General features: G+C 37.0%; 9 protein-coding genes across 20 annotated transcripts in view; 2 read left to right on the top strand and 7 right to left on the bottom strand.

Annotated features, from left to right (window-relative positions):
- Positions 1-653: 653 nt before the first annotated feature.
- Positions 654-24850, bottom strand: LOC117317727. Of its 4 annotated transcripts, none has more exons than XM_033872629.1 (14): positions 24637-24850; positions 24346-24429; positions 23364-23447; positions 17384-17450; positions 13568-13981; positions 12472-12534; positions 11971-12189; positions 9819-9937; positions 9300-9649; positions 6211-7096; positions 5060-5087; positions 4448-4762; positions 3648-3952; positions 654-3121 (listed from the first exon to the last, which is right to left on the bottom strand). In XM_033872629.1, the coding sequence occupies exons 2-13, from the start codon at positions 24376-24378 to the stop codon at positions 3648-3650; spliced, it is 2883 nt and encodes a 960-aa protein (XP_033728520.1). In that variant the 5' UTR covers positions 24379-24429; positions 24637-24850; the 3' UTR covers positions 654-3121. The 4 variants fall into 4 exon arrangements, with proteins under 4 accessions (XP_033728520.1, XP_033728522.1, XP_033728523.1 ...); XM_033872631.1 differs by having other exon boundaries at positions 3648-3954; positions 4456-4762; XM_033872630.1 differs by lacking the exon at positions 654-3121 and having other exon boundaries at positions 3495-3952.
- A 214-nt stretch (positions 24851-25064) lies between these two features.
- LOC117317726 (ankyrin repeat and SOCS box protein 14-like) lies at positions 25065-34368 on the bottom strand. The gene is made up of 6 exons (XM_033872627.1): positions 33825-34368; positions 33237-33328; positions 30973-31059; positions 28667-28750; positions 28144-28227; positions 25065-25233 (listed from the first exon to the last, which is right to left on the bottom strand). The coding sequence occupies exons 2-6, from the start codon at positions 33249-33251 to the stop codon at positions 25138-25140; spliced, it is 366 nt and encodes a 121-aa protein (XP_033728518.1). The 5' UTR covers positions 33252-33328; positions 33825-34368; the 3' UTR covers positions 25065-25137.
- A 19115-nt stretch (positions 34369-53483) lies between these two features.
- On the bottom strand, positions 53484-73023 carry LOC117317259 (solute carrier family 43 member 3-like). The gene is made up of 10 exons (XM_033871994.1): positions 72324-73023; positions 69370-69416; positions 63159-63238; positions 58746-58838; positions 58172-58343; positions 56190-56375; positions 55926-56027; positions 55062-55227; positions 54139-54259; positions 53484-53590 (listed from the first exon to the last, which is right to left on the bottom strand). Exons 1-10 carry the CDS (start codon positions 72644-72646, stop codon positions 53498-53500), a joined length of 1383 nt encoding a protein of 460 aa, XP_033727885.1. The 5' UTR covers positions 72647-73023; the 3' UTR covers positions 53484-53497.
- Positions 73024-79433: 6410 nt separating this feature from the next.
- Positions 79434-86021, bottom strand: LOC117317941 (probable protein S-acyltransferase 6). Of its 2 annotated transcripts, none has more exons than XM_033872908.1 (2): positions 85914-86021; positions 79434-81834 (listed from the first exon to the last, which is right to left on the bottom strand). In XM_033872908.1, the coding sequence occupies exons 1-2, from the start codon at positions 85916-85918 to the stop codon at positions 80763-80765; spliced, it is 1077 nt and encodes a 358-aa protein (XP_033728799.1). In that variant the 5' UTR covers positions 85919-86021; the 3' UTR covers positions 79434-80762. The 2 variants fall into 2 exon arrangements, with proteins under 2 accessions (XP_033728799.1, XP_033728800.1); XM_033872909.1 differs by having other exon boundaries at positions 79434-81847; positions 85914-86014.
- Positions 86022-90584: 4563 nt separating this feature from the next.
- On the top strand, positions 90585-96375 carry LOC117317939. Its single transcript, XM_033872907.1, has 3 exons — positions 90585-90864; positions 91662-91943; positions 95950-96375. The coding sequence occupies exons 1-3, from the start codon at positions 90663-90665 to the stop codon at positions 96033-96035; spliced, it is 570 nt and encodes a 189-aa protein (XP_033728798.1). The 5' UTR covers positions 90585-90662; the 3' UTR covers positions 96036-96375.
- A 4197-nt stretch (positions 96376-100572) lies between these two features.
- Positions 100573-201340, bottom strand: LOC117317720 (disco-interacting protein 2 homolog C-like). 8 transcript variants are annotated; one of them, XM_033872612.1, is made up of 42 exons: positions 201173-201340; positions 166835-166918; positions 155712-155795; positions 154680-154802; positions 150438-150665; positions 149694-149837; positions 146315-146373; positions 143805-143862; positions 143086-143159; positions 141571-141694; positions 141202-141293; positions 140695-140805; positions 137189-137212; positions 131909-132032; positions 131608-131711; positions 130336-130438; positions 130082-130146; positions 129458-129551; positions 126737-126856; positions 125831-125945; positions 125418-125557; positions 124844-125061; positions 123696-123823; positions 122720-122804; positions 122091-122189; positions 119484-119616; positions 117923-118041; positions 117520-117600; positions 115465-115488; positions 112235-112358; positions 111687-111728; positions 111037-111176; positions 110121-110282; positions 109599-109729; positions 108683-108774; positions 107939-108015; positions 107265-107435; positions 106463-106582; positions 105805-105879; positions 105384-105558; positions 104656-104779; positions 100573-104154 (listed from the first exon to the last, which is right to left on the bottom strand). In XM_033872612.1, exons 1-42 carry the CDS (start codon positions 201255-201257, stop codon positions 103902-103904), a joined length of 4728 nt encoding a protein of 1575 aa, XP_033728503.1. In that variant the 5' UTR covers positions 201258-201340; the 3' UTR covers positions 100573-103901. The 8 variants fall into 8 exon arrangements, with proteins under 8 accessions (XP_033728503.1, XP_033728504.1, XP_033728505.1 ...); XM_033872613.1 differs by lacking the exon at positions 115465-115488 and adding an exon at positions 114687-114707; XM_033872614.1 differs by having other exon boundaries at positions 117929-118041.
- Positions 201341-201359: 19 nt separating this feature from the next.
- On the top strand, positions 201360-217523 carry LOC117317722 (protein CNPPD1-like). The gene is made up of 8 exons (XM_033872621.1): positions 201360-201535; positions 202410-202497; positions 203152-203233; positions 203719-203839; positions 205198-205326; positions 213494-213555; positions 214951-215068; positions 216567-217523. The coding sequence occupies exons 1-8, from the start codon at positions 201473-201475 to the stop codon at positions 217269-217271; spliced, it is 1368 nt and encodes a 455-aa protein (XP_033728512.1). The 5' UTR covers positions 201360-201472; the 3' UTR covers positions 217272-217523.
- Positions 217524-228183: 10660 nt separating this feature from the next.
- On the bottom strand, positions 228184-268867 carry LOC117317388 (tyrosine-protein phosphatase non-receptor type 23-like). The gene is given in 30 exon segments (XM_033872193.1): positions 228184-230464; positions 231321-231520; positions 232194-232298; positions 240906-240958; positions 241544-241672; positions 242445-242582; positions 242837-242901; positions 243573-243669; positions 244090-244605; positions 244949-245160; positions 245289-245361; positions 246629-249639; positions 250378-250571; positions 251254-251405; positions 254022-254182; positions 254855-254876; positions 254878-255060; positions 255621-255712; positions 256238-256377; positions 256903-256968; positions 257781-257895; positions 258284-258363; positions 258661-258719; positions 259654-259812; positions 260605-260766; positions 261761-261895; positions 262320-262446; positions 262804-262931; positions 265493-265567; positions 268781-268867. Coding segments are annotated over 30 exon segments (7461 nt in total). The 3' UTR covers positions 228184-229739.
- Positions 268868-279682: 10815 nt separating this feature from the next.
- LOC117317479 (prestalk protein-like) overlaps positions 279683-281216 on the bottom strand; it is a 3054-nt gene continuing 1520 nt past the window's right edge. Inside the window, exons 3-4 of the mRNA XM_033872290.1 lie at positions 280831-281077; positions 279683-280603 (exon numbers count right to left, since the gene is read on the bottom strand). Coding sequence (XP_033728181.1) covers positions 279683-280603; positions 280831-281077 — 1168 coding nt within the window. The remainder of the gene's footprint in view (positions 280604-280830; positions 281078-281216) is intronic.

Genomic DNA, 281216 nt, shown 5'->3' with positions numbered 1-281216 from the left:
AAAAGTTGGTTTACAATGCAGTAATTTGGTTTGGTTTGTTTTTGTTTAACGTCCTATTAACAGCCAGGGTCATTTAAGGACGTGCCAGGTTTTGGAGGTGGAGGAAAGCCGGAGTACCCGGAGAAAAACCACCGACCTACGGTCAGTGCCTGGCAACTGCCCCACGTTAGTTTCGAACTCGCAACCCAGAGGCGGAGGGCTAGTGATAAAGTGTCGGGACACCTGAACCACTCGGCCACCGCAGGGATACTCCTATAACATAAGAGGCCGCTGGTCGGCTCTTTTTCTATCGGTTATTATTGTGCCGACTGTTACACGGCGCCTGTCAAAAGTATCTCGTCGTGTAAAACCTCTAACATTGTTGGAGTACCGCAGGGATAGAGAGCTAGTGATAAAGTGTCGGGACACCTTAACCACTGGCCACCGCGGCCCCTTCACATACTGCAGTAATAAGTATTACGCTATCAAATTGTTCATTAAAAATCTCAAAATATATGCAGAAACATATCATTAAACCAATTTCTTTATATGGCAATTATAGCGCATGGCGTAATGCATCCGGCTGTTTTATAAGCTTGGAACATCATAATATTTGCGATGATGCACTGAACATTCATACAGGCAAACTCCAATATTTTTTTCTTCTTCTTTTTTCTCTCAATAGTAATGAATCTTAAATATAATGATACCGCCATCTTTCATATTTAGTGAGCAAGCACTGCTGACCGTAATCGAGATTTGAAAATCATGTATAAGACGTTGTCTATGTTTTAGTGAGTAAAGTTAATAATGTAACATCTGTGTTAGATTATACCAGGGACATATATATAGACGTCCCTGATTATACAGGTGATCACAATATAAAATCGTATTTACTCACAAGTTCAAGATTTTATTGATCTCGGAAGAATCCTATTGAATAGAGTTAATAAATTTATAAACATATTAGTAGCTTTAATTTTGAAATTTTTGTTACCGATTAAAAATTATGATTAAAATATATCAGATACAAAGTGTTACATTTTTAATCGTTATTACAAATACTTCCCCTGAATACATGTGTACATAATGGTACTTGAAGCTCAAATGAGAGAATTTTCTCAATCTGGTGTAAGTAATACATTTAACCTCATTATTATCAATGTTAAAGATAAGTAAAACAAAAATAACTAACTCTTCCGTGATCAAAATGAGAAATTGGTGTTTACTATAACAACATACTTATGTGTGATTGAGAAATTATAATGCTGGACTAAAGATAATTAAAATTCTTTTATTACTTTCCGCCATACAGCCTATCAGTCACTAATTGTTACGTTATTGTCTAATAATGTAACTTATGAAACAAAATACACAATGTCTACACCAACACATATAATGTTCATGTATTACTTTATATGTATTCTTCGTCCACATATTTCAATCTAGATGAATTATATAAAAACACGTTCATTTTCGTTAAACACTTTCTACTGAAAAAGAATCGTTCAAGAATGTTTAAATTCCAAAACTATTTATACTACAGATATTTAACACAAACCATGAATTGACTTTCTCCAATTAACAAATTGTACAGACTGATCTTATAAAAAAATGTCATGTTTCAGGGAAATTGAGTGATTGATACTCATAATAAACATTATTGTTCAGTGACGTGGCCGTGTTACTTTCTGAAACGTTTTGTACATCCTTGTATGACCCGAAATTTGAGAGCCGGAAAGATTATTGATCAACTACAGCTGCCTTAGCTAACCAGTGAAAAAATACATATAAAGATCGCTCTATTATATAAACGTAATCATAATCAGCTGTTTTAGCGAGTAATACAACAACACCATTTATACATAGAAGAAACATATAGCTGTATACACACATATCTATATAAATAGTATGATTAACCTTATATCTATTGAAACATAATGTTTAACATTATCTTTATGTAAACACAGCTCTTAACATAATCTCTAAATAAACAAACATAATGCTAACCATTATCTCTATATAAACATAATTCTAAACGGCAAACTTACGAGAGTAAATAAATCAGTATAAAACAAGACGGCTATCATGTTTTTTTCCTATAGTTATTTTACTCAATAGCCTGATGCTCAGCCAGAGATGGTCTTATAAGCCTGATAGCACTGGCAATGCTCAATGTTGAAATCTAGGGTCTGATACGCCTTATAGCACTGACAATGCTCAATATTGAAAAATCTAGGGTATGAGACTCGATCATGTCTGACGCTCAGCCAGAGATGGTCTGATACACCTGATAACACTGGCGATGCTCAATATTGAAATCTAGGGTCTGATGCTCAGCCAGAGATGATCTTGTACGCCTTATAGCACTGACGATGCTCAATATTGAAATCTAGGGTCTGATGCTCAGCCAGAGATGATCTTGTACGCCTTATAGCACTGACGATGCTCAATATTGAAATCTAGGGTCTGAGACTCAATCATATGATCGGTGCTTAAATTATGAATATAAAAACATTTGATTGATAGATCAATGTTCACTGACATTTCCTTCATTAACAAGGGTCATTTTCATACAAATAAACCGGACGGTTTTTAGTTGTTTTTACAATAATAATTAAATACTGCCAAAAAAACTCATATAAACAAGATAAACATTTTTACAATATACATTGTATCTACATAAATTGTTTTCATTCAACACATTATTCCAAGTAAGGGTATTTTTTCTTCACAAAACAATATACTGTTGATACGTTATTGTGTCACAGCAAAACATATACCCTACTTAGCAGCCTGGATTCACATCAACCACAAATATTCGACAGTTCACATTACAATTTCAAGGTATGTAGCTATGACTTCGATATTTTTTAAACTGTAGCAAAATGATCAACTAAAATGTGTGTCTTTGGTGATATCAAAGTTTGTGTTGTTTTACTTAGCAAATTTAGTCAACTTTTTTTTTTATCTGTTCATCTGTGGGATTTCGGTAACTGCGATGATCAGAAATCTGTGTCTGTACACACATTCATTTACAGTAAAGTGATAGTCCACTTATTAGTGTCTTGTGTTTGTCTATTATATTGCACATCTACTGACACGGTAAAATCTCACTGGTACACATTATGTCTTCGGATTTCTACAATGAAAAAAAAAAAAAAAAAAAGATTATGTATTCATATGATTTATTTAAAAAGCAAAAAAAGCTGAATTCAGATTTCAAATATTTTCAGAAAATTGGCTCCGACTCTTTATGGTAGAATTCCTCAAAACAGAAGTTCTCAAAGTCATTGAAAGTAATTGATCAGTATTGACCGGGGGAAGTCATATTCATCTACACTTGTCGATTTAAAAATGATGATATATAGTATATATACAGAGTTGGGCACTTTTTTGACATTTTTTTCCCCAATGTATACTGATCATGAGTGTTATTCAGCTGATTTAAGATAGTTTAGTTTATTAATTTTATGTGAAACAATAAGTAAATTTCATTTCAGCATAAAAAGTTAATATTCTACATACAAAGCCAGTTCTACAGCATCCGGACACCAGATACGTGAAATTATAGATCGTCTCGAATGAAAATATATATTAAGGGTACTAGTACACTAAAACTACTAGAGGTAACTTCAAACAGTTATTCAAGTATTCAAATAGCAGACCTATATTGGATTTAATGCTGTGATGAGGGATGCTGTGTCCATGTCGCATTCCTGCATTGCCAGCAAAATTGTGTTCATTGTTGGCCGGGGTTTGGTTTCAGTGATGAATGCTTTAAGCATGTTTTTGATCTTGTCACGTGCTGGCTTGTTTCTGTACTGGTCATCAAAATCATCCACAGTTTTTGGCAGGACTCCGAGTTCCAGGAACAGGTTGAAGTATGTTTTGATATCCACATGTTCAACAACAACTGGAACATCCTTCACCGACATGGTTTTGTGTAGCCATCGATCTGAGAGTCTATCATCTGAAAATAACAGGAGAGTGAACGAAATACAAACAAAAACCTTTGCCGCTCTTTTGGAAACAGGATATTTTTTTCTCAAAAAAAAAATGAGTTAATGATATTGCTGCCATAATTATTTGATCTGTTCATATCAAAAACACAATAATTATAAAGAACTCACGTTCCAATAAAAAGATTTAAAAAGAAATGACGACGCGATACTAATTACGAGTTAATTAAAGAAATGTTGTGAAAACAAGGCAGCTACACTATTCAAACAGAAAAATAGGATATATGAAAGTGCTTGGTGTTTGTATTATAGGTATATGAATTTGTCAATTCATAGACCGATGAATGACAATTAGATAGAGAATGGAACGACAAGGCATAGTATAAGCTTAAGATTCAAAGAATGAACAGTAACGACTGTTAGGATGCACTTATTATTAATTGGCAAATTTTGTTACTAAATCAATTTTGCAGTTGTGTACTTATTGTATTATTTTAAAGACTGACCTTCATACTCATACTCGGTTTCCCTGTTACTATCAATAATGTGTGTGAGCTTTGTGTGATCCATCCTATGTCGTGACATTGCCTCGGCCACAGTCTCAAACGTGATGTCCACCTTCGCTTTAAGTAGCTGAAGGAAGATTTTTGTTATCCGAGATCTGAAAGCGAGATGTCTGTGTTCTTCCATCTCTTGTTCAATAACCTCAATAGGACAGTCTAGCTCTACGAAGAACATCTGGCATGCACCGAAAATATATCTGGAGAGTCTACCGATTTCTTTGCAGTTCAGCTTTCTATCCGGTAAATCAGCCGTCAACTCTGCAACACAAGCTCATCAATATAGCGAATTGTAAATGATAAAACTTGTTGACTTCAATTGTAAGCTGAATGTCTAGCAAATATGAGAGGACTGTAACATGATCAAAAGAATTATCCGGTTAACTACTGAGAGAGTTGAAAACTCTTTACAAAGTACTGCTTATGATACAAGACTGGCTGGTTTAACATATTGTCAGCGGTAAACAGCATGTATTTCGCCATACGACGTGAGTGGAGCGACAATTAAAAAAAGAATCATTATACATGTAATCAAAGTTAAAAGCAAATAACACATACCACCATGACGTTTTGCAGGCCGTTTCTTCTGGAAATAAAAAAAATGTTAACTTTACAATTAATTAAATTTAATTAATCAGTTACAGCAGTGTACATTATGCCAAGGTGTATAAGAAGTCTGGTGTTAATAAATAATTACTATTTTACCTTTTTATCACAATGGTGCATTTAATAAATACCTTTTGGTTTGGGTCTTTGAACCAGACGTAGATCTCATCTCTGTATATCGCTGTCAATAAATAATTACTATTTTACCTTTTTATCACAATGGTGCATTTAATAAATACCTTTTGGTTTGGGTCTTTGAACCAGACGTAGATCTCATCTCTGTATATCGGTGTCAATAAATAATTACTATTTTACCTTTTTATCACAATGGTGCATTTAATAAATACCTTTTGGTTTGGGTCTTTGAACCAGACATAGATCTCATCTCTGTATATCGGTGTCAATAAATAATTACTATTTTACCTTTTTATCACAATGGTGCATTTAATAAATACCTTTTGGTTTGGGTCTTTGAACCAGACGTAGATCTCATCTCTGTATATCGGTGTCAATAAATAATTACTATTTTACCTTTTTATCACAATGGTGCATTTAATAAATACCTTTTGGTTTGGGTCTTTGAACCAGACGTAGATCTCATCTCTGTATATCGGTGTCAATAAATAATTACTATTTTACCTTTCTTTCACAATGGTGCATTTAATAAATACCTTTTGGTTTGGGTCTTTGAACCAGACATAGATCTCATCTCTGTATATCGGTGTCAATAAATAATTACTATTTTACCTTTTTATCACAATGGTGCATTTGATAAATACCTTTTGGTTTGGGTCTTTGAACCAGACATAGATCTCATCTCTGTATATCGGTGTCAATAAATAATTACTATTTTACCTTTCTATCACAATGGTGCATTTAATAAATACCTTTTGGTTTGGGTCTTTGAACCAGACATAGATCTCATCTCTGTATATCGGTGTCAATAAATAATTACTATTTTACCTTTTTATCACAATGGTGCATTTAATAAATACCTTTTGGTTTGGGTCTTTGAACCAGACGTAGATCTCATCTCTGTATATCGGTGTCAATAAATAATTACTATTTTACCTTTTTATCACAATGGTGCATTTAATAAATACCTTATGGTTTGGGTCTTTGAACCAGACGTAGATCTCATCTCTGTATATCCATCCTTCCCCATTTAAACTGAAGCATGGGAGGCATTTGTAATTTCGAAGATGGTCTACGCTCACCATCTCGTCATTGGAAGCAAACCGGTAGTCGTTGTGAAGGTAGAATTGGTATTTCAGGTGGCTTTGATGGTTTGCTTCTAGAATACGCTGGAGAAGAAACTCAAGAATGCAGAGTACATTAACTCCGGCTCCTGTTGGGGCCGTTTTATCCTTATTTTTCATAAACATTGTCAACTTCATGGTATTTTTACTGCAGTTGATGATCATGTTCCATACACTGTCAACAGACAGACAAGCAAAGCCGCGCTGAATGAACTTTAAGCCATCATACCCTGGTTCATTTAGTTGTTTGAACCTGTGGATGCAGGAAGCAATCATCTTGTCCCACATGGCCAGTGGGATAAATGGGTTGTTGAACTTGAGACAAAGAGTAACAGTGATAATCATATCAGGATCATCAAGGATGTAATTAATTCTCTCGGGATCCGGGTTTTTAAGCATACTTGGCACTATAAAGTAATCAGTATCATCATTTGGATCATCTGAGATCGGTTTTGCTAGAAGGTTAAGTGTTTCCATTACGACGTAGAGTATTTCCTTGTTTTCGATGGACCTCTCTTCCCAAAGTTGCGTGAGGAAATCTGTTGTAAGGATACCGGACTTTTCATATTGCGTCCACTGGTGTTTCATTTTGGTCGACAGACTAGATTTAAACTTCGAGTCTGTAATGATGGCTTTGAATGCATCTATAATCCACTGCGGTTGCAAAACTATGAATGGATTCTTGCTATGCATATCAAAGCAGAGAAAAGACCCGGCGAGTTTCAGGTACCTAGAAATACATGTCGATGCATTTGAAAATAAGTTTGAATAAATTTGAAAATGAAAATGAAATATTTACAAGAGGCCCAATGGGCCTGTATCGCTCACCTGGCTCTTTGAAGTTGATTGAGGTCATTTCTAAAGATACTATGTTGATTACCTCTTTATTCAAATATCATTGTAAGCTAGTTTTATTCATATTGAAAATTTTCTAGTCCTTCATTCCAGCATTCTATTGGCCTAATATCAGGTCTTGGAGGCTCTTGGCTATCGCAAAATTATTGTTTACAGATTTAAGCCGATTTCACCCCTGTGACCTTGAATGTAGGTCAAGGTCATTAATTTGAACAAAATTGGTAGCCCTTCACCCCAGCATGCTACAGGCCCAATATCAAGTCCCTGGGCCTCTTGGTTATTGAGAAGAAGTCGTTTGAAGATTATAGCCTATTTGACCCATGTGACCTTGAATGAAGGTCAAGGTCATTTATTTGAACAAACTTTGTAGCCCTTCAACCCAGCATGCTACAGGCCCAATATCAAGTCTCTGGGCCTCTTGGTTATTGAGAAGAAGTCATTTGAAGATTATAGCCTATTTGACCCATGTGACCTTGAATGAAGGTCAAGGTTATTTATTTGAACAAACTTTGTAGCCCTTAACCCCAGTATGCTACAGGCCCAATATCAAGTCCCTGGGCCTCTTGGTTATTGAGAAGAAGTCATTTAAAGATTATAGCCTATTTGATCCATGTGACCTTGAATGAAGGCCAAAGTCACTTATTTGAACAAACTTTGTAGCCCTTTACACCAGCATGCTACAGGCCCATTATCAAGTCCCTGGGCCTCTTGGTTATTGAGAAGAAGTCGTTTGAAGATTATAGCCTATTTGACCCATGTGACCTTGAATGAAGGTCAAGGTCATTTATTTGAACAAACTTTGTAGCCCTTCACCCAAGCATGCTACATGCCTAATATCAAGTCCCTGGGCCTTTTGGTTATTGAGAAGAAGTTGATTGAATGAAAAAGTTGACGCCGGACGGCCGGACGGACGGACAACGGACGCCGCACCACGGCATAAGCTCACTTGCCCTTGGGCAGGTGAGCTAAAAATATATATAAAAGAGGCCCAAGGGCCTTAACGGTCATCTGACTCTAAATTAAAGACCCTTATACTATTGTAGTATGCATTCTCTGTAGCAGGTATAGTGGCACTGTGGGCCATGGTGGCCATCTTGGAATTTGGATCAACCCGGAAAATAACAACACTTGATCAAGACTATCTGAGGATCATTTCTGGTAAGTTAGAGCTGAATCCCACTGGTGGAATTGGTGAAGAATTTTGAAATAGAACCATGATTGCACAATCATGTTACAAAATGGCCACCGTGGCTGCCATGTCAAAGTTTTTACGAAGCCGAAAAATAACAACCCTTTGTTGGCTCTCCTTCCTTAACATCCTCACCAATTTCCAGCTCAATGGCACCAGTGGAACTGGAGAAGAAGTTTAAAATGTGTTTTTCAAGATGGCTGCCATGGCGGCCATCTTGGATTTCTGACTGACCCGATAAGTAACAACACTTGGCCAGGACCATCTCATGATCATTTCTGGTAAGTAAGAGCTGAATCCCACTGGTGGAATTGGAGAAGAAGTTTGAAATAGATGTTGTTCAGAAGAACCATGATTGGGCAATCATGTTACAAAATGGCCGCCATGGCTGCCATGTCAAAGTTTTTACGAAGCCGAAAAATAACAACACTTTGTTGGCTCTCCTTCCTTAACATCCTCACAAATTTCCAGCTCAATGGCACCAGTGGAACTGGAGAAGAAGTTTAAAATGTGTTTTCAAGATGGCTGTCATGGCGGCCATCTTGGATTTCTGACTGACCCGATGAATAACAACACTTGGTCAGGACCATCCCAGGATCATTTCAGGCAAGTGTCAGCTCAATCTCACCAGTTGAACTTGAGAAGAAGTTTCAAATGTGTTTTCAAAATGGCGGCTGTGGACACCATCTTGGATTTCAGACTGAGCCGAAAAATAACAACACTTGATCAGGACCATCCCAGCATCATTTCAGATAAGTTTCAGCTCAATCCCACCGGTGGAAGTTTGAAATGTGAAAAGTTTACGCATGACGACGGACAAAACATGATGGTTATAGGTCATCCTGACCCTTCAGGTCAGATGACCTAATAGTATGTTATGTTTATTTACCTAAGGAAATCCATTATTTCGCGCTGTTCTAGGGGGACTGCTGATTGGCTGTTGAGTGTTAACAAATCTGGATTGGTCAGGATGACGTCTCCTCTCTTTTTAAGCATGACAAGATCATGTTCAAAAGCAACCCATTTGGCAGGCACAGCTTTCTGCCACTGGGATTGAAGTGGAGCGATTTCTATGATCTTCTTCCACATTGATTCGTACACATCTTGGTTTTTTGTAGAATCATTCAAGTTTGCAATAGGGAACATGTCTCGAACATGGCTTTTCATGATTTCACTTAGTTGCGGATTATCGGATAGTTTCTGCAGCACTTTTTCAAAGATTTTTTCCTGTTCTTCTTTCTGCATAATAAAAACATAATGGTATACTCTTCATTTGAGAGAATAATATGAACATGGATCCGCTAGTGTAATGTACACATTGCTCTCTCTAGTCGTCATTATCAACCACATTAGAAAATAATTAATCCATGCAGATACATGTGTTATTACTTTGCATAAAAACTCTTACATCAGATGACACTTGGTCCAGGTGGGAGCCGACTAGAATTATCGGTGGTGTTCGCTTGTCATGTGATCCTCCGTCAAAGGCGTAAGTAGCAATAGAAGTCAACCAATGTTCCGTTATTTCTGTCAAAATTAATTACGACAAACATGAAATTAGCTGTCCCAAAGTTTCGCCATGATCAGGTCACAACTAAGGAAATATTAAATAAATTTTGAATACAGATCTTTAAAAATAGTGTCAAAGCAGTAAGCATGTGTTATCGAATTACCGTATTATTTAATTAATCAATTAATCAATTACATACAAAACAAGAGGCCCAGGGGCCTTAACGGTCATCTGACTCTAAATTAAAACCCTTATATTATTGTAGTATGCATTCTCTGTAGCAAGTATATAGTGGCACTGTTGGCCATGGTGGCCATCTTGGATTTCTGACCGACCCAATAAATAATAACACTTGGTCTGGACCATCTAAGGATAATTTCTGGTAAGTAAGAGCTGAACCCACCGGTGGAATTTGAGAAGAAGTTTGAAATAGGTGTTGTTCATGAAAACCATGATTGCGCAATCATGTTACAAAATGGCCGTCATTGCTGCCATGTCAAAGTTTTTACGAGGCCGAAAAAAAAAAAACAACACTTTGTTGGCCCTCCTTCCTTAACATCCTCACCAATTTCCAGCTCAATGGCACCAGTGGAACTGGAGAAGAAGTTTAAAATGTGTTTTTTAAGATTGCGGATATGGCGGCCATGTTGGATTTCAGACCAATCTAAAAAATAACAACACTTGGTCAGGATCATCTCAGGAACATTTCAGGCAAGTTTCAGCCAAACAGCACTGGTGGAACTTGAGAAGAAGTTTAAAATGTGTTTTTCAAGATGGTGGTTATGGTGGCCATCTTGGATTTCGGACCGACCCGAAAAATAACAACAATTGGTCGGGATCATATCAGGATCATTTCAGGCAAGTTTCAGCTCAATAGCACTGGTGGAACTTGAGAAGAAGTTTAAAATGTGTTTTTCAAGATGGCGGCTATGGCGGCCATCTTGGATTTCGGACCGACCCGAAAAATAACAACACTTGGTCGGGATCATCTCATGATCATTTCAGGCAAGTTTCAGCCCAACAGCACTGGTGGAACATGAGAAGAAGTTTAAAATGTGTTTTTCAAGATGGCGGCTATGGCGGCCATGTTGGATTTCGGACCGACCCGAAAAATAACAACACTTGGTCGCAATCATATCAGGATCATTTCAGGCAAGTTTCAGCTCAATAGCACTGGTGAAACTTGAGAAGAAGTTTAAAATGTGTTTTTCAAGATGGCGGCTATGGCGGCCATGTTGGATTTCGGACCGACCCGAAAAATAACAACACTTGGTCGCAATCATATCAGGATTATTTCAGGCAAGTTTCAGCTCAATAGCACTGGTGAAACTTGAGAAGAAGTTTAAAATGTGTTTTTCAAGATGGCGGCTATGGCGGCCATCTTGGAATTCGGAACGACCCGAAAAAATAACAACACTTGGTCGGGATCATCTCAGGATCATTTCTGGCAAGTTTCAGCCCAACAGCCCTGGTGGAACTTGAGAAGAAGTTTAAAATGTGTTTTTCAAGATGGCGGCTATGGCGGCCATCTTGGATTTCGGACCGACCCGAAAAATAACAACACTTGGTCGCAATCATATCAGGATCATTTCAGGCAAGTTTCAGCCCAACAGCACTGGTGGAACTTGAGAAGAAGTTTAAAATGTGTTTTCAAAATGGCGGCTATGGCGGCCATCTTGGATTTCAGACTGACCCGAAAAATAACAACACTTGGTGAGGACCATCTCAGGATCATTTCAGGCAAGTTTCAGCTTAATCCCACTGGTGGAACTTGAGAAGAAGATTGAAATGTGAAAAGTTTACGCACGGCGTACGGCGCACGGCGGACGGTGGACGGCGGACGGCGCACGACGACGGACGAAGCATGATGACTATAGGTCATCCTGACCGTTCGGGTTAGATGACCTAAAAATAAATAAAAATATGAATGAATATGAATGAAAAGTTGTATGTCGAATAATGCCCATCCTGCGCGAGGACACCAATTATGTACTTTCATGTTTTTGATCAATAAAAATTATTTTGAACCTGAAAAAAAAAAAATAATTACCGTAACCTGTAGCTGATCTTTCCGGATCCAGACACATCGCCACATCGAACACTAAGACGAAAATCATGTTGCTTGACATGAAACAATGATGTGTGTTATAAAACACCTCTTCTCCTCCGAAATCATAGATTGTTACAAACCCCTTCACCTCCTCACTACTTTCTTTGTGTTCGGCATGCATAATATCCTCAATAACGTTCCGTTGATCCGAAGATAACTCTGCAACATTAATACGATTTTTAAATTATCGTCTTAGTACACATGAAAAATGTCTCCTTGTCAATTCAGGTCAAATTCCAGTCAATTTAGGTCAAATTCGGGTCAATTTCAGGTCATTATTTTTTTCAGATCAAATTTACCTTAAGATATTTTGCCTGTGTATATTTACCAGATTTTAATTTTTTATATTGTTTTTATGCATTATATTTCATATATATGTTATCTTGTGTTACTTTGTTTAATAACGTTGAATCAGTAAACTGAAGTTTTAATTCAACTTACTTCTATGGTGTCTTCTTCTGAATAAAAAATCCTGAATTATTCGTTTCAGTCTCTGCCTGATACCTATAATATAGATACAAATAGCTGTTATCGTGTTTGTTATTGGCAACAACATTTTTCTAAAGTCAAACTTCCGCAACAGATAACACTATAAGAGGTCGCCCTGTATCTTCTTTAGAATTCATAATTGATTTAACTTTGCTCGGTCTGCTTTTCAAGTACATGTGTGATGCATCCAGAGTCCAGCGTCAAAGGACACACTCTCGTTTGTCCATTTTGTGGATAGATATTGAACAAGAGATCCCAGAGGGATCTTGGCGCCCACCTTTGAATTATCTTTATAGGTTCCATGTCAGATTGATCTTTTCTCTTTTTTTACCCTTCCTCTTACTAATCTGCGTAAATGGAAAAACATCCCTCCAGTGCTTTTTAAACAAGGGAAACTTATATATGAAATTTGAGATATAGCGATAATGGCTGTCTGTCGACAATGTTTTCAGATTGGTCCAAAAATGCATCACGACGGACCAAGGGGAACCTACATATGAAAATTGAGAAAGATCCCTTCAGTACCTTCTGTAAAATAGCAATAACAAACTTCAGTTGTCAAAATTTAAGATGACTGTCTGTTGGCCATGTTGTTATCCCACTAGTCAAACAAAATGAAATATGCACAACTAGGGACCAAGGGCATATGATATATCAAATTTGAGAAAGATCCCTTCAGTTCTTTCTTAGAAATAACGATAACAAACTTCAATTGTCAAAATCCAAGATGGCTGCCTGTCGGCCATGTTGTTTTCCGATCGGTCCCAAAATGCAATATGCATAACTAGGCACCAAGGGGAACCTACATATGAAATTTGAGAAAGATCCCTTCAGTTCTTTCTCAGAAATAGCGATAACAAGAATTGTTTACAGTTCTTTCTCAGAAATAGCGATAACAAGAATTGTTTACGGACGGACAGAGGGACGGACGGACCACGGACGCAAGGCGATTTGAATGATGGTGGGCTAAAAATATAATACGAAATAATATGCAACACTTCATGTAGCAAGGTCATGCTCCACTAAATCACATAGAAGTGGCTGTTACCTGTCTTCTTCACTGCCGACGATGATGTGGATGTAACCATAGTTGATTGTCCCTTTGTGCCTTTTGTGTGATGCACTGGTTCACATTCAGGCTGTCTTGTGTCATTCTTTTTCCTTTTTCGGTATCGATCAATGATCCGTTTCAGCCGATGACGACCGGTATCCATCTCCCCATTTTCGTCGAGTTTCAGTCGGAAGCCGGTGTTCGGGTTGTAGCCTATATAGTTAATATAGAAGTCGGCACTATCCGTCGAGCCGGGTCCACCTGGAGGTATACTTTCTTGTTCGATTTGTTTTACGAAACAAGACTTGCCGACTCCCTTATGACCAACGACAGTTATTGTGATATTACAGGGATTTTCAATATTCCCCATTATTCCCTCCGTAAATTCCTGTTGTTGCTGTCGTATTTGATCTGAATAAAATACAAAAATTTATTATCAATTAAAACATAAAAACAATTTTACTTGAAGATAGTAGCTATATCTTAATATTCCCATTTTCATGAAAACAAACTATGTTCTAGAACGCACTCAGGGGCAATATAATGCAAACAAAATCCTTTTAAGGTAGCTATCCCCTCATAAAATTTAGACAAAAAGTGTCGTTGGCCGGTTTGAAATATAAACAAGAGGCCCAGGGGCCTTAACGGTCATCTGACTCTAAATTAAAACCCTTATATTATTGTAGTATGCATTCTCTGTAGCAAGTATATAGTGGCACTGTTGGCCATCATGTGGCCATCTTGGATATCTGACCGACCCAATAAATAAAAACACTTGGTCTGGACCATCTAAGGATCATTTCTGGTAAGTTAGAGCTGTATCCCACCGGTGGAATTTGAGAAGAAGTTTGAAATAGGTGTTGTTCAGGAAAACCATGATTGCGCAATCATGTTACAAAATGGCCGCCATTGCTGCCATGCCAAAGTTTTTACAAGGCCGAAAAAATAACAACACTTTGTTGGCACTCCTTCCTTTAACATCCTCACCAATTTCGAGCTCAATGGCACCAGTGGAACTGGAGAAGAAGTTTAAAATGTGTTTTTTAAGATGGCGGATATGGCGGCCATCTTGCATTTCAGACCAATCTAAAAAATAACAACACTTGGTCGGGATCATTTCAGGAACATTTCAGGCAAGTTTCAGCCCAACAGCACTGGTGGAACTTGAGAAGAAGTTTAAAATGTGTTTTTGAAGATGGTGGTTATGGTGGCCATCTTGGATTTCGGACCGACCCGAAAAATAACATCACTTGGTCGGGATCATATCAGGATCATTTCAGGCAATTTTCAGCTCAATAGCACTGGTGGAACCGGAGAAGAAGTTTAAAATGTGTTTTCAAAATGGCGGCTATGGGGGCCATCTTGGATTTCGGACCGACCCGAAAAATAACAACACTTGGTCGGGATCATATCAGGATCATTTCAGGCAAGCTTCAGCTCAATAGCACTGCTGGAACTTGAGAAGAAGTTTAAAATGTGTTTTTGAAGATGGAGCCTATTGCGGCCATCTTGGATTTCGGACCGACCCGAAAAATAACAACACTTGGTCACGATCATATCAGGATCATTTCAGGCCAGTTTCAGCTCAATAGCACTGGTGGAACTTGAGAAGAAGTTCAAAATGTGTTTTTCAAGATGGCGGCTATGGCGGCCATCTTGGATTTTGGACCGACCCGAAATATAACAACACTTGGTCGGGATCATATCAGGATCATTTCAGGCAAGTTTCAGCTCAATAGCACTAGTGGAACTTGAGAAGAAGTTTAAAATGTGTTTTTCAAGATGGCGGCTATGGCGGCCATCTTGGATTTTGGACCGACCCGAAAAATAATAACACTTGGTCGGAATCATATCAGGATCATTTCAGGCAAGTTTCAGCTCAATAGCACTGGTGGAACTTGAGAAGAAGTTAAAAATGTGTTTTTCAAGATGGCGGCTATGGCGGCCATCTTGGATTTTGGACCGACCCGAAAAATAACAACACTTGGTCGGGATCATCTCAGGATCATTTCTGGCAAGTTTCAGCCCAACAGCACTGGTGGAACTTGAGAAGAAGTTTAAAATGTGTTTTTGAAGATGGTGGTTATGGTGGCCATCTTGGATTTCGGACCGACCCGAAAAATAACATCACTTGGTCGGGATCATATCAGGATCATTTCAGGCAATTTTCAGCTCAATAGCACTGGTGGAACCGGAGAAGAAGTTTAAAATGTGTTTTCAAAATGGCGGCTATGGGGGCCATCTTGGATTTCGGACCGACCCGAAAAATAACAACACTTGGTCGGGATCATATCAGGATCATTTCAGGCAAGCTTCAGCTCAATAGCACTGCTGGAACTTGAGAAGAAGTTTAAAATGTGTTTTTGAAGATGGAGCCTATTGCGGCCATCTTGGATTTCGGACCGACCCGAAAAATAACAACACTTGGTCACGATCATATCAGGATCATTTCAGGCCAGTTTCAGCTCAATAGCACTGGTGGAACTTGAGAAGAAGTTCAAAATGTGTTTTTCAAGATGGCGGCTATGGCGGCCATCTTGGATTTTGGACCGACCCGAAATATAACAACACTTGGTCGGGATCATATCAGGATCATTTCAGGCAAGTTTCAGCTCAATAGCACTAGTGGAACTTGAGAAGAAGTTTAAAATGTGTTTTTCAAGATGGCGGCTATGGCGGCCATCTTGGATTTTGGACCGACCCGAAAAATAATAACACTTGGTCGGAATCATATCAGGATCATTTCAGGCAAGTTTCAGCTCAATAGCACTGGTGGAACTTGAGAAGAAGTTAAAAATGTGTTTTTCAAGATGGCGGCTATGGCGGCCATCTTGGATTTTGGACCGACCCGAAAAATAACAACACTTGGTCGGGATCATCTCAGGATCATTTCTGGCAAGTTTCAGCCCAACAGCACTGGTGGAACTTGAGAAGAAGTTTAAAATGTGTTTTCAAAATGGCGGCTATGGCGGCCATCTTGGATTTCAGACTGACCCGAAAAATAACAACACTTGGTCAGGACCATCTCAGGATCATTTCAGGCAAGTTTCAGCTTAATCCCACTGGTGGAACTTGAGAAGAAGATTGAAATGTGAAAAGTTTACGCACGGCGCACGGCGGACGGCAGACGGCGCACGGCGCACGGCGCACGACGACGGACGAAGCATGATGACTATAGGTCATCCTGACCCTTCGGGTCAGATGACCTAAAAATTACCTACAAGTAGATCTTAAGTACGTTTAGTAACAATGTTTACGTGTTTAGGCAATACATGTCTCAGCTGTGAGATAGTTTCGTGTAATGTAAGCATTCTCGTGTCCATCTTGTTAATTGATCAAAACCAGAACGTCTTAATTCTATTTTTAACATAAGGCTAATATTTGATTACATCCCTTGTCCCATCTCTGATCCTGAGTTGGGAGAACATAATTATTATAACAATTATTTTAATTTTAATTGATTTTTAATATAAATACTGAAAAAATGACTTGAATTCGGGTTATGATAACTGTGATTTTAATTTTATGAAAAATATTTGGTAATTACTATTAAGGTTGGTAATTACTTTATGGGATTACAATTCCATGGCTTCATTAGGCTTATCATATCCCCCAAACCAAGTGATATTCCAAGATATCATTTGTTTTGAACTTAAACCAATGTTTTTTCCCCTCTCTACAAACGCTTACTATTCCTGGAAAATCTGCCCCGACATATTTAAACGAAATGAAATAAGATTAACCGAAACAATTTACAGAAATGAAATAAGATTAACCAAAACAATTTACAGAAATGAAATCCTGAAACGTTACCTTGTTTCTTTTCAATTACTTCAGCGACATTTTTCTTCAACTTTGGCTTCGCACCCCCGGTCTCCAGCTATAAACACAAATGCGTTTCTGAGAGTCTAATTGCAAAAAATATTTTCGTTTAATAGGAAAGAAGTGACATAAAAGGCCGGAAGAAAAGAATAAATACATTTTATGATAATAGAATATATATGTATACGTATAGTCCTATGATCTGATACGTGATATTGAAAAGGAAGAAGACAATCGGGAAGTCTACAATCGGAAAATGCATTCTATTATCTGCATCAGTTTTGAATGTTTATGGTTAATCAAATAACTTACACGATGGCAAAAGTCAAAATTTGATTATTCGTTTTAAAGATTAATAAATTTATTAAGAATCTCGATCCAAACATACGTACTTCATCATCTAGCCCAAGTTTTCTCTGGCCCCGACACCATGTCTGGTGTAGGGCCAGAGCGCACTACTATATGAAAACGTTGAATTATCCGACACCGTTTGGTGTCGCTAAGAATTTGGTGTAAATACAATAAAATCGGGTGTGACATAACACGTACCTTACATGTATTGATAAATGAGATATTTATTTAACACAGAACACCCATTTAGTCCCATCTAGGTGGTTTATTCCGTCCGTATAGACCCTTGCTTTACGCTAGTCAAATTTTGTACTGTTGACCCGCCATTTTGTAAGTGACAGTACGACTAACCACGTGCAACCGAATCGGAACGCAATGGACCGAAAAGACCACATATCATTTATTGTGTTTTTCTTCTTACATTGTTGAAAATAAGAAAACTAAGCTTATTATTTCCCAAAACCTGTTATATCCAATTTAAAAATTCATTATTTATAAATTATAAGCTGTAAAATATATAACAAGAGGCCCAGGGGCCTTAACGGTCATCTGACTCTAAATTAAAACCCTAATATTATTGTAGTATGCATTCTCTGTAGCAAGTATATAGTGGCACTGTTGGCCATGGTGGCCATCTTGGATTTCTGACGGACCCAATAAATAACAACACTTGGTCTGGACCATCTAAGGATAATTTCTGGTAAGTTAGAGCTGAATCCCACTGGTGGAATTTGAGAAGAAGTTTGAAATAGGTGTTGTTCAGGAAAACCATGATTGCGCAATCATGTTACAAAATGGCCGCCATTGCTGCCATGTCAAAGTTTTTACGAGACCGAAAAAATAACAAAACACTTTGTTGGCCCTCCTTCCTTAACATCCTCACCAATTTCAAGCTCAATGGCACCAGTGGAACTGAAGAAGAAGTTTAAAATGTGTTTTCAAGATGGCTGCCATGGTGGCCATCTTGGATTTCAGACCAATCTAAAAAATAACAACACTTGGTCGGGATCATATCAGGATCATTTCTGGCAAGTTTAAGCTCAATGGCACCAGTGGAACTTGAGAAGAAGTTTAAAATGTGATTTTCAAGATGGCGGCCTCAGCGGCCATATTGGATTACGGACTGACCGGAAAAATAACTACACTTGGTCGGGATCATATCAGGATCATTTCAGGCAAGTTTCAGCTCAATGGCACTGGTGAAACTTGAGAAGAAGTTTAAAATGTGTTTTTCAAGATGGCGGCTATGGCGGCCATCTTGGATTTCGGACCGACCCGAAAAATAACAACACTTGGTCGGGATCATCTCAGGATCATTTCAGGCAAGTTTCAGCTCAATGGCACCAGTGGAACTTGAGAAGAAGTTTAAAATGTGTTTTTCAAGATGGCGGCTATGGCGGCCATCTTGGATTTCGGACCGACCCGAAAAATAACAACACTTGGTCGGGATCATTTCAGGATCATTTCAGCTCAATGGCACCAGTGGAACTTAAGAAGTTTAAAATGTGTTTTTCAAGATGGCGGCTATGGCGGCCATCTTGGATTTCGGACCGACCCGAAAAATAACAACACTTGGTCGGGATCATCTCAGGATCATTTCAGGCAAGTTTCAGCTCAATGGCACCAGTGGAACTTGAGAAGAAGTTTAAAATGTGTTTTTCAAGATGGCGGCTATGGCGGCCATCTTGGATTTCGGACCGACCCGAAAAATAACAACACTTGGTCGGGATCATCTCAGGATCATTTCAGGCAAGTTTCAGCTCAATGGCACCAGTGGAACTTGAGAAGAAGTTTAAAATGTGTTTTTCAAGATGGCGGCTATGGCGGCCATCTTGGATTTCGGACCGACCCGACAAATAACAACACTTGGTCGGGATCATCTCAGGATCATTTCAGGCAAGTTTCAGCTTAATCCCACTGGTGGAACTTGAGAAGAAGTTTGAAATGTGAAAAGTTTACGCACGGCAGACGGCGAACGGCGGACGGCGCACGACGACGGACGAAACATGATGACTATAGGTCATCCTGACCCTTCGGGTCAGATGACCTAAAAATAAATGGTTTTTTTCTTCTTTTCGCTCCATCGCGCACTGATTTGGATATTTTGTTCCAAAATGTTTAATTACCTCCCTGTATATATATATATATATCTTTTACACATGTATTGAATGATCCAGTGTCATGAATTATGTTCACACCTCCAGTTTTAATTTCCAGTTTTGGCACGAGCTTGACCTGTCCGTGGGGTGACCCCTTATTAGCCGAGGAATTTCATTGGTCAGTCCTATTGGGCGCCTTTTCTCTTGTTATTTCTTTGTAGCTTGGGTCACTCCATTTTAGAATCCTGAGGTGTCAGGATGTACTGATATTTGGTCAGGAATCTTCAAAAACCCACCCATCCTCCCTTGAAGAATGTTAAATTATCTTTAATTTATTGCCTTCACATAGGTTTAATATAAAATTTAGAGAACTTTTGCTTATCTATTATATGTAATATTAGTATTTGGTGCTATTTGTGCGAGAGTGGAAACTTGTATAGTATGTTTGATGTGCTTAATTAATATAACAAATTTAATTTATTGATTGTCTGCCTTATAGGGCTCATATGTAAATTAAATTATTCTCATATTTGTAGCCCTTTCACCCTGTTAGTGTTCAGAATTTATAGCGATTTATCATGTCAGAATGGACTTTAATGTGACTCTATATTTCGATCTGGGGTGAAAGGGCTTTTTGTATTGTATTATTTAGTTTCATTAAATGCCAAAACTAAAATTTCTGTCTTGTCTTATATATAAGGGAGATAATTAGGGTAATTAGGCCGACCGCGACCTACATAGTTAGCAATAATATGGCGCCGAGTCAAGTATGAAATTTTGACTAGTTTACAGCGAGGGTATATACAGACGAAATAAAACACTTAAGTGGGACTAAATGGGTGTTTTGGGGTAAATAAATATCTCATTTATCCATATATGTAAGGTAGGTGTTATGTCACACCCGATTTTATTGTATTTGCACCAAATTCTTAGTGACACCAAACGGTGTCGGATAATTCCACGTTTTCATATAGTAGTGCGCTCTGGCCCTACACCAGACATGGTGACAGGGCCAGAGAAAACTCGGGCTATTCATCATCAAACTATAAAGTGAGTCAAGTGACTGTGTCCTTTTGTAATTGTTTAAATATCAATTTACAGTATAATTAGTGCTCGCATACTTTGGTACAAAGGTAAACAAAATAAATTGGCTGTTCCATCTTACAGCACTTTTATCAAGGATCACTGATTCTGCAGTTGTATTTCAGAATCCTTTAAGAAAAAAAAACGGTCGTTGATTTTCTTTAGAATGCATTATTAATATACTGTAACGACTATATGATCGTACACTTTTTTCAGCTGTGGTGTTACTGCGTTGGAATCGTATCAAATATATTTATCTGATTATATCGATATATATCACCTGTAGAATATTCGCCAAACAAATATTACATGTTGTCCATATTTCTAAGTGTAAGTATCACTATAAGAGTATATATACTCTGATACTAGCAATGCTCAAGCAAAGGGCAGGTAACTCGTATCAATATCTTAGAAACGCTTTAAAACACGTACCCCAATATATGTATTCATACTGTAAATCCTAAACCGTTGTTGATATTGTCAGAAGTTAATATTTACCTATAATCTTGTTTATACGCTTCCAGAGCGAAATGCTTCACTTCCTGGATATCTAATACTCATCATTAATATAATACATTTTCACTGTGTGAGATTCGGTGCGTGAGCGTTGAAGAAACCCGCCAAGTTTTGGAACTCTTTTGTACCGGAAGTGATTTATAGTAGTTCACGAGCCGGGCGGGAAATTCAAGGTGCGATAATTCCGGATAGTATAAAAGGGGCAGAGATCGTCTGCTCTTGGCCATATTCAGTTGAGCCATGGACGAGAACACTCGGCATCTGATGCAGCCAGAAATGGTAAGTGACATTGTTCTATCCCTCGACTAGTCTCAGGAATATTGTCTTAGCACATTTTTAATGAGACATATTGTTAATAATATAATTTTAGGCATGGCCTATGTGAGAGCGCAGCAATCCCGGTGCCCATGGAATTCGAGAAACAAGCACACATAATCTAGTGTACTAGAATAGTAAATCCCACGTTACAAAATTAATATATTGCCAACAGATCTATACACTGGTTTGTAATAAAGTATATATCAACAAGAATTATGATTTAGATAACTTACTACAAAAACTAATCGTAGAATAAGTCTTAAAATAGACTGATTAAGCGATGACAAGGTGACGGGACAGCAGATCTCGCAGATGAGCAGCAGACGACAACAAAAAAATTCGGAAGTCCTCTTTATTTTATGTGCTATATTTGGTAAACTTGTATGCAACTCGAACGGACCGGAGCTGCACTCGTTAAACACCGGAAATATTTTCGTTGAAAATTATACCGTTACGTTTTGAATATAAAAAAATAAGAACTTGTTCGTGATAAATTTTATTAACAAATTCTAACTAGTGTGAAGTCAAACATTTGCATATTTTTAAAATCTTGATATTTTGTAATCTCCCGAGAATGTGACTTTGAATACTGTCTTGCGCAACACTGGATCTTGTCGTGACTTCCTGTTTCCGGTTACTCAGAAAGTTTTTGAACTCTAAGTATATTGGGGGAAAAGGGGGGGGGGGGGGGGGGGGGGTTTCCGAGACATCTCTACCGTTAAGTTCGCTACGCGAACGGGCTTCGCCCGTTCGAGCTGCGCTCTCTATTAAATTGTTGAACTTAAAATCAAACTCTTTGTTCTTTGTTCTGTTGGTGAAATTGGTACCAAGACGGATCTCTTTTAATGTAACAAGTCACTGCAGACAACTGTAGCGACCGAAACGTTATAATACGAGAGGCCCAAGGGCCTTAACGGTCATCTGACTCTACATTAAAGACCCTTACACTATTGTAGTATGCATTCTCTCAATTTCTCTGTAGCAGGTTTAGTGGCACTGTTTGCCATGGTGGCCATCTTGGAATTTGGATCAACCCGAAAAATAACAACACTTGATCAAGATTACCTCAGGATCAGTTCTGGTAAGTTAGAGCTGAATCCCACAGGAATTAGAGAAGAAGTTTGAAAGAGTTGTTATTCATGAAAACCATGATTGCGCAATCATGTTACAAAATGGCCGCCTTGGCTGCCATGTCAAAGTTTTTACGAGGCCGAAAAATAACACTTTGTTGGCTCTCCTTCCTTAACATCCTCACCAATTTCCAGCTCAATCGCATCAGTGGAACTGGAGAAGAAGTTTAAAATGTGTTTTTCAAGATGGTGGCCATCTTGGATTTCTGACTGACCCGAAAAATAACAACTTTTGGTCAGGACCATCTCAAGATCATTTCAGGCAAGTTTCAGCTCAATCCCACTAATGGAATTTGAGAAGAAGTTTGAAATGTTGAAAAGTTTACGCACGACGCACGGCGGACGGCGGACGGCGCACGATGACGGAGGAAGCATGATGACTTCGGGTCAGATGACCTAAAAATTCCCCTGTAGTAGTGATTTCATTACAAATGAGAGAATTGGGAATGACCGGAGCCCCATTCACACACTTACCACATCCGGATCTGCTCCCCTTTCCAGAAGCAATCCAACAATGTCTGTATGGCCAAATTTTGCAGCTTCCTTCAAAGCACTTGACTGGAAAATGGAACGTATCAGCAGATAAAAGTAGGTAATTTGTATATTTTATAAAAAAAAAAAAAAAAAGTTTATATTTTGAAGAAAATATAACAAATTTAAGTATATCTATCTAAATGTGCAATGTAATATCTATATAAAGAAGTTTACCAGTTTTCATTTCATCAACTTTACATGCTTAATGTGACTTTATCCACTTCAACAGAGCTAGTTGCAGATTTTGAGGATTTCTTGAAGCTTCTTAAAAATAAAGACCTCGTTATTTGTCATACCTCACAACAATCTGAAATGATGTCTTTCATTTTAGATCCATTATAAAATTTAAAATAATAGTACGGGACATTTATGCAAAGCCATTAATTCTTTTTTGAATTAATGATATAGTCGAAAGTAATGAAGAATGAAGCCAAGAAAGCAGATTTGTCTCATGAAAATGAACGAAATCATTTTACCGGATGAGATTTTTATTTGGGAGTAGGTGAAGGAGTGACTTTCAACTGTATCCATTTGATGTTTTATTTGATACGGTTTAAAAGCTAATTTGAAGGACGGCTTCAAAGAAAATATTGAAAAAATACGAAATATTTAAAATGATAAAGTCAACTTATCTTATCAACCAGGGCTCAATTTCTTCAAGGTATTTAACTTAAAAACTTGTCCACAAGAATGCATGATAAGATTTAAAAGATTTAAAACATTTTACCCTAACGACCATGGAAGTATGTCATCATTTTCAACATATCATGATTATGATCCTCTAGGTTTTTTGATCTGCATTTTAATCAAAATTTGGGAACATTTTACTATTCGGGTTTTTTTTTTTTTTTTTTTTAATCGTCCCTGAAAATACTTTTGGTGCTTGCCATATTTCTTTGTTATAAAGTAAAAAAAAAATCACCTGCTTGGGGCTCGCTCCCTTCTCCAGCAGCATTTCAACAGCGTCCTTATGACCACCTATTGCCGCCGATTCCAAGGCATCGTCCTGAAACAAAAGTTAAGTTTTAGCAGTCTCCGCACGTTTTTGCTGGAAGTTTTGTGGATAGAGATTATCAAAGAAGCACAGACTTTATAATTGAATCAAAGATAAATCAATGCTGATATCATCTTTACAAAGATTAACAAGTAATTTGTTTTTCTGTTTTTGTTGGTTTTTTTTAGAGAGACAGAGAGAGACAGAGAGCTAGCTCACCTTATTTGGATCCGCTCCGTGCTCCAACAACAGAGTTACAAGCTTCTGATGACCGCTCAATGTTGCCCATCTCAATGCATCACTCTAAAAGAGAAGTAAACATTAGATATAGGATGGTAAGCCCGTAATATATTACTCCCGGATACATTATCATTAAATATATCATTCTCTTCCACCACGACTTTTGTTGTAGAGATACCTTAATTCTTACTGATGCAAATCATCTTTATTATATAAACACGTCACAGTTTACTTCGTAAAAATCGGAAATAACGGATTCTTGAAATATTTAGGATAATAAGAAATCATCCAATGATACAAAAAAAAAAACAATTCGTATTGGAGCTGTTAAAATTTTGTACTTAAAAAAAAAATTGTTATTTTATAGCTTTTTCATGATAATCAAGTAATGTTTATGGCTATTATATTAAAAACGAAATATTGGCTATAAAGCATTAATGATGACAAAAGAATCGTTTTGAAAAACAATGTTAACAATTTTCAAGGCATTGCCTGATTAACGTCCGCCCCATTGTCCAGCAACATTGTAACAATGTCCGTATGGCCCCAATGTGTCGCTCTTCCCAATGCATCGTCCTGAAACAATATTCACAAGACAGTACGGTACGTGCACTTATAATTTATTTTATTTTATTTTTTATTTTTGAAGACATTTTTAATACATAAATAGATAATAACCTCACACACACACACACATCAGGTGCACTTATAATATACCTATTCTTCATCCCTCCAAAATTGCCAGTACACATTGTGATCAGTAGGTTTTAGTCCAGATAAAAAGCACATATCACTATTTATTCTGTTTGCTTTTCATTTTTAGACTACTGAAATCTGACAATTTTCTTATATTTTTCGGCATAGCCGTTTAATTTTCTTTTGGCCCCGAATATGACGCGACAGGTGGCGTTACTGGTCAATATGCAGTATGTGATTGGTCAATGTAGCGGTAAATGCAAATGCAGATATGCAGTTAAAAACGAAACAATTAAAGATAAAATTGATTGCAAGCTGAATAAGTAGGTTATCTTTTTAAATGACACATTAATAAAATCATATTCCTGATTCAAATGCAATCTTATTATTTCCAAAAATAATTCAAACTGATATAATTTTGTTATTCGTGCTAAAACGCACTAGTTCGTTAATTTATTTCACCATGGCATCAGTTTTACTTTATAATCACCAGCATTAAAACTATGCCGTTTATCTTTTTTAAAGATATTTCTTGTTTATATTGATTTCTTTTTCGGCATAGCCGTCTAATTTTCTTTTGGCCCCGGATATGACGCGACAGGTGGCGTTCTGGTCAAGATGAAGTATGTGATTGGTCAATGTAGCGGTCAATGCAAAATGCAGATATACAGTTAAAAACGAAACAAAGTTAAAGGGACCTCACGGTAAACCAATATCTATTTTGTATTTTTCGGCATAGCCGTCTAATTTGGTTTTGGCCCCGGATATGACGCGACAGGTGGCGTTCTGGTCAAGATGAAGTATGTGATTGGTCAATGTAGCGGTCAATGCAAAATGCTGAATATGCAAATGTTGCGACATATACGGAAACAAAAATGGCTTCCAATGTGAATCGACTGCGGTTGAAAACTATAACAGCTTCCGCAATGAAGAGAATAATAGGAAAATGGGTCAAACACAATCCTAGAATTAAACTTGGGAAGCAGTACAATAGATTGTAACAGTTCAAACATGAAAACAGCAGTAATACGGACGCCGCTCGTATTCTGCTTGATTGTTTGATAGTAGGTCATGATAATCTCGGTAATATTTACACAAATACAGTCTGTACCAGTACATCGCTACTGTCACTATACTATATGAACAGTGTTTACACTTATTTACACATAAATATGTGTGCCGTAATATTTACAGAACGTGTTATTTAACATTTAAACCACTGTGTATAATATCGTTATCCAACTAACCCAGATGGAATATAGATATGTGCTGCCACGATTTCAAAACAGTCACGTAATAATCTAAAAATAATTTCCGCGCTAAATTTAGAGGGGGATTCCCAACTAAATCGAGTGGTCAAGCTGGACATAGGGATTGACTATGAACATTGGAACAGCACAGAAACATAACTGGAAAGGAACAAAACGCGTACATTCAGTGAAAATTGCAACGTTTTTACCGTGATGTCCCTTTTAAATTAAATGCAAGCTGAATAAGTGGATGCATCTATTCAAATGACACATTTGTAGTCTTATTATCACCAAAAATGATTCAAACTGATATAATTTTGTTATCCGTGCTGAAACTGCGCATTTATTAATTACATCGTAGTTCGTTAATTTATTTCACCAGTAGTTTTACATTATAACCACCAGCATTAAAACTATGCCGTTTATCTTTTTTAAAGATATTTCTTGTTTATCATATTATTGGGTATATCTTTTAAAAAAAATAACCTTCTGAACAATGACCATTCGAATTTGATGATGTATATACATAAAAACATCAATTATTAAAAGGTTATCACTCTGAATATGCAAATGTTGTGACATATACGGAAACAAAAATGGCTTCCAATGTGAATCGACTGCGGTTGAAAACTATAACAGCTTCCGCAATGAAGAGAATAATAGGAAAATGGGTCAAACACAATCCTAGAATTAAACTTGGGAAGCAGTACAATAGATTGTAACAGTTCAAACATGAAAACAGCAGTAATACGGACGCCGCTCGTATTCTGCTTGATTGTTTGATAGTAGGTCATGATAATCTCGGTAATATTTACACAAATACAGTCTGTACCAGTACATCGCTACTGTCACTATACTATATGAACAGTGTTTACACTTATTTACACATAAATAATATTTACAGAACGTGTTATTTAACATTTAAACCACTGTGTATAATATCGTTATCCAACTAACCCAGATGGAATATAGATATCGCCTTGTAAACTATCGTGTGTTTGGGTTGACACGATTTCAAAACAGTCACGTAATGATCTAAAAAATAATTTCCGCGCTAAATTTAGAGGGGGATTCCCAACTAAATCGAGTGGTCAAGCTGGACATAGGGATTGACTGTGAACATTGGAACAGAACAGACACATAACTGGAAAGGAACAAAACGCGTACATTCAGTGAAAATTGCAACGTTTTTACCGTGATGTCCCTTTTAAATTGAATGCAAGCTGAATAAGTGGATGCATCTATTCAAATGACACATTTGCAGTCTTATTATCACCAAAAATGATTCAAACTGATATAATTTTGTTATCCGTGCTGAAACTGCGCATTTATTAATTACATCGTAGTTCGTTAATTTATTTCACCAGTAGTTTTACATTATAACCACCAGCATTAAAACTATGCCGTTTATCTTTTTTAAAGATATTTCTTGTTAGTATTAAAAAGGGCTGATTGCTGAAAACCACAACAACTACCGAAAAAATTAACGTTATGAAAACCAATCTCCAATAAAAACTTGCATTAAAAAGAAGTTAAATACCATGTTGACACTCGCCCCTTTCTCCAACAGTAGAGATACAATGTCCTTATGGCCATTACGTGCGGCAGAAGACAATGGAGAACCCTGAAACAGAAATTAAGTGTGGTTGATATATCTCCTAGGACGCAATTAAACCTTTTGTATGCGACTTTGTGGAAGATAATTTTGATAATTATTGTGTTTTTTCTTCACTGCTACATAAATTGTAATGCTTTGCTAGTAAAGCCGAAGAGTAAATCTGTCCTGCCTTCCACGAGGAGATCGTTTGTTTAAAAAAATATTCCTACCGAAGTATGCATATTGAAGTCGACATAAGCAAAGACAACTATTACTAATGATTTTAATGGCTCCTTAAAAATATAGATTTAACATATTAGTATAATTAACATTTAAGTATAGAATGATGAACAGAGAATAATAATATTTCGAAAAAAAAGGAACTTGTGAAAAAACATAATGGAGACAAAAGCTATTGTTATGAATCAGTAAATCAATAAATAGTTGCATCAAAAAGAAAACTTACAACATTAACATCCGCCCCGTTCTCCAACAGCAGAATTACAATGTCTTTGTAACCATATTTTGCTGCACATGGCAATGCTTTAATCTGAAACCAAAAGGCAAACTCAACATGTATTAACTCGTTGACCCCTGAAGTGTCATAATGAACTTTTCCAACATTTGAATTGGAAGAATTCAAATGTGTCTTTAGGGTGAATGAGTTAAAGATATATATATCACAAAATCAAAGGACTGTATCCACGATTTTCCTGTTGGTTCATACAATGTAGTTACCCTTTATCACAGACTTAGGTATTCGTATATTAAAGGGAAATATATTTTCCCTGCTTTTCATCATCGGGACGGGAACAAGTTTGTCGGACGACGACACCACAAATTTTGCAGGTTTATGGCGAGACAATTGAGAATTCAAGCAAAATACTAAATAACAAGTCTGATCTAACAGACGTCATATTGAAAAAGGGACAAAATCGGACCTATATGCAATCTTTCAAATGTTGATTGCCGCGCGAATTAACTATTATTACTGGTTAAAAACGTAACTTACAATTATGTTTGTGCATACATAAATGTATTACATATTTCTGATGCTTTGGCGAGGTTGGAGACCTTGTATACATATACCACTGCCGCCACAGTAAAATCGCGTCAGTATGTAAAAATGACCCTTATTCGTAATAATAATGCGACACTAGGTAGTGAATTGGTTAGTGAAAAATATTATCAGAGAACGCGAGACAAGTATTGATGATTGAAATGTTCAAATGATACCTATCAAGAACTCTGTACGTAGCAATAAGACTGTCAATCTAATTAAAATCTAGATGGTCATTCTCACTACGTTATATGAACATCTAACAACATCCCATAAGGGGTCACGTCTGGGTGACCTTTTGGATTAGCCAATCAAATGACTACTTCCAGAATCTTGGAAGTGAATATTATTTGTCCGAATTAGCATGACTAGAGTGCATAGTTAGCATAAATTGTTTCAAGTCATTTCGTCCCTAAAAGCATACAGCCTCATGTTTATACATGGTGTGCCGAAATGGTTAGCTTCAGGTTCATTTTGTGACGAAATAGTTCGATAACATCGACAAATTGACGATTCGCCCTGAAAGTGAAATGCAAGGTCATCAGAACGTGACCCCATATGGGATGTTGTTAGATGTTCATGTAACGTATACTAGTGAGAATGACGATCTAGATTTTAATTAGATTGTAAGGCTGTTTTAGGACAGAATTGTTCAACTGCCAACTTTGAGTAAAAAGATGCAGAATTCTGAAGAAATAATGAACTCGACAGTTTTTGTTGATTTTTTTTCAGTTTTTTCTTACTATTTTCATAGTTATTGAAAGTGTCTAATAGTAGTATTTTGATAATTTGACCTTCGTGCTTTATTTGTGTGACATTATTCCGAACCACTAATTCCACTTCAAGGTAAAAACACAATCAATGTTTACGTTTTTATTGAGACATATCCGGCCAAACAAATACTTCTATTGCGTGCTATATATACTTATGAGCATAACGGCGTGGCTAAATTGTGCAATATAATGTGATCCACATAAACTAATTGTCTTCGCCTTTTAACAAACATCTTAACAAATAGCATGTCAACACCAATGTCTATGTTATAATACATAATGACAATTGATCAGGTGTCTTCTCTTCCATTACACCGGTGATTAATAGGCTTGTAAAAACATAATCTTGATTATTAGTTAGGTGACTGGTTTAAGTTTGTCATGTTTTCTTATAATTGATTAACACATGATTTGGTTTGTTTTTGTTTAACGTCCTATTAACAGCCAGGGTCATTTAAGGATGTGCCAAGTTTTGGAGGTGGAGGAAAGCCAGAGTACCCGGAGAAAAACCACCGGCCTACAGTCAGTACCTGGCAACTGCCCCACGTAGGTTTCGAATTCGCAACCCAGAGGTGGAGGGCTAGTGTTAAAGTGTCGGTACACCTTAACCACTCGGCCACCGCGGCCCTAGATTAGCACATGGCAGAATACTTTAATCAGTTGACCTTATGTTCGACTCTGATCAACTCAGTTTCATTATCAAATAATAATAAACCACTGAAGAAAAAGGTAAAATTGTCCACTTGGGTAGTTATTTCTATGATGATAGCGATAACACTGGACGACAGATGAACGCCTAAGCTACAGACTGAGAGAACGACACACCTCATGAATTCTTTAGGTCAATGTTGATTCAGCTCCACTCCAAATGATAATTAATCGCAATTTGCGAAAATGGAAAACGGGATGAAACTTGTTTCCTTCTGACATCGTGCTTACCTCGTTTGGGTCTGCACCTTTTGATAAAAGGTCTCGCGCCGCGTCAATGTCATCATTCTCGGCAGCTCTCAGCAGCTCGCGGTTGAGCTGAACAACAAAATAAAATTACATCATTACTGGTAAGACAATACAATATTTGTACCTGTTTTATATAGGTGCACATAAAGAAGGTATTAATTTAAAACAACAATACGAATACCTATGTAAGGAGATCAAATAAAATCTCATATATTTGTAATCTTTACAAAATGAAATCGTGAACCATTAGTAAAAATCATTATAGATAAAGATCGAGTTCTCATACATTTCGTACAGAAAGCATATCTACCTTATTGCCTAAATGTAACATATTCCACATCAACGAAGGAATCGTATGATAAGTATTGATATATACGAAGACTGTAATTTGTAAATGGTCTCATGACTCGGGTGAAATGACATATGGGATGGCAATGACGTCACTGACTCATAATGTTACTCTGGGTACTTTGATCACAACGAGCGTCAGACAGCGGCCGGCGACTTTTTCATTAATGTAGCAAAGAATATACGATCTATATGATGAACAAAGTGTTGATTCCATTCCCGGCAGCAGAAGTTTTTTTATTTCCTTTTAAAAGGGTATTCCTTCATTTGCACATCAGAATCATGTACAAATTCTAATGATGAAATCTATGTCCGAACGATGATTATACGAGTGTTGTGCCTAAATATAATGAAATCAACGCCGAAACGTACAGGGAAAAAGGCGTATCGTATACAAATACTGTATGACTTTGCAGTAATTATAGTGATACTTCAGGTCGAATTAAGAAGTTTCTTGAGTTAATACTCGAAAAACTTAAGTTTATCTTGAGAGGGAAATTGCCTTATGAATGTAAAGATTATAACTTTCACTACTTGGGAAAAGCTCCTGTAAATTGTTTAAATGGCCTCCAAGTAATGCATCTTATAGCATAGGTAAATATAGAACGAATATTCATACCCTGCCTACATTGCTCTCCGGCATCTGTCAGAAATTGTCCGTCCGTCGTCCAGAGCTACGTTATCGCAGCTAAGGTAAATCCAACTTCAGACAGAGCCACAGCTGTACCTAATGATGTTTTGATATTGTAAACATTTTGTTACCAAATGAGTCACTGTGTGCCAGATCATGACATTGTTAGTTTAGAATTAAAGCGATGAATTTTAGCTTAATGACACTTCTTTCCTACTCCTATACGTATATGAGGTCTGAATGACAGTCTGTCAAAAGTTTCCTGTCGTGTAAACTTCTAATATTATTAGAGTACTTCTTTCCGTGTTTCATTTTCATATTGAATCGCAAACAGTAAGTGTCCTCTCATGTCAGGCAATGCAGTCTTATGTGACGATATATAATTGATATAATGCTATCAGATTGTTTAGATATCAGCTTGTAACACCACATGAAAACCGTACCACTTTAGAATATACGTGATTTTCGGCGAAAACATTATGTACGACGGCCCACATACGCCTGGACAATATACACATAAGCAATTGATGTTTATCCGAGGTTTCCAGAAAAATGTGGTCAAAAAACTGCATATGCATTTCATCGTCAGATTTTGCTTTGCTTTTTGTTTATTTCGACAACGCAGTGTTGGCCCGTAACCGCCTTGGCACATTTCGGCAGTCGGGAGTTATCAAATGGTATGTAAATTACCTGAGCAAAGCTCGAAATGTGCCAAGGCGGTTACGGGCCAACACTGCGTTGTCGAAATAAACAAAAAGCAAAGCAAAATCTGACGATGAAATGTGTCAGACACTTGGCAAAAAACAACTGCATATGCAGTTTTTTGACCACATTTTTCTGGAAACCTCGGACAAACATCAATTGCTTATGTGTATATTGTCCAGGCGTATATGGGCCGTCGTAATTATGACTCCTAAGCCGGAAGTTTGTACTCAAGAGCCCCATTCGATTTGCACTCTTCTCGGAAGATCGCATTCCGTTATATATGTAAATCGAGTAAACCGGAAGAAATTAACCTAAAACCAACAAGTTTTAAAGTTTTCTCAAACACTATGACCCAAACCACAGGTGCCTGGCTCGTTGTATAAAATAATAACATGTAAGAGTACACATGGCTATGATATTTAGATGTTTGAGCATGATATCCCTAGCTGAGGATGTAAAGCATACATTACATGTGTTAACACCGGCGATGTCTTAAAACCATGATTAAAATGAAAGAAAGCCAAAATAAAACAAAATTCTTATTTTCTAACAAGCCACTCACATTGTCATTTGTCATAATCCGTGGTTCCTGATGAAAACTTCTTTGGGTTTTTCAGTCACAAAACTTCGTTAGATTTGCTGTTGTCTTGGAACCTACACAGAGACAATAACATGTTAATTGAACAGTCGAAAAACAGCCAGTAAAATACCAGGAAGAAGTAGGAAAAGTGGGGTTTCTGGGTCACTTTCCTCCTCAATATAACCTATGGTAACCCAGTACCAGTAACACCCTATCCAAGTCGTACAGTGACGTAATGGTTTTACCGTAGTTTATCTATCTTTAGATTGCGGCTTATAAAGTTTACAACACAATTGTATTGAAAAGCGGATATTACATATTTTAATATGATGGCATTGATAATGAATAACAAGAAAGTTTTATCTTTGTACAACATTTTAATAATAATGTAGGTCGGAGAGCCATTCAACATGAAAATGAACGTGACTTAGATAAATATTGATCCTTCACAGGCTTACGGACCTTCTTCGTTTTTCGTAAGACTGGCTGTTTTTCTTATCTTGTATTTGCTGGTGACGTATTTTGCCGGCCAAGGGAAACTGTAAGCATTTGCAGGGTTGAAATAAATACCTCTTAAATACGCCTCCCGCGAAGGCATCTTTCCTTGTCGAGTGATAACCGTTGAAATGAAGCATTGGATAAGTCATCCTAATTATATCAACTTTGTTCCTCTTCAGATACGTCATCCGATTATATATCTTTCATTTTAAACTGGATCAATCTTTTTGACTTAAGCACATCTTCGTCGACAGATTCTTGTTTTCGTTTACGAGAATCATTTCTGGACACTAGGTTTTCAAGTGTCTCTATATGTCATGTATGCCTTGTTACACAATACCACAATCGTCACAGGCTGACATATCTTCTTGCAGTAATTGATGTTCGTCTAGTGCTTGTACATTTTGTAGCTGCTGCTGGAAATACGTCCGCTCGGTTGGAGTGTCAGCCTCATAATGATCCTAAGTCTTGACTTCCTGTCTTTTTATAGGCTGTACCTCAAGACGTTAATTATATAAGTCAGCCTGTGTTCAGATTTGATGAGATTTGTATATACTTCCTCATATTGCGCTAAGAATCCCTAAACCTCCACAGATGAAACAATTCTGTGACGTAGCTTAACTCAACTCAACACCAATCGCCCAATTCGTATTCGGACAATGTACTATATTGTGATTTATATATACATATTCCACTATATTTGTATTGTAAGCAACATGGAAGACATTATTTGTTTACCGCCCTGTGAACAGCCAGTGTTATTTTGAGGTGGGGTCTCCTTGTAGTAGTTGGTGACTTTCTCACTGAACAACAAACTGGAGGCCCGCTTCTCAGCTTTCCGAGAAACACAGACCGACATGGGTTGGGAGCGTTTTACCACACATCTCGGACCATATAAGGCTATGTGGCCGTCCCTCTAACCGACTGAGCTATAGTATAATGGAATTAATTGAACACCCGCTCCTAAATAAAACCACACTAATCTTTTTTTTTTAATTTTTTTTTTATTTTCCCACTCTTCTCATTCCCATTCCAATCCTTACTTCTCATTCCAAACGTTATTTGTAACGAGACTTTCTTTTCCATGATAGGCGAACGGCGTTATAAGTACTGTAAACGTGGTTATTTTCGCGGGGGGTTAATTTCGCGATGTCGATATATAAACTATACGCGTTGGGGTAATTTTCGCGATCGACCCACATTCGTTTGTAGTTCGAGATAGCGCAGATTGATAATAAAACAAAACACGTGAGGGAAATTTTCGCGATCAAAAGGACTCCGTGTAATTAGCGTAAATTTCCACGTTTACAGTACATAGATAGTCGTGAAGCGAACGGGTCGCTTTTAAACAAATGACCGAGTCCCGTAAAAAATGAATTTCTGATCGACAACAACTTTTCCATGGAAACAACCTTTGCCGCTTTTTTATGCGGACTTAATTTTGTTTCAATATTGAAGAGCTTATAAGAACAGGAAATCTTGCAAAGTCCTTCAATTTTGTGGCGTATTTAGGCCACGGCCTGAAAATGGAATGTCCACAAGTTATTGGGTCAGCTCTCACATCAAGTATCAAGTTTAAGGACACCGAATAAGGTCACAAGTTCAAGTTCACAAATTCAAGTAGCACAACTCTGGGTATTCTTTCTTCTTTTATATTTTTTTTCATATCATTCAGAATTTTCAAAAACATACTATATATGAATCACAAACGTAAATTCAAGACCACAATCGGGAAAACATATACAATGTAAGATATCTTTTAAAATGTATAATATTGGTAGGTCAATCGATGCAACATAAAAAACTACCATAGTGTCAGTATACCACAAGATAACGAAACATTAGCGTTAAGTATCTACACTGCAGAGTGTGTAACCCGAGAGGTTACTAAAACACGCTATCTTTGGCTGTGTAGGGGCACCTGCATTCTGTGAGATAACCAATCTGTAATGCAGTCTCCAACGCGCTCCACTTCTACACAGTATCAAAGAAGCGTCTATTCACAGTAACACAAATAAAAAAACTTTACTCGCTAATGAATTTACTTGATGTACTCACATAGCTCTTCAAATCTACTTCAGCATCATATCTTTTGATCCAATCAAAAACTTGTTACCTATATGTAACACAGAAGCTGAAATCGTTGCCGAAAGGCAGAAAGCGCAAAGTTTGTCACAAAATTACGACTCGTAGGCATAGCTGTACCTTTCTTTGACTACGTCCAGAAAGGTGAACATTTTGTACCTTCCAGTCGGACCACGAGCTGCTAATTACACACTTCTAGACACCCAGCAAATTCCTTCGCATACCAAACGGACACGCGTGCAAGGACCAGTAAGATTTCAGACATGGTGTCATATAATCGGTAAAACAATCAACATGTGAACTGGTCAAGAGATTCATCAAATGAAACATATTTGTAATCACTGTAACCAATCATATTTTCATATCAAATATTTTCCCATTATCTTGTTTTATCAATAATTATCTTAACGAATCCGTCACGATACATTTCCCTTACCTTCTTTGTAAAGCATTTCTCCACCAAAGGAAGTTGCACAGTCAACACGCATGTACAATTTAACGAATTTCCCGAATTAGAGGAGAGACAACTCTTATAATCTCGCTTTATTCATCATCAAGAAAAGCCACATGGTCTTCATTCGATAAATTCATTTGTTTATATTGTAAAACATATTAGTATTTACCTTGTCGATCGGATGTATTCTGGCGAATCAAGCACACTACAGATTCATATCCCTATCTTCACTGGCAACTTAACCACCGTGGGCAGTTTACAGCTAACCTGTTAACTTTCCATTTCTAGATAGTAACACCCCCGCTCCCACTAACATAGGAGTTAACATATCCCAGTGACAGTCGATTCGATATGCAAGTTTTTCCTATTCTCACGAATCCGTTACGGATGTCCACAAATTACGGAAAAAGTAACCGATTTTGAAAAAGCTACACCCTGATTCCATGTAAGAATCTATTTCCTTTTGTGATGTGAAGTCAGACATTCTCGATGTTTGTTGATGCCTAATTCTTCCGTTGTCGTCACCACCTGTCTTAGTTTTAGAATGTAACTTAACCCGGATTTGACATTGTTTTATATGGTGAGTGTCGTCGGTGAAGCAGTAGACGCTCAGCCTTCCGAAACGCATGATCTTATTCTTCAAATGTTCATTGTGTCCGGAGGGGAAGAATAACTTAGCCACGCCACCTTTTCTTTACATATCGATATCGCCTCCATTTTTATCGATATGATGATAAGATGTTAACACTACAGGTCATTCTGAACTCGGTAGATTGTCATGATACAATACTCTAATATTAAGATCAATATGATGCAGCCATTATGTTTGACACTGTTATATTACAGCGATGTCGGTAATTGTGTTTTTACGGGGTTTAACGTCCTCGCAATCGTTTGGGTCATATGAGATCGGGTGTCCAGGAGATGCCTATAGACGAACACAAAGCATGACGGAGTTGTGAGAAAGGAATGAAACCGTCGAGAAATCATTCTGAAATATAGAGCAAATTATACATCATTACCTTCCTGTAATGAATGGTATAGCTAGAGTGGAGGTTTATTTTGTAATATTTTCTCGGTGTACATGTTTTATGTTAATATTAATATTTTCACACATCGGAGAATGTGCGTTCCTATCTCTATGTTAATGTTGACTTGATATATAAATAAATTGAATATGTAAACATTGCTGGATTAGATAAAAATGCTAATACAGATTTATATTAAATGACATATGTTGACATTGGAATGAGATAAAAAAAAAAAAATACTTAAGGCAGTACCTAGTCGTCTATATGACAACACGACTGCCACCCAAAAATAGTCCTTCACTTCTAGTTTTTAAGAAATCGGCAAAAGGATTTTATATGGAATGATTTATCACTGATCCTGTATTATATATGTCTGTTTGTATGTAATATATCTTTGATTAATAAATATTTTATTTATGCAACTACATACTTGTCATGTGAATCGTTGTTTTTTATTAGACATTATCGTTCAGTAGAAAATTGTTTTCATGATTTACTGAATTTAGATCAATAAAATATATTTTAGCTTAAAAATAAAAACACCTCATTAGACAACAGTTTCTGAAACGTTGTGTGGTATTGATTAAAATCGAGTGTTACGTACAATTGTATAACATCAATACATGTAGTATGAATTAGAACCGAGTTTGTTTATTCGGGTTTTTTTCAAGGAAAACCAAGGTGTATAATAGCGTTGTCTCTGTTCTTTATCAAGTTGAAAAGGTGAAATCTTAAATGCTCCTTTCTCTATGATTTGTCGCATTTTAGAGGGTTTCGACTTCTTATCGCCAACTGCATACAGGTGCGAGGTAATGTTTTTAATGATGCAGATGAATTTTTTGAGCAAAAACTGAAAGTTGAATATTGCAATTGTGTATGAGCTTGGGTATGGAGTATTGCCACAGTACATCAAAACTCAGTGCTTTCATGATTATCCTTCATGGGGGGGGGGGGGGGGGGGGGGGGGGGGGGGGATAAGAATTTTTTAAGCATTAGGAGAAATGATCGTATTGAAACTCAACCTTTAAAATTGACGGACGTATATACAGAGTGAAACGTCAGTGTTGATCAAGCATTGGAAAATATCTGTCTCGAAAGCAAGGAAGTACTAGTCACATACAAACAAATAAAGTATTCGGCACGGTACCAAAAAAAAATGGTACGTCATTTTGAATATTTCCTTTGGTGTTTTGGAATGCCGACATTGCATAAGATTCACATTTTGAACTTCTTCACAAGTTCCGTCTGTTAGATTTAGCTCAGACTTGCCTAACATTAGCCTGAGATAGCTCTGACCAATTGTTGTTAATTCCAATCCAATGATGAAATCCAATATGGCTGTTATGGCCGCCATCTTGACACACACATTTAAACTTTTCTTGTTCCATTGGTGCTATTGAGCTGAAAAGTTGGTCCAGTACAATGTAAGTGTCACACAACTAATTATTTAATTATATGTCATTACCAATGACTCCATCCCCTCAATCGCTCATTTTGAGTTCAAATGTTGTGAAACTTATATCAAATTAAAGTTTGATGATTTCCCTACCAGAAAATTGATGTTATTGGATAGGATTAATAGCATATAAGAGCACACCAGTACCTGAAAGACAGTAACCTGATATTTACAGTGGACTGGGGAACCCCCACCTGGGGAATTCTCGCCTTTTTACACCTGGAATCCTACGTCTTTCTATTCATACCAGGAGTGAATACTTTTGATCAAACATTGGAAAATATCTATCTCGAAAGCAAGGAAGTACTAGTCACATTCAAACAAATAAAGTATTCGGCACGGTACCATAAGGAATAAACCTGCTATGGGTCCTATTATTAGGGCTTTCCGTAGAAATCACGTGAAATTTAAAGAACACTCTTTCATAAGAAATTATTTCTTCATATGAAGAGATTTTTCTAATCTTACACTCGGCGCTCGAAATATTAACAATGATTGTTACTGTGTTACAATCGAACATTGGTGTATTGACATGAGCTCATTTAAATTCAAGGAATAATTATATATACATGCCTATGAAAACCAATAACGTCCCATTCTGGTTGTTTTTCAACTGTATTAGACAAAAAGACATCATAAGACATCTATTCTTACACATGTTATCTTGAGTATCAGATAGTTTAGAGACAAGATCAAGATAAGAACGGTGTTCTCCTGTCTTCTGTCTGTACATCTTTGGATTTTTTCCCCATTGCTACAAATCTTCCTCCCTCAAATTTATGTCACTGCCCTCTCAATGAAGTCACATTCCTGCTCTATGACAGCTCTATCCTCCACAGACCCCTGCATGTCAAAACGTAGGTCTAAGTAAACTTCATCTGGTATATTTCAAACCGCCTAACTTAAGTCTAAACATGGTCCTAGTATAAGCGCTAGTGACAAGTTATATTGAAGATAGAGACGAGAAAAGACAGAAGTGATGAAGGACGGACAAGAAAAACGGACACAGTGCATGACTGCATGACATTGTATAGCTTTCCTTCCTGTGAGGGTTTAATGATTCCATTTACAGAGACATAAAGTAATACAATTTGCGTATGATAAAAGACCAAATAATTCCACCAAAGCGAAAAGCAACAATACGTCATTGGAAGAAGAGGGGAGACAACGTACTCTGAGAAAAGCAACTTGAGCACCCCGGCGGTGAACGAAGTGTCCTAATAAGTGCGATTAGGCGACATCATTTTTATGTCTGACTGTCGCAGCGTTGTCGCTTTACCATAATATCAAAATAGACACCCACGACCCGTGTCATCTGCAGTTTACTTCAGTGCTTTTTAATCATCTTACACTAGAAATTTCTTGATTTTCAAAAGTATGTAATATACTTAATTCGTCAAAGAAATTTTTGATGGAGTTTGACTATGGCGTATCATCATTTCTGGATATATTTATTTGTCACTCAGTTTGTTATCAACTATAATTCTATCATTTTAACACTTTTACATTTACTCTCAATGGAAATCTCCCCAATTATCCATATACCATCAAGTTAGCTGTTTTTCAACTTAAGAATATGCTTACAGAATTTTAGATGATATAGACTCTCAATGGAAATCTCCCCAATTATCCATATACCATCAAGTTAGCTGTTTTTCAACTTAAGAATATGCTTACAGAATTTTAGATGATATAGACGTTCTAAAGTTTTGTGTCACAAAAACCCCAAACCTCGCAGCAATATAATATTATAGGCTTGATAGCTATTTCAAATCTATCTAATTTAAAGTCAATAGAAAGCTTATGATATATACATTTTGCTATACCACCATACGTGGCCTTAAGACCCTGTACATGTATGTAATTGCTTGATTTAAATAAGTATAAGTGTTCAGGGTGAAATAAAACCAAAGATACCTGAAACCTTTAACGATTTCTTTACCATTACCATTATAGGTGAAATATCTCTTGAGAATGTCCCTCTACCGAAACATTACCTTAGTCCTATCAATATTTACTTTAAGGTGTCATCAAGTTAAATAAGTGGGAACTGCTTTAGGTTCTGTAAATAAATCTTCGAAAGAATCTGCTTATAGAATGGATTCAATGGCATATAGCATTACATACAACTTGAGGTAAACGTGTTACTCAGGTTCCAGATTTCCCGCCAAATTAGAAAGAAATCTATAATCATGTGATATCAGAAATGTTCCAAAAATTTAGAAAGAAAGAAAACAACCATGGGGATAGATTTCCCCCTTGTCTAACCCCGGAATTTCAAATAAAATATTAGAGGCTTGGCCACCTTTAATTACTTAAGCCTTAATTCCGTTGTACAGGTGCAAGTTGATAATTACTTTAAACCATTTTCCTAACTTAAAATTAAATTGTTCCACAGTCCTAGTCTCCAGACATTGTCGAATGCTTTTTTAACATCCTATTAACAGTCAGGGTCATTTAAGGACGTGCCAGATTTTGGAGGTGGAGGAAAGCCGGAGTACCCGGAGAAAAACCACCGGCCTACGGTCAGACCTGGCAACTGCACCACGTAGGTTTCGAACTCGCAACCCAGAGGTGGAGGGCTAGTGTTAAAGTGTCGGGACACCTTAACCACTCAGCCACCGCGGCCCCACTCTCAAAACCGATGAAGCACAAAACATGCGACTTTCTAATTGTTTGGAAAGTTCCTCTAAAGGATAAAGTGAAGATATATTATCAATAGTGGAATGTTGTTTCGAAACCCAGCTTTGTTTTAAGTTCAATATTATCTGCATGATTATTGAGGCTCAGTCAGCCAATAGGTGTTATTGGTCTGTAGTTCCTAGCGTCATGTATATCGCCTTTGTTTAAAAAAAATCGTGTATAATATTGTCCATGCATCAGCCACGCACCTGGCATATTACCGATATCAAATATATATCTAGAAATTGTCATTGACAATTTGACGGGCTTTTGACATCTTTGACAAACTTAAGGCAACAATTACGTTAATGACATTGAATGTACATAAAATCATTTATCTAAACAAACTTGTTAGACCTACATCCAAGCATGCTAAAGACCCAATAACAAGTCCCAGGGCCTCTTAGCTATTCAGAAAAAGTTGTTGCAATATGTTAGCCTATCAGACCCGTGACCTTGAATGCAGGTTGAGGTCATCATTGATTTTAACGGATTTATTACCCTTTTGCACCGGCATGCCACATGCCCAATGTCAAATCTCTGGGCCTCTTGGTTATTGAGGAGAATCTGTTTAAATAGTTTAGCCTATTTGACTCTCTGTGACCTTGAATGTGGGTCAAGGTCATTCATTTGAACATACTTGGTATATCTTCACCCAAGCATACTTCAGCACTGAAATCAAGTCTCTAGGTGTTTTGATTTTAGAGAAGACGTTTAAAGATATAGGAATGATTGTGCAATTATCGGAATTTCTACAATGGCAAACCACATGAACCGGAAGTGCTATGGAAAAACCGAAGGTATCAAAATCATTGGCATGAAATATTGCCTCGATCGATGGAAGAATTGTTTTTTAAAATGTTGTACAATGAAGATTTTCTAAAACAGATGAATTGGACGCCCTTAGCGATTTTTTCTTTGACCTCTGTCCTTAAATTTGTGAGAAAAAAAACTTATTTTCGGTTTCTAGACCTTTATTTATACAATTTTGCATTCATTTGAGTGCACCATTTTCATCGATGTATTTACGGCTGACCTCAGCGTTTTACAATACTTACCCTCCTTTTCGCAAAGATCGTCTTTAAAGACTACGTTCCCCCACATAATCTTTTTGCTTTTCTGTAACTCTGTCGAGTCAGATACAGAGAAAACAAATGTTAATCATTAATCGTACAATACCAACCTGGTTTTACCATTCAAGGTGAATTTAGGCAGTTGCCGCATAAGATATTCTAATGGAAAGACGACGACGTGAATGAAATAAAATCATATATCCTAATTCAACCCTTTACTAGAGTAGTCTGTCCGCGGTTGCTTAGAGGTGTTATGTCACCGATAACGTTTAGATTGATAATCACTTGTATAAGAATGTTTTATTACATCGGACAACCATAAAACTTTTTTGTTCACGTTAAATGGCACGCTAGACTTAAGATATGTCGGTTATACACAAGATGGCTGCTCTTTACATGATAAAATACTGCATTTATTTTTTCAATTATAACAAACTAAATCGACGATTAAAATGAAACTTGTTCATTATTTCATTACCATACATATGTTTTGTGTAATCCCCCTGATATTGTGGAAAGCAAATTGAATAACCAAAACAGACAAAATACACGTGATTGAATTGTTTCTGAATGATTATTTCCAATTGAAATGTTATGTTGGTTCGTAAGAAAACTGTTTAGTCCTTTTCATTCCACATAATCTTATGGTTCTAATCATCTATATTGTTCATGTTCTGACAAGGAAAAATGTCGATGTTTATAAAACTACTTCAGCATCAACAAGCATGTCTTACTTTTGTGATATTTTTGTAAGGCGTACATCAATACAGATACTGTACACACGAAGTTTGTAAGGTGTACATCAATGCACATAATGTACACATGAAGTTTGTAAGGTGTACATCAATACACATACTGTACACATGACGTTTGTAAGGCGTACATCAATACAGATACTGTACACACGAAGTTTGTAAGGTGTACATCAATGCACATAATGTACACATGAAGTTTGTAAGGTTTACATCAATACACATACGGTGCACACGAAGTTTGCATTCGATAGAAAATAAGTCTTTTCTTCAAAGGAAAAAGTTCCAACTTATACAATGGAAAACTGACTATATGCATGTAAAGTGAGAACCCTCCAGTGCTGAGATATAATTTATATCTGAATGCTGAACCTAAGACCCCAACCTTGACCGCCTTCCAACGTTTACATGTCTAGTTTACTAGTAATACCATTATTATTATATATTTATATACCATAATAAACTGTCCGGATTCCAAACGCAAGTCTGTGTAGTAGTTAGGAATACCAAGTGTGAAATCAGTGTTTTTCTTCAAGCAAAACGAGAAAATAATGGCCCGGTAATATTCTTAAATACCATCGACTAAGACTGAATTGATGCACAGCGACAAATAGACAACCTTCTTTTTGGCCAGTCACTCAGCGGCTTCCTGAAGCCATTCTATACAAGGCGTTTGAAATCGCTGAATGATTTACAAAACACCGTTTTGATCGGAGGTAGACGACCAATTACGTGATTGTCACGTGACTAGGCCTACTTACGAAACAGCGGAAGTTATAGATCAACGGTTTGAATTTTGTCTGGCTCAAAAACTGGCATATGCGTTTGATTATGCCACTATTTATAAATAGTATAATGTTAAATAAACACAGGTTTATCATTTTTTTCGTATATTTTCGTAATCGTATATCAAATGCTAAAAAGAGATTTTATACATTAGGTGCATTGTTTGAAATAAAAAAAAAATCATTAACGAAAAACAATTGTGAAAATAAACAAAATTAATTTGGTGTATCATTGTGTTTGGAGGTTAACACAACAGGTTATACCTTGTCGAAAATTTTGTTACGCCATATCGAGAAGCCATAATATTATATCCTACAAAACAACATTTCTGGTGATCATCGATAAATAAATATAATAAACATTAAGTTGTGGAGATAATGTACACCATGTAACATACCTGTAGGAAATGATAGTGTTGTTGGAGTGGAGTTTAGTTCTGGTTTACGATATAATGTCCTCGCGGTATATATTTCCTTTTCGAACTATCGGTCGCTTTAAATTGATTGTCCAATCAACACCGGATATGCAAGGTCGAAAAAAAATCGTCTCCTGTACAGTTACCTTGGCTGTGCAGAACTGAACTCGACAAACTGGTTTTCAAAAAGAGTGCATGATTAAGGGGACACTTATACCGCTAAAGCTTTGAATCGGCCCTTTTATACCAATGCATATGTGTTGTGAATAGGTCGCTTCGTCCTATACTTTGTTGTTGTCATCAGGACATTTAAAACGACACAAAGGATTTTACATGGACTCGTGGAAGCAAATAGGAATCGACAAGCTAGTTTCGTTAACTGTCTGGCCGGAAAGGTTTAGAGTTATCGATGTAAAAAATATATCATATTGTTATACAACAATGCCGAGGTATCTTTGGGACCTTGAGATATGTTGAATTTACGCAGGTCATGTTTTCAATTTTTGAACTATTGTCAATATATCATTACTTAAACAAATTAAAAGCCAGTTCTAAATCACTTTGCTCGCAGATAGAGGCGATGAGCTGGATGGGACATGAAGGTGTTTGTTTGCCGTGTGTAACGTATGAAATCAAGAGTTAACTTAATATCTCCTCCCTACCTTAGAAATAATTGTCCTCAATGACTTAATACATGTATTTAGAGAGGGATGTCAAGGGGAAACAAGATAAAAACAACACCACAGCTATAAAATATCAAGTATAAATGTAAATATTTCCAATCAGTGAACAGATCCATTTTACAGACACAACCAACCCTTGATGTGCGAGATTGGATGTGATAAACAAAAGTTATTTAAATGACTGATTGGTCAACGTTGTTTGGAAATCCAATATAGAAAACTATAAACGGTTTTGAGTTATGGACCGTTTTCATCTCCCCCATTCACATTTTGACATTTCTCCCGGCTCTCACTGACGAGTCCTGGAACAAAACGGCTGTGTGATGTACCTAACATCACTGACGAGTCTTAGAAGGACAAGACAGCTTTGTCGTGTACCTAACATCACTGACGAGTCTTAGAAGGACAAGACAGCTTTGTCGTGTACCTAACATCACTGACGAGTCTTAGACGGACAAGACAGCTTTGTCGTGTACCTAACATCACTGACGAGTCTTAGAAGGACAAAGACAGCTTTGTCGTGTACCTAACATCACTGACGAGTCTTAGAAGGACAAGACAGCTTTGTCGTGTACCTAACATCACTGACGAGTCTTAGAAGGACAAGACAGCTTTGTCGTGTACCTAACTTCACTGACGAGTCTTAGAAGGACAAGACAGCTTTGTCGTGTACCTAACATCACTGACGAGTCTTAGAAGGACAAGATAGCTTTGTCGTGTACCTAACATCACTGACGAGTCTTAGGACAAGATAGCTTTGTCGTGTACCTAACTTCACTGACGAGTCTTAGAAGGACAAAGACAGCTTTGTCGTGTACCTAACATCACTGACGAGTCTTAGAAGGACAAGACAGCTTTGTCGTGTACCTTACATCACTGACGAGTCTTAGAAGGACAAGATAGCTTTGTCGTGTACCTAACATCACTGACGAGTCTTAGAAGGACAAGATAGCTTTGTCGTGTACCTTACTTCATTGACGAGTCTTAGAAGGACAAAGACATCTTTGCCGTGTACCTAACATCACTGACGAGTCTTAGAAGGACAAAGACAGCTTTGTCGTGTACCTAACATCACTGACGAGTCTTAGAAGGACAAGATAGCTTTGTCGTGTACCTAACATCACTGACGAGTCTTAGAAGGACAAGACAGCTTTGTCGTGTACCTAACATCACTGACGAGTCTTAGAAGGACAAGACAGCTTTGTCGTGTACCTAACATCACTGACGAGTCTTAGAAGGACAAGACAGCTTTGTCGTGTACCTAACATCACTGACGAGTCTTAGAAGGACAAAGACGGCTTTGTCGTGTACCTAACTTCATTGACGAGTCTTAGAAGGACAAGACAGCTTTGTCGTGTACCTAACATCACTGACGAGTCTTAGAAGGACAAGACAGCTTTGTCGTGTACCTAACATCACTGACGAGTCTTAGAAGGACAAGATAGTTTTGTCGTGTACCTAACATCACTGACGAGTCTTAGAAGGACAAGATAGCTTTGTCGTGTACCTAACATCACTGACGAGTCTTAGAAGGACAAGACAGCTTTGTCGTGTACCTAACATCACTGACGAGTCTTAAACGGACAAGACAGCTTTGTCGTGTACCTAACATCACTGACGAGTCTTAAAAGGACAAGATAGCTTTGTCGTGTACCTAACTTCACTGACGAGTCTTAGAAGGACAAGATAGCTTTGTCGTGTACCTAACATCACTGACGAGTCTTAGAAGGACAAGACAGCTTTGTCGTGTACCTAACATCACTGACGAGTCTTAGAAGGACAAGATAGCTTTGTCGTGTACCTAACATCACTGACGAGTCTTAGAAGGACAAGACAGCTTTGTAGTGTACCTAACATCACTGACGAGTCCTGATAAAACAGCTGTAGTGTACCTAACATCACTGACGAGTCTTAAAAGGACAAGATAGCTTTGTCGTGTACCTAACTTCACTGACGAGTCTTAGAAGGACAAGACAGCTTTGTCGTGTACCTAACATCACTGACGAGTCTTAGAAGGACAAGACAGCTTTGTCGTGTACCTAACATCACTGACGAGTCTTAGAAGGACAAAACAGCTTTGTCGTGTACCTAACATCACTGACGAGTCTTAGAAGGACAAGATAGCTTTTTCGTGTACCTAACTTCATTGACGAGTCCTAAAAGGCCAGAACAGTTGCATGGTGCCCCTTTTGTTACTTACAAATCTTAGAATGATGAAACAGTTGTTGTGTACCCTATCATCGCTGGCGATTCATAGAAGGACGAAACAGTTGTATACTGTCTCCAACATATTTTGGACATGCACAAACAAGACATAAACGATTTTTTTTTTTAAACAGGTTTATAAAGGGGTTCGTCGTTATATTCCACCTTTATAGAACTGAGGAACGTGTACCATTATGTATCGTTCCATTGTAAAACTGTAATTTGTTTACATGTTTTTGAAGGTTTTATGTTATAGCATATGCGACACTGACGGCTAGAAATTTCAAATTTCCAACTTTATTTCTCATGGCATTCATCGTCCAATAAGGTATGCTGTATGCTTCGTAAATGAAGCGTTTACTCAGATAATCATAGAATGTTTTTTTTATGAACAACAACATTGCCGACACGAAAACCTTGGGTGATTTAAACGGTCTGCGGCAAGGTCGAATATCTTCCTCCAAACATTATTGACTGTAACCAAGTTAAAATTATACAAAAAATACTTTAAACAAATTACGCTCAAAGGTAATTTTCTTATGCAATAACAGTATTGCTCACCCCCACCTTAAGAAGGAATGTTATAGAATGAACCATGTTGGTCAAAACCTGACAGTGAGTCTTGTTTAGATTTCGCTCTTAAATTATTTAAATATCTTACCATCATTACATGTCCTTATAGTCGACTGTACCAACTTCATATTTTCTGGTATCGATTTTATTTTGATCTCCCTATTAAAACAACGAAATTTAACAATGCCAAAAAATGGTAAAACTAAAAGCATTAATAAAATAATAGAAATAGAAATCTTACACCAATAGGTTTGATAACAGTTTTAACAAGAAATATCTTTAAAAAAGATAAAAGGCATAGTTTTAATGGTTAAATGTAAAATTGCTGGTGAAATAAATTAACGAACTAATGCGTTTCAGCATGGATATCAAATTAATATCATTTTGAATCATTTTTGGTGAAAATAAGACTGCATTTGAATCAGGAATATAATGTTATTAATGTGTCATTTTAAAAAGATACATTCAGTTATTCAGCTTGCAATCGATCTTAAGTTTGTTTCGTTTTTAACTGCATATCTGCATTTTGCATTTACCGCTACATTGACCAATCACATACTTCATCTTGACCAGTAACGCCACCTGTCGCGTCATATCCGGGGCCAAAAGAACATTAAACGGCTCTGCCGAAAAGCAGTGGTACTAAATCACTTATCAATATCGCTTCCTAATCCAGATAAAAAGTTCATGAAATATTTAAAAACTAAACTATAAAATTTCCTCTGGGAGAGTACGGTAGAGAGACATCATTAGCATGTAATGTCTAAATATAATACATATAGTAGTACGTACTGGTGTTGTCATGTCACCATGGATACGGAGGCTACTTACTGGTAGTAGGGATAATATATTAGTCTAAAATACACATATTAGCTAATTGTGAAACGGACTATATATCACATTACATAAAAAAGTCCAAAACCTTATTTTGGAAAGACGTCCTGAAATATTGGTTAAAGATTGTTGACCTCAGTCATGTAAACAAATATAATTCGTATATAAACACAGAAAATCTGGTTTAATAACAAAAAAAGACAGCTTTAATATAATTCAATATTTTATCAATATTGGTATAACGAATGGGTGATAGTAGATATAATGCCCTGGTATTGGAGAAAATTAAATCGAATACTCTATACATTCCGTATAGACCAGAACACAGAAAACACAGAAAATCTGGTATAATAACAAACTAAAGACAGCTTTAATATAATTCATTATTTTATAAATATTGGTATAACGAATGGGTGAGGACTATCAATGGTGAGATTGTGGTTTTCTGCTCTATACGAAATGTATACAGTATTCGATTTAATTTTCTCCAATACGAGGGCATTATATCTGTTAGTTCGAAACTTCGTCACAAATTAGATACAGTTGTAATACACCTGTACACTGTAATATCTACATATATATGTATATATACCATACAGAATTTGAATATTCTTAAAACGTATAAAAAGCACCGAGGGCCTGTAAAAACTTTTCTCAGTAAAACTGATAAAATACAAAAAATACAGAAGGAATGGGAAAGCTATCACTTTGGTACATCGAATCATATATGTACCCTTTCTCTGTGATTTAGAATTCAGGTATACAATAATCATAATTTAGGATTAATCATCACATTTTACAACCAAGAGTAGTGTATGTTGTGTGTTTATAGACCACTCTCCAACACCAAAGGAGCAGGAGCATGAGGCTAAAAGCCTCCAAGCGTGTAAAAACCGGAAATGACGCACCATGTACATAAAGTGAAACCGTCAATATCTGGATATATTTGTTTGTTTATTATCAACTATAATTCTATCATTTTGGCACTTTTACATTTACACTCAATGAAAATCTCCCCAATCAGAAGAAGTTGTTGCAATATGTTAGCCCATCAGACCCGTGACCTTGAATGCAGGTTGAGGTCATCATTGATTTTAACGGATTTGTTACCCTTTTGCACCGGCAGGCAACATGCCCAATGTCAAGTCTCTGGGCCTCTTGGTTATTGAGGAGAATCTGTTTAAATATTTTAGCGTGTTTGACTCGTTGTGACCTTGAATGTGGGTCAAGGTCATTCATTTGAACATATACTTGGTATATCTTCACCCAAGCATGCTTCAGCACTGAAATCCCTAGCTGTTTTGATTTTAGAGAAGACGTTTAAAGATATAGGAATGATTGCGCAATTATCGAAACTTCTACAATGGCAAACCACATGAACCGGAAGTGCTATGGAAAAAACGAATCACTGGATGACATAGATATCAGTCTTATTTGACTTCTTTGATGTATCTTGGTGTTTTCCCACAACTAATGTGTCAGGTGTACATCAATACACACACTGTACACATGAAGTTTGTAAGGTGTACATCAATACACATACTATACACACGAAGTTTGTAAGGTGTACATCAATACACATACTGTACACATGACGTTTGTAAGGTGTACATCAATACACATACTGTACACATGAAGTTTGTAAGGTGCACATCAATACACATATTGTACACACGAAGTTTGTAAGGTGTACATCAATACACATACTGTACACATGAAGTTTGTAAGGTGTACATCAATACACATACTGTACACATGACGTTTGTAAGGTGTACATCAATACACATACTGTACACACGAAGTTTGTAAGGTGTACATCAATACACATACTGTACACATGACGTTTGTAAGGTGTACATCAATACACATATTGTACACATGACGTTTGTAAGGTGTACATCAATACACATATTGTACACATGACGTTTGTAAGGTGTACATCAATACACATACTGTACACATGACTTTTGTAAGGTGTACATCAATACACATATGGTACACATGACGTTTGTAAGGTGAACATCAATACACATACTGTACACACGAAATTTGCATTCGATAGAAAATAAGTCTTTTCTTCAAAAGAAAAAGTTCCAACTTATACAATGGAAAACTGACTATATGCGTGTGAAGTGAGAACCCTCCTCTGAATGCTGAACCTAAGACCCCAACCTTGACAGCCTTCCAACATTTACATGTCTAGTTTACTAGTAATACCATTATTATTATATATTTATATAACATGATAAACTGTCAGGATTCCAAACGCAAGTCTGTGTAGTAGTTAGGAATACCAAGTGTGAAATAAGTGCTTTTTCTTCAAGCAAAACCAGAAAATAATGGCCAGGTAATATTCTTCAAAACATATACGTAAAAATTACGTCTTACCAGTATGTATTTCTTTTATAATACCATCGAATAAGTCTGAATTGATGCTCAGCGACAAATAGACAACCTTCTTTTTGGCCAGTCACTCTTTCAGCGGCTTCCTAGAGACATTACATACAGGGCGCTTACCATTGCTGAATGATTCGATCGAAGGTAGACGACCAATTACGTGACTGTCACGTGACTAGGTCTATTTACGAAACAACAGAAGTTATATATCAACGGTTTGAATTTTGTCTGTCTCGCAAACTGGCATATGCGTTTGTTTATGCCACTATTTATAAATAGTATAATGTTAAATAAACACAAGTATATCATTTTTTTCGTATATTTTCGTAATCGTGTAATAATATACTTTCATTAACGAAAAACAATTGTGAATATTAACAAAATTAATTTGGTGTATCATTGTGTTTGGAGGTTAACACCACAGGTAATACAGGTCATACAACCTTGTCGAAACTTTAGTTACGCCATATCGAGTAGTCATAATATTACATCCTACAAAACATTATTTCTGTTGATCATCGATAAATAACTATAAAAAGCCTTCAGTTGTAGAGATAATGTACATTATGTCACTTACCTGAATGAGATGATAGTGTTGTTGGAGTGGAGCCTCGTTCTGGTTTACGATATAATGTCCTCGCGTTATATATTTCCTTTTCGAACTATCAGTCGCTTTAAATTGATTGTCCAATCAACACAGGATATGCAAGGTCGAAAAAAAATCGTCTCCTGTACAGTTACCTTGGCTGTGCAGAACTGAACTCGACAAACTGGTTTTCAAAAAGGGTGCATGATTAAGGGGACACTTATACCGCTACAGCTTTGAATCGGCCCTTTTATACCAATGCATATGGGTGGTGAATAGGTCGCCTCGTCCTATACTTTGTTGTTGTCATCAGGACATTTAAAACGACACAAAGGATTTTACATGGACTCGTGGAAGCAAATAGGAATCGACAAGCTAGTTTCGTTAACTGTCTGGCCGGAAAGGTTTAGAGTTATCGATGTAAAAAATATATCATATTGTTATACAACAATGCCGAGGTATCTTTGAGACCTTGAGATATGTTCAATTTACGCTGGTCATGTTTTCAAGTTTTGAGCTTTTGTCAATATACTACTACTTAAACAACTTACAAGCCAATTCTAAATCACTTTGCTGGCAAATAGAGGCGGTGAGCTGGATGGGACATGTAGGCGTTTGTCTGCCGTGTGTAACATATGAAATTAAGAGTTAAATTGATACCTCCTACCTACCTTAGAAAGAACTGTCCATAATGACGTATGAAAAAACACCATAGCTATAAAATGTCAAGCGTAAATGTAAATATTTTCTAATCATTAGAAAATATTGCATATAGATATAAGTGAACATAAGTAAAAAGGAGCAGAACTGTTGATCCATTTTACAGACACAATCAACCCTTTATGTGCGAGATTATATGTGATAAGCAAAAGTTCGTTTAAATGAATGACCTATCAACAATTTGACATTTTCTCCAGGTCCTCAATGACGAATGCTTAAAGAACAACACAGCTGTATGATGAATCTAACATCACTGGCAAGTCTTAAAAGGACGAAACAGCTGTATCATGTCTCTAACATCACTGTCGAGTCATACAGGAACAAAATAACTGTATAATGTTCCCAGCACCACTGACGATCGAGTCATAGAATGAGGACACAACTGTATGATGTCCCTACCATCACTGACGACTGCTACAAGGACGAAACAGATGTATGGTGCCAATACCTTCACTGACAAGTCATAGAAGGGCGAAACAGCTGTAAACGTCCCTAGCTTCACTGACGAGTCCGAAGAGGACGAAACAGCTGTATGGTGCCTCTAAAATCACTAACGAGTCATAGATGGACGACACAACCATATGATACCCCTAACAGACCAGGGAGTATCGCCATAGCAACAAAATGTATCATAACAATGTCCTTGGATGTATTCTTCAGGTTTGTTTCGTGTTCTTTGTCAGTAATGAAGCTTTGTAATATTTTTATATTCATAAAGGGCGGATTGCCTCGAAATTTTGACAATTTATCTGTCCGTACTCTTGATAATAGCAATATTCTAGTAATTCGTATCCAACATTGTTCAGGTCTATGGGAAGTACTAACTGATACATGTATCTTGATTACCATGTAACTCGAGAAAAAAAATAGCGTCCGATTAAAATGTGTTTTAATTCAGCAAATTACAGAAGCAATTAAAGTAACACTGATATCATTAACAAAGTCCCCCCCCCCCCCCCCCCCCCCCCCCCCCCCCCCCCCCCCCCCCCCCCCCCCCCTCTCTCTCTCTCTCTCTAAATACATGATGATTTTGACTTCTCTCTGTAGAATACGACAATGGGATGAGCCAGGGAGACGATAGATAGACACAACAGGAACACGTTCACCTAGTGGATAAAAAAAGAAAAATTATCATTACTAGTAGTAATTATAACGGATGACTGTAACAAGTCTCCCGAACGACACGTGCAGTCGCTATGTCATAACACACCTTAAGACCGAATTTCATAGTAACCGAACAACATCTACTATCGATCAATCAGGGGCCTTTTTTCGAACGTGTTACCTTGTTGTTTGTATCCACAAAACGTCTTTGTCTAAACGTATATGTTATATATGTTGCAATTTTCGTATAAATCATCTAAATTTCGACCAATTAACGATTTTTTAGTTACTGTTTTTGCTAGGAAAGAAGAAAAAGAAGGACAAAAAGAACAAGAACAAGAAAAACAAAAAGGAGAACAGAAGAGGAACAAGAAGAAAAAGAAGACGATCAAAATGAAGTACAAGAAGAACAAAAAGAACAAAAGGAAAAACAAGAAGAATAACAAGAAAAACAAAAAGAAGAACAGAAGAACAAAAAGAAGAACAAAAAAAAAGAACAAGAAGAACAAAAAGAAAACAGGTTTGCTGCCGTTTTGGACTGTGATCTTACATCTATCGTTGCCTCATCATACTTCTCCGCCCAGTCGAACAGACCATATTGTGTTATCGTCAGAATTCCAGAAATAGCCATCACAAGACCAAATATCATACTCGTGTACTTCAAAGGAAATCTGCAAATGAAATAATTTTATTAGATAAAATGATGATATCTCGTCTGTATGGCCGTTCTGTATACAGATTAAAACTCTACACGGGATAGTATTGCCTATGACCAGTGACCTAGATCTGAAACATTTTAAAGGTGGCTTGTCTCCTTTGTCCTTCTCTTCTTTGTAACACTAACATCCAAACAACTAGTCCTTCTAACTGCTACAGTTTTTGTTTCTCAGCCGTAACAAAATATAACCTTGCGAGAAGTGGAAGTTCTATCATTTATAACTCTACAAATAGAGATGTGCAGCCTTCAACTACAAGACAGAATGCTACTTAGCCCAAAATGTCCATATACATTTGTGCATGCCTACTTCCCCCTCCCGAAATAACCGAATGGATTGTTGGCAAGAACTCAGCGATTTTTCCAAATACTCTGATCTCCTAATCACCCAGGTCCCCTGGGGGGTTTTCGAGCATCGTCAACAATTCCCAAAATTTCACAATCATTTTCCGGGAATAGCTCATCCCGATTCCTAATAAGTGCATTTCCTATTGGACTGCTACGTGTTTTGCTCTTGTTTTCACAAAAACATTGGAGCAGCATCGCGAGTCACTTTTTTTCTATATCCACGTCACCGATGACTTTTCAATTGGACTGCTTCGTGTTTTGTTGGGTTTTTTTCATAAACAATGGCAGCATCGCTAGTCACTTGGAATATTTTTGTCTACATGATGTATTTCCACGTCATCGATGATTTTCCCCAGTGTTGCCAACGCATAACAAAGAAAGAAGTTAACACAATTTGTTGAAACACTTACGCGACTCTGATGAAGTCCATGTTTGTGGTATACATGAAAGACCGAAGGAAGGTCAATACAATAAAATCGACGTACAGGACTGGCGGTTCTGGTACGAATGCCAGGGCAGACAGGAAGATAGCTAAACATGACGTCATCGCAAGGGGGATCACCATCCTCATACTTCCTGTCATCAACAAACTTAAAAATTTTACCCGTAAAACGTTTACCATCAAAAATCAAGAACGCTGTCTACGATTCAACAACTGCAAATTTTCCAAATTTATTTAATGTCGTCTTTCACATTAAACTGTGATATTGGACCTTCAGAAATAAAGATGTGCACAGATGTTGCTAATTTGTGTGTGGTTACATATGACAATGGTCACATATGATGTTTTTTTCTGTTCTATAAATACCCCTAGCTTGTTGATGCTTTCCTTGGCCGTACCTCTCGCTACGATTTTGTTGGTGGACTTTATCATACCCGAGGAAGGTCCTGTCCTTTGACGGATATCTTTAGTTTCTCACTTATTGGCGTTTTAGCAATTGCATGATATAAAGCACTTGCCTAAACTAATGTGACCGAGAGGATATCAGATTAGATATATATATATTTATTTTCATAATACGTGTATTTCACTGGTGAAACATCAAATGTGCAATAGGAATTTTGCAGCAGAAAATACGCATGAAAGCCATCTCGTTAACATTATTACCGTCATGGGCACGGCCTATGCTGTTTAAAGGGCAAGACACAAAATACCAATGTACAGTACACATGCGTGATATGTAAGATTGTGTGGGTCTACACTCAAAGTTGTATTATTAGAAGAAACATGTCAATCCATGCCATATAAGACACGATCAGCTTTGTAAACTTACCCGTAAACGGTTTCTCCATCGCGTGTATCGTATACCCGGCGATGAAAGATGACAACAAACTGCCAATCATTGTAAACGTCATGACATCAGAGAAATAGCTCACTACAAAAATTTAAATATGAGAGATGTATTCATGATATTAAAGACAAAATCGAACTAAGTGTTGCCTGCGATTTTACATAAGAAAGAGACTGGACATGTGATATTTGACATCACACTATTGGGGAAGACTTGAATGTAGGGTATGTACGACTTGAAACATACCTCGACTTTCATCTCTGAGGAGTTGCGTCATCATTCTGTTTGCTGATCCTAAAAAGTAGATGTATTTCAACATCACGATACTGATCCATACCACGTGGGAAATGAAGAGAGGATGGCGGAGTATGTCTCCTACGGATTTGATTTCTGATGAAGGATCAGGAGTGGTCTGTACAACTTCCTGGCAACCTACAACGAGTACATGTATTGGGGAGTGAATACAATCTGACAACCTAGAACGGACACGTGTATTGGGTAGTGAATACAGTATGACAACCTAGAACGGACACATGTATTGGGTAGTGAATACAGTATGACAACCTAGAACGGACACATGTATTGGGAGTGAATACAGTATGACAACCTAGAACGGACACGTGTATTGGGTAGTGAATACAGTCGGACAACCTAGAACGGACACATGAATTGGGTGGTGAATACAGTATGACAACCTAGAACGGACACATGTATTGGGTAGTGAATACTGTATGACAACCTAGAACGGACACATGTATTGGGTAGTGAATACTGTATGACAACCTAGAACGGACACATGTATTGGGTAGTGAATATTGTATGACAACCTAGAACGGACACATGTATTGGGTAGTGAATACAGTATGACAACCTAGAACGGACACATGTATTGGGTAGTGAATACAGTATGACAACCTAGAACGGACACATGTATTGGGTAGTGAATACGGTATGACAACCTAGAACGGACACATGTATTGGGTAGTGAATATTGTATGACAACCTAGAACGGACACATGTATTGGGTAGTGAATACAGTATGACAACCTAGAACGGACACATGTATTGGGTAGTGAATACAGTATGACAACCTAGAACGGACACATGTATTGGGTAGTGAATACAGTATGACAACCTAGAACGGACACATGTATTGGGTAGTGAATACAGTCTGGCAACCTACAACGAGTACATGTATTGGGGAGTGAATACAATCTGACAACCTAGAACGGACACGTGTATTGGGTAGTGAATACAGTATGACAACCTAGAACGGACACATGTATTGGGTAGTGAATACAGTATGATAACCTAGAACGGACACATGTATTGGGAGTGAATACAGTATGACAACCTAGAACGGACACGTGTATTGGGTAGTGAAAACAGTCGGACAACCTAGAACGGACACATGAATTGGGTGGTGAATACAGTATGACAACCTAGAACGGACACATGTATTGGGTAGTGAATACTGTATGACAACCTAGAACGGACACATGTATTGGGTAGTGAATACTGTATGACAACCTAGAACGGACACATGTATTGGGTAGTGAATATTGTATGACAACCTAGAACGGACACATGTATTGGGTAGTGAATACAGTATGACAACCTAGAACGGACACATGTATTGGGTAGTGAATACAGTATGACAACCTAGAACGGACACATGTATTGGGTAGTGAATACGGTATGACAACCTAGAACGGACACATGTATTGGGTAGTGAATATTGTATGACAACCTAGAACGGACACATGTATTGGGTAGTGAATACAGTATGACAACCTAGAACGGACACATGTATTGGGTAGTGAATACAGTATGACAACCTAGAACGGACACATGTATTGGGTAGTGAATACAGTATGACAACCTAGAACGGACACATGTATTGGGTAGTGAATACAGTCTGACAACCTAGAACGGACACATGTATTGGGTTGTGAATACAGTATGACAACCTAGAACGGACACGTGTATTGCGTAGTGAAAACAGTCTGACAACCTAGAACGGACACATGTACATGTATTGGGTATGGAATACATTGATAAGTTCTCGCATTCGCTTTTAGGCAGATCAAACAAAAATGACTTTAAATGAACATTTCATTAGCACGACTATTATTAAAAGGAAGTGACGTCATTTTTTTTCAGTTCTTTATGTAAAATCTATGAACGCAGATGTTGTAGAAACCGCAATGTACATAATTTCACTGTACCGTTGACGTCATCATCTTTAATGCTGTCGTCCTTGGAAACTGAATTATTTGTATTAGTTGTGTGAGGCTCTCGTGAGGGATGTAACAGTGTACATACACCGGAAATCACGATCAAAAGAATGGCGAGACCAATAAAGGAGAACTGCTTATCTATCCCGCCTTCATACAGTTTCTAAAACGAAGACAAAATTGTTGTTTGCTGAAAAATCAGAATAAGTACATGTATACAAATATTTTTTTCAAATCTCTGTTTGGAAACTGTTGGTCACATCCGTTCATCAGCAGAACAACTCGTCATATTTTTAACAATTTAATACTGTCGTGCGGATAGAAAACACATCTACATCGAAATACATCGACCATTTTTCGACATACCTGACTATACAGATATACATGTCAACATACACAAACATATCAATCCGTTCATTTTGAAATCCAACTACGAGTTTCATAACATTTCGCGGTCATATATATTTCTATCAAATTGTATTTTGTTATCGGGCCTTCTTTAATGTTTATTCCCCATACTGAATACGTTACACACACTTTCCTATGTTATGGTGTGTATTCCTACCTTGACCAGCATAAAGGTGAGAACGGATGAGTCATAACACCCATTCAGAAGGCCAATGTATATTGAGGAACCTTTCGGCAGTAAAAACGGCACCTGGTAGGGAAAAAAATAAAGAACAGTAAACAAGATATCAAGTCAGTAACGGCACCACGTCGTACGCCAAGCGAAGAGCGACACTGCGCCCTTCGAAGAGCGTAAATGTGTCAAGTGAAAAGAGAAAGCGCGCTATGTGAAGAGCGACAGCACGCTATGCTAAGAACGACAGTGCGCCAAACGACATAGCGGACGCTCTTCATTTGGCGCATTGCCGCTATTCGCCGGCGTATAGTCGCTGTTTTCATTTAAGGATTGATTGTCAATTTTGTTGCTTGCATGGACTGATGAAGGGAAGTGAACCTCGTGCAAATGAAGCAACAAAATTGACAATCAATCCTTATATTTACGTTAACCAAATTTAAAACTTCGCCACCAGATTGCAAAATTCGGTCGCAACAGTGTGACGTAAGTGCGTCACTTTGTAACATTGTTATACTTATCGTACATGTGTGCACAGTAGTGGAACAGCAGACAGTCAACTATTCTCGTCGCCAAGGCAACACAAAATATAGTGCCATACACGTTTTGATTATTACGATGTTGATACACATAGATACGATATTTTCAAGATAAAATATTCATTTATAACAAATATTTATGATATTGTATAATAAAAACTTAGCAATACCCATATAAATACGAATTTAAAGTGCAGTGTTGACAGTATAGTATGTGTGTGATTTGGTCACTCGAGACACAGGGACTCGGTTAAAAAAAATGATGTGATGCAGTCTAATAGCCGGGATATTCAGAGCTCGAGAAAAAGTGTAACAATGTGGATTTTAGTCGCAGGTTAGCTGGTGATGTACATGGTGTTCTTGACATATTGGATTTCATTGTCGCACTGGCGTTTTGGGATGTAAATTATGATAATAGTAAGTAAAGAAACATTGATTTGAAAATTGGCGGTATTCGACGGCCGGAAACTTGTGTCCTCCATATGTTTAGATTGAGTCAAATTACGACAATAATGTGTCCCTGTTCTCGATATAGCATACTTCTGCTACCAGTCTGTTTTGAGTTGTTAAATAGTGTTTAAATTGAGGTTTATTTTCTGTGACCACTGAAATGGTATTAAGCATGGCATTCGAGATACAGCTAACGTTAGACCTAACAGTTACTGCGCTACGTAGGTCATGAGCTCGGTGCTATCGAGAGTGTCAGTGTTCTGTCAGATCCTGTTTTCTAAACTGTCTGCATTATACTGGCATTTTTATTAGCACATAAAGCGGCTATTCCACTTGTGTTCATATACGTTTATAACAATGTTACACAATTTACAATGTGAAAGTGCATTCGAGTCTGAGGCGGTACAGAACTCGATCGCCATTGTAAACTCAGTGAATGTATTCACACGCCGGCAAGAAAGTGATTCGTCTCTCAGAACAGAAGCACGCGACCCAAAATCTTCAATGGGAAATGAAGTGATCTGAGTTTACTATGTTCATTGAGGCGGAGCGAAGTGAAAATGTAAATATAACGCATTGTCGCTTTTCGCACGGCGCGCTGTCGCTCTTCGGAGACAAACACGAACATACCGCAGACACTCAAAAGATGCTCATTCACCACAGGGGCCAGAATGTTTGTTATATTCCACGTGTATTTGGACCCTCTGTTAGCTGTACAAAATATGCTTATGCTCGTTGAAAAGATCGATAACTTTCCTTTCAGAAAAATCCTATGTACAAAAAGAATTTATTCTAATTACTTTGAAGTCATCTCCGTTTCATCCAAAACTCCGCGCGTTGGAAAAAATCCGACCGATGGTAGCGCGGTTGATATTCATAATGTTCTAGCTGCAATGCAATTGACTGAATTCAATCGACGTCATACACAAGCCAGATGCACATCGAACGAAGGAGAAATTCGTGAGTCTATATATAGATTCAGTAGCATACTGTTCTTAATAATGTTTTAGAATATGTGAATCAATGCATTGTATAAATGTGACCTCTTGTTCTACACAAAGTTACTTTAGCTAGCTAAAGGCTAGTTTTTGGTTTTGACGCCAACCGAACTTTAGCAATTGAACCCTAATTGATAATAATTTGCCGCAAAATGATTGTATCACTTGTAGTTTTTGCTAGAAAACTGTCGATTCATCAGCCGTCTGCGTTCAAATCTTTCAGATTTTTTATGTCGTCAGTGCTACGATCCAGTAGGCGAGCTGGGTACAGTATTTATATTTGAAGCTTTCCAACCAATTGTAACGTTTGGCGAGTTGATAATTGTTGTCACAGACTGAGAAAGTTGTTCCGTAAAGCGGCGATTGTAATTTTCACATGCGTTTGTGATTTGGGAATGCTTATTAAAAAATTAAAAGTTTTGTTATAAAAATAGCCATACATTGCTTTATATAGCATAAATCTAAATTGACTGTTAGAGTTTCAAACGCCTGTGCAATTTCATTTTTATTACACTATAATATATGGTCTCGCTATCACTGGGATATTGAAATGAACACCGAACACAGGGATATGTACATGTATAATCTTATATTATAGAATTAACAAGAAAACCTATAAAAACAAGTCCCAGTGCTCTGACAGTGACATATACACGAAGTGTTAGGATAGTGGAATTCATTACAAACCATTTGTACTTACATAGTGAATTTGTATTGTATTCGTTGAATAATATGTTTCAAGGTCCTAAAATGTCTTTAAGTAGAAAAAATATTGACATCCACTAACCCAAATTAAAACACAAAAAGATAATTCAAATATAAAGATATCTTTAAGACCACGAAGACAACAATAGAGAAAGATGTCTGACTTTTAGATCTAAAAAATATTTAATATATTGACTTAAATTCACACATGCATATGATTTGTTTACAAAGAGTTACTTTGTAATTATCACACGTGGATATTAACTACAGAAAGACAACAATTGAACTAGGTCAGCATCTGGTTCTTCATAAAACTTGATAGCACATAATAACACTATTTGTTCTGCTCACTGATCAGTCATATTTTCTGCATTGATTTTGCACAGGTGTTTAATTTTTGTCCCCACAAATTATGCAATCCTTTGCTTATCCACAAATGAGTTTTTATGTCCAGTATTATATAGAAAAGAATTGAACAATACAGGCCCTAAAAAGCTGCATCTTATATTGATATCATGATATTTGTAAAAAAAATTATCTTTAAAGGCTGGTGTTAGGTATGCAGACAGCTTCAGGTACTCTAGCACCTAAATTAAATCTGACAGTTTGTTTACATGGACATGTATGTATGTTTGGACATATCCTGGTCAACTGTTCTGGAGTCCCGCCTGTCAGATCTTACTTTTGTCATAATATGTACAAAATGTGTGTTTGTAATTCATTACATTTGTATAAGATTTTAAAATTAATACAGATCAAAGCAGATTCACCATTAAAGGGACATTTCGTCGTTGAAATGAGTTTATGCTATAAATACAAAAGTAAACGGGAATTTTGGTATTTTTCTCAACTAGTAAAAGTTATGAACTTTACCGTCATAAAACACTCAAAGCCCGAAGATAACCCAAAGTTCTTCAAAAATAAAAGTTTTTTGAAAATGTGACTTCCACCCGAAGTGCGAAAATTAACGACTATTAATACGAGCATGCGCAGACAAGTTCACGAACAGAAACGAAAATGGAGTACATTGCTTCCGGGCTACCGATTAGCTAATGGGTCAGTCAGCGAGAAAACGAGGACATGACAAGATAGCGAATGTCATAAAAAAAATCGTATAGATATCGGCAACTAGTTAAATGAAGAAAGAGAGCGAAGGAAGACTCGGAGAAAAAACCACCGGCCTACGGTCAGTATCTGGCAATTGCCCCACGTAGGTTTCGAACTCGCAACCCAGAAGTGGAGGGGTAGTGTTAAATGTCGGGACACCTTAACCACTCGGCCACCCCTGGAGGCCGCGTCATTCGAGTCGAACGAGGAATTTGCATTGCTTCTGGAAAGTTCTGTGGTATATACTGATAGTCGATTCATTCGTAATGTAGTTCTGCTCAAAGTTACACTTGTTACCGAGTAAGATAATGTTTGTGTGCAATACTTTAAATGTTTTTTTCATATATATTATTAACTCATTTTCTGGCAATGCAAATTACCATAACAGAAAAAAAATTACGGTAAAACGGGCTATGGTTTTTCCCCATTGTTTTTATATCATACTTTAAGTATTTACCAAAAACACCATTTAAATAGGTCACCAAGAGCTATGGCTTGGTATCAAAGAGAAGTTTATGATTCACACCGATCACACAAGAAGAGTTCCGAGAGCATGTAACGATTGTTTATATCATAAAATGATAATTCGGAGCAGATACCTGTATGAAGTTTGACACCAATAAAGACACACCTGTCATCCCCACCATTATTTCGCCGGGTAGTAAGAGCCACGGATTATCTGTCGAAAACAAAACAATATATTACTGATGATTTATTGCATTATCCTCAGGTGATTGATGAAACCATATTTTAACGGAGTACTCCGTCGTTCGAACGGCAGCCTATATGACTCGCACACTATTTTATAAGATAATGAAAGAACTTACACTCATATTTGTGACTATCTGTGATGGACTAAATATCATATTTGTACAGATCAAAGCGTCAGGACAACTCATGAGTACTGTGCATGAGGGATCGAAATAAAGGACAAAAATAAGTACATGTAGTATATAAATATAAAATGGCAGAAAAGAAGAAGACATTTTTTTCGGTTTTTTCGGTTTTTTCCTGATGCCGACCCGTGTCATTTTAAGGAATTCTTTTCGCTTTAAAATCCTATGGTTGCATTAACGTTCTTCTAAAAGATGCCGAAGTACTTTGTCAAAGCTCATCTGAATCGACATACTAATTATAAATTTACTTCTGATATCGATTAATCTCGATGTTTAAAATGTCTATCATGTTTCTTGATAAAACACATCGCATTCCCTGTGTATTGATTCCTGTAACTTACTGTCCCAGTATATTTTGGCTCCTAAGGTTTAAATGAAATATTATTGTCACACCTTCATGATATATAAAAGCATCTCACTATCGACTGATTCGGACAATGCAACCTCTTTCTTGCTATCAGAATCTCCGTTGCGAAATGCGCTAGGTTTCGCCTTAGTGAATAAGCTTAATCAGCACGGCGATTTTTGTAGGCCTATTTTCTTGGAAGTGTTCTCCTTTCATTTTAAGTATCAAATGTAGAAACAATCGAAGATTTTACTTATCGATTGCCAATATGAAAATCCTGGAATAAAAAAGTACTCGACGAATGAGGGCCATTTTTATCAACCCAAGAGGTGACTCTCCAGTGTTACCTCAACAAGAGTGCGTGCGAGCTACCTCCCATTACACAAACCTGGCATCAAGCGTACTAATTTGTACAGAAAAAGTTCAGAATACTTAATGATAAAGCAAGTCATTGTCTATTGTTTAAACGTTTTATATATTTATTTATCTTATACAGATATCTACAATAAACTTTCTTCTTCCTAATGTCTCCCTTGACAATGCCTCACTTTTGGCCTTTAGTTGAGCGTTCGCCGCTATGAGGAAGGTTTTGGGTTCTGTCCCCCAGCCGAGACATACCAGAGTCTTTAAAAATGGTAGTTGCTACTCCTGCTTAGCGCTCAGCATATTTGGAGTGGGACGACTGGTTCGCCCGTTGTCAGTATAATGTGACCGGGTGGGGTGTGCTGCTGGGTGTCTTCGGCAGTATGCTCCAGTGAGGTAGCACTATAAATCGGCAAAAGTTCCGGCCTATCACAAGGAGACTTAACACGAACATACCGCAGCCTCCCAAAGCACACATACGCACTCACCACACGCATGCATGTCGCACTCACGGAAGGCCGTCCTTAAATGACCTTAGCTGTTAATAGGACGTTAAACAAAATAAACCAAACCAAACAATCATATAAAAACTTACTCAGATTACAAAATTACCAACAACTATATTTTCATATATGTTTTTGGGATGGGAAAGATTCGGTCCAATCCTGAACCTATCGCGATTGTTCGTAAAAATAAGCGACAATTGATTCCGAATGAATTTGCCCTCGCCAAAGTCGGCGAGGATAGTTATAGGTGCCTGTTTCACAGCAACTGAAAATCCGCAAAATGCTGTGCACCGGCAGTGGGATATATTCCGCCTCACCTCATCCGCTTCATTTAGATACAACGTGACACCACAGACAGCAATATACAGCATGTCGAGTTGTGTAGTGATTTTTGTGATAGTAACGATTTGGTTACGTCTTGATTACATGTAACATATGCCGAGTAATCGTTTCACATGTGTATTATGTCATCTTTACATACTACAAAACGACGCTTCCTCAAATACTTATATCATCGTAACACGCAATATAACAAATAAAAATGAATTGATTGTTCCTAAAACGATAGACAAACACAAAGGGGTTTTTTTCAGAGTCATTATAGATTAGTGCACCTATTAGGTATTACGGTTTTTTGTTCAAAAGTTGACGTAACAAATGGTCTATTTTCTAGACCGGAACAAAAAAATGAATGTGATTAGTATGCGCTGACTTCATTAGCGGGTTAGTATTTTACAGTTGCAAAACAAGTTTAATTACAATTCTCACTCTATAGTTATAGGAAAGAAATAGCTAAGAAATGATCAACTTGATAAATAGAGGTTACAGAAAAAGTGGTCCTTGGATTTGCTAATTATTTCACTCTCGTAATTTTTTAAAAGAAAAAAAGGCACAAGCTTTTAGTGTATTTTGTAACTTTTAGTAAGCACTAAGAGAGTAAAATAAATACTCTATCCATCAACCACCAGCCGTGCATAGAGACTTGAAAATTATCGTGAATTTCACATGAAGAAATTTCGCCTGTGTAGAGAATGATGGTAAGAACTTTTTGACAAAAATCAAGCCCGCCTAAGTTTCTCGATGACAAAACATACTTCTGTTGAGCGTAGAAAAAAATGCTTATAATTATTGAAAAGCTCGATAATTTCACTTTCAGTAACATCCTATATACGTGCAGAATGTATTCCTACTACTTCGAAAGCACTTCCGTTTCATTCAAAACCCGAGGCCATTTCTGCGATTTGGACAAAATTCATGAGCTCTAGTTGCAATGCCATTGGCTGGTTATTTTGAGGTCCTTCGTATCACTCTTCTCGAGACACCTCAATCTACGTCATCCACAAACCAGATGCACATCACGAAAAAACATTCATCGGTTCTACAGCGCGATATGAATTTCTGGTAACGACTTTTGAATGCAAACACAGGGGGTTGGTACGGACCTACGTCACAATGAAATAATTATCCGATAAAAAAAATTAGCCTCTCCCGATTAGCCATCCTCGACAGTCAAGTGTATGTAGTCGTGGGACGGGTCTTACTCCGGAGAAGCTAATTTTTCATTGGACAATTATTCTTTGTGACGTAAGTATGCGTCTATCCCCTGTGCATGCAATACAAATTATGCTCAGAAGCAGCACTCGATCTAAATAATCACAAGTCATGGATCGAAGTGAATGGTTAACAGACAGAAAGCGCGCTTTGATACCTCTCTTGTTATATTATTCACTCAAGGGGAATGTTTAGGGATCATACCTTTTTTATTTATTCCCCTAGAACATTTATTCAGGAAGGAAAGCCGAGATTGAGCTTTTTCTTTCTTTTTTAATGTTGAAACTGCTTTTTCTGCTTAAATCTCGATCAAAACAAGTTGTCGTCTTTAATCTAGTTGTAAGAGTACCATGTAGCTGTTTGCATGTCTGACTTCAGCCTTAAAAGATAAAAAAAAAAAAATATGATATCAATATGAAATGCAGCTGTTAGGGCCTGTATTGATTTTTTTCTATATAATACTGGACATAAAAACAACTCATTTGTGGATAAGCAAAGGATTACATAATTTCTTTGGGAAAAAATTAAAAAAAAACCTTGTTTAAAATCAATGCAGAAAATATGACTGATCAGTGAGCAGAACAAATAGTGTTATTATGTGCTATCAAGTTTTATGAAGAACCAGATGCTGACCTAGTTCAATTGTTGTCTTTCTGTAGTTAATATCCACGTGTGATAATTACAAAGTAACTCTTTGATAAACAAATCATATGCATGTTTGAATTTAAGTCATTATATTAAATATTTTTGAGATCTCAAAGTCCGACATCTTTCTCTATTGTTGTCTTCGTGGTCTTAAAGATATCTTTATATTTGAATTATCTTTGTGTGTTTTAATTTGGATTAGTGAATGTCTATATTTTGTGCACTTTTAAGACTGATTAGATCCTGGACACATTTTTTTTCAACGAATACATTACAAATTTTATGAATGTTTAGAATCTACTATGTAAGTACAAATGGTTTGTAATGAATTCCACTATCCTAACACTTGGTGTATATGTCACTGTCAGAGCACTGGGACTTGTTTTTATAGGTTTTCTGGTTAATTCTACAATATAAGATTATACATGTACATATCCCTGTGGTCGGTATTCATTGCAATATCCCAGTGATAGCGAGACCATATATTATAGCGTAATACAAATGAAATTGCACAGGCGTTTGAAATTCTAACAGTAAATTGATATTTCTGCTATATCAAATTGAAATTCTAACAGTAAATTGATATTTCTGCTATATAAAAAATAAAGTATGGCCATTTTATAGCAAAACTCTTATTTTTAATCAGTATTTTCCAAATCACAAATGCAATCGCGCCTAAACAGTCTCCGTCTCTTCGACGACAATTTCTAGCAAAGACTACAAGTGATCAAAATCATCACATGGGATAGCCGAAAACATTACTTATTTCTGATTACAAACATTTGAAAAGTAATAAACCTACCCTCACACTGCTGAAGGGGAAAACACCGGCCGTGGTTTTAACGCCGGGCTATTGTTTTGGAAAGCACAGACTGTAGTAAACAATAGCGATAAATGTGAAGGTAAGTCATATCTTTGGGGTGGTTTCCGCATTTATGAATGTTGAAAAAAATATTGAAAAGGGGCAAACATATGTTTTTATGTGGCGACCTCACCCATGCAAACTCCTGTCATTGTGACAATCAACAGGTGTATGTAACACCGCCTACAGGTAATAAGCACTTTATCTTTTGTCATAGATTTACCTGCTGGTACTTACTGTATCAGGAGGATCTGATAAAACCCTTTCTGCTACACTAGGAAGCCCACGTAACATTCTGTATCGGTACCGGCGAACCTAAATTGCTACATCGCTATAGTTTATTTAAGAAATAATTAACGATGATTCTTGTATTGTTGCAAGATATACAACGAGGACGAGGATATTTTGCAATTTAATTAATAACGAAGGCCGCAGGCCTGAGTTATTAATTAAAATTGCAAAATATCCGAGTCCGAGTTGTATATCCTGAAACAATACACGAGTCAAAGTTGATTATTTCTATTCTACCATGTACTGTTTAGTTCTGAGATCGATCTCTTTCTAATAGAAAAACAGCAAGGAAACCCCGAGAAAACCTTGTCATTTATTTCTTGAGTATTGCATTATTTGTTGATGAAATATACAGGCAATACAGTTCTACGATTAAGAGCATCTATCATATGGCATTGATTTTGAAAATTTAAAAAAAAGGGATAAAAAAAGGAAAAAAAAAAAGAAAAAAGGGGGCCTTTATTGAAAGACTAACCCATTAGCCCACTCGGCTATAGTAACCTTTTATGAAATGGGTGAATATTAGATATATAAAATTGTAACAGCCGTGACTCGCGACCGTGTATTATTGGCACGAGCGTGTATTATTGGCGCGAGCGTGGGTTATTGGAAAATAATACATGGTTTTAAACCAATCAAAACTGGCGTTACATAGCAAACATGGTAGAATAATAAGTATACTATATCACATCCTTCATTTGTACAACATACAACATTGCCGAATAATTCTCCATATCAAATTTCATCAAAATCTATTTAATTGGTCGTGATTATTAGCGTTTTAAAAAGATTTACTCGTCGGGCCAGGTGAGCTAAAACAATGTTAAAAATAATATCATTACGAAGGGCAATAATTCTGTAAGTTACTGCTAAATAATTCCCATTTTTAAACTCGTCCAAGATATTGTCGATGGTATGGCTGTATACAAAGTTTCATCAAACTTGGTTGATATTCACTCCAGTTATAGTGTTCACAAGGTCAAGTTATATTATTATCACAAAGGCCAATTACTCTTAACTCTAATGTAGAATAGTTGTTATTTTCGAACACGTCCCAGATATTGTCGATATCTGAATGCATACAAACTTTCATCAAACTTGGTGATATATATTTAAGATATCGTGTTCACAAAGTAATTGTTGACGGGCGGACGCCGGATGCCACGGTAAGGCATGATTTAACGTTGGTCTTTGGACCAGGTGAGCTAAGAAGAAGAAGAACTTTGGGAGATGTATATCTGAGGTGTAAGCAGTTAATGGAACAAAGTTCCATTAAAATGAGGCCGTATAATTAAACACTAGTGATACTCAATGTAGTTATATCATATCGAATAAAATATAATTAATTACCAGGTGATGCGAAAGCGAAGAATAAAATTCCGCCTACAGCCATTGATCTGAAAATAAAGAGAAACCGTTTAAAATTGTATTAATGTAACGAGCATTATAATGTATTTTCTGTTGAAAAAAAACATATATCTACGATGGCCGAAAACGGACTACGAAAATTGTGTTACTAGTAACATGTTTGCGTCAACAAACATGTACAGATACTTACATATACGAAAACTTTATATTCATATATATATATATAGACACTAACATATACGGATACTAACATATGTAGATACTTACATATATAAAAACTTTATATTCAGATACTTATATATATATATATATATAGACACTAACATATACGGATACTAACATATGTAGATACATATATAAACACTTACATATACAGATACTACATATGCAGATACTAACATATAAGGATACCTTCACATACACATACTTATATATACAGATACTTACATATATAGATACTTACATATAAAGATACTTACATATACAGATATTTACATATATAGATACTACATATGCAGATACTAACATATAAGGATACCTTCACATACCCATACTTATATATACAGATACTTACATATATAGATACTTACATATATAGATACTTACATATACAGATATTTACATAAATAAATACTTACATATATAGATACTTACATATACAGAAACTTACACATACAGATACTTACATATACAGATACTTACATATACAGTTACTTACATATACAGATACTTACAATACAGATACTTACATATACAGATACTTACATATACAGATACTTACATATACAGATACTTACATATATAGATACTTACAATACAGATACTTACATATACAGTTATATACATATTCTTACATATACAGATACTTACATATAAAGCATGCGTATCCGTTTAATACCGAAATATTGGTATAACTTTCCATTGACAACTGTTCCTACAGCTATTGCAGCATTTCCAACACTGAAGATCAAATTGAATTGTTCGTCTTGGCGAAAGCAGTCTTCATTTTGTGAGTTTACTCCAGTAGAGTCACCGTCACCGCTCGGAACACACAGATATTTAAACAAGCCCTCCTGTTTTAGTATAAAAACAAGGGCAAACCATCCAAATTGCATTCCTCCGAAAAGGAATATTTCTAATAGACTAATGAAAACTAGCGCTGCACGTCTCGTGTTATTCATATCTAAATTAAAACTGCCCTATTCGTGTACCAGACGTCGCTGCTCATCAGATCCACACTGCCGACAGATATTTTTCTATCAATACTGCATTGTTTTATAGTTTCTTCGGATCCCCACGCTAAGTGCTGCGCCTATGACACTGTTTGTAAATGTCGATTACATAAACGATTATAATTAGATATGCATTTCAGTAAGATAAATTTGATAAATAAGAAAAGAAAACCTGAAAAATAAGTAGTTTCTCGCAGTAATGTTCCTTTGGAAGTCTTCAAAAATTTTCCAATTATGTGTTTGCTGCTTCTGTATGTGCCTAGTGATGTCATTGTCAACATCCTGGTTTTACGAAGCTGTTAGATTTGTAGGCGGGTGTTATCGTGAAGCAGAGGGCGCTTACTTTTCCGGAACACCTGGTCCAAGTATGAAGGGTCTAATAGCAAATCTGCGATATTAGGGTTATTTCTTGCTCTGACTTTATCAATTTTGATGAGTTTGAATATCGGTACTTATTGCTTGTTTTCCGACTTCCAAATTGCACATTTTTCTTATCAGGCTCATCGCCCGGTCAACAGCTATTTTATGTTTGACATGTTGGCTACATTGCGGTGTACCTACCTCACTCAACAAAGCAAAGTGACTTACATAGATATACTCACCCTTAGCAAGTGATAGCCGTACGACGTCAGATTGAAAAAAGAAAATAAACACTGATTTTGTGGAATGGGGTTATGTTGGTGATTATCATAAAAAAGTAATTATCAGTGTCCACTTGATGATCCGTGATCCGTTTTTCGTGTTAAAATCTTTACGTACCTGATTTAAAAGATAAGACGGAGGCCGCCTTGCCGACGGCGGTACGCGTAAAACTTTTGTGCACTGTACAGTAAATAAACAAAAATACAATATAGTGTATGTTTTACCGGGAGTTGTAAACATACTTTGAATTGAAGAGTTTGAGTATTTACCAGTGACCCTGCGTTTACGAAAGCGTTAATGTCTGTTTTAATTATATTTACCGGACGTACTTCAACAGATCTGTGGAGAGGGTGTTGATGGGACATGAATGCATATCAATAAATCAATTTATTTATAAGAAATAAAATACATATTTATACATATAAACATGTTAAAGAGAGCATGCTGTACAGGAGAATGATTAATGCATGAAATCATACACACGTTTACACACACAACACGCGTTAGCCTGTTATCGTGCGACAAAGATCTTAAGATGAAAAAATGGACCAAAAGCGGTCAGGCTTGCGGACAATCAATCGACAGTGGAACAGAAATAGAATGTATGTCTAAGAGCAGTTTTTAAACGGACAGTCTGATTTTTTCGACAAAAATGTAAAAAAAAAATCCATATTTGTTAACAAATCAGAATGTCCGTCGGAAAACATAATGTACAAATGGTGCCTCATGTTGTCCGAACTCCAACACAAATGTAGCCTACTAATGGTGCCTCATGTAGTGAGAAATCAAACACACACTTAGCCCACTGATGGTGCATCATATTGTAATAATTCCAACACAAACGTAACCCAATACACATACACATCATTACACAAACAGTTACCTACATATACAGATACTTACATATATAGATACTTACACAAACAGATACTTACATATACAGATACACAGTACTTACAATTACAGACACTTACATTTACTTACATATACAGAAACTTAAATATACAGACTCTTACATAAACAGATACTTACATTTACATATACTTAAATATACATACTTACATATAAAGCATGCGTATTCGTTTAATGCCAAAGGATAGGAATAACTTTCCATTGACAACTGTTCCCACAGTTAGTACAGCATTTCCAACACTGAAGATTAAATTGAATCGTTCGTCTTGGCGAAAGCAGTCTTCATTTTGTGAGTTTACTCCAGTAGAGTTACTGTCACCGCTCGGAACACACAGATATTTAAACAAGTCCTCCTGTTTTAGTATAAAAACAAGGGCAAACCATCCAAACTGCATTCCTCCGAAAAGGAATATTTCTAACAGACTAATACAAACTAGCGCTGCACGTCTCGTGGTATTCATTGTAGAAGCCATATCTAAATTAAAACTGTCCTGTACATAAACAAAACGTCGCTGGTCCTCAGGTCGACACTGCCAATAGGAAAAAAACAGCAGCAACAACAAAAACTCGGTTACGTGATCAAATTTCCGAGGGTACCAATGAAAAATAAGTCAGATGACCACACGTGGTTGCGATGCTAACCCTTGGTGCTCATAATGGAATTCGTTGATAGCTATTGACATAAAAAGATATATCACTATTGGATTTTTAAATCATTGCAATTTCATCAGATGAATGATATATTTATCGTAAGACACAATTGTGCACTGACATGTTATGTTCCGCTCGAATGCCTACGACAGTGGAGCGTAAATGTTTTACCTGTATATGACAAAAGGTTGAAACACAGGTGCCTGACTCGTTTTATAAAATAATAACATATAGAGTACATATAAATGAGAAAGGTTCTGAACTCCCCCAGGCTTGAAATCTGATGTATTTATTTCTAAGTACCGTAGCTTCGGTTGTTTTGGGTGGATTTTTTCGAAGTAGGACTTAAATTGAAGAGAAATGGCCAATCTTTAAAATAAGCCATAACATGTTGTTGATTTCTCGATATTAGTTTACGAAATCGGGCGTGAAACTTCAAAATCCCCTCGATTTTGTTTAGTCGGACAAGTTGATGTAACGGGGTCACCACACTTTGACTCTATTGGACATAGCTTTAAATACGAAGTCCACGGGTTAATCAAGAGGTACGCTTCATCAGATCACCGAATACAACTATTACATACACTTACTTTATGTATACGAGCACCCTATCGACGGCCCCGGAACTTTTTATGCATACTGATAGCAGATTTTCCCCTTGAGTAGCCATGTTGTGTCAGCCGCGGTAAATTTGAACAAGCATTCTGATTGGTTATAGAAAATGTGTTGAACCAATCAGAATGCTTGTTTGTGTTTTGACAGCGGTCGATCTGTGTCGAATAAAGGCTTAAATGGCTTCGACAATTAAAGTAAAACGCATATATGACCCCGATTACTTTATAACACACGTGACATGGATGTTGCGTTTGTGAAGAAATAAGGAGTTTGCAAAACGAAAGTAACATGAACTATAGAACAAAAAGACCGATGATTATAATTTTATTCTGTAATCATGAAGCTACAACTAAAGCAGCAGTCTATTGAATCATTTTTCGAGAATTCGCCGAAATGACAGAAGGCTTAGCCCGGTCTGTTCACCGACAAAGTCAAAACACAGATCGTCATTTTTACCGACTGAATGAAGAAATATTTATGGCTAAAGTACCACGAAGATGAAGGTACGTTATTTAGGTGTCAAATGGTTACTAAAATGTATTTTGTATAATATAAATAACTTACATGTCATAATAAAAAATATAATTTTTAAATTATTTTTTAAAATGTTATTGGCTAGTTTGTATATTTAATGTAAACAAACTTAATAGTTGATATTTGATAAAAAATGTATTATTTCCAAATTTCACATTAGTGACTAATATATACTGACTTTGTTTAATCATAAAACCAAAAATTAAAATTAATTCTTTTTCAATATTTTCAGTGATTAGGTCCAAGTATTTACCTAGAGTGAAAGTTTCATGTTTAAACATTTCATTAATTTATTTTTATTAACTTTGAATGTTTCATTTGATTTGTAGGCATGTTTTAAAAACAGGACAGCAGACCTATATATGGACACAGATCAGAAAAAGAAATATCACCATCACCACATTGTTTGATCCTGAGGACAATGAAGTGTGAAGTTGGGCTGTAAGAAAATGGACAATTTGTGTGTGAAAATGACTGACAATTGTGACATTGGAAATCATATTATATTAGTGCTGTGACATTACATATTGTTATTGTGTTTAGTGTGATATCATAGTGCTTATTATTTTAAGAAACTTCAGCTTTGGAAGTGTATCAGTAACATTTAATTGGTAATCTTAAAGAGAGATAGAGAGATACCATGAGTTTGAGAAAGTCTGAGTTGGTAAAGAGAATGAAGAACGAGCAATGTATTTATTTAAGGATGTACAAATATGGATGAGTCAGAGATTGGTAAATACTGTATTTATTTTTCTTACATATTGAATAAATAAATTCATATTACCAGGATTAAAATAGTTTATCATTATTTCTGAAAACAATTTCTAAGGGGATATAACTACTGTATAATAAATCATCTCCCTAAAAATGAAAAGGGACATAACTCATGTAAACAAATTATCTCCCTTTAATTAATTAATATTGGTCTTGGCGGCGCGCTGGGAAAATGTCCCCGCAGGTTCCTCCATAGTAAAATCTGAAGCCATGGTGATCCCTGAGGTCAAAGGTGAAATGTTGATCAATATTGTGTACATTTTATATGCATATCCTATTACAGTTTAAAGATATACCAAAGGTCATTATATGGGTCACCAAAGGTCAAAGGTCAAATTATCAACCAATGTCGATCAATATCGTGTACATGTCATATGCATATCTGATAACAGTGATAAGTTATACCAAAGGTCATTATATGGGTCACCAAAGGTCACAGGTCAAATTGTCAATCTGTGTCGATCAGTATCGTGTACGTGTTAGATGAATAATTTATCAGTGATAAGTTATGTCAAAGGTCATAATATGGGTCACCAAAGGTCAAAGGTCAAATGTTTTACCAATGTTGATCAATATTGTATACATTTTATATATACCAAACGTCATTATATGGGTCACCAAAGATCGAATTGTTAATCAATATCGATCAAAATTGTATGCTTGTTTAATTGTATACAGACTTGTATCTTATAACAGTGCTATTTTTCAGAGAAACATGTACATGTGGCTCACTTTTCAACGGGTTCCGTTTTCAACAGGCTACACGTGGAAAAGAGAGACCTGATGGGGTCCATTTTCAACAGGCGGGTCCGTTTTCCACGGCATCCCGGTTCCATTTTCAACGTTGAAAATGGAACCGGGTTCCATTTTCCACGGGGTCCATTTTCAACGTTACACCGGAAGTAACATCACATTCATTACCTCAGATTCATTTTAACTATGAAAGTTTTATGTGCTAAAAGTCCTATAAACAGCTAAGGTCATTCAAGGACGGCCTCCCGTGCTTGCGACATGTCATGAGTTTCAATGACGAAGGAAACGAGTTTATTGTATGATATATCAGTCTTAGGAATAATACAGTGTGTGTTCACTTCAAAGGAAAATTCAGAACGCAACTGTCCAGCCCTGGGTATCGAGAATAAAGGATAGACTGAAAAGGTGAAAATAGTTAGAGATTTTATTGTACACATAAAAAATATGAATTATCAACATACAAAACATACTCAAAATCATATGTATACTCCATTTACAATGTTTATTGTATAAGTCCCAAAGATAAATCAAAACATGAAGTAATTTGGATGAAAAAATCCAAACACACAGTAATCCATTTATGAGGTTTTCTTTGCATAACTCCTGAGGATACCAGTGAAATATCTACGACAATATTATCAGCTTGATAAATAGAGGATACACAACAAACGGTTGTTGGATATGGTATTTTTTACTCTCGTTAGTTATTTTTAAACGATACGAGGGCTGATTGATGTGGTGAGCTTCATATTGAAGGATTTGAATTTTGCCTTAAAATAAAATTTAATAATGATAATGAATAAATACCAACATCTCGATCAAAAGACGGGATTTCTACACAGAAAATTATTTAGGTTACGATATCGATCTGACGGCCACTTAAACGTTTTCAATTCGTTTTCTCTTCGTCTTGCTTCTATGACCGACCCTGTATTCCTCTTTTTATCATTCAGTCCCTGCGACATTGAATGAAGCTGAACCAAGTGTAATTCATGAAGGTCGGACGATGCAACGACTGTGGAACGGAAGTAGGCTATCTATCTTAGAGCTGTTTTAAAAGGAGAAGTCTGATTGGTCGACGAGTATAGTAAATATTGTTTATAGAGCTGTCGACCAATCAGATTGCCTGTTGCAAAACCTCTCTAAATAGATAGCCGACTTCCGTCCCACAGTTGATGAATAGTCCGCTAACTGACCGCTTTGAATCCATTTTCTCATTTTAAAAGCATTGTCACACAACGAAAGAAAAACATGCGTTGATATTTAAGGATTATAATCAAAGGTACGTTGTGTGTATTTGATATGTTAGTCAGATTAAACTGAAATCCAATCTTTTCGAAACTCGACCCCCATTTCCGATTTTTCAAGTTACACCTTGTTGATTTAGCAGGAGTAGGGGATAATATTTCTTTTTTAAATAAATAAATGACGGCTTAAAATTAAAGGATTTAATAAATAGCTCTTGAAAAGATTGAAAAGGCGTAAGCGACGTCAGAAAGTATTCCGGTTGTTTGTGTCATAAGTTCAGATATAAATCAAGCTCATATTTATTATCTAATTTAGATCGAACACGACACAAGAAGTCTGGTTTAATTTAACCGCCGATTCCTTCCTTTATGAGGTCAGCATGTCACTACTTACTGAAACGGATTGTTATAAAAAAACGACGGCGTAACAACACGTGTTTCTGATACTCTTCACTTTCCTCCTTAACATAATTACACTGGAATCTCTCTTAGAAAAATAAAAATAATAGGAACAAAAACTACTGAAACCGTACCGCTAGCAACTCTGATTGACTCTTAAAGTGTACCCGGAACGATTTGCTACATCAACCTTATAAAATGTAATTTAGGATAGACATAAAATGCTGAAAGTGCGACTTTCATAGCGACTTTAGTTTTAGAGTAATTGCGATTTTTCTCGAAAACACACCTGAAGCCCAAGGCCGCTGACCTCGTTTCGGTGACCCCTGACCTGTGACGTCCGGGGTTTAACGGTATCAGAGCCGCCCTATTGGAAATATATATGAACAAACGTGAACAAGTACCTGTGATTAATGCGAATTAGACAAAAACAAAGAATGAACAACAGAAAAGATTGAAAAGGGGCCAAATATGATCTAATGTTCTGGATGGAAACTTCTGCTTCATCCGCTACATCCCACAAGTAAACCTCTTTCGTTGTGACATTAACATTTGCCCATAGTTAACAGACACGTATTAGTTTAACTGCTGGTACTTTCTGTATGAGGCAGATCTACAGATCTGACGAACCTCTTTCAGCTACACTAGAAATTCCATGTAACATTCTGTATCGGCGTACCGGCGAACGTAGTTTTTAATAATAGCCCGATCACCACCTTATAGACAATAGTTTATCAATTTTGGTGAATTCAGCTTCATTTTTTTTTCAGGATTTCCTTTGCATTTGTAATAGGTTCTTTTTATCTTTGTTGAGAAGTCTTTCATCCTCGTTTGATTGTCAGTCCGGGTTTTGTGTCGTATTTCGTCTTTTTGTGTCAAATTGAATTGTTCGTCTTGACGAAAACAGTCTTCATTTTGTGAGTTTACTCCAGTAGAGTTACCGTCACCGCTCGGAATACACAGCAATTGAAACAAGCTCTCCTGTTTTAGTATCAAAACAAGGGCAAACCATCCAAATTGCCTTCCTCCGAAAAGGAATATTTCTAATAGATTATTACAAACTAGCGCTGCACGTCTCGTGTTATTCATTGTAGAAACCATATCCAAATTAAAACTGTCCTGTACATATACCAAACGTCGCTGGTCCTCAGGTCGACACTGCCGACAGGTATTATAGTACTTGTGTCAATACCGCCATGCTTTATGTTATCTTCAGATCACCACGCTAAGTATTCCACCTGAGGGAAAGTTTAAATGTCGATTATGATAATTATGTATACATTTCAGTGAGAAAAATGAAATTTTTTGACAAATAAGAAAAGAAAACGTGAAAAACAATAGGTTGCCCGAAGTTATGTTCCTTTGGAAGATTGCAAAATATTTTTCAAATCGTGTGTTTGCTGCTCCTGTATGTGCCTAGTGGTGTCATTGTAAACATCCTGGTTTTACGAAGCATAGATTTGTAGGCAGGTGTCATCGGTGAAGCAGAGGACGCTTGCTTTTCCGGAACACCTGGTCAAAGTATCTAGAGACTCCTCGCAAGTCTGTATCTTGCTTTGGCTTTGTCGATTTTTATACGTTTGAATGTCATTACTCTCGTTTTTTTCCCCATTTCAAAATTACATGTTTTTCTTTATCATATGCATTGCCCGGTCAACAACCATTTTTTTTTTTTATTTGAAGTGTTGTCTACATTGTGGTGTACCTACCTCACTCAACAAAGCAAAGTGATCGGGGGCTTACATAGATATCCCCTCCCCCTTCCTCATCAATAAAATGAATATGTGAATATGTTCATGGGTTCATAAAATACTGTGGGTGCGGCAATTGACATTAAACTTGATTGATGTTCACAAAATATTTCCAAGTGTAGAATTTCATAATCTGTTCCGGGAGTCAAGAGAATTAAAATGTTACAATTATTTTATTTTATTTATCTATTTATCTATTTTATCAAAGAAACAAGTATAAAACTGTCGATCCAGTACCGCAATATATCCGTAATGCACGATTATCATACCGGTACTGGTCACCTACGGCGAGTAAGACATCTTTTCATGCCTTGATACGATCAGTAAACTGGTCACCTCCGGGGAATAAGATTTTGTCTGGCTTTGATATATATGTCACAAATTCAGCAACCCTGGCAGCCAATATGGTAGGATGTGATAGCCGTACGGCGTCGGATTGCAAAAAACAAACAAACAAACAAACAAAAAAACAACAAAAGAAGAATAAAGTGGTTTTGAGGAATTGGATTATGACGTTGATGATTATAAAAAGCTATAATAAGTATAAACTTAATAATCCGTGATCCGTATTATTATTATCGTGTTAGATAAAACGGAGGCCGCCTTGCCGACGGCGGTCGCTTGGAACTTTTCTGTACTGTACAGTATATAAACAAAAATACAATATAGTGTATGTTTTACCGGCATTTGTAAACATACTTTGATATCTGAGAGTTCTGGGTATTTACCAGTGACCCTGCGTTTACGGAAGCGTTAATATCTGTTTTAATTATATTTACCGGACGTATTTTATTTTGCGCACGCGCACCATTGCTAATTGACACATCTGTGAGAGGGTGTTGACTGGACGTGAATGCATATCAATCATATCAAATCAATTTGTGTATAAGATACAAAATATATATTTATACATATAAACATGTTAAAGTATTGCATGTAATCATACACACGTTTACACACACGCGCGCGTTTACACACGCACACGTTTACACACATGTGATAATACTGAAATGAGAGCCGGTATTAAATACAAATTTAATGTATTTACCGAGATTACTTATATCTTTGACATTATTAACACTAAGCAATGGACCAGTTTGAGTACACAAAGCATGTCTCTCACCATTTCATGCTAACCGACGCGGCCTGTTCTGGTCAAAACCGTTAGTCCTGACAGGGGAATACCGGTAAGGTCTAGGTGTTACTAAATAATCAAGATGTGTTAACAATGCACGGGAAAATCACAGGAGTCTGCAATAGGGTAGCATTTACAGAAAAAAAAAACCATTATATATTGGCTCTTATTCCTGGTTATCAACAAAGTGTAACACTTGGAAAACCGGAAGTGATAGGGTTAGCTTAGATTAACTTTGAATTTCAGTTCAATTCGACTAAATTACCAAATTTACACACACTTCAGTAACACACTTTGGTCAAGCATCCCTATATCAACGCGTGTTAACCTATTGCCGTGTGACAATGATTTAAGATCAGAAAATGGACCAAAAGCGGTCGAACTAGCGGGAAATGACTTGACTGTCGGATGTAGGGGGCTTTATGTCGTAGAGTGGGTTTTCATTGGGCAGTCTGATTGGTCGACAAATCTGTAAACGATTTTTTCCCTACATTTTCATGTAATCAGACAGTAATCAGACTGTCCGTTGCAAAACATATCTCGGTTATGGCGCTTTATGTTGTAAAAATTCCAACACAAACGTAGCCCACTAATGGTGCCTCATGTTGTCATAAATCTAATAAACGCAGAAAATTTATTTCATAACCATAAATACTTTTTATTGTCTTGTAGAATAATAATTCCTTGGTCAATTTTACAAAATAAACAAACCCTGGAGACTGTCGCACTTTCAGTTCGTTTTCGCTTGTAGATTTGCATTATGATCGAGTTTGATACCTTCCCAGTTTTTACCGTCGTCCCTCTGGCGGAATATCAACTGCATCGGGAAAAAGAAGTTCAAAGCCCAAAAATCTCCAAAAACAGAACGAAAATTACGATTAATACTGTTTAAGTTTCGAACAGGAATAAATTTTGTCATTTCATAAAGTGTTTTTCCTTTCGAGATAATTGCCAACTGTGAATTGAAATAGATAAATCCAATGAATCCGAATAGGAACTCCAGGTACACGTGCAGTATCATGATACATACGTGTAAGGATAAGGTGTCCACAGTTCCGAATAACCAGCGGTAAAAGGCTACTGGAGGGATGAAGTCTGTCCAAGAATAACTGTCCGGATAATAAAACACTTGTAGGTACCTATATTGGAAATACCCACTAATCAACCCAATTAACGCCACGTAAAATGCCAAAACCACAAAGTATCTCTGGTTTTTAAAGCCGATACAATTCCCCACCATGTAACAATGGTGGTCACGTTTTAAAATACAGACTTTACACAAGTTGCAGTGATGAGTTCGGGGCGGTTTGTAGATTTTACAGATTTCACAATATTTCCATTCAAATCCGGATTCATCTTCCTCTTCCGGTATTTGCATCTGAATAGCGCCTCCGTTTTGGTTATTATACAGCGGCACAAAATGATCGGGCGGGTTTTCCCAGCGGTCGGTCAGTCCGGGCAAATCCGGTCGGTCTTTGGTGTTAGTTATACTAGTATCGTACAGAATAGTACAGAGATAGTTTATAACGCACTGTATGGCGGTGTACGTGACGAAAACTTTGAGGTAATACTGTGTCCATTCGTCGTAATCTTCAAACAAATACGGGATGATGTAGTAATGAAACATGAAGAGCTGTGTTGGGGCCTGAAATATCATCAGACCTCTCACCCACCTCTGAGAGGACAATTTGATTCGTTTGTCAACTTCTTGGTCGTTGTAACGCTCGCGAAACTTCTCCATCAGAGACTGAGGTTTCTCCCGGGCGCCCATGTCCAATACGACTTCGTCCGCCATATTGGACCTGAAATGAAAATCTGAAATTAAAATCTGAAATTAAAATCTGAAATTAAAATAATTAACAGACCTACATACACGTGCAAACACGTCCATACCTAAATACAATTAAGATACAAGTAACTTGATTTAACATTGCATACATATAAACAAAGAACATTAGCACGTGCGATTTATCATTGCGCAATTTGTTCTGATTGTTTTATTTTTTTTTGCAGATAAATATTGTAGATTAAAAATATATGTAGTTAAGTTATTACTGTGAATTTTATTAAAAAAAAAAAGTCATCGATATTTAAATGTACAAATGTAGTTCAGTTATTATTCTGTGAATTTTAGATAAAAAAAAGAGATAATTAATATTTATATGTAATTTAGTTAGTACACTGAAATTCATAAAAACATCATTAATATTTACATGGAGATCATTTATTATTGTGAATTTTGTGGATGTATAACAAATGTACATTTCAGATAAACATAACGTGTAAATCAAAACTTCCAAAACAACGTGATATCACGTGATCTGGCTAGAGTACCATGGTGTAGTTCATCAAATCACGTGTAAACTATCGTAACCTGGTTAATCACGTGTAAACTATCGTAACCTGGTTCATCACGTGTAAACTATCGCAACCTGGTTAATCACGTATAAACTATCATAACCTGGTTAATCACGTGTAAACTATCGTAACCTGGTGAATCACGTGTAAACTATCGTAACCTGGTGAATCACGTGTAAACTATCGTATCCTGGTGAATCACGTGTAAACTATCGTAACCTGATTAACCACGTGTAAACTATCGTAACCTGGTTAATCACACGTAAACTTTCGTAACCTGGTTCATCACACGTAAACTATCGTAACCTGGTGAATCACGTGTAAACTATCGTAACCTGGTCAATCACGTGTAAACTATAGTAACCTGGTTAATCACTGGTAAACTATCGTAACCTGGTTCATCACACGTTAACTATCGTAACCTGGTTAATCACGTGTAAACTATCGTAACCTGGTGAATCACGTGTAAACTATCGTAACCTGGTGAATCACGTGTAAACTATCGTAACCTGATTAACCACGTGTAAACTATCGTAACCTGGTAAATCACACGTAAACTATCGTAACCTGGTTAATCACACGTAAACTATCGTAACATGGTCAATCACACGTAAACTATCGTAACATGGTTAATTACACGTTAACTATCGTAACCTTGTTCATCACACATAAACTATCGTAACCTGGTTAATCACACGTAAACTATCGTAACCTGGTTCATCACACATAAACTATCGTTACCTGGTTAATCACACATAACTTATCGTAACCTGGTTCATCACACATAAACTATCGTAATCTGGTTAATCACACGTAAACTATCGTAACCTGGTTCATCACACATAAACTATCGTTACCTGGTTAATCACACATAACTTATCGTAACCTGGTTCATCACACGTAAACTATCGCAACCTGGTTCATCACACATAAACTATCGTAACCTGGTTCATCACGTGTAAACTATAGTAACCTGGTTCATCACGTGTAAACTATCGTAACCTGGTTCATCACGTGTAAACTATCGTAACCTGGTTCATCACGTGTAAACGATCGTAACCTGGTTAATCACACGTTAACTATCGCAACCTGGTTAATCACACCTAAACTATCGTAACCTGGTTAATCACGTGTAAACTATCATAACCTGGTTAATCACGTGTAAAATATCGTAACCTGGTTCATCACGTGTAAACTATAGTAACCTGGTTCATCACGTGTAAACTATCGTAACCTGGTTCATCACGTGTAAACTATCGTAACCTGGTTCATCACGTGTAAACTATCATAACCTGGTTCATCACGTGTAAACTATCATAACCTGGTTCATCACGTGTAAACTATCGTAACCTGGATCATCACAGATAAACTATCGTAACCTGGTTAATCACAGATAAACTATCGTAACCTGGTTAATCACACATAAACTATCGTAACCTGGATCATCACAGATAAACTATCGTAACCTGGTTAATCACGGGTAAACTATCGTAACCTGGTTCATCACACATAAACTATCGTAACCTGGTTAATCACATGTAAACTATCGTAACCTGGTTCATCACACATAAACTATCGTAACCTGGTTCATCACACATAAACTATCGTTACCTGGTTAATCACGTGTAAACTATAGTAACCTGGTTCATCACGTGTAAACTATCGTAATCTGGTTCATCACGTGTAAACTATCGCAACCTGGTTCATCACGTGTAAACTATCGTAATCTGGTTCATCACGTGTAAACTATCGCAACCTGGTTCATCACACATAAACTATCGTAACCTGGTTCATCACACATAAACTATCGTAACCTGGTTCATCACACATAAACTATCGTAACCTGGTTCATCACACGTAAACTATCGTAACCTGGTTCATCACGTGTAAACTATCGTAACCTGGTTCATCACGTGTAAACTATAGTAACCTGGTTCATCACACATAAACTATCGTAACCTGGTTCATCACACATAATCTATAGTAACCTGGTTCATCACACATAAACTATCGTAACCTGGTTCATCACGTGTAAACTATCGTAATCTGGTTCATCACGTGTAAACTATAGTAACCTGGTTCATCACACATAAACTATCGTAACCTGGTTCATCACGTGTAAACTATCGTAATCTGGTTCATCACGTGTAAACTATAGTAACCTGGATCATCACAGATAAACTATCGTAAACTGGTCCATCACGTGTAAACGATCGTAACCTGGTTTATCACACGTTAACTATCGTAACCTGGTTAATCACACGTAAACTATCGTAACCTGGTTAATCACGTGTAAACTATCATAACCTGGTTAATCACGTGTAAAATATCGTAACCTGGTTCGTCACACGTAAACTATCGTAATCTGCTTAATCACGTGTAAACTATAGTAACCTGGTTCGTCACGTGTAAACTATAGTAACCTGGTTCGTCACGTGTAAACTATAGTAACCTGGTTAATCACGTGTAAACTATCATAACCTGGTTCATCAAACGTTAACTATCGTAACCTGGTTAATCACACGTAAACTATCGTAACCTGGTTCATCAAACGTTAACTATCATAACCTGGTTCATCACACGTAAACTATCGTAACCTGGTTCATCACGTGTAAACTATCATAACCTGGTTCATCAAACGTTAACTATCGTAACCTGGTTAATCACGTGTAAACTATCGTAACCTGGTTCATCACGTGTAAACTATCGTAACCTGGTTAATCACGTGTAAACTATCGTAACCTGGTTAATCATATGTAAACTATCGTAACCTGGTTCATCAAACGTTAACTATCGTAACCTGGTTAATCACGTGTAAACTATCGTAACCTGGTTAATCACATGTAAACTATCGTAACCTGGTTCATCACGCGTAAACTATCGTATCCTGGTTCATCACGGGTAACTTTCATTACCAGCTTGCTACACAGTGCCACACTAGACGGTGTCATGGGAGATTTGACAGATATGTCGCAGAGTCGTTTTAGCACTATCAACACAATATGAAAACTTCTCGGGGAAGAAACGCCCCCTCCCACTACACACAAACTTGATAAGAGTGGTTTTATCTATGGTCATAAAGCCAAAAGTTGAAGTTCGGGATTTAAAGAGGAGCATCTACACCAGGCAAACAAAAGCTATAGGTCAAGAGTGACACCGATTTAGGGGGTATCGAGACTTAACAAGTTTCGGTTTCACGGCAACCATGCATTTTTCTTCTGACGTCACTTTTTGAGTTTATGGTGTCATAAAGTAGTAGGTATCGTCACATTAGCAACAACGTAGTCAAAAAGTGTTGTAATATCACAGCACATAACACTGCTCACAGCTCGCTGTATTACCACACATGTAAACCGTACAGCTAATCAACAAAGCATGTCCTGTAATATTATCCGGAATTATAAGAGACGTATTCGTGTTAAACTAATAACATCATAGATGTAATAAATGAAAACTGATGAATCTACATATCGTAATAATTAAACAATACTATATATACAATTAAACTTATATATGTACATACCGCATGGAGAACGTGTCCACGGACCTGATTAGAGTAAACGTGTACCCGTATACTACTGTCACTTTTCATTGACCATGATCTCGAACGATAATGTGTCCAGACCGGTCAGTGTCACGAATCAATGAACACTGGACAATCGTACGTACGTACGTGTAATTGTTTACATATCGCCCTTGGTAACGAACTCGAGAACTTTCTTCGATTTCACTTAATATTAAAGTAGACGAAGCTAAGCCCGTGTAAATATTGTCACACAGTACGTGTTACAAATAACACTGATTCAAATTTATAACTGACAAAAAAATTAACCAAGTTTATTAATACGGACACACGTGGTATATATGTTATAAGATTTACTTGCCGTCTGGACACTGACGATTTTTTGTACTTTTTGAGTAAGATTATCTCTCCTTTCATACAGACTGTCAATTAAAGCTTTACTGAACCGCAAACAACGTAATTGGACGAATTGTAACATAACTTGATGTACCCCGGTATATAGCGCGCGCCGTTTTTGATAGCTTTGAGCATGGTCGTACATACATGTTTGTTTAACTGAAGTCGCCAATCCGTCTAAGTCTCTAATTAGTGCATATTTGAAATGAGCAATCCGATTAAATACAAAACCTAACAATTAGCGTGACATCAGAGTATGTATATATATATATAAATGATAATAAAAAAACACAAACCAGAAAATCACAAGCGCTTTCACATGCTTTGAGAGCAAGCTCTTCAGGTTCTCAAAGCATGTGAAAGCGCTTGTGATTTTCTGTTGTTTTTTTTATTTATTATTACTATGTATACATCACAAGGGCATTATTTACTTTTAATTATATAATATATAGTCACGACTATAACAATAAGTGTGACGTCAGAGTATATATTATATATATATAGTAAAAACTATAACAATAAGTGTGACATCAGAGTACAGTCAAATTTATAGCATTAACTGAACTGCGATGACAGTTTCATTGAGTTTTACGTCTCGAAACAACAGAGGCCATAGAAAGACAGTGTTCATGTATGATGTAGTAACTGACGGGTGTTTTTATAGTCCTGTCACACTGGAATAGCATACAAGACAGTAAACACACCCGGTCACATCATACTGACAGCGGAAGTCACTAATAGTATCATACGGCACCATTTTTACTTCTTTTTTTTTTGCATCAGAAATACTATATATTTGTATAAAAATGGGAAATACCTTCGTAAAACTGAAGTCTGAGTTTTTCTGTAATGTATGCATAGTGTACCAGTTGTAAAAGGAGTGAATTGGTGAGGCTTGTATATAGTTAAATATGTGTTTTCGCGCAGTCGACGGAATATGCGTCTTTGGTCCTGGGGGTAGATGGCCGTGGATTATCACGCCGGGGACCCGTGGTTCGAATCCTGACGGGACACTCGGCATTTTCCATTTCTCTTTCACACAATGATAGGGAAACTGTGCCGATTACTGCTGAAACACAGGCGCCGGTGACAATTAACTTCGGTAAACTGTTTATATGAACCAGTCACTTCATAGGAAAATAAATCACGGATTGTGTAGTAAACAGATAAATATAACACACATGTATTAATGAACAAACTAATCCCTACACATGTAAATGTACACGCACACGTCCAAACGTCAACATAACTGTGTATAAATCCACCCGCATGAGTACACATGTACCGGTGGATACTGATCAACTGAATCAGGCGATATTAAGGTATTATATTTAACTAAATCATAACTTAATTACGTAGAATTTAAAAAAAGACAAGTATATTACTATGATATTAATGAAAAAAATTGATTGAAAACAGAATTAGTTACTTTAGTTGTTTCAATTCTCCTACAGTAACGTAACTTTATATCGATAAGGTATAATCATGATTCTAATACATTATAAATTGTTAAAAAAAATCGGTCGAAAAATGTAAGAGGAAATCTCCAAACAAAAATCAAATAGTGAAATGAACAAATGGCAATAACTTTTGCAAAAACCGCTGCATCAAAATTCTTTCCGGACAAACATACCAATATCATAATTACCCATAATGCCTTTAAAGTTTAAAGGAAATTGGTTTAAAAAATGACAGGAGTATCATGGTATGGCGTTGTGTGTCCGTCGATCCGTCCGGCGTAAACTTTCGTTTGGCCGGCAACCCCTCCTATTCATATCGACCGATTTCTTTGAAACTTTGTGAGCTTTTGATCATGATATGAGGTTATGCATGCATGGAAATGATATTGATTCAATCATTTTTGTCCTTTGTTTATTTCAGAATTTGATTTTGTCCGGCAATCTCCTCCTTAATTTTTTTTATCTGTCTCTTTGAAACTTGGAAGACATTATAATCCTGATATGAAGTTGTGTCTCCTAGAAAAAAAATCCAATTCAACTGCTTTTTTTCGGTATTCGATCTTTTCCTGAGAGATCTACATTTTTTCAACCAATTTCTTTTAAACATGGTAGGATATTTTGTATGTGTGTATGAAGTGATGTGCATAAGATTGATATATTTTCTAGCATACTTTGTATGTGTGTATAAGATTGATATGATTTCTAGCATATTTTGTATGTGTGTATAAGATTGATATATTTTCTAGCATATTTTGTATATGTGTATGGAGTGATGTGTGTAGTTGGATAATAAAATCATTACATGTATATAGTATAGAAATTGTAAAATGTTTTTTCTAGCAAAATGTGTGTGAGGGTTTGTGTGTGCATATGTGATGGTGTGTATGTGTGATTGATAATACAGTAATTAATAACTGTATAGTCTATATATATATCTATATTGTAGCTGGTTTTGTGTGGACAGGTTTAGATGTGTTTGTGTGAACAGTAAATATGAGCAAGTCATATCATATATAATGTACATTGTATTGCTGAAAAACTGAATAAAAAGTAAATTATAAAAAAAAAATCAATTTCTACAAATTCGGCATAAAGAAGACAGCAAGTCATTTTCGTATATAAACTTTTTACTTTACTATTGTTCCCGGGGTAATCTTGTAAGTATCACGAGGGAGAGAGTTGGGGTGGGGAAGTCAATTTCTTGGTCTGTAATTTCTCATACACCCCCAGCACCTAAATATATGCCAAGTTGACAGGAGATTAAAACAAGAGGCCCAGAGGGCCTGTATCGCTCACCTGGATTTCATGAGATATGAAACAAGAATGATGAAGTGTATTTGTCACTGGTATTGCTAGGTCAATATATCATAGGCATTTTATATGGGTACGTGAGGATTTGATGTCAAAAAATGCATTAATCCATGAAATAAAATTAACTTTTGGCACAACCCCATAGGGATGCTACCACACAAATGTGAGTGATATCCATTGCTTAGTTTCAGAAAAGAAGTTGTTTAAACCAATTGACCCCTTTTGACTCCGCCTTCTGCACCCCGGGGGGAGTGGGGGTCAGTTCCTTCCTTTATAAAATTTTGAATCCCTACCCAAAAGGATGCTACCAGGCAAATATGAGCGATATCTCTTGCTTAGTTTCAGAAAAGAAGTTGTTCAAATCAATTCAGCCAAATTGACCCCTCTTGGCCCCGCCCCTCAGGCCCCCGGGGGGTCAGCCTCACCATTTGTACAATTTTGAATGCCCACCCAATAGTGATGCTACCAGGCAAATATGAGCAATATCCATTGCTTGGTTTCAGAGGAAGAAGTCGCTAATATCAATATATCCCAATTGACCACATTTGGCCCCGCCCCTCAGGCCCCCGGGGGGTCAGCTCCATCATTTGTACAATTTTTAATCCCCACCCCATAGTGATGCTACCAGGCAAATATGAGCGATATCCATTGCTTGGTTTCAGAGAAGAAGTCGTTTATATTAAGAGAGCCAAATTGACCCCTTTTGGCCCCGCCCCTCAGACCCCTTGGGGGTCAGCTCCACCATTTGTACAATTTTGAATCCCCACTCCATAGGGATGCTACCAGGTAAATATAAGTGATATCCATTGTTTAGTTTCAGAGCAGAAGTCGTTTATATCAATTCTGTAAAACTGACCCCTTTTGGCCCCGCCCCTCAGACACCAGGGGGTCAGCCCCGTCATTTGTACAATTTCAAATTCCTACCCCAAGGTGATGCTACCATTAAAATATGAGAGATATCCATTGTTTTGTTCCAGAGAAGAAGTCAATTATATGAATATAGCCCGATTGACCAAATTTGGCCCCACCCCTCAGGCCCCTGGGGGGTCAGCCCCATCATTTGTACAATTTTGAATCCCCACCCCATAATGATGCTACCAGGCAAATATGAGTGATAGAAATTGCTTGGTTTCAGAGAAGAAGTCGTTTATATCAATACCGCAAAAATGACCCCTTTTGGCCCCGCCCCAGAGGCCCCCAGGGGGTCAGCCCCATCATTTGTACAATTCTGAGTCCCCTACCCATAGGGATGCTTCTGACCAAATTTGGTCAAATTCTGATGTGTGGTTATGAAGAAGAAGTCAATTGTTGACGGACGGACGGACGGACGGACGGACGACGGACGACAGACGGACGACAGACGGACGGACGGACGGACGACGGACGCAACGGTATGGCATAAGCTCACCTTGGTCCTTCGGACCAGGTGAGCTAAAAACTGGCTCAAGGACGCATTGTCTCGTTATATCCGGAACATACAATGACATTTTATCTAAATATAGTTGATACCTTTAAGATAACGATATATATACTGGTGTGAAAACGTGTTGGACACAGATTCGATACGGTGCTTATTGCAGCCATGTTGAGGAAAAATGGCATACTTTGTCTATTAGTCGGCCTATATCTTTGCGTTTCGGCCGAGTCAGATGGCGACATCATACAGGAGTTGAGCGAGATAAAATCTGAAATGGCAAAACTGAAGAGAAGTAACGAAATGATGGCCGAGGAAATCCAAAATCTCAAAGGCATTGTTGGACAAAAACCTCACACCGGCGCATCACGTAAGCACGAAAAATATTTTTTATCACAACTCTGACAGCGAAATACTTGAATGACTTACCTACAAAGTTTTCATCTTTTCTTTTTGCTGTCCCGATCACTGACGAGTTCCAGCAAAAAAAAAAGAAAAAAAGCATAATACATGAGGGCTGATTGATATGTTGTGAGCCTCATATTGAAGGATTTGAATTTTGCCGGACATTTTGTATTATTTTTCAACATAATCCCCTTCAGTATCTATACACTTTTGCCAGCGGTGTTTAAGGGCCTCAATGCCACTTTTATAGAAGAAGTTTTCTTGGCTGTTCAGAAAGTCATCCACTGCATGTTAGGGGTAAGGGTGCCTGAAAAAGCTGTTTTCAGTTTTGGAAATAAATGAAAGTCTGATAAAGTGAGATCAGGTGAATAAGGCAAATGCTCAATAAATTTAAAGTCACAATCGTGAATGGCGGCCATGGCAATGACAGACTCTTTCACCCTAAACCTAACCTTAACCCTAACCGATTTTGTGCAAAAGCCGCTTGTCTTGTTTCTTGAGTGCTAACTCGTCGATATAAACTAACCAAATGAGACCAGTCCTTGGGTACACGGCCCTATATAGTCAGAGAATAGTAGGACTTAAAAAGAACATCCTTGAGTACCTCCTTCAATACGAGGCTCACAACTTATCAATCTAACTCATCCATCAGTTGATAAGCCATAACAAAAACAAAAACAAACAAACAAACAAACAAACAAAAAATCAATCAATAAAAAACATCGTCCCCAATATGATATTTATGAAATGTTATTGTTTAAGGTGATAGACGGCAGCTTCAGGACTTGGCCGGAGTGGCTTTCACTGCCGAGTTGAGCAGTGATCTACATACGATCACCCGAGGTAGACCTATCGTGTATGACCATATCCTTCTCAACCATGGGAATGGCTACAACCGTGGGGATGGCATCTTCGTCGTACCTCTAAGTGGAGTGTACTGTTTCTATTGGAACCTGATGACTGAAGACACCGGTGCCTTTGACTCGAGCCTCTGGTCAACGAGAGGTCGACTTGGTGACGGCTATTCTGACCGGGATAGTACAGGTAGGTCAAAATGTTTATATCACAGCAAGAGTGTTTGGTCGACGTCCTGCACATAAGATTTGAAGATCAACACATGGTTTGATCGGCGTCCTAAATATATCAATACATGCTTCGATCAACGTCCGTCAAGTATCAGTACATCGTTTGGTCGACGTCCTACACGTATCAACACATGGTTTTGTCGACGTCCTGCATGAATCAACACATGGTTTTGTCGACGTCCTACAAGTATCAATACATGATTTTGTCGACGTCCTACACGTATCAACACATGGTTTGGTCGACGTCCTACACGTATCAATACATGGCTTGGTCGACATCCTAAACGTATCAATACATGGTTTGGTCGACGTCCTACACGTATCAATACATGGGTTGGTCGACGTCCTACATGTATCAATACATGGTTTGGTCGACGTCCTACATGTATCAATACATGGTTTGGTCGACATCCTACACGTATCAATACATGGTTTGGTCGACATCCTACATGTATCAATACATGGTTTGGTCGACGTCCTACACGTATCAATACATGGTTTGGTCGACATCCTACATGTATCAATACATGGTTTGGTCGACGTCCTACACGTATTAACACATGGGTTGGTCGACGTCCTACATGTATCAATACATGGTTTGGTCGACGTCCTACACGTATTAACACATGGGTTGGTCGACGTCCTACACGTATCAATACATGGTTTGGTCGACGTCCTACACGTATCAATACATGGTTTGGTCGACGTCCTACACGTATTAACACATGGGTTGGTCGACGTACTACATTTATCAATACATGGTTTGGTCGACATCCTACAAGTATCAATACATGGTTTGGTCGACATCCTACATGTATCAACACATGGTTTGGTCGACGTCCTACATATATCAACACATGGTTTGGTCGACGTCCTACAGGTATCAACACATAGTTTGGTCGACATCCTACATATATCAATACATGGTTTGGTCGACGTCCTACATGTATCAACACATGGTTTGGTCGACATCCTACATGTATCAATACATGGTTTGGTCGACGTCCTACATGTATCAACACATGGTTTGGTCGACGTCCTACAGTTGTACATGTATCAACACATGGTTTGGTCGACGTCCTACACTATCAATACATGGTTTGGTCGATATACTACACGTATCAACACATGGTTTGGTCGACGTCCTACGTGTAACAATACATGGTTTGGTCGACATCCTACACGTATCAATACATGGTTTGGTCGATATACTACACGTATCAATACATGGTTTGGTCGATATACTACACGTATCAATACACGGTTTGGTCGATATACTACACATATCAATACATGGTTTGGTCGATATACTACACGTATCAATACATGGTTTGGTCGATATACTACACGTATCAATACATGGTTTGGTCGATATACTACACGTATCAATACACGGTTTGGTCGATATACTACACGTATCAATACATGGTTTGGTCGACGTCCTACAGGTATCAACACATGGTTTGGTCGACATCCTACAAGTATCAATACATGGATTTGTCGACATCCTACATGTATCAATACGTGGTTTGGTCGACATCCTACATGTATCAATACATGGTTTGGTCGACGTCCTACATGTATCAACATATGGTTTGGTCGACGTCCTACATGTATCAATACATCGTTTGGTCGACATCCTACATGTATCAATACATCGTTTGGTCGACGTCCTACATGTATCAATACATCGTTTGGTCGACATCCTACATGTATCAATACATCGTTTGGTCGACGTCCTACATGTATCAATACATCGTTTGGTCGACGTCCTTCATGTATCAATACATCGTTTGGTCGACGTCCTACATGTATCAATACATCGTTTGGTCGACATCCTACACGTATCAACATATGGTTTGGTCGACGTCCTACAAGTATCAACACATGGTTTGGTCGACGTCCTACATGTATCAATACATCGTTTGGTCGACGTCCTACATGTATCAATACATCGTTTGGTCGACGTCCTACATGTATCAATACATCGTTTGGTCGACATCCTACACGTATCAACACATGTTTTGGTCGACATCCTACATGTATCAACACATGGTTTGGTCGACGTCCTACATGTATCAATACATGGTTTGGTCGACGTCCTACATGTATCAACACATGTTTTGGTCGACGTCCTACATGTATCAATACATGGTTTGGTCGACGTCCTACATGTATCAATACATGGTTTGGTCGACGTCCTACATGTATCAATACATGGTTTGGTCGACGTCCTACATGTATCAACACATAGTTTGGTCGACGTCCTACACGTATCAACATATGGTTTGGTCGACGTCCTACAAGTATCAACACATGGTTTGGTCGACATCCTACACGTATTAACACATGGGTTGGTCGACGTCCTACACGTATTAACACATGGGTTGGTCGACGTCCTACACGTATCAACACATGGTTTGGTCGACATCCTACATGTATCAATACATGGTTTGGTCGACGTCCTACACGTATCAATACATGGTTTGGTCGACATCCTACACGTATCAATACATGGTTTGGTCGACGTCCTACATGTATCAATACATGGTTTGGTCGACGTCCTACATGTATCAATACATGGTTTGGTCGACGTACTACGTGTAACAATACATGGCTTTGGTCGACGTCCTACATGTCCTGAGAAGGGGAATAGAGTTTGTATACATTTTTACTCTGAACCCCCAGGGGCCTGAGGGGCGGAGCCAAATAGGGAAAATAGAGATTAGTCTTTAAATCACTACTGGTCATAACATTTTTCATGGATTTTAATTAGATTTGGTTAGGAACATCCTTGGGGGAAGGGGTACTGAGTTTGTATAATTTTTTACTCTGAATCCCCAGGGGCCTGAGGGGGGGGGGGCAAATAGGGGAAATAGAGATCTGTCTTTATATTGCTCCTAGTCATAAAGTTTTAAATGGATTTGAACCCAATTTGGTCAGAAACATCCTTGGTGAAAGTGGAACAGATTTTGCATAAATGGTTACTGTGACTCTCCATCTCATAATTATGTATAACATTGCTGGACATTAAGGGATAACACAATTCTGATGTAAAAATAGGCCCAAGGGTCTTTCCCCACCCTAAGGGACTTAGTTTCTTCAAACACAATTAGGTTGTAAAAATAATCCGTAGGGTCTTTCAGTCCCTTAGAGAGTATATGTATTAACAAATTGAACATGAACATTATTTTGACATTTGGTCAAATCCAATCAGGTGAGCGATACAGGCCCCATGGGCCTCTTGTTTATCTATGTTTAAGCATGTCATTTTGAAATTGCATGTCACATAATATCGCTCCTAGACCTCTAATGGATGTATAAACCAAAGAAAAAGGGCGTGGACTTACAAGCTTTCCAAAACTAACCCCAAAATCTTTAAAGTGGGTTTTCGTGCCAAAAAAGGTAAGTCCACTAAATGGTAAAATGCAAAAAAAAAAAAAAAAAAAAAACTGCATGATTTTGCCACAACATCACTCCTGGATCTCTAATGAATGTATAAACCAAATTAGAAGGGTGATAGGTGTATACTTTTGGACTCACCCCCAAAACTTTAAAGTGAGTTTTGGTGCCAAAAAAATTAAGTCAACAAAATGGTAAAATGTGAAAAAATCACTTTTTTGTTCTACATGATTTTGCCATAACATCACTCCTAGACATCTAATGAATGTATAAACCAAATTAGAAGGGCATGAGGTGTATACTGGGGTGACAGCATTAGCTCACGATTACTTGTAACCGGTGAGCTAACAAAGAAGAAATATATACTTCCTCCGGCTTCACCAGTAGGGAACGTCTAAAGTGACATACATGCAGCCTTTTAACTATGTTGGGAGTTCAGCTAGTTGGCTGTAGTGTGTCAATACCTTAAACATAGAACACTGCATATCATTGATAACCAAATTAGATTTGATGTGCTGTTGGGTCCATCATGTGCGTTAAACATGCTTTTCTCATTTGCATAGGTGGGAACCTTGTCACAGCCCAACTTGACAAAGGAGACCATGTCTGGGTTCAAAAGGCTGATAATTATGGAGACTTACTTACATAGCAGATTCACCTCATTCTCCGGGTTTCTTCTGTATGAAGTAGAATCAGCACCTGTGCTCGGCTGAATGGCACCAAAACAGTAAACGGAATGACATCATCATGAAAATGACAGAAAATGGAATTTTAAGATTGTTGATAAAATAAACAAATAATTCAACATCATTCTGTTAATATGTTTTGGATACCTCAAATACCATGTGAGGGTTGTAATTTACATCCATTTAAATGAAGAATTTTTTTGAAATTCTAACACTTTATAATTTACATGTAGAAGGCATTTATTTTGTTTTTGACATGAAATTGTTTCTTCATTGTAAACTAAATCAAATAAATATTAAAGATTTCATTTTTTACCGAACATTTCTACAAGCGGGATTCAAAACCAACTATCATAAAGTCTGGATTGCACTCGTTACATTACTGGTCAAGACATCTGTTGATCTGTTCTGACGTGGACGCTGGAATGCTCAGTGCACTGGTCAACTGGTCAAGCTATCTGTTGAACTGTTCTGACATCGACGCTAGGGGACTGCATTAGGTCAGTGCACTGGTCAACTGGTCAAGCTTGCTGTTGAACTGTTCTAACAGATGCTGGGAGACAGCATTAGCTCAGTGCACTGGTCAATTGGTCAAGCTTGCTGTTGAACTGTTCTGACATAGCAATAGGGGACAGCATTAGGTGAGTGCACTGGTCAACTGGTCAAGCTATCTGTTAAACTGTTCTGACACAGACGTGGGGGATAGCATTAGGTCAGTGCACTGGTCAACTGGTCAAGCTATCTGTTGAACTGTTCTGACACAGACGTGGGGGATAGCATTAGGTCAGTGCACTGGTCAACTGGTCAAGCTATCTGTTGAACTGTTCTGGTGTGGACACCAGGGGACATTATAAGGTTATTTACTCGTAACTGGTGAGCTAAAATCTTAGATAAGACAGGCAGAGCTATGACAAACGACTGTTAAATGATTTGGTTGGTAGTACCATACAATAACATGAGTCACACAAGTAAGGCGCATAAAAAGAAAATGCTGACCATAGTAATAGTTTAAGAGCTTTATTTCAGCTATGACATCACGTATTCATGTAGGATATTTCCTTCTCACAAAATGCATGTACAAAAAAAATATGCTAAAAATTGTACAAAAACTTGGCCTAGCGATACCGAGAAGATAAATTAATATGCAATACACATCTCACTATAATAATGAAAGAATGCTACAATATTGAACGAAACCACGATACATCAAGACAGATGAAACAAGCTCACCTGACCTTAAACGTGAAGGTCAAGGTGTTTACATCAACACTTTATGAATAACAAATATTGACAAGACTTCTCTGAACATACCTGATCACAAATCCTACTTAAGCAGTAGAGAAACAAGAAATTGCAAACAATTCTCTCTTGTCTACAATCTTTTTCAGAAATTTTCTACGTTTCTGATTATCATAACATGTATGTATCTTCAAGCAGTGCAAATGTCTAATGTTGTGACATGGTAAATACTGTTTTAAAATTATCTTCTCAGATGTACCAACTATATAAAAGTTCGGTGATATAGATTAGATTTATTATTCATAAATCAGTTGTGTGATCAGTTTTGAAATAACATTTTCTATACATGAAATATACGTGTTGGAGACAATTTTATTTCCTTTTTACCAAATTTATTTGCTCTAATTTCTAACACACTTCATTTCAGATCAATACTTTCTGTCAAGTACATGCATAATTATGTAAATATTAAATTAGAATCAGAAATTTTCTGTCAATAGTTGAAGATAAAACACATACACATATTCGATGATATATAAGCTCAGTGAAAAAAATCAGTAATTTAAACAATAATTTGTCTGATAGCTGCTTAAAATGATATCATTCATTTCATTATTACATGAAATATCAGTCCTGATATTGATATTGAGAATGAAGAACATTCTGTTACATACATGTACTAAGATCAGTTTTTGTGATTTCTATTTGAACTCCATGAAATCCAATCTATGACGTTTTAATTTCACATTACATAAGATCAAACTTGAAATATTTGTTTAAACTTGCAGCACAAAATCATTCCTAACTCACAATAATTTTAATATTTCTCCACAAGTCCTGAAAGATTTTATCAAAAAGACTACAGAATACCCATGGATTTTTTTTTACATCAACCTTGAGGTTGTACAATAAATGTAGACCAGCTACCAGCAAACTGATTGTTTCACAAAGGATAAGATAGTGTTAGATTTTGTGGAGATCTTTTTTAAATGCATCATAAAATTTATCTCGAAATATTTTAAAGTTTATTATTTGAAATATTTCAAAATTTAACGTTACAAGTATTTGAAAAATAATTTATCTGAAAAGGCAGCAATTTTCTGGACAGCAACTCTGAACTTTTACTAGAAATAAGAAGATTTTGAACTAAAACAAAGTTGCTTTCATACTATGTATTGGCCAGCTTTGGTATTGATAACATCCCTACCCCGATAACCCTTCCATATATCATCCCTACCCCGATAACCCTTTCACATATCATCCCTACCCCGATAACCCTTCCACATATCATCCCTACCCCGATAACCCTTCCATATATCATCCCTACCCGATAACCCTTCCATATATAATCCCTACCCCGATAACCCTTCCATATATCATCCCTACCCCGATAACCCTTCCATATATCATCCCTACCCGATAACCCTTCCATATATCATCCCTACCCCAATAACCCTTCCATATATAATCCCTACCCCGGTAACCCTTCCCTAACTCATCCCTACCCCGATAACCCTTCCACATATCATCCCTACCCCGATAACCCTTCCATATATCATCCCTACCCCGATAACCCTTCCATATATCATCCCTACCCGATAACCCTTCCATATATCATCCCTACCCGATAACCCTTCCATATATCATCCTTACCCCGATAACCCTTCCATATATCATCCCTACCCGATAACCCTTCCATATATCATCCCTACCCCGATAACCCTTCCATATATCATCCCTACCCCGATAACCCTTCCATATATCATCCCTACCCGATAACCCTTCCATATATCATCCCTACCCCGATAACCCTTCCATATATCATCCCTACCCCGATAACCCTTCCATATATCATCCCTACCCGATAACCCTTCCATATATAATCCCTACCCCGATAACCCTTCCATATATCATCCCTACCCCGATAACCCTTCCATATATCATCCCTACCCCGATAACCCTTCCATATATCATCCCTACCCGATAACCCTTCCATATATCATCCCTACCCCGATAACCCTTCCATATATCATCCCTACCCCGATAACCCTTCCATATATCATCCCTACCCCGATAACCCTTCCATATATCATCCCTACCCCGATAACCCTTCCATATATCATCCCTACCCCGATAACCCTTCCATATATCATCCCTACCCCGATAACCCTTCCATATATCATCCCTACCCGATAACCCTTCCATATATCATCCCTACCCGATAACCCTTCCATATATCATCCCTACCCGATAACCCTTCCATATATCATCCCTACCCCGATAACCCTTCCATATATCATCCCTACCCGATAACCCTTCCATATATCATCCCTACCCCGATAACCCTTCCATATATCATCCCTACCCGATAACCCTTCCATATATCATCCCTACCCGATAACCCTTCCATATATCATCCCTCCCCGATAACCCTTCCATATATCATCCCTACCCCAATAACCCTTCCATATATCATCCCTACCCCAATAACCCTTCCATATATCATCCCTACCCCAATAACCCTTCCATATATAATCCCTACCCCGATAACCCTATCATATATCATCCCTACCCGATAACCCTTCCATATATCATCCCTACCCCGATAACCCTTCCATATATCATCCCTACCCCAATAACCCTTCCATATATAATCCCTACCCCGATAACCCTATCATATATAATCCCTACCCTGATAACCCTATCATATATCATCCCTACCCCAATAACCCTTCCATATATCATCCCTACCCCGATAACCCTTCCATATGTCATCCCTACCCCGACAATCTTTCCCTGAACCACCAATCCTTAGAAATGTTCCCACTAAATATATCCCTTCAATTTGCTATAAATACCAATATGTAGTAAGTGATGTTTGTTTTAGATGCCTGGATCTGGTTATTTCTGTTGACTCTGAGCATAAGCATGGCCCAATGAAAATCTCTTTTCTATCAGTACTAATTGGGGCATGTAGTAAAAGTTGAGGGACTGTAATACAGATATAACAATCTTATTACATCAATATGATATTATATATTAACAATCACAAAAATAGAACATTTAAAAATTCTTCAATAAATTAATATTTTCAACAATTTATTTTTAACTGCTGTACCTGTTTCTTGCGAAAAAGACAAGAATGTGGAATAGTTTAAAACAGATAAAGTTTACTTCACTTCGCAATTTGACTTTAGAGCCCACCATCACGATAATAGAACCGATCGTTATTCACAGGAAAGAGGAGAAATGTACAAAAAAGTACAGAACAGATTGAACTTGCAATTTACATACATCAAATTAAATCGGAAAGATTATATTAATGATGGGCACCAGGTTGCTTGTCCGATGCTAATTTACTTGTAATTTCCAAAAAAAAAAATCTTATCAAAATAAACAAATTATGTTGAACAAGTTACGCAACTTTTTCTAGGTCACACAGCGTTTAGTGACCCACGCACGAGATACGGAGCACTCTGGACAATACACAGTGTCCTGTAGAAGTAAAGCACTATCACTACAATTATCATCAAGTAAAACAAGCACTAATAAATCACTATATCCAGAGTATTGAAAACTTTACATCGAAGAAGAAGTAGTAGAAGAAGAAAAATCATGTAAAATTTGATAAATATTTTTTTTTTTTTAAATATTTCAACCTATTTTAATCCAGGATATGTAAATAACATGACGATTGTAACTAACTCTCACATGATGTATAGGGATATGAATGCCATACACTTTTATCTCACGAAGGTGAGGAAATCGTACAAGATGTTACTGACAAAATATGCATTCATATTTTTTTTCTTAAATTGATGCGAGTTCACAGCAGGGGAAGTAACTCTTGGTTAGTGATGAAATTCCAGGATATTACTCGGCATGGACACGATGGTTTTGGATTTGGCAATCATTTTTTCTACAAGCTACAAATCCCTGGATATACTTCACATGATTTCAACAAACAGTTAAACCAGTGAAACACAAACAAAACAAATAACCCTGGATTACATAAATAATAATAATAATACATTCACATATTTCTTGTTTCGCAAAATGACACTTCCATTCTAAAAGCAGGGGAAAAATACACAGCATTTCAGTTATATCAATGTCCTTTCTGGACAAAATGAAAATTGGAATTTATAACGATACACGGAACATAGAACAGGAAACAGAGGACTCACTAGTTATGTAAAAATATAATCAACTTATAAACTCGACAGAAGAAAGCACATGAACACATTGTTGCACCATAACACATCTGTACAGTTTTTTTCTGTGATGAGTACATCTGGTCGTAAAACCAATCTACAATATCAATCATACGGTCGAGGAAACTTTCATCAGCGGTATCGCGAAAAAAAAAAAAAAATCCTAGAATAGCATTTATTTTCCCAGTGGTAAACAAATAATGTTTTGTTAATGAAGTATAAATATTGCACATCTGATACTGGGAAATTGGCTACTTTTATCACACTAAAGCTCACCGACTATAGTTTTATATATATATATATACACTCCCGAGCATAATTACATGATGATGATAGGATACCTAATAATCACAAATTTGGAAAGGTTTTATAATATCGATTCTCATCGTAAAAACTCTTACCGATCTTTTTCGAACTTTCAGTGAAGAAACAAAATTTTAAAAAATTTTCCCGTTATTTTGCATTAACGTCACCTAAAAAATTTGGCTACAAAATCAATCATATGAATGAATGATGAAAAACTTGATCAACTTCCTTTGAAAAAGGTAATTATTTTTTTACCTGGTATGATAGTTATTTTTCATCATCCGACAAGGCAGAAAGGAAGAGGTTGTTACTTGAAAGTTTTGAATATCTTAAAAAAAGTCTTTGCTTAAGTTACAAAACTACAACTGAAAAAGCTTTCTTACATTCACTCAAGTCATAATGATTTTAATTACTTATTTCCAAGCATATTTTGTCTGCAGATATATATTTATAATTGAGAATTGAAGATTTTTCAAGCTGTTCGGTACATGGTATCTGAATTATTTGCATATGTGGTTAGTGTGACAGTGTCATTGGAAAAACTGTGCATATATTCAACGTTAGCAGGTTGTGGCCGTTTGGTACAGTAAACCACGATAACATATTAGCCTCAGGCTGTAACAGCTTTCAAAATGAACCACAATCTCAGCAACTTCACGCAATTCTTTTTTAAAACTTTACCAGATCAATTAAACAATTCGGGATCCAATATCTACATTTTTCTCTAAAATGAAATAAGAACAAAATCTGTTATTTCTTCCAAATAGAAAGAACAAAAAAAAATATTTAGGGAAAAGCAAGAAGCAGTAACTTGTACTAAAAGCACTCTTTAATGACTTAATACTTTTAAAATTGATTAACCTTAACAGTTTTACTTTTTCTATTTTTAGCTGGTACTGTTGTTGATGGAGGACTATCAAGAGGCCCCCAACTACAAAGTGTACCCTTTTCTACATTAGGCCGTCTGGCTTACAGATTTCTGTGACTAAATTAGCTGACGAAATATAAATATTATTCTCACATCTTTACGAGAAACACACACACACATATGCGAGACAGTTCAAATCTTCTGTTTTTTAACACTGACTTTGTCCACACACAAGAATGGCAGATTTTTGGAGTGGGGAAACCAAATATGACTTTGTCACAACAGTCTTTTTGTCCAATAAATATTTGTCATCGGTCTTGTCTTAATCACAGGTCGAAATTTTCCTCTCTTTCATATCTGTGACCTCTAGCTGAAGAATACAATGGTTACCAACTTGGTTTATCAATACTCCCATCCATAAAGGATCAATCAGAGCCTGTATGGCATGTTGTCAACAAGTCACAGTGACAAGGCGTCTCTAAAAAGCACTTTGACAGTCTTGTAATATTTCAGACGGTGATAACCTTCAAAATCACTTTCAATGCCAATGATTACCATGGAAACCTATTTTCAGCAACATATGGTTTTCTGTCTTCATCAATTCCTTGACATCTTTATATTCCTGTGAACAAACCCATACAAACTATTTGGCAACGTACGCCAGTAACATTTCCTTCATCACAATATTTTGAATTAGTTAGCAAAATTCCTATTCAAATGATATGGTAAAACTGATAAAAATGATCCATTCTGAGGCAATATCCATCAAAGTGATCATAAAATTACCAAAGGTAACCATCCAGAAATGGTAAGTTTGATCACCATATGTAACCATCCGGAAATGGTAAGTTTGATCACATATGTAACCATCCAGAAATGGTAAGTTTGATCACATATGTAACCATCCAGAAATGGTAAGTTTGATATCAAAGTCACTTCAAACTTCCATATACAGTCAATTTAGCTGTACATGACTACATCATCACATGTTAAGGTTTCCAATGATTCACTGCCTTAAGAGTTCACATACATTTAACTCGGTCTTGCTGAAGATTTTTGAGGTTCCATATGCAGTTGGTTCATATTAAACTGTCCAGTATTTCATTCTAGGTTTCATATAGAGCTGGTGAATTTCAGATTTAGTGTTTTCTTCAAACTGGAAGACATCTTAGAGATGTACAATGTTCTCCATGCTGAATAAACTACATGTTGTAGGCCACATATATAGGGTCAAGTTGGTCAGCCAGAAAACCGTCGCGCAGATGCATGCGTTGTTTCTCGCCACGGGAGTTTATAGGAATGATGCCTGGGTCCACCACCACCACGACCCCTACAATGAGGTAGTGATCCTCCAGAACCACGTTCGTCACCAAGGGAACTAGATCTAGAGCCTCATTCTCATTTCCCTCTAATTCAACGACAACTACCAGCAGGTTTGTCCAGGTAAATACAGCACTGTGTAAAACAAACGACCCACAATTAAAAAGACAAACTCCGGAAACTTAATTTGGTACAAATTACAGGACAATTAGAGAAATCTTTCTTGATTGCACAAATTACAGGATAATTAGAGTTATCTTTCTTGATTCCACAAATTACAGGACAATTAGAGAAATCTTTCTTGATTGCACAAATTACAGGACAATTAGAGAAATCTTTCTTGATTGCACAAATTACAGGACAATTAGAGAAATCTTTCTTGATTGCACAAATGACAGGACAATTAGAGAAATCTTTCTTGATTTCACACAAGTTTTAACCGCAGATTTTATATCTGTGATTATTTCAAATAACTGGCTTGCGATCATTTTGATTTTTAAAGCAAGTAAAACATTTTTAATCTTTTGATTTGGCTCAATTATAGAAGTGTACTGTATATCTTGTAAGCAACATCCGAGATGAAGGTGGTGGTTTAATAGTTTAATGAATGATTTGGATTTTAAAGATATTACTTACCATTCACAGATCTTCCTATGGGAGCGGGATACAGTGTTCTCTATGTCGATGGGATGGTACCTCATACCACGTAACATGACCGTCTCGTCCAGAGCTCCCACCACAAATATGGCATCATGTCGTTCTGTAATAAACAAAAAATTCAGAACTTTTATACTTTTGTCATGGTGAAAGTTAACTACAACTGTATTCCATTTTGTACAATAAGGATTGCATTATATTGTTTTATTGACAATTTAAGTAATTTTAGGCGAAGTACAAGAAGTATGAATCGCTTAATTCGTTTATTCAGGGTTCATCCTGTCATCCAAGTCATCTTGAGAGGGAACAAGAGAACAAAAAGGCAACTTATAAATATCCACTTGATCAAAATACAACTTGACATGGTAATTATTAATGTCTGTAGGGGAGGCCGCATAGACAAAGTTGATCAGTGGCCAGAGTTTCACTTGAAACCTTAATATTCAAGGATTTTTCAAGGCTGTAAACCGATTTTCAAGGCTTTTCAAGGCCCAGAATGAAATTCAAGACTTTTCAAGGCCCAGAATGAAATTCAAGGCTTTTCAAGGCCCAAGGTGAAATTCAAGGCTTTTCAAGGCCCAGAATGAAATTCAAGGCTTTTCAAGGCCCAAGGTGAAACTCGAGGCTTTCTCAAGGCTAATCCTGTTATTGCAGAAAGTCTACACAGTTTCACATGTGTTAGAATACTAAATGTACAAAGGTCAAACCTCCGTCACTCTGAGTGAGTTCTGTGCGTCGTACAAAGCCGAGGAATCCTGTTCTGGCGTAGGATAGGCGTGCATCCCCAGTGGCCAGGTGCGAGTCGAAGTGGTCAGCATGGAGAGACTCGTCCCCGTAAATTGTGAAGTAGCCTGTAGCATTGTGGGGACTGTGTACCCAGATCTGAGGGATCGTAAGAAATTAGCCAATTATCTACATATTCATTCACAAAATCTATTCAGAGTTTAACACAACTTATTAATGGTTTAACACAACTTATAAATGATCACAATAAGTTTTCATTGTTTTAATAATTCTAGGAGAAAGTCCTTCCGAATTTCACTTAAACTAAAACATTACATTTTTTTGGCACAATAAACAGCTCGATACGTCTATAATCATTTTATAATAAGATTTGGCTGTACTGACCTCTCCCAGATGGGAGTCGGCACACTGTCCTTTAGTGTCCGGATTAGCTATCACCACTTTGACACCAGGCAGGAGCTGGAAATATGAAACAGGTTGTCAATCACAGTACCCATCTACAGCTGTCGTCAGTCATTCAAGTGAACTGGTTGAAACTTATTCCTCTTAAAACCTAGTATGTTATATATACTTTGACCGCAGACATTCCGTCAAAGAAGAACGCTAAATTTAAATATTTACATTTTGGTGGCAAAGCCACGATATAAACTAAGTAAAAAGATTTGCAGTCTAAATTAGCATAAATGACACCCAAAACGCGACATCAATCCATACCACGCATGAATATATTCACCCAACGGAACTACTTGTAACTAACGTAAAAAATCATAGGCCTATGGCTCTATGAAAAAAAAGGCTAGGACTACGTATTTTTTTTTATGCTAGCACACAATATGACGTTTGGTTTGCAAAGCTCTGGCATCTATACCGACCATAGACACCAAAAAAAGACAGTTTAATCCTTAAACGACAAAGAGCATTATCAAGTCATGCCCTCATTACACAGAATCTCCTGGTTTAACGCCGTTTTTTGTTTTGTTTTTATAGCCAAACCATTAGGAGAATATTTGGGAAATTCACTTCAATATCATCAGCTGTATACCTTTCCAGACTCCATGACACACAGACTGTGTGGACTCCCCTTCTCTACCAGCGTTACCCGGTCGTTTCTCAGGGCACGCAGGTCCACATACACGGTTGTCGGGTCAGGACAGGACGCACCCTGTAACAGATAGATTACCAAAGTCTCGTACAAAAACATGTACAGTCTGCTGGGTTCACAGCCATGGTTGTGGTCTCCTTATAGTAGTTGGGGTCATCTCATTAAGAAACATGTGGGTTACCTCATTAAGAAACATGTGGGTTACCTCATTAAGAAACATGTGAGTTACCTCATTAAGAAACACGTGGGTCACCTCATTAAGAAACATGTGGGTCACCTCATTAAGAAACATGTGGGGTCACCTCATTAAGAAACATGTGGGTTACCTCATTAAGAAACATGTGAGTTACCTCATTAAGAAACACGTGGGTCACCTCATTAAGAAACATGTGGGTCACCTCATTAAGAAACATGTGGGTCACCTCATTAAGAAACATGTGGGTCACCTCATTAAGAAACATGTGGGTTACCTCATTAAGAAAAATGAGAAAGGCCTTTACCATGTTAAACATGCATGGGTTATAAGGTATTTTGGCTTATTTATGACACAACCATTTCAGAGTGTCCATGGTCACAGATTACTGAAAAAGGCACACCTTTGTTCTGAGGTTAGTCAATTGCTACACCAACGGATTAAAACAACTCACTATGAGATCCGATGCTTATACACTTTTTTGGATGATTTTGGACATTTTCACCACAGTGAGTCACACGTAAATTTGACACCATATCCTGGACTTACCTGTAAACACATGCCAAGATTGACACGGCAGCCGAAGCTGGTGCTGACTGCCCGCGGAGACAGGCCAAGATTGGCAAACAGTTTCGTGAAAGACGTGGTCAAATGGATCCTCGGACGTTCTTCTGCTATCACACAGCACGTCCGCACACAGCTTAAGTTTACACCTCGTGCCTGGAACAGAACAAAATAATATCATATATCAGAGTAGTATTTAATCTTCAGGAGCCTATTTCTGTGAAAAGGATGTTTGAATTTGATCCCACTTAGTCAAACAATTCATGTATTATTTTTGTCTTTATATTCGCGAATACTCATTAGATAAATGACAAATGCCCTCTAGTCATTTGAGGTTCTGACCGTCCTGGTGTTTTTGCATGTTCAGTGTTAAAGATCTCTTGCTCAAGATATATGATAGCAGTCTCCTAGATCAAGCAATATTTTTTATCAGTTCCCTTAATCAGAACATCTGTATTTGTAAATTGGTGAGACAACAACTAACAAGAGGCCCATGGGGCCTGTATCGCAAACCTGGTTGGATTTGACCAAATGTCAAAATGATGTTCATGTTCTCTAAGTTTACAACATGCATTCATAACTTTATGACTAGTAGAGATTTAGAGGAATTGCCTTCGGTCCAGGTGAGCTAAAAACAATTCCGATGCAATCTGACGTACCTTGAGAGTAGTTGTGGATGTTCCTAGGCCTCTCGTACATAGTTCCATTACTCCATAGGAGCAAAACGTATCTCGAACTGAAACACAAACCGTACCACAAACCGTAACACACCTAATGATAATCCACATATGATAATGTTGGATATATCTAGTCATCAATTCAGATTAAATGAGGTCAAAAATTTTTACAAACTTTTCTAATTTTTAGTAACTTTCAATTGATGGTCAAACATCTTTACACTAACCATAATGAGAAAATACGAGAAAAATTACTAAAACAACAGTTTAAAAGCATGTATAGGGAAACTCATTTGTTTTGTACATGCTTGTGTCAAACACATAGGTGTCAACCATCCCGGATTATGTGGGAAGTGCCCAGAAAATCATTAAAATTTCCCCAAAATCCTGATTTGGTACATTTCCCGAATCAGGGTTAAATTTATGTTTTGCTTGGTCCAATATTATTTCAATAATTTCAACCACAGTCAAGTAGGATACAGCAGTTTATTTGTAGAATTTTTAGTTCTAGTCCCTTCCTTAACATTAAGATTGTTCTATAATGTTCTTTTGAATATTCATAAGTGCCAATTAGTCTGGGGTAAATTATCTCACATGAACCAAGATGAGGGTTTGCAGCTCTGATCAGCTGAACCATCAGACTTATCCGAATTTTACTGTAATAAATTTTATATCAAATCAGATATGATTTTTCTGCGATAATGACAGACAGGGGAGATAACTCACCTTTGTAATTACTGACTGCCGTGTGCCAGACAGCAGGATTTGTCTCTACCTCTGAGGGAGCAATCAGTATGGAATGATGACCAGAATATATACTGAAACACAAACCGAGCAGTGAGACGTGTGTACAATGTTTATACGGACCGTTTAAATGTCACGCTACAGAGCAAGAATATATACACATGTGTACAATGTTTATACGAACCGTTTAAATGTCATGCTACAGAGCAAGAATATATACACATGTGTACAATGTTTATACGGACAGTTTAATTGTCACGCTACAGAGCAAGAATATATACACATGTGTACAATGTTTATACGGACCGTTTAAATGTCATGCTACAGAACTAGAATATATACACATGTGTGCAATGTTTATACGGACCGTTTAAATGTCACGCTACAGAACTAGAATATATACACATGTGTGCAATGTTTATACGGACCGTTTAAATGTCACGCTACAGAGCAAGAATATATACATGTGTACAATGTTTATATGGACCGTTTAAATGTCACGCTACAGAGCAAGAATAGATACACATGTGTACAATATTTATACGAACCGTTTAAATGTTACGCTACAGAACTATAATAGATACACATGTGTACAATATTTATACGAACCGTTTAAATGTTACGCTACAGAACTAGAATATATACACATGTGTACAATGTTTATACGGATTGTTTAAATGTCACGCTACAGAACTATAATATACACACATGTGTACAATATTTATACGAACCGTTTAAATGTTACGCTACAGAACTATAATATATACACATGTGTACAATGTTTATACGAACCGTTTAAATGTTACACAAGAGAATTAGAATATATCAACTGATTCACTAAAAAAATTCTGCTGTTAAGAATTTAGAATTTTGCCACTCGGAGGGTGTAGAGACTAACCTTGTTAGACACCAAAGCCCGAAGCCTAGTCCACAGTAGGGGTCGAGGCATAGGGCTACGTCACGCGATGGGTAGAACTCACACTGAAGTTTGATAGATCGACACAAAGCCGTGGCAGCTGCATGTGACATCTGTAAAAAAAAAAGACAACATTAATTACAAATTTTGTAGTGAGATTATGTGAAAGAGCCCAAATCTTAGCATCTTAGTCCCATAGCGGTGTCCAATATTTCTTTAGGAATCTCCTTATATTTTACATTAAAAGCTGAAATTTCTGTTAAGAATCAGATCATCTACAAGAGGTCCAACGGACCTGTTTTGCTTACCTGTCATGCAGCTTGTGACATAAAGACTTCAACGAACCAAAATTAATACCCATTCTTTTCAGTAATTGGGAAGAGGGCTAAAAAGGGGATTATAACATCTAAGAAATTCCTACCTTGCTGAGAATATCTATGAAGATTTAATTTTTTGTTAAGTACATTCAATTTGATCTAAGATTATAAGAATTATCAGACTGACCTTGACCCCAGCCAACATTCCTGTGGTGGAGACACTGAAGTCGAGGTAACAGATCATTTCTGGGGTGGGGGCGCGGTAAATAGCAGCCAATTTTTTCTTGGGTAGATCATCTGTGTCAAGTATGGTTGGCCAAGCCTTTGTCTCGACGATCCCCGTTGACTCCTGCAAACCATACACAGGTCACTTAATACACAAAATACCATGGAGTCAATGAAGTTTGTCTATTACGAAAAAATATGGTGAAGGAGAAAAAATCACTTTTTTATTCCACATATCGTAAATTCTGTTATTCTACACTTTCAGTACTTTGATTTGTTCTATATATTGTAAATTCTGTCACTCTACTAAACTTTCGGTACTTTGATTTATTCTATATATTGTAAATTCTGTCAATCGACTAAACTTTCGGTACTTTGATTTATTCTATATATTGTAAATTCTGTCACTCCAACTAAACTTTCGGTACTTTGATTTATTCTATATATTGTAAATTCTGTCACTCAACCTGAACTTTCAGTACTTTGATTTGATCTACATAACATACATTGTTATTCTAAACTTTCAGTACTTTGATTTGATCTACATACCATAAATTCTGTTACTTGACTCAATCAAAATTTTACGACTAAACTTTCAGTACTTTGATTTGATCTACATACCATAAATTATGTTATTCTAAACTTTCAGTACTTTGATTTGATCTACATATCATAAATTCTGTTACTTGACTTAATCAAAATGTTACGACTAAACTTTCAGTACTTTGATTTCATCGACATATCATAAATTCTGTTACACTTAACATTCAGTACTTTGATTTGATCATAAATTCTGTTACTTGACCTTATTAGAATGTCACTTGACTAAACTCTCAGTACTTTGATCTACATATTTTACTCTCTGCGACATCTCTTACCTTGAGTCTCAGCAGTTTCAGTACTATACTACTGGTGAGGATGGCCGACGCTTTGCTGACATCAACGATCATTTTAACTGTGGGAAGTGTTGTGGAAATGTTCTGTGGGTGGGGTGGCCGAATGGTGACCGGAACACAGCCTACAATTATCAAACTATATATTAAAGATCATATCTTCACATCATACATGTTTAAGAATTTGCATGTGAGGAAATCTGTTTAATCTATGGGTATTACACTGCAATTATTGTTTTATTTTCCCTTATTAGTTCACAAAGGATAATATATAGGTGCACATACAGGGGTTAATCCAGGATTTGGGGAATACTCCCCATTATGAAATTTACGGGAAATGAATGGGTGCAGAGTCTTGAATTATTCTTTAAATTTTAACATTTTACGGCTATTCTTTGCTATTAATCTTCAAATATTTCATAAAAATTTGGGGGCTTTCCCCTGTTTTGGAGACTTTTCCCCTATTTTATGTGATTTTTTCTTGATGGGGAATTTATTTTTGTTCAAAGGGGAAAACACCATCATTGGGGAATACTACCTAATTACGGTTGTAAAATTGGACTAGATTAACCTCTGACATATGAATCTAAAATATTGTATATTAGTATATTTTCATGATTTTTAAATAAACTTACCGACATAAAGACAGCCATAAAACGCTGCTACCAGCTCTATACCTGAAAATCACACAAACAGCATGATTAATGTGACATAAATACAGTCTCAGGCCTATACATACAGACATGTATCCGATCTCACCCTGCTTTAGGGACAAATATGTCACAATTATAATCCCCTCATACCTGGGTAATGTATTAAAGCCTTGTGACCCCCCCCCCACCTTACATTACCTGGGTGATATATTAAAGCAACACGGTCTCCAGTGTTGAGTACCGCCCCGCCGCTCTCTACCCCACCCTACCGCCCAGCCCCCATCTACCTTAACCTATATTACCTGGGTGATATATTAAAGCAGCATGGTTTCCAGTGTTGAGCCTTCCCCCACCTACCCCCCTCTCCCCACCCTACATTACCTGGGTGATATATTAAAGCAACATGGTCTCCAGTGTTGAGCCCTGCCCCCCCTCTACCCCACCCTACATACCTGGGTGATATATTAAAGCAACAAGGGTCTCCAGTGTTGAGCCCCCCCACCCCCCTCCTCTACCCTAACCTACATTACCTGGGTGATATATTAAAGCAACATGGTCTCCAGTGTTGAGCTTGCCCTTTTCCACCAGCATAGAGCCGATTCTCTCTGCTCGCTTGTGGAGTTGGGAACATGTCATGGTTAGCTGTGCTTGAACCTGTCAATGTTCAAACAAATATTATATAATTTTGTTGTATTGAAAGTGTTCAGCAGACATTTTCATCAGATAACTTTCTTATCACTTGTAGTAGAATTGAAAGGTTAAAATTTGATTTATCACAAATACAATGAAAAGAAAATCTAATTACAGTAGAGGCTAAAGGTCAAAGCTGGTATAATCATTTGAACACTAAAACAAGAGGACCAATGGGCATGTATCGCTCACCTGTTATGCAGCTAGTAAAGTAAAGACTTCAATTCCAAATTAATGACCTCTTATCAGTAATTAGTACATGTCAAATGTAACCTAAGGATTTTGATGATCAGGATCAAATCATTTAAGATTTTAGCTCATTTTACCTCGGTGACCTTTAAGTTCATTAAGGTCATTTAATGGTTGGATAGACGACAAACAGAAAGACAACAGACATTGCACAGGTGAGCTAACAAAAGATGCTTGACCTAGTCTAAACTTTCAACACTGATAAAATGCTAGTGTTATTGTTAATTCTTGTGCTGTTAAATACTAGTCTTCATTAATGTTTATCAGTGAAATACAAGATTTTAAAATGAAAACATGTTACAAATCTCTTGTGTGAACAGCATATTTTCAATATTCCCAGTAAACCGGCCGATAGGATATCATGGACTTATAAGAAGTAATAATAACGTTGTTTCTATAAAATTTCCTGTTTATCCCATTTTCCAAAACTTTATTTTTATAAATAAAAAAAAAAAAAAAAATTACCTAAAAGTAATTACATGCAAATGTTAATTTGTGACACAAAAAGACTATAGGTGAAAAGATTCCAATGTCAGTTATTCAAATCTCTACTGGTACACCATTGCAACACATCGAAAATTCTTTGAGTCGAGTAGTGAAACCCTGACCAGGTCCTAAACATTATACAGTTTACTGGTCCTAATTGACAGTAAGGACTAACATCCAGTACCAATCATTTTCGGGGCTACATGTTGTGTAAACTAGTTGATAGTGTTAAACATTAGATACACAAGACTTGTTATCTACCCCAAGGACAATACAAGTACAGGTTTATTACAGGACATTTTTACTTATCACAGGATTAGAAATTTGTTGGCAGAACAGAACAGATAGACCTATCACTAGGCATGGGTGAATTGTTGGATAAAAGTCAAACATGGTCTTCAAATCAGCCAATATGATCATATTCTTCTTCTGAATTAATTATTTTGTCTTTAATGTTATTATCACAATCCTGCTATGATGTTTTTTCAAAAGCTCTTTGTTTCAGTCATTAAAAATCTCATTTTTATCTTAATGTATAAATATGATTCTTCAAAAATTATGATAGAAATTATCTGAAAGAAAACAACTAGGATATATTTTAACATTAAATGTTGATATATATGCATATACATATGTGATTATAAGAATATTAAACTGGATGTTTATGACAGTTTTACAAGCGATTGTGATATAAAATAGATCCCTAGGACTTCCATAGTAACATGCATACACTGTATAATCAGACTGTTGTATGTATTGTAGATGGACTATCAACAATACCCAATAGTAGTATACGATCGTATATATAAGATATATATGTATATTGGATAGAAACATCATATGTGGCCAAGTTTAACTTTCTCAACGATTACTTGTAGTTTGCAGACCGAGTTGTCTAAAAAATGACATGGCTATGATAGGGATTACTTGTTATGCTGAACTGAAAATGCCCAACAAGAGTGGTGGATGATATCCTGCTGATGTGGGGCTCAAACTAGCAACCTTTCGCTCACTTAACATACATCCTGACACAAGGATAAATGAAAATTCCCACCTGTCAAAGCCAGTGGATATCTAATTGTCACCTCCGTTCTGATTTACGTATATACATAACAGACAGTTGATTTTGTGTTTTCAAAATGGGGGCAGGGACCATAAATCTTATTTCTTTTCTGTATTCACACTTTTTTTTTCTTTCCCTTTTTTGCTCTTTTCATCACAGGTAACATACAATAATTTCATTTCTAATCAGACTTATTTACCAATGTTATAAAAAATATTTATGCCAAATTGAATTAAAATAAAGCTAAATCTAAATTATTACCCTGCCACCTTCTGCCCCTACATTTTCAGTGGAATCACCTGCTTAATACAATAGTGAGCATACCACTCTTAAACTGTGGGGGTCAGAGGGTGTCAGAATCACACAACTTAGTAATTAATTCACACTTGAGTTTACGTTATAATTTAAACAAAAATAGTATGTAAAAACACACATAGAATTAATCATTTTAGTCTGGAAGCACGCTGCGTTTCAAAATCGTGACAAATCTTTACCTGCCATTGCTTAGAATGGTACTGAAGCGAAAAAAATAAATGGACGATGTTGGCCATTACTACTGGGTCATAATTAGTAATATTAAATAAAATGCCACAAATAACATTTCCTTTCACCTCTCACAAGCCGAGTCATGCCGACCCCCCAGCACAAATCTAAACCAACTTAAAGTCTGTGCTGAACTAGTTAATATTGAAATGTTTTTGAGAGATCTACTAAAAATTAAACAAAATAACAGAAAAAAAATTATTACAATAATATAAATAAATAAAAAAAAAAATCTTTATAAATTGATAGGAAAGATTTAAACAAATTTAACCTGTTTCCTTTGATAGACCTGAAAGTATATTTCAGATCATAAAAAAATTGTAAAACTCGTTTGTTAAATGACGGCTGCCAGAATCCGTACAATTCAATAATTGAAAATTGTTGTGATCGAAAATCTTCCAAGTAATTTGGGTAGTAACATCAATTCTATGAAATGGTTTCTCCAGACACCTCAGAACAAGCTTACAGTTTCAGAAAATATTATATATCAGTCAGAAGAGAAAATTAAGAAGTTTAAGTTTGATTTGGTAGAGAAAACATGCAGTTTGATATCTTTTGAACATTATAAAGGAGAGTATTTTCAGAAGTATACTTTTTGTAAGTTAAAAGTTCATATGCCAAGAGAAAATATTTGATAGATTAAAGTTCATTTGCAAACAGTCTTTATGTTGGTTGCACAAGACAGAGATATATACACAGGCTGGAGAAGTCCATTAGACCAAGGTTTACCTGGTACGGCCATTTCCCTTGAATCTAGCAAGTCAAATGGCACAAATATGATATAGTGTAATTCTTTTTAGAATAACCTATAGCGACTTCTTATGAAATAAATAATAGTGTAATACTTCATATGAATTATCTTAATAGTGTAATTCTTCTTACCAATAATCTTAATAGTATAATTCTTCTTATGAATTGTCTTATAGTGTAATTTTTCTTACAAATAATGTTATAGTTTAATTCTTCTTACAAATAATCTTAATAGTGTAATTCTTCTTACAAATTATCTTAATAGTGTAAATCTTCTTACGAATTATCTTAATAGTGTAATAATTCTTAAGAACAATCTTACAGTGTAAATCTTCTAGTAAGCTAGCTATGTGATGCCGTAAGATTAAAAAGATGTATAGAAGAAAAAGACCTGCAAAGACTAACTTTTCTGTAAGTTTTATTTTATTTTAAAATGTTCAAAAACAAAATTATATAAACATACCATGATATGCATAGCCAGAGAATTCACAAAATATGTATTTGGTGAAGTTTTTGTTTTATTTTGTCTAACAAGGGGAAAGAATATGTACTGACAAATATATTTGAACAAATAACAAATAGCAAAATAATCAAAATAATAAAAAATATGCCTTTATTGAAGAAAAAAAAAATCCTAAATTAACAAGCTAGAAACTACACCAAACATTGTAATTCAACGAAGTTATCCCTCAAATTGTCCCAAAATCCAAACAGCACAAAGATTAATAACATTTTAGGATGATAATTCTGACACAACTTAAACCATTAACATATGCCATCAAAATAATAATAAAATAAGGCAAAAAAAAAAAAATCACACTATCCACACCTAAACATACATCACATTTGCCATATTTTCATGAAAATCTTAAGTCAAAATTGTATTAAACAAGAAAAATGTTTTGGAATATCGCAAAACAATATTCATAGTTAATATTTCACTTCAAATGTATTGGAAACTTTAATGATGGAAATGTAGCCAAACGCACAAGTTTTAGCACAGCAAAATAAGTGACCTCTGGTGTCCCAAAGAAGTTACTGAGCAAAATAATATAGATCACAGTGACCTCTTGTGCCCTGAAGTTACTGAGCAAAATAATATAGGTCACAGTGACCTCAGGTGTTCTGAAGTTACTGAGCAAAATAATATAGATCACAGTGACCTCTTGTGCCCTGAAGAAGTTACTGAACAATATAATATAGGTCACAGTGACCTGTGGTGTCCTGATGAAGATACTGAGCAAAATAATATAGGTTACAGTGACCTCTGGTGTCCTGAAGAAGTTACTGAGCAAAATAATATAGATCACAGTGACCTCTTGTGTCCTGAAGTTACTGAGCAAAATAATATAGGTCACAGTGACCTCAGGTGTTCTGAAGTTACTGAGCAAAATAATATAGATCACAGTGACCTCTTGTGCCCTGAAGAAGTTACCGAACAATATAATATAGGTCACAGTGACCTGTGGTGTCCTGATGAAGATACTGAGCAAAATAATATAGGTCACAGCGACCTCTTGTGTCCTGAAGAAGTTACTGAGCAAAATAATATAGGTCACAGTGACCTGTGGTGTCCTGATGAAGATACTGAGCAAAATAATTTAGGTTACAGTGACCTCTGGTGTCCTAAAAACGTTACTGAGCAAATTAATATAGGTCACAGTGACCTCTTGTGTCCTGAAGTTACTGAGCAAAATAATATAGGTCACAGTGACATCTGGTGTCCTAAAAAAGTTACTGAGAAATATAACATAGGTCACAGTGACATCTGGTGTCCTAAAAAAATTACTGAGAAATATAATATAGGTCACAGCGACATCTGGTGTCCTAAAAAAGTTACTGAGAAATATAATATAGGGCACAGTGTCCTCCTGTGTCCTGAAGAAGTATTTGGAGTTTGGCTGCATGTCTTGGAATATCAGATAAACAACTGACATTGTAAAGTCTCCTTTATTTAGCATTCCATTTTGTTTTGATTAGAATATTCCAAAACATTTTTTATCATCACTTATTGGATATTCCAGAAGTACATACCTTAGAATTGAGCAATGTGTAGAGGTTGTGGTCAGGTGTGGTTTGTGACCGCCATCGTAGGATCTCGGTGAGAAACTGGTGCTGAAACATTAATATACAGATATAAACTTCCTGCCCTCAAGGTCACAAGACCAGGAATATACCATGATGATGATCAAGATGGGAAGTGATTTTAGAAATGGACACTTTAAATGTTTCATAATCTCAGAAAAATATAAATTGATGACAATTTTTATATATATTTTACAAATTGCATACCATGCTCTACTACTGGAACATATTTTTAACACATATCTACACATATAAATTGTATGCAGAAACCCACAGTTTCAGAAATAAACTATTTATCAACTTCCCTTGAATGAATTAATAATGATGATGATGAAAATGATATTTGCCGTACCGGTACCTTTCGTGCGGAGTCGGAATCCTCGTCTGATATGCTCAGTTCTCTCCCTTGTGCCCAGGCCATACGCGCCCCCTGTACGATATTCCCTACATGTACAGCTGAAGGGGTGACATCTGTAATCAAAACGGAGTTACCTAGAGTTGTATCCCAAGGGATAAATAATACCCTCCATGGGTGTCTATAGTTGAGTAGGCTATTGGTGCGAGTAATCATATCTAATCCAGTCAGTTATTACATTTTATGAAAGTCGGGATGCACAACTACATCTTGTACTGATTATACATGCCAAGTTTTGTTGAAATCAGAACAGTACTTTAGTACAGGAGTTGTTCAGACAAGCCTCAACCAATCAGAAGTCAGTGGCCATTTTGAAAAATGCATTATCGTAAAATAAAAGTCGGGATACACAACTACATGTTGTACTGATTATACAAGTTTTGTTGAAATCTGAACAATACTTTAGTAGGAGTTGTCCAGAAAAGATTATGGGACGACAGGCGGGTGGACAGACAGGCAGATTCCAGTATACCGCCCCTAACTTTGTTACGGGGGTATAATAATCATACTGTCGTTAGGTCGGGGTAAGAATGAAATACACAAGTCTGAGGCTATGATCACCAGTAAGTTGTATGAAAATATTGTCAACAATATCAGACAAAATAAAGTAAATAATGTCAATAACATTACAATGGAATAATTTCTGAGGTTTGGTTTATTTTGTTCAACATCCCATTAACAGCCAGGGTCATTAATGACATGCCTGGTTTGGAGGTGGAGGAAAGCCTGAGTACCAAGAGAAAAACCACCGACCTACGTTCAGTACCAGGTAACTGCCCAACGTAGGTTTCAAACTCCCAACCCAGAGGTGGAGGACTAGTAATAAAGTGTCCGGACACCTTAATCACTCGGCCACCAACTGAGGTGAAGAGATGTCACTTTAACCACAACAAAATCTACTAATTCCACTGGTATTATTTTGCATTAAAAGAAGCAGTATCTGAAACTCGTTTTGTTATTGTTTACGGCGACAGTTCTACACTGCTACTCCTTAGACTAATTATCCTTCTGAATAAATATAGCTACCTAGGTCATGTTTCAATCATAAATACTCCTTGACTAAAGGAAATTTGTTAACTTCAAATATTCCATAGGGAATCCTTACAGAATTGAAGGTTTCTGGTTTGCTCTTGTTTAACGTCCTATTAACAGCCAGGGTCATTTAAGGACGTGCCAGGTTTTGGAGGTGGAGGAAAGCCGGAGTGCCCGGAGAAAAACCACTGGCCTACAGTCAGTACCTGGCAACTGCCCCACATAGGTTTCGAACTCGCAACCCAGAGGTGGAGGGCTAGTATTAAAGTATCGGGACACCTTAACCACTCGGCCACCGCGGCCCCGTCACAGAATTGAAGGTATATTCCTTAACAAAGATTTCCCCCGAATATCCAATAATGCTTTCTTATGAAAGTTTTAAGTTGGGGGATTTCCTTAAGTTAAGGAACGTTGGTGAAAACCATGACCCGATATAACAAGTCAATACATATCCACTGTACCATACCTGGTCTGTGTTCGCGAGGTTTTGGGAGGTTGGTTACACACGTATGGGGACACATCAACACATTGGCCGGGTGTAATGACCCATCAAGGAATTTCTTCTTTGTCTCGTGGAGATGAATACCACCAAGTGGTGTCTACAAACAAAATGACACAGAAACATGTCTTAAATTTAAAATGAAAAATTCAACATCTGGTAATTCTGGTCATTCATATCAATCTTACAAAGAGACAACAGCTTACTGAGTCGGTCGAAATTCAGGGTTTTTTAAAGTAGGTCAAAGGTCACAGTCAATGTCAGGTCTGTAACAATAGTACCAATGGACAGGTCTTGTCACAAAGAACACGTCAAATTTATAATCCCTATATCATATGGTTAATATACTGTGGCCAAGGTTAAGTTTGTTAAAAGTGGATTACTGTAAGTCAGTGGATACTTACAATGGGGAGATAGTTTGACAGACTATAGTATACTTACTTTGGGGAGATAGTCTGAGGGACTATAGTATACTTACTTTGGGGAGATAGTCTGGGCGGACTATAATATACTTACTTTGGGGAGATAGTCTGGGGGACTATAGTATACTTACTTTGGGGAGATAGTCTGAGGGACTATAGTATACTTACTTTGGGGAGATAGTCTGAGGGACTATAGTATACTTACTTTGGGGAGATAGTCTGAGGGACTATAGTATACTTACTTTGGGGAGATAGTCTGAGGGACTATAGTATACTTACTTTGGGGAGATAGTTTGATGGGGACTATAGTATACTTACTTTGGGGAGATAGTCTGAGGGACTATAGTATACTTACTTTGGGGAGATAGTTTGATGGGGACTATAGTATACTTACTTTGGGGAGATAGTCTGAGGGACTATAGTATACTTACTTTGGGGAGATAGTCTGGGCGGACTATAATATACTTACTTTGGGGAGATAGTCTGGGGGACTATAGTATACTTACTTTGGGGAGATAGTCTGAGGGACTATAGTATACTTACTTTGGGGAGATAGTCTGAGGGACTATAGTATACTTACTTTGGGGAGATAGTCTGAGGGACTATAGTATACTTACTTTGGGGAGATAGTCTGAGGGACTATAGTATACTTACTTTGGGGAGATAGTTTGATGGGGACTATAGTATACTTACTTTGGGGAGATAGTCTGAGGGACTATAGTATACTTACTTTGGGGAGATAGTTTGATGGGGACTATAGTATACTTACTTTGGGGAGATAGTCTGAGGGACTATAGTATACTTACTTTGGGGAGATAGTTTGATGGGGACTATAGTATACTTACTGTGGGGAGATAGTCTGAGGGACTACAGTATACTTACTTTAGGGAGATATTCTGAGGGACTATAGTATACTTACTTTGGGGAGATAGTTTGGAGGGACTATAGTATACTTACTTTGGGGAGATAGTTTGAGGGACTATAGTATACTTACTTTGGGGAGATAGTTTGGAGGGACTACAGTATACTTACTTTGGGGAGATAGTTTGGAGGGACTACAGTATACTTACTTTGGGGAGATAGTCTGAGGGACTATAGTATACTTACTTTGGGGAGATAGTTTGGAGGGACTATAGTATACTTACTTTGGGGAGATAGTCTGAGGGACTATAGTATACTTACTTTGGGGAGATAGTTTGAGGGACTATAGTATACTTACTTTGGGGAGATAGTTTGAGGGACTATAGTATACTTACTTTAGGGAGATAGTCTGAGGGACTATAGTATACTTACTTTGGGGAGATAGTTTGAGGGACTATAGTATACTTACTTTGGGGAGATAGTCTGAGGGACTATAGTATACTTACTTTGGGGAGATAGTCTGGGGGACTATAGTATACTTACTTTGGGGAGATAGTCTGGGCGGACTATAGTATACTTACTTTGGGGAGATAGTTTGAGGGACTATAGTATACTTACTTTGGGGAGATAGTCTGAGGGACTATAGTATACTTACTTTGGGGAGATAGTCTGAGGGACTATAGTATACATGTACTTACTTTGGGGAGATAGTTTGGAGGGACTATAGTATACTTACTTTGGGGAGATAGTCTGAGGGACTATAGTATACTTACTTTGGGGAGATAGTCTGAGGGACTATAGTATACTTACTTTGGGGAGATAGTCTGAGGGACTATAGTATACTTACTTTGGGGAGATAGTCTGAGGGACTATAGTATACTTACTTTGGGGAGATAGTCTGAGGGACTATAGTATAATTACTTTGGGGAGATAGTTTGAGGGACTATAGTATACTTACTGTGGGGAGAGAGTCTGAGGGACTATAGTATACTTACTTTGGGGAGATAGTCTGAGGGACTATAGTATACTTACTTTGGGGAGATAGTCTGAGGGACTATAGTATACTTACTTTGGGGAGATAGTCTGAGGGACTATAGTATACTTACTTTGGGGAGATAGTCTGAGGGACTATAGTATACTTACTTTGGGGAGATAGTCTGAGGGACTATAGTATACTTACTGTGGGGAGATAGTCTGAGGGACTATAGTATACTTACTTTGGGGAGATAGTCTGAGGGACTATAGTATACTTACTTTGGGGAGATAGTCTGAGGGACTATAGTATACTTACTTTGGGGAGATAGTTTGGAGGGACCAGAGCTAGACAATACACCCCTACTTGATGTATGCTATCTACTGCCTGAAGAACACGACTCATCCACTGGAAACTCTAAAAAAAATATTGACCTTATTAGACAAATGTGCATATAGTTATTTTCTGCTAATACAATAAAGAAATTCTTTAATCTGATAATTAGTAAGGCATTGAATTTGAAAAGTACATGTACATCCATTGTCAGAAGAGAAAACACAAGGAGCCCCGTGGACACAAAAACATGTGTTATATTTAAGCTACACGATTTAGAATTTTCTGTAAATTGGTCAAACAGAAATTAAGTATTAATAAGCTGATGTATCTTACTAGCAATAAATACACAAGGGCCTTCAATGAATCTTCATTTCATCAATTTCTAATGAATTTGAAGCAAATTAAAGGTAATTTTTATCTACAGTAGCATACTCTGAACAGCCCCACAAAAACAAAATTTCTATAAATCGAGCCTCTATCTACAAAGTGGACAGAAAATGTTGCTCAAAGGCCACTTCAATGAAATAGCATGATTTCGACACAGAAGAATATAGGTAACCAGATACGCAGGCGGCCCAACATGGTACGATTAGTAGTGGATGATGTCTTACCTCTTCTTCTGTACAGTCCGGTCTCTGTTCTGCGATAATCACAATTCGCTCATCTTTTAGCACTGGTATGGAAAATACTGCAATCCTACCAAACAAGGGAGATAATCAGTAGGTGTTTTTATCGAATTTGACAGCTGCTATTTGAAAAAAGCCGGAGTGACAGAATAAGCTCTCACTCTTCTTCTATGAGATGAGCTAAAAAGGTCTAGACAGTTTTACCTATATAGAGAACTCATTGATCTACTCACAATCAAAGTAACTACTATAATAGAACACTGGAACAATCGAGCATAAAATGTGGGTCAGATTCCAGATACCATAACATATCCTATGCAATATAACCATTCTTAAAGTACTCAGCTATGTATGTTTGGATAGCGATATATACTATCTTGGCTATTTAAGCACGGCTCATCAGTATCTGCGGTCAGTCGGGGCTAATATGTGATACCCTCAAATTGTCATTCCATACTGAACAATGGGCAAACCTAGTCATGATGGATGTTTGTTTGTTTTTGTTTGACGTCCTATTAACAGCCAGGGTCATCTAGGGACGTGCCTGGTTTTGGAGATGGAGGAAAGCCGGAGCACCCAGAGAAAAAAACACTGAACTACGGTCAGTACCAGGCAAACCCAGAGGTGGAGGGCTAGCGATAAAGTGTCGGGACACCGCAGCTCCCCCTAGTCAGGACTACATTTGGTTTATTCGGTTTGTTTTGTTCAACGTCCCATTAACAGCCAGGGTCATTTAAGGACGTGACTGGTTTTGGAGGTGGAGGAAAGCCGGAGTACCCAGAGAAAAACCACCGGCCTACAGTCAGTACCTGGCAACTGCCCCATGTTGGTTTCAATACTTGTAACCCAGAGGTGGAGGGCTAATGATAAAGTGTCTGGACACTTTAACCACTCGGCCACCACGGCTTCCCCTAGTCAGGACTACAACACGTCCCAGTACATACTTCCCTATGTAACATACCTTCCTCTATATATAAATTTCATTGGTTCTACAGCTAGCACCGTGGCGATAATATCGTCGGTGTTGTGTCTGCGTCCGGATACACTCATTAGGCCTTCCTTACTACCACACACAAACACCAAACCTCCCTGAAACAAAACAAGGTTTATTCAACATTGAAAAATACATAATATCCTAAAGTAGTTTCTGTCACATACAATTAACTTTTGCGAATTTTGAGGTCAAAAATTAATTGCTGTAAATCTAAATCGTGATAATGAAAACATATCCCTGACTATTTTACAGTACTTGTACAGTAGATTAAAGGTTAACGTCTTTGATCGGAGTTAAAAATGATTTTCCCAGAGTGTTCAATACTAAAACTGCTTCTATGTCCTATATTCGTTAGAACACTTAAACAATTTTCCATAAATCTCTCAAGGAACCGAAAGTTATATTTGGTAACAGATCGTTAACTGACCCGTGTCCACCAATGGTGATATTACCCATCACATTGGCCAAGTTAATACTTTAAAATGGCCACTCTACAGTATTTAAGACTGTGCACCTTAAGTTTTACGATGGTGGATCAGAATTTTGCATAAATGTGGCACCACAGTAAATTAGACCTTGTTGGTTAATGCTAGTCTGTATGCAAATATAAAAGCTGCCAAAGACAGTTGGTATACAGTATGTCAAGAATTTTAAATACAACAGCTGCCAAAGACAGATGGTATTAAGTATGCCAAGAATTTTAAATACGATAGCTGCCAAAAACAGTTTGTATACAGTATGCCAAGAACTTTAAAATTGCCAATCTGGTTTTCTCTTGTATATTTGAAGGATTGAAAGTAGGGAAAATAAAACTGTGACTAAAATGTATGATATCTCAGTAAACATGTTTTAAAGACATTGACTTGACAGCCTTAAATCCCACACCTTTAAAATATCAAACCTTATCAAACTGAATTTTATTTACGCACACCTTTAAAATATCAAACCTTATCAAACTGAAATTTATTTATGCACGCCTTTAAAATATTAAACCTTATCAAACTGAATTTTATTTACGCACACCTTTAAAATATCAAACCTTATCAACTGAATTTTTATTTATGTTAAGTATAACGACAGATTAATGCAAACATTAAGACAGACACAAGACTTACCGGACCAAGAAAGCCGAGAAGTCCAGTCCGCACATACATCTTGTCTCCAGCCGATCGGCCATCGCCGTGGAAAGGCTGAACCTGGAAAGTGTTGCTAGTAATACCCTGTAGGCCCCAGTAACCTGTGCCTGCATAACCTGAACACACACAGAGCTCCCCGACCTCATCCGTCTTACATAGAACGGGTGGCCCGTCGATCTTTATTACTACCATCACAGCTACAAGTGACATCAACATCAGGCATAAATTACATGATAAATCATACTTTTTTTTCAAAAAAGAATTCAAAACTATTACAGACATGATCACTGTTAAATTAGAAAAATAACAGGTGGAGATTAAAGATAAAAAAAAGGTTTCAAATTTTATATCTTTAATGCCAATCAATCTTTACCACTACCATCACAGCGACAAGTGACGTAAACATCAAAAACTTCACAAGTACATTAATCGATTCTGTGAAGTTTATGATAATTTCACCTAGAACAATAGAAATTTTAAGACTTGACATTTCATCAAAAAAATGAGAGAACTTTTTATGTGAAGACCTTTGAACCTTGTGACCTCTACTGACCTCCAGGCATGACCTGGCCGCAGTCCTGAAGTGTGAGTGATGTTAGGCTGTTCTCGCTGTCGACGCGCACCACACCGTGACTGAGACCCTGCATGGAAAGTATACCCCGCCCCGTCTTACTGGCGCTCGTCTTACCCGGCCTACAAACACAATGTCACATCATATTCATAGCTTAACGGTTTTATACAAATGGCATATGTGACGCAGAGGTCAAATCATGTCATAACTAAGGTGAAGGTCATCTCACATTTTAAACAAATATTAACAAGAGTTGTATGAATCAATAATCGGCCAGATTAGATATGACAAGGTCAAGGTCACTACCTATTATCTCAAGGTCATGTAATATATTCTAGTCAATATCCAACCATTCCTACATATTGTGTAAAATTCAAATAAGATCCGTGTCGCACCTTCTGATGGAGACAGTGAGGGCCTCCGAGGAACTGGCGTATGGACAGATCGCCTCGGACTTCAGACCTTTACTCTGGAACGCATTGAGGAAGGCGTCACACGAAGTCAGGGACCCTGTCAATAGAAAAGGTTCGGATTATCTTCCCTTCTCCACAGAACGCAGGTGTACATCCCAAAATAAGCGTGTATCAGAACTGTGACAAATGTAAGACCAGATTGAATAGATACCACATATTATATACTAGTAATCTAAGGAAGTGTGGTTGCTTTGTCTCACTGACAGAATTAACAGCAGATATCCTCCATTTCACATCATACCAAAAATTATAATATTGATTGCTTGACTTCCAAATGGATATTGAAATGAAACTTGTCCATAGTCCACTATTACCCCCATTTAATTTAACAAGAGGCCCAGAGGGCCTGCATCGCTCACCGGGGGGTTTCAGTAATCATGGCAAAACATTTTCATTCAAGTTATAATACAAATATTTTCATATTTCTGAGCTGATTCCCCCATCAATGGTTCAAAGCAAATGTGGACCAAATCATGTCATTTTTAAAAAGGAAGAATTAGGATTTTCAATCATTCAGAACTAGCCGTGATCTAAAGGATCCATCTTAATACCTCTATCGGCGTAGCCCCTTTGGCTCTAGGGAAGCCACACACTTCATTTATAAAACATCGGATAACTATCAGCATAGCCCCTTTGGCCCTAGGGAAGCCACACACTTCATTTATAAAACATTAGATCACTTTGGCCAATAATGCTCCAAATATTAAAGGAAATGTTGAAATGTGTTAAAATGTATAACAGTCATCACAAACCTTGGTCCCTCCCAACAAGGAGATGATACTATACACTTTGAAATTTTACTTGTCCAGGCTGGAGTTGAAAACTTACATGGATTGGCCCCATCAGCCACCAGCAGTAACCTTAGAGAACTGAAGTTGACGTCCTTATGATCTTTCTGTGCCAACAGGCCCCAATGCATGTCTCGTGACTTCACAATGCCAACAGATGCTGTAAATGATACAGGAACATTTCACAATCAATAAACTTAGAGAAACTTACAAATGACAAAAGTTCTTTGTGAGACACACACAAATGACAAAAGTTCTTTGCGAGACACACACAAATGATAAAAGTTCTTTGTGAGACACACACAAATGACAAAAGTTCTTTGTGAGACACACAAATGACAAAAGTTCTTTGTGAGACACATACAAATGACAAAAGTTCTTTGTGAGACACACAAATGACAAAAGTTCTTTGTGAGACACAAATGACAAAAGTTCTTTGTGGGACACACACAAATGACAAAAGTTCTTTGCGAGACACACACAAATGATAAAAGTTCTTTGTGAGACACACACAAATGACAAAAGTTCTTTGTGAGACACACAAATGACAAAAGTTCTTTGTGAGACACATACAAATGACAAAAGTTCTTTGTGAGACACACATGACAAAAGTTCTTTGTGAGACACAAATGACAAAAGTTCTTTGTGAGACACAAATGACAAAAGTTCTTTTCGAGACACACACAAATGATAAAAGTTCTTTGTGAGACACAAATGACAAAAGTTCTTTGTGAGACACAAATGACAAAAGTTCTTATCGAGACACACACAAATAATAAAAGTTCTTTGTGAGACACATACAAATGACAAAAGTCCTTTGTGGGACACACACAAATGACAAAAGTCCTTTGTGAGACACACACAAATGACAAAATTTCTTTGTGAGACACACAAATTACAAAATTTCTTTGTGAGACATACAAACGACAAAAGTTCTTTGAGACACACACAAATGACAAAAGTTCTTTGTGGGACACAAATGACAAAAGTCCTTTGTGAGACACATACAAATGACAAAATTTCTTTGTGAGACACACAAATTACAAAATTTCTTTGTGAGACACACAAATTACAAAAGTTCTTTGTGAGACACACAAGTTACAAAAGTTCTTTGTGGGACACACACAAATGATAAAAGTTCTTTGTGAGACACACACAAATGACAAAAGTTCTTTGTGAGACACACAAATGACAAAAGTTCTTTGTGAGACATACAAACGACAAAAGTTCTTTGAGACACACACAAATGACAAAAGTTCTTTGTGAGACACACAAATTACAAAAGTTCTTTGTGAGACACACAAGTTACAAAAGTTCTTTGTGGGACACACACAAATGACAAAAGTCCTTTGTGGGACACACACAAATGACAAAAGTTCTTTGTGGGACACAAATTACAAAAGTTCTTTGTGAGACACACAAGTTACAAAAGTTCTTTGTGGGACACACACAAATGACAAAAGTCCTTTGTGGGACACACACAAATGACAAAAGTCCTTTGTGGGACACACACAAATGACAAAAGTTCTTTGTGGGACACACACAAATGACAAAAGTTCTTTGTGAGACACACAAATTACAAAAGTTCTTTGTGGGACACACACAAATGACAAAAGTTCTTTGTGAGACACACACAAATGACAAAAGTCCTTTGTGGGACACAAATGACAAAAGTCCTTTGTGAGACACATACAAATGACAAAAGTCCTTTGTGGGACACACAAATGACAAAAGTTCTTTGTGAGACACACACAAATAACAAAAGTTCTTTGTGAGACACATACAAATGACAAAAGTCCTTTGTGGGACACACAAATGACAAAAGTCCTTTGTGAGACACACAAATTACAAAAGTCCTTTGTGGGACACACACAAATGACAAAAGTCCTTTGTGGGACACACACAAATGACAAAAGTTCTTTGTGAGACACACACAAATGACAAAAGTCCTTTGTGGGACACACACAAATGACAAAAGTCCTTTGTGGGACACACACAAATGACAAAAGTCCTTTGTGGGACACACACAAATGACAAAAGTTCTTTGTGAGACACACAAATGACAAAAGTCCTTTGTGAGACACACAAATGACAAAAGTTCTTTGTGAGACACACAAATAACAAAAGTTCTTTGTGGGACACACACAAATGACAAAAGTCCTTTGTGGGACACACACAAATGACAAAAGTTCTTTGTGGGACACACACAAATGACAAAAGTTCTTTGCGAGACATACATGACAAAAGTTCTTTGTGAGACATACATGACAAAAGTTCTTTGTGAGACACAAAAATGACAAAAGTTCTTTGTGAGACACAAAAATGACAAAAGTTCTTTGCGAGACACACAAATGACAAAAGTTCTTTGTGAGACACAAATGACAAAAGTTCTTTGTGAGACACAAAAATGACAAAAGTTCTTTGTGAGACACAAAAATGACAAAAGTTCTTTGCGAGACACATACAAATGACAAAAGTTCTTTGTGAGACACATACAAATGACAAAAGTTCTTTGTGAGACACAAAAATGACAAAAGTTCTTTGTGAGACACAAATGACAAAAGTTCTTTGTGAGACACAAATGACAAAAGTTCTTTGTGAGACACAAAAATGACAAAAGTTCTTTGCGAGACACAAATAACAAAACTTCTTTGTGGGACATAACATTCATTGCACCAATTCTTATGATTTTATTTGAACTATTCACTAGTACAATGTTCTCAAACATCACATATCAGAAACAATGGCATGTGCTACTGACCTTTGTATTTAGTTATCATTTTCATCCAGGAAGCTGGGTCAATCTTCATCAGAGAATACGGTATAAATATCACATGCATGCCATTGAATACGCTCTGTAATAGAGGAACAATTAAGAATATTTCAATCTTTGTTTTCAATAATATCACATGCATGCCATTGAATACGCTCTGTAATAGAGGAACAATTAAGAATATTTCAATCTTTGTTTTCAATACATATATCAAATATATATGTCAATGTAAAATGCCTTAATTATGACACCGGTATCAAAAACATAAATCTTAATCAACTGTCGAAATCAACTGAAAACCATTTCCTCCCCCAAAGATAACTATATCAGTCAACAGTAGAGTATAGCGGTGATAATCCTCGACTCCTTTTTCAAGGATAATTTTTCCACAATTGTACTCATTAAGTTTAAAATTTTCCTCAATAAACCTCTCCAAATTCTTTTGCATTTGAAGTATACTGAACTGAATCTTAATCCTCTCACCTATTTATTCTTATCATAATATCAATGATGCATTTTTTCATAATTTGAATGTTAACAGGTCAAATGTGGAAAAGATTTTTTTTTTTTTCTTCACAGTTGAAATTTTAATTTGAGATAATGGAAACTTACACATAAAATTCCATGCCATAGACCAACATCTCTTTTGAAATCTAGGACACACACCATTACTTCACCTGTAAGAGAATATAATATGGACAGTTTTCAAGTTGAAACAAACAATTTGTTTAAACATACTCATATCACTTAATGCAATTTTTGTTTGACTTGTTTCAATATACAGTTTTTCAGGATTAATTACCAAATTTGTCTAAAATTCACTAAATCCAGGTATGATTTGTGAAGAATTTTTTTCTATGACTTACCTTCTGTATAGTTGGATGCTACTGTAAGTGTCTGGCAGTGACACAACATAGCACTTCGGGTGACCTTGACCCCTACTGTACTCCCCTCCTTACTCTGTGTATACTGTAACATAGACATATATGTATATTAACTCAACATAGAACTGTCTGTCACCAGTACCAGTGACCTTGACCCTACTGTACTCCCCTCCTTACTCTGTGTATACTGTAACATACACATATATGTATATTAACTCAACATAGAACTGTCCGTCACCAGTACAAGTGACCTTGACCCCTACTGTACTCCCCTCCTTACTCTGTGACATAGAACTGTCTGTCACCAGTATGAGTGACCTTCACCCCTACTGTACTCCCCTCCTTACTCTGTGACATAGAACTGTCTGTCACCAGTATGAGTGACCTTCACCCCTACTGTACTCCCCTCCTTACTCTGTGACATAGAACTGTGTGTCACCAGTAAGAGTGACCTTCACCCCTACTGTACTCCCTTCCTTACTCTGTGACATAGAACTGTGTGTCACCAGTAAGAGTGACCTTCACCCCTACTGTACTACCCTCCTTACTCTGTGACATAGACCTGTCCGTCACCAGTATAAGTGACCTTCACCCCTACTGTACTACCCTCCTTACTCTGTGACACAGAACTGTCTGTCACCAGTATGAGTGACCTTCACCCCTACTGTACTCCCCTCCTTATATAGAACTGTCTGTCACTAGTATGAATGACCTTCACCCCTACTGTACTCCCCTCCTTATATAGAACTGTCTGTCACCAGTATGAGTGACCTTCACCCCTACTGTACTCCCCTCCTTATATAGAACTGTCTGTCACCAGTATGAGTGACCTTCACCCCTACTGTACTCCCCTCCTTATATAGAACTGTCTGTCACCAGTATGAGTGACCTTCACCCCTACTGTACTCCCCTCCTTACTCTATATTAACACACAACAAAACTGTCTGTCACCAACAGTGACCTTAACGCCTTGTCACCTTTATAGTTAATGACTGTCACAGTTCAGTAAAAACTACCAGGTATTATACTCATGTACATCAGTAATACAAAACACCAGTTTCATTTCAAGAACTTGGCAACATAAAAGGCCTATTCTGGGTTACTTTGGCAAAATAATAAAAGGTCTATTCTAGGTTTTTTTAGGCCAACATAAAAGGTCTATTCTAGGTTCTTTTTTAGGGGAATATAAAAGGTCTATTCTTGGTTACATTGACAACATAAAAGGTCTACTCGGCTTACTTTTGATGAACTCACCTCTACATAAGCAGGACAATCTTCTGACTGTTTTGGAGGAGGGTGCCAGTCCTTTGGAGGTTTACTTAGATGGTCTGTGATAAACCAGCTTAGTTTTGGCCAGCCTACAAAATTAACAGTATACTGACAACTTATGTCCCAACATGTTGGTGTTGTCAGAAATGTGTTCCATATATTTGTTTAAAAGGACTTTAATTTTCATTGCCAGTAAGAAAACAATTTTTCGAAAAGTAAAATTCCTTTTTCAGATAAAGCAAGTCAATAAAAATTTCAATGTTAATTCTAAAAAGAAATATTGTACCTTTAAAGTTAGCGACATCGCCGTTTGATGATTTGCTCATGCCTTTATGACATGCCTCCGAGGTTAGGGCCCACTGGACGTTCAGACTTCCCAGGAGAAAGCCTATACCCTGTCCTCCAGCGTCCTGGGGAAATTCAATCAATTCTATAACAACAGTAATGACCCGGAGAATCTACCGTCCTCCAGCGTCCTGGGGAAATTCAATCAATTCTATAACAACAGTAATGACCCGGAGACCCTACCGTCCTCCAGCGTCCTGGGGAAATTCAATCAATTCTATAACAACAGTAATGACCAGGAGAATCTACTGTCCTCCAGCGTTCTGGGGAAATTCAATTAATTCTATAACAACAGTAATGATCAGGAGAATCTACTGTCCTCCAGCGTCCTGGGGAAATTCAATCAATTCTATAACAACAGTAATGACCCGGAGACCCTACTGTCCTCCAGCGTCCTGGGGAAATTCAATTAATTCTATAACAACAGTAATGACCCGGAGACCCTACCGTCCTCCAGCGTCCTGGGGAAATTCAATTAATTCTATAACAACAGTAATGACCCGGAGACCCTACCGTCCTCCAGCGTCCTGGGGAAATTCAATCAATTTTATAACAACAGTAATGACCCGGAGAATCTACCGTCCTCCAGCGTCCTGGGGAAATTCAATTAATTCTATAACAACAGTAATGACCCGGAGAATCTACTGTCCTCCAGCGTCCTGGGGAAATTCAATTAATTCTATAACAACAGTAATGACCCGGAGACCCTACTGTCCTCCAGCGTCCTGGGGAAATTCAATTAATTCTATAACAACAGTAATGACCCGGAGACCCTACTGTCCTCCAGCGTCCTGGGGAAATTCAATTAATTCTATAACAACAGTAATGACCCGGAGACCCTACCGTCCTCCAGCGTCCTGGGGAAATTCAATCAATTTTATAACAACAGTAATGACCCGGAGACCCTACCGTCCTCCAGCGTCCTGGGGAAAGTCAATCAATTCTATAACAACAGTAATGACCCAGAGAATCTATCCTGTCTCCAGCGTCCTGGGGAAATTCAATCAATTCTATAACAACAGTAATGACCCGGAGAATCTACTGTCCTCCAGCGTCCTGGGGAAATTCAATCAATTCTATAACAACAGTAATGACCCGGAGAATCTACTGTCCTCCAGCGTCCTGGGGAAATTCAATCAATTCTATAACAACAGTAATGACCCGGAGAATCTACTGTCCTCCAGCGTCCTGGGGAAATTCAATCAATTTTATAACAACAGTAATGACCCGGAGAATCTACTGTCCTCCAGCGTCCTGGGGAAATTCAATTAATTCTATAACAACAGTAATGACCCGGAGACCCTACCGTCCTCCAGCGTCCTGGGGAAATTCAATTAATTCTATAACAACAGTAATGACCAGGAGACCCTACCGTCCTCCATCGTCCTGGGGAAATTCAATCAATTCTATAACAACAGTAATGACCCGGAGAATCTACTGTCCTCCAGCGTCCTGGGGAAATTCAATCGATTCTATAACAACAGTAATGACCAGGAGACCCTACCGTCCTCCAGCGTCCTGGGGAAATTCAATCAATTCTATAACAACAGTAATGACCCGGAGAATCTATCCTGTCTCCAGCGTCCTGGGGAAATTCAATCAATTCTATAACAACAGTAATGACCAGGAGACCCTACCGTCCTCCAGCGTCCTGGGGAAATTCAATCAATTATATAACAACAGTAATGACCCGGAGAATCTACTGTCCTCCAGCGTCCTGGGGAAATTCAATCAATTCTATAACAACAGTAATGACCCGGAGAATCTATCGTCCTCCAGCGTCCTGGGGAAATTCAATCAATTCTATAACAACAGTAATGACCCGGAAAATCTACTGTCCTCCAGCGTCCTGGGGAAATTCAATCAATTCTATAACAACAGTAATGACCCGGAGAATCTATCCTGTCTTCTTAATTTAACAAAAACAGATGTACTCATGACACTCTCAGAACTGCTGTTTTTTGAAGGTTAAATTAATCCTCAAAATATTCCTGAATCTCACTGAAGCAGAAGTTATCTTCAGGGAGGGGTTAAATAAAAGCCTCAAAATCGTAACTTTACATGAAAATCAAATTAAAATTAAACAATATATACATTTATATACAAGATTAAGAAACTGCAAGTGTCCCACATGGTGGTGTAAGTTATAATGCAGGCTATCAACATTTATACTATCTTAATTACGTTTCCCTCTCTTAGTTTAAAGGCAGCACAAAGATGAGTATAGACTGAAGTCACTCAACAGAACAGCTTATGACTCTAATACCTACTAACATGAAAATGATTAAACCACTGAACATTTTTGTTTAATATAATTGGAAATTTAGCTATGAAAGTCATATTCATCTTTTTCTTCTCTTTTTTATTTTTTATTTTTCAAAACAGTTAAAATGATGAAATTAACACCATTTTTAAATATTATTTTTAAAACAGATTCTACAGTTCTGGCACTTTAAGTTTGGCATTTAGCTCAATTTCTTGAAATACACGTGTTTGTTCAACAAAAACAGTAACATGCAGTTAAAATACAGTTACATTTAAGCATATCTAGACATCCTGAAACATGTTGAAACATGTATAACCAAGGTTTGTATAATGTGTAGAATTTCACCGTAGTGCACATATTTATTACAGGATATGAATTTATTTTGATCTCATTCTTCCCCAAAAAAAGTCTTAAACCCCAAAATACACCCACAAAAAGTTGTACCCTACATTTGGTTGAATAGCAGTGAGCTTTTTGCAGCATTCCTAAGGCTTCAAGGCCCTCAACCAAAATTTTTGGATGATATCTTACAAATAATGGATATGTTAAGATGATCACTATGTGATCTAACTATGTATGAAGTTTGGTTGATCGACTTGAAAATTTTAAGTAACAGATCTAAACTTAAACCTAAAGTGAAATGTTGAAGATGATCAGACCTTTGTTGTTGCTGCTGGAAAAGCACCATCACAATCTTACTTTCACAACTTTTCATCAAGAGACAAAATATCAACCTACGTTGTAAGTTTTAACGAACAATGAATTTAAAGACAACATTTCCACAGACATTCTACGTGGCAACTTATATATATAAAGTGTTGGCAATCTACACACTTATGGGTTAGTAAATCAGAGTCTAAACTAACACACTGTTAAGTCTACCATGTTAAATCAACCAGCTACGATTATTAAAGTTAATTCTAAAATGAATATACCATGGCTAGAAGGGATTAAATTGTGTAAGTGAAGATTACCAGAAATGCAACTATTGTTCCTCAGAAAGATCACATTATCAAAACTTGGAAGGTGAGGAGGCTCTGAAGAAATGGACCTGTTTGGGGCATTTTTTTTTCTTATTATTTATTTTTTGATAATGTTAAACCAATATACAACATTTGTTTTCTAAAGTATGTTTACTTTCAGTTAACGCAGCCTATGGATAATGATCTGACAAAAGATTATTGATACAGTTAATTTTTTATAAAGAGTGATTGACAGATGTTAATTTCACTTAGCAGCAAGGCATGTTATTGCTAAAGCATTAGTCCATGCAGTAGTAATCGGTATCATTAATTATTCCAGTCTCCAAGTTGTATAGATGTCGAAGATATTAATGAAGTTACACACAGTAGGAATATTACACCTATCAATTTGTGGTCCCAGACAATAAATAGTTCTGACACTGCTAATGTACATATTTTACAGATAATCTTATTTCAAAAAAAAAAAAAAAAAATTGCTGAAAACATTGCACTAAATTTTAACATATATTGTGGAAGCACTAATTTATCAATGTGCTTAAAGTCAATTAAAATTTGACAATTAACTAAAATTTAAGAACATAAAAATATGTACATCTACAGCATTCGTTTCAGACCTACACGTAAATAGCTTTGTATTATCTGTGTGACTAGTAAATATCTTAAAGCTATTAATGTCTCTTCACTTAACATCATCCCCGGGCCAACTGACAGTAAATGTACTCCTATAATGAGGGATTACATATTATCAGAAGGATCGACTTTACTCCAGTTTGGAGTAAGTAGAACTGCTAAATTTTCTCAGGCAAACTTTTTTTCCCACATAAACTCCCACAGAATAGTACACGTACACTTAAACTGAAAAACTTATCGCCTTGTTCCTTCGGATTTAGCTTCTGAATTTTTGTGATTGTAAACAAAAGATTTAAGTAATATTGATAAAAGTACATATGGCTGCATAACAACTCTGAAACTATATAATTATGTATCTATCTATAACATAATATTATATGATTAACTTCCTCTAATGCATTCCATGAGGTCACTGAAGCAGAAATGGTACATCCATGCACATGAAGAATCGTTCAAGATGCTAAAATATTAATAAGTTATCACAAAGCAAAATAAAGCTATCCAAAATTTCAAACCAGCACTTCAAAAGCAATAAACTGCCACTTATAATTTCATGTGAGGTTAGTCAGTTGTGTTGTAATGAACTTTGGTCAATTATAGTGTAGAATGTTATGTTAAGTAATTATAATTTGAATCCCCCGAGATACATCACCGAGTACAAAACTTATATTTATACACAGTACAATTACAACAAGAAATGCACTTCTATAACCCTCAGATCAAAAGTCTGAGTGTAGAAGATGCAAAGTGTTTAATGATTTATAACATAGAAATACAAATTACCAAGGAAGACCCTGACCAGGGCTTAAACTTACGATCTACGGCATCCAAACACCTAGCCAGAATCATCCATGGCTGTTACCACTAGTCAAGTCGACATCCCTAGGAAAAGATGTTTTACTCGCAATGATACAAAACCCGATTCCCTGATATGGACGACATAACGTCCACTTGGCAGAGTAGTATCAGCCATGGATATTTTCATTTCGGTTATTTTGGTACCTTAGGTTGTGAGTTCAAGGTCAGGGTCATGGCGGAAGTCAAAAGTCTTTCTTTGTTATTTGTGTTCCTGCGTTATATTACACAATAATTTGAACATTACAATTTTATTTAAAATTTTAAACTAAAACTTTGACATTTAACAACAGACTAAAAAAAAAGACCCCATATTGAAGCTACAACATACAAAAACTTTACAGAGCCAAAAAAACGACACAACTTCATCAAGGCATAGTTTTCTCTGTCAACACAGCAGCTAAGGCACAACATCACTATTTGAACAAACACATATTTTTTGAAGGTGAAATGTTGTGGGTAAGATAAGGTTATATATTTAACTTACCTTGCTATCGTCAACAACAACTGTCTGAAATAAGGCAAGCTTGGGACATGAGGAAAGAACATGGGGGCACCATAAAAGGTAATATCATCGATGGGCATGTTTTATTTACAGATTCTAGCATTTAAATAATCAGTTTACATTTGGAGTTTTGAAATGAAAGAAAATTGACATTGAAAATATGAAAATTTTGACAACTGTTCTTAAAATTTCATTTACAACCAGGTCAAGTGTGACTTTTGACATTATATCCTGGCCCGATGTTACCATCAAGATCTTATCTCATACAAAACTTATTTATGTCTATGTAGCCACATAACAATGTAAATTTAATCTGTTCACAATATATCTTGTTCAGATCTATTTACTTTGTTACAAGTCAAGTGCGACCTTTGAGCACTGACTGATGGCCACAAAAATCTGACCAAGTGTGGAACTCTATGATACCATAGTGACATAAAAATGCAAAAAAAAAAAAAAAAAAAAAATCTGTCATGGGCTTGATGATTTTTTTTACACATTTCACTGGTGACAGATACATGCATGCTCAGAAAATGATAAATATAGATGATGATTATGGGCTCCCTTCCCCATTTATTAAGTCGGAAATATAACACCAGTTAAACTATTTACAGTGCTTACAATAACAAGTGTGTTTGCTATAAGCATCATTTGTTATAGAATGCTATAAGCATAAATTTAGGAGTACAAAAAACAAACTTGTAAATATATGCCATGTTCAGATAAAAAGAATATTTCTTAACTTTAAACCAAATTCATAATTAACATGTAGTTTAATGCCAGCAACAAGAGTTTTTAATGAAATGGACAACTACATATATACACCAAATCATAGCAAACATTGCACGTTGATGTCGTAACTCCGCAAAGTAATACACTATATCGTGGATATGCTATTCTGACAATCTATTGTTTTAATGGATAATATGTTATCAATTACATACTTGGAAAGTACAATAAGTTTACAAGCCAATTATATTTCACGAGTGTTATTGTTCTACTTTTGTATGTATAAGTTTAGCAAATTCCAGATTTGTACATTATTAGTGTATAAAAAGGTCATTATAATATCATTAATGCATAAATAGGAATTTAGTACTGAGAGTGTGACAATAAAATAAATACCGAATCAACACACACTTAGCTATTTAACAAAAATCAAAAAAATCTTTAATTCAACACAAGAGGCCCATGGGCCTTTACTCTCACCTGAGATTGTATTCACAGTTATTTCTCTCATTTGACAAAGAAATTATCATACATAGAAAATATAACAACTGTGATTTGTCTACAGAGACAAACAAGCTATTTGTCTTAAGTAACTAGTATACAGATTCAAGGTTCAGGTAGAGTATTTGACTCTAGCATATCTAGGTCTGAAGAAGAAGATTGTTGATATTTTTTCCACTTTGATCCCGCTTTAAATAATTTCCGACTGAAAATCAATGAAATATACCCAAAAGAGTTATATTCCTGGATAACCTATAGATAAATTCGTCCCACATCCAAAAAAATTAAATCCGAAAATGTAATTTTTTCATAGATGTGTGACAACACATGACGACCAACAAAAAGTGATTGGAATAGGTCTCGTAAGATTTTGACGTGGCCAAACAAAAATAAAAAAGATATATGTATGATAGATATAACATAGCAGGGAAAAGTCACGAAAACATACAAAAACCACAACCCATGACATCTACTAGCACGAAGGACTAGCAGCAGTGGAAATAATATATAGAGCAATCCTCTAATGTAACACCACAATTCTTATATCTCTGGTAAACATCACTCTTATATCTGTGGTAAAAATCACTCTTATATCTCTGGTAAAAATCACTCTGTAAGACATCAGCATAATGATTTCAGGAGTTGTTTTAAGGTTTTCATGGTGAAAGTTCACAGGGGGACAATGTCTGATGTGTATGAGGTGACCCTTGATGTGATCTTTGATTTCTCTACAGACATGTCTATATAGAAACTTGTGTGTGTGTAGGGGTGGGAGGGGCATGTCTACAGAGAAACTTGTGTGTGTGTAGGGGTGGGAGGGGCATGTCTACAGAGAAACTTGTTTGTGTGTAGGGGTGGGAGGGGCATGTCTACAGAGAAACTTGTTTGTGTGTAGGGGGTGGGAGGGGCATGTCTACAGAGAAACTTGTTTGTGTGTAGGGGGTGGGAGGGGCATGTCTACAGAGAAACTTGTTTGTGTGTAGGGGGTGGGAGGGGCATGTCTATAGAGAAACTTGTTTGTGTGTAGGGGGTGGGAGGGGCATGTCTACAGAGAAAACTTGTTGTGTGTAGGGGGTGGGAGGGGTATGTCTACAGAGAAAATTGTTTGTGTGTAGGGGGTGGGAGGGGCATGTCTACAGAGAAAACTTGTTTGTCTGTAGGGGGGTGGGAGGGGCATGTCTACAGAGAAACTTGTTTGTGTGTAGGGGGTGGGAGGGGCATGTCTACAGAGAAACTTGTTTGTGTGTAGGGGGTGGGAGGGGCATGTCTACAGATAAACTTTTTTGTGTGTAGGGGTGGGAGGGGCATGTCTACAGAGAAACTTGTTTGTGTGTAGGGGGTGGGAGGGGCATGTCTACAGAGGAACTTGTTTGTCTGTAGGGGGTGGGAGGGGGATGGCTATAGAGAAACTTGTTTGTGTGTAGGGGTGGGAGGGGTATGTCTACAGAGGAACTTGTTTGTGTGTAGGGGGTGGGAGGGGTATGTCTACAGAGAAAACTTGTTTGTGTGTAGGGGTGGGAGGGGCATGTCTACAGAGAAACTTGTTTGTGTGTAGGGGGTGGGAGGGGCATGTCTACAGAGAAAACTTGTTTGTCTGTAGGGGGTGGGAGGGGTATGTCTACAGAGAAACTTGTTTGTGTGTAGGGGGTGGGAGGGGTATGTCTACAGAGAAACTTGTTTGTGTGTAGGGGGTGGGAGGGGCATGTCTACAGAGAAACTTGTTTGTGTGTAGGGGGTGGGAGGGGCATGTCTACAGAGAAACTTGTTTGTGTGTAGGGGTGGGAGGGGCATGTCTACAGAGAAACTTGTTTGTGTGTAGGGGGTGGGAGGGGCATGTCTACAGAGGAACTTGTTTGTCTGTAGGGGGTGGGAGGGGTATGTCTACAGAGAAAACTTGTTTGTGTGTAGGGGGTGGGAGGGGCATGTCTACAGAGAAACTTTTTTGTGTGTAGGGGGTGGGAGGGGCATGTCTACAGAGAAACTTGTTTGTGTGTAGGGGGTGGGAGGGGCATGTCTACAGAGAAAACTTGTTTGTCTGTAGGGGGTGGGAGGGGTATGTCTACAGAGAAAACTTGTTTGTGTGTAGGGGGTGGGAGGGGCATGTCTACAGAGAAACTTGTTTGTGTGTAGGGGTGGGAGGGGCATGTCTACAGAGAAACTTGTTTGTGTGTAGGGGGTGGGAGGGGCATGTCTACAGAGAAACTTGTTAGTGTGTAGGGGGTGGGAGGGGCATAGCTATAGAGGTACTCTGTACCTACCCGTCGTGAGGATGGCACTTCGACTGGGACAGGCACAACTCCAGCCAGCAAACACCCATAAAAGCCACAGCTGAAGGATATCGGATCATTGTTTGGATACACCAGTGCCACCTAGTTGATAAATATAAGGGCATGAATTTTTTCTTTAATCTGGCATTCAACACATAACACTCATTTTTGAAGATGTCAAAGAACAAAATTTTATCAATCTACACATGTAATTCTGATTTCTGCAAGAAAGTTGAGATAGTCAAAAAGTTGAGAGAGTAAAAATCTTCAATTATGTAGTAAGTTACAATATCGCAAAGAAAATATGAGTGATAAGACTGCCCTCAATGTTAACCATACAGAAATTAGGAAATTTTCAATGTTATAAGCTCTGTTAAGAGGTGTACTAATAGCTTTTCAGAAGCACACTCTAAATCTTTATCACAAAGGTTATCTAACAATTTTTTTCCACTCGAAATAAATCCCCATATTTCAGTGTGTGGCCCGGTAAATACGTACCCGGTCACCTGGCTTGATTCCTCCCTCTCCTTTCTGGCCCACCTTATGAAGCATGGTGTAGGCGATTTTATGTGTACGACTCAGCAGCTTTCCTGTGACAAAACAGGACGTTAATTACAATTATTTACATGGCTTTAACTTATTTAGAGTCAATTTCCTCAATTACTCCCAGCTCTACAGATATTGTGCAGCCAATTATATGTCAAGAAAAAAAAATTGTCGGGGAAAAAAAAAAGGAGTCAATCTCCTCAATTACTCCCAGCTCTAGAGTTCTTGCCGAGCCCATAAGATGTCAGGATAAAAAAAAAAAAATAGTAGTTTCTTTTTTTTTTAACTAAAGCTTTGCAGCATAAACAAAAGCTTTGGTACCGTAGGTGAGGTTGATAGACGGTTTCCCATTCTGATCCAGAACTGTGACTGCATTGGCCTTGTATGTAGAAGAACCGTATCTTTGTAGTGCTGCTTCCAGGTTGCGGGGAAGGCCAGACGGCACCTGTAGAAAACAATATACGAGGATGTTTTACACAGATGTACTTACAAGCTGCTTTTTTGTTGTAAAAGGCTAACTCTGCTTAGGAACTGGATGACACATAAGCGAAAATTTGTTAGATTTCTTTTGGGAATAAAGCCTAAGGAGGAAAATTTCAATCAGGTAGAAGGAGGACTGACAGTTATATAAAATTCTATCGAAATAGTTCCTGGGAACTGGTGTCTTATTCAACAACAAAAACAAGGAAAGATTCTTTTCAACCAGTTGACCTCTTGTTCAATTCCGATCAATTTTGCATCATAATATCTTAATGTTCATAAATTAAATGATACAGACCTTGTCCATTGACCTTGTGACCTTGACTTTTGGTCAGTTGATTTGTTCATAATATCACAACAAAATGTTCTCTGGTGAAGAGATCTAATATTCCTGTGAAGGGATTTCAAAATTTGACCTTGGCCTTTTGACCTAATGACCACCTTAACATTTAACTTGATTTTGACCTCAATTTGTATTTTTGTGAACTGAACATCTTGACAAAATTTCTTGTAAATTTGTCAATAAATACTTAATTTATCAGCCGGGAACAAAATTGGTGGATAGAAAGACAGATGGACAAAGTGATTACTATAGGGCACCTGTATCTCCAATATGGGGCCTTATATGTTATGACATGATCATGTTTATAAATTCAATTCGGTTGCTCAGGTGTCTGCAAATGTAAAGCATATCTCACAGAGGTTGCGAGATAGAATTTTGAGTGTTGAAAATTCTGCTGAAAAATCTGGTAAGTTGTCACATCACAGGAGAAAGCAGATGTTGGTTTTCTGATAGAATGATCAGTGAAAAGTATCTCCAATGGTTGCGATATGTTCCATCCAGATTGTTGTTCTAGTTGTTAAGGACAATTTAAGTATGAATGTGGTATGACTGGTACAGGGCTCAAATTTAAAAAGTGGCACCTATTTTAGTGGCCATGGTGCCTTAATATCACCACTGGCGACCAGTTGGTGACCTATAAGGCGCCTGCATGGCCACTAAAAAGTTGTGTAAATTTGTAATTTTGTTAATTTTTCAATCTTTAAGAGATGTCATACTGAACTAAAGAAATAAAAGAATTTTTTTTTTAATGTAAGACAACTTGGCCGAGCAACTAACTTTTCCGATCAGCGCCTACATTTTATCACTTGGTAGCCAAATAGGCCACCTGGTAATAATATCCACTTTGAGCCCTGCTAGTATAAAAGACATCTTGCATCAAATCCTCTCTCTAAGATATAACTCCGACTTATGAGGATTAGGATTTCTATCCAAGTCCGTCCGTTCTCTGACGCCTGTAATCTGTACTTGACAACAGACTCTACTGTTGTAGGTTAAGTCATAATAATACTTACAACAAGCTGCTCGCCGGGTACAGGAGTGAGGGTGCTGCCCTCTGGTTTCGGGGCGTTAGGGTCAGGCTGAGGGGCTACAAAATACAAACATGTTTATTTATTTGGCTTTTCCAGAAAAAATATCAAATCACATCTAAGAAAATAAACAAACCATCCTGTCACTTTTTAAATAGAAATTCAATTATTAACTTGACTTTGCTTCATAATGTCATAAAATGTTCAGTGGTGAAAAGATACAAAATTTGACCTTGTCCTTTCATCTTGTTAAATTCTAATTATTGACAGCGACTCTCAGGGAACCCTGAGAAGCCAACCTTACATATTGTTAACATTTGGAAAGTTTTACCCAAATCAAATGGAAGGGATGGAAATTGACAAATATCATTTTGCTTAAAGATTGTTAAAATGTTAATAAAATTAAAACAAAGAGGCCCAATGGGCCTTTAAGTACATTCAATTACTTTCAATTACTATATAATTCACAATTTTTATTTTCCCATAAAGTGTTCCTGCATAATTTCACTAAAATCATTTCTGCAGTTTAAAGGATATGTCAACAAAACGTGTTGCTACACAAAGGCATTGGTCTTTTTGACCCATTGGCTCATCTAACAGAAAAAAAGATAATTTTTACGAATATTTCATTTCATTTTTTAAAATCTAATTGATACAGTACAAGAATGTGATTGAATAGTGTTATGTGTAGTGATGATAAATACCTTCTAAAGCATCATCCTCTTCCACGAAATAATCTTTCAGCGGTTTCCTTTTTGGTCTCTGTTCACAAAAAATAAAATGTTTGTATACTAAATAACATTATAATATAAACATTTGGGGCTCGAGGAAAAAGTCTTATTGTATTGTAGGTGGTAAGCTGCCTGTCTCCAACACCTACATCATTCTTTATATATTGATGATAGTCCTCATCAGTGATCCAAACACTGAAGGCATAGGATATATTATCAAAGAAAACATCACCAGTTTTAACTGATATAACTATAAATATCATGTGTAATGGAAAAAAAATTACCTTGAATATCTATCAAGGAATGTTATTTTTGCATGATGGAAATCTGAAGATGATTATTTTTGGTACCATAGACAACAATAAGTGTGTCACATTGTCTAGAAAACCAGTATGAAAGAAGGAAGACACCAGTTAGTGTCACATTGTCAGACTGGAACACCAGTACGACAGAAAGTAGACACCAGTTAGTGTGTCAGACTGGAACACCAGTACGACAGGAGGTAGACACCAGTTAGTGTGTCAGACTGGAACACCAGTACGACAGGAGGTAGACACCAGTTATTGTGTCAGACTGGAACACCAGTATGACAGGAGGTAGACACCAGTTAGTGTGTCAGACTGGAACACCAGTACGACAGGAAGTAGACACCAGTTAGTGTGTCAGACTGTCAGACTGGAACACCAGTACGACAGGAAGTAGACACCAGTTAGTGTGTCAGACTGTCAGACTGGAACACCAGTACGACAGGAAGTAGACACCAGTTAGTGTGTCAGACTGGAACACCAGTACGACAGGAGGTAGACACCAGTTAGTGTGTCAGACTGTCAGACAGGAACACCAGTACGACAGGAGGTAGACACCAGTTAGTGTGTCAGACTGGAACACCAGTACGACAGGAGGTAGACACCAGTTAGTGTGTCAGACTGGAACACCAGTACGACAGGAAGTAGACACCAGTTAGTGTGTCAGACTGGAACACCAGTACGACAGGAGGTAGACACCAGTTAGTGTGTCAGACTGGAACACCAGTACGACAGGAAGTAGACACCAGTTAGTGTGTCAGACTGGAACACCAGTACGACAGGAGGTAGACACCAGTTAGTGTGTCAGACTGGAACACCAGTACGACAGGAGGTAGACAACAGTTAGTGTGTCAGACTGGAACACCAGTACGACAGGAGGTAGACACCAGTCAGTGTGTCAGACTGGAACACCAGTACGACAGGAGGTAGACACCAGTTAGTGGGTCAGACTGGAACACCAGTACGACAGGAGGTAGACACCAGTTAGTGTGTCAGACTGTCAGACTGGAACACCAGTACGACAGGAGGTAGACACCAGTTAGTGTGTCAGACTGGAACACCAGTACGACAGGAGGTAGAAACAAGTTAGTGTGTCAGACTGTCAAACTGGAACACAAGTACGACAGGAGGTAGACACCAGTTAGTGTGTCACATTGTCAGACTTAAACACCAGTATGACAGGAGGTAGACACCAGTTAGTGTGTCAGACTGTCAGACAGGAACACCAGTACGACAGGAGGTAGACACCAGTTAGTGTGTCAGACTTAAACACCAGTACGACAGGAGGTAGACACCAGTTAGTGTGTCAGACTTAAACACCAGTATGACAGGAGGTAGACACCAGTTAGTGTGTCAGACTTAAACACCAGTATGACAGGAGGTAGACACCAGTTAGTGTGTCACATTGTCAGACTGGATCACCAGTAGGACAGGAGGTAGACACCAGTTAGTGTGTCAGACTGTCAGACTGGATCACCAGTAGGACAGGAGGTAGACACCAGTTAGTGTGTCACATTGTCAGACTGGAACACCAGTACGACAGGAGGTAGACACCAGTTAGTGTGTCAGACTGTCAGACTGGAACACCAGTACGACAGGAGGTAGACACCAGTTAGTGTGTCAGACTGTCAGACTGGATCACCAGTACGACAGGAGGTAGACACCAGTTAGTGTGTCAGACTGTCAGACTGGAACACCAGTACGACAGGAGGTAGACACCAGTTAGTGTGTCAGATTGGAACACCAGTACGACAGGAGGTAGACACCAGTTAGTGTGTCAGATTGGAACACCAGTACGACAGGAGGTAGACACCAGTTAGTGTGTCAGACTGTCAGACTGGAACACCAGTACGACAGGAGGTAGACACCAGTTAGTGTGTCAGACTGGAACACCAGTACGACAGGAGGTAGACACCAGTTAGTGTGTCAGACTGGAACACCAGTACGACAGGAGGTAGACACCAGTTAGTGTGTCAGACTGTCAGACTGGAACACCAGTATGACAGGAAGTAGACACCAGTTAGTGTGTCAGACTGGAACACCAGTACGACAGGAGGTAGACACCAGTTAGTGTGTCAGACTGTCAGACTGGAACACAAGTACGGCAGGAGGTAGACACCAGTTAGTGTGTCACATTGTCAGACTTAAACACCAGTACGACAGGAGGTTGTAACATACCTTCAATGTGTTAAGCAGCTGTTGAATTTTAGCAGATACCTTCCCCTGGTGGCGAGGACCTATAACACAAGACCAATAATCATTTGAAATATCCGACTCCTTTTTCTGGGGGCGATACATAAATTGTCCCCTGTGGTTGTTAACATCATAATTTTCACCAGTCTCATTTCCATGGTGAATTTTATATGACAGCAAACACTGCTAGTTAATCACTCTATATTGCTATAACAAGCTTAAAACCATATGATTTTAAGGAAATGCAAAAAATAATAAGAAATCAGATTATCCAAATAAAATAAGTATCTCAAACATGCCTTTTATCGGAGAATATCAACAATTGGTGCAATCTGCAAAGCTTCATACACACTTAAATCGTTAAAGAAAATGATAATGATATTAGTACATATCAATTAGTGTGCTTATCAATGATAGATCAATGACAATAGTTATCTGGTGGATAAAAGGAATTCCGGAGTGCTTATGTTAAAAGCTATCATTCCAATGATAATATTTTAATAAACAAGAGGTCTACAGGCCCAAAACGCTCGCCTGATCAATAGATCAATGCTCTACACCTAAAGTGAGGCACATTACAGGTAGGCATTTCAAATTTCCAGGAAATAAATTCAAGATTTAATTTCAATATTTTTTAGATAGATCTAGTTGTGATATATTTAATACAATTTCAGTATGTTTTAGATAGATTTAATTGTGATATATTCAATACAATTTCAGTATGTTTAAGATAGATCTAGTTGTGATATATTTAATACAATTTCAGTATGTTTTAGATAGATTTAACTGTGATATATTTAATACAATTTCAGTATGTTTTAGATAGATCTAGTTGTGATACATTTAATACAATTTCAGTATGTTTTAGATAGATCTAGTTGTGATATATTTAATACAATTTCAGTATGTTTTAGAGTGATCTAGTTGTGATATATTTAATACAATTTCAGTATGTTTTAGATAGATTTAATTGTGATATATTTAATACAATTTCAGTATGTTTTAGAGTGATTTAATTGTGATATATTTAATACAATTTCAGTATGTTTTAGATAGATTTAATTGTGATATATTTAATACAATTCCAGTATGTTTTAGATAGATCTAGTTGTGATATATTTAATACAATTTCAGTATGTTTTAGATAGATCTAGTTGTGATATATTTAGTACAATTTCAGTATGTTTTAGATAGATTTAGTTGTGATATATTTAGTACAATTTCAGTATGTTTTAGATAGATCTAGTTGTGATATATTTAATACAATTTCAGTATGTTTTAGATAGATCTAGTTGTGATATATTTAATACAATTTCAGTATGTTTTAGATAGATCTAGTTGTGATATATTTAATACAATTTCAGTATGTTTTAGATAGATTTAATTGTGATATATTTAATACAATTTCAGTATGTTTTAGAGTGATTTAATTGTGATATATTTAATACAATTTCAGTATGTTTTAGAGTGATTTAATTGTGATATATTTAATACAATTCCAGTATGTTTTAGATAGATCTAGTTGTGATATATTTAATACAATTTCAGTATGTTTTAGATAGATCTAGTTGTGATATATTTAGTACAATTTCAGTATGTTTTAGATAGATTTAGTTGTGATATATTTAGTACAATTTCAGTATGTTTTAGATAGATCTAGTTGTGATATATTTAGTACAATTTCAGTATGTTTTAGATAGATCTAGTTGTGATATATTTAGTACAATTCCAGTATGTTTTAGATAGATCTAGTTGTGATATATTTAATACAATTTCAGTATGTTTTAGATAGATCTAGTTGTGATATATTTAATACAATTTCAGTATGTTTTAGAGTGATTTAGTTGTGATATATTTAATACAATTAAGTATGTTTTAGATAGATCTAGTTGTGATATATTTAATACAATTTCAGTATGTTTCAGATAGATCTAGTTGTGATATATTTAATACAATTTCAGTATGTTTTAGATAGATCTAGTTGTGATATATTTAATACAATTTCAGTATGTTTTAGATAGATCTAGTTGTGATATATTTAATACAATTCCAGTATGTTTTAGATAGATCTAGTTGTGATATATTTAATACAATTTCAGTATGTTTTAGAGTGATTTAATTGTGATATATTTTATACAAAGTCATGATACATCCATTTATCTGTTTTAGCCTGGCTGGCTGTTCTAAGGGTTGATATCAATATCCCTTAACACACATCCCACTATAACCCTAACAGTGTCTGTTGCAAAGACGTTTAACCCCTTATGAGGTACTTGGTATATAATACAGCTCTATGTCATCAAAGGTCATAAGTCAATCTAATTTGATAACATTATAATACTATGTCAAAATCTATCTGTAAAAGTGGAAATGTTCGCGGCGTGGAAGTTTTCGCGATCATTAAATCTCCGCGAAAATATCCACCCGCGAATATAATAACACGTGAAAATATTAGCACAAGAATATTTCCACCAAATAAACCAAATGCACTAATATCCAAGACACAAGTTCCTGGTAGTAAACCATGTCGTCCGTGACGTGTAACGTTGTCATGGTTTGTCATTTGTCTGAGACATGGCTGTACTAATTTGAGTAATTAGTAAAATGATAGTATTTCATCGAGTTTAATGTTGATTGATCATTAAACTTTCTTCACTTCATGATAATTACGATCGCTTCTACGTCTATATATAGGTCACCAAAGATTTCGGGTAAAACTAGTCATCAATTCTTATCGTTATAGTATAAAATTGTCTGAGCTACTTTAGTGACCACTGTATATATATCGACTTCCTGTCTTATTAGACCTATTTTGATAAGGGTAATAGTGTTAGTCGTCAGTCCCCATCTGAGACGAAAATACAATTAATAAAAAATCAACCAGTTATAGCATTTACAGATTTTTATCCAACTCTTCACCACCACTTGATGAACTTATAAAAAATAAATAAAATAAGTTCAATATCGATTTATCTTGTCCAAAAGCAATAATTAAGTTGATTTTTCGTCGTATACTAATTGTTTGTGTGGTAGCAATCTTGTTAACAACTTTTAAAATGGCAACTTTTGTTCAGAAAGGTCTCTTGAACATTCATACTAAGTCTTGTTATATTATGAAGCTGATAATATTTGATTTATGAGGTCAAAATAAATATTAAAGATGGCAGTCATGGCGGCCATCTTGTTATTTAATATTTGGTTATCCTTTGAAAAATGTTTACAAATGTTGGACGCCGGATGATGCCCCATAGCAATGGCTCAAATATGCCTTAGACTTGTTGTTTCTGCCACATCTTTTAAGCGTTTTGATAAATTCAAAATAACTGCATGAATGTTAAGCACTTTGTCGACCAGGATAATTTACCATCGTCCTGGAGACCAGAAACATGACCAGTAGATGTCATGCGCACGGATGAAAGATGAGCAGGAGCATAATGGCCCACGCGATCTGCTTGGCGCATACTCTTGGCATTGTTAGTGACGTCTGGTTGCTGTGGGATTGGTTGTGCTAGGAAGGACAAACACACACAAGACAATGATCAGTACAAGAAGTCATGGGGTCAAGGTCATCACACAATAACCTTTTTTGTGAATAAGAATGAAAAGTGTGCAATTTGATCAGTGATTTTTTTTGTATGATAATTGAAACAAAAGGGTTAATTACATGTTAAGAAAACCTAATTACAATTAAAGAAAAAAAATCTGCATCAATTTTTCCAAAGTTAAATTACCCCTTTATGCTGAAGACCATTAGTCTATTAATAAATATTCAAAATGACACTGAAGTGTTGGGTCTCAATTTAAAACTCGTGTATTATGTAACCACTGTCTGATGATAAATTGCAATAAATGTTTTATCTAATATCACATAGTATCCAATTCAACCAAAGCAATAAATTGACAAAAACTAGGCCTCTAGTATTACATTTACAATTTACAGTATAGAAAACAATTCAATGATATCTAAAAAGTTAAGTTATGACTGATAGAAATATCAACAGCTTAACACTAATCGCATGCCGTTGATTTCTAATTAATTAAAATCCAATAAGAAATGAAGATATATTGGGATTGCCTTTCCTTCTCCGACACCGAGAGTACTACTTACAATGCCGGGAGCTCTGCAGGACATCAGCCAAAGCCTGACGTGAGGTGTTTCCTGGGATGGCGTAGGCTGCACTGTGGGGTCGTTCACCTCGCCCTCCTTGGTGATGCGGTGATGCCCCGGCATCGGAAAATGATGATGAACTTGCTCCACTGTCACGGAAACGGCCGCCACGGTTAAAGTCCCGGGACACGTCTTCCCCAAATATACTGTCATCATCCGAGGAAGAATCTGAAATCAATATTAACAAACAACATTAGTTACGACAATATAAAATATCGAAACATAAGAATACAGTCTTTGATGAGAAGACTATACATATCAGATTGTTGACAAGATTTCTGAATATCGGTAATTGTTGTGTTCGTATTTCTTGGTAATCATTTATGTCGACTGATTACTTCCTGTGTCACTTCCTGTGACATAGCTTTCTCTTACCCTGGATAGAGATATCCAGAGTTTAACCAGTGTGACGTCATGTCACAAAACCACGACGTCATATTGACAATACAATTACGTCACGTCACAATTGTCTTACATTGATATAACATCAATATTAGAGACATAAGAGGGTAAACAGGGAAAGAGAAAATTAATCATTCACCCCCACGAAAGTCGAGACAGTGGATCTCAACCCTCAGGGTAAGATACTATTAAGCTACTCAACCCTCAGGGTAAGATACTATTAAGCTACTCAACCCTCAGGGTAAGATACTATTAAGCTACTCAACCCTCAGGGTAAGATACTATTAAGCTACTCAACCCTCAGGGTAAGATACTATTAAGCTACTCAACCCTCAGGGTAAGATACTTTTAAGCTACTCAACCCTCAGGGTAAGATACTATTAAGCTACCAAACACGAATGTTTCCCCTTGGGTTGAGATCCCCCCGTCCAACCTTAAGGGGTAGAAGTTTCTAATAATTCTGTCGTCCTGCTTCAGATGTAGAACAACCAGAGACATGAAAGATAATGTCTCCTGTACATGAAGATTTACAACGTAGAATTCTGGTAACCTCAATGAACAACTGAAAGTAAAATACAAATTAACATGTACACACAGTAATGATGGATGTAACCGATGCTGTAAATCAGACAGTGTGATGGAAGCAGAAGTACCTTACCTAGACTTAAACACTTGTCCAAGAGTTTTATTCATACTTGTCTTGGATTTGTGTTATATATGAGTGAGTGTTAAATTATATTCAACAATGTATATCAGATAATGGACATTTCCAAGTCACTAGATAAAGATTCTTCTAAACCATTTTTCATATAAAGCATAAACGAAGGTTAGCGCGACTGATAGCTCTCTTTGCAACCCATGGGTACACCTCATGGCCATTTTGAATTCTGATCAGTCTCAAAGTTCAATATACACACTAGAGACAAGAAGAACCTACAAATGAATTTTGATAAAGACCCATGAAGAGCTTTCTGAGAAGTAACAATACCAGTCTGAGAAATATTAATGACAATTTAAACTTCAACAATCAAAATTTAAAACAGCTGCCTGTCAGCCATTTATGTTTGTCAATCAGTCTCAAATTTCAGTTGCACAGATTAAAATTTGAATATGCGCAAACTTTCTCAAATTTCAATATGGGCAACTGAAATTTGAGCTATATCTTATTTTTACTTCTCGTAAAGTAGGGATAAGAAGATTGTTTAAAGACAGACGACCCACTGACCGACCTTGGAGGGTAATTTGAAAAAACAACCAACTGATGACAGTGTGCTAAAGCTCAGCTTCTGATAGTTTTCCAGCACTTAATTCAACATATGATAACAATCTGAGGGACGTAAAAATTATCATTTACGCAAACACCTATTTAAACAAGAGATCCCAGAGGGACTCACCATTGAATGATCTTCATTGGTCGTATAAAAGACCGATCTTTACTATACTTTTGCCCCTTTCCTCTTTTCATCTCAATTATTTGATAACATGAGGAATACTACATATGAAGTCTAAGAGACATCTCAGAAGAACTTACAGACATTTATCAATAGCAAATTTCAACTGTCAAGTTCCAAGATTGGTACCTTTTTGGCAATTTCGATCTGCAGATCTAATTCAAAATTGAATGGACATAACTATTGACCAACTGGAACGTAAAAACTGAGAAATATTCCTCTAGTCCTTTTCAAGAAATAGTGATAACAAACTTCAGCAGTTGAAATGCAAGACGACCACCTGTCATTTTCACGATCAGACTCATAATTCAACAGGCACAGCTAGGGACCAAAGGGAACATACATGTGAAGTTTGAGAAATATCCCTCCATTGCTTCTCTAGAATTACGTGGTAGTAATGAAAAGAACTGTCCATGGATGCATAACGGACAATGGCTGGAATATGGACCATGGCCATTTATAGGGCAATTTTATCAGATGATGGATTAAAAAATATGGTAAATTGACATTATACCTGTGTTAAAATGAAGATAAATAGTTCAACATCAGTTGCTGAACTAAAATTAGATTACATATTCATACATTTTACAACACATATCAGTACTAATCAAAGAATGTCACAAACAAGGAAGGAAGAACTGGGTAAGGGCGGTCTCAACACTCACACCGTACTACAATGGGTGGGGTTGGCACAAAACAACATCCACCCAAGTTCATTCTATTTATCTCAACACACCCAACATATTTTTTTCTGGAACAGTACATTTCATGTTTTTTTTAATTAATGATGGATGTAGAGCTGTTTCTGATATGTATATTGCATATAATTGAAATTCAAAATTTCAGCCTATTTCTATTGATCGGCAGATTGTTGGAGTCTTTGTATATTTCTTTTAACTTTTTAAGAATAATCTTAGAATTCAACAATATTGAAATTTTGAGTAAGTTTATTATGTTGAGTGTTAAAATTTAAGGTATATATTTTACATAGAAGTACTTTGAAATCAGTCACAACATTGAGAATTAGATGTATTGAAGATACTCGAGTGAAGAAATGACAAATAGCATTCTAAAGTGGTTTTTTTTTTTTTTTTTTTCAAATATCATGCATAATTGAGTAAAAGCCCTCATAGGTCTTCTACATATATAGTATATGTTTTCTATTCTAACACAACAATCTAAACAGAAGAATTTATTTCTAAGAAAATCTAGTTGAGTTTTGAAAACAGAATAAGAACGCTCTATACTGGTTATATATGAAAAACAAATTAACTTTTCAACAATTCAAGAAAAAAAAAAAATGAACAAAAATCCTAGAAAGAAAACCACAAAATGAAATGTGGGTGATTGTGAAACCGAATAAAAATTGATGAAAAGAAGAAAACAAAATCACCACAGGAAGTAAATGGGGAAAATACCCCTTCACCACTAAAAAAAATTTAGGTCGCAAAGACGGTGTGTGCACCCGACTTACAGCTGATAAGCCTATTCCTTCGATTTCCTGAAACCAACGACACCAACATTTAACTACAGAACCCATATTGAATTTTTCAGGAAGGGAACTAAATTCAGATATAAGTAATAATTTCATGTAGGAAATGGCGTCCTGCTATTCTCTGATCAAAATGACGAGTCACCATAAACACAACAATTTAACACACAAAACCTACACTAGTTAAATGAACGCTTCAAACTTCAAAATATAAACACAATTCTTATTTATCTAAACCGAAGGGTTCTGATGTTAATATTGCCTTTTAAAAACTTCCTTGTGGCGATATTACATCAGAACTTTAACCCTTCAAAAAAACAAGTAATTTATCCAGGGAAGTGCCTGGACATCATTTTACCCCTGTTTCCTTTAACCTGACAATACAAAGTAAACACAAATTAAAAGGCCAGATAGTTATATGCTTACATACATATTTTACTCACTGATCATCGCTCATTAAATATATCCTTCCACATTCTTTGTAATCCTTTTTCAGCAGTTTTAAAAAACGGCCACCATCAACAGGGCTCCAGATCTCACAAGATTTTAATACAAAGGTAACAAATTGGGCAAAGGGGTTTCAGGCGAGATTCTGGTCGCGTGATTAGCTAGGTGGTAGCTTTTAAACTTGCAGAGAATGTGATAAGACAGTAAATCAGATCTTATAGTGATAAATTCCCCGATTTGTATGACATCAGAAGTGATCAAATCTAGTTCACCAATACCAGTTCAGAAACAAAACAAAGAACAAGTTGTAGTACCCAAAATCCACTTGATACTGTGTATTTATATTGCTGGGCTATAGTTACATATTGGGTGTTTTAGTAAGTTTCGTACCCTGTCTCTCTCGGTGTCGCTGTTGTCCCTGGTAATTGACAGAGGTGCGTTTGGAGGGAAGGGGCATCACAGGGCCGCGCTTGGACATGGCAAGGGCTTGCATCACTGCTTCAGTGCGGATCTCTGTAAAGGCACAGGCAATTGGTCAATGGGTCAAGGTGGCACATAAAAAGCTTTTTGAGAATTAGGCTGGAAGCACAAATCATAAATAAATAATATTGGCTGCATATAGCACACAGTAAATAAGCTATAGTCGAACCTCACTGTCATATTCTCATCATCAATATTTTCAAACTAATTACATATTTAAACGCAGTTATATTATCTATCGTATTAACCTTAGTACAGTGTAATGCTCTTAGTACAGTGTAATGCTATGTTAGGTTGAGAATGAGTGTGCAGGGTTTAACACCTATATATTGTGAACAGATGGCAAATATTCAAAAGTAAATTTCCAGATACACTGGTGCTATTTACCAATAATTTCATAATGAGGAAAGCAAATAAATGATAATGAGGATGGACTAAAATATAAGTAATTTCCTGGAAAATGGACACCATAGCTTCTTGTCCTGTATATATGTGTCAATATATAGGTTTCTATGGAATCATACTCTAGTGAATGTAGGTCAGAGTGACCTATTTTTGATAAAGGATGCAATGCCTAGTGAATGTAGGTTAGAGTGACCTAATTTTGATAAAGGATGCAATGCCTTGTGTATGTAGGTCAGAGTGACCTATTTTTGATAATATGATGCAATGCCTAGTGAATGTAGGTCACAGTGACCTAATTTTGATAAAGGATGCAATGCCTTGTGAATGTAGGTCAGAGTGACCTATTTTTGATAAAGGACACACTGCCCGCTTATAAAGTGAACACTTGTGCCATATAAGAGAGAAGTAACAGCGATGAGTAGCGTACAGGCAGAACTTGGAAAAGCTTAAGTACAACAGGAGGGGGACAAACACAATGCATCCTATGACTGACTATACAGTGTAAGGTACAAACAGGGAGAGGTGAAATAGATCTACCGGAGTGATATCTGTTGTCCTCCCGTGTAAGTCTCCGATGAGCCTTCCTCTGGGCCGCTGTCTGTGGACTTGGAGCACTTGGGCCTGAAAATACACAAAACAAATTTAATGGTTTGTAACAGTAGAGATAATGGCTCTGCAATTTAAGAAATTGTATTATTGTGGAATTAGTCCGTAACACACAGAATACCAATAAATCTGGCTATTGTCTGAACATTTTTAGCATCTTTGCCTTTGTTCTGGAACAATTACTCTTGCCTACACAAACCTTGTATTTGAAGATATATGTATAACAGTGTTTGGAAATCAGTTCAAAACGAATAACAAAATTCTGTTGCCTACCAACCTACCAAACCGTTCCCGTACTTCTCGAGGCATATTTCTGTCTCTGTTTTTCTGTGTCCGTTATAACAGTTTTACATATTTTAACAGTTTTACATATTTCCCTATCAATATTGTAACAATAGCAGATAAAATACCACCAGGATGTTGACTAATTGTTTTGTATTTACACTCATTGTTCCAGTTCACACAGCATCTGCTACTTCCTGTAATTATGATGAAATCGAAGCACCAAGGCCATCGATAGGTGTATAAGGGATTGAAATATCAGGGCTTTAATTTTTCTCACTGATTTGGGAAAGGGCCTTTTTGTCTCATTTTGGGAAGAAAATTGGTAAATTAGGAAAGACTTTTTCAGGAGTAAACTGAAAATTTTGGGAATTTGGCATAAATATGAAATAATTTCAATTGGGAATGGGGCCCATTAACGGCCCCAAAAAACCCCAGAAAAAGCCCTGAAATAGGAGTAAAGCAAGTTCTATATAAATGTTAAATGGCGGGAAATATAGGAAGACAGTTTTATCTTTTAAGAAATTTTGTATTCCTGGACAGTTATTGATGAAAATCATGTTATTTTCAAGAATGTTAGTGACTTTGAAATGGCTGTGGTTTCCCTTGGTATACTAGCTAGCTATGATTAACTTTAACCTCACGGATAGCTGGGATGAACAGGGTGGACCTTTTGGACTTCCATCGATGTTAGCTGAACTAAGTTTCTCATATCTATGAAAATTATATGTCTCTAGTGTTTAATTCTTAGATCTTCAGTGTTTTAAATGTCTGTCACATGCAAATTTCTTGATCAACAACATTGTGATAATTTCCCTGTGAAATCCTATTAATTACTTTCCACATATTTTTGTTCCTTTGTTTTAAAGTTATTAAATGCATTTTCTACACATTAAGTGATCTGGACCATGATGAGATGTAAGTCATCTAGAAATTCATTGTTATCGATGAATGCGGCCTGCTTTGTCAATTTCTATGGTTCGTTTGTTTCACGCATTCATGTCACATATACAAGCATTTCACTTTCAATAGCTTAAAACCATACAAATCTTTATCACTATTAGAATTTCTGTTTCAGAAATAAACTTGTTTCAGAAATGTGCTAGGTTTCACCTCATAATTACAATTTGACCAGCTCAACCAGTACGGCCATTTTTTGCGTTTTCTTGTCTTTCTTTCTTTCCTCTTTCTTCGAAACTCCCACCAACATATACCAGTAGAAAGAAATGATGCCAGAACCAATCAGACGTATTCTACTTTCACTTTAAGTCACAAATATAGGATTTTACTTCATGATTGTCAAATGAAAGAGGGATTATAAAACCGGTACACGATGAGTGAGCGCTATTTTATCAACCTGGAAGATAGCTCAAATAAGTATCTTAGCTGTTTTTTCTTGTGAACAAATTTATTGTCCTATCCTGAACTCATCAGATATGGTTGTTTAAATATACAACAGAAGATTCCCCAAGGAGTTCTGAATGATTTGATCCTCGCCGAGGACCGCTATAGGTGTTGTACTGAAGCACAGCATCGAAAAACACTGATATACTGCCTATGTGCAATTGTTGTGTAAAACAGCAACACTGAGTTGACAAATACTTATCTCTGTATTTTGTATATATTTTGGTTTATAATGATAATCTAATTACAAACACAATCTTAAAATTTGCCCATTTGTAGAAGTAACCAAAATATAATAGTGATCACATTTGTGAAGTATACAGTGTGAGTGTACTTGATTACTTGAAAATGCTGTTAAATTTTCCTATCAAAAACATGAATTTAAGTCTTACCCAGATAGTCTGTGAATGTCAGCTATAATTCCATGTCCCATGTGTAGAACACAGTCATCATTACAAAGTGTACATATATCAGTACAAACTGTCGACCATCCCAGGGTCTTGGCACCCACTTATAAAACTGTGTCTATGTAAAGTGTAATTAAGGGTTAAATGTCTGGCTACAATTACACATTCTCAATCCTCTTCTTTCCCATTCACAAAAAACACTTATTTACGAGCAATCGTAAGTTAAAAATGTCTGTCAATGCAATATTAGCCTAGCCTATATTCTTTAAGGACGAACGGTCTATGGTCTAAAGTCTTCTCTGTAACAATATGATGACTATAGTATAAAGTTACATCCATATCAACATCATTCTCTCAAAAATTTAAATAAGGAAATAATTAATAATTTACTGATTATAACATAATCTGCCTGTTTTAGGATTGAACTAAGAATGTATGCATCTCTCCTTCTCCCCATTTTTAAGCAAATTTTGCACCCAAATGACCTTCTACCAAGGACGAAGGTCAGTGATCCAATCATAAGTTCTTACACTTCACTGTGTCAGCGAGTGTTAATTTGATTCAGTTTGGATAAGTTGTAAACAAGAGTAATATCAATCCTTAAGCGACCCAATAAGAGCACATTATCAGCCAGTGTATGCGGATAATACCCAAATTATATTTTCAAATCATCATAGTTGAAACTAGCATACTAGGTATTACTAAAGCAACATGTCTCCTACACGCCTCCGCTAAAAATAGTAACGGTGACCTTCACCCGAGTACTTGGAAACTTGGACTAATCCAAGATATTACCATCCTTTAATATTGTGTAAAGTTTGATCACAGTCCCTCGAGGAATGAAGCCCCTAGAGTGCTGACAAACTTTGATGTTAGGTACATATGTACAATACAGACAAAGAAGAAACCTAAAGCTTCATCCCACCTCCCCTATCAGGTTTTACCAGTAGGAGACTAATAGTTTGATCAGATGTATTTAAGATCTGATAACAAAAGTCACCTCAACTATGTAGAAACAGATCTGACCATACTGTCCAAAAATAAATTGGACGAAATTTGTTCACACACTGAACATTCCCTAAGGGACACTTACTTTAAACCCAGAACATCACTAACTCTTCATCCTCAGGTGAAATGATCCAACAGTAAGTCTACAGAGTCTATCACATATTGACTGCTACACAACACCTCAAAAGGATAAGTTGGTATATCTATCCCAGGTATTTAACGTCAGTCAACAGTATTACATCATACTGTTACAATGTCGCTATCCCATTCTCGGAGATCCAGACACAATACATTGTCAATGAAGTCGATCTCGGAACAATGAACACGACACACAAGACCTTTGGTACACAGCACTGTTGTAAATACGGCGATCATTAGGATCCAGAAACAACACGGGATTACACAGTACAGACGTACATCCTTATATATAATGTGTAGGTCTGTGTTCGTCTGGCCAGGTAGAACTAACCTAAAACAGGTGTGGACTTCCCTCACAGATGCATACCTGTCCTGTGGCACCTGTACGAGCCAACATGTGTATTAAATTCCTGTAACCACCAGGATGGGACGAGTTATAACTGTTAAAAGACCATATGTTCCGTCATATACACTCCGATGGAGCCAACCCCATGTAAAGATTTTTATTAACATTAATTACTTAATAGGACATGTGTGGAATTTGTCCAGTTTTAATGAACAAATCACTCAGAAAATCCCTTTTAGCAATTAGATTTTAAAAAAATGCAAATGTGTGTATATTCTTTCCACTTAGATTTTTGGTATTGAAGGGAATAACATATTTCATGAAATAAATCATATTATGTTTTGTTTGAGGCACCAATTGCAATAGCCTTAGAAAAGTTTCCATACACTTCCGATCAATAAGACATTGATCAACACTTATTACTCATACTACTGCTTCCTATTCGCGTGATAGGATATTTATGGTATATTCCACACTACCAGGTGTACACAGCCCTGGAGGCGATGTCTGTGTCCCGTAACCATCATCTCAAGTCTATAATCACAGTACCTGTATGAGCCCCACACCAGCGGTACACCTATACCAAACGGTACACCTACACCAAATGCTCTACGTCAATGGGAGGTTAGTCCGGAGTGAAAGGTGGGAGCTTGCATGAGGAGCATATCAACAATTAACAAACTTCTGGATATATATGCATACATATTATGTATATCATTACGGGTTCTATGAGGGACCAGAGGTCCTATATATATGGTGTAATGTTGTAATGGGAATGGAAGGTTCTATGGTGTAATGTTGTATGGGGACGAGAGGTTCTATGGTGTAATGGTTGTATGGGGGATGGGAGGTTCTATGATGTAATGTTGTATGGGGACGAGAGGTTGTAATGGTTGTATGGGGGATGACAGGCTCTATGGTGTAATGTTGTATGGGGACGAGAGGTTCTATGGTGTAATGGTTGTATGGGAAATGAGAGATTCTATGGTGTAATGGTTGCATGGGGAATGGGAGGTTCTATGGTGTAATGGTTGTATGGGGGATGACAGGCTCTATGGTGTAATGTTGTATGGGGACGAGAGGTTCTATGGTGTAATGGTTGTATGGGGGACGAGAGGTTCTATGGTGTAATGGTTGTATGGGGACGAGAGGTTCTATGGTGTAATGGTTGTATGGGGACGAGAGGTTGTAATGGTTGTATGGGAAATGAGAGATTCTATGGTGTAATGGTTGCATGGGGAATGAGAGGTTCTATGGTGTAAAGGTTGTATGGGGACGGGAGGTTCTATGGTGTAATGGTTGTATGGGGGACGAGAGGTTCTATGGTGTAATGTTGTATGGGGACAAGAGGTTCTATGGTGTAATGGTTGTATGGGGACAAGAAGTTCTATGGTGTAATGGTTGTATGGAGGACGGGAGGTTCTACGGTGTAATGGTTGTATGGGGAAGGGATGTTCTATGGTGTAATGGTTGTATGGGAAGGGAGGTTCTATGGTGTAATGGTTGTATGGGAAATGGGAGGTTCTATGGTGTAATGGTTGTATGGGGGACGAGAGGTTCTACGGTGTAATGGTTGTATGGGGAAGGGAGGTTCTATGGTGTAATGGTTGTATGGGGAAGGGAGGTTCTATGGTGTAATGGTTGTATGGGGAAGGGAGGTTCTATGGTGTAATGGTTGTATGGGGGACGAGAAGTTCTATGGTGTAATGGTTGTATGGGGACGAGAGGTTCTATGGTGTAATGGTTGTATGGGGACGAGAGGTTCTATGGTGTAATGGTTGTATGGGGACGAGAGGTTCTATGGTGTAATGGTTGTATGGGGACGAGAGGTTCTATGGTGTAATGGTTGTATTGGGAAGGGAGGTTCTATGGTGTAATGGTTGTATGGGGAAGGGAGGTTCTATGGTGTAATGGTTGTTATGAGGACAAGGTGATTCTATGATGCAACTGTTGTGCATGAGATGAAAGAATAAGCGTGGATGGGAGGAAATTGGGACAAGTCTTGAGATATTGTCTATAATTTTAGTGATTGACAAGATTTCCTGAAGGATGCCTGGAGGCGACAGTTGTCAATGATGTTAGCAAGACAAGCGGAGAAGAAATGTGAATCATTGTTATAGAACAATAATAGGAAACTTATATCTGGTAGGTTTATTTATAGACAGCTATTAAGACAGTATTAATTATATATACATCTGGATATTTATATTCTTGTTATAAACTTGAACAACTTGTTAGAGATGTATAGCCTACCATATTTGACCTCGAACACATCTCGCTACATCCTCTTATAAATATGTGTAGTAAAGTGATGTCTTCCTAAAACATTTGTACAGATTAAATTTGTATTGATAAACTTGTGAAAATTGAAGTTGACTCCTTTTATCCAAATTGTAACAAAATGAACTGTGTACTATGAAATCCATATATGAACTAGTGATTAGGTCATGTTCCTTGCTAAAGTATCTGTAATCAAAATATTTCATTTAAAACTTCCGAGGTCATGAACTTGGATATACAGGATTAGCTTGTAAACACCTAATGAGTTATTCAAGCTGATGGTACAAATTATTCATTTTTATTTTAGAAATAATTAGTATAGGAGACACAGTACTCAAGTTCAGAAAGTAACCGCCGCTCTTTGATTTTTGTTTGATTAGAAATGTAGGTGGTAAGCCAGTATCTAATATAAGTAAAAGTCTTTGCCACTCCACAGAATACTGATGACTTTAGTCTGCGAAATGAATCGTAGAAAATAGGCGATAAACCTGTAACTAACTAGAAGTCAGTCCACAACCATTCATAATGAACTGTACGTAAACACCTTACTATCTATCTCGTTGGCCTTACACAACAATAGAGTCGACTTTGTGGTAAAAGACTGATCAATTACCACAGATCAGATTCTGTCTGATATACACAGATTCAACTGATCATCCAGACTTGGAACATTCCATTGTTTTCCTTAATGATGCCTTTTATTGTGTACCATAGAGAACCTTAGTTGGAAGACCAAGTCACAGAGGTAAACGGGTAAACAGAAAGTAAAGGAAGAATGAGAGACTGGGAGGGAAGAGACTGGGAGTGAGAGACTGGGAAGGAAGAGACTGGGAGGGAATGAGAGACTGGGAGGGAACGAGAGACTGGGAAGGAAGAGACTGGGAGGGAGTGAGAGACTGGGAAGGAAGAGACTGGGAGGGAGCGAGAGACTGGGAGGGAATGAGAGACTGGAAGGAAATGAGAGACTGGGAGGGAACGAGAGACTGGGAGGGAATGAGAGACTGGGAGGGAAAGAGAGACTGGGAGGGAAGAGACTTGGTGGGAACGAGAGACTGGGAGGGAACGAGAGACTGGGAGGGAACGAGAGACTGGGAGGGAAGAGACTGGGTGGGAATGAGAGACTGGGAGGGAAAGAGAGACTGGGAGGGAAGAGACTGGGTGGGAACGAGAGACTGGGAGGGAACGAGAGACTGGGAGGGAACGAGAGACTGGGAGGGAATGAGAGACTGGGAGGGAAAGAGAGACTGGGAGGGAAGAGACTGGGTGGGAATGAGAGACTGGGTGGGAATGAGAGACTTGGTGGGAATGAGAGACTGGAAGGGAATGACAGACTGGGAGGGAATGACAGACTGGGAGGGAATGACAGACTGGGAGGGAATGACAGACTGGGAGTGAATGAGAGACTGGGAATGACAGACTGGGAATGACAGACTGGGAGTGAATGAGAGACTGGGAGTGAATGAGAGACTGGGAGTGAATGAGAGACTGGGAAGGAAAGAGAGACTGGGAGGGAACGAGAGACTGGGAGGGAGTGAGAGACTGGGAATGAGAGACTGGGAGTGAATGAGAGACGGAGTGAATGAGAGACTGGGAAGGAAAGAGAGACTGGGAGGGAACGAGAGACTGGGAGGGAGTGAGAGACTGGGAGGGAGTGAGAGACTGGGAGGGAATGACAGACTGGGAGGGAGTGACAGACTGGGAGGGAATGAGAGACTGGGAGGGAATGACAGACTGGGAGGGAGTGACAGACTGGGAGTGAATGAGAGACTGGGAGGGAAAGAGAGACTGGGAGGGAAGAGACTGGGTGGGAATGAGAGACTGGGTGGGAATGAGAGACTTGGTGGGAATGAGAGACTGGAAGGGAATGATAGACTGGGAGGGAATGACAGACTGGGAGGGAATGACAGACTGGGAGGGAATGAGAGACTGGGAGTGAATGAGAGACTGGGAGGGAACTAGAGACTGAAGAGGGAATGAGAGACTAGAAGGAAGTGAGCGACTGGGAGGGAACGAGAGACTGGGAAGGAAGTCAGAGACTGGGAGGGAATGAGAGACTGGGTGGGAATGACAGACTGGGAGGGAACGAGAGACTGGGTGGGAATGAGAGACTGGGTGGGAATGAGAGACTGGGAGGGAATGACAGACTGGGAGGGAGTGACAGACTGGGAGGGAACGAGAGACTGGGAGGGAACGAGAGACTGGGTAGGAATGAGAGACTGGGAAGGAAAGAGGGACTGGGAGGGAATGAGAATCTGCAAGGGAGCATAAGACTGGGAGGGAATGAGATGGAATGACAGACTGAGAGAAAATGTATGAGATTTATGTTAGTGCACAGTTGTACATGCTGTAAAGGGGTTTGAGAGAGGACAATGTGATAAATATGTTGTAGACACACTAATTACCTTGGCAGACTGTATAGCCTTATCTTGACGACAGGTCAAGGGGACAATATTAACGAGGAGGCATTAAGAGATTATCTTTATGTGACACACCCACACGACACATAAAATACAACAGGTCCTAGCACAGTAATTTTAGATATATATCAAGGGTTAATTGAAAAGATCTAAATATTAAATTGCATTCATCATCACCACCATCATCATCAGCATGAAAACTTCCAAATCTTTAATAAGAACAACTTAAATCTGGCACCACATATGGGACTTCCTGTTTCCTTTAATCCCTATTCTTACTTTATGATGTTGTTATGTCCATATCACGGGTTGCCACAGATAGTATGATTCATTATAGGATCGTCCTTTCAATTATCATTCAAATTTAGATTTTTTTTATCACTTAAATCAAGCCTGTTTTCTCATACTTGTACTGCCTTCTATTAAAAAATTTTTATCGGCTTCAAACCCGAATGACTAACATAAGTAAAATATCCTTGGTTGATGTACTTTGAAATGAAGTATACATCAATCAAATATCTTAGATAACAATAATGAGACTAGGTTCACAGTCTCTCGGACTTACAAGTAAATATCTAAACCACCGAAAGTGGACAGAAAGTGGACATATCGGGAAACCAGAGTCAAAGCTTTAGACTAGAGCCTACCACTGTCTGTGGTTTCTATATAGAATTAACGAGATGACTGTGAATGTATACATAGCATATGTACATGTAGGTGTACATGTAGGCTTGTATGATCTCATAGCCACGAGGACCAAAAATTGTCAAATTACACCACACACGTACAAGTTAAGCTGAGACTTAATATGTATTTAAACCAAAACAAGATATTTTCTGTTGAATCATGATTTTAAAGAATTCAAAAGCTATTACGTGAAGTGTTTTTTAAAGGAGATATGTTAACAAATATATAACTCTTATGGATTATGATAATGACAGCATCTTAACAGCCAAAGCAGAAATTATTCTGCATGTACTAAATATATCATAATTACATAATAGATCCCGGAGGGATCTGGCACCAATCACTGAATGACCTCTATTGGTCGTATGAAAGGCCGATATTTTCTCTGATTTACCCATGTTTCCCTTCTTCCTCCTAATCATTTGATAACAAGTAGAACCTACATATCAAGTCAAAGAAAGATCTAAGAAGAAACCGGAGAAATATTGCTAACCAACTATCAAAATCCAAGAAGGCATGCATTCCTGTCAGCCATTTTGATACTCAGATCAGACTCAAAATAATATGGACAAAACTAGAGACCAAGGGAAATCCTCATGTGATGATTGAGAATTATATATATCCTGACGATTTTCAAGAAAGAGCAATAACAATCTTTAAAACTGTCAAAATCTAAGCTGGTTGCCTCTCAGCCATTGTGAGCATGATTGCCAATCAAACTCAAAATTGAATGAACAAAACTTGTAGGGAGTAACGAAGAACCTTTATTGATAGATGACAGACGACCTGTGACACAAAGACCACAGACACTAGACAATTTGAATAGCCTACCATAGCATCACGTTTTAATAATGGTAGACCAAAAATGTGTGAAAATATAAATCAATTCCTGTTTTAATCAAAGAAAATAAAATAACCTTCTTCAGGCGAGCTGAATTTTTTTTAAAGAATTTAGGTGGAAGATTCTTTTCCTTAGTCACAACAAACTGTATGACATCACAGTAATAATTCATCATTATGACGACATAGCACATGTCAGCCGTCTATCCCTACCCCAGTAAAGACAATTATCTTTTCCCTACCAAAAACGGAGATTCCCTGTGAAGTATGGGAGAAAATGGATGCAATGTCAGTCTTATCTTTAGGCTAGTATTGATTTCAGGGCCTCTAGGATCATTCAGCATGTCATGTCAAACCTACCCAACTGTCAGTAAATGTAGACGGCTAACAAGTATAAATCTATAGAAAAAGTTATAAATGTAAAAAACTGTCATGTTGGGATCGTTTAACTGTACAATTATACGAGTTAGGATTCATGAGGTATCAGAGTGTTGACTTCTAGACCTGGTACATTGAAGACTTTTTATTATTCAATCACTGCTGCAAATGTTGATGCATGGAAACCCTGAATATATGTTCCAGGAAAAAGCTTGTTTTATTTCAGGTTAAGTTCATTGTTATACTGATGTCACATTTCTCGGTAAAACAAAGGACGGACATTAGTCTCTAAATACACAGGTATTAATACAACATATATATATATAGATTATAAATCAATGATTTAAAATATAAATATATAAATTATAAATCAATGATTTAAAATATAAATATACATAATGTATATAATTTTGTTAAACCTTTTAGTTATATTATTTATTTATCTATTTATTTACTTTTACCATCCGTACACCACCTAAGGTGTTTTCTCATTGATCATAATAGGCCCATGACGAAGTAATCATCAACCGAGGGGTCCATTTTTACAACATAACAATATTTAGTGTTGTATATACCCACTATATTCGTGTAACTGTTCCATGTTCTATGTCTATATGTGATCGTATGTAATTTACCTGTGTCTTGATAAAGGGACAGATTGCCTCGAAAATTCGACAATTTACTTGTCTGTGTACTGTCATTATTACTACTTGACAAATACAGTATAAATTAAACATATATAATAAATAAATCATAAATTTATGATTTAATGGGATGACAAAGACATTAAACAAATTCCTTTACACTCAGGACACCTGTTATTGAATAAAGGTTTTCCAAACAACCTACTGAAATCTTCAGACTAACCTGTGTTCTGTGGAGGCTGCTGTATGTTGTATGGGGCGAGGAGCTTACTCTTTTTCTTGTCATAGCCTTTCTGAGTTATGTCCCCTGAAATGAAAAGTACAACTGTTAAACATATTTATATCATCCTCTTACTTAATGTAATGTTTGTCATCACCTGATCCAAGTCAGTATCAGCAGTAATCATCAAGTATTGGCAACTCCAAATAATGATCATTATTTTGATTTGCAAATTACTAACACAAACAAACACCAACTTTTGGAAAACTTAATATATATTTAGCTTCCTATTAGTACTACATTATATCATTTTTCGAAGACATAACATTATCTTTATTGTCGCAACTCAGTTTTTTTCATAATTATATATATATATATATATATATGTCAATTAGATCTTTGCTTGAGGACCCCAATGGAAATCAGCTATATTCTAGCTTTCACGGCGTATCCTAGGTAAAGTAACATCTGTACAACACAAAACAGTACTGTTTTATTTTCAAATGTGATAATTCATGCATTCCAAACATAATCTGTAATTATGTTGAATTATTTGATCAATATGTAATGGGATTTGTAAACAGCATTATCATTGACACCAGCAATATGTATATCTGATGAGGTGGATACAGAACCATAATGAGATGATCACTGAATCATTGTGTTGACACTCTGCCAGATTGATTGGGACGTCGACAATCACACAACAGTTGCCCCCCTTACTTTGTAGTAGACACCAGCCCTCACCACAGAGCTATATGTTACAATAACTAGTTTAGTCACTCCCCTGATAAATTCATTATGGATTAATCTACTGATTGTAAGTTATTTTACCTCGTTTGTTAGCCCTTTGTCTAGGCTCCCCTTATCCTATATATACAAACATCACAAACTAGATTCAATAAAATACTCCATACTACCCCACTTTAGTTTGATTAAATATTTTATAAAAAAAAGTGCAAGTTCATAAACAAACAGTCTACAACCAATCTGTGTGATGTGTACACTAACTACAACCAATCTGTGTGATGTGTACACTAACTACAACCAATCTGTGTGATGTGTACACTAATGACAACCAATCTGTGTGATGTGTACACTAATGATGAGTCTAGCTACAACCAATCTGTGTGATGTGTACACTAACTACAACTAATATGTGTGATGTGTACACTAGCTACAACCAATCTGTGTGATGGGTACACTAATGACAACCAATCTGTGTGATGTGTACACTAACTACAACCAATCTGTGTGATGTGTACACTAACGATGAGTCTACAACCAATCTGTGTGATGTGTACACTAACTACAACCCATTTGTGTGATGTGTACACTAACTACAACCAATCTGTGTGATGTGTACACTAACTACAACCAATCTGTGTGATGTGTACACTAACTACAACCAATCTGTGTGATGTGTTCACTAACGATGAGTCTACAACCAATCTGTGTGATGTGTACACTAACTACAACCAATCTGTGGAATGTGTACACTAACGATGAGTCTACAACCAATCTGTGTGATGTGTACACTAACTACAACCAATCTGTGTGATGCGTACACTAACTACAACCCATCTGTGTGATGTGTACACTAACTACAACCAATCTGTGTGATGTGTACACTAACGATGAGTCTACAACCAATATGTGTGATGTGTACACTAACTACAACTAATCTGTGTGATGTGTACCCTAACCACAACTAATCTGTGTGATGTGTACCCTAACTACAACTAATCTGTGTGATGTGTACACTAACTACAACCAATGTGTGATGTGTACACTAACTACAACCAATCTGTGTGATGTGTACACTAATGACAACCAATCTGTGTGATGTGTACACTAATGATGAGTCTAGCTACAACCAATCTGTGTGATGTGTACACTAACTACAACCAATCTGTGTGATGTGTACACTAACTACAACCAATCTGTGTGATGTGTACACTAACTACAACCAATCTGTGTGATGTGTACACTATCTACAACCAATCTGTGTGATGTGTACACTATCTACAACCAATCTGTGTGATGTGTACACTATCTACAACCAATTTGTGTGATGTGTACACTAACTACAACCAATCTGTGTGATGTGTACACTAACTACAACCAATTTGTGTGATGTGTACACTAACTACAACCAATCTGTGTGATGTGTACACTAACTACAACCAATCTGTGTGATGTGTACCCTAACCACAACTAATCTGTGTGATGTGTACACTAACTACAACCAATCTGTGTGATGTGTACACTAACTACAACCAATCTGTGTGATGTGTACACTAACTACAACCAATCTGTGCGATGTGTACAGTAATGAGTCTAGTCTACATATAAATGGACAAGCGTCTGATAAAAACTGCTGCATTTAAACTTGAGATGCAAACAACCACCCCATATTTTGATTACCAGAAATCAATAAATCCTAGTTTGTAATTTGAATCAGAAATCAATTGTTATTATCAGTTCCATTCAAGTTGTCTATGATGCATCAAGCATGTCCACATCCAATTCCCATCACAGTACGTAGTTCAGACCAATATAACACATTTTCCTGCTTATTTTCCCTATTTTTGTGTCGTTGTTGCTACTGATTGGCTTTTTTTATCTGCCGCAATATTACAGCTGTGTAAAAATATCCTACAGCAGTGAAAGGCAATTAGATAGAGGGACATCACGAGGCATGTTTGTCTAGTACAGAGTCACATGTTATTATTCAATATATGCCCATCATTAGGATAGCTACATGCACTGGTAACCCTAAAACCTTGAATTTACTCGCGCGAGTTTGAATTTTTCAGTGAAAGTGAGCGTTTTCAACGTGGCGTGAGTATTTTAAGTGTAATTGAGTATTCTCAGTGTGCCGTTTTTAAATTCAGTATGCCGTTTTTAAATTCAGAGTGCCGTGGATCGTTACGCATCAGCGCACTCGACAAGTAGTATAGGATTACCTGTACCGATCGATCGATGAAACGTCCAACACCGCGCGCGACCTCGTGTATCGTACGGTAGAAATACGTGTTCTTGCAAACGGGAAATATTACTGGAAGCAACATTTATTGCTCTCGGATTTGGACATTATTCTTTACCCCAGATCAATCGTTATCTATTGTCATTACGCCTGTAATTAATCACAACCCACCTATTCCGTTTACTTGCTCCGAGATCGACTGATATTGTCGTGATATTTGACGTACTTGTTTTCGGTAATACGGCGGTGGTGTTGTCAAAAAAATACCCATGTTATGATTTACCCCGTATAATGTGAAGTTTTCATATGAGAAAGTGTATTGAAGCAATAAACCGGTTACGTTGACTACTGTACATCGTATTTTGTTATTTATTTATAATACTTGACCCGGGCGGGATCCATATGTAATCACTGTGTATTAACTGTGTCAATCTTCCTGTTTCAGATATCCATAACTGAGAAGTATCGCCGTTGCTGTATTACCTGTTCAAGAAACCGTCAACACATGTGATGATTGATAAACATGTTTAATGATACAATTAAATTGGTATATCGCCAGTATATTGCATTTTGTTATTTATACTTACCCCGGGACGTATCGGAGATGACGTACAGTAGCAAGTAAAGTATTCAACGTTTATATTAACTGTTTCAATCTTCTTTTTCAGGTATTCCATGACCCAGGTAGAATGACGTTGTTCATCATATTTTCAAGTGGGTTCGAGGATAGAAACCTACATCTCATTTATCAATAAAATAGTCATCAGCAGTATATCTATATGCAGTTATATTCATTAGCTTACCTGGAGCAGATCGACGATCCTATCCATTAACGGGTGTCTTCAGGTAAGATATATCCTATCACGACACACTGCGTTTAACAGCTATTAAAGCAAAACCCTTTCATTTGTTGTATATGTTATCAAACAATATATTTGCTATCAGTAATCCCATGTGTGCACGTTGTTTTGTTTTTTTTTGTAAAAAAAAATGTACAAGGGGTCCGCGCGTTAAAAATGACGAATTCACAACTTTAAAACTAGTTTGATATATTAATTATTTCTTAGACCCTTTTATGTCCGATAAAAATATAGCCTGTCAAATTGTATTGCAGTATTTCAAAGTAAGAGCCTGTAAACTAATTATGTGTCATGACACGAGATCCGTATTAAATAATAAAAAAAAGGTCGATTAATATTTACTGAAATAAATGGTGATAATTCGTGTCGTTTGTAAATGCAGGGACCGTGATACCATACTCCTACATTTGTGTAACCACGGACAGAGCAATTAAAAATCTTAAGTTCCTGATATCTAACATAAAAAGGCCGCTGATTTTATTTTGTATCCGACCTTATTGAACTGATACCAGTGTGATTAGAACCATCTTCTTGGGATCTAGATAAACTCTACCCTACCGCATTGTTCCGACAGTAAACGACCAATACCTCTCAAAACGGCCCTTTTCAGGGCCGACTTCTTTTCACGAAATGCAAAAAAAAAAAAAAAAATGAAAATGAAAATGCACAACTCAAATCTATAGAACTAATATTTCAAAAAGCAAATCGTACGTATTACGTAGTTTCACTCGGGCAACAAACGGTCATTTTTGTACACGTGTTGTTGCAGCAGTACAAGATGGAGAATATAACATTTGGTATTAAATTTACTTTATTTTTTATGTTTCTGATAGCAACAGGATATTTTATATTAGAATAGAAATAAGCAAACTGATGATGTGGGACAAACAGCACGACACTTAATTTGCTAGTTACGTGACTCCGCCTATTGACAGATTTCGTCACCTGTCACCGTCTTCCAATGAACACAAGTAGGCGGAGACGCGGGTTAGTTGACAGGTAGACAGGCGCCAAAGTTATATAAACTAATCCAATTAGACAACACCGCAGGTGGGCGGAGTCACGGATAGATGATCTGTCATGTCAGATGATCACTTGTCTCAATGATTGTTACATTCAATTTTAATGCATTAATTGATCACTTAGAAATTGTATGTATGTATTCATGGTTATGATGAATAATGAGTGTTTGTAAGTATTTTTTTTTCAGGTTTCAGATTTGAAATTCTGTAATTAACATATCCCACGGACAGTGAAGTGATCTCCAAGGCTGGATTCAGTATCAAAATACATCGATATACAATCGTCCGATTGCAATAAAATGTTGCACGATGTTAGATATAAGTACAATTTGTATGTTGCAGAAAAACCCCCACATATTAATGAACGAATTCCTTGGCGTGTAAAAGTAACTGGACACCGATATAGTATTTAATTCTATACAATTTTTCATTAAAAGGACGTCAATTTCATTTGAATAATTTTTGTAAGATGGGTACGACTTCGCCTATTTCTCTCGGTACGAGTCCGCCAAATTTAGGTACGATTCCGCCAATTTAGGGTACGAGCTTCTATGAAACATACATATACATTGACTAGCACCGTGCCAGAAGTGTAATTTTCTTTTTTTATGCATTTTCCACCTTTCATTTAGTGTAAACTTTTATTCTTTCATACAGACAAGACAAAATACAACAAATATCGCTTCAAGACTGAACAGGATATGGACTGTACCTTTACTGAGGAACGATAACGTTTCAGAAAATATATCAAGTACAATGAATATAACTCTTGTTGCATCAATAATTTATTCTATTGCGCGATAGTTTGAAAATATGGACGATGTATACCATTTCACTGCCTAAATCTTCTGCTGGATTTTATATACAAAATGAACAAATGTACTTTGTATCTATTGTGATTGTTACCATGCCGCTAACGATTGCTCTTTCTCAATGTTAATAAAATGAAAATATAAATTTTCAAATCAATCATATAGCAATTAAAAAAAAAAGATAAAAACTTTCCGTGAATACAGCATCCAGATGTGAAAAAATTAGAGGATATTGTTTACACTGACTCTATCTTTGTCTATATGTTCAATAATTAAAAGCTATTGACGCTATTAGTTGTATCTAATAATTAAGAAATGATTAACGATGATTCGTGTATTGTTGCAAGATATACAACAAGGACGAAGATATTTTGCAATTAAATTAATAACTCTGCAGAGGATATTTTGCAATTAAACTAACAACTCTGCTTATAACATTAATGTATTACAATGGCCTTACAGACATACGGGCGTGATATTCTGCAAAGGTAAGTGTGTTTACTCGTGTAACATACAGGTTACGGTATAGGGTACAGGTGACCGCTCCAGCGTCTGACCGGGTCCACCCAGCCAAACTCGGTCAGTCGTCACTGATGTGTGTTTGTGTCCGTGTTTCTGGTAACATATAGGTTATGGTACATGCATTTTACAGGTCTTCTAGAAGAACTCGCGCAGTGGGAAGTTCGGTTAGGGGATACACTTCACTGTTTAAAATGATAATCTCAAAGAAAACAGTAACCACATGTGTCCATGTAATTAACAATGGGTGACTGGACAGGTGTGAAAGAAGACTGGCACTTTCGGAGTGAAACGGAGAAAAGTAACTCTTAATGATGATAATTGCTGTATATCTAAGGAAATCCAAAGGAAGAACGCTGTTATTTTTTTTATATAGTTTGTATTGTTATCGTATTTTCTTTCTCTGTATACCACTTTTGGTAAAGGTGTTGAGATGAGATGAATCGGGATAAGTACAAACTCACACATATGTTATCCCCATATAAAAGTGCTACCGAAACCAGGGACATATAATTTTCTATTATAACAGGCCATATATCACATGTAACATCTTACTATTTTGTTTATTATAACGAGCCGTATACAACATGTAACATCTTACTAATTTTCTTTTATAACGGGCCAAATTCAACGTGTATCCTCTTGCTAATTTTCTATGATTACGGGTCATTAACATTAAAAATTGAATAATTTTCTATTTCAACGGGTCGTTGTAACACTTGTTCATGAAAAATTAGTAATCCCAGACAGGATTCATAGAGTAAATTTTCAACATCGTGGTTATGTGAATGAGCCAAATTTGGTTAATTATTCTATAGGCAAACCTTTGAGATACGAATTTGTTTTGCTTGTAGGAAAAACGAAACTCACTGAATTCCAAAAATATATCTTCGGAACTTTTATGAAGTGCATGGAAACCTAACGTGTGAACTCACAAGTAATTATCGGCATGTGCCGATTAGAACCTGAACGCCAGAAATCACAGACACCTGTGGTGCAGTGACAGGTGTTATAAGCTTGTGGACCGTAATTTCTCACCTGGTAATTGTTTAGCGGTATACTAACCAACCCAAACTTGAGGATTCGTAATTCTCCGAACATGCTGGTATATTTTTTCTAATTCCTGTTTTAAAAGACATGACTTGCGACACACGAATGGAAAGTAAAACACAAGGATCTCAATCACTTCACGATAATTACACAATTACTAAAAGAAAAGAAAGATAAATAAATGAAAAAAAAAAAAAACGAAATAAAAGAAAAAAATACACTTTACCCATTGCGAGTTTAATAATTTTAGTATTAATTATGATTAGTCACGATGAACTAAATTGTATGTTTTTTATCACATAAAAAAACGGAACTAAAATTATGGTTTTAATAAGTCTCTGTGATATGTACCTGTAAGTATCGACCAATACTATTATAATTGTTGCTAAGCACTTTTATATAATTTCACTTTCAACGATCGTATATAAATTATAACTTTCTCAAGCATTTAATCGTCGGTAATCCCTGGGACCATGACATGTAACATAAGGGATAAGATCTGTATGATTATAAGCAAGTTGTAGGCTCAAACACTGGTTTTCATACGGAAGAGATACTAGTCTATTGTAGATCATGATGAATCTATATAAAATATAACTTTCTGAATTAAGTGACCTTCATGACTAAAAGCGGGTTTTGCATAGATTATAATGCATAAGTTTACAGTATGTGTGTATCGTCTCACAAACCAGAATATCCAGAACTGTTGTATTTTAAAATGACACATTATTTTATTTAAATAGCTCAAATTGATATTGTTGGATTCCAACTTCTTGTCAGCAATATTCACCAAATTCATCAACCCTAAACCTCGTATCCAGATCATATGTGAAAAGAGAATAAATGAAGTTGAATTTGAATCTTCAGACTGGTCTGTGTTGCTACTGTCCACACTGTCGTCTATACTGCAGGCCACCATTTCAGTTACTCCGTTAAACCTGTGCATCAATCAATCAAACAAAGACCGATGGTCTATTATAATCTGAAATTCTAAAATCTGAAAGCAGCGCACACGATGTTTTGTCAGTGAACATATTAAATAAAACAGTCAATTGGTCATATATCTATAAGCCTGATCGTCAGAAGAATTGATCTCGTAGCATTACAGCAGTGCTGCTACTGAAACATGTGCACAACATGTGTGTAGGCTACCTCACGAAAAGTGGGTCGACACACCAAAAGTTAACTGACCCCGTCAGGCACAAGCTTTTCACCGAAGACCTCATCCCCGGGGCATTAATTAGAATATAATTAGCGGCAGTATACCGAACTCAGTGAATTTCGTAAATACCTGTTTACCTGGGAAGTGTCCAGTTGACCTGCTGACCTAGCGGTGTCCTGGGGCGTTGATTAATTAGTCGTTGTCATGCCTGACTTGCCTATGATTTGTGCATTGGCCAGTTTACCTGGGTATCTCACCTGTGCACAATATTATCGGTTTCATGAATAAAACAGATCACATGACACTTCAGTCTCTCTGTACAGACATTATGCAGACGAATCTGTATTGGTTTACTTGAGTAATTAATAGCCGTGGATATCGATATTATAAAAACATGTCAAAGTTATTATCAAAATACATGTCACCAAAGTTAAGTTCTTTATTACTTTAAGCCTTTCGGCTCATCCGTAGACATGTGAATATACATAATATAACAAAAGCATTGATTACTTTCGCACCACACCCACACCGACAAAAGACCTGTCCAAGTACCGGGCAGTCTTCATCCAGGCCGGAGAGAATGATGTAATGGACAGTACATCGGCTGAAATCAAAACAACCACCATTCGAATCTATGACGTTTTGATTGCCCAGAGAGTTAACCAAGTATGTTTCCACGTCATGATCGGACCTACAACAAACGGGTTATCACTCATTAACTGAGTTTTGAAGAAAATGCACCACGATATGATCTGGGTGCACGGACCAAACTTGCTTCCACAGACTCGGTTCAGCGCAAGGATGGCACACACCTGACTCTATAAGATGGAATTTGCCTTCTCCAACAGCGGATACTGCAGTAACAATGGAAGGAAGATAGAAGTCAGTCGCTTTGATTCGTCTATAGCTACACTATAATGACGGCCCTTTCAGGACCACCAAAAACACTCGAAAAACATCCAGCACTCGAATTTATGCAATAAAAACAACTATTATATATTTATTGCAAATGTTTATATATATAAAAACAATATCTCAATTACCGAGTCGGTATCTATAATTTGGATAATTACGTCCACACATTACAGTTTCTGTAATGGCCGCCTTCCATAACATGATGAGCAGGGATTCGAAATTCTATCAATACTCAAGGTTCATATTTGAAATTTCTTAAAACGTATGAGTTTTCTTCTGCTTGGGGATATAATGAAATATATGAGATATGTTCAGTGGCAAATGTTGTTGGGAACGTGAATTTTGGCGACTCTGAAAATTGACATAAATTCCACACATAGTTTCTGTAATGGCCGCCTTCCATAACATGATGCGCGGGGGTTCGAAATTCTATCAATACTCGAGGTTCATATTTGAAATATGTTTAAACGTCTGAATTTTCTTCTGCTTGAGAGTATAATGAAAATCAAGTATGTAACTGTTCTATTTGTACTTATATTTGGGAAGGTTATTTCAACACTGAAGCTCGTACTTTGGAACGACTTCCTAAAAACAGGTTGTTGTGTCAAATTCGAATAATTCAAAGTTGTGATAAACGTTGTCCCGAATCCCTTTTGCCAACACCAAATCTTGATATTCTATATAAAAAGTGTTGCGTTGACAATTAAATACAAGTCCCCATGGGGTTTACACAGGTCGACAAAGAGACACGACCGCCCATCTTACAAATTCCATGGTACGATTAAATACATTGGATACAAAATATCCGGGTTAGTAGTTGGACACTTATTTCTTTGTATATATATTGTTTGATAACATATACAACAAATGGAAGGGTTTTGCTTTAATAGCTGTTAAACGCAGTGTGTCGTGATAGGATATATCTTACCTGAAGACACCCGTTAATGGATAGGATCGTCGATCTGCTCCAGGTAAGCTAATGAATATAACTGCATATAGATATACTGCTGATAACTATTTTATTGATTAATGAGATGTACGTTTCTATTCTCGAACCCACTTGAAAATATGATGAACAACGTCATTCTACCTGGGTCATGGAATACCTGAAAAAGAAGATTGAAACAGTTAATATAAACGTTGAATACTTTACTTGCTACTGTACGTCATCTCCGATACGTCCCGGGGTAAGTATAAATAACAAAATGCAATATACTGGCGATATAACAATTTAATTGTATCATTTAACATGTTTATCAATCATCACATGTGTTGACGGTTTCTTGAACACGTAACAGCAACGGCGATACTTCTCAGTTATGGATATCTGAAACAGGAAGATTGACACAGTTAATACACAGTGATTACATATGGATCCCGCCCGGGTCAAGTATTGTAAATAAATAACAAAATACGATGTACAGTAGTCAAACGTAACCGGTTTATTGCTTCAATACACTTTCTCATATGAAAACTTCACATTATACGGGGTAAATCATAACATGGGTATTTTTTTGACAACACCACCGCCGTATTACCGAAAACAAGTACATCAACTATCACGACAATATCAGTCGATCTCGGAGCAAGTAAACGGAATAGGTGGGTTGTGATTAATTACAGGCGTAATGACAATAGATAACGATTGATCTGGGGTAAAGAATAATGTCCAAATCCGAGAGCAATAAATGTTGCTTCCAGTAATATTTCCCGTTTGCAAGAACACGTATTTCTACCGTACGATACACGAGGTCGCGCGCGGTGTTGGACGTTTCATCGATCGATCGGTACAGGTAATCCTATACTACTTGTCGAGTGCGCTGATGCGTAACGATCCACGGCACTCTGAATTTAAAAACGGCATACTGAATTTAAAAACGGCACACTGAGAATACTCAATTACACTTAAAATACTCATGCCACGTTGAAAACGCTCACTTTCACTGAAAAATTCAAACTCGCGCGAGTAAATTCAAGGTTTTAGGGTTACCAGTGATGCAGGTAGTACAGTGTCATACTCAGGTGAAAATCTCTAATATATGGTTCAATATCTACCCAGGGAGGACTGTGTTTCCTGACAAGATCACTGAACATCATGTGCTCTCATGATCAGTTATTCTGGATATGATGTGAAATCCCTTCAATGTAGTGTTTAGTGAAGTAGCCACCAGCTACTACAAGGATATCCTACCTCAAATTGACCCGGGCAGTTGACAAAGTAATAAACAACACACACAAATGGCATAAATACAAGGCTTTATAAATGTAATGGTGTTATGGAGACAGTCACTGTTGTCAGGTTCCTAAACAAAACCTTTTTATCTTAATTGCACCAGTCAACCCAGCTGTATAAATTGATTCATTATGGATGTAAAGACATTATTCAAAAGATGGCATTTGAAGGAAATGATCAAATTTTGTTTCTTTACATTTTCGAAACTTCATAAAATCTCTTGCTCTTTATATAATTAAATATGACAAGATCTTGGCTTTAATTTAATAATCAGACATGGACATATTGACTTCATGGAGAGGTTTCCTTGTTGCTTTCCTTGTTCTATATCTGTCAATAAAATTTGGAAGAAGAATGCAGACAATTATAGATCTAGATTGAAACTTTCAGAACAGAAACTGTTTCAGTTTTTCAGCCAGAAAAATTGTGAGCTAATAGTTTTGTTATGTAGAACTTTGAAGAAAAAAAAAATATTTAAAAACAACTTCTGATAAACATTTATTTGTCACCCAATAAAAATCCTAAAGCACAAGAAAACAGCTTCACACGAATGCTCCGAATGTTGGTAAAACACACACCAAAAGAAACCACCCAGAAGATAAAATAACTTCTTTGTTTTGATCAGATATATAAGGATTAAAAGCATCTAGGATAGTATGCATATATATTGCAGATCTGTTCAAATATAACAAGATACACTCCAGCTCACCATGGGAAAATATTTTAGCTTTGTCAGGTTACTGTATGAATTTTAAGAATGCAATTTAATTCTTGATTTTGAAGTGTACAAATACATATACATATATACATATATATATATATCCCAAAACATCAATACACATAAAAAATATCAGATTGTAGTGTGGGAATGATTTTGTCATTCACACTAACGTGTGTGTATTGGGGTATCAGTGTATATTGTTTACCAGAACCAACATATTCTGGCTGGATCAGACAAAAGACTGGTGCACACATGTATAATCACAGGTGCAGTTTTACTGTCTTTACCGTAAATACCACCACACATCAGACAGATCAGAGTTTCTATTTTACCGTAAATACCATCACACACAAGACAGATCAGAGTTTCTATTTTACCGTAAATACCATCACACACAAGACAGATCGGAGTTTCTATTTTACCGTAAATACCATCACACATCAGACAGATCAGAGTTTTTATTTTACCGTAAATACCATCATATCACACATGAAACAGATCAGAGTTTCTATTTTACCGTAAATGCCATCACACATCAGACAGATCAGAGTTTCTATTTTACCGTAAATGCCATCACACACGAGACAGATTGGAGTTTCTATTTTACCGTAAATGCCATCACACACGAGACAGATCAGAGTTTCTATTTTACCGTAAATACCATCACACATGAGACGAGTTTCTATTTTACCGTAAATGCCATTACACATGCGAAAGATAGGAGTTTCTATTTTACTGTAAATGCCATCACACACGAGACAGATCGGAGTTTCTATTTTACCGTAAATGCCATCACACATGAGACGAGTTTCTATTTTACCGTAAATGCCATTACACATGCGAAAGATAGGAGTTTCTATTTTACTGTAAATGCCATCACACACGAGACAGATCGGAGTTTCTATTTTACCGTAAATGCCATTACACATGAGACAGATCAGTTTCAATTTTTTACCTTAAATGCCGTCACACTGAAACAAGTTTCTATTTTCCCTTACATGCCATCACATCACACATGAAACAGACCCGAGTTTCTATTTTACCGTAAATACCATCACACATGAGACGAGTTTCTATTTTACCGTAAATACCATCACACATGAGACAGACCAGAGTTTCTGTTAAGCTAACAAGGCATAAGCTTGATTAATTATAATCTCTCCACAAAATGTTCAAGAGCACCCGACTCATTTAGCAGACAAGAACGGAACTTATTAGTGAGGCACTATATATGCAGTAAGTATATCCTTAGGTTAAATTAGTCCTCAGAGCTGGTTTTTCCCATTTCCACATTTCCACATTTCCACACAACTCTTTCACTTCCGAATTTTCTCTTCCTATGCATTCCTCACCATTCCATACTCTCCTACATACAAATCACTTTGTAAGTAAAATTTCTCTCTAATTAGGTGTACAAATCGATCCTTGTCTACCACAGCCCCTTATCGGCTCTTAGATATTATCACTCTTTTAATTAATTTTGAGGTGCTTATTAGGGTACATTGTGCACAATGTCATTTAAATACTGTTTACTTTAAATTAACATCTACATCTACGCTTGTAAAAAAATACAGTTTTCCTCAATTTTTGTTACTGTCAATCAGTCGAAATCTAGTATTTTGATTTATATAATTATTTTTTTCACTGTGAATCAGTCGAAATCTAGCATTTTGATTTATATTATGAATTATTTTTACTGTCAATTAGTCGAAATCTAGCATTTTGATTTATATAAGAATTTTTTTTTTACTGTCAATCAGTCAAAATCTAGTATTTTGATATATATATATACCTAGCATCCTGAGTTTTGGAATTTTACTTCATCATTCAAAAAATTACTGATTGACAGCTAGATTTGTGGATTTCTCACAGAGAGGGTTGCAAAACTTAAAACAAAGGTTGCGGAATGCATGAAAACCTAATTGACTTCAAAATCGAATCCATCTTTGCTAAATATTCTAGTATGGGATAAAAAGGAATTTTCCCCATCAAATGTATCTGATTTTTACCACTTCTGATGGACAATGTGTGATACTGAGCTGAAAACTATCAAGATTTGTTTCTTTATCTTGAGTGAGTCACTGAGAGCAGTATTCAGATGGTAGATACTAGTGTTTTATCAGCATGCCTTAATCCCCCTCGTCTATCTACAATAGTCTGTAGTCTTTACCACCACAGTTTCACATCAGACTCGTATAAATACTCACCAAACATTCCTGTTTGTGTACATCTAGAACATTGTGCTCATATACAAGTACATGTTCCAAATATTTTGCATGCATATTTTTCATTTTCATGAATCACAAATATATATGAGATGATCTTTTTAGCTTAACAATCATGATCAGGTCATCAACCAATTTGGAATAAAAAATCCCTACCAAAATGATGCTACAATAATCATAATACTTGGAGAGGGGCTTATATAGGCTTGCCTGATTATCCAATCCATTTGTTTTATAACATTAAAATTTGTTGAACTGAAATAATACTTATTGTTAAATCAATTTATCTTTAGTTTCCAGATTTTAATGTTATCATATAAGTTTATATGTACAGTAATCTAGATTGTATCATACAAGGAAAAAGATGATTATAGGTAGATATAAAATACATGAAAATGTCTATTTATACCTATCTACAACAGTACTAGTACTACGGCCACTCATCACTGCATCCCGATCTCATCTCGGTGATAATGATAATAGTGTGTGTCTGTGATTAACACTGATGAAATCTACAATGATGTTTATCTGTCACAGGTAGACTTGTGTATATATATATCTGTACTGCCTGCAGCATCCTTCTTATATCAGGTGTGGACAATCCGAGGACCACTTGAGAGACCTCCTAGTTGGTGACAGTTTATCACCTGTATGAACACAGCTACCGTACCACATCCTCTGACATTCCCAGATCTACTGTCACTAGGGGGTTTATCCGTTTCAGACTCTGACATTCCCAGATCTACTGTCACTAGGGGGTTTATCCGTTTCAGACAACATATATCTCCCATCAAAAATCGGTTTAACAAAGACTTAAGATGTTCATAATTTTTCAGCACAAACAAGGCTGCGATTATTTAGAGAAACAAGGATCCCCAGACATATCTACAACAATTGAAGTGCCTCTAGCTAGAAGTAAAGGGACGTATCTCAAATTTATCAATTCTTAGATTTTAAGAAATTACAATTACGAGTGAGCTATTCTTATAGAATTTGTACTTAGTATCAATGGAAATTGTCTGATTCTTTTGAATCGCATAGTATTTTAACAGAACAAGACCATTTCAACTGATATAATGTACAAATTCTATAAGAAAATTTCACTCGTAGTTGCAATTTATTAAAATCTAAAAATTGATAAATTTGAGATATGACCCTTTACTTCAAGGCACTCCATGTTGGAGGTACGTCCTTGTTCCTCTAAGCAATCGTCCAGGGTTATTTCAGTGAAATATGGTAATTTGTATGTCAGTTCATCATGCTCCTACAGTGTTATGGCCTAGAGGAAGTATGACAAACACTTTACCTACATTGTGGTTCAAAGGGTGTGTGTTAATGACTGCAAATGTAATATCTGCAACTAAGTTCTGAAGTGACATATTGACTCATCACAGAACTACACAGATTATGGTCATGTTGTGAGCTTCGGGCATTAAAAATCTAACGTTCATTTTTTATTCTAGTTAATGTACAAAAATAGATTATAATTTAAAGCCTCTTGAATTGTTTGTCACAGAGAAATAGATTTAAATCCTCACTTTACAAAGTGATATCAGTAAGCATATATCAACATTAAAACATACGAAAATACTTACTAATATCTGCATACATGAAAGCCTGCATAATGATCCGTGTCTGATATTAGTGTATAATACAAATTTCAACAAAAAATCTTTTCGGTACTGTATGGGTCAGCAAATTCTGTGCAGCCTTCAATAACAGCTGCACTTTTCCTTGGAATTTCTTCAATTATTATAAAGTTGATGACCATATGTATACATATGCCAATGCATTAATCATCCTTCACAATTGAAAACATGCTGCTGAAAAAAAAAACCAACAATGTGCCGGAAATCCAGATAACCAATACATGTTTTTACATTCCCCCAGTTTCACATACAGTATCGACAAATCTAATTCCATATAGTGAAGTGTAATATAAAACTTTTCCTAATAAATCCAAATGCTACACAGAATGGGCTCTGCGAGTGCTGTGCACTGCTGTTGAGATGTGCAGGTACTCCATTATTAAAGATTTGTCACACATGTGGAGTTAATACGGACACGAATCCACAGACACTACAGTTATTTCAGACGGTATAAGGCAGTCCTGATGCACGCAATACCATCTGCACCAGAAATTTCACACGCACAATAATAATCATATCAGAGAGGGAAAAAACAATTTTTTTCAGCAATCTCCAATTTGTCCAGTTATAATTTCGACCATCACCATGTTCAGTCTAGAAGGAGTATCAGTATTCTATAGCAACATTAGCTTTCATCCCGAGATTCCTTGAGATTTTACTGGCTAGAAGCACCAGGTCGCGATCTAACATGCACACATTTGATACAAAATGATCTCTCCTAGACATGGGAGAAATTTTCTGGCCAACTTTCTCCAGTGTACTCCTTCTAGACAAGGGCCAGACTTCCACAAGCGGTCCTGATAAGAACACAAACTTTAGAAACAGACTGAGACACCAAAAACCTTCACAGGCCAGCACTGTGTCAGATGTGGAGGAAAAGGTCCTAATTGAATTACACTATACCAGAGAAGTGGAACAGGCGACATGCTGGGAATAAGGCTGTATCATACATAAAATTGTTTTCAAAACCTTTTAATTCGTAACAAGTTCCAGCTGTTGATATACAGTGAATGCTGCATTCTGGACAAGACTGTCTCCCACATGTGGTAGAGGATACCTTACATTGAAATACACCAGTGCAGTGTGTGCAGGACAGATCAGAATGGCGGGCAGATCACATAGGGTTTGTTCAGTTTTAAGGTTAACAGGTAATGCTAAAGCAATACATGTACCCTACCAGCCCCCATTAAAAATAGTAGCAGTAACCTTGACCTTTGACCCAAATACCGGCTAAACTCAGACTTGTCCACCATATTATGGTCCTTTATCATTACGTAAAGCTTGATAAAAATCCCTCAAGGAATGGAGAAGCCGCTAGAGTGCTGACAAACTTTTGTGTTACATATATATAGGTACAAGAGGATGAAGAAGAAAGCTGTAGTCCGTCTCCCACCCCTCTGCTAGTTTCAGACTAATATAACTGCAATGTATCAAGCAAGATGGATGGAATTTACCTCCTAGCTGAATAATACAGGTTTTTAATTGTTGAAGTAATGGTCAAGGACATAAGTGTGGTTGTATCTGTTGAGAGAAATCAAAAGAAGGTACAGAAATTTAAATAGGTGACTGGTCAATTAAGGGTTAAACAATTTCAGAGGTCAGAAAATAGGTCAAGGGTCAAGAAATAGGTCTAATAATGTTATGTCACGATATAAGTATATAGTCTATCCACTGTATGAATCTGTACAATAATTTGAAGACTAATTTCACCCAAGTTCAAATTATAATTAGTAGATAGAGAAGGAATCTGTAGTCATTACAATTAAGGTAAGATAGAAGTTTTAAATTTCATGAAGAGCTAAATTCAACACTGATGAGATTTTTTTTCATAGATTTGATCAAAATTTAGTGTCTGTTTAATTGGAATCAAAATCCTAATAAATTATATAGTAAGGGAAATTTCTAATTGGGAATCTTTTTGAAATGATGTCAAGGTTCACTTCAATTTGTGTAAATATATATATATAGGTCAACTTCATAAAAAATTAATTCCCTACTTAGAACAATGTCATCAAAGGTCTAGCTATCAGAACTTCTAAGTAAAACTGTAGCGGAAAATTTGACCTGGAATTTCTGGGAAGACATTAAGGCTGAAACTGCTGACATGTCACAAAGAAAGGTTATTTGGTGAGAAATCTGAGCTGATTTCATGCTTATTTAGTTTGAAGCCATCTGTATCGGATGTTTATTTTAGTAGGAACTGACCAAGTAATGGACTAAGTAATATGACCTTACCCAGGCCTTCAGGGGCAAAGGTGTTCACACCCCAGACACCCCTGGCCTGTTATCACTAGATTTAAGTGGCCAGACCAGTTACAGCACACCAGATGGTGTATAGTCATATAGGGGAGGGCCAAAACAGGTACAAATTCACACAGTCATTCTCACATAAGTGTCAGAAATATAGAGTTCTCTAGATCACTTTATCATGAGTTACAGCCATCAATTACATTGTGTAATGCAGTAATAAACAAGAGAGGTGAAGAGGGGGAAAAACAGCTGAAGTACCACTCAACTACTAAATATTCAAATAAATTGCACTTATATTTTATTATATGTAGGGCTTTGTGCAATGTCATTGATATGAAAATTACATTGTATTCATAGTGATATGACTGCAACCTGATAATCTTTTTCCTGAGTTGGTGTCATTTGCATTGTCAACATCATAATCTAAAATGTTTAACTGAAGAACATGCAGACACCGCATAGCTTATATTAACTCCAGACGATTTACTGCTGTAGTCAATGCTTGTTGCATCCTCATCAATCATTCCTTTTTTCGTAAACATGTAGAACTTTTCCGTGATTTCACTTTAGAAATTCTTAATTCTCTTAATTAAAATTAATTCAAAGCTCAGAAAAAAAAATGGCTTTACAAAATGTATCTGAAATCATTGGTGACAGATGCCTACTGGACATGAATGAGCTTCATCAGAAGAAACTTATTCTATAATGTAACAATAGAAGGAAAGTAAAAGGCGATCTGTTGGTTGGTGACATTTGTTGTTGACAGAAGACAAGGTTGGTGGGCTCTGACTACAGATGTCCCTGGCTACAATGAATCCAGTCTCATTGTGTTTTATGTGGACTTAATAGTCATAAAATTGACACTGTACAGAGGTCGAAGCTTTTATTACTGTCAGGGCTGATCCGACCTTGAAAATGTTTTCCAAATTAAAATCACCCAGAACAAAATTTGTCACTTTTGACTCACTTTACAACCATCTAGGATTCAAAGACAGGCCAATAAGGCGAAGGCCCACGAAATGGCCTGCCCTTATATTTTCAAGAACAAATTACTGAATTATTTTTGCATGTGAATTTACCCAGGACTTCGTCTGGCATAGAGATACACTCTCTGTCTGATAATGATCAACAAAAGGTTTTAGATCTGTAGTAGTTCACCATGAACCAGCAATGGTTGGATAGGTGCCCAGGGACACAGTAAACTGATGAGTATGAACACCAAAACAGTCGAGTCAACCACCCCTGTAATGCAGGTCAGGAGTTACTCATGGTCATAGGTACTGTTTTTTTTATTATTAACTTTTATTTATTTTCCCGACAATTGTGAAGCAACCGATATATCAGCAACTCGCAATCAACCACTACAGAGGGCAGCAAAGCCTAAGTACTCTATAAACGAACTACGTAATTAGCATCCTCATACCACTATAAGCGCCCTGGCCTGTAAATGCCATAACATCAATTAAACCAATATCAAAGTCAGAATCTTACAAAAAATTGTAATGTTCCACACAAAATTCTCATTATAACCATAAAATTAATATGTTGCCTCTGGGCCTAGATTCTTCTTCAACAAAAAAAAAATATGTATTTTATGAACGACATTACTAAATGCCTTAGGAAATCCTCAGGATGGAAACTTGCCATACTTTATGCAGATATTTCATGTGATGGCTGGTGTGCTGAAGTTAAAGTGTTTGTTAGGTAACTGAAGTGTTATTACTGGTGCTTATACACAAACCTGGACACTGGTGATGGAAATGCTGGGTGTTTATATAGATCCATCACAGCCTAGACTGTCAAAAAGAATCTTTGTTTTGTTTTCATCTGTCTTTCTTTCCCTCTCTTTTGTAAGTTTCCTGTACCACAATACTGCCTGATTGGGTCTTATTCAGATTCTACAGCATTCTGAAGTTTTATGCTTAAGTAAAAAATAACTTTTGTAATTAAATATTGATTGTATTTATTTAACACAGAATATATCTGAATCAGTGAAACCTGCTTCACAGTTGTAATTATTTGGTTAGCTGCATCATGTTTGCATAGACCCAATGTTGGAAAACAAGAGTCAGGAGGGAAATAATATAATATTCAAAATTTAAATCATGGTAATTAATTATTTCAGGATGAATGTAAAAGTTTAATGATTAAAACAGGAAAGTCTTTAAAATCTAAGAAGATGTGAAATACTTATAATTTTTCAAATTCTTTGTAATGAACCGACATCTGCCAGCACCTATTTTGAGTTCTTCAGATATCTACTCAGTTATTTATGGGACTGTAGATTTGATATCAAAACTTAGTCATCAAAACCGATTTCAAAGAAATCTTTATTGATTTGTAGAATGTTTAGGTCTTGTCTGCCATAGATATAGACAGGTGGGACAATTCCGACATATAGATGCAAGATTGATGTATTCATTATTTATGGAATTGCCATAAAAACAAGGCATGGGCTGTATAATAAAGTCGATCAACTCCATGGTAGACTTCCATCTCTCTTCCCCCTAAATTCTGACCTTCAGTAATATCTGGAAATGTTCCCTATACACTGGTTGGCTATCTAATGCTGACTATGATGTCTAGGGTAGATGTCATTTTTTGTCGACCATATGGGGCTAAACCTACAACTATCAGTTGATAACATCACTGGTTGTGTTCTTTCACATCTGGATGGATACTAGACCAGAAGGCTGTGTTTTATTGTAAGGAACGAATTAACTGGCACCTGCCTCGTCTGACCTACTCCATTACAACACACACAACCACAGTATTATATTCTGCCTATTAGATATCACACTGCGACATTTCCATATAGCTAACATTTCTCAATGGTTTGGTTTTGTTTTGTGGGTTATTTAATTAAAAAATATAAGGACGTGCCAGGTTTTGGAGGTGGAGGAAAGCCGGAGTGTCACTTCCCAGAGAAAAACCACCAGCCTACGGTCAGTACCTGGCAACTGCCCCATTGTAGGTTTTGAACTCGCAACCCAGAGGTGGAGGGCTAGTGATTACGATAAAATGTCAGGACACCTTAACCAATAGGCCACCGCAGCCGCAACAACACCTTCTCAAAACAACAGTTATATTTGTTAATTTGTCCATATGCCACAGACACCCTGCTGGTCATTTCACCTTGTAATAGACACCTGACCAGATGCTGGTCACTACTTCCAAGTGTTGTGCACCTTCAGGGCATACCGCATATACCTGTAATGCAAATACCTACAACATATATACTCCATTGTTGTATATATGTTGTCTTGAATAAACACATGATCTGTTTATGCATCATAAACAACCCACCATGTACTTAACAGATGATAGAAGGTTGCACTAGATACAACGAGAAAACAACATTGGGTAAAAGCTACATTTTGTATAGTGATTTTTTTGTTATTGGAATATTTTCCCAGAGTAGGATATTTCTACTTGGAGTTATTTCCCTTGTCAATAAGGTGCCAAGTTAACCCTAGAGTTTTTCCTTAATTCTATCTTTTCCTGCACTCAAAATTACATTAATGAAATATAGAATATGTATCTAGTTTAAGAAATAATGTGGAACACATTTTGGTGTTCACATATGTAATGGATAAAATTAGATCTTATTGCTTATTTAATGATATATGGCATTAGATAGATCTTATTGCTTATTTAATGATATATGGCATTATAGATAACAACCCCTTAAACTACATATCAATATTTGTAAATCTTGTATGATGCTAGCTATGTAGAAATAAAAGATGTTGAGATGTGTTTATACAAGTTTGGATCTGGTCTCAAGCATACTTAATCATATGTAACCCCCAAGACTAACAAGGCTTTGCTTATCACAGTATATACACTTCAAACGTATCTACAACTGTCTGCAATCTTATCCAAAGATTTCAGGTGCTTCAGAGTCAAGCTCAAATGCTTAAAATCACACTTCAAGGTTATAGCTCTGAAGTACCAATCACCAGTAGATCTATAAATTATCACTAATGTATCAATTAATGATGGAATCACATTTCTGTTCCAAACACTTTAATCAAAAAGGCTGAATGATCGAGCCTGACAATTTATGCTGATGTTACACATATGTGTCCAAACTGTATTACTACTGATCAACCAGATATGAGATAACGCATAAAATTTGAAATTATCACACCAAATTACATTTTGGGGATACTAATTTTCTTGTTACTTTATGACAATCTGATCACATGATTCACAAATTAAAACGATCATAAATTTAACAACACTGTTTAATTTCTTCTTTTGCCAGCTTCCATTTAAGCATTGTATCCTATGGTTTTGTATACCTAAAGTTGTACCCTCTGTGTCTCATTGTTCTTTCATTTTGTTAATTACCCACAATTCCCTGTATATCATTCCTCATTTTTGTTAATTACCCACAATTCCCTTTATATCATTTCTCAGTTTTGTTAATTACCCACAATTCCCTGTATATCATCGCGCAGTTTTGTTAATTACCAATAATTCCCTTTATATCATTCCTCAGTTTTTTTATTACCCACAATTCCCTGTAAATCATTCCTCAGTTTTGTTAAATACCCCCAATTCCCTGTATATCATTCCTCAGTTTTGTTAATTACCCACAATTCCCTTTATATCATTCCTCAGTTTTTTTAATTACCCACAATTCTCTTTATATCATTTCTCAGTTTTGTTAATTATCCACAATTCCCTTTATGTCATTCCTCAGTTTTGTTAATTACCCATAATTCCATGTGTATCATTCGTAAGTTTTGCTAATTACCCACAATTCCCTGTATATCATCTCTCAGTTTTGTTAATTACCCACAATTCCCTGTATGTCATCTCTCAGTTTTGTTAATTACCCACAATTCCCTGTTTATCATTCCTCTGTTTTGTTAATTACCCACAATTCCATGTATATCATCTCTCAGTTTGGTTAATTACATTATACCATATATATGATATTCTCCACCAATCTCTCAGGAAACATTTTGATCAATAAGATAAATGAATTACTTTTACATCAAATGACAATATTTCATAGAGTGTTATTGAGAGTCTCTAATGTCAAATGTCAAGCATTTCTTTATCTAGTTAGAACAAATTGAGGAAAGACTACTTGAAATCTTGATCTGGACACTTAACAACAGAGGCACACAACTGTCTCAGTCTGACTGAAGCAAACCATGAACAAATCAAATGTTACAATCTACATACAAATCACCCTTTTTTCTTTTTATTTTCATCAATAATCATCTATGCATCAGAAAGATTACAGTTTAATCTAAACGCATCATGTTGTACAATACATTTTAATCAAAGAAACGTGCATTTGATACTTTGAGTGAAAACATTCCATAAGAAGACGATCTTACTAAAAATATTCACAAACAGAGAAAAAAATAACAACATATCTCATTGAAGTGCCTCATGGCATCTGATACTTGCTAGCTATAGATAATAATCTTTTTATGTTGAAAACTGGAAAAAGGCTACATTATCTAAAAAAAAAAAATTCATACCATTAACATGACATTTACCGCCATCCCAGATGCAGTCAACTGATTTGAAGAAAATGACGAAAACCATCTGTACTACCAACTGAATGTCTTCATAAGGGGAAAAGTTTCCATATACAAAGAATTACATCCAAGGGAGACAACTCCAGCACACTCAAAATAAATATTACCATAGATCCATGTGGTGATAACTGTCACCCCTCATCATATCCACCATCAGCAACACAGCATGACACCCGTCCTCTCCTGTCAGGAGGCTACAAGGCAACAATACCTCACTAACCCAGAATTCACTTCCTCCCCAGTTCTACAAGTTTTTTGTGACCTGCTGATTACAGTATCTTGTGCCTCACCCCAGGGGCATCAAGAAGGTCAAACAAGCAACAACTACCTGATTCAGCTGCTGAGTACCGTAGTTAAACCAATAACCCACTTAGATAAAGCCATCATATTAAATGTAACACATACATCATCATTTCCCAAGATTATTCACGCTGGATCACACTTAGGAACACAAACTCACTTCTTTGAGAAAGACAATGTTTAAAGATGATTATTACCAATTTGTACAAATAATACAATATTTGACAATGTATATCTATATTTGAATAATAACTTAAACTATACAGCAATGTAATTGTTTTACTTAATTATTGTGCAGCATAATTACATCACAATCGTTTAACATCATCAATTTTGACATTTCTTGTGCCAATGTTGATGATGATGCAATGCATCAGGTTTAGCAGTTATAACTTGCAAATGCCACCTAATACACATAACAAAGCTACCAATAGATGACTGGCCTTAGTTTAACCTCAGACTAATTGTGACAATACAAGTTATATCATATTAACTGATAATAACCCGTTATACACAAGTTCTATCATATTAACTGATAGTAACCTGTTATACACAAGTTCTATATTAACTGATAATAACCCGTTATACACAAGTTATATCATATTAATTAACTAATAATAACCTATTATACACAAGTTATATCATCCTTTACCACCCTATCCTAAGATATACCTGCTGGCAAAATACAAGGTCTCTCAGTCTTCTGAAACTAATTGAGAAGATTTTTGAAGACTCTTAAACCCTATATATCAGGTTTTTTTAATGAGTGCTTAATTTTCACTTATTTAGCGATCACACTCATTCGCCAATTATAAAACATTGCTAACATTGGTATTGTATTACTTGAACCCTGTGACCTTAAAGATAACTAGGTCTAGGTCATTCATATGCACTCCTCCCTATTAGCGAAATATTAATTCTCAGTTGACAGACACAAAGATAGACATCCACTCCTGCACCTTACCATAAGCTCACAGGCACTTCATGTCAATTTGAGGTCAAACAGACATCAGTTTTATATTGGTGTGGTATAGAAAACATGTGATCACTTCATATTTACATAACAGTATCAGTTATGGAAGATCTTTACATTGAAATTCAGTCAATATTTGATAGATTTAATCTTTTCTGTGACTACAAAGTAAATTACAGTATATTGCATAGAAACTGGACTCCAGGTAATATTTGTTTGTAATCAAGCATATTTTTGTCTTTGGATTAAATCTGCACAACCAATATGTTGACAGAAATTTAATTCACATTCCTGTGTTCTAGTTACTAAACCCAGACAGACAGAGGATGACCTACTTTAACAAAAGAGACAAAAGTCTGTGCATAGATACACATACAGCTATAATTCAACAGCCTCAATATATTTTATAAAGAATAGTCCAGTAGAATATTTTTATGACCCACTACTCAGATGTTTACAAATGAAGAAGTATGCCGGTAGAATTGATCAAAACCAGGGTTACATAACTGCAGTTCACACGAACATGCTGTGAAATGCAGCTCCGTTATTGATGCCTCTAATCAACCAAGGAACGCTGAAGTAGGGCATCACTACGCGGAATCAATACCCACAATACCAACACTGGGATTAACTTGTGTCTCAAACACACACTAACACGAGGAAAAGATTTCAAACCAATAATTCAGATCAACATATTCAATCGCAGACCATGTAATTCTCGTTTCAAGTATGAAGATTATGATGAAAATATGTGATGCAAGCGAATAATTTTTCGTTAAGAAATTATCTATAACAGAATGCCAGGATGAGAATGCTTTTGACAGAAGAGTCTAAAAGACTCTGATCAGGATGCTTTCCCTGTTTGAAAGCTGAATGCAACAGAAACATCCCTATGTTGTACAACCCTATGCTGAAACACTTATGGTTTGTTTCATCTGTCGCTGCTATTTTTAGCTCCACATCAAAGGGAGCACTCTCATTGTTTCCATGCAGTCTGTATAATTGCCTCTTGTGTTTCCACACTGGTCCTACATCAGCAAATCATCACTATATATTACGTCCTGTGTGTTATTGTCTACACATAGCTCCACATAGAAATCAATATCATCTATTTCAGATTAGTCTTGATTATTATTATCAAATGCTTGTATTTTGAGGGCACAAGATCAGAGTCATTATCTAAACACAATCTGGTCGTGAAATATCGCACAAAACATTAAAATCTTTTTTAGATTTCTAGGATGAGCTCTTTTTTCGTCAATATGCTGATACAAATGGAACTATGCTGTTAAAGAACAATAAAATTGATACGAATATATAATGAATGCTGATCTGAGGGGATTTATTCTAATTAGAATCATCATAGACTTTTAATTTCTGCTACACAGCAGATACAATGCAATATATTGGTGAGTTTTTTACATTATAAAATAATACCTAAATACCACAATACTAGCTAGTACTCAGACAACATTAGGCTTTGAGCTCTGGTGTTACAGCATTAATTTCTGCTAAGATATATACACTGCAATATATTGGTTGGAGTTTTTTACATTATGAAACAATATATACCTAGATACCACAATACTAGCTAGTACTCAGACAACACTATGCTGTGAGCTCTGGTGTCACAGCCTCTGAATCCCTGTCCCCATCATCTACCTTGGATGGCCAATGTACACTAGCTATAGACAACCAAGTGGACAGCTCGGCCAGCATTACAACATTAATCAGTAGTAAACAAACAACTTATATAATATATATAAATTAACACAAGTTAAATAGTGTCACTGGTCAGGTGTGTGTGGGTAGGGAGCTAGGGGCACTGGGCTATCATACAGGTCAGGTGTGTGTGTGGGTAGGGAGGGGGTACTGGTCTATCACACGGGTGAGGTGTGTGGGGGGGGAGGGAGGGGGCACTGGGCTATCACACGGGTCAGGTGTGTGTGGGTAGGGAGGGGGCACTGGGCTATCATACAGGTCAGGTGTGTGTGTGGGTAGGGAGGGGGCACTGGTCTATCACACGGGTCAGGTGTGTGTGGGGGTAGGGAGGGGGCACTGGTCTATCACACGGGTCAGGTGTGTGTGTGGGTAGGGAGGGGGCACTGGTCTATCACACGGGTCAGGTGTGTGTGTGGGTAGGGAGGGGGCACTGGTCTATCACACGGGTCAGGTGTGTGTGGGGGTAGGGAGGGGGTACTGGGCTATCATACAGGTCAGGTGTGTGTGTGGGTAGGGAGGGAGTACTGGTCTATCACACGGGTCAGGTGTGTGTGTGGGTAGGGAGGGGGCACTGGTCTATCACACGGGTCAGGTGTGTGTGTGGGTAGGGAGGGGGCACTGGGCTATCATACAGGTCAGGTGTGTGTGTGGGTAGGGAGGGGGCACTGGTCTATCACACGGGTCAGGTGTGTGTGTGGGTAGGGAGGGGGCACTGGGCTATCACACGGGTCAGGTGTGTGGGGGGGGGGGAGGGAGGGGGCACTGGGCTATCACACTGGTCAGGTGTGGGGGTAGGGAGGGAGCACTGGGCTATCACACTGGTCAGGTGTGTGGGGGTAGGGAGGGGGCACTGGGCTATCACACGGGTCAGGTGTGTGTGTGGGGGAGGGAGGGGGCACTGGGCTATCACACTGGTCAGTGTGTGGGGGGGGGGGGGGGAGGGAGTGGGACACTGGGCTATCACAGGCAGCTACTAGTAGCTATCTTGTCAGCCAACATCCATTAGCCTGCTGTTAATTGGTAATCTCCCATGCCAGGTGCCCAGCAGGTCTGATGGTGATATATATACAGCTGGGGGATTATAGGTCATATTTGACCCGATCAGGACACTGACCAATTGTGTTCTGGCTCAGGAATGATCATGAGATCACAAATTTTCCACAGATTAATTTATGAATTAATGGTAACTTAGAATATATCCAAAAGATGCTTTGTCAATTACTGTGTAATAAACGCTTTTCTTGGATTTGACAATAAAACTGCTATTTTTTTTATTTATTAATTTTTTTTTTTAGATTTCCAGAGTTGCATTTTAGAACTGAAATAATTTAAAATTTCAATTGAAGTAATTCTCTTTCACGTTCATAACTAGATTTCACAAACTATTGGATTCAACTTTATTACAGTGATAAAAATTTCCACTGTGTATTGTAAAAGATTAGGACTTAATGAGTTACTGAGTAAATAAATAACAATTTTTTTTATCACCAGTAAATACAAATATAACCTATATTTCTGTACCCCGAAGAGAAAATGGAATACAATGTGCCATGATTATAGTCCCTATGTATTTCAATTATGCCTAAAGCACCACTACACAGGAGAAAAGTTGATGTAACCCACAAACAAGTGCTTGAAGAGTCCATATATATATGAGCAAGGACAGTTTGTCATAAACCACCCTATAACATAAGCTACTGATATATACTGTAACTTGATTTGCTGTTAAATATTTTCCATGCTCCCTCTCCAGGGGTATCCTGAACTTTGGGGTTTCCCATAGCCTTTATAACATTGTAAATACTATGAGATTTGGGACATCTGGTCGTAATTTCATGCCATATAAAATATTTTCTGTCCCTAGGTAATGAGAGATTACATTACTTACATTACCAAGTCAAGCTGACCTATATATATATCAACACAGGGGTAAATAAATACTTATTTCATCTTAACTATAAAGCTGGCTATAGAAAATAAAGCAAACTTATCTTGTCTAATTTGAAACTTACACCTCTAAGTGATCAAATTTTTATCTTAGAGATATAATTATATTGACACATGTACAACAGTGGTCTGTTTATAAGTAAACAGATCTACATAATACAGGACTCCTCACTACAAATTTCATAGCTGGTTAACGTCAAAAGACATTATCTCTGCAGATACTAAATCCAAAACCTAATTTAAAATAATATTAATAATCATTATAAAATGAAGATAAACAGCCATTTTCCATTTTTATGGTAAACATGGAGTTGACAGAAAATAAAGTTTTAAAACTGAAAAGTAATAAAAAATAACTATTTCCGGAACTAGCAATCATCACATTCATATAAGAAATCAAAATAATGTAGTCAACTTACAACTGATTATATTCTTGCCCTCTGTTGGGGTGATAGCTGTAACTTTGAAAGGCCACTTAAAGGGGGCCAAAGCTTTGACAGTGTTGTACGGCTCTCACCAATTAAAATTCACCTTAACTCTCACCAATTAAAATTCACCTAAACCTGCTCGCCAGGTAAATTGTGTAGTGCTTAGTGATTTGGGTTGTGTAGTAGGAAGTGTCATACTGTGCCAGCCCCCTCTCCTTGTAGGGTAATGGTCAGCCAGCTGATATCCCACTGGGACCTACCTCTATACCTATAGCTAGCTTGTTAGTTGTACCTGCAGATCTTCTTAGACACCTGTCTCTGAGACATAAAAATCATAAATAAATTAAACTTTATAATTTTGGTCTCTAGAATATGTTTGATTCAAGCATTAATCTGATTATAACATTATTCCATGGAATGCTTTTCCTGATTAGACCAGACCCTAAGTTTCAAACTATGGGTAGCTATAAATAATAAAATAATAAGTCAAACACAGATCTGCTGTCTCCCTAGTACTTTCGCGGCTACATCGTGCCACTCTTCAGGGGATTATATTTATATATATATAGATAATTATATAATCTAACATCAGAATTAAATTCAGCTGGGCAATTTACAAACCCTTAGGGGTTGGTGGCCGTTCTGAGGTGTTCTGTGTACCTTATGAAGACATATATATATATATAGGTTCAATGGAAAATGAAAGAATTTCCTAAAATTCTCAACAAAAAAATCAACTGTCAGTCCAGATCATATAGCTGGAGGTTAAGCAGTGCGGAAGACAAGCATGTGGATGGTAATATAGGTTTCAAGTTTGATCCCTTGTGGACTTAATACAAACAAATGCATGTGTTAAAAGGTCTAGGGTATACATGAGGTGTGTGTTTATACTGTAATGACTGATGGAAGTCAGAAGGAACAACATCCAACAATAACACAGGATCAACAGGCAAAACAAAATATACTGCTACATGTTCAAGTGTCTCACTAAAGATAAATTGATACTTCAGGGTTTGGCAAATCATATAATCATTTAAAATGATCACAGAAACATTTTTTTTTTTTTTTAATATCAATGATTAATCCCTGGAAATTATAATCAGATGAGACCCAAGGAAGGGGCTACATTTATTTAGGACGAGAAGCTAAGGGAGCTTTCTCTTGGCCTGACCAGAAAATGGCATGAAACTGTTTGGTGGTATTGAGAGGATGGTTTGGTAAACTGATAATGCAGGAATCCTCCTGTATAGACCAGGCCACAGACTGATATGAAAACACCAGATATGAATGTCCAGCTCAGCCTTCAATTAGAACTGTGAAGTTCAAACATAGATATTTACTCTGTCCACATTTATTGATACAAACAGCAGTTAGATGGAGCTGCCTTCCTCACTGTGTAGACCTGTGTATTGGTGTAACCCAATGAGTCATCCCTCAGCTGTAAAACTATCACCCATTACTACTGAATGCATTCCTTGATCAATAAATCACTTCATATATACTTTAGAGGTATTCTCTCCATTTGTTTACTTTTTTTCTTTCTTTAAATTTAAAAAAATTAATCCTCAATATCACTGCTATTTACAAGATTAAGGCCTAAAAGAGACCCCAGTGTTTTCATTAACCCTACTGACCCCATTATTTTTGTGCCTATATCCTGAAGTTATGGAGGCATTTTCAATGAAGGTCTTGTACAGTCAACATGTAGTAGATATAGCTAAGATTAAAATTTTTAAGAAGTAGATCAAAGTTCATGGTCAAGGTCAACTGCAGGTTTCATAAATGCATGTATAACCAATTGAAAGGTCTTGTCACAAGGAACACCTAAGCTGTATGCTTTAACCAAATTAATCACAATTGTTATTTCATAAATGTGGTCTACATTTTTTTCAAAAATCAAATGGGATGTTTCATAATAGTTTGAATGGAATTCATGAAAATAACTCTGTGGTCTTATTCAATGTCTATGCTTCAAAATGATATAGAGATGGCTTAAACACATGTTCTGGTTAATATTGTATGGTACATACATATAGAGATCAATGATTACACAAAACTGAAAAGGGAAACTACATTCCTCACATAACAAGAGGCGCACAGGGCCTGAATTGCTCACATGGCCAGTATGGAATAGCAAAAATATTTCCAATTTTGAATGTTGAGCATAATATATCAGTGATGTTTCAGGAAATGTATACAATATTTCTAACAAAGGTAACAGAATTCACTGATGCATTGGCCATGGTAAATTATCAGTGATAATGTAGGGTTTTGTATAGATGGTAAATTATCAGTGATAATGTAGGGTTTTGTATAGATGGTAATTATATAAATTATCAGTGATAATGTAGGGTTTTACATAGATGGTAAATTATCAGTGATAATGTAGGGTTTTGTATAGATGGTAAATTATCAGTGATAATGTAGGGTTTTGTTTAGATGGTAATTATATAAATTATCAGTCATAATGTAGGGTTTTACATAGATGGTAAATTATCAGCCATAATGTAGGGTTTTACATAGATGGTAAATTATCAGTCATAATGTAGGGTTTTACATAGATGGTAAATTGTCAGTCATAATGTAGGGTTTTACATAGATGGTAAATTGTCAGTCATAATGTAGGGTTTTACATAGATGGTAAATTATCAGTCATAATGTAGGGTTTTACATAGATGGTAAATTGTCAGTCATAATGTAGGGTTTTACATAGATGCATTTTCTGAGTCACTCAATGGTATTGGAATACCAAAATTACCTCCGTTATTGAATCAAACATAACCAAGTAAAACCCACAACATGTAGCAATGATGTATGTTCATCATATTGGTGATCCTGTGTAGTATACATAGTGTATTAGGTCATATACATGTACCGTATTTCATATTTCACAAAAGTAAATAACCTTGAAAAAAGACCAAGGTCATTTGTATGCTGAATCTTTATATGATACATATATCCCTCAATCATCACTACCTGCTGACAAAATACCAGGTATATGGGTCATCTGGAACTTGAAAAGAAGATCACTGAAGTTTTTTTTAACAAATCTGACTCCGGTGACTTTGAAAACAGGTCAAGGTCATTGGTATGAGGAAATTAATAGGACTATATATATAGCAGTATCTACTGGTCAAACATGAGTACCCGGGTCGTTAAGAATTTCAGAAGAAGATTTACAAATGAATTTTTAACTATCATATCCCTCTGACCTTGAAAATAGGTCTAGGTCATTTATATGAGGGACTTCATACCATTCTGTCCTAGGTAGCTGCTGACAAAATATCAGGCCTCTAGGCCTTCTACAACTTGAAAATAAGATTCTTGATATTTGTAGGTTTTTAACATATTTGACCATTGTGACAGGTCTTGAAAATAGGTCAAGGTCATTTATTTAATAGACAGACATACGAAGGATGTCAGATGAAGGACATTCACTCATGAAATCGGACCATACCATATAATACAAGCTCACTTAAAACGCTGCTTGATGTGCAGCTTACAGGTGTAGTTATAGATTTCTATCATAAAACATCTATTCGCTTAAAAAACAACAACTTTGCAATCAGATATTTCTACACCAGATCTGCCAAATGTACCAACATACATTCTCTTTCATTGGATTTAGGCTTTTTGAAACAAAGACAATGAAAAAATAGACTTTTTTTAAAACAAAGTCAATGAAAAAAGACTTTGTTCAGCATGAATATATGTAGCCAGCTGGTTTGTGTAGATTGTATTGAGGTTTAATTCCATTTTTGAATGCTACAACATCGTTTAATGCTGTATTAAATAATTATAAATAATATAGCAATGATTTACAGACAATTGTTAATATATATATAGCGATGATTTACAGACAATTGTATGTTCCTCATGTACCCATTTATAACGAGGAAGTAATTAATTTTTAAGCCAACTCCAAATTTTCAGTATTTCTTAGTCTGAAAGCACCCTAGGCCTGTAGTCATTATAGACATGTGTAAATATTGATGCATTGCAAAATAAATATCAAATTTTGCAAAATCATTAATCTCAAAATTCACCTAAATAACATGTCATTTTCACAACAATAATTAATGAACGTTTCTGAAAAGTGAGAAGAAAATACACCTGACTTATTATAGAATTGATTCAAATTGGCCAATATAAACTATAACTTGTAAATCAAGTGACATATCCAATTGCGTACATTACGAAATGGAAAAGAAAAAATAATTAGAAAAACAACAGTTAAACTTAATGTGAACCAATATATTACATAAAACAAACCATATAATTATCAATTCCTGATACAATTGGAGAAGTTATGAAATATCTAAAAACAACTGTCAAAGTACTAAAATGTCAACCGCTTATACTGATAAAAGTGAAAACTATTGCAAAGTAGTATAAACATAAGCTATGTCAAGTATTGAAATGAAAAGAGTAGCTAACATACAGGGGACCCATTCTATAATACAGTATTCAAAGGTAAAATTTAAAAGATTAAATAATCGAAACAGAACCCCAACTGCACACTGTCTGCCCAAATACTATATCATAATATTAACAGTGTCAAGACACTATGAGTCATTGTTCAGGAGATTACTGCTATTTAACTCTGGATTTTAAATTGAAATAACACGGAAATTTATTTTCAGTTATGCTGAATGAAATCAGATTAACATCGCAAACGTAAGGCATAGTCATGTGACGACAACAGTACTGAAATTTATACTGAAGCTGAGACAAAATATGAAATTAATTTATGTCGGTGTTGTTTTCATATGACAAATAAAACAATGTGAAATTATCTAACTGTAGTTTTTTTCTGCAAAACTAAAACACACACGATAAAACAGTTTGATCCCATGCAAATGATGGAATAATTCCTTTTGTTATTGGCTTATCACACAGAAACAGAAGCGGAAGCTGGAAACTCGATTCAGCATGAAATCGGTCTGCTGTGAAAAGACGAAAAACATGAAAATATAAAGCTGATATTTCATTCTTACCCTCCGATAATTCCAAGGTAAGCTCTGCAAGCTTTCGTCTCACGTCTTCTGGGAGCTGCGATACATCCACATTTATATCCGCCATGATATTTTACAATGTGCATACAAAATATATAGTCTACTGCTGTCAATCCATTTCACGATCGCTCGCCATTTTGTTTAGAACACTTTACCACACCTAAGTCTCGCGAGATTTCCTGTACAGAAGACGGAAGTTGGGGAGTTGCCGCGCAATGTTCATTACAGTGTGTTAGAAAACAAACATATTGACGTTATATTCAAAGTTTATTTGCTGTAAAAATGCAGCCATTCTATCTTCCCCTTTTCAGAGGGAATGATAGTTTAAATGGATTCGACGAGGAGGTAAGAACCGCTCCATGAATTGGACAAAGCAGACGTCTTGTCCGTGACTGATTCCCACATTCTCGTGTTTCCTAATTTATAACTTGGCATGATCTCATCGTAATATTTGATGTCCTGTGATATTACGCATGTATTTCTTTAGCCTTACGCTACGAATTTAAATGCATCACTGTTGCTCAGTCTGAATTTGTAAGGGAATTCCTCACTGTTGGTCAACAGTCTGAATATGTAAGGAAATTCCTCTCTGTTGGTTAACAATCTAGCCTTTATAGACAGGTGGTCGTTATGTACAGGTTCATTTATGATAAATTGGTTTTCCTTTGAACCAGAACAAGTAGCCTTGATAGATGTTCAAGCGCCAGCGGCCTATAAATCTGCCTGTTGGGGATTTTCTAATCCAAATTATCTCAATTCTAGGACATGTTGTAGGAAACAAATGTAAACAAATGTATAGAAAGACTCAAATATTCCGAAAATACCATAAACATGACTACTGTACGATGGAATACCGGATATCTGATAGGTCATCAGCGTCTCATGTATCATGATATGTATCATATAATATTAACCCCTATATAACGATACAAATCGTATCGCTACCCACCTTGCGATACAAGCTTAAGACTACTAATTATATATATATACATCTAATTATATCTAATTATATATATATATATGTGTCACTTATTTCGTGCAGGTTAGCTCAAGGGTGAAACAGCTCACAATATTCCTTTATATTATAATAATATGATAACTGCTATGTGTAATTCCAAATTACGAGTGCTGAAGTGACTGATTAAGTGTAATAAGTGTAAAAATTTTGGACATTTTTGTGTAAGAAATATTTAATAATTATGGGTGTTTCTGTTTACAGGACCATGAAGAATTTGCAGAGCGCCTTAGGAAAACCTTATACTACGGGAAAACTCCATCCACTGACCGCCCCTCTCTTCCTCTCACTGGTGTGTACAACCACAGAATAAACTAAAAACAGTTTGTCAGAAATAAAATTTTTGAATCTATACTACTTTAATGTCAGTTAAATTTGTATAGCCTCAGTACAAGGAACACAGACTCATTTGAAACATCCATTAATGGCATTATTTTGAAGATAATTTCTGAAGGAAATCATGTCGATCATAATGTGTTAAAGATTGAATCCATAGAGAGTTCATTTTGCACCCTTAATTGAACACACAAAAAATATGCAGATGTGAAACAGAAAACAGACAAATATAACATTGATGTAATACGTTAAAAATGTGATTAAGGTCTTGAACATAGTGTGTTTTGTGCCACTGGTGAAATCCAGCAAAAATATGTGACATATGTTTTATGACATAAGGAGTATTGCTGACGGCACGATTTGTTAATTGGTTAGTGATAATAAATATCCCATCGTTTAAAAAGGGATGCTAACATGCTGAAACTATTGGAATAGAAAATAATAGTATATTTTTTTAAAGATTTGTTCATTGAAGTTTTATAAATAATTTCATTGACACAGACAAAATTCCATTTACATGTGAATTTCACAGGGAAAAAAAATCACATGAAGGAATTTTGTCTGTGTATTGTAGTAGTTCCAGATAAAGATTTCTTCTTATGTTTTACAGAAATAACTGTTGAATACTTACAAGAAGCATGTCCAAGGCAACTAGGCAAGCTGGATACGTTTACTGCTGCGACCACTTCAAGGTTTGTATAATACAACTAGGTAACAAAAGTTTCTGATAGATTTAGATATTGTTATGTTGAATCCATGAACAGATTTGTTTCTTATTTACACCATTGTAACTTAACACAACATTCTACGCCTGATCACATGCCTATGGTCATTGATTAAGGTTAAAAGGTCACCTTTGACCCCCTTCTGCATAAGACAGTTTTTGGAATCAGTGTCGTATCTTGAGAACCCCCGGAATAGTTGTAAATATAAACACCAAAGTTTCACAACTCAATGCTCTTTACGTAGGAGCAGTGATATCCGTGTCCTACCTTTTCTAGTTATTTGTAATGAGGTTTGATCATATTGCTAGTCAAAAGAAGTAATATGTTTGGTGATAACTAAATCTTGACTTTTTGATTGAAGATAAAGAAAATTGCAAAGTTTTCAGCATCATTAAATATGAAACATCTACATGCTCATAGTTAAGCAAATATTCTTTCCTTTAATTTTTCAGACAAGCTTGTATGTCGCCATGTTCCGTGATGATGAGTTTGCTGTATGTCCAACGCTTAAAGACCCGGAACCCTGCCTACCTACAACAGATTTCTTCTTCTGACCTGTTTCTGATTTCTGTGGTAAGAAGGACGAATATATCAACATCCCTGCCCCGACAACAAAGTGTTCAATTGCATAGACTGTTACCCGTGTCTATTTGTCCGCAGTATAGAAAATTTGGAGGTGTTGCCATTCACTCATGAAGGATTATCTTGTGCATGGAATTATTTTGGAATCAAACATGGATAATAAATGGGGGGGGGAAAAGGCTTTTTAAACTGGAGTATTATTGTCTGGTGTCTTTGTCCAATCATCCTTCGTAAATTTGTGTTTGTCTAAAATTTTTGGCTGGTCTTTTTGAAACTTTATATGCATTATAATTGAAAAGAATTTTGATTCGACTATTTTTGCAAAAGTTATTGCCATTTTGTTCATTTCAGTATTTGATTTGTTGTCCTGACATCTACATTTTTCAACCAATTTCTTTGAAATGTCAGGCTTTACATAATCAGTTGTGTTTCCCTGCATTTAGGGGGTTTTTTTTGTGCAAACTTTGCCCTTTATTTATTTCTAGTACTTGAATCTTGTCCAGAGATTGCATACAATTTTCTTCCAATTTCTTTGAAAAGCTGCAGGCTTTATAATCAAGATATCAAGTGTTTAATGGGTTGGAGACTAACTCCTGATTATGTGTATTTCTGATATTGTTAGAACAATTAAACTTTGACATTTCATAGTTTAAATGTGTGGAAATGCTGACTAAGCACTCATATAGTGTAAGGTGATGTAAATCTTATTTCAATGCAAGATAATATATAACACTAATGACATCCAAGGTGTATATTGTTCTGCTCATAATACTCTTACTTTAACTGTTAATGCTCTGCAGTTTAAACTGATTCCAGCATGCAGCCTAGAGTTAAGATAGATTTGTTTAGAAATAATAAAACATTCCTCATTTTCCACACAAAATTTCAATATTTGACAAAATGATTTTAGAGATACAGTATCTGCTATGCCTTGCTGGAAAATATGATGTAGATCTGGAAAAAATAGAAATCAAAGTTGTAAAATTTTGTCTGCCCTTCAAAAGAAGGGAGACAATGTTATTATACTGGTTGCTGTCTTGTTCTTCTGAACTGTGACTTTCATTTTAAAGTCAAATGTCAGTTGAGTGCTAAATTGACAATAGTGTTCTCAGTTTAACTGTTCAAGTCTTTTAGTAAGGGGAGACAAAAGCTCTCAGATTGCAGTTGAATTAGTAAAAATAAAAACAGAAAACGATAAAATATTCAGGATCTCATAACCTACATGTACAAAGTCGAGGTGATCAAATGAGACCAAAGATACAGTAGATAATATATCTAGCTGAATGGTATGTTGTAATTCTTTTTTTATTTACATAAAACAAGTCCTAAGTTTCAGTACTGTTTTGTAGATGATGGCTTCTAAATTTCTGTACGACGAGGGAATTGATGACGAGGTTTTCAATGACGAGTGGGCGGCCTCTGCAGATCTAGAAACTGAAGAAGTGAATGAAATGGAGCGACAATTCCTCTCGGCCATAGTAAGTGTATATTTGATGTCAATACTTCAATATCATGTGATATCTGATGTCAATACTTCTTCAGTGTCCTGTGATATCAGATGTCAATACTGCTTCAACTTCATGTGATACCAGATGTCAACACTACTTCATTGTCATGTGATATCAGATATTAATACTGCTTCAATGTCATGTGATATCAGATATTAATACTGCTTCAATGTCATGTGATATATCTGATGTCAACACTACTTCAATGTCATGTGATATTAGCTATCATTAATCAGTGTTCCAGCTAGGTCGGGTTAGCAGCGCGGCGCCCTGCCCCTAATTCGAAGTTAGAAATGCGCCCCGCCCCTTTTCCTGTAGTACTGCTCTTTTTATGGAGGCGTTTACGCCTGCCATATTACAATCACCTACGAGTTGTGACGTCACAATCTCTCACTTTCATTTTGGTATATTTCCTTTCACAGTTCATTTTGTAGTTTCTTTCGGTTCATATATGATGTAGTTGAACTATATATACATTTATGAAAACTATCAAGACTACAAATAAAGTGCTATTACATGAAAAAAGGTATATTCAGTATAAATTTCTCTTCGGCGGAAGCCCGGAATTTGAGACCTCTGGTGGTAATTTCTGTAACTAGGGGTAATGATTCGCTTATACTATTAGTTCCAAGTATGAGGCACCTCATTGTAGTCCGTCATTCAAAGTAGATGTGCACAGAAATGTATTAACTATGCTGATAATGTTGTGAACATTTCAGGAACTATTTTGAATAAACAATAAGAATAATGTCTTGTAAATATCTACACCTGCATCGATTTTTGCAAATCTATATCGAAAATACTGTTTGAAGGGAGATAACTGCGAGATTCTGACGTTACCTTACAGAGGACACTTGTTTATAACTACTAGGAATAAAGACGACAAGCGCAAACAAATTCCCGATTTTCATAATACCCTCCAGGTTTTGGCTAACAACATTTCTTTTGTTTACAACTTGGTAGTTTGTTCACGAGATTTTATGAGATTTGGTCCGATATTTAGCGATCACGTGTTCCGTCTGTTTACGTGAGCGAGCACTCTGTCAAAATGGAGGCACGTGGATACGGGCTTCACACGAAGCATCAAAGTGTGATGTTTGTCGCTAGAAATTAATATCTATCAACATGAATTAAAGGCAAGTTGCTTACAAAGTTTAAATCTCTTTGAAATAAGCGTTTGTTTATTTAGGACGAAACTGTTTACGATAAGTTGTTCAAGCCTGGCCAGACCACAAAATCACAATATCTACTGCGATTATAGTCCGAATTTTCTGACGATCTTGCTAAATACTATATGCAGACTTTAATCAGCTTTAAGGCGATATCAACACCAGAACCCTTCGGATTACTGCGATAACTGATCGAAGTCCCTGTGTTTCAAATCTATGAATCGGTAGACCTAGAGTGATCTACGTGATGGCGTGATGGAATTCGATCGTTTATTTTTTAAAACTAAGAAAACTGGCACATATCTGTCTGGGTGGTCATTTGTGCTGTACCTTCCCCGACAGAGACAATATACATAATCTGGGTTTTTGTGATAAGGTTTAATGCAGTAACTACTCGCACTCGTAATACATATGAAAATGCTAAATTATTATTGAACCAGCTTGTCTTATTTATATATTATTCAGCTCACGATTCAACCTTTTCAAATGTTTTCATGTAATATATATACATGTATACATTTGTATGCACCAAGCTGTGGAATGTTTGTATTACATAGAATATTTAAACAATACAAAGTAATTGTAGATTAACAAAATGTATACCAATTGCATTTTAACCTATTAGTACAACTTTTTGTTGTTTTCATGTAATATAACTTTTTGTTGTTTTCATGTAAAATGATAAATACATGTATATCTATTGGCAATCGATATATCAAATCCATATAATATAAGACTTTATCAAATATCAATATTCCTCATAACTTTCAAAATAAATCTATATTTGCTTTTGAAATTTAATTAAAAATGTATGATTTTCATGTCATGAACAAATCCCTTAAAATGCTCATCAATCTCCTTATTGGTCTCCAGAAAGTGTGAAAATAAATGAAACTTTTTTGTCAATAATTCTATTTATTATGAATTCATGTATAACCATTTAGGTTTTTTCCAATGTTGACCTTTAAAACTATATATATATATACAAGCAATAATCTGTGGGATGTCAAATATGGAAGGCTATAGCTGTTTCAGGATAAATTGCCAAAAATGCTTATAAGTACTGTTTCTTATCACGGATCACATATATTGGGTTTTTGACTATTATGTGTTATTGCTACTTAAGTGTGAATTTTTTCGGCTTAAGTGATAATGTATTTCTTTGTACTTATGTGCAACAGACATCACGAGAGTTTAATTCTCCTACATATAATATTGACTCCTACAAAAAGAAGTTGAGTGATCATGAGTGGTTGACTACGAGAGGCATTTTATCAAATCTCATATTGACCATACTGATTGCTCATGATCATATTTCATCCGGCCTAGTAAACTCTAGAAAAAAACATCTTAATTTATGAAAGTAGCTAACTCCTTTAATGTATGTGTAAAAATTAAGTGTATATATATATATCGTACAAAACATCAAACTTCTAATATGGTAGATATGAAACATACATTTAGGCTGACTGCCTGATAATATAATACAATTTGTAGAGTTTACAATCCTTTGACATTCAGCTCATAATATACACCATTATAATTTGATATGTCGTCATGCGTCGGTCTTCTTCTTAAGACCAAGATATCGCAGAATGGTGTACAAAAGGTTCTAAAGCTGTTTTATCAAAATTGTTAATTTCATTGCCCCCTATGTGTCGCATTCTCCCTGGGGAGAGGATACATTTTACTATAGTTTATATAGGAAACTCATCACACATATTTTAGCATAATTTGTTTCATTTTCATTGGAAATTGGTTAGCACGTGGTTAGGGCAAACTTTTCTCAATGATATATTGTCAGAGAATGTCAAGGCCAACGACTTGTTATGGGTTCGAATGTCAAAAAATAAAAAATCTTATATTATTTTTTTTCATTTCATATGAAAGAACATAATCCACTGAAACAGAATGTGCATATTTTATTGTCATCAGATAAAAATATGGCAGAAAGATATGGCACTTGGAAAAGAATCATAAAGCTATTTTCTCCAGCCAAAATTAAAAAAATAATCCAAAATTGCAGAATAAAGGTTTCTGCTCTTTTATCTACAGTCAAACCTCGATGATTCGAACTTCGTTGATTCGAATTTCTCGCTGTATCGAACTTTTTGCTTGGTCCCGAATTTTCTCACTATATAACACTACTAACGAAACTATGTATGATTCGAATTTTTATAAATCGAAGTTTTCGATGTATCGAACTTTTTTCATGACCCGTTAGCTATGATATTATAGGTAATTGACATCTCATGATTCGAACAAAAAATTTACCTGTACTGACCACTGGACAGGTGTTTGTCGTGACCCCTGCGGCAAGATTTCACACCTCTCCCCCAAATGCCCTGAGTGACAATAGGGATAACCATAGCGTGTGTTGTCACTCCCGGTCATGGGGTTTATCACTAATCAGACCAAATTGATAGACAAAAAGTGTATTTAGAAGCCATGACATTTAATCACTCCGGTAAAACATTTCGGTGGTCGTCTCTGATAATCTCCGCCGCCATTGAAATCAGCGGTCGGTGAGTAAATTTTACGGAACTGTAAAACAACCGGACCAATTTTAAACACAAACAATTAGCGATGGCTTCACTCATATTCAAAGTGTCACGTTTCAAACTTATACATAAATATCCAAGTAAATCGATTATTTGTCATTCAATCATGCATTCTCCAACCGATCGGCATTCCGTATTTTATATGCACATAACGTAAACGCACGTGTCTTTCGCAGAAAAGCCTAACGACTTACGTAAGTGTGCATTGTACTTCTTTTGTTTTATCTGTTAAACGCGATATAAGTGTTTTGTAACCGATACATATTTTGTTTAATTAATAAAATGCTTAGGTATAATTAATGAAAAGAATTTTTTGATTTTGTTGTGTTCGAGGTATAAATTAAGTAAACTTTTCGATGTGAGCCTGACAGGCGACGATCAACACGAAGACACTGAGGACATGTAACGTTAACAGATATGGTCATTATCAAGAAAACATCGATCTATTGTCAACCATGAATAATTCGAAGTCCCGCTGTATCGAAGTTTTTCTGTTAGTCCCTTGAACTTCGAAACATCGAAGTTTGACTGTATAATATACACATGAAGGCTTGATGTTTGGCGCATCGATACCGTATGGCTGGCTACAAATGTTATACTTATATTTGACCTTGACCTTCATTCAAGGTCACGGGGGTCAAATGATGAAGAAAATTCAAAGTTCTTTCAAAATTATTAATTTGGGTCACATTTTTAAGAATCCGCTCCTTTAAAGGTGTGTGCAATGTATCAAGGTCAAATAATCAAAATGACGCAGATATGGCACTTTTAAAAAGAAATTCCTACCAAAATGAAAAAATGACCCAAAACTGCACATACACATGAAGGCTGGATATTTGGCAAACAGATACATGTAACATGTGTAACTGGCTACAAATATTGAGTTTATCTCTCTGACCTTGACCTTCATTCACATTTTAAAGAACCGGCTCTTATGAAGGTGTGTGTGAAGTTTCAAGGGCAAATTATTAAAAATGATGCAGACATGCTCTTTAAAGAATGTTTTCTTGCCAAAATCAAAAATTATCCATAAATTGCAATTCAATTGTTGGCTCAAAAGGGGTCAATTTGGCTCAATTGACATAAATAACTTCTCTGAAACTACGCAATCGATATAGCTCATACTTGACTGGTAGCATCCTTTTGGGTAGAGATTCAAAATTGTAAAAATGGTGGGGTTGACCCCTGGGGGGCAGGGTCAAAAGGAGTCAATTGGTTTCTCTGAAACTAAGTTATGGATATAACTCACATTGGTGTGGTAGCAATCCCTATGGGGTTGTACCCAAAGTCAATTTCATTTCATGGATTAATTGCACAATTTGGTATAAAACCTACATTTGTATGGTAGCTTGGTTATGGGGTGGGTATTCAAAATTGTACGAATGTTGGGGTTAACCTCCTGGGGCTGAAGGATGGGACCAAAATAGGTCAATTTCGCTAATTTCGACATTTTTAGAATAACAATAAACCAATGTACATGTACCCATATAAAATGCTTATGATATATTGACATAGAAATACCAGCGACAAATAAATTTAAGCATCATTCTTGTTTCATATCTCATAAAACCAGGTGAGCGATACAGGCCCTCTGGGCCTCTTGTTTTATCTGTGAAACCATTCGGATCCCAACTCCATAATCTTGCTGGACACCAAGAGATGAACACAATCCTGATGTAAAAATAGGCCCAGGGTTCTTTCCCCACCCCAAGGGACTTATACAATCATATTGAATTGATATCAAATATAAAAAAAGTTTTCTTCAATATTTTGCATGTAAAACGCTGTATATTTATATACAGTACCTATAGCTACTAGGCTATTATCTACATCTTGGTGGTAAATTAAAAAGCAACAAATCACAAATCACAGTTTATTGTTAATATTGACATTGGATCTATTAAAATAGATGGAATTGATATCTAATTTTGAAATAATTGTCCTTAAAAATGAGGTCTTTGTTAAAAAAAAGTGTAATAACTTTTAAAAGCTGTCAATCTAATTTTGATATTATTCTAAGATCAAAATAGAAAGGAATAAACAATTTTGTTTACAAGATATTGAAAGATATTGAAAGACATTGCACACTTTCAACAAAAAAAGTAGCAGACACTCCCTGTATTTTCAATACATATCGTGTATTGCTATAACTTATTGAAATGCATATCTTATTGTTTTGACGTTTCTAATACCCAGGCCTATAAAATATAAGTTTGTTTTAAACACATAAATGCAAATTTTGAACTACTTAAGTATAAAAGATGGTTTAAAGTATGAATGTTAATGACATGTACCTAAGTAGACGTTGATTTGAAAAAAAAATTAAAATGTTTGACTTTTTAAGTAAAGGTTTGATTGAAATAAGAAATGTTTAACTACTTTTAGAAGTAGGTTTGCAACTTTTAAGATGGTTAAAACCATTATGTACATCGGAACAGTCTAAACCATTACATTCATCAGGACTGTGAAAACCATTATGTCCGGTTGGTTTGACACATTTAAGTGGAAATGTTTAGTCATGTTGGTATCAGTTTAATTTGTATTCTTGCTTTATTTCAAATATCTCCTTTTACATCTGACTAACGCCTCCTACAGTACTTTCAGTACTTTGATTTCTAAGTGTCATTGATGCTCATTTTGCCTCGTATACTCTAGGTCCGATTTGCTGAAGCCATGCAATATACAGTCAGTCAGTCAGTCACTAATTGGCCACCTGTAACACCAGTCCCCTTACCTGTAGACCTTTATCCACGGTACTGATGGACGCTGCCCGAGGCAGAGATCGGTCAGCTGGGGATCGAGCTGGTGTTTTATAGATTCATTTAACCGTGACGAGTCGATAGGATCGGTTGGTAATCCAATTAAATCATAATCACGAAGGCTTTTTGAAGATGGACAAAGTAATGATAATGGATGGAAAAGTTGTTTTACTTATGTAAACAACTTTTGACAAGACCGAAAAGAGCCGCACGTTTGTCGTAAAGTTATCCCATGAGCACGTGTGCAATTGGCGATCGATCTATAGTATATCTTTGAAATTTTCTTCACATGACAACACGAAATCCTTCTGGTTTTAACCAAGCAACATTTAAGTAAATGATCATGAGATCACTTTCCAGTGATTTTCCAGTGATCAAAATTAGCTTTCGGTTGATTTTATTTGATGAAGTTTGGCGGGACGCCGGAAATGGTTCGTTGTAAATGCAGATGTCGCAAATTCCTTGTTGGATTGACGGATTTCTATACAAAATGTTTATTTTTCATAAATAAATAAAGGACACATAAAAATATCTGCTCATATGAATAATGGTTGCAAAAGTTTAGTTTATATTGTGTTATTTTCGTATCTGAAATGCCGACTCTGCATTAACTGCGGGTCATGTGATAGCCAAGTGATTACATTTCTACAACACGCGGGGACCGTTTGTTTACGAGAGCAACAGAACAAATGTTTGATCAGAAACTTGCGAATCATGATCGGCCCTAATTCGTTTACCATTTCTTATAATTAATTCAAGAAAATGTTAACTTGCTATAATTTCCTGATTTTAGTTTACCGTTATTTCTAAAGAGTCTAAAGTGAAAGTAGAAATTTACCGCCGCTTACAAGATACATCGCAGTTATTTGGACGAAGTTTATTCAGATATTAAATAATATAATTTCATTTACTTAATCATTTTTTTCTCATATATGCTTGATCACCTTTTCTCTTTTGCTCTATAATATCTTCACTTACAATTAGTCGTCTTATAATCACAACAGACAGACTAACTTCTGGTTGAAAATATCGCTCTGTTGACTATAATCTGATAGTAACTTTTTGATTGGACGTAATTATCGTATATGGATTTTCTCAATACACCCTTAAATTGAAATAATGCTAATATCATATTATTTTTGAATTACTCTAGGTCATAACTTTTACCATCAAAATTTAAAACAATATTTGAAGAATAAAGAGAAGAAAGAAGACATTTTTACACACAAACGAAATAATAAAAAAAAATCAACAGATTTCTATTTGTCTCTTATGAATCAAGTCATATGTAAGGCATGGATGTACTTAAATTGTCCTGTAAAATAAGGTAGAAGATAGATAGGCCCGGAAAAAATGTCGCGAACAAAAATGCCCTTTTTTTAGGCAGCGCCCTGCCCTTTTCAAATCCTAGCTGGAACACTGTTAATGTTTGACTACTTAGAGAATATGACTGACATTTGGTTTGTACTGTAAGAAATGAAATGCTCCATTCTTTTACCTGACAATACTGCAGTACCTGATGCACTAGTCAGTAAGTAGTTAGCATAAAAAACAACTTATCTTAATTTAATCAAATGGTTAACTGCATCCAAAATTCAACTTTACATTGTGTTGAAACAAGAGCTCAAATAAGATTCATCTATTCCAGGACTGGCAACTTTTCGTGAGACCAAATGAATTCTACGACATCCTTCATGACATGGAAAGGCGGTTGGTATCTTTATAACTTTATTCAAGCCGATGTACATTTGGTCTCTTTGACTACAATTCTTTCAAATTGACCACAAGATGATTTTGTCATTATAAAGTGGACTCCACTTGTTATAATATCTCGTTAATTAATGTTTTTTACATGGACCAAAATTTTAGCCCACCAGTATCACATGGTGGACAATTCTAAGTCACTTATGTTGGTGGTCCATCCATCTTATATATAAGTCAAATCTTGATATTTGTTCAATATAAAATTATTGCTGTCATCATTTTCTGCGTGACCTTTGGAATTGTGTTGCAACAAAGTTACAAGTGGATGTTGTGGAATATACTGTTATTAGGGTCACTGTGACCTTAATTTTAACACTTCATAAGGAGAGCAGTGGAAACATGTTTTTGTTCTTAAAAACAAATCAGATTAATATTTCCAAATTTGATTTTCATGTGTTAATTGTGGTAATATTGACAACCCTGTATGATAGTACTAAAGTTAACTGCATATTTGTCCTAACTTTGAATATTTGTCTTATGATTTTCAATATTTGTATTCTGTTGATTTCTGACTTAAGATATTTGTATTCTGTAGGATTGCCCTACGACAAGCTAGAGAACGTGGATGGTTTACTATATAGTATTTGTATTCTGTAGGATTGCCCTACGACAAGCTAGAGAACGTGGATGGTTTACTATATAGTATTTGTATTCTGTAGGATTGCCCTACGACAAGCTAGAGAACGTGGATGGTTTACTATATAGTATTTGTATTCTGTAGGATTGCCCTGCGACAAGCTAGAGAACGTGGATGGTTTACTATATAATATTTGTATTCTGTAGGATTGCCCTACGACAAGCTAGAGAACGTGGATGGTTTACTATATAATATTTGTATTCTGTAGGATTGCCCTACGACAAGCTAGAGAACGTGGATGGTTTACTATATAATATTTGTATTCTGTAGGATTGCCCTACGACAAGCTAGAGAACGTGGATGGTTTACTATATAATATTTGTATTCTGTAGGATTGCCCTACGACAAGCTAGAGAACGTGGATGGTTTACTATATAATATTTGTATTCTGTAGGATTGCCCTACGACAAGCTAGAGAACGTGGATGGTTTACTATATAATATTTGTATTCTGTAGGATTGCCCTACGACAAGCTAGAGAACGTGGATGGTTTACTATATAATATTTGTATTCTGTAGGATTGCCCTACGACAAGCTAGAGAACGTGGCCGGTTTACTATATAATATTTGTATTCTGTAGGATTGCCCTACGACAAGCTAGAGAACGTGGATGGTTTACTATATAATATTTGTATTCTGTAGGATTGCCCTACGACAAGCTAGAGAACGTGGATGGTTTACTATATAATATTTGTATTCTGTAGGATTGCCCTACGACAAGCTAGAGAACGTGGATGGTTTACTTATACTGACCTCATGGTGCTATCTGAAGATCCCCGAATTGCCAAACTAGCGAGCTTTCTCAGCCAGGAGATCTCCAAGGTATAAAGCTTTGTCCATGTATTTATAACAGGCTTTCTAGCCAACATCACTCAAGGATTTTAGCCCACCATCATTCGTTTCTATGGCCATTTTAAAATTTGATAGTTGAATTTTTTTATCCCCATTTCTTAGAAAGTAAAGGATATTTCGTGTCATAATCTTTGAAATATCCAGGTGAGCAATACAGGCTCTACAGGCCCTCTGGACCTCTTGTACAGTTTGTATCCTTGAACAGTTTATGCCTTTTAGGGCACTGGTCATCCCAGCCTCTTCACTGTTTTCCTGACAACACTGAAAATGTCATAGGTGTTTAAACTCCTACGTATAGTTGATATATTAAGGTCAGTTGTGAAAGTTTATTGATATTTATTAGCTCACCTGGTCCAAAGGACCAAGGTGAGCTTATGCCATACCGTGGCGTCCGTCCGTCCGTCAACAATTGACTTATTTGACTTCTTCTTCATAACCGCTGATCGGAATTTCACCAATTTGGTCAGAAGCATCCCTATGGGTAGGGGACTCAAAATTGTACAAATGATGGGGCTGACCCCCTGGGGGCCTCTGTGGTGGGGCCATAAGGGGTCAATTTAGCTATATTGATATAAACGACTTCTTATCTGAAACCGAGCAGTGGATATCGCTCATATTTGCTTGGTAGCATCACTATGGGATGGGGATTCAAAATTGTACAAATGATGGGGCTGGCCCTCTGGGGCGGGGTCAAATGAGGTCAATCGGGCTATATTGATATAAACGACTTCTTCTCTGAAACCCAGTAGTGGATATCGCTCATATTTGCCTGGTAGCATCACTATGTGGTGGGGATTCAAAATTGTACAAATGATGGGGCTGACCCCTCAGGGGCCTGAGGGGTGGGGCCAAATGTGGTCAATTGAGCTATACTGATATTAACAACTTCTTCTCTGAAACAGAGCAATGGATATCGCTCATATACGCTGGTAGCACCTACTTGGGGTAGGAATTCAAAATTGTACAAATGGTGGGGCTGCCCCCCCTGGGGGCTGAGGGGCGGGCCAGAAGGGGTCAATTTGCCTAAATTGATATAAACAACTTCTTCTCTGAAACTAAGCAGTGGATATCGCTCATATTCGCCTGGTAGCATCCCCTAGGGGTAGAGATTCAAAATTTTACAATTGGTGGGGCTGACCCCCTGGGGGCTGAGGGGTGGGGCCAAAAGGGATCAATTTGGCTAAATTGACATTTTTAGAATTACAATAAAACCAATGTTCATGTACCCATATAAAATGCTTATGATATATTGACATAGCAATACCAGGGACAAATATACTTAAGCATAGTTCTTGTTTCATATTTCATGAAACTAGGTGAGCGATACAGGCCCTCTGGGCCTCTTGTACTTGTTATATCAAACAACAACAACAAAGACTAACAAACTGTATATTTTGTAGTTAAATATTGATTCAAAATTTGTATTGAAAAGTTTGTATAGATACTATAGTATTTGATTGTTTTACAGGTGGTGCTCGTCAGCTCATTTGCCTACTTAGCTGGTGTGTTGACCATGGTGGGCTCGACCCTTCTAGTCACAACCATGTCAACGGCAGTCATGGTCCACGGTCCAACGATCTTAGCCCCTCCTCATCCAAGCCTTCCACAATCTGTACCGAAATGTCTTAACAGTCGCTGTAACAAAACCGCTTCTGAAACCGCAGCAGATACAGTCACGATAGATTCCAACAGTCCAAGACACGAGGAAACTGCCAAGACAACGGAGAGAGGTAGTGAAGGGTTATCCGTGTTAAAGAACGCTGTTGATGGACTTCTCTCTCTCTTCACTGTGGTTTCGCTGAGAGAAGCTTTCGTTAAATACCGTACAGAGGACAAGCAGAACAGCCACTATCAAGGTTTGACTGATCACGAATACTCGACTAAAGGCACCAGACTTCCAAACAAATCTGTGACCATCGACTATGGAAACTCTCTTCATTCCAATGACCGTGTTCCGTATCGTCTTAATGGTTGTGCTTCCTGTGAAAAACGCGAGTCAAATGGAAACAAACAGAACAGAAATGTGCGAATGGTGTCTAATCAGGCTCAGTGCGTTGTTGATCATGAGGTGGTCCGTGTAGGGTTCAAGGACTTGATGCTATATGATCGTTTCTCAGACATATCGTTAGGGTTCGCTACGGGACTGAAATCTCCAGCACTGTTACACACCTGATAAAGGTTAACAGGCCGGTACAGGATTTTCATTGCGGCCAAATAGCATAAAGAAAATTAAAAATGTTCACAGTTTAGATCTAAAGAGAACATCCATTGTAATCAGAAATCTTTGAATATAATATAGTTTGGAAGGTGTCTAAGCAGCACTGAAATGATTTAGATACTGGAGAGAAACAAGAGGCCCAGAGGGCCTGTATTGCTCACACTGAAATGATTTAGATACTGGAGAGAAAAAAGTAAATCAATCAAACAAAATATGAAAAAAAAAATTCAAAATGATTAAAGGATGAAAAGAAAATGTCTTGAGATGTGCTTTTGAAATCTTGTGGAAAGTTATGTATTTTGTTGCGCTTAATTCTGAACGGTCTGATGTTGTCTTCTGTAACTTACAGTATTTATTTTTGTGAAGATCATCATATTATATGTATTTATGTGTAGGTAGGGGAAATTCATAATCAAATTACTACTGTGTACCACTTGTAACAATATCAGTTTATCAGGGGTTGACACTAACAGTGGCCTGGCATTTGGACATCTGGTTTGGCTGACAGGATGACCCAGTCCTGCAGGCTGTTGATATTTCTAGGCATATATATACTACTGGTGAAGGAAATTTAGTAAAAGATTTCTTCATTTGCTATGAAAATTTAGGCTTATTGATAAATGAAAAAGGAAAAACATGGTAAAATCTAATATCACACGGTCTTAATGTGAAAAATTTACCCCTCTTGAGGGAAATTGAACCAGTACACAGCCAGAGCTATTGCTCTCGGAGCAGGACTGTGTCATTTCAAAATCTGACCGCCAAGTGGTCTGCCAAGGCTATTAGCATCAAACCCTGTCAATAATTATAAACAAATTTGTGATATGACAGTTGAATACATCTTGTGATCTGGTATTGTTGAAATCATGTTGAGTGGAAGCATTTATTTTTACGTAAGAGATATATTTTTGTGATGCGACTCAAGCGTTGGTTTTAATTGAATTCATAGAAAATCTTATAAAAAATATAAATTCTGCAGTAAATATGTTTGACAAGAAATCCATTGATGATTAGATCCACAAATTATTGTTTTTGAAAATAAATTACTTCAGCATCATATAAACATGTCTGACTTATCATTACATTTACTACTAAAACAGTTATATTGTATGTTGTTAAATTTCACAGGCCTAGTATTTCTCTGCTTGACTTAGTTCACGGGTATAAGGGGATGTTATATAATATGAACACTCAGTATTTCTCAGTCGGAATATTCAAACATAAAAACAATCACTTTGTTGTAATAGCAGTCTCCCTGTTTAGTCGCAGTTGTAATTCAGCAGTCACAAAACATTTTTTCCACAAGACTCGTGTCCCGACACTTTATCACTAGCCCTCCACCTTTGGGTTGCGAGTTTGAAACCTACGTTGGACAGTTGCCTGGTTCTGACTGTAGGCCTGTGGTTTTTCTCCGGAAACTCTGGCTTTCCTCCACCTCCAAACCTGGCATGTCCTTAAATGACCCTGGCTGTTAATAGGACGTTAAACAAAATCAACCAAACCAATCGTATTCAATCAAAATTATACTCTGCAGTGTTTTGATTTACATAATTTGCCTCATAGTAATAAACATGTTCAAAATCAATATTGAGGATTACTGTGTTTAGAACATTTCCATTAAATATCTCCGTCTTGAAAACATTCTGTTTGGCATGCATATGACCATGTTATGCAATTGTGTTTCCCTGAACGACATTTCAATTCAAAATTTATTAGCCTCTGTGTATTCCTGTATTTGACTTTTGTCAATATTGAAATCTCCTACATTTGCAATCAATTTCTTTGAAACTTTTTAGGATTTGTAATCATGGTACTGTATATTTATGTTTCGCCCAAAAAGCATTGTTTGGAAAAGTTATTCCCCTTTGTTATTTTGGTGTGAGAAAAGATCAGAATATAGCATTATGGGGTGAGAAAGGGAGGAAGAGAGGGGAGTTTTGACATATTTGATAACTCTCACGAGTTGTCAACGAAATAATGCTGGCTTCTTATCTAAAATGGCGTCTCTCACGAGTCGTCAACCAAATAATGCAGGTTTCTTATCCAAAACAGCATCTCTTACGAGTCGTCAACCAAATAATGCAGGCTTCTTATCTAAAATGGCGTCTCATGAGTCGTCAACCAAATAATGCAGGCTTCTTATCTATAATGGCGTCTCTCACGAGTCGTCAACCACATATTGCAGGCTTCTTATCTAAAATGGCATCTCTCACGAGTCGTCAACCACATAATGCAGGCTTCTTATCTAAAATGGCGTCCCTCACGAGTCGTCAACCAAATAATGCAGGCTTCTTATCTAAAATGGTATCTCTCACGAGTCGTCAACCAAATAATGTAGGCTTCTTATCTAAAATGGCGTCTCTTGCTAGTCATCAACCAAATAATGCAGTCTTATCTAAAATGGCGTCTCACGAGTGGTCAACCAAATAATGCAGGCTTCTTATCTAAAATGGCGTCTCTTGCTAGTCATCAACCAAATAATGCAGTCTTATTTAAAATGGCGTCTCACTAGTCGTCAGCCAAATAATGCAGGCTTCTTATCTAAAATGGTGTCTCATCACTGGCAATATTTCCCTGTATTAAAGGGTTTTGGACACATAGGGTATTTTTCCATTTTCTGTTAGCCCGACCCCATAAATGTTGGCTGACACAGGTTTTACCTCGCCTTACAAAGCTGTTTATCTATTTTAGGTCAGTAGGGTGATATTGCTGCTGGCTGAAAAATTTTAATGAGCTAGGTGGTCATGTGGTCCGATGCGTCATCTGGTTCACCTCACCAGTATCACTAGGCTAGAATCTGCCTTGTTATATGCATTTATAGAGGGAAACTTCAAAGAGCCCCATATTATTTTGTAAACATTGAAAGCAATGACAGTGAATGTCCTGATTTTATCATCTTACATGTTTAGATTTTCTTTCCACACCTCATGTCTGTAATTGTATAATCAAAATACGGTAGTAGACCAGCGGACAATATCATAACCTTGGTACAGTAATTTACTAATATCACATGTCATCTTTTTATTTATTTCTTTTTTATTTTAAAAACTCAAACAATGGCATATACACTATAGGTCTACTCAGAGATGTAAATATCACATATGTGATATATACATCTCTGGTCTACTATACAGTGAGGTGACAAAATGATCTCACTTGTGCAATCTTTTTACGGTGATTAATTTTCCTAGCCTTGTTAACCATTTTATTTTTGGCATAATTTGATAAGATTTTGTACACTTTTAAGAACATGTTTTACCCTTTCCTGACGTAATATTAACATAAAAATATCCATTTCTTAATTTTGCAAGATAAAGATTTGATAAAAATGCAGTAGTTTGAAATACAGTTGTCTCATCCTGATGTAATTTAATTAGATAGTACGTAATCACAGAACTGATTTTTTTTTTATCCGAGACGATACATGGGTTTTTTGTACATTGAACTTTGAGGATTTCCTTTGTACATATTAAATCAAGAATTTTTAAATATTGGTTGAAATTAAAGCGTCCAGATAATTTTGTACTCAAAGCATGTTATGATGACATGTTGGAAACTACTAAAGATCCTTGGATTCTTTATTTAAATCAGGAACTTTGAACTGTCAGTCTTGGGTAAATGTTTGAAGAAATCAGTTACTGTTCTGATCAATTTTACAGTAATGTATTCAAACAACATCCTTTTTTGACAATTTCCTTAAAGAATGTTTTATGAAGGTAATGTATTTGATGTGGTGAAAATGTTACGCAGACATTCGTATTGATTTGATTAAAACATATCATTTTAAATACTCTAGTATGTTTAAACGTATTCAGTTACTCAAAGTAGAAAATATAAAAGAACATAACAATTAAGTAAAATATTTATCACCAACAAATAAACTAAAGGAAAGATTTTTTTATAAGATTTTAATTAGAATATATTCATTTTTAATGATTATTTCTCTGTTTCCCTGTAACAAATCTGACAAATTAGCTTATTGAATTATAAATCATGTAAGAGTGGATGCCTTTGTCCATTAATGTTATATACTATTTTATCCAATAAGCTGTAAAACTTATGGAATAAAGTTGAATTGAATACAGTTGTTTAATGAATAACGGGATCATCACTGGAGTACATGTAACCAATTCACTGTTGTAACCCAATATATTAATGTAAAGTATTCCCACGTCACAAAACCTTTGGTAGATAGTGTGTAAATAGTGATTTAATGCGACACACAGTTGGGTGTAAATAACGTTATTTATACTATCATCTCGGCAGCAGTGAACTGTGACATAGGAGGCTGACCGACCTCCTTATCAGAATGAAATTTTGCATATAGGTCAGTTGTCCAGATGGACCCATACCATGCCCTGTATCTCAGCGTGTATATACACAACCCCAGGAGTGTGAGGGTAATTTGACTGGCTTTTCAGAAAACCAACCTATAGACAACTTCAACCTTTTTGTGTCTAAAACCCTTTAATTGGAGTTAGGGAGGGGGCTTCAATTAAGACATGGCTTATTGTTGGATAAAGAGAAAACATGAGAATCCCCCCTCGTGTGGACATATAACAGACATGTAATTTGAGATTTAAATAAATTTTATTTAATTTGAGGTTACATCATTATATCACAAATGCAGTGTTTTAAGAATTGATAAGGAGCACGATACATTTAATTAGAAATATTCGACAATAATGACCACACGTCCTATACAGATTTCGATACCCATTCCTATTATGATTGACTTTCGATAAATATTTATATATAAACAAACATTATACAGTATTATGTACTATACAGACATCACATTAGATGTGTATTGTCTCAACATGTGTCAATTCAAAAAAAAAAAAATTTTGCTCATTTACAACTACGTATACAACATCACATTATTATGTACACTGGGTATTTAAGTATCGGGATTCAGAAATATGTGTCATAGTATATTCTATATTTACACGTTACCTTGAGAATATATCCTGATTACAACAATATAGATTAAAGAACAACAATTTACAACACTAGGTACATTGCAAAATTTTTTGACATTTCATTTTGTTCATACTCTCACAAGAATTGCACATAAGTATATGTCTCGCCTGTCCTGATTGGTCAGTATAGCAAGTTTGTCTAGCCTGTCCTGATTGGTCAGTATAGCAAGTTTGTCTAGCCTGTCCTGATTGGTCAGTATAGCAAGTTTATAAGCAAACTTTAAAAGCCACTAACATTTCATTATTTTTTCCAAAAACATTCAGTTGCTTGCCTGGAATCACCCTAAATACCTTACAAATGTGTAGATATTCATGGGTATCAGTAGAGATGTCCATACTTAAATGTAAATATATTCCAGTTTTGGTTGGAACAACTTTGTTTCTTTTTTCAGAAACTGAGCTAACACAAAACATTAAAGTCCAGATTTCCAGTATCCCTAAATTCCAGAGTTGCTGGACCATAAATTCTGGATGATAGTCTGTATATAACGGCAGTGTTGAGATGTCCACTATGTGATCTGACTGGATGATAAGTCTGTATATAACGGCAGTGTTGAGATGTCCACTATGTGATCTGACTGGATGATAAGTCTGTATATAACGGCAGTGTTGAGATGTCCACTATGTGATCTGACTGGATGATAGTCTGTATATAACGGCTGTGTTGAGATGTCCACTATGTGATCTGACTGGATGATATTCTGTATATAAAGGCTGTGTTGAGATGTCCACTATGTGATCTGACTGGATGATAGTCTGTATATAACGGCTGTGTTGAGATGTCCACTATGTGATCTGACTGGATGATAGTCTGTATATAACGGCTGTGTTGAGATGTCCACTATGTGATCTTAGTCTGTATATAACGGCTGTGGTGAGATGTCCACTATGTGATCTGACTGGATGATAGTCTGTATATAACGGTAGTGTTGAGATGTCCACTAAGTGATCTGACTGGATGATAGTCTGTATATAACGGCTGTGTTGAGATGTCCACTATGTGATCTGACTGGATGATAGTCTGTATATAACGGCTGTGTTGAGATGTCCACTATGTGATCTGACTGGATGATAGTCTGTATATAAAGGCTGTGTTGAGATGTCCACTATGTGATCTGACTGGATGATAGTCTGTATATAACGGCTGTGTTGAGATGTCCACTATGTGATCTGACTGGATGATAGTCTGTATATAACGGCTGTGTTGAGATGTCCACTATGTGATCTGACTGGATGATAGTCTGTATATAACGGCTGTGTTGAGATGTCCACTATGTGATCTGACTGGATGATAGTCTGTATATAACGGCTGTGTTGAGATGTCCACTATGTGATCTGACTGGATGATAGTCTGTATATAACGGCTGTGTTGAGATGTCCACTAAGTGATCTGACTGGATGATAGTCTGTATATAACGGCTGTGTTGAGATGTCCACTAAGTGATCTGACTGGATGATAGTCTGTATATAACGGCTGTGTTGAGATGTCCACTATGTGATCTGACTGGATGATAGTCTGTATATAACGGCTGTGTTGAGATGTCCACTATGTGATCTGACTGGATGATATTCTGTATATAACGGCTGTGTTGAGATGTCCACTATGTGATCTGACTGGATGATAGTCTGTATATAACGGCTGTGTTGAGATGTCCACTATGTGATCTGACTGGATGATAGTCTGTATATAAAGGCTGTGTTGAGATGTCCACTATGTGATCTGACTGGATGATAGTCTGTATATAACGGCAGTGTTGAGATGTCCACTATGTGATCTGACTGGATGATAGTCTGTATATAACGGCTGTGTTGAGATGTCCACTATGTGATCTGACTGGATGATAGTCTGTATATAACGGCAGTGTTGAGATGTCCACTATGTGATCTGACTGGATGATAGTCTGTATATAACGGCTGTGTTGAGATGTCCACTATGTGATCTGACTGGATGATAGTCTGTATATAACGGCAGTGTTGAGATGTCCACTAAGTGATCTGACTGGATGATAGTCTGTATATAAAGGCTGTGTTGAGATGTCCACTAAGTGATCTGACTGGATGATAGTCTGTATATAACGGCTGTGTTGAGATGTCCACTAAGTGATCTGACTGGATGATAGTCTGTATATAAAGGCTGTGTTGAGATGTCCACTATGTGATCTGACAGGATGATAGTCTGTATATAACGGCAGTGTTGAGATGTCCATTATGTGATCCGACTGGATGATAGTCTGTATATAACGGCAGTGTTGAGATGTCCACTAAGTGATCTGACTGGATGATATTCTGTAAATGAAGGCTGTGTTGAGATGTCCACTATGTGATCCGACTGGATGATAGTCTGTATATAACGGCAGTGTTGAGATGTCCACTAAGTGATCTGACTGGATGATAGTCTGTAAATGAAGGTTGTGTTGAGATGTCCACTAAGTGATCTGACTGGATGATAGTCTGTAAATAAAGGCTGTGTTGAGATGTCCACTAAGTGATCTGACTGGATGATAGTCTGTATATAACGGCAGTGTTGAGATGTCCACTAAGTGATCTGACTGGATGATAGTCTGTATATAACGGCTGTGTTGAGATGTCCACTAAGTGATCTGACTGGATGATAGTCTGTATATAACGGCTGTGTTGAGATGTCCACTAAGTGATCTGACTGGATGATAGTCTGTAAATAACGGCTGTGTTGAGATGTCCACTAAGTGATCTGACTGGATGATATTCTGTAAATAAAGGCTGTGTTGAGATGTCCACTAAGTGATCTGACTGGATGATAGTCTGTATATAACGGCAGTGTTGAGATGTCCACTAAGTGATCTGACTGGATGATAGTCTGTATATAACGGCTGTGTTGAGATGTCCACTATGTGATCTGACTGGATGATAGTCTGTATATAACGGCTGTGTTGAGATGTCCACTATGTGATCTGACTGGATGATATTCTGTATATAACGGCTGTGTTGAGATGTCCACTATGTGATCTGACTGGATGATAGTCTGTATATAACGGCTGTGTTGAGATGTCCACTATGTGATCTGACTGGATGATAGTCTGTATATAACGGCTGTGTTGAGATGTCCACTATGTGATCTGACTGGATGATAGTCTGTATATAACGGCTGTGTTGAGATGTCCACTATGTGATCTGACTGGATGATAGTCTGTATATAACGGCAGTGTTGAGATGTCCACTATGTGATCTGACTGGATGATAGTCTGTATATAACGGCTGTGTTGAGATGTCCACTATGTGATCTGACTGGATGATAGTCTGTATATAACGGCTGTGTTGAGATGTCCACTATGTGATCTAACTACCAAGACTGATTGAAGTTAGACAACGTATCTAAAGGCTAAAGTTTAAAGTGAAATGTTGACAACAAGGCTGTTGTTGCCATTGCTGACGGAAAAGCTGCACCTTAGTCCAACAAAAATGGCACAATTTATTCAAGCACTTGTATGGGTGTAGTAGGCACATCATTAACAATCTAGTCATCTTTGTACACACGATCTGTTAAATCCTCCATTACAACCTATATGGTATATAATTTAACTAACCAGTTCAATTCATGTTTGTAAAAAATATATTTCAATGTCGTTACCTGTCAATTTTTAGATAAAATTCATCGATGTTTACTTTATCATCAGAGTATTGGATATATCCTTGTAATTCTAGGGTGAAAATGGGAATGGAATTTGTTTTCATTGCAATAAATAGTCAAAGAAATAAATGTACATCAATATTCTTTTTGTCAATACAATGACAGACTCTTTTACACTTGTAAGTCTCAAATGAACTCATTTAAAACATTAAAAGGGAATTCTGAACCCGGGAACTACAGCTGAACTCCTTACCCAAATACCTGGTCCTCTACAAAAAATGTCTCTTAATTACAACTTCATACAGTTCCAATAATTAGTATCTTACCAAGTGCTAACTTGAACTACTTTGATGTATCTCACACTTCTGAAATATTAATTTAATTAAACATCATATTCATTTAATTACAAAATATTGCACCCTCCCCTAAATATGTGCAGTATTTAAATATAAGATACAGCACAGGTTTGTAAGGTAACAAAATTACATGTTTACGTGCAAAGTACATAAAGCATGCATACAACTTCTTAGCAACTCATAAAATATTAATGTCTTTTAGATGGAGGTTTAGTTCAACTGATTCCAAGTTTGCTGAAAATCATCATAAACTAGAATTTTTTTTTATGTCAGGTGGAACTTAAGAAGAAATTAGAAGTTAGAAATGTGAAAAGTTTACACACAGCCGACAGTGGACCAAGCATGACTTAATATGTCCTATTAAAATTATTCTACTTCATTACCACGGCAGTGATAAAGAGAAAATCATACAAATGTGTTAAACATATTATGCTAGTGAAGGGTTATTTAACAGAGTGATAATTCTATAGAATATCTGATACACTTTCACATTCCTTGTAAACAAAGATCTCTTACATTTTATGTTCCTAATGCCCCTAAAATACAGTAAAAGGTACAAATGACAAGAGGTCCAGAGGGCCTGAATCACTCATGATTCTGTAAGTTTTTCAATAGGTCAAGGTTAGTGATGTGAGGAAATTTAATAGCAGGAAACTACTGGCCAAGTATCCTTGGTCTTTTAGAACCTGAGAAAAAGATCTGCATATGAATTTTTAACTATTTCACACTGTGACCTTGAAAATGGTTAGGTCAAGGTCATTTACATGAAAAAACATACCTCCTGGCTAAATAACACTAATCAGTTGCTTAAAGCTTTCTCGAGGAAGTTAAATGTTGACTGAAGAACAAACGATGGACGCCCACTCCTCACAAAACCATAAGCTAGCTGGCACTTCGTACCATATGACCTAAAACAAATATCACAGCAATCCACTATTACATCAACTATATGTTACCATGTTAGAATGAAGCATCAAACCATCGTGAGTCTGATATCAATACAAACCAATAACATCCACAAACTTCCTAATTGACACAATCATATATATGGAGCATCAATACACTCAAATTTCCTAGCTTATACTACAACACTTATTTTACAATTCCAAATATTTGTTTAATCAAGTCTTAAAAAACTCAACAAATTTGGATATTTAAGCATTATCCACATAAAGGGTTTTTGGTCCCTTGTCTATTTACAGTGAAGCTGTCTTCTTTGAAACCCAAAGGTTTTGCTTTTGACATAGAAATCTACACACCTTTAGAATATGTCATGGTAACACCAAAGACTCACCATCACTTGTCACTGATAATTACCGAGGAGCTTATGCCCAAACCTGGTCAACAATATAAATACCACTCGATCCATTTTATCTGTAATGGAATGATTACAGGTGTCCAAATTTCAGTAAAAGTTCAAAGTCCTATCTCCAACCAAGTGGCATTTCAAATTCTTAGTGCATTACGTTGCCATGATACATTTCAGAGGTACTGACAAGATCTGTCGAAAGTGGAACCCTTGGACTGTGAAGATAAGCAGGCCAAAGCTTGCTAGTACTGACATCAAAAGTTTGTCAGTACTCACACCAAAGCTTGCTGGTACTGACATCAAAGCTTGCTAGTACTGACATCAAAGCTTGCCAGTACTGACACCAAAGCTTGCTGGTTCTCGCATCAAAGCTTGCTAGTACTGACATCAAAGCTTGCTAGTACTGACACCAAAGCTTGCTGGTACTCACACCAAAGCTTGCTGATTCTCGCATCAAAGCTTGCTAGTACTGACATCAAAGCTTGCTAGTACTGACACCAAAGCTTGCTGTTACTCACATCAAAGCTTGCTAGTACTCGCATCAAAGCTTGCTAGTACTCGCACCAAAGCTTGCTAGTACTGACATCAAAGCTTGCTAGTACATACTGTACTCACATCAAAGCTTGCTAGTACTCGCACCAAAGCTTGCTAGTACTCGCACCAAAGCTTGCTAGTACTCACACCAAAGCTTGCTAGTACTCACACCAAAGCTTGCTGGTACTCGCACCAAAGCTTGCTGGTACTCACACCAAAGCTTGCTGGTACTCGCACCAAAGCTTGCTGGTACTCGCACCAAAGCATGCTGTTACTCACATCAAAGCTTGCTGGTACTCACACAAAAGCTTGCTGGTACTCGCACCAAAGCTTGCTAGTACTCACACCAAAGCTTGCTGGTACTCGCACAAAAGCTTGCTGGTACCCATCAAAGCATGCTGGTATTCACATCAAAGCTTGATGGCACTTGCTAAGTACTCGCATTAAAGCTTGCTAAGTACTCGCATCAAAGCTTGCTGGTACTCGCATCAAAGCCAACTCTTGCTACAGACATATATATTACAAATAACACTTATCACAGTGAGCTTTTTCCGTCTAACATTCAAGTAGTCAATCACAAAATTCTGACTTAGAAGAAAAACTCAAATCATATAAAGCCATGAACAGTTTAAATAAGAAAATATTCAATAATCACAATATCAGTTACACCATTTCCCCCCTAAAGTATCATTATTCTCACAGTACTTTGGAAAACTACATTATATATCAAAGCAGACTTACAGTAAATACTCTTGAAATATTTTAAAGTGAATATCCTGCCAAAATTATTCTCACCAAGAGGCTGGAAGGTCTTAACAGTCACCTGAGTTAATATACTTGTACATAAAATGCTATTTGTTCTTTTGACCTACCATGTGGAAATTCTTTATCAGGTAAACAGCAATATCTCTGGTACATTCTTGTATTATGGAAATGTAGCAACTGGGACATGTTCAATAACATGGCCATCACATGATAGCTGTAAATTTCATTTAAAATTTTTAGTTCACAGATTCAATGTCCAGCAGCATTCTTGAAGATCTAGATCCCTTATTATAAATTTCTAGAGGTTGGACAGGATACAAATCATTCCCCTAATAGAGGTGGGTCAGAATCCAATTTTTCAAATTATCAAAATTTCATCTCAGCTTTAATGGATTATTTACCTCTGAAAATGAACAAAAATACTTTGATTTCCATGGATAAGGTAATTCACAATTTTGATAAAGCACTTTATACAAAACAGAATCATCTATATATTTCCAACTGGTAGTGTATATTTATATAACCTAGTGCCATCCCCTATATATATTCATGCAAGACCCTTCGGCTTCCAACAGCTTCCCTTGGCTTGTTCTCCAAAATGTGGGGAAATTGAGATCCACCCCATTCAACAACATTGTAACCCTGATACAAACTAACCTTGAAACTTTACTCTCATCGGAAAAAAACATGTATCACATATGTACTTTCATTCTACAAGTGTAAAGATATTTGTAACTTTGATGTAAGTTATGTAAGTAAATTCTTACTGAACAGCTAAATTAGGAAAATCTACCTCACACAAAATAAGGACTGTTAAAACAATGAATATTTAATTGAAAATTGAAAGTCTAAGCACAAGTTCATTCCAGCTCATTTTTTGTTGATGGTCCATAAGGGATCCAGTGAGCTGAGAGGATCCGAGGGATCCGAGGCGGAATCCATTAACGATGAATGACTCTCTGTAAAACTGGCTTTAGTCACCTTTTTCTTCCCTGTTGCAGCGCCAAGTGTAAATGTCTTTGGATCCTGTAGATCTGCAAGGGAAACAGGAAGTGACCCATCCTTTTCTGGCAGGTGTACAGGTGACCCTTCCGATGACCCCACACCTGACCCCACACCTGACCCCACACCTGCATCACTTAACACATGTCCCGGTATACCTTCATTGCTTCTCAACGACATTTCTGAACTAGATTGACTGATCTCCATGCTTCCTGATGGCGAATCCAAATCTGCATTTTTTATCACACTCTTATCATTTAATTGAACAGACTGATCTATTTCAGCCACATGTTCGATCAATTGCGATGTGTCTGTGCGTTGGACCACGTCCGGTAGACCACTCAACAAGGGCTTTGATTCCTTGTCTTGACTTCCGCGTGGATCGTCGCTAACTTTGGTGAATTCCACTTTCTCCTGTGTCGTCGGTTCCACAATGTTGTCCACGCTCATTCCCATCTTCGCCATATTGCTCTGAAGTGTCTTGAAACTAAGATTACCAAACACAACATCTTCTGTTGGAGTCCACTGGTTGGTTTTTTCTCCTGGCTGCGGCAACTTATCACCAAACGATGCCTTGTGTACCAAGATACCTCCTGAAATAGAACAAAACTTAAGCTGTCATCACGAGAATAATTAAAGCCCCCTGCAGGTGCTGGCTTTAATCTTTTCAATCACAGGACCATATTGTCAATGGAGATTATGACACATTGTATCTAAAAATTGAAGACACACTCAAAATCTGTCGAAACTCAAACCTACAAATTTTCAGATTAATCAAAGGTGAAATGTTGTGCTGTCAGAGGTTTCATTTCTAAATACCATGGCAACAGAAATTTGTCCAGTGAAGTTTTATATGTCATTAACACACAAGGAATCAATTACATGAAGCATGTTAAATGGTGAAATGGCTTTACTAAAAAAAAACAAGCATATTGGGTATTGCAATACATGTCCCCTACTGGCCCCCACTAAAAATAGTAACAGTGACCTTGACCCAAAATCTCTGAAACTCAAACTTGTCAAGAGACACATTGGTCCTTTATATATTGTGTGAAGTTTGATCAAATTCCCTATGGAATGAAGGCCATTAGAGCACTGACAAACTTTTATTTTTAATTTTTTTTATTTCAAAAGTGGTCAAGTGTGACCCTTTAACATTGAGGATGTCCACCTAAATTTTGTAAAAATAACCTTGACGCTAGGACCTTTGAAATCTCCAATTGCTCATCTGCATATCACAGTGATCACCATATGGAATTTCAGCTAGTTTGACCTTCTACAAATCCTTATGTTCCCAGTTATATTTTTAGTAACAGCGACCTTGACCTTAAACCCAAGTGTACAATTGCTTTTCACTATGCATCATCATGTGAAATTTCAGAAATTTTGGCCTTCTGTAAGGGTCACAGATAAAAATGTGTATGGCATGAATGCTCCCAAAGAACTTACGCTGTGCCAAGATATCTTGTGCGTAGTACAGTGTGGCTTCATAACAGTATTTTAGCTGGGACTTTTCCCTGATGGCGTGTCGTCGACGACATAAAATCTTCTTGGCGATGTCTTGTATATTGATGATACCACTTCCGTGGTCAATCTCTTGTCGACATGTGTATATCATCAAGAAAGTTCCAGTCCGTCCAATACCAGTACTGAGGAGAAAACGAAAACTATCATAAAGTAACATTCCTGGTAATTACTGTTGCAAGTCTAAGTTTTCCCAAAAAAAACAACATTTAAGTCGCACTCCTTCGTTCAGACATCAGAAACATGCACAATTATTATTGATGAAATCTATGTCGGAACGATGAGTACATGAGTGTTTGTGTCTGCATGTAATACAATAAACACCAAAATGTACAGGAAAAAGGCATATCTTATACAAATACCGCAATTCCTTGTGGTAATTAGTGGTACTTCTGGTCGAATTAAGAATTTTCAGGACTTAATACTCGAAGAACTTTGGTTTACCTTGATAGTAAAATTGACGTATTAATGTAAAGATTACTACTTGGAAGAAATACATATTTTTCCAATAAGTTTAATTTTTACGACCTAAACTTTATTCAAACAAAGGAATACCCCTTTGAGTAATGGATATTTGTCATTGGACAGTAATTTCAAACTTCCATCACTGGTCCGTCATGAACAACCAACAGACTTCTACTTTAGCAATTGAGGCTATTTCCTTTGGACTGTGAAATTATCCTTAAAAAATACTAAAACACTCACATTTAACATAATCTGATGCTCATAGCAATGAACCACTTTGTGGCAAATTGTTACAACTTCTATACTGTTATAAATGTCTTTTAATTCCATTACCTGCAGTGAACTACAACAGGCTTCAGTAGGCTCCTCTGTTGTCTGTAAAAGCTGTGGACCTCAGTGATGAACTGAAGTATGTGAGGAACCTTCTCTGGAAAACCACTACAACAATCAATGTGAATTAGTATGAGAACGTCTCTTTAAAAACCAATATGTTGCTTGGGAAAAGTTATCTAAGTAGACGTTAACAGACATTTCGAGAAATTTACTCTTCTCCGAGATGCTTTACATATATATAACAACATATAAATAAGGGCCAGCTAATCTAGTATACATTGTCCTACACAGTCAGTCAGTGAATCTTATATCAGTGCACTCCCTTAATTATTTGAAGCAATTTTTGTCCAAAATATGTGCCTGTTACCCAAACCCTAGGACTTATATAGGCTTTGCCTGTTACCTAACTCCTAGGACTTTTATAGGCTTTGCCTGTTACCCAACTCCTAGGGCTTTTATAGGACTTGACTGTTACCCAACTCCTAGGACTTTTATAGGTTTTGCCTGTTACCCAACCCTTAGGACTTATATAGGCTTTGCTTGTTACCCAACTCCTAGGACTTATATAGGCTTTGACTGTTACCCAACTCCTAGGGCTTTTATGGGTTTTGACTGTTACCTAACTCCTAGGGCTTTTATAGGCTTTGACTGTTACCCAACTCCTAGGGCTTTTATAGGCTTGCCTGTTACCTAACTCCTAGGACTTATATAGGCTTTGTTACCCAACTCCTAGGACTTATATAGGCTTTGCCTGTTACCCAACTCCTAGGACTTATATAGGCTTTGACTGTTACCCAACTCCTAGGGCTTTTATAGGATTTGACTGTTACCCAACCCCTAGGACTTTTATAGGCTTTGTTACCCAACTCCTAGGACTTTTATAGGCTTTGACTGTTACCCAACTCCTAGGGCTTTTATGGGCTTTGTTACCCAACTCCTAGGGCTTTTATAGGCTTTGTTACCCAACTCCTAGGGCTTTTATAGGATTGACTGTTACCCAACCCCTAGGACTTTTATAGGCTTTGTTACCCAACTCCTAGGACTTTTATAGGCTTTGACTGTTACCCAACTCCTAGGACTTTTATAGGTTTTGTTACCCAACTCCTAGGGCTTTTATAGGATTGACTGTTACCCAACTCCTAGGGCTTTTATGGGCTTTGTTACCCAACTCCTAGGACTTTTATAGGCTTTGTTACCCAACTCCTAGGGCTTTTATAGGATTGACTGTTACCCAACTCCTAGGGCTTTTATAGGCTTTGTCTGTTACCCAACCCCTAAAGCTTTTATAGGCTTTGCTTGTTACCCAACTCCTAGGACTTTTATAGGCTTTGACTGTTACCCAACTCCTAGGGCTTTTATAGGATTTGACTGTTACCCAACTTCTAGGACTTTTATAGGCTTTGACTGTTACCCAACTTCTAGGACTTTTATAGGCTTGCCTGTTACCCAACTCCTAGGACTTTTATAGGTTTTGATGTTACCCCACTCCTTGGGCTTTTATAGGCTTTGCTTGTTACCCAACTCCTAGGACTTTTATAGGCTTTGCCTGTTACCCAACTCCTAGGGCTTTTTTAGGATTTGACTGTTACCCAACTCCTAGGGCTTTTATAGGATTTGACTGTTACCCAACTCCTAGGGCTTTTATAGGCTTTGTCTATTACCCAACTCCTAGGACTTTTATAGGCTTTGTTACCCAACTCCTAGGGCTTTTATAGGCTTTGCCTGTTACCACACCCCTAGGAATTTTATAGGCTTTGCCTGTTACCTAACTCCTAGGACTTTTATAGGCTTTGTTACCCAACTCCTAGGGCTTTTATAGGCTTTGATGTTACCTAACTCCTAGGACTTTTATAGGCATTGCCTGTTACCCAACTCCTAGGACTTTTATAGGCTTTGTTACCCAACTCCTAGGGCTTTTATAGGATTTGACTGTTACCCAACTCCTAGGGCTTTTATAGGTTTTGCCTGTTACCTAACTCCTAGGGCTTTTATAGGTTTTGTCTGTTACCCAACTCCTAGGACTTTTATAGGATTTGACTGTTACCCAACTCCTAGGGCTTTTATAGGATTTGATGTTACCCCACTCCTAGGGCTTTTATAGGCTTTGCCTGTTACCACACCCCTAGGAATTTTATAGGCTTTGCCTGTTACCTAACTCCTAGGACTTTTATAGGCTTTGTTACCCAACTCCTAGGGCTTTTATAGGCTTTGATGTTACCTAACTCCTAGGACTTTTATAGGCATTGCCTGTTACCCAACTCCTAGGGCTTTTATAGGCTTTGATGTTACCTAACTCCTAGGGCTTTTATAGCCATTGCCTGTTACCCAACTCCTAGGACTTTTATAGGCTTTGCCTGTTACCCAACTCCTAGGGCTTTTATAGGCTTTGACTGTTACCCAACTCCTAGGGCTTTTATAGGATTTGCCTGTTACCCAACTCCTAGGACTTTTATAGGCTTTGTCTGTTACCCAACTCCTAGGGCTTTTATAGGCTTTGCCTGTTACCCAACTCCTAGGGCTTTTATAGGCATTGCCTGTTACCCAACTCCTAGGGCTTTTATAGGCATTGCCTGTTACCCAACTCCTAGGGCTTTTATGGGTTTTGATGTTACCCAACTCCTAGGGCTTTTGTAGGCTTTGTTACCCACCTCCTAGGGCTTTTATAGGTTTTGTTACCCAACTCCTAGGGCTTTTATAGGATTTGTCTGTTACCCAACTCCTAGGGCTTTTATAGGCTTTGTTACCCAACTCCTAGGGCTTTTATAGGTTTTGTTACCCAACTCCTAGGACTTTTATAGGATTTGTCTGTTACCCAACCCCTAGGACTTTTATAGGCTTTGCCTGTTACCCAACTCCTAGGACTTTTATAGGCTTTGTTACCCAACTCCTAGGGCTTTTATAGGATTGACTGTTACCCAACTCCTAGGGCTTTTATGGGTTTTGCCTGTTACCCAACCCCTAAAGCTTTTATAGGCTTTGCTTGTTACCCAACTCCTAGGACTTTTATAGGCTTTGACTGTTACCCAACTTCTAGGACTTTTATAGGCTTGCCTGTTACCCAACTCCTAGGACTTTTATAGGTTTTGATGTTACCCAACTCCTAGGGCTTTTATAGGCTTTGCTTGTTACCCAACTCCTAGGACTTTTATAGGCTTTGCCTGTTACCCAACTCCTAGGGCTTTTTTAGGATTTGACTGTTACCCAACTCCTAGGGCTTTTATAGGATTTGACTGTTACCCAACTCCTAGGGCTTTTATAGGATTTGACTGTTACCCAACTCCTAGGGCTTTTATAGGCTTTGTCTATTACCCAACTCCTAGGACTTTTATAGGCTTTGTTACCCAACTCCTAGGAATTTTATAGGTTTTGCCTGTTACCCAACTCCTAGGGCTTTTATAGGCTTTGCCTGTTACCCAACTCCTAGGGCTTTTATAGGCTTTGCCTGTTACCCAACTCCTAGGGCTTTTATAGGCTTTGCCTGTTACCCAACCCTTAGGACTTATATAGGCTTTGCTTGTTACCCAACTCCTAGGACTTATATAGGCTTTGCCTGTTACCTAACTCCTAGGACTTATATAGGCTTTGCCTGTTACCCAACTCCTAGGACTTTTATAGGCTTTGACTGTTACCCAACTCCTAGGACTTTTATAGGCTTTGCCTGTTACCTAACTCCTAGGACTTTTATAGGCTTTGTTACCCAACTCCTAGGGCTTTTATAGGCTTTGCCTGTTACCACACCCCTAGGAATTTTATAGGCTTTGCCTGTTACCTAACTCCAAGGACTTTTATAGGCTTTGTTACCCAACTCCTAGGGCTTTAATAGGCTTTGACTGTTACCTAACTCCTAGGACTTTTATAGGCATTGCCTGTTACCCAACTCCTAGGACTTTTATAGGCTTTGCCTGTTACCTAACTCCTAGGGCTTTTATAGGCTTTGCCTGTTACCCAACTCCTAGGGCTTTTATAGGCTTTGACTGTTACCCAACTCCTAGGGCTTTTATAGGCTTTGACTGTTACCTAACTCCTAGGGCTTTTATAGGCATTGCCTGTTACCTAACTCCTAGGACTTTTATAGGCTTTGTTACCCAACCCCTAGGACTTTTATAGGCTTTGCCTGTTACCTAACTCCTAGGGCTTTTATAGGCTTTGCCTGTTACCCAACTCCTAGGGCTTTTATAGGCTTTGACTGTTACCCAACTCCTAGGGCTTTTATAGGATTTGACTGTTACCCAACTCCTAGGGCTTTTATAGGATTTGACTGTTACCCAACTCCTAGGGCTTTTATAGGCTTTGTCTATTACCCAACTCCTAGGACTTTTATAGGCTTTGTTACCCAACTCCTAGGAATTTTATAGGTTTTGCCTGTTACCCAACTCCTAGGGCTTTTATAGGCTTTGCCTGTTACCCAACTCCTAGGGCTTTTATAGGCTTTGTAACCCAACTCCTAGGACTTTTATAGGTTTTGTAACCCAACTCCTAGGACTTTTATAGGTTTTGAGGTTACCCAACTCCTAGGGCTTTTATAGGATTTGCCTGTTACCCAACTCCTAGGGCTTTTATAGGCTTTGACTGTTACCCAACTCCTAGGGCTTTTATAGGCTTTGTTACCCAACTCCTAGGGCTTTTATAGGATTTGACTGTTACCCAACTCCTAGGACTTTTATAGGTTTTGTTACCTAACTCCTAGGACTTTTATAGGCTTTGTTACCCAACTCCTAGGGCTTTTATAGGATTGACTGTTACCCAACTCCTAGGGCTTTTATGGGTTTTGCCTGTTACCCAACCCCTAAAGCTTTTATAGGCTTTGACTGTTACCCAACTCCTAGGACTTTTATAGGCTTTGACTGTTACCCAACTTCTAGGACTTTTATAGGCTTGCCTGTTACCCAACTCCTAGGACTTTTATAGGTTTTGATGTTACCCCACTCCTAGGGCTTTTATAGGCTTTGCTTGTTACCCAACTCCTAGGACTTTTATAGGCTTTGCCTGTTACCCAACTCCTAGGGCTTTTTTAGGATTTGACTGTTACCCAACTCCTAGGGCTTTTATAGGATTTGACTGTTACCCAACTCCTAGGACTTTTATAGGATTTGCCTGTTACCCAACTCCTAGGGCTTTTATAGGCTTTGCCTGTTACCCAACTCCTAGGGCTTTTATAGGCTTTGCTTGTTACCCAACTTCTAGGACTTTTATAGGCTTTGCCTGTTACCCAACTCCTAGGGCTTTTATAGGATTTGACTGTTACCCAACTCCTAGGGCTTTTATAGGATTTGACTGTTACCCAACTTATAGGATTTTTATAGGCTTGCCTGTTACCCAACTCCTAGGACTTTTATAGGTTTTGATGTTACCCAACTCCTAGGGCTTTTATAGGCTTTGTTACCCAACTCCTAGGGCTTTTATAGGATTTGATGTTACCCCACTCCTAGGGCTTTTATAGGCTTTGCCTGTTACCCAACCCCTAGGAATTTTATAGGCTTTGCCTGTTACCTAACTCCTAGGACTTTTATAGGCTTTGTTACCCAACTCCTAGAGCTTTTATAGGTTTTGTTACCCAACACCTAGGACTTTTATAGGCTTTGTTACCCAACTCCTAGGGCTTTTATAGGATTGACTGTTACCCAACTCCTAGGGCTTTTATAGGATTTGACTGTTACCCAACTCCTAGGACTTTTATAGGATTTGACTGTTACCCAACCCCTAGGGCTTTTATAGGTTTTGACGTTACCAAACTCCTAGGGCTTTTATAGGCTTTGCTTGTTACCTAACCCCTAGGACTTTTATAGGCTTTGTCTGTTACCCAACTCCTAGGGCTTTTATGGGTTTTGCCTGTTACCCAACCCCTAAAGCTTTTATAGGCTTTGCTTGTTACCCAACTCCTAGGACTTTTATAGGCTTTGACTGTTACCCAACCCCTAGGGCTTTTATAGGTTTTGACGTTACCAAACTCCTAGGGCTTTTATAGGCTTTGCTTGTTACCTAACCCCTAGGACTTTTATAGGCTTTGTCTGTTACCCAACTCCTAGGGCTTTTATGGGTTTTGCCTGTTACCCAACTCCTAGGACTTTTATAGGCTTTGACTGTTACCCAACTCCTAGGACTTTTATAGGCTTTGACTGTTACCCAACTTCTAGGACTTTTATAGGCTTTGACTGTTACCCAACTCCTAGGACTTTTATAGGCTTTGACTGTTACCCAACTCCTAGGACTTTTATAGGCTTTGACTGTTACCCAACTCCTAGGACTTTTATAGGCTTTGTTACCCAACTCCTAGGACTTTTATAGGCTTTGTTACCCAACTCCTAGGACTTTTATAGGCTTTGACTGTTACCCAACTCCTAGGACTTTTATAGGCTTTGACTGTTACCCAACTCCTAGGACTTATATAGGATTTGACTGTTACCCAACTCCTAGGACTTTTATAGGTTTTGTTACCCAACTCCTAGAACTTTTATAGGCTTTGACTGTTACCCAACTCCTAGGACTTTTATAGGATTTGACTGTTACCCAACTCCTAGGACTTTTATAGGCTTTGACTGTTACCCCACTCCTAGGGCTTTTATAGGATTTGCTTACCCAACTCCTAGGACTTTTATAGGCTTTGTTACCCAACTCCTAGGACTTTTATAGGCTTTGACTGTTACCCAACTCCTAGGGCTTTTATAGGATTTGACTGTTACCCAACTCCTAGGGCTTTTATAGGCTTTGTCTGTTACCCAACTCCTAGGACTTTTATAGGCTTTGATGTTACCAAACTCCTAGGACTTTTATAGGTTTTGACTGTTACCCAACTCCTAGGGCTTTTATAGGCTTTGCTTGTTACCCAACTCCTAGGGCTTTTATAGGCTTTGACTGTTACCCAACTCCTAGGGCTTTTATAGGTTTTGCCTGTTACCTAACTCCTAGGACTTTTATAGGATTTGACTGTTACCCAACTCCTAGGACTTTTATAGGATTTGACTGTTACCCAACTCCTAGGACTTTTATAGGCTTTGACTGTTACCTAACTCCTAGGACTTTTATAGGATTTGACTGTTACCCAACTCCTAGGACTTTTATAGGCTTTGCCTGTTACCTAACTCCTAGGACTTTTATAGGCTTTGCCTGTTACCCAACTCCTAGGACTTTTATAGGTTTTGACTGTTACCCAACTCCTAGGACTTTTATAGGCTTTGTTACCCAACTCCTAGGGCTTTTATAGGATTTGACTGTTACCCAACTCCTAGGACTTTTATAGGATTTGCCTGTTACCCAACTCCTAGGACTTTTATAGACTTTGTTACCTAACTCCTAGGGCTTTTATAGGATTTGACTGTTACCCAACTCCTAGGACTTTTATAGGCTTTGACTGTTACCCAACTCCTAGGGCTTTTATAGGCTTTGCTTGTTACCCAACTCCTAGGGCTTTTATAGGCTTTGCTTGTTACCCAACTCCTAGGGCTTTTATAGGATTTGACTGTTACCCAACTCCTAGGACTTTTATAGGATTTGACTGTTACCCAACTCCTAGGGCTTTTATAGGATTTGACTGTTACCCAACTCCTAGGACTTTTATAGGATTTGACTGTTACCCAACTCCTAGGACTTATATAGGCTTTGACGTTACCAAACTCCTAGGGCTTTTATAGGATTTGACTGTTACCCAACTCCTAGGGCTTTTATAGGATTTGCTTGTTACCCAACTCCTAGGACTTTTATAGGATTTGACTGTTACCCAACTCCTAGGGCTTTTATAGGCTTTGACTGTTACCCAACTCCTAGGAATTTTATAGGATTTGACTGTTACCCAACTCCTAGGGCTTTTATAGGATTTGACTGTTACCCAACTCCTAGGGCTTTTATAGGCTTTGACTGTTACCCAACTCCTAGGACTTTTATAGGCTTTGACTGTTACCCAACTCCTAGGGCTTTTATAGGCTTTGTTACCCAACTCCTAGGGCTTTTATAGGCTTTGACTGTTACCCAACTCCTAGGACTTTTATAGGATTTGACTGTTACCCAACTCCTAGGGCTTTTATAGGATTTGACTGTTACCCAACTCCTAGGAATTTTATAGGATTTGTTACCCAACTCCTAGGGCTTTTATAGGCTTTGACTGTTACCCAACTCCTAGGACTTTTATAGGATTTGACTGTTACCCAACTCCTAGGGCTTTTATAGGATTTGACTGTTACCCAACTCCTAGGAATTTTATAGGATTTGTTACCCAACTCCTAGGGCTTTTATAGGACTTGACTGTTACCCAACTCCTAGGACTTTTATAGGATTTGACTGTTACCCAACTCCTAGGGCTTTTATAGGATTTGACTGTTACCCAACTCCTAGGGCTTTTATAGGATTTGACTGTTACCCAACCCCTAGGGCTTTTATAGGATTTGACTGTTACCCAACTCCTAGGACTTTTATAGACTTTGTTACCTAACTCCTAGGGCTTTTATAGGACTTGACTGTTACCCAACCCCTAGGACTTTTATAGGATTTGACTGTTACCCAACTCCTAGGACTTTTATAGGCTTTGACGTTACCAAACTCCTAGGGCTTTTTCATGTTTTGACAGTTGGCTAACTCTTATTGTTTCTCACTTCTGAACAATAAGATATTATGAAATGAAATAAAAATTATATTGACATAATTCTCCTTTTTTTGGTAGTACTGATACGGATTGATGAATCTCTGATTACCGGAGAAAAAGAATTTGTATAACAATCTTACCTGACTGGCCAGTTTTTATACTGTAGTTGTACTATTGTTCTACCCTGTCGTTTCTGGAAATAAAAACATACACAAACATAAAAACCCAACTCTAATGAAACATTACAATGACACAAATCTCACTGCGGAATATAACACCCTGAAACATGATCCGAAAGTAAATACAAAAGTATATCTTTAAGATGTGTCCCTGATAAGTCTCTCTCCATATTTTCTGTGTAATTTGCTTATTAATAATTATCAATTAATTTTAAATTCATACATTGTAGAGATATGTAAAATATCAGGGAAATGCTCTGAAGATCATTTAAGTCCAAGGTAAAATTTTGACTTTAAATGTTTTTGACTGAAGCGGATGTCAACCTATCTCAGGCCAGTTGTGTTAACATTTTTGACTGAATTAACTACCTCAGGACAGTTAAGTAAACATTTTTGACTGAATCAGATGACTTACCTCAGGACAGTTAAGTAAACATTTTTGACTGAATCAGATGACCTACCTCAGGACAGTTAAGTAAACATTTTTGACTGAATCAGATGACCTACCTCAGGACAGTTAAGTAAACATTTTTGACTGAATTAGAAGACCTACCTCAGGACAGTTAAGTAAACATTTTTGACTGAGGCAGATGACCTACCTCAGGATGGTTTAGGTACATAATCCTCTCAGTCCAAAGTTGCTTGTCCTTGACACTCTGTAAGGTCACGGTCAGTGATCCGTGGTGGATCAGTTGACCCTTCTGTAGAGGCCAGTATTCCGGAAACTTCTACAAAACAGCAAAACCAGTCTGTAATACTGTACTTCACATCATACAGGCCTTAAATTCCAGAATGTACCAGGCTTATAATTATATAAATTGTATATGGTAGACTAGTTACTAATTTGGTTATTTGATACAAGAATTTGATGTTTGATCATTACTCATATTTAATTTGATGGTTACTTAAAATATTGGCGCAACGCACACGGTAGGAATTATGTGTAAGCCTGAGCTTTTTTTCTCTTATGGATGCTACGCCCCTGACTGAATAAACTTTATTGGGTCTTCGGAATTCTAATATGGCCATCTGACAGAGTTTTTTTTTTCTTCGATCAGTTTAAAAATCATTTGGACAACACAAACAATTGAGGAGAACAACTTACATATGAAGTTTGAAAAAAAAGTTCCACTTCAAGAAATAGTGATAACAAACTTCAACTTAAGAAAACCCAGATGGCCACTTGTCGGCCATTTTTTTTTCCAGATCTGACTCCAAATTGAATTGGCACAACAAAGAACCAAGAGGAACCTACACACTAAGCCTGAGAAAAATCCTTCTAGTACCAGAAATAGTAATAACAAAACTTCAACTGTCAAATTCAAGACGGCTGCCTGTCAGCCATTTTGTTTTCAAGATCCGACAATAATAATTCACCATTTTGGTGCCTCTCAGGGGGACATCTTTCATTATAGAACATTCCTGAAAAATTATTGATATGAGATCAGGGGTTTCTGAGAAAAGACAGAAATAGTGTTTGCTGATCATTTGTCTTCTTACCTTGCCTGTCTCTAGTTCACTGGATAACATAACGATGACCTCAACGCCTTGTTCATATACCATCAGCCAGAAATCCAGGACCGTGCTAGGCAGAGGGGCTTGAGTGGCAATAAACTTGGGGCATGATGGTGATAACTCCTGAAACAAGACCATACAAACATGTTTATTTACAGTAAAATTGTGTATGTAACCTAAGCAGATGTGGTTATGCCCTGGGCTTAATGCTGGATAACTACAATACGCCTAAAAGTACAAAGATGTCCACATGTTCAGACATTCCACACTGAAAGCTTGTGTAATTTGTAACCTTTAAGAAATAACTTACTCATGTAAAATAAATTCCATATCCAACTACCACTAGTTGTGTAACCTCTATTTATAATAACACTTACATTGATCCAGCTAGCATTGATGTAGTCATCTTTGTGTGATGATAATATCACTCGTGTCTCATCATCTGAAACAAAGCAGTAAAAACCTTAATACATTTCTAGGTACCAAGTAAAAATCTCACTCTTTTGACATTGAACAAAGAACAATACCCATATCACCCATCCTCACACACATCATTTCAACCATCCATCCATCCTAACACCATTTCAACCATCCTACCATCCTCACACACACCATTTCAACCCTCCACCCATCCTCACACACCATTTCAACCCTCCATCCATCCTCACACACCATTTCAACCCTCCACCCATCCTCACACACACCATTTCAACCCTCCATCCATCCTCACACACACCATTTCAACCATCCACCCATCCTCACACACCATTTCAACCCTCCATCCATCCTCACACACCATTTCAACCCTCCACCCATCCTCACATACACCATTTCAACCCTCCACCCATCCTAACACCATTTCAACCCTCCATCCATCCTCACACACCATTTCAACCCCCCATCCATCCTCACACACCATTTCAACCCCCACCCATCCGCACATACACCGTTTCAACCCTCCACCCATCCTAACACACACCATTTCAACCCTCCATCCATCCTCACACACACCATTTCAACCCTCCACCAATCCTCACACACATCATTTCAACCCTCCATCCATCCTCACACCGTTTCAAACCCCTAGGTCTGTAAAACTCAGTGTCCACTTACAAGGCATCACATCCAGCTCTCTGTTCTTCATGGTGTAACACCGGGCGATGGCCATTGGTAGTTTCCTTCCTTCCTTCTCTTGTTCATCAATCAATTCCTAAAGATAACAACACAAAGGAATATGTGATTTTGTTTAAGATATAACGGTAATAATTAGCAATGGTAGCAGATGAATCGCAAAAAGACGAAATCTTAAAAATAGCAGAGGGCCCATTAGGGCACTAGATTGCTATGGTTACAAAGTTTTATAGAGATCATTCAAACAATTTGCAAGCTGTAGCCTGGAAAACCTCTGAGAACAAATGAACGGAGGAGCCCAATATCATATCCCTGGAAAGGTGTTTCATAATCAAGCATAATGATCACACAATCGGCCATTTAGCCAATGAATTCTCCCATGTCACATTTTGCATATATATCACTAGTGCTATATACCTGGGGCATTTTTCAATGGCTATGAGAAATTGATTGTGACATCATAATATGAACAAATTAACATTTTTCCCAGTCGGCTTACCTTCCAGGCTATGTCAAGTTGAGTAGGACCAGAACAGGTAGTTTTGTCCAGTCCCTCGACAAACTTAGCCAGCTTTTCCGTCTCACTCACGAACTTGTCTCTAGCACAAATGTCCGAGTACGGATCACGTGACATCTGTCGAGAAACGTTTCCCTTCATGAGTGCCTCCTCTTTCTGCTGTTGAATCTCCTGCGCTGTCAACACTTTTGGGGTCATAACATCGTTGCCACGCCCAGTAGGACTTGAGGACAAAATATCATCCAAGGAAGTGTTCGAAGACACCGAGAGATTCCTTTTGTGGGTTTGATGTGAAATGTCCTTTGATTGGCTCCTGGTGGAGTCACCAGGCGGGACAGCCGGAGGCTGTGTAGGGGGTTGACTTGTCTGGGTGGTGGGGGATAGTGTCTGTGGTGGAGTGGCTTTGACTGGCCCCGGGGTGGGGTGAACTGGCTGGGTAGGTGGGAGATTTACAACCTGAGGAGACTTACTGACGAGTGGAGGTGACGGATTAACACTCTGTAAAAAAGAACATCACTTATCTTAATCATCTGAAGGAAATTTGTTGAAGCAGACGTGAATCCCTGGAATAATCTGGGCAGTTTCACACATACCCTATGGGGACAATATTACTGGTACTGTTGACAACATGAATTTCTCTAGAAACTAATAAGCTATCCGACACCATTTAAAGTGTCATATTGTTTAAATTTTACATATAAACATAGAATCATGTGTAAATGAATGACAAATGAATGAAATGTAACTTTGATATTGTACTCTCCAGTGTAGATTACAATGTTACAGATTCACTGTACAATATTTCATCCTTCAAGTTAGACATCCTTCAAGTTTGACTCACTGGCTGAGAGCCAACATTTGGCTTGTGACTGGGAGAGAGGTCCACCGCCTCCAGATCCTTAGCCAGTTGGACCACACTAGCAGGGACATCCCTCTCGGGCTCAACAGTGGCTTCGGGCTTCGGTCCCTGACTAGGCAACATGGGCTGAAGTGGCGAGGGCAGGGACACCTGCATCACGTCAGGGGACAAAGGATTCTGGGATACGACTGGGCCTGTTACGTAGGGAAACGTTAGAATGTTAGACTGGATAAATGTTATTGATGGCTTCAAGATAAACCTCCACACAGAATTTAATGCTACAAATATATCATTTCTTTATCACTTTGAATTGGTGACCTACCATGTCCATATGTTGTCCCAGGTTGGCCTATGTTTAGATAAGGATGAGGAGGTCGTGTAAATGTACCACCAGCCTGCAAATAAATATTCAACATCGATAATGATAACCAAATAAGTCAAGTGAAGTTAACCAACAGCCAACACCATATGCTTATCAAAAACAATTGATCACAGTATATTTGAGAGATGTGTGATGCTGTTGTCTGGTATGTTGACAAAATTTTAGATATCACATTTTGTTACCTGTACAGGTGTAAAAATACTGGTAGGGTAAAAATTAGAACTTATTCTATAGAGGAATTTGGTTTCATTCTTTGCCACTCAGAAATTTTATACAAATCATTCATCATGTAAAATATTGTTTACCCATTGTTTTAAGTTAATTGCAGGTGTGAAAACTGGTAAGGCAAAAAATGTCATTACTGAAATTTTTGATAAAGTTTTCGGCTATTTTAATTCTAATTTCTTTTCTCTCAAAATATATTAAGATCTACATCTGTTCAAGGCATTAAATCTACCAAATTGTCACTAAACATAAGGCCTAATTGGCCTATAATGCTCACCTAGCATTAATCAGAGAACTGGGTTTGAAGTGACACATGTATCATGAGTTAGTTTTGTAAAGTAGAAGTCATTAATAGTCTCAGATAAACTGTATAGCAAGCATTGATAACATAATAACATGTTCTATTACTGTATAGTAGTCCAAAAATCGCAGTTGGCAACAAAACATTTTCTATGGAAACTTAGTCTTTGGTTATTAAAAAGTTATTGAATTTAAACATATTTGACTTCTGTGAAAATACTTTGAAAATACAGTAAGGTAATTCATTTGAATTTCAACACCTTAGCGTGGTAGCAGCTCATCCCAGCATATTACTGGCCAAATGTCATCACTCTAAGCCTTTTGAATTTTCAGAACCATGGTTTTAAACAAATTTGGCCTCTGTGACCCTGGATATAAGTCAAGGTAATTCATTTGAAGTTTGAGCAAATCTGGTAGCCCTTCATCCCAGCAAGATACAGGCCAAATATCAGGTCTCTTGACCTCTTGGTTATTGAGAAGAAGCCATGAAATCTTAAATCTCATACAGCCACATCAGGTGAAGAACACATTCAATAAGACAGGCAAGTTTATGGAAAACTTTTGATCTGATGCTTATTCTTTGGATTACATTTATAGTTCTCTTCATTTTGGAAACCTAAAGTGTCATCTGGTGGTCTCTTGGTCACGCTTCAATAATCATTATAACTGACTTTCCACTTAGGGTCATGTGCAAAGTGCTCATTTCATCGAAATATCAAAATATCTGAAACTTATTCTAACGTAAGATTGTATACCTGACTAGGGAGACGTGGGGTGGAATACTGGCTCTGGATAGACACTGGAGCTTGTTGCTGTGGAATTGTACTCCGTTGTTGTGGTACGACCTGCTGACCTTGGTTACCTTGCACATAATTCTGCTGACCCTGCAAATAACCTTGTTGGCCTACAGGCCACACTTGACCTTGACCTTGCTGTCCTGGCATTATCTGACCTTGACCTTGCTTCCCAGGAATTACTTGACCTTGACATCCCGGCATCATTTGACCTTGACCTTGCTGACCAGTTAATCTTTGTCCTTGTTGCCCTGGAATTACTTGACCTTGGCTTTGTTGTCCTGGCATAAGTTGGCCTTGACCTTGACCTGGCATGATTAGACCTTGACCTTGCTGCCCTATTAATTTTTCTCCTTGACCATGTTGCCCTGGTAATTGTTGACCTTGTCGCCCTGGCTGCTGTGTTCCCTGTGCATTTGCAGGATTTTGATTTACTGGCTGTCCATACTGCTGAGTGACTATTGGACTTTGTCGTCCTTGAGCATTCTGACCAGCCATCATCTGACCAGTATTATATTGTCCCTGTAACTGTTGTTGTCCCTGTAACTGTTGTTGTCCTTGTAACTGTTGTTGTCCTTGTAACTGTTGTTGTCCCTGTATCTGTTGTCTTCCCTGTAACTGTTGTTGTCCCTGTAACTGTTGTTGTCCCTGTATCTGTTGTTGTCCCTGTAACCGTTGTTGTCCCTGTAACTGTTGTTGTCCCTGTAATTGTTGTTGTCCCTGTAATTGTTGTTGTCCTTGTAACTGTTGTTGTCCCTGTATCTGTTGTTGTCCCTGTATCTGTTGTTGTTGTCCCTGTAACTGTTGTTGATAAGGAGTAGTCTGTCTTTGAGACATGAACACCTGCTGTGTTTGATGACCTTGACCTGGGTGAGATTGTTGCTGTGGTAACGGCGTTGCCCCGGAGACCTGTTGTACAGGATAACCTCTGCCTGTTTGTTGGTATGGTGATTGCCCCAAAGTTTGTTGGCCTGACTGAGGCATCTGACCGCTGGCCATGGACAGGTGTGCCTGATTAGTTTGAGGATACATTGTTGTTCCTGTTGACTGCCCCTGGGGATACATCTCTGTCTGATAGCCCTGGAGAGGGGCAGCCTGGCTCCCTGCAGATACAGGAACTACATTTTGTGCTGTAGAATGACTAGGAATCTGCTGTGGTGGAGTTGGTGTCGATCTATGTTGCTGTACAAACTGGGGCTGCTGTGCCACCTGTTGTGTCTTCGGTAACTGTTGTTGCTGTGATAACTGTTGATTTGGTAATTGGTGGGAAAACTGGTGATGCTGAGATAATTGTTGTTCTGGTAAGTGCTGTTGTTGCTGTAGTAATTGTTGTTGTGGTAACTGTTGTTGTGGTAACTGTTGTTGTGGTAACTGTTGTTGTGATACAGAATGAGGCACAGAATATGGTTGCTGTATTAACTGATGCTGATTTTGTTGCTGCTGTTGTAACTGTAGCTGTTGCTGGTTTTGCATTTGTTGTTGTGATAATTGTTGTTGCTGTTGTTGTAACTGTAGCTGTTGCTGGTTTTGCATTTGTTGTTGTGATAATTGTTGTTGTTGTTGTTGAGATTGTAGAAATTGTTGTTGTTGTTGAATCTGCTGGGGGAATCCTGATTTCTGCTGCCCCTGTGGTTGTTGGGGTAACCCTTGGTGCTGTGAAGTTGCTGGCAGTTCCCTATAGTGCTGATGGACAGATGGTGAGGAGTTGGCAGGGGAGATAACTGGAGTGTGTATAGTAGACACAGTGTTTGTGCCTGTCCCCGTCTGGTGTTGCTGGGTTCCCATCACTTGAGACATGGGGACTTGTGCCACTGAAATCTCTTCATTTCTGTACTGACCAGGCAGTGGTGTCTGTGAGGGCACTTGTATTCCCCCTGAATGAGATTGGATACTCTGAGGTCCCTGTGGGCCACCTAGGTGGGATGGAACATTTTGAGGTCCCTGTGGGCCACCTAGGTGGGATGGGACATTTTGAGGTCCCTGTGGGCCACCTAGGTGGGATGGGACATTTTGAGGTCCCTGAGGGCCACCTAAATGGGGTGGCACATTCTGAGGTCTCTGCATGCCCCCTGGGTGAGGAGGGACATTCTGGGGTCTCTGCATGCCCCCTGGGTGAGGAGGGACAGTATGAGGTCCCTGTGGGCCACCTGGGTGAGGAGGGACATTCTGGGGTCTCTGCATGCCCCCTGGGTGAGGTGGGACATTATGAGGTCCCTGTGGGCCCCCTGGGTGAGGTGGGGCATTATGAGGTCCCTGTGGGCCACCTGGGGGTTGAGTAATCTGCTGAAGCCTTTGTGTGTCTGTCAGGTTGGCAGGCAGTTGTTGGATCCTGGGAGTCTGGGACACCCCTGACACAGTTGAGGGGACAGCTGGTGGGTTGTATCCTGGTTGTGGTGAGGGGGAGTGGGCTGGGGACTGGCTAAGAAGCCCTGGACTTCCTGCAGGACTGGGATATCCCTTACTGTCCTGCCTTTGCATCACAGTCTGTCTAGGATCTGGGCGATAGGACATACTACCCCGGAGCATGGCTGCCTTCATATCCACTTCACTTGCCCCAGGACCATATCCACCTGGCATGTCCATGCTCTGGAAAGGACTTCCAGAGAGACTTCCAGGGAGGCTTCCAGTCCCAGCTGGGAAATGAACTGGTGAGTCTGGTACACTTCCAGGAAGAGAACGTGTATCGGAATCCTGAGCTTTGTTTCTCTTAGCACTTGGACTATCCTTGCCAAAAGTCTTTGGTTTCATAAAAGGCAGAAAATCCTTCAATTTTGGGCCTTCAAATCCTGTGATCACGCCGGACCCTGGCGGTGGTTGTGAGCTAGGCAGTGATGCTTGTCCTGGAATGTTGTCTTGATGCATGGAAACGGGTCCGAGCTGATTAAGTACTCTGCCAGGGACAGGAGAGTCTGGAGGTCCAGGGCTGTCCGTCTTCCCTGGTTTGGGTGCCATTGGTCTTGTTGGTGCAGAGACTGCAAAAGAGCGAACACATTTTTGCCCTTCATTCACAAATTTGTAAATTTGTTTCCTGTTTCATCCGTTAAAGATATCTCTATCACCCGCTAGGGCAGAGGCATGGACAAACTTTTCAAAATATTTGTCTGTCGGACAAGTGCCCTTCTAAAAAATTTTCATCCGAATCGCAATTCGAATTTTTTTTCAATGTCCAATATACATATAATATCACTGTAATTACAACACATATTGTTTTCCTTACAAGAAATATCTAGACTTCAGAGGAGTGATCTTAGTAATTTAAATTGTACAATAATTTGTGTATGCTAAAGACAAATTTCTCAGACCGACATTTTGACTTTCTCTGTAGGATTTTCATTTCTTACGTCATTGTCTTTACTTAACCATCCCCCAAATGAAGAACTGGTTCAGCTTTGCCTGCACTTTTGTTGTCATTATTTTCAATATCCCTCTAACTTTATCATTACCTCATCATAGGAAGACCTCCGCTGTTTTCATATTAACTTTGTAAAAAGTATAAAGATGTAATATCGGCATAGAAAGAAACAAAAGTTTGGAATTTCCCAGAATGTGTGCAATACGGAACATGAAATCGAAGCCCAAATTTGAGGTAGCTCAAATGGAAAAGTTACAGTTCAGTGTTATTTTTATCATTGTATCAGTTTCATGATTTCTGTGAAATAATTTTCCTGTTCATATCAGTTGAATATGAACTCTGTCATGATCCGAGTTACCTTTGGGTTTGTATCGATTTATAATTTGCTCCCGTTCCTCATGCTGGACTTTACATAAGCCCCGACATCTGTCCAACAGGCGTGTTACATTCGCCTCCAGCTTCCGATAAAACTCCAAACCTTTCTGAGATTTGGCCATCAAATCCTCATAAACATCATAGGAGTTGATCAGATCTCGAATCATTCCTTCTCGCCTGTCAATAGAGATAATTTTAACAAGATGAGAATATTTGTAAAACATGTTGCCCCTATCCCCCTCTTATGGAGATGCAGCTATCAAAATACTTCCGCTTAGACAGAAATGGATCTAAAAGGACCATGAGACCCACGGGCCTAATGGTCATCTGACTACAATAAGATGGTTGGGTGGCACAGTATTAACACACTTGACAGTCACCTGGACGGCTGGGATACGATTCCCTAATCGGATGTGAAAAGGTACATCACAGAGCCCAACATTATCACGATACAAGGGTCAGGAAACAGACCCACGGGACCTGCACTGCTCACCTGAATAAATTTAAGCTTAATTGCAAATATTCTCCCATATTGAGATCATCATCTCACCATGTGTTTCCCTCAATGAAGTGTTTTTGATTCTTCTATATCTAGGAAGAAGAATTTTGAAATCTCAGTCAATTTGACCTTTTTCATCCGATTAGAGTGAAGGCAGCTTTCTACAAAATTTCATTCAAATTGGAATTTCAAGAAGTCAAACATGTAAATGTAAACAGATGATGGCAACGAAAAAATCATCAGAAAAGGTCAACTAAGCAAAAATGGGGTTACTATTAATTTATGTGAACAAACTTGAAAGCTTTTGATCCCAGCATAGGCCACAAAGTGTTGAAACCGAGAGTTCCTAGGGAGATTTACCTAGCTCCAGTGTCCACAGTAGTACGCCTAAGACTGGCGTACTTGGCATTGCTGTCCGTCAGAGCTCGTAGGATGTTATCCTGGGCTGCCAAGTTCTGGTTTATCAAGGCCACTTTCTCTTCATGTTTCTTCAGCTGCTCCTCAAACAGTTTCTACAAATGAAAATATTTCATGTACTAATCAGTCTATCCTCGGATAAACCTATTTTATGTACTAATCTATCCTCAGATAAACCTATTTTATGTACTAATCTCTCCTCAGATAAACCTATTTTATGTAATCTATCCTCGGATAAACCTATTCTATTTTATTTACTACTCTATCCTCAGATAAACCTATTTTATGTAATAATCTATCCTTAGATAAACCTATTTTAAGTACTAATCTATCCTCAGATAAACCTATTTTATGTAATCTATCTTCAGATAAACCTATTTTATGTACTTATCTCTCCTCAGATAAACCTATTTTATGTAATATATCCTCAGATAAACCAATTTTATGTACTAATCTCTCCTCAGATAAACCTATTCTATGTACTAATCTCTCCTCAGATAAACCTATTTTATGTACTAATCTTTCCTCAGATAAACCTATTTTATGTACTAATCTATCCTCAGATAAACCTATTTTATGTACTAATCTGTCCTCAGATAAACCTATTTTATGTACTAATCTATTCTCAGATAAACCTATTCTATGTACTAACCTGTCCTCAGATAAACCTATTTTATGTAATATATCCTCAGATAAACCTATTTTATGTACTAACATGTCCTCAGATAAACATATTTTATGTAATATATCCTCAGATAAACCTATTTTATGTACTAATCTATTCTCAGATAAACCTATTTTATGTACTAATCTATCCTCAGATAAACCTATTTTATGTAATATATCCTCAGATAAACCTATTTTATTACTATCTATCCTCAGATAAACCTATTTTATGTACTAATCTGTCCTCAGATAAACCTATTTTATGTACTAATCTATCCTCAGATAAACCTATTTTATGTAATATATCCTCAGATAAACCAATTTTATGTACTAATCTCTCCTCAGATAAACCTATTCTATGTACTAATCTCTCCTCAGATAAACCTATTTTATGTACTTATCTATCCTCAGATAAACCTATTTTATGTACTAATCTATCCTCAGATAAACCAATTTGATGTACTATCTATCCTCAGATAAACCTATTTTATTTGATGTACTATTCTATCCTCAGATAAACCTATTTTATGTAATATATCCTCAGATAAACCTATTTTATGTACTAATCTCACCTCAGATAAACCTATTTTATTACTATCTATCCTCAGATAAACCTATTTTATGTACTAATCTGTCCTCAGATAAACCTATTTCATGTATCTATCCTCAGATAAACCTATTTTATGTACTAATCTCTCCTCAGATAAACCTATTTTATTACTATCTATCCTCAGATAAACCTATTTTATGTACTAATCTCTCCTCAGATAAACCTATTTCATGTACTAATCTATCCTCAGATAAACCTATTTTATGTAATATATCCTCAGATAAACCTATTTTATGTAATATATCCTCGGATAAATCTATTCTATGTACTAATCTATCCTCAGATAAACCTATTTTATGTAATATATCTTCAGATAAACCTATTTTATGTACTAATCTATCCTCAATAAACCTATTTTATGTACTAATCTATCCTCAGATAAACCTATTTTATGTAATATATCCACAGATAAACCTATTTTATGTACTAATCTATCCTCAGATAAACCTATTTTATGTAATATATCCTCAGATAAACCTATTTTATGTAATATATCCTCAGATAAACCTATTTTATGTAATATATCCTCAGATAAACCTATTTTATGTAATATATCCTCAGATAAACCTATTCTATGAACTAATCTATCCTCAGATAAACCTATTCTATGTACTAATCTCTCCTCAGATAAACCTATTTCATGTACTAATCTATCCTCAGATAAACCTTTTATTTATTATCTCTCCTCAGATAAACCTATTTCATATAATATATCCTCAGATAAACTTTCGGACCTGAAAAGCAATCACAAGCATGCACTGGTGATAAGGAAGATCTGCATTAAGTTTGAGTTTGATCAGCCAAAGAAACTTGAGTTATCACACGGAAACCTCTGTGCGGACAACACTGCCGACACTGACACAGTGATACGTATACATCGCCTGCTTTTTACATGCGACACAAAAATTACATTTGAGCAAGTGACCTTGACCTATTAGTTTCTCCCTGTTTTATTCAAACAAATTGTTTCATAATATCATTACAAAATGTTCATCAGTAAAAAAAATATAAACGTGACCTTGATATTTAACCATTTGACCTTGACCTTTGGTCAGTTGACTCCTTGTTTAATTCCAACCAACTTTGCTTCATATTTTTAACATATATTGAAAGTTCATCAGGATACAAAATTTGGCCTTGACCTCTTACCCAGTGACCTTTTATCACTTGATCCTTGTTCAATTTTGAGCAACTTTGCTTCATAATGTCATAGCACAATGTTCATGTAAAAGGTACAAAATTTGACCCAATGACCTTGACCTTTAGTCAGTTGACTCCTTATTTCATTCTGACCAACTTTGCTTCATAATGTCAAAACAAATGTTTATAAGTTAATAGAAATGACCTTCATACAGCAGACTCTAGACTTCAAACAGGCTAAATTGTTTGGCTCCTAGGGCGTCAGGTTAAATAGACCATAATGCATCAGTTGTACCTCTTTATTGGTCTCTTCCTGGGTCACAATGACGCTGGTGATGTCATCATTTTTTACTTGGTTGCGGAGCTCCTCTTCAAGATGTGTTCGCTGCGCCTTCATCTCCTCCACCTTACCGAGAAGTCGCTGTAACTCTTTGACCACCACGTCATCCTCTGGGTCTACAAACAATAAATCACTATACTTTATCTAACTCCTCTGATACCACCATGTCATCCTTCAAGTTTAACTATAAAACTTCATGTTAGTTGAACTATAGGGCCAAAAACTTGTCAACATATAAAGGATGTAGTCTACTCCAGGCAAGTTAAACTTTTGGAACAAGAGACCCAATGGGCCTGTATTGCTCATCTATTATTCACTGCTTTAATGATTCAAGGCCTTTCAGTTTGACCCCTTTAACAATGAGTATGGATTGAGGTAATTTCTTTTCAAAAATGATTAAACATTATCATTCAAGGTCTTTCTGCCAGTAAACCAAAAGAATCAAACTTCCTTGGCTTCATACCAGTAGCCTGCTAGCTAAATATTACAATTGTAAGCCTTTTAATCAGAATTGGATTAAGCGTTTTAACAGATTTTACACCTGTGACCTTGAATATGGGTCAAGGTCATTTCTGCTTACAAACTTTGTTGGGATTGATTGGAGGAACCATTCAGCCAAATATCTTGACTCTGTGACTTTTTCTTATTGAGAGAAAATTGTTTAAAGGAAAAACAGAACCTTTTATAAATGGACGCATGGTGAGTTGATAAGCACATTATAAGAAGGACAATAATGAACAGACTTCACAGTGTTGGAATTTGTTCATTTATTCAGGCAGAGAACTTACTTTTTTCCTTATCTAATGAGGGGAAGAGCTTTCTGGATCTCGTCCAATGGAGAACTCAGTAACTTGAGGTTGGCCACATGTGCATTCATAGCTCTATGTAAGTCATTATTTGATTGGCTGCCTTTCTTGTGACCTTCCTCATAAAGGTCACATTCCTTTTTAATCCCTGGCAACATAGTATTGGGTGATCGCTTCCCAAACTGCTTCTACAAATTAAACAGATAAAAACAAGGTAAGCTTGGGAACACAAAACCTTAACATCCCCTCAGGAATAAATTGAGATAATTACTCTGATTATATGTTTATAATAATTGTTACATTTAGACCAAAATTACATATGATTATATCTCTATATATTTATCCTTGACCTTTGACCCTGTGGCATTTCATTGAAGAGCCTTACTAAGTTCATCTTCGCTAGCCAAGACTTCTGGATCAACTACGAAGGTTCGTGGAGAATAACGTAATCAGAAGCCTTGGCTAGCAAAGATGTACTAAGTTTGGTCAAAGTGGCATTTTGAGCAATGGATCTAAAGGCAAAACTTTGAACTTTAAAATGGCACCATAGTCTCACTTTCATGCCATTTTTAGTTGCAGGTTGAATAAATGTGCTGAGGTTGATTCATGAAATATCTAATACACAAAATTTCTATTTTTGAAAAAGGTCAAGAGTTTTCATTTACTATTAGTCATCACCACATTAGATGCATAACCTCTGAATTGTAACAAATGACCTCTAACCTTTATTCTAAGACCTTTGACCTACCTCAAACTCCTCGTCTGCCTCAGTATCCTCCTGTAGTAGTTGGTTTATCTCCCTTATGGCACAGTCCACCTCGGTAGCAACATTAGACACAGCTGACGAAACAAAATCACTTTATTGTAATAACTGTTGACATTACACTATAAACACGAAGACCCGTTTCAGAATTCCACACCACATTTACAAGGTATACCGCATTTGTTCCTAAAAGGCACCCCTCAAAATAATATTTAATTGCAATTTCATACACAAATGCCAGTTATTTGTTAAATTGTTTTACAATGAGTCATACGTACATATTGGAAACAATGCTGTCTATAAAGGCGAAGATTCAACATGTTTCTTTCTATAGTCTGTTTCATATAACTTCATATGAACCTGATGACCTACAGCAGAATGCAGTCTTAAATATCCCTCTATTATTTATGCACCTGATGACCTACAGTAGTCTTAACCATCCCTCTATGAAGAATTTCATGTTTATTAGGAAAGAATGTCTTACATTCATTTAGTATATTTCTGTTATTCTTTAACGAATTATAATTTCATGAACAGATGCTTTGAAGCGCCCCCAAGAACACATAAATGAAGGCTAGAGTTACTAAATTACAGTGACCGACCTCCCATAGAGTCGACCAAATCCTTGATGGCGTTAGTGCGGACGCTGATAGCTGCACACTTCTCCAGTAACTGCTGGGGCAGCCGTTCCTGTTCATTGGTTAATTGGGCCTGGTCTAGTTGTAGGGACGACATGAACTGGCTGTAGACAACAAAGAACACAACACTTCATCAGAATCAGATTAAATTGACAAGGAAAACATTATTTTCCTGAGATAAAGATATTTCTGATACCGAAAGAAGCAGAAAGAAGGAAAACAAATTCAATAAATATATATAACGATAAACATATTCCTGATAACAACAAATTGTCTGTTTTACAAATACTATTTAAAGGCTAATTTTCACAACAGTATAAAAACCTGTGTACTTCGTAATTTTGGAGCTGAAAAACAATTTTATCAAACGTTGTGTTAATTAATCTAATAATTACAGAGGATGGCAAGAAGACGGTATGCTTAATTACAAAGCTACATTGTATTTACTTAATTCACTAATCTTCCAATACAATTTTTAGCCATTTAACAGGTGAATTGATAAAAACACAAAATAGTGTAGTTCTGAAGCAGTCTGCTATTGGGTTGAATGCAGTATTTAATGGGAAAAACCAAACTAAATGTGAGCAGTTTTATCATGATATTGTGTTCAGCAGAAATCTTTATCTTACATGAGTTGTTCGTTCTTTGCTTCAATGTCGCCGCCTACTTTTCTGAGAAGCCTGGCTTTCTCCTCACTGTAAAATAAGGTATACACTTTAACAATATGACCGTCTGTCTGGATAATTAATTTCTAAGAATGCTTTCTCCTTTAATCATGTAAATAGTACCATCATAAATAGATACTTTTGTGCATTTTTATATCAAACTCATCATACCATCCTGACTTGTGCACTCTTCTTTGAAACAAAATATAAAATCATTCATGAAGTTGACAATGGAAATGGGGCCATTAAGGACATCGCAGCCAATTTTGAATTTCCAGCAACAACAATTAGTTATGTCGGTCCTTATAATTATGTATTGATATTTTCATTATTTTGGTGGGACCACAACCTTGGTCCTAGGGTCTGCTAAGGACCAAGGGTCTATCCCCACCATGGACAGAGGGTCTGGTCCCACCAAGGAGAGAGGATCTGGTCCAACCTAGACTCAAGTCAGACCAATGGTCCTTGTTCGGGGCCAGACCCTTGGTCCTAGGTGGGCCAGACCCTTGGTTCTTGGTGGGGGCCAGACCCTTGGTCCTAGGTGGGCCAGACTCTTGGTTCTTGGTGGGGGCCAGACCCTTGGTCCTAGGTGGGCCAGACCCTTGGTTCTTGGTGGGGGCCTGACCCTTGGTTCTTGGTGGGGCCAGACTCTTGGTCCTAGGTGGGCCAGACCCTTGGTTCTTGGTGGGGCCAGACTCTTGGTCCTAGGTGGGCCAGACCCTTGGTTCTTGGTGGGGGCCTGACCCTTGGTTCTTGGTGGGACCAAACCCTCTGTTTATACATGTCTTGTTAACTTTATTAAATGCTCCGAATTTGAACACCAAAACACACACACACTATACCTGTATAAAGAGGAGGCCTCGTGAGCCTTCATTGGGACCAACTTCTGGAAGATATCTTGTCCAGACACTTCAGGGTCGTTAGGGTTGAATGGGATTCCTTTCACCAAAGATGCTCCTGTCATTCACATAAAAATACAACATCTGTTACAATGTAAAACTAGAGAAAACAAATGTTTATTAAATCATATCTCAATTTAAACCAAACAAATTTTACATGAGGTCTCCGTAAGCCTTGACGGCAATCTGACTACCAAAAGACACATGCACTTATGCAGAAATATGAATGCATACTCAGTAGCAGTAGAATGGACAACTAGAACAAAAGTGCAGTATCGTATGTTGTCCCGAAAAAAAAATAGCAGTATATGGTCATGACAATCTCGGGATCATTCCTGGCAAGTTTCCACTGAAAACTACTGGTAGAACACTGGATATTATATTTTTCAAGATATGGCTATTCTCAGAAGACCTGTAACATTATATGATTAGATATGGATAATGACCTTTGACCTCAGGCAGCGTATCCATCGCTGGCACTTTCTCATGGTACACAAAGTCGTTGTCCTTTTTAGACTGGGTAAACCTGCAACAGAGAAAATCAAGATTCAGTCTACAATCATAGTAAAAGGGGCAAAAATGGGATCAATAAAGCCTGAATTATCCCTATTTGAAAATCAACAAGCAAAACCCTGTCCCTCAGGCCTCTTCAATGCAACCAAAATGTGAATGGTAAAGTGACCTAAAATATACTCATTATTCATTTTGGTTTTCACAATATGGAGCCAGGATGACGTGAAGTAAAATCATATACAGTTTGTTCAACTGACTTTCAGAATTAACTGTCAGAAACATACATATTTCACAACTGTCAATCACTTACTTTGCAGTCACAACATCGTTGGTGAACCTCAGAGATTCCTGGATATCCTGACCTTCATTCTGAAACATAAATACATATCCTGACCTTCATTCTGAAACATCAATACAATCACTGGGGCTAACACAGTAAGATATTACATTATAGAATCCAGATGCTTGTTGTGTAGTCTGTATCGACTACCACCATTATTTGGTTATAACAGAGAATCTTACGGGCTTATAGTCAGAAGAAAACACAATATGTGTGACTTAGAATATCTGTATCGCATAAAAATGTAATAAAACGTCCAATCATTAAGAATGTTCAATCTGATTTATGGAATTTAGATAGCTTATTACTATTATTTTATTTTGAAATCAAACATATGGATTATCAGCGTTAACATTGCAGGTATAGATTATAATGTATCCGATTATCATAAATAAGGATCATGTGATCAGGGCTTCCTTGAAAAATCATCTTCTTCAGTTTCTCAAGTTAAAGTGAAATATAATCCACTTCTTCATACATGTGCCCATTAGTCACAATTAGGAATCAATATTTGCCAGTTACTCTCCTTCTCTGGAGTTGAACATTTTCCAGTGTCCCCTATTCGTGAGCGAATTACACCTTTGCCAGTTTCATACATGTCAGAATTAGAGATAATATTTGCCAGATACTCTCGTTGAACATTTTCCAGTGTCCCCTACTCGTGAAGCAATTATTTTGTATTTTCATACATGTTGATTGAGCAAATAGCAAAGATATTTTTCACTAGTTGAACATTTCACTTTCCCCTACAAGTACGTTGAAAATTTACCGTTGTTCCAGTTTCATACATGTCACAATTAGGAATCAATATTTGCCAGGTACTCTCGTTGAACATTTTCCAGTGTCCCCTACTCGTGAGAGAATTACCTTTGCCAGTTTCATGCATGTCAAAATTAAAGATAAATATTTGCCGGATTCTCTCGTTGAACATTTTCCAGTGTCCCCTATTCGTGAGAGAATTACCTTTGCCAGTTTCATACATTCGTTAAGTTTATCCCTGGAGGCTGTGTAGTAGGCGAGGTTTTCACCGGCCTTCTGTTGTTCCTCGGCCTGTCGCCCCATGTAGTAGTGGGTTATACACTGGTAAAATAAGATCTTAATGTCCATACGTTTCTTCCATTCCTACAACCAAAATTTTAAAACCCTAATTTAGTATCCATACATTTCTTCCATTCCTACAACCAAAATCTTAAAACCAATGTATTGTAATCATGAATGTCAACTTAGTCTCATAGAAAACAGATTCCACTTGTTATAAAATCATGGCCATACAGTACTTCAACATGCATTATACTGTATTGAAAATTCTGCACTTAGTTGACCTTTTACCTTGAAATGAAGGTTGCTGTGACCCAATTATACTTCATATGACCCAATTATAATACTTCATATATAGTACGTCTGGTTTACTGATGTGCACCGCTCAGACTCGAATGACTAAATTACATTATATAATAATGGCGTGGAGCTCACCATTCTCCAAATACGGCACATTACACAAACTCAACAGTGATAATTATACAGATTATAGAAACATCACAAAAATTTACTTTTACAAATGTACTTCTACATGTACATGGAAATGTACACATACACATAACAATTAATTAGTCAACTCATTTGTTCCCAAAAATGTATACACAATGCTTTTTCTCACTGGTTCGGGACGGGCCTTTTTGTCATATTTTAGGAAGAAAGTTGGTGAATTAGGAAAGATTTTTTCAGGAGTAAACTGCAAATTTTGGGAATTTGGCTTTAAAATGAAATTATTCCAATTGGGAATGGGACCCATTAATGGCCTTCAGAAAAAGCCCTGATATGGTATCAGTAAACAGGTGAAAACTTGAGTGTTGAGCTGATGTCAGCAGGCGCTTCAACTGTGAAACTGTAAAAATGAATTCTAAGCTATAATACCTTATTCTTCCGGGAGCTAATGAGTCCGTCGCTGTAGCAAGCCTCCAGGTTACGGTACGCTGTTCGGTAGAATTCCACAATTTGTGTGGCCACCTTGGCAGTGATGGAACATTTCCTACTGTCTATCATTGACTTCTCTAGAATACACTCCTGGGCTTGTGCCTTCAAGTAAAGCAACCATGTTGCAATTCTATATAACCCTTTCACCCCTACTGGCCATACTGGACTTCAAATGATGAATGAATGGTAGAGTCCACTAAAGTTTCTTAGGGTTGAAAGGGTTAAAAAACTGTTTATCAGTAACTATCTTTACTGTGAAAATACTAGTGATGAAAATGGGTTTCACTTCCAGAATTCATAATCACAAACTTGAAATTGATTATCATTGATTTTCTAAATTAAGCACAGAATTGACCTTTAGTAGAAAATTTATGTACATCTCAAGTACCATACATTTATTAAACATCTTAGCCTTTGTTATGAATATTTTAAATACTGAACACAAACAAAGCTTTTAACGGCTGTCAATACATTTAAATCTCCTAAATCGCCTGTAAACGACCAATGAATATATCGGTAAAATATAACTTCTTCTTGGTTCGGTAACATTACAAAAATATGTGAAGCCAAAGATTTATGAACACTTCCAGAAATTTTCAATTGATGTCCTTTTTCAAAGTCATCATCAGTTTGAATTTTCGATCATCAGCCCACCACTAGAAAATATTGTTTACCGTTATCTGTAGCCAAAACTTCAATTAAGCATTGATGTCATTTTTTTTTAGTTTCATCGGGGTATGACATACCCCGATGAAACTAAAAAAAAAATGACATCAACGCTTATAATTAATTTTTGAAAATGATTTTCTACTTTAAAACATGTTTTATGTACAATTTAACTGGTTTTAAATGGGATTCTTTTTCTCAAATCAATATGCAACGTCAATTGTCGTATTGTGACGTCACATTTTTCGCGCCATTCTCGGAATTTCTTTCATAGAAGAATGAAAAGAATTTTTCGACCAATCACATTTGAGTATTTACCATGAAAACAAAGAAAAATTAATTATTGCATTTTAATATCATAATTCTGATACATATATTTGCATTAATTAATATATTCATAATCAATATCTAAACAATTTTCCCCACATACCAACATAAGGTTCATCTGAAAGGTCAAAAGGTCATGTGACATATCTGCACTCATCAAGGAGCAGCCAAAGTGATCCCGCAGATACTCAAATGCCCAGGAAGCACACTGGAAGTGAGTGCACGATACCTTCATTCCCTAAAAATAGAAATTGTTTTAAGTGATATCAATTAAAGTGGTCGAATAAATCTTCAAATCTGGCTTTTTACTGTACTTAGCAGAAGGTGACTACCTCACTAGATAAAATATACAAGGGGCATGCCTCATTTCTCTTCGTATCAAAAATGGAACAGCCTATTGTGGTGATATCTAGCTTTATGCCCCTGTATTTTGTGCTATAAATTAATATAGTCACAGGGTTCATACCAGCGTTGTGTCATATTATGCCGAAAAAAAATTGCCAATAAAAATCTTACTTTGGCATTTTTTGGGGTGCCAAAAAAAATGCTGGTTCTTTGACGAAAAAAAATCAAAATCGAAGTGTAATGATCTGATTTAAATGTTAACAGTAGAGTTTTAGTGTAGAATATTGTTTCATAAACAAACTGATTTTGATACTTACATCAGCACTTTGTCTGGTTTCCATAGTTCCCAGGATAGCGTGGAGAGCTCCAATGTTGTACAAGATACATGCTTGTTCAAACTTGGCATCACCAATTGTGATCTCTCGGCCAAGGTGAATGTCCTCCCTGAAAATATATTACTGGCACATAAGTAAGATATACATAGAGGATCTAATACCTGTGTCCAACTTCATTAATCTTACATGAAACAAGCCCCTGAATAGGTAGAGATTACTATACTCTCTTCTACTAGAATACACATCAGACAGAATCAATTATCCCGTAAAAACTATATTATTTACATTTGTCACTATATTACCATTTTGATTCGATACATTTTTATACACACATCTGTGTTTTTTTATGTCAGTTTGATTCCAATTATTCACAAATTAACTCTTACATCACAGACTTTGACCAGACATGTGATGATTGACATCACCATTAATGATAGTTTAAATTCTGTACAGATTATACATTTACCATGTAAAGGGTATTGCTGCCTCTCCAGCCTCTCCCATAGGGAATCGTCCCTGTAAGAACTGCAGCTGGGCATAATATTTCTTCAGAGTACTGCATCCCATAAAGTCATGCGAAACGTGTACAGCACTCTGAAAAGTTGATTCATGCATGTATATTCATACAGTGTCTTCTTTTATATTAATTAGGACATGTATACTTACTTTAATTCAAAATGATTTAAACTAATTATACAATATTCAACATTATCATACAATGTTATAACACTATCAGCATACAATGTTATAACACTATCAGCATACAATGTTATAACATTATCATACAATGTTATAACACTATCAGCATACAATGTTATAACACTATCATACAATGTTATAACACTATCAGCATACAATGTTATAACACTATCAGCATACAATGTCATAACACTATCATACAATGTTATAACACTATCATACAATGTAATAACACTATCATACAATGTTATAACACTATCATACAATGTTATAACACTATCATACAATGTTATAACATGTATCATACAATGTTATAATACTCACCATACAATGTTATGACAGTATCATACAATGTTATAATATTATCATTCAATGTTATAACAGTATCATACAATGTTATAACAGTATCATACAATGTTATATCACTATCATATAATGTTATTACAACACTTATCATACAATGTTACAATGATATCATACAATAGTACAACACTATCATACAATGTTATAACACAATCATACAATGTTATAACACTATCATACAATGTTATAACATGTATCATACAATGTTATTACAGTATCATACAATGTTATAACACAATCATACAATGTTATAACACAATCATACAATGTTATAACACTATCATACAATGTTATAACACTATCATACAATGTTATAACATAATAATACAATGTCATAACACTATCATACAATGTTGTAACACTAGCATAATAACATTTATTCAATATTAACATGTATCATACAATTTTATAACACTGGTCATACAATGTTATAACAAAATAATACAATGTTATGACAGTATCATACAATGTTATAATATCATCATACAATGTTATAACAGTATCATACAATGTTATAACACTATCATACAATGTTATAACACAATCATACAATGTTATAACACTATCATACAATGTTATAACATAATCATACAATGTTATAACACTATCATACAATGTTATAACACTATCATACAATGTAATAACACTAACATACAATGTTATAACACTATTATACAATGTTATAACAGTATAATACAATGTCATAACACTATCATACAATGTTATAACACTAACATACAATGTTATAACACTATCATACAATGTAATAACATAATAATACAATGTTATTACATTATCATACAATGTTATAACACTATCATACAATGTGATAACACTATCATACAATGTAATTTCACTATCATACAATGTTATAACACTATTATACAATGTTATAACACTATCATACAATGTAATAACACTATCATACAATGTTATAACACTATCATACAATGTAATAACACTAACATACAATGTTATAACACTATTATACCATGTTATAACACTATCATACAATGTTATAACAGTATCATACAATGTTATAACACTATCATACAATGTTATAACATAATAATACAATGTTATAACACTATCATACAATGTTATAACACTAGCATATTAACATTTATCATACAATGTTATAACATGTATCATACAATGTTATAATACTCACCATACAATGTTATGACAGTATCATACAATGTTATAATATTATCATACAATGTTATAACAGTATCATACAATGTTATAACAGTATCCTACAATGTTATAACACTATCATACAATGTTATAACACTATTATACAATGTTTTAACACTATCATACAATGTCATAACACTATCATACAATGTCATAACACTATCATACAATGTTATAACACTATCATACAATGTTATAACACTATCATACAATGTTATAACACTATCATACAATGTTATAACATGTATCATACAATGTTATAATACTCACCATACAATGTTATGACAGTATCATACAATGTTATAATATTATCATACAATGTTATAACAGTATCATACAATGTTATAACAGTATCCTACAATGTTATAACACTATCATACAATGTCATAACACTATCATACAATGTTATAACACTATCATACAATGTGTTTACACTATCATACAATGTGTTTACACTATCATACAATGTGTTTACACTATCATACAATGTTACAACCCTATTATACAATGTTATAACACTAGCATAATAACACTTATTCAATATTAACATGTATCATACAATTTTATAACACTGGTCATACAATGTTATGACACTAATAATAAAAGATGAAATGGTAATAGGTATATATTTGTTTATATTCTTCAATTTGTGAACAATTCCAGTGATAAAAACTTTGCATTATAGATCTGCTGAACTTTAGGAGCATGACTCAAAACAAAATGTTTGTTTATACATTCAATTATATATTAATTTATCTTAATATATACAGTACTGTCAGTATTCAATGTTTTAGATCTATTCTTTAATGTTAGATAACTCAGAGTAAAACATGATACTTTTACTGTCTGCCAACACTAGCTGTACATTTAACATGTGATTTAGTATAGGTCCCTACCTGTCGCAGTTGTTCCAAATCATTACATGCCTTGTTGTACTGAGCTGGGTCTTCTCCATAGTTATCACGAATATACTGAAATGAAAAGTTTTCTATTTGATAAAAGGATTGTTCAACTGACATGGATATTAGCACCTCTCAATACAAAATGATAGTTATCAAATATCATAATACAAAAAGCTGTTTCGTCCTTTTGTCATACAGAGTTATGATGTTCTGTCAATAAGGATATATGATAATCGGTATAAAATAATGTGCATACTGCATATATGTCATGTATGAATAGTGTTTTTTATTGCATTAGTCTGCATACACAGCATTTTTATATGTATATATTCAATTTGTATTGATAAAACATCAGATTCCTGGGCTATTACTGACAATAACTTCAGAGGTATTGTATAACACAACACATTTTTTATGTAGACAGCCTTATTCAATTTGTTTTAAATGCTTATTAGACATTTTAGATTTTAGGCCAAGGTATCACCCTAGTCAGCTAAAACTGATCATAATTGCAGACTCAAATTTTTTTCTGACATTAACAGGTGTCCAGTCAGAATTTTTGAGTTTGAAATTATGGTCAGTTTTAGCAGACTACTCTCACCCTATTCCTATAATATACATGTAAAATGAACCTTCAACAAATAACAAAAATGTTAAATAAAAAAAACCATGATATACAAAAAAGTGTACTTATATATATAACTTTCTTACAAATCGTGTAAAAGTCAAGATTTCACTTTTAGAGTGGTATTCCATTGCAATAGTTATATACCGTAAATATTCGGGTATAGTGCGCACTCGCGTATAGTGCGCAGGTACGTTTTTGAGGTTCGTTTAAAAAAAAAAAAAAAAATTCAATTTTCAACTGAGCGGTAGATGAATTCTAAAGCATAAGATGATAGGAATTTGTAACTTATGAAAGCTTATTTACAATGTACCACATTTAATTGGAATCACCGGTCAGATTTGACACATTGGATTGACAGGTTGTTTACATTATACCGCCACAGGCCTAGTCAGCTTGCAAATTGTAGCGGTCCCATCTACGCTGTTGTACCAACAAAATAATTAATCCTACCCTCAATCACCTTGTGATTTTCACGCAGGTATGGTCTCTTGTGGTATCTTTCCACGAACATACAAAGCTAATTAAGCTCAATTATAACAAGATTGACTAGTAAGCTGACTGCTACGTAATGTAACACAGGCCGCCATTTTGTATACAGTACGGAAACAAGTCTGTAGTCGTCGTGCTGGTCACAACTTTTATATCAATGAATTAACATGTGTAAAGGATAAATCTACACTGCAGACGATAAATAAGAGTAACCCGGTAGTTTTCACAGTCATATCGTATTTTATATGGCCAGTTGGTCAGTGACTGCTGCACGAGATCAAGGCATTAGTGTTACCCGTGCCTAATTGCGCATGCGTGCTGTTACAGCTTCCGTAAATAAACAAGTTGAACGTTATCAGTTTCTGGCAACATTCTGGATTTATAAGGTGATTAATTTAGAAGTATGAAATAACTAAGTACTGCTATATCATTTCAAGTTTTGTTTGATGTTAATTGAGATGTTATACATCGTTTTGGATCTGAATACGGGAACATGCTCAAGTGAGATCGTATGTGTACGGAACATGTGGCTCACGATCGACTTAGATAAATCCACGTAATTGCTGATAAATACACAATTTCAAGGAATAAAACATTAAAATAACTATTCATTTCTTTGATTATTTGTTAACTATTACTTTCTTAATGCTTTATATATGTTATATATATATATGTAAGTATTAAATCAATCTTGCTGTGAAAGGAAACGATCACAAATCTCGGTCAAATCACATCCATTCTGACTGGGAAAAGGCTTGTACTTGCGTATAGTGCGCAGTGGTCTTTTTCACTTGTCAATTTTTGAAAAAAAGTGCGCACTATACGCGAATATTTACGGTATATATATATGGGCTGCCTGGAATATAATTGGGCTGCCAGAAAGCCCAGATCAGCAGCTGTAGCCCAATAGGCTGCCAACTATTTCAGCCAAATGCATGTTTATAGCCCAAGTTTTCTTCATTTACTCCAAAAAATTCATTTATCAAAACTTTTAAGAAAACTCCAAGTTTCTGTCAAGGTGATGAAGTTAATGTCAACCCCTGTCAATTGTGTTTTATTCTATAAAATCAACTTTTTTTCTATCATTATATTCAGAATGGAACGAAGGGAAATAACTATAATCGAACAGGACAGAGTCGGATAAATCATATTTGGCAGGGCTCTTTCTCACTGGTTTGGGAAAGGGCCTTTTCGTCTCATTTTGGGAAGAAAATTGGTAAATTGGGAAAGATTTTTTTCAGGAGTAAACTGCAAATTTTGGGAATTTGGCTTAAAAATGAAATAATTTCAATTGGGAATGGGGCCCACTAACGGCCCTAAAAGCCCCCCCCCCCCCCCCCCCCCCCCCCCAAAAAAAAAGCCATGCATGGTGTAATTAGGCTACTCCACTTTTTGCAAGGGTTCGAACCTGGGACCTCCGAACACTAGCCGGATGCTCTACCAATTGAGCTACCTGGTCACTGATGGTCGACCCAGTCCAGTCCTGCTACACATGTGCACATGTAACATTTCCGTTTCCTATGCAGGTAGTGACCATAACTCCTGCTTTAAGTCATGCATAGCTTTTGTGAGGAAAGTTATGCAATTTGCTACTGTTTATTTATACTGTATCTTTTATAGTGGAATATAACAATTATATACAGTATATATGTAGACAGGGAGAGTAGTGAAATCTAGACACACCCAACCTGTCAAAATTAGCTTGTCCATTCCCAGACTGAATGTATTAATCTAAAGTTAATGAAACTTGAGTCCGAATTTACTACCTCTATGTAGTAATCACTACCCAGTACCGGACAGTGAGATATCGCCGGTAATAGAACTCGTATAGATGTGTGATAATGAGTCACTGCCGGATAAATTTACCAATAACACCTACTGTACGTACGGTACTAGTGTCAACAATAATTTACGTTATAACAGCAAAATTATTCATTGAAGTCCACATTTTCATCCAAAGCCTTGTTCAAATAGAAATGTATTATCATTATAACCAAACACTGTTCTCGAAGCATTTGTTTTGTATTTTTGCGTTTGACGTCGACTGTGAAAGATGTCAACAACCTCAAAACTGCATAGTTGTTTTAAGTGAAATGGAGATTTTAAATGCAAGAAACAGAATAAAAATCACATCGAATTCAACGGTTAACTCTATATTTTCCCACCTGCTTCAAAACTGGCCCGAAATCGACATATTCTGGACTTTGTTTCAGCTCAAACGATAACATTGGCATCCGAGGCACAGCCTCCATTTTTTAATGTTGATTCTTATATAAAGAGCTCGTCGAAGGGACATAACTCTTGATTACACCAAAATCCTAAATATCAGCATTACACGAACAGTTCAATATGCATAATTCTAGGCATATTATATAACTTTCATGTATCTATTTTTATCTTCGTTAAGGGATGGGTTTATATTAGATATTTACAACTATATGGGTCTGTATTTATTGTTAAAATATATGCAATAATATTGATTTGTGTGAACGCAATAAAGTTAGATCTAGTGTTAAAAAAAAGTTCTAAAACATTTATTTATTAGTGAAAATAGCGAAAAATACCTAATAGGGCCTAAATCATATTCAGAAAAAAATATGATGTTACCTCGTCTGCAGCTTGCTGTTCAAAACATGGTTGATTGGACGATGAGGAAATTAATTGAATCGTCCTGACCAAGGTCAGATAGAAGATTTTCAGTGGGGGGGGGGGGGGGGGGGGGGGGGGGGCGTGCCAAATTAAGGGGGGTCCGGGGGTACCCCCACACAACCCACACACCCGGCAAAATTTAAGCAGGCAAATGCAAAATCCTGCATTCTAGTCCTATAAAAATTATCTTACTGATTCTCCGGCGCAAATGCATCCATCGATTTCTATTAAAGAATTGGTTTGATTAAAAATAAATGAAAAGTATTCTTTAAAGTCAGCTTTCTCTTTCTAATACATGTACATGTATGTTAAGTACCATGACGGGAATGTAAAGTTTGGCTGGCGACGTTCGCGAGGACCACACAAGTGTTCGCAGACGACAACAATAGGTCTGCTGTTGAATCATATGAACAAAAACCATGTTTTTCAATCATGTTTTACCAATTTATTTTCTTGTATTTTTTTTTTTTTTTTGTACCAAAGTTTTTACATTACATAAAGATCCACACACACAATATGAATATGGATTGGTACATGTATAATTGTCTTCATTGGCACATTACACCTAACTAATAAAATAATCATCGTTTTGAAAAATATCAAACCGAGCATCCACACAATGGACTTAAGATATAATATTGAATGTTTATATGATTCTTTGACTAATTATACGCATATAATCATGTGATATAACGCAAAATATTTCTCGTCCTCACCAATCTACCAATTTATAATTACTGTTCGCTTCTAACATTGTGATATTTGCAGATATTTGAGGAAAATTAAGAGCATTGTACATACATTTACAATTATTGAATATTGTAACGTTATTAATTATTCCAACATTCTTTCGGTACTTTATCTTTTTCGTAGACCATGATCGTTTGATGGGCAGGGATAGTCAATACCGAGGGATAACATTTTTGTTATGGTTAAAAACACATCATTCAAATCCAATTTCATGAAATGAATTCCCGTATTCATATGGCTTTTCATTCGGGTGGACTTACAAATGTCCACCTAGTCTAATCGAGTTATATGCTCAAAACTCTCGTTGGGAAGACAAAACATTTCTCTCTACGTTGATATCTATAATAAAGCGGGATGAACGATCGGCAACATACAAATATATAATGTTAAAGACACTCGTCCGATTTTCTCTTTATAACGTTGCACTGCTATTTGCTCTGCCGTTTGTTTGTTTGTTTTTGTTTTTGTTTTTGTTGGAGTTTTTTTGCGCACTAATGGAAGCGCGAAAAATGCTCAAATGAGATAACCACTAAAGTACGTTTGCAGTATAATGTAAAACTATCGTTAAAAATATTCCTTGCGGACAAAAAGTAATGTGAAAAAATGAAATAAAAATATATGAATTAAAATTCTCGACTTGTCTTCAGAGCTTACATTAATTGCTTCTATGGGATGTTTTATTTGTATATACATTGTACATGCACTTGGACTCAAAAATCTTTATCGAAATGTATTAAAAAGAATTATTCAGCTGTACACATATCAAATATTTTACTTGCAGAAACCTAAATAGAGGAGAATTTTTAATTTATTTTTAAATTTTCAAAATGAAAATCTATACCTTCTATGTACCATTGCATGTTGATAGATCAATTCAACTTGCAGTAAAAAGTCATTGCAATCTGAATAAGTTGTATTGCCACTGACATGAATTATAAAAGCCCAATGCAATGAAAATTGCATAAATAGTCTTAATGACATACAATTTATGATAATTACAATTTGATTCTTATCTTATCAAGATAACTTATTAATTTTTAGTCAACGGATTTATAAACATTTTCCAGTGGGTATTGATGACATAATCATACAAATTAGGTTTACCTACAGGTGTACCTATATTGATGTACCTGGGTATATCATAGACTGACCTGTCATTTAAACCAGGTAGTACGGTATAGTGTATTAACAAGATAAGAGCGCCTAATTTATTGAAAACATTTGACAAAGACCACCATTTAATTCACAGAGCTGTCTGTGGAGTGTCATGACCGCACGCCTCGCTGCCTTTACGATACTGTTTGTAAAGTGTTCTTGTATGTGTGCCTGCTATTAAGTCCCGTTTAGGCTAATTATGTAGATATATATACTAAATGATATATATGTAGTACAATCTGCCCGGCTCTAGTAGCGAGATCTATAAATAGATAGTTTTGTTATTTAGATTGTGTACATGATATTTTACGAGGCATATTTGCATATTTATTGTCTTTTATTATTGAAGTTTCGTGGAGGTGAGTATGATAATTTGATGTTGTTATCTATCATTGTATGTGCATAAACACATATGTACTATGGGTGTACGTTTGTAAAGGAAAACTGAACATGGATTAAATAGACTTAAGATATGTGGATTTATTACTGTCTCGAGGAGGTGAGTTTGCATGCAGAATATCAAATTGTCTTGCCTCTGATTTGAGGTCTGTTTGAATTGAGGTCCAGTGTGTGATTATTTGAACATATATCTTTACTTGCTAGCTGTGAACATTTAATATACAGGTAAACATACTACCTGCTCCCCTCGGCGCCTTATTCAAATTCATTTGAATGTATAATTGTATTACATTTTTCTGGTGACAATTAGAATTTCTAAAATAACACCTCTGACCCCAACAATGTATATTGCAAATGAGAAAGGAAATATGTCATTCCATCATAAATTGCTTATCATAAATAGTTTGAGGGGTGTGTCGTTCTGATATAACAAGGGGAGACTGTCTTTAGTTTGAGGGGTGTGTCGTTCTGATATAAACAAGGGGAGACTGTCTTTAGTTTGAGGAGTGTGTCGTTCTGATATAAACAAGGGGAGATTGTCTTTAGTTTGAGGGGTGTGTCGTTCTAATATAAACAAGGGGAGACTGTCTTTAGTTTGAGGGGCGTGTCGTTCTGATATAAACAAGGGGAGACTGTCTTTAGTTTGAGGGGTGTGTCGTTCTGATATAAACAAGGGGACTGTCTTTAGTTTGAGGGGTGTGTCGTTCTGATATAAACAAGTGGAGACTGTCTTTAGTTTGAGGGATGTGTCGTTCTGATATAAACAAGGGGAGACCGTCTTTAGTTTGAGGGGTGTTTCGTTCTGATATAAACAAGGGGAGATCGTCTTTAGTTTGAGGGGTGTGTCGTTCTGATATAAACAAGGGGAAACTGTCTTTAGTTTGAGGGGTGTGTCGTTCTGATATAAACAAGGGGAGACTGTCTTTAGTTTGAGGGATGTGTCGTTCTGATATAAACAAGGGGAGACTGTCTTTAGTTTGAGGGGGGTGTCGTTCTGATATAAACAAGGGGAGACTGTCTTTAGTTTGAGGGGTGTGTCGTTCTGATATGAACAAGAGGAGACCGTCTTTAGTTTGAGGGGTGTGTCGTTCTGATATGAACAAGAGGAGACCGTCTTTAGTTTGAGGGGTGTGTCGTTCTGATATAAACAAGGGGAGACTGTCTTTAGTTTGAGGGGTGTGCCGTTCTGATATAAACAATGGGAGACTGTCTTTAGTTTGAGGGATGTGTCGTTCTGATATAAACAAGGGGAGACTGTCTTTAGTTTGAGGGGTGTGTCGTTCTGATATAAACAAGGGGAGATTGTCTTTAGTTTGAGGGGTGTGTCGTTCTGATATAAACAAGGGGAGACTGTCTTTAGTTTGAGGGGTGTGTCGTTCTGATATAAACAAGGGTAGGCTGTCTTTAGTTTGAGGGGTGTGTCGTTCTGATATAAACAAGGGGAGATTGTCTTTAGTTTGAGGGGTGTGTCGTTCTGATATAAACAAGGGGACTGTCTTTAGTTTGAGGGGTGTGTCGTTCTGATATAAACAAGGGGAGACTGTCTTTAGTTTGAGGGATGTGTCGTTCTGATATAAATAAGGGAGACTGTCTTTAGTTTGAGGGGTGTGTCGTTCTGATATAAACAAGGATATACTGTCTTTAGTTTGAGGGATGTGTCGTTCTGGTATAAACAAGGGGAGACTGTCTTTAGTTTGAGGGGTGTGTCGTTCTGATATAAACAAGGGAAGACTGTCTTTAGTTTGAGGGGTGTGTCGTTCTGATATAAACAAGGGGAGACTGTCTGTAGTTTGAGGGGTGTGTCGTTTCTGATTTTGAGGGGTGACTGTCTTAGTTTGATGGGGTGTCGTTCTGATATAAACAAGGAGACTGTCTTTAGTTTGAGGGGTGTGTCGTTCTGATATAAACAAGGGGGAGACTGTCTTTAGTTTTGAGGGGGTGTCGTTTCTGATATAAACAAGGGGAGGACTGTCTGTAGTTTGAGGGGTGTGTCGTTCTGATATAACAAGGGGATACTGTCTTTAGTTTGAGGGGTGTGCCGTTCTGATATAAACAAGGGGAGACCGTCTTTAGTTTGAGGGATGTGTCGTTCTGATATAAACAAGGGGAGACCGTCTTTAGTTTGAGGGGTGTGTCGTTCTGATATAAACAAGGGGATACTGTCTTTAGTTTGAGGGGTGTGTCGTTCTGATATAACAAGGGGATACTGTCTTTAGTTTGAGGGGTGTGCCGTTCTGATATAAACAAGGGGAGACCGTCTTTAGTTTGAGGGATGTGTCGTTCTGATATAAACAAGGGGAGACTGTCTTTAGTTTGAGGGGTGTGTCGTTCTGATATAAACAAGGGGAGACTGTCTTTAGTTTGAGGGGTGTGTCGTTCTGATATAAACAAGGGGAGACTGTCTTTAGTTTGAGGGGTGTGTCGTTCTGATATAAACAAGGGGAGACTGTCTTTAGTTTGAGGGGTGTGTCGTTCTGATATAAACAAGGGGAGACTGTCTTTAGTTTGAGGGGTGTGTCGTTCTGATATAAACAAGGGGAGACTGTCTTTAGTTTGAGGGGTGTGTCGTTCTGATATAAACAAGAGGAGACTGTCTTTAGTTTGAGGGGTGTGTCGTTCTGATATAAACAAGGGGAGACTGTCTTTAGTTTGAGGGGTGTGTCGTTCTGATATAAACAAGGGGAGACTGTCTTTAGTTTGAGGGGTGTGTCGTTCTGATATAAACAAGGGGAGACTGTCTTTAGTTTGAGGGGTGTGTCGTTCTGATATAAACAAGGGGAGACTGTCTTTAGTTTGAGGGGTGTGTCGTTCTGATATAAACAAGGGGAGACTGTCTTTAGTTTGAGGGGTGTGTCGTTCTGATATAAACAAGGGGAGACTGTCTTTAGTTTGAGGGGTGTGTCGTTCTGATATAAACAAGGGGAGACTGTCTTTAGTTTGAGGGGTGTGTCGTTCTGATATAAACAAGGGGAGACTGTCTTTAGTTTGAGGGGTGTGTCGTTCTGATATAAACAAGGGGAGACTGTCTTTAGTTTGAGGGGTGTGTCGTTCTGATATAAACAAGGGAGACTGTCTTTAGTTTGAGGGGTGTGTCGTTCTGATATAAACAAGGGGAGACTGTCTTTAGTGTGAGGGGTGTGTCGTTCTGATATAAACAAGGGAGACTGTCTTTAGTTTGAGGGGTGTGTCGTTCTGATATAAACAAGGGGAGACTGTCTTTAGTTTGAGGGGTGTGTCGTTCTGATATAACAAGGGGACTGTCTTTAGTTTGAGGGGTGTGTCGTTCTGATATAAACAAGGGGAGACTGTCTTTAGTTTGAGGGGTGTGTCGTTCTGATATAAACAAGGGGAGACCGTCTTTAGTTTGAGAAGTGTGTCGTTCTGATATAAACAAGGGGAGAATGTCTTTAGTTTGAGGGATGTGTCGTTCTGATATAAACAAGGGATACTGTCTTTAGTTTGAGGGGTGTGTCGTTCTGATATAAACAAGGGGAGGCTGTCTTTAGTTTCAGGGGTGTGTCGTTCTGATATAAACAAGGGTAGGCTGTCTTTAGTTTCAGGGGTGTGTCGTTCTGATATAAACAAGGAGAGACTGTCTTTAGTTTGAGGAGTGTGTCGTTCTGATATAAACAAGGGGAGACTGTCTTTAGTTTGAGGGGTGTGTCGTTCTGATATAAACAAGGGAAGGCTGTCTTTAGTTTGAGGAGTGTGTCGTTCTGATATAAACAAGGGGATACTGTCTTTAGTTTGAGGGGTGTGTCGTTCTGATATAAACAAGGAGAGACTGTCTTTAGTTTGAGGGGTGTGTCGTTCTGATATAGAACAAGGGAGAGGACTGTCTTTAGTTTGAGGGGTGTGTCGTTCTGATATAAACAAGGGGAGGCTAGTCTTAGTTTGAGGGGTGTGTCGTTCTGATATAAACAAGGGGAGACTGTCTTTAGTTTGAGGGGTGTGTCGTTCTGATATAAACAAGGGGAGACTGTCTTTAGTTTGAGGGGTGTGTCGTTCTGATATAAACAAGGGGAGACTGTCTTTAGTTTGAGGGGTGTGTCGTTCTGATATAAACAAGGGGAGACTGTCTTTAGTTTGAGGGGTGTGTCGTTCTGATATAACAAGGGGAGACTGTCTTTAGTTTGAGGGGGTGTGTCGTTCTGATATAAACAAGGAGGAGACTGTCTTTAGTTTGAGGGGTGTGTCGTTCTGATATAAACAAGGGGAAGACCTGTCTTTAGTTTGAGGGAGTGTGTCGTTCTGATATAAACAAGGGGAGAATGTCTTTAGTTTGAGGGATGTGTCGTTCTGATATAAACAAGGGATACTGTCTTTAGTTTGAGGGGTGTGTCGTTCTGATATAAACAAGGGGAGACTGTCTTTAGTTTGAGGGGTGTGTCGTTCTGATATAAACAAAGGGAGATCGTCTTTAGTTTGAGGGGTGTATCGTTCTGATATAACAAGGGGAGACTGTCTTTAGTTTGAGGGGTGTGTCGTTCTGATATAAACAAGGGGAGACTGTCTTTAGTTTGAGGGGTGTGTCGTTCTGATATAAACAAGGGGAGACCGTCTTTAGTTTGAGGAGTGTGTCGTTCTGATATAAACAAGGGGAGAATGTCTTTAGTTTGAGGGATGTGTCGTTCTGATATAAACAAGGGATACTGTCTTTAGTTTGAGGGGTGTGTCGTTCTGATATAAACAAGGGGAGGCTGTCTTTAGTTTGAGGGGTGTGTCGTTCTGATATAAACAAGGGGGGGCTGTCTTTAGTTTGAGGGGTGTGTCGTTCTGATATAAACAGGGAGAGACTGTCTCTAGTTTGAGGGGTGTGTCTTCTGATATAAACAAGGGGAGATTGTCTTTAGTTTGAGGGGTGTGTCGTTCTGATATAAACAAGGGGAGACTGTCTTTAGTTTGAGGAGTGTGTCGTTCTGATATAACCAATATATGTGACATTATATTTGGTTATGTAGCAGCTCTATATGACATAGAACAGTATACGATAGTGTTATACAGCTTTAGCATTTACAAAAAAACTGACGTTATGTTATTTGTCTGTAAAGCATGCAACAACTCAATAGGCAAATCCCTACCAACCTATTATTTGCCTGCCAAATTATAAACTGGTTTTTTTAAGAGTTTTTTTTGTTAAGAATTGTCAAGCTAAATTCTAATACTAGATTATCTGCCCCTAGTTTGAAACTTTGGAATCAGAATTAAGAATCAGACATATTCTAGGGACCAAAATCCTAAAGCTCAATTTTAGTGATGATTTTAATATTCTAGAGACAGGGGGGTCAGTCTAGCCATTGATCGCAATGTGAAAAATGTTGCATATATATGAAGATGTATTTTATATTAATAATATATTGGCTAAATATCAAATTATTATAATGGTATCTATAACAGAATTTTAAAGCTCAAATATATTTTCTTGAAGTTCACATTTTCTGTTTTTAAGCTTAAGGTCGATTTTCTACTCAGTATTTCAATATAACACATATTTCTATAACGTCTCCTCTCGTTCTCTGATCAGTTGTGTAACAGAGTTTTAAGGTAGATAACTCTGTTTGGGTTATAATCCAGCTACAGTGCCTCCCAGTCAAAACGCATTGGCAGCAGAAACAGGTTATTCAGAAAACATGCACAAACATGTTTTCACACAAAATTAGAGATTCGCTGACGTTAAGAGAGAAATTGAAATTTGTGGATTTCATTATAAGTTATAACATACTTTGGTGCACACGGGTCTGCAATAGAAGGATAAATTATCATTTTACCTGCACGTGTGTTATCCTGTACCTATGTATTATGTCAACCTATGGAGGTTTTATTTGGCAATACCTTTAATTAGACTAGTCACAGTATAACGACAAAAAATCCTAATAAAATAATTTCTGGTAAAACAAACTTGGCAAAATATTACACAATGCTATAGTACTCTTCAGGCTCCTTATACCTACCTATTAACGGGAATATACACACGTAGGTTTTGAAGTAAAGCGGCGATAAGATTGTTACTAATCAAGCGATTAAGCTTATAATCACCTTTTGAACAATTGGGCCCTGATATTTGTGGTTTGTTCACAATATGGTTGTCTGCGGTGGCTAATTTGCGCCATTTCGGCTTTTCGCCCCGAAAAGACGAAAGTTAAGGTTTTAAAATTTCGTCTTTTCGCCTCGAAAGACGAAATAAATGCACGCATATTAGCGACTTCAATTCTCGACTTTTCACATTTTCGCCCCGTCTGTTAATTTTCGTCTTTTCGTGGCGAAAAGTCGAAAGGACGAAATGGCACAAATCAGCCACCGTAGAGGGCGGCTATGTTTCTATGGAAGTCAGATGAAAGACCACTCTGTAGTACAATAATTGTGTCTCTTGGCAAGACACTTTACGCCAATTAATCTGACCAGATAGCATAAGACAGACATCCAACATGTTGTATTGTGAAGTAGCCACCAGCTACTACAAATATACCCTACCACAAAATGACCATGTTGATGGAGTAATAAGCCCGGCAAGCATATATCATGAAATACAAATTTACCCGGTTTTCATTCTGGTTTGAAATAAGCACAATGTACATAGCACTGGTATATTTCCATGTAGTCCAGTAATTGACTCTCAATATAAAATCCCCGCTAATATTGAAAATTGAGGCGTCCTTGTTACAATGATACAGCTGGTAGCAGATTTCATGAACTTTACTCTGAAAATAAATATTATATAAGTCATGCAATTAAGAATATTTTCATGGAGATTTTGTTTACTTTTGGCATAATGTTTATCGTAGCCTGCTCGTCACGTTTTAATTAATTTAAATAGTAACACGGTTTAGAATGTACACATAAAATCAACGTTGCTTTCAATCCAATATTAAAACTTAATTTTTTTTATTTGAAATTGTGGGTCTTTAGCACCTTCATGTGAGAGTTTGGTATTTCTTTTTATATGTTTTGAGTTTAGTCGCCTCATATAATCACTTAAGCCCCCCAGAATCACTGACGAGTTCTAGACGAACAAAACAGCTGTATGATGCAGTTAAATTCATTCTGGCTCCACTTTATCAAACTCTCAATTTATTTTGAAAGGTGCAAATATCTTGTGACTTTTGTATAATCCTTTGAGTTGCAGGTGGTAGAAAATGCTGGTTGGTTTTTCAGCCTCCGAAGTTTATCGTAACCTGCTTGGCACGTTCTAATTCATTTGAATAGTTACACGATTCAGGATAAACTCAATATTGAAATTTATGACTTTATTTTTTAGACTATGAACATTTTGCATCTCCCCATGCTGGATAATGACATCTATTTTGATCTGCTTCGAGTTTAATCTCATTCTATGATCACTTTAGACCCTTTAAATATTACATATGCAGCTGTATGAAGTTTACCTTAATTATTTTGATTCTACTGACTCTAACTCGAGATCTCAATATTTATTTTGAAAGGTGCTAATATCTTGTGTGTCTTTTGAACGATCCAAAATCTTGCTCTTTAACAGTTTAAACATGCATACCGTGTATTGCTTTCCCCTACCGGCCTCCACTTAAAGAGTAACAGTGACCTTGACCTTGGTCGAAAAAACCCTCAAACTCGAACTTGTCCCAGATATTATGGTCCTTTATCATTGCGTGAATTTAAATAAGTGGAGTTCCTAGTACTGTAGGCCATACATCAATACATTATTTGCTGGTAAACATTCTTGTTCGCTGATGACAATACAATTTTTTTTCACGCTGACCCACATAATTGACATAAATCAAATTAGATTAAGTTTTAGAATCATGTTTGGAATGGCTTGTTGATAAAACATTATCACTACATCTGTGGAAAACCTGATTGCATCCTTTTTGAAACTTTTATCTAATATTTTGGTTTTTCCATTGCTTGTAGCATAGTTTACAAGGTTGCAGACTTTAATTTCTGTATACACTAACAAGATCCCTTTCACCACCCACAGGAACAATGCCATGCTCAGCCCGTTATAGTGCCACTTTGATTACTCGTGTCGAAATGGTATTCTGGTTAAACGAAATATTAAAGTCTTCGAGTTTCACTAAATAAAGTAACTAGATTGATTCTTGAATTCTATGTCCAGAATGGGTTACGATGAATTTTCTAGTTTAAAAAACAACTGTATGGGAGTAATTTGAGGGGTTGTGGATGTGACCGTGAGAGGGGTTGTGGATGTGACCGTGAGAGGGGTTGTGGATGTTACCGTGAGAAGGGGTTGTGGATGTTACCGTGAGAGGGGTTGTGGATGTTACCGTGAGAGGGGCTGTGGATGTTACCGTGAGAGGGGTTGTGGATGTGACCGTGAGAGGGGTTGTGGATGTTACCGTGAGAGGGGTGTGGATGTACCGTGAGAGGGGTTGTGATGTTACCGTGAGAGGGGTTGTGGATGTTACCGTGAGAGGGTTGTGGATGTTACCGTGAGAGGGGCTGTGGATGTGACCGTGAGAGGGGTTGTGGATGTTACCGTGAGAGGGGCTGTGGATGTTACCGTGAGAGGGGTTGTGGATGTTACCGTGAGAGGGGCTGTGGATGTTACCGTGAGAGGGGTTGTGGATGTTACCGTGAGAGGGGTTGTGGATGTTACCGTGAGAGGGGTTGTGGATGTTACCGTGAGAGGGGTTGTGGATGTTACAGTGAGAGGGGTTGTGGATGTTACCGTGAGAGGGGTTGTGGATGTTACCGTGAGAGGGGTTGTGGATGTGACCGTGAGAGGGGTTGTGGATGTGACCGTGAGAGGGGTTGTGGATGTTACCGTGAGAGGGGTTGTGGATGTTACCGTGAGAGGGGTTGTGGATGTTAACGTGAGAGGGGTTGTGGATGTTACCGTGAGAGGGGTTGTGGATGTTACCGTGAGAGGGGTTGTGGATGTTACCGTGAGAGGGGCTGTGGATGTGACCGTGAGAGGGGTTGTGGATGTTACCGTGAGAGGGGCTGTGGAGGTGACCGTGAGAGGGGCTTGTGGATGTGACCGTGAGAGGGGTTGTGGGGATGTTACCGTGAGAGGGGTTGTGGATGTTACCGTGAGAGGGCTGTGGATGTGACCGTGAGAGGGCTGTGGATGTTACCGTGAGAGGGGTTGTGGATGTTACCGTGAAAGGGGTTGTGGATGTGACCGTGAGAGGGGTTGTGGATGTGACCGTGAGAGGGGTTGTGGATGTGACCGTGAGAGAGGTTGTGGATGTGACCGTAAGAGGGGTTGTGGATGTTACCGTGAAAGGGTTGTGGATGTGACCGTGAGAGGGGTTGTGGATGTTACCGTGAGAGAGGTTGTGGATGTGACCGTGAGAGGGGTTGTGGATGTGACCGTGAGAGGGTTGTGGATGTGACTGTGAGAGGGGTTGTGGATGTTACCGTGAGAGGGGTTGGATGTTACCGTGAGAGGGGTTGTGGATGTGACCGTGAGAGGGTTGTGGATGTTACCGTGAGAGGGGTTGTGGATGTTACCGTGAGAGGGGTTGTGGATGTTACCGTGAGAGGGGTTGTGGATGTTACCGTGAGAGGGGCTGTGGATGTTACCGTGAGAGGGGTTGTGGATGTTACCGTGAGAGGGGTTGTGGATGTTACCGTGAGAGGGGTGTGGATGTTACCGTGAGAGGGGTTGTGGATGTTACCGTGAGAGGGGCTGTGGATGTGACCGTGAGA

This window comes from Pecten maximus, chromosome 19, assembly GCF_902652985.1.
Source record: "Pecten maximus chromosome 19, xPecMax1.1, whole genome shotgun sequence".
In the NCBI taxonomy this organism is placed as follows: domain Eukaryota; kingdom Metazoa; phylum Mollusca; class Bivalvia; order Pectinida; family Pectinidae; genus Pecten; species Pecten maximus.
This window is presented reverse-complemented; position numbering and strand designations above follow the sequence as displayed.

Bases quoted from the DNA above. Each gene is read 5' to 3' on its own strand.
- LOC117317726 (XM_033872627.1), bottom strand. The intron at 28,751-30,972 runs GTAAGCACGATG...TTTTGGTTTCAG, and splicing joins AAGGTGCAGACCCAAACGAG to ATTAAAGCATTGCCATGTGC. The intron at 25,234-28,143 runs GTATTTAACTTC...ATATTGTTTCAG, and splicing joins AAGGGGCGAGTGTCAACATG to GACGATGCATTGGGAAGAGC.
- LOC117317259 (XM_033871994.1), bottom strand. From the start codon at position 72,646: ATGGCTTCTACAATGAATACCACGAGACGTGCAGCGCTAGTTTGTATT. The intron at 69,417-72,323 runs GTAAGTATGTAT...CTTTATTTTCAG, and splicing joins CGAATACGCATGCTTTATAT to ATCAATGGCTGTAGGCGGAA. The intron at 58,344-58,745 runs GTAGGAATACAC...TCTTCGTTTTAG, and splicing joins TCACCTTTATGCTGGTCAAG to AAACTGTATGAAGGCGGGAT.
- LOC117317939 (XM_033872907.1), top strand. From the start codon at position 90,663: ATGTTGAGGAAAAATGGCATACTTTGTCTATTAGTCGGCCTATATCTT. The intron at 90,865-91,661 runs GTAAGCACGAAA...TTATTGTTTAAG, and splicing joins ACCTCACACCGGCGCATCAC to GTGATAGACGGCAGCTTCAG. The intron at 91,944-95,949 runs GTAGGTCAAAAT...TCATTTGCATAG, and splicing joins TTCTGACCGGGATAGTACAG to GTGGGAACCTTGTCACAGCC.
- LOC117317722 (XM_033872621.1), top strand. From the start codon at position 201,473: ATGCAGCCATTCTATCTTCCCCTTTTCAGAGGGAATGATAGTTTAAAT. The intron at 202,498-203,151 runs GTGTGTACAACC...TATGTTTTACAG, and splicing joins CCCCTCTCTTCCTCTCACTG to AAATAACTGTTGAATACTTA. The intron at 205,327-213,493 runs GTAAGTGTATAT...CATCTATTCCAG, and splicing joins GACAATTCCTCTCGGCCATA to GACTGGCAACTTTTCGTGAG.
- LOC117317720 (XM_033872612.1), bottom strand. From the start codon at position 201,257: ATGGCGGATATAAATGTGGATGTATCGCAGCTCCCAGAAGACGTGAGA. The intron at 112,359-115,464 runs GTAAACCTTGGT...GAACATTGACAG, and splicing joins AAGGGAAATGGCCGTACCAG to GTTCAAGCACAGCTAACCAT. The intron at 105,880-106,462 runs GTATACAGCTGA...TCATATTTCCAG, and splicing joins GTGTCATGGAGTCTGGAAAG to CTCCTGCCTGGTGTCAAAGT.
- LOC117317727 (XM_033872629.1), bottom strand. From the start codon at position 24,378: ATGCTGCTGGAGAAGGGAGCGAGCCCCAAGCAG. The intron at 9,650-9,818 runs GTAAGAGTTTTT...TTTATTATGCAG, and splicing joins TGGACCAAGTGTCATCTGAT to AAAGAAGAACAGGAAAAAAT. The intron at 5,088-6,210 runs GTATTTATTAAA...TTTTATTTCCAG, and splicing joins TCAAAGACCCAAACCATAAG to AAGAAACGGCCTGCAAAACG.